The 272918-nt window shown below is 41.0% G+C and overlaps 4 protein-coding genes and 1 long non-coding RNA gene across 7 annotated transcripts; 3 read left to right on the top strand and 2 right to left on the bottom strand.

Annotated features, from left to right (window-relative positions):
• The first annotated feature begins 66066 nt into the window (after window positions 1-66066).
• Window positions 66067-152678, top strand: ACSL4 (acyl-CoA synthetase long chain family member 4). 2 transcript variants are annotated; one of them, XM_049644171.1, is made up of 16 exons: window positions 66067-66093; window positions 97652-97702; window positions 110933-111172; window positions 111416-111593; window positions 112945-113054; window positions 113174-113312; window positions 115403-115553; window positions 115709-115832; window positions 119015-119086; window positions 122865-123004; window positions 124385-124557; window positions 126551-126625; window positions 130003-130194; window positions 131326-131440; window positions 134686-134843; window positions 149759-152678. In XM_049644171.1, exons 3-16 carry the CDS (start codon window positions 110945-110947, stop codon window positions 149914-149916), a joined length of 2013 nt encoding a protein of 670 aa, XP_049500128.1. In that variant the 5' UTR covers window positions 66067-66093; window positions 97652-97702; window positions 110933-110944; the 3' UTR covers window positions 149917-152678. The 2 variants fall into 2 exon arrangements, with proteins under 2 accessions (XP_049500128.1, XP_049500127.1); XM_049644170.1 differs by lacking the exons at window positions 66067-66093; window positions 97652-97702 and having other exon boundaries at window positions 110807-111172.
• Window positions 152679-153260: 582 nt separating this feature from the next.
• On the top strand, window positions 153261-177046 carry LOC125931902 (uncharacterized). Its single transcript, XR_007460503.1, has 4 exons — window positions 153261-161474; window positions 164294-170519; window positions 171118-171232; window positions 176138-177046. It is a non-coding gene; the product is annotated as an uncharacterized LOC125931902 (long non-coding RNA).
• On the top strand, window positions 175332-176138 carry KCNE5 (potassium voltage-gated channel subfamily E regulatory subunit 5). Its single transcript, XM_049644176.1, has one exon. The coding sequence runs from the start codon at window positions 175440-175442 to the stop codon at window positions 175851-175853; it is 414 nt and encodes a 137-aa protein (XP_049500133.1). The 5' UTR covers window positions 175332-175439; the 3' UTR covers window positions 175854-176138.
• A 57083-nt stretch (window positions 177047-234129) lies between the features above and the next one.
• NXT2 (nuclear transport factor 2 like export factor 2) lies at window positions 234130-240930 on the bottom strand. Of its 2 annotated transcripts, XM_049644174.1 has the most exons (5): window positions 240745-240930; window positions 239686-239770; window positions 238648-238734; window positions 236974-237118; window positions 234130-236289 (listed from the first exon to the last, which is right to left on the bottom strand). In XM_049644174.1, the coding sequence occupies exons 1-5, from the start codon at window positions 240840-240842 to the stop codon at window positions 236108-236110; spliced, it is 597 nt and encodes a 198-aa protein (XP_049500131.1). In that variant the 5' UTR covers window positions 240843-240930; the 3' UTR covers window positions 234130-236107. The 2 variants fall into 2 exon arrangements, with proteins under 2 accessions (XP_049500131.1, XP_049500132.1); XM_049644175.1 differs by lacking the exons at window positions 239686-239770; window positions 240745-240930 and adding an exon at window positions 239411-239513.
• A 21621-nt stretch (window positions 240931-262551) lies between these two features.
• On the bottom strand, window positions 262552-263885 carry LOC125932374 (mitochondrial intermembrane space import and assembly protein 40-like). Its single transcript, XM_049644895.1, has one exon. The coding sequence runs from the start codon at window positions 263818-263820 to the stop codon at window positions 263374-263376; it is 447 nt and encodes a 148-aa protein (XP_049500852.1). The 5' UTR covers window positions 263821-263885; the 3' UTR covers window positions 262552-263373.
• Between the last annotated feature and the right edge of the window lie 9033 nt (window positions 263886-272918).

The following is a 272918-nucleotide window of genomic DNA, read 5'->3' as shown; positions in this document are numbered from 1 at the left end:
CTTGGAGTTGTTTTTCTTTCTCACTTATTTCTTTTATGCTTATTATATATTCTGGCTACTAACCCTTTCTTAGTTATATGCATTGCAGTTATCTCCTTCCAGTTTGTGAATTGTCTTTTTGTATTCCGATGCATTTTGTTGTATACTGGTTTTAAAATATAATTAATTAAAATGTATCAGAAATTTCTTTTTGGTTTGGGATTTTTGTGTTTGGTTTAAGAAGGCCTTCCTTACCTTGAGATCATAAATGTACCTTCCTTTACGTTCTACTAAAAGTTTCAAATTTTCTTTTTTTAAGTTTTTATTTATTTATTTTGAGAGAGACAGAGACAGAAAAAGTGGAGGAGGGACAGAGAGAGAGGAAGAGAGAGGATCACAAGCAGGCTTGAACTCACAAAGCCGAAGCCGTGAGATCATGACTTGAGCCAAAACCAAGAGTCAGACACTTAACTGACTGAGCCACCCCGGCGCCCCTCAAAGTTTTGCTTTTCATACGTAGTTCTTTAATCCATCTAAAGTTTGTTTTGCAACCTGATGGTTCCCAGAAGGGAGGTGGGTGGGAGGATGGGTGAAACAGATGAAGGGGATTAAGAGTACACTTATCATGATGAGCACTGGGTAATGGATAGAACTGTTGTATCACTATATTGTCCACTTGAAACTAATATAACATTGTTTACTGGAATAAAAATAAAATTTGTTGTGTATATTGTGCAAGTTATGATTATTTCTGCCTCTTTTATCATCCCACATTGGGATTATTATTATAACTGCACTGAATTTGTTGATTCATTTTGGGGGAAAATGACATATTTATAATACTAAGCCTTTTCTTCCATAGACACAGGTATACTTTTCCATTTATTTAGGTCTTCCTTTATTTACTTTACTTGTTTTGTCATTTTCTCCATAAAGATCCTACATATCTTTTCTTCTTATAATTTCTAATTTATCATTGTTTTATTTCTAATTTTGGTATGTTGAGCTTATATCCAATCTCTCTTTTGTTTGTCTCTAGGTGTCTTAGATTGTCTATGTGGCCAATTATATATCTCCTAATAAGAGGGTATCAACCCTTCTAATTCATGTACTTTTTTTGTCTTTTTAAAAATATTTTATTTAAAATTTTTTTTATGTTTTATTATTTGTTTTTGAGAGAGAGCAAAAGCTGGGGAGGGGCAGAGAGAGGGGAACAGAGGATCTGAAGTGGGCTCTGCGCTGACAGGGTGATAGCAAGTGAGCCCAATGTGGGGCTCAAACTCACGAATTGTAAGATCATGACGTGAGCCAAAGTTGGATACTCAACCAACTGAGCCACCCAGGTGCCTCTAAAAGATTTTGTTTTTAAGTACTTGCTACACCTAAGGGGTGGCTTGAACTTACAACCAACCCTGAGGTCAAGAGTCACGTGTTCCACTCACTGAGCCAGCCAGACACCGCTGCTTGTCTTAATTGTAGTCATCTGAACTTTCAACACCATGCGGAATAGAAGCAATCCTAGTGGGTATCCTTGTCTTATTTTTACTTTTTTTAAAAAAGATTTTATTTTTGGATGTGAGGGCGATCTGGCTGTGACATTTGTCACCCCATTGATCGCCAGGGTTGATTCGGCTGATCTGGCTGGCTAGGCGGGTGTCCAATTCCTCCCTCACCGCTCCATGTGCGTCCCTCCCGAAGCTGCACACTCAGTCGAAGGGGATGACCTTTCCCCAATAGAGGAGGATCATTCTTCCGTCAAGGGTATAGGAGTAGCTGCGTTCCCCTGCTAGAACCTCCAAACAAGCTCTCAAGGTCCATCTGTAGGAGAACGTAGGGTAGTCAAGCTTCCAAGACTCCAGACACATCCAAATGAGGTGCTGCACGTGGCAGTCTGCCTTTATTTAAAAAAATTTTTTTTTAATTAAAAAAATAAAAGATTTTATTTTTAAGCCATCTCTACACCCAACAGGGGGTTGAACTTACAACCCCCAAGATCAAGGGTCGTGTGCTGTAGGGATAGAACCAGCCAGGCGCCCCCTGTTTTTTATTTTAATGAGAAGACCTCTAAAGTTTCACCATTAAGTATGATATTTTCTTTCAGTTTTGCATTGATATCCTGTGTCAAGTTTAATAAAAGGTCATTTCTAGTTTGCTAAAAAAGGTGTTTTTTAAAAAAAAATTATGAATAGGCATTGTATTTTATTAAATATTTTTTTCTGTATCTACTGAAATAATTACATATTTCTCCTTTAACTGTTCATGTGGTGATTAAGCTGCCAGACTTTTTTAATGTTAAAATATCCTTACATTCTTGGAATGAACCCTACTTGCTCATGATTTTTTGTTACTAACTCTGCTGAAATAGACTTGCCAAAATTCTATTTTGGATTTTTGACATATTCAGGTGTTTGGTCTATAATTTTTCTTGCAGTGTTCTTTCTTGGTTTCAGTGCCAGGACTGTAACAAATTCATGAGATGAGTTTTGCAACCTTTCCATCTTATTTTTTTTAATTTTTTAATGTTTATTTTTATTTTTGAGAGAGAAAGAGAGAGACAGAGAGTGAGGGAGGGAGGGGCAGAGAGAGAAGGAGAGCAGAATCCCAACCAGGCTCTGCCCTGCCAGGGCAGAGCCCCACTTGGGGCTTGATCTCACGAATCTGTGAGATCATGACCTGAGCCGAAACCAAGAGCAGATGCTTAATTGATTGCGTCACCCCGGCACCCTGAAGAGCATGCAACTCTTGATCTTGGGGTTGTGAGTTTTGCCTCATATTGCAGATAGAGATTGTTTACATAAATAAATTATTTAAAAAAAAAGAAACACTAGATAATACAAATACCTGGTAAAGAAATAGCAGTATAAGCTTATGGATTACGTATAGAAATGTGTAGGTAAATATTAGAAGAGCCCAGTTAAAAGTATTGAGAGGGTTTGTCCCTGAGAACAGTGACTGGAGGATGAGCAAGGGAAAGAGATTTCCACTTTTCATTTTACATCTTTGAGTACTTATTTATTTATTTATTTATTTATTTCACTGAGTTAGAGATCACTTTATTCATTCTTTTCAGTCTAAGATATGAGAAAAGAAAAAGCCCGTTTTACAGCAGAGAAAACTGAGGTGAAGAAACATTGCTCAACTTCCCCAAGGACATAGTAATGCTGGCCATGCTGGAAGGGAATGTGTGCTTTCAATGGAATACTATTTTTTTTTTTTTTTAGATTTCTTTGTTTATATCAGTACAGACTCAGGGATTCCTATTTTACCCCTGGATTCTAATTGCTTACCTTATCTCTTATCATTTATTTTTATTTGTTTATTTTTTATTTTAGAGAGAGAGAGTAATGAGCAAGGGAGAGAGGCGTGAGAGGGGGAGAGAGAGAGAGAATCTTAAGCAGGCTCCACACTCAACATAGAACCAAACATGGGGCTTGATTGCATGGCCCTGGGATCATGACCTGAGCTGACATCAAGAGTCAGACGCTCAGCTGACTGAGCCACCCAGGTGGCTCACTAATTTTAGATTTACATGTAGTTGTAAGAAATAATACAGAAAGATCTCTTGCACCCTTTACCCAATTCCCCCCAATGGTAACATCTTGCAAAACTGTAGCACACTATCACAGCAAAGATATTAACATTGATACCTTAAACATCAGAACATTTCTGTTAGCCTCATGTTGCCATTTAATAGCTATACTCACTTCCTTCTTGCATCTAACCTACTCTTCTGGCAACCACTAATCTGTTCTCCTGTTCTACAGTTTTGATCATTTCAAGAATGTTATAGAGGGGCGCCTGGGTGGTTCAGTCGATTAAGGGTCTGACTTCAGCTCAGGTCAACGTCTCATGGTTCGTGGGTTCGAATTCTGCTTCTGGCTCTGTGCTGATAGCTCAGAGCCTGGAGCCTGCTTCAGATTCTGTCTCTCCCTCTGTCTCTCTGGCCCTCCCCCCCCCCCCCTCTGTCTCTTTTCTCTCTTTTTAAAAAAAAAACATTTAAAAAAAAAATGTTATAGAAATGATATCATACAGTATATAACCTTTGGGATTAGCTCTCGTCATTCAGTGTAAGTCTTCTAGAGATTCCCCTGGGTTTTCGTATGTGTTGATTGTTCCTTGTTATTTCCGAGTAGAGTTCGATGATGTGCATTTACCACAAACTGTTTAAAAATTCCCCAGTTGAAGGGCAAATGTGTTGTTTCTAGTTCTGGCTTATTTATTATAAGCTGCCCTAAACATTCATTGACACATTTTTGTATGAACATAAGTCTTTATCTGGAATAAATGCTCAAGAGTGCAACCACTAGGTCATGTGGTAGTTACATATTCGGTTTTATTAAAAAAAAAGTGCCAAACTGTTTTCCAGAGTGGTTTTACCACTTGACATTCCCACCAGAAACGTATGAGTGATTCAGTGTTTCTACTTCCTCACCAGCATTTGATGTTGGCATTATTTTTCTTATTTTAACTATTCTGATAGGGGCGTAGTGGTATTGTGTTCTGATTTTAATTTGCATTTCTTTAATGGCTAATGATGTTAAACATCTTTTCATGTGCTGGTCTATCATCTGTATATCCTCTTTGGTGACGTGTCCATGACTTTTGCCCATTTTTGAATGGAATTGTTTGTTTCTTAGGGTTCAGTGTTGAGAGTTCTTTATATATCCTAGATACTAGGTCCTTGTCAGATAGGTGCTTTGTGTATATTTTCTCCTACCTGTAACTACTTTTTCATCCTCTTCACAGGGCCTTGTGCAAAGCAAAAGTTTTGTTTTGATGATGCCCAATTTAACAATGTTTCTTTCTATGGATCATGCTTTTGGTGTCAAGTCCAAGAACTCTTTGCCTAGCCCTAGACCGCAAAGGTGTTTTCCTATTTTTTCCCTAAGTTTATATTCTAAATTTAAGTCTGTGATCCTTCCCCCTCCCCGCCCCCCCCCTGCATTTTTCTTTGCAATCCTTTTTGAGTTAACTTTTGTATAAGGTGTGAGACTTAGTTAAGGTTCATTTTTCTTTTTCTGTTTTTGGATGTCCAGTTGCTCCAGCATCATTTATTTTTATTTTAAGTTTATGTATTTATGCATTTATTTATTTTAAATTGTATTAAACGCTTATTTATTTTTGAAAGACAGAGAGAGACAGAGCATGAGCAGGTGAGGGACAGAGAGAGAGAGGGAGACACAGAATTCAAGGCAGGCTCCAGGCTCCAAGCTGTCAGCACAGAATCTGACGTGGGGCTCAAACTCATGAACCTTGAGATCATGACCTGAGCTGAAGTCAGACGCCTAACCAACTGAGCCACCCAGGTGCCCCAAGAGTTTATTTATTTTGAGAGAGAGAAGGAATGAGCAAGGGAGGGACAGAGAGAGAGAGGGAGACAGAAAATCCTAAGCAGGCTCTGTGTTGTCAGTGCAGAGCCCGGCATGGGGCTCAATCTCGCAAACTGTGAGATCATGACTTAAGGGGAAATCAAGAGTCGGATGCTTAATCGACTGAACCACCCAGGCGCCACTCTAGCACCACTTATTGAAAAGGCCATCTTTCCTCCATTGAATTGGTTTTGCACCATTGTCAAAAACCAATTGGGCATATTTTTGGTTCCTCTGTTCTGTTCCATTGATGTATGTACCTATCCTTCTGCAAATGCCATATAGTCTTTATTACTGTAGTCTGGAGGCTAAATAATGGCCCTTTACAGATGTCCATATCCTAACCTGTACTACGTTAACTTGCATGGTAAAAGGACTTTGTAGGTGTGATTAAATTAAGGATCTTGAGGGGCACCTGGATGACTCAGTCAGTTAAGCATCCAACTTCAGTTCAGGTCATGATCCCATAGTCTGTGAGTTTGCACCCCACGTGGGGGCTCTGTGCTGACAGCTCAGAGCATGGAGCTTGCTTCGGATTCTGTGTCTCCCTCTCTCTCTCTGTCTCTCCCCCGTTTATTCTGTGTGTGTGTGTGTGTGTGTGTGTCTGTCTGTCTCTCACAAATAAATAAATAAACATTAAAAAATTAAAAAAATAAGGATATTGAGATGGGGAGATTATCCTGGATTATCCAGGTAGGCCCAACATAATTACAAAGGAGGCAGGAGAGTCACAATCAGAGTGAGGAGATTTGATGATAGAGGCAGAGATGAGAGTAAATGCTATTGGGAGGAAGAAGTCACAAGCCAATGAATATAGGTGGCCTCTGGAAGCTGAAAAGGCAAGACAATGGATTCTTTCCAAAGAGCCCCCTAAAGGAACACAGCCTTGCTGACGCCTTGACTTTAGCCCCATGAGTTGATTTATTACTTCTGACTTTGAGAACTATAAAATAATAAATTCATGGGGTGCCTGGCTGGCTCAGTTGGTGAAGTGTGCAACTCTTGATCTCGGGATTGTAAGTTCAAGCCCCACCATGGGTGTAGTAATTACTTAAAAATAAAATCTTTTGGGGTGCCTGGGTGGCTCAGTCAGTTGGGCATCTGACTCTTGATTTTGACTCAGGTCATGTTCCTGGAATCATGGGGTTGAGCCCTGAGTTGGGCTCCATGCTCAGCGTGGAGCCTGCTTGAGATTCTCTCTCTCTCTCTCTCTCTCTCTCTCTCTCTCTCTCCCCCTCTGCACCTCTCCCCTACTCGCACAGCACCCTCTCTCTCTAAAAAATAATTAATTGATTAATTATTAATTAAAATTATGTTAAAAATAAAATAAAGCTTAATGCTTTTTTAAAAAATAAAAAATAAAATCTTTTAATAATAACAATAATAATACATTTGCATTGTTTAAAACCACTAAAGTATGGTAATTTGTTTCAGTAGCAGTGGGACACTAATACAACAATAAATCTTAAAATTTTAATAGACTGATTCTTCCCATTTTATTCTTGGCTTTCAAAATTGTTTCACCTATTCTAGTTCCTTTGATTTTCCATATAAATTTTAGGTTAAGTTTTCGATTAATCTTGTCTATATCTAAAAACCAATCTCCCTGGGATTTTGATAAGCATTTCATTAAACCTGTATATCAATTTGGGGAGAAGTGGTATCATTACAATTTTGAAACTTCCAACCTAGGAATACAGTATGTCTCTCCATTTATTTAGATTAAAAAAATTTTCCTTTATTAGCATTGTGTATAGTTTTTGGCATATGTGTCCTGTATGTATTTTGTCAGATTCACACTTAAATTTTCTTTTCTTTGTGAGCAATTATAATTGGTATTGTACTTTTAATTTTTTTGTCCATGTGTTCATTGCTAGTATATAGAAATACAACTGAATTTTGGATGTTCCTCTTGTATACTGTGACTTTGCGGAATTCATTTATCACTTCTAGAATTTTTTTTGTAGATTCCTTGGCGTTTTCTACATAGATGTTCATTCCATCTACATATATTAGCAGCTGGATTTCTTCGTTTCTAATATCTAGGAGTATATGTTTTTTGAAGGATTGGTCATTTCATCTAAGTTGCCAAATTTATGTGTGTAGACTTGTTTGTAGTATTCCCTTCTTATCCCTTAATGTCTGCAAGGTGTGTGGTGATATCCTGTTTCATTCCTGATATTGGTCATTTTTGTATTTTCTCGTTTTGCTTTGTCAGTCTTCCTAGAAGTTTGTCAATTTCATTGATCTTTTCGAAGAACCAGCTCTTTGTTTCATTGATTTTCTTGATTGTTTTCCTGTTTTTAATCCCACTGATTTTTGCTCTTACCTTTATAGTTTCCTTCTTTCTCGTTGCTTAGTGTTTATGTTACTTTTATTTTTCTAGATTCTTTTTTAAAAATTTTTTAATGTTTGTTTATTCTTGAGAGAGAGACAGAGCATGAGCATGAGCATGAGCAGGGGAGGGGCAGAGCAAGAGAAGGAGACACAAACTGGAAGCAGGCTCCAGGCCCTGAGGTGTAAGCACAGAGCCTGACTCGGGGCTTGAACTCATGAACTGTGAGATCGTGTCCCAAGCTGAAGTTGGATGCTTAACTGACTGAGCCACTCAGGCGCTTGATTTATTTTTCTAGATTCTTAAGGTGGGAGCTCAGATTATTGATTTGAGACTTTGCTTCTTTTAAAATGTGAGCATTTAGTGCTATAAATAACTGTCTCAGGACTGCTTAGCCTATGTTCTATAGATTTTGATATATTGTATTTTCATTTTCATTCAGTTTCATGTATTTTAAAATTTCCTTTGAGACTTCCTCTTTGACCAATAAATTGTTTAGATGTGTGTTTTGTTTCCAAGTGCTTGAACATTTTCCATTATTGATTTCTATTTTGTTTCACTGTGATTAGAGAACCCTTTCTGTACGATTTCAATTTTTTAAAAGTATAGTTGACATACAACATCATACTAGTTTCGGGTGTATCACATAGTGATTTGACAATTCTATATATTACAAAATGCTTACCACCACAAATGTAGTTACCATCTGTCACCATACAAAGTTATTACAATATTATTAACTGTATTTCATATGCTGTAGTTTTAGATTTGTTGATGCTTGTTTTATGGCTCAGGATGTGTGTGTGTGTGTGTGTGTGTGTGTGTGTATCTTGTTATGTGTTCTGTGGGTGCTTGAAAAAGAATGTGTATTCTGCTGTTGTTGTGTGCAGTGTTCTATAAATGTCAACTCAATCCTGATGGTTAATGGTGTTGAATTCTTCTATATGCTTGCTGATTTTCTGGCTAGTTGTTCTATCAATTGTTGAGGTACAGGTGTGGAAGTCTCAAACTGTAATTATGCCTTTGTTTATTTCTCCTTTAAGTTCTTTCAGTTTCTCCTTCACATATTCTGGAGCTATCTTTAGTGCATGAACATTTACGATTGTTATTCTTCTTGGTGTCTGACCCTATTATCATTATATAATATCCCTCTATATCTCTGATCATTTTTTTTTGCTCCAAAGTCTACTTTACCTGGGGTACCTGGCTAGTTAAGTCAGTAAAGCATGCAACTCTTGGGGTTGTAAGTTCGAGCCCCACATTGGGTATAGAGATTACTTAAAAATGAAATCTTTAGGGGGCACCTGAGTGGCACGGTCCGTAAAATGTCTGACTGGCTCAGGTCATGATCTCATGGTTTGTGAATTTGAGCCCCACATTGGGCTCTGTGCTGGCAGTGCAGAGCCTGCTTGGGATTCTCTCTCTCTCCTTCTTTCTCTCTCTCCCCCTCCCCAACTCTCTCTCTCTCTCTCTTTCTGTGCCTCAAAATAAATAAACTTAAAAATAAAATCTTTAAATAAAAAATAAAGTCTACTTCATCTGATATTAATATAGTAATCCTTACTTTCTGTTGATTAATGTTTGCATACTATAATTTTTCCATCCTTTTACTTTCAATCTGCCCATATCATAATATTTGAGTTATGTTTCTTTTAGGTAGCATATTTCCATATTTTTCACTCATTCTGCCAATCTATGTCTTAATTGGTGTATTCAGACTCTACATTTAATTGTTGATGCATTAGGGCTTAAATATGCCATTTTATGTTGTTTGTTTTTTGTTTTTCTTCTTTGTTTTTCAACTTTCTGTTTTCTTTTCCTGTCTTCTTGTGGGTTACTTGGACATTTATTAGAATTCCATGTTGATTATCTGTAGTGTTTTGTGGTGTATATCTTTGTATATACATTTTAGCAGGCATCTTAAGTCTTACATTACATATACATAACGTATCATGGGCTACTAGGGTTATACTTGACCAGTCTGAGGGTAGCATAGAAACTTTACTCCTTTTATGTCTCTTTATCTTCCCCCATTTATAATTGTCTTAAAGACTTCCTCTGTATACCTTTAGAATTACAACAGACAATGTGATAATTTGTTTTAACTATTAAGTATAATTCAGAAAACTCAAGAGGAGAAATAAAGCCTATTGTATTTAGCCATATTATTTGTGTGTACTGTGTTCTTCCTTTCTGATATTCCAAAATTCCTTCTATCATTACATTTCTGTTTAGAGAACATTCATTACTCATTTTTTTAAAGATTTTAATTTTGGGGCACCTGGGTGGCTCAGTTGGTTAAGGGTCCAACTCTTGATTTTGGCTCAGGTCATGATCTCTTGGTTGTGAGACCAAGCCCCACGTGGGCTCTGCTCTGGGCATGGAGCCTACTTGAGATTTTTCTCTCTCCTTCTCCCTCTGGCCCTCCCCCATGCCCTCTCTCTCTTTCTCTCTCTCTCTCTAAAAAAAAGGTTTTATCGTTTAAGCCATCTCTACACCCAATGTGGGGCTTGAATTTACAACCCCAAGATCAAGAGTCGCATGCTCCACCGACTGAGCCAGCCAGGTGCCCCCCGTTAGGCATTCTGTAGGGCAGGTCTGCTAGCAACAAATTCTCTTAGTTTTCCCACATGAGAAAATGTCTTGATTCTCCTTCATTCCCCAAAGATTTTTTTTGCTGGATATAGGATTCTGGGTTGACAATTCTTTTTTTCAAAACATGTAAAACATCGTGCTACTTCCTTCTGGCCCCCATGGTTTCTGATGAGAAATAAGCTGTTATTCAAATTGTTTTTTTCCCCAAAGGCAAGGTTTTGTTTTTCTTCAGCTGCTTTCAAGATGTCCTTTCTTTTTGTTATTCATTAATTTAACAATGATGTGTCTTTGTGTGGGCTTCATTTCAGTTTGTTTTGTTTGGAGTCTGAATATGATTCTTGAATCTGATTTGTAGGTTTGGGTCTCTGGCCAAATTTGGGACACTTTCAGGTTTTTTGGAGTACTTTTTTAGTTTTTCCCACTTTTTTTTTCTTTCTGTGGCTCTGATGACATGGATGTTATAGGTATACAGGTATTTAAACACCTGTTTTTTTTCTTCTCAGTCTATTTTCTGTCTGTTGTCCAGATTGGATAATTTCTGTTGTTCTATCTTCCAGTTCATGGATTCTTTTCTCTGTTCTTGCCATTCTGCTGTTGAACCCATCCACTGAGGTTTTTTTTAAGTTTATTTATTTATTTTTGAGAAAGAGAGAGAGACAGCACAAGCAGAGAAGAGGCAGAGGGAGAGGAATAGAGAGAATTCCACACAGGCTCCGTGCTGTCCGTGTGAAGCCTGACGTAGGGCTCGATCTCACAAACCATGGTATCATGACCTGAGATGAAAAGTCAAGAGTCAGACACTCAACCAACTGAGCCACCCAGGTGCCCCTTAATCTTGATTATTGTATGTTAAGTTCTAAAATTTCTGTTTGTTTATTTAATTCTTTATGTCTCATTTTTTTTCTGAGATTTTCTCTTTCTTCATTTGTTTCAAATATGTTTGTAATTGCTTGCTGAAGCTGTATGTCATAGGTGCTCTCAAATCTTTGTCAGGTATTTCTAATATCTTTTTAAAAAATTGTTAATGGTTATTTTTATTTTGAGAGAGAGACAGAATGCGAGCAGGGGGAGGGGCAGAGAGAGGGGGAGACACAGAATGAGAAGCAGGCTCCAGTCTCTGAGCTGTCAGCACAGAGCCTGGCACGGGGCTTGAACTCACAATCTGTGAGATCATGACCTGAGACAAATTCAGACTCTTAACCAACTGAGCCATCCACGCACCTCTCTAACATCTTTTTAATCTCAGTGTTGCAATTATTGATCGTCTTTTCTCATTCAGTTTGAGATCATCCTGGCTGTGTTTTGTTTTGTTTTGTTTTGTTTTAAGTAGGCTTCGTGCCCAGCGCAAAGCCCAATGCAGGACTTGAACTCATGACCCTGAGATCAAGACCTGAGCTGAAATCAAGCAACGGACACTCAGCTGACTGAGCCACCCAGATGCCCCATCCTGGTACGTGATATGATAAGTGATTTTCAGTCAAAGTCTGGGCATTTTCATATTATTTTATGAGACGCTATACTTCGTTAAAGATTTTTTTAAAGTTTATTTAAGCAATCTCTACACCCAACGTGGGGCTCAAACTCACAACCCTGAGATCAAGAGCCGCATGCTCTACCAACTGAGCCAGCCAGGTGCCTGTACACGTTCATTAAACCTTCTGTTTTTGCCGGCTTTCTCTGACCTGTGTAGTGGAGCAAGTGGTATGGCTCCTTCATTACTTTCAGGTGGCAGTAGATGTCCAGGTTCTCCATTTGACTTCTGTTTACACCTAAGCTGGGAGCTCCTTGTTACTGCCACATGAGGGTGGAAGCTCTGGGTCCCCACACTAGTCTCCACTGACATAATGGGGAATGGAGGAGGGACCATCGCTGGCCAGCTATGATGAAAGTCTGGACTTCCTACTTGGCCTTCTCTGACACCACCTAGTTTGCGATGTTGAGGCCTCATTACAGCCTGGTAAGTCTAGGTCTACTAGTCAACCTCTGTTGGTATGACTGGGGACGAGGGTCACGTTTTTTTCCCATGGTGTTTGGCTGGAATAGAGTGGTATTGTCTACAAGTTTTCTGACTTTCAGGCTGCCCCTTGCCTGGTCTTTTGGCTAAAGAGAGCAGAGTTAACTGCTTGGACATTTGTTTCTGTACTGGTTGCTGTTTATGGGTTGTCAACTTCTTTAGCTCCAAGGCTGGAATATATGAAGCAAAAGAAATATCCAAGAATATCACCATTGTGTCATCCCTTGGGGCCTGAAGATCCTAGCTGGTGTCTTTTCTTCTCTGGACCTTTCATTGTCTTTTGGTGTTTGTCTGATATATAATATCTAGGGTGTTTATTTGTATTGAGCAGGAGAAATTGGGAGAAGTATGTCTATTCCATCTTCCAAGAAACAGAAGTCTCCTATTTTATTTTGGTTACCACATGTATGCGTTTTTAAAAAATGTTGGCTCCTTTATTTATTTTTTAAGTTTATTTATTTATTTTGAGAGAGGGAGGGAGATAGCAAGTAAGGAGGGGAAGGGCAGGGAGAGAGGGAGAGAGAGAGAAATCCCAAGAAGGCTCCTCACTGCCAGTGCAGAGCCCAATGGGGGGCTCGAATTCATGAACTGTGAGATCACGACCTGAGCTGAAACCAAGAATAGGACACGTAACTGACTGAGCCATCCAGGTGCCCCTCTGCTTATTTTTTGAAAGATTTTATTTTTGAGTAATTTATACACCCAACACAAGGCTTGAACTCACAACCTCAAGAGCAAGAGTCACATGCTTGATTGACTGAGCCAGGCCAGTACCCCAGTCTGTGCTTATTTTGATATCTATCTATCTATCTATCTATCATCTATTTATCTATCTATCATCTATCATCATCATCATCATCATCATCATCATCATGTATCTACATCTCTAAAGAAAGCCATCTAATGAAGCTACAGCTAGAGTTTTTTTTCCCTGCCCTTTAGGAAGTAGAGATATAAGCCATCATTGCAGTTACTTTAAAGGTGTGCTCAAATCATTAAAAGCAGGTGCTCAATACATCTTTGTTGATGTTAATGGTGTTCCTATCATTAAACTTATTTTTTAAGTGCAATCTGAGTAATAGACCTCCTTTATGGTCTCTCATAAGTTGTGGTTGGAGAAAGAATAACCTAGATAGGGTTGCCAAATGGTGTCTGCAAGAATACTGAATACAGTGAATAAGCCTTGGAGGCCCTAATTTTGAAATAACATAATGTATAATGTGCAACCATAAGAATTTCTACCTTGTATTAGATTTCACTGTTGGTATATATAAAAGTTCTGCTGTAACATAATGATACAATTTATTTAACTGGAAAAAAAAGATAGTCCTATATCTGGTATTTTGTACCAGTCAACAAGCTCAAAGGGAAGACTGTCAAAACCAGAACCTGGCAACCTCAGAACCTTATGAGGGAGAGTCAGACCCACTGGAGCAGGGCAGGTAATTGGGAAGTTTCCAAGAAGTTAAATTCAATAAGCATTTATCATGCAATGAGGGGACATCTGGACCAGTGTAAAACACTGGCCAAGTCTAACAACAGGCACTAGGTAAACAGGTCATTGACATCAGAGGGATCTCACTCGGAGGGACAGTAGGTGTGTCCCCAGGTAGCCTCGAAGAGCTCACTGATAGAAGCATTTGGCGATAATCAAAACACTGGAATGAATATGAGTATCAGGAAACAGAGGAGATTGAAGTTCAACCAGAGATAACACAGAGACAGAGATGACAGGAGCACAGGTCTAGAGGTGTTAGGATTCTGAGATGACTAAATCAGGTATGCAGAAATAAGGGAACAAGATGAAGCCCAAGTTAAAAGAAACAGGGTGATGGGGCACTTGGGTGTCTCAATCGGACAAGGGATCAACTCTTGATTTTGGCTCAGGTCATGATCCCAGGGTTGTGGGATCAAGCCCCACATCAGGCTCTGTGCTGAGTGTGGAGCCTGCTTAAGATTCTCTCTCTCCTTCTCCCTCCCCTCTGCCCCCCAAATTGTGCTCACTCTCTTAAATAAATAAATAAATAAATGAATAAATAAATAAATGCAAATTTAAAAAAAATTAAAAGAAACAAGGCGAGAGTTTAGTTATCAGAATCTGAGTTCAGGGAAGTTAGACATTTCCTTCTACTTGAGCCACATTATGTAAACCTTATATACCAACCCACTCAAACCTGTGCTGCGTTTGGGAGGCCTCTGCGCTCACTCTGTCTTGAGGATTTCTTTTCATGTTTGACTCAGTTTACTCAGCTATCCTTTCCTTCTTAGTTTGTTATTGTTTGCATTTATTTTGTTTTGTTTTGCCTTCAGTTTGATTCCAGACTTAAGTGCTCGTACTATATTGAACTAACTAGAATGTTGCCTCTGTAGCTATACACACTGCCCTGCCTTTGGTTCATGGCAACTTCCAGGATGCCAGGAATGCCTGGCTGTGCTCTCTGGCTTTTCATATCACGCGAGGGGGCTGTGTTTGCAGTTGGAGTCTAAGTAAGCCAGTCAGGCAGGTCATCTCACTTGCCTCCTATCTTTTAAAAAATTTTTTTAATGTTTATTTATTTTTGAGAGAGAGAGAGAGAGAGAGAGTGCAAGTGGTGAGGAAGGGCAGAGGGAGAGGGAGACACAGAATCCGAAGCAGCTTCAGGCTCTGAGCTCTCAGCACAGGGCCCAACGTGGAGCTCAAACTCATGAACTGTGAGATTATGACTTGAGCTGAAGTCACTTAACTGACTGAGCCACCCAGGCGCCCCCCTGCCTCCTACTATCTTTAAAGCTCAATACAAAATGAAGGGGCACCTGGGTGGCTCAGTCAGTTAAGCCTCCGACTTCAGCTCAGGTCATGATCTCACGGTTTGTGGGTTCGAGCCCCGAGTCAGGCTCTCTGTTGTCAGCACAGAGCCTGCTTTGGATCCTCTCCCTCTCTCCCTGCCCCTCCCATGCTTACACGTACTCTCTCTCTCTCAAAGATAAATTAACATTAAAAAAATAAATAAAATGTAAACTTAAATAAATACTACTTGGAAGTAATGATTGTTGTTAAATCACTCTTGCACATTTTTAAAATGTGTATTTATTTATTTTTGAGAAAGAGAGAGAGAGCGCGCATAAGCTGAGCAGTAGAGAGGCAGAGAAAGAGGGAGAGCGAGAATCCCAAGCAGGATCCGCACCATCAGCGCAGAGCCTACTGCAGGGTTTGATCCCACAGAATGAGATCATGACTCGAACCAAAACCAAGAGCTGGACACTTAACTGACTGAGCCACCCAGGTTCCCCTTGCACATTTTTGACAGGACTCTACACTGAATAGAAAAGCTGTATACAACAATAATCAGGTTATTAATGCAGTGTTGTAAGAACATTTCTCATACTCTCTCTCTCAAATTAAAAAAAAAAAGACCATTTCTCATGGAATGCCCAAGATAGACGTAAGATTGCATATAGGCTCTTGTCTTGGAATATCCAGACACTGGTGGGAAATGCTTAATGAATGGAGGAAGACAGCAAAAACGGAGGGCTGCTTGTTTACAAAGAGCACCAAGTGAACAGCATCTTGGTCTAAGCATGGGTGAAAGGTAAATCATTAAAGCCTATGCTTTCAGAATCAGCTTCCTTTCCAAGCTCTTTCTGCACCAAAGGGCTAGAATCTTCCTGCCAAAAACGATGGAGACCCAAACAGCAACTCTCACCTGTAGGGCCTTGTTGTATCGTTCTTGCCTTAATAGGAATGGTATTAATTTACACATCTCAGACAAACTTGATCCACATCAAGGCCTCATTCATCCCTTGTATCTGTTTCCAGGACTTCTTGACTCGGTTCTAGTATTTGACACCCAAACATTTAATTTGGTTTCTATCACTTGTAGCATACCTTTGCCTGAGTTCCAAGTCCATTCTGGCCAGTGGTGTTCCAGAACTGCTCTCTATTCTAACTGTATACTTTCCTAAACCTTCACTCTTCTCTGAGTATCTCATTTTGGCCACCATCTGGCTCTGCAGACCTATGGTATCTTGACCTGGCTTTAGACATTCAATTTTGCCATAACCATCTACTCTTGGGATCTTCACCAGATATGACCTGTTTGAGTGTCTATCTTTCTTTAACACCTAGAATTGGCTTATGGTTTCCAGTCCAAGAAATTTGTCTTGGTCTTTGATATTGTCAGCTTCCATGTTCTTAGTCTCAGTACAGGACCAACAAGGCTTTGGTTGTACAGTAAGCAAATGGCATGTGCTCCTCTGTTCTTTCAGCATTCGTACTGATGACCTTGCCTCCTATTTCAGGAACTCCCACTTCATTCACCCTTCCTGTGTCTGTACTCTTTGGTTATCTCATGTTTCCAATTTTTCTAGATCCCTCCTCTCCCACAAATATTATCTAGTGTTCTGTCCTAATTTCTCACTTATGTATTTTTCATAAGCGAATTCATGTTAATAGTTATCTGACCATCCCTTTCCCCCCTGAAAATCTGTATGCACTTTACATAGTGATCTTATCTAGAAAATAGTTTTACCTGAAAGAGGCACTCTAGTTGGGTAGGGGGATTGTTAAGTAAGAAAATAGGCCATTACGGAGGGGCTTCTGGTGTCTGAGACCCTGGGGCTCCCCATTCGATCACATTAGCTTATGTATGTGTTAAAATAATTATTTGTATTTTTAAATGTGGTAAAAGAACCCATGACAAAATTTACTGACTTAACTGTTTTTAAGTGTATGGTTTAATAGTGCTAAGTATATGGGGTGCCTGGGTGGCTCAGTTGGTTGAGCATCTGACTTTGGCTCAGGTCATGATCTCGCTGTCTGTGAGTTCAAGCCCTGCATCGGGCTCTGTGCTGACAGCTCAGAACCTGGAACCTGCTTCAGATCCTGTCTCTCCCTCTCTCTCTTCTCCTCCCCTGCTCACGCTCTCTCTCTCTTTCTCTCTCTCTCAAAAATAAATAAACATTAAAAAAATTTTAAAAAATAGTGGTAAGTATATTCACATCATTATACAATGGATCTCCACAACTTTTTCATCTTGCAAAACTGCAACTATAGAGTCATTAAATAGCAACTCCCTTTTTCCTGCCTCCCTCCAGCCCCTGGCAACCACCATTAGTAACGTATCTACTGTTTTAAAAGAACCTTTTATTTTTTTAAGTTTATTTATTTATTTTGAGAGAAAGAGAGCTTGGGAGGAAGCTCAGACAGAGGAAGAGAGAGAGAATCCCAGGTGGGCTCCCCACTGTCAGTGCTGAGCCTGAATGCGGGGCTCAAACCCACAAATCGTGAGATCATGACCTGAGCCAAAACCAAGAGTTGGATGCTTAACTGACTGAACCACTGAAGCGTCCTGAGTAATGTATCTACTTTTGGATGGGGTTGGCCTCTGCTTATATAACAGGCTCAATCTGGATTTATTTTATTTTTTAATTGATTTATTTTGAGAGAGTGAGTGAGCACCAGTGGGGGAAGAGCAGAGAGAGAGAATCCCAAGTGCCAACAGCATGGAGCCTGATGCAGGGCTCAGTCCCACGACCCTGAGATCATGATCTGAGCAGAAATCAAGAGTCAGATGCATAACCAACTGAGCCACCCAGGCACCCCTCAATCTGGATATTAAAGGAAAGCTACACCCTGTTTTTCTTTTTAACCCAAAATGATAGATGAGAGTTATGGTAGAGCCAGGGATCAACTCTACCAATTCTACTCCAACAGGCAGGAATGACCCAAGTAACCCTCCCATTTGCCCCATTTGAAAATGCCCGGTTTTGAAATTTGATGAGCTTTAGAAGCAAAAACAAATGATGTGGAAGTCCACTTTTTTTAAATGTTCCCTTGAATCTTGAAAGAGCTATGATTTTTTTCTCTAAATTGTTACAACTCAGCTAATTATCAACCCTAGGTCTTTCCTCCTCTCTTTATGCCCTTCATATTTCCAGAATATAAATGCAACAAGAGAGGTTTTAAGGTGTTAAATGCATTTCAATGATATAAAAAGATACCGTTAACTCCATTCAGGCATCGGTATAAACTAAGATAGCCTTTTATAGGTATTTTACTGTTGAAATAAATGAGAAAATAAATATCCCTGAATTAATACAGCAGTGCCTTTCATATTAAGGAAAGAAGAGAATCCCAAGCAAATTGAGGGAAAGTTTGCCTGTCTATAGGCACTTCTGTCTATAGGGTTTGACTTCTTTTCATTTATTTATTTTCATTTATTTTTTAAAAATATTTATTTATTTTTGAGAGCGAGACAGAGTGCAAGCAGGGAGGGGCAAAGAGAGGGAGACACAGAATCCGAAGCAGGTTCCAGGCTCTGAGCTGTCAGCACAGAGCCCGACATGGGGCTCAAACCCACGAACCGTGAGATCACGACCTGAGCCAAAGTCAGATGCTTAACCAACTGAGCCACCCAGGCACCCCTGTAGGGTTTGACTTCTGAGCCATTAATCCAGTGACAGAAGCTCTGAATCACTTGCGCATATTACAGTCCCAGAGGAACATGAGCAAATCCCTACAGCCAGGAAAAGGCTTTGAGATGAGAATGGTACAAAGGTTTCACTCGGTCATAAACAGACCTTTGTCAGATGCGTTAGTTTTGTCTTGTATTATCTTAAATTATATGGTTATGATTTGTCTACCATTCCAAGAAGATTTCTAATAGTAAACTCTCTCACACGTGAATACCACCTATGTTCATTTTCTACTGGCCTACATGTTCTCCAAGAGGTTCATTTTGACTCATTTTTCCAAAGCAAAATCACACATGCCCTCCAATGCTTATTGTGGATTCACCCTGGGGTATTCAGAAACATGAGGACTGCTTCCCATGGCCTACACTTTGGTACATGGGTGGCATCAGGGCAAGGGTCATTCAACAGAATGGGATTCCAGAAGGTGAGGAATCAGATATTAAAGTTCAATGCAGAGAATGGGTTAGAAGTCCAAGATGTTAAGCAAAGTGTGAGGGACCCCACAGTTGTTGTTTTTGTTGTTGTTTTTAAGTAAGCTCTATGTCCAGTGTGGGGCTTGAACTCACAACCCCAAGATCAAGAGTCAAGTGCTCTAACGAGTGAGCCAGCCAGGTACACTGTGACCCTGCAGTTCTTAAAGGAGAAGATTTAAGAAGGGTCCCCAATCCAGAAAGACATGGAATTTGAAGAGCAGTGGCCATGGGTACCTCACAGCTTTCTTATGCCTCAGTTTTATTATCTATAAAATAAAGGAATTAGATTAGTCAGTGTTACGGTTTGTATTGTTTGCCTCAACTTTTTGAGGCTGAAATCCTAACTACCAGGAACAGAGAATGTGGACTTATATAGAAATAAGATCATTGCAGATGTAATTGGTTAATCCGAGGTCATACTGAAATAGAGTGGACCTTTAATTCAACATGAGTGATGTCTTTATAAAAAGAGAAGAAAGAAACACCGGGGGAACTCCTCTGTGTAGGCAGAGATTACAGTTATGAACCTGCAAGCCAAGGAATCCCTGAGGCTATCCAAAACTGGAAAAGACCAGAAGAATCCTCTCCTACGGGCTTTGGAGTATGAGAGAATAATTTCCCATTGTTTTCAGCCATCTAGTTTCTGTTACTTTTCCGGCACAACATCTGAGTGCTCTTTCCCTACTAGCACTTCTTAAATTCTGATTTAGAAAAGCATTTCTCGTGGATATTATAGGCATGTTTAGTATCTACTGAAATGCAGATTGGCTGTTCCAGGTAGCTCAGTGAAATATACATTGATCATCACTTTCCAAAGCTCATTTTGGAGAAAGCCACATCTTGCCTATAAAGGGATACTTTGTTCATATCCATGTGGAGAAAGCGGTGTTTCCAGACTGAGATGTTATGCTGGAAGATAACATGTGGGTTCCAGAGGCAAAAATCAGTGCTTTTTCAGAATACCTTAAGTGGGTGTTGGTGATATAGTGGTGAGCATAGCTGCCTTCTGAAATGGCTTAATGTAGGGGAAGGAAGGAAAGTAAATGTCTCACATGAAGTAAACTAGGAAGCAAGAGTGGTAAGAGCCTAAGTCTGCAGTCACGGAAAGGAAATTGGAAGTGCTAAGAGAACAGACTCCTTTTTATTTGAGTCATTGTGTATTCCGTCAAAAGACCCAATTCAGGGTTCAGAATAAGAAGGTATAAGATGGAATGCGTGCAGATGTAAACAGGGGAATAAATACAAGAGTTATCTTCCTTCACCCTGATTCATAATAGGAATTAACGACGATAAGGAAGCAAAAAGATGCACTATCTAGCTGGTTGGCAATGTGTGTTTTAACCTTGACAAAAAGTAGCCCCAAGTATTTCAGCATTTAATTACGTATTCATCAACAAAGCTCAGTGGGCAAGAATCTTTGTGAAAGTCTTCACAAATGAAAGGATATTGTTAGAAGTGTTACCAAACTAAGAGTAATGCCTTGTTGGAGAAATTATTTTATAAACTAAGAAAGCATTTTTGGCAACAAATGATGATAAGGAAGCAAATGATGGTGATGATTATTGCGAGAAGCAACCTGCCATATGAGAAAGAAGGAAATCCTGCCACTTGCAGCAATGTGGATGGAACTGGAGGGTATTATGCTGAATGAAATAAGTCAGCCAGAGAAAGACAACTATCGTATGTTTTCACTCATATGTGGAACTTGAGAAACTTAACAGAAGACCATGGGGGAGGGGAAGGGGAAAAATAGTTACAAACAGAAAGGGAGGGGGGCAAACCATAAGAGACTCTTAAATACAGAGAACAAACTGAGAGTGGATGTGGGGGGGGGAGAGGGGAAAGTGGGTGATGGGCATTGAGGAGGCACCTGTTGGGATGTGCACTGGGTGTTGTATGGAAGTGATGAATCACGGGAATCTACCCCCAAAACCAAGAGCACACTGTACACACTGTATGTGACCCAACTTGACAATAAATTATATTAAAGAAAAAAAAGAAGAAGAAGCAAGCTGCCATAGTCCCCGAGCGCTCCTGCATGCTCTAGCTGGATAGGCCAATACCACACAGCCCTCACCGCTCACTACCTGGGCCATTTCTCAGGGTTGTGTTTTCAGCACACAACCCTGAGAGATGAGGCAAAGGGGACCAATGCAAACATGCGGAGGCTCACGTCGCTAGCTGTGCTGCGAGTAAAAGCTCTTTATCCCCGAATCTATAGTCTCATGTCTTCTGCCAGCATGCACGAGCCTGCCAGCATCCAAAAGCTGATTTGTTAGCCTGCAAGTAGCTGAAAATCCCAGACCTGACACTAATAAGATAAGCTGTCTCTATCTACTGTAGTTACTAATAGTAATAGATAATATTAATTAGAAACTAATAACAATACCGCTTATTGAGGGTTTACAATGTGCTGGGCACTGCTCTACGCACTTGATATAAATTATCTCACGTTGTACCTACAGTAATCTTATTAAGAAGTCAAATGACTTGGCCATCCAAGGTCACATACTCTCAAGCTGTTCTGACAATGATCACTACTGTCCTTTCTTCTTTGCTAACATCCTCTTTTACTCCTTATTTCTGCCTTCTTGTTGTAAGTCCTTGTTCTGACAATCAAAAAGGCTAATAATGCAAAAATAATAAATAGATAAAAATAATGCAAAACTCACTGCCTGAGAAAGCTCTTTTGTATTTCACCTTTCTCCTTCTTGGTATAGTGGTGAATAGCCTAGACTCTGGAGCCAGTCTTTACTCACTAGCTGGGTGAATGTGGTGGGCAAGTTATTTAATTAATCTCTCTCTTTAAAAACATTAAAAAACAACATTTATTTATTTATTGAGACAGAGCACGAGTGGGGGAGGGGCAGAGAGAGAAGGAGAGACAGAATCTGAAGCAGGCTCCAGGTTCTGAGCTGTCAGCACAGAGCCTGACGTGGGGCTCAAACCCATGAAACATGAGAGCATGACCTGAGTCAAAGTTGGACGCCCAACCAACTGAGCCACCCAGGCACCCCTTAATCCCTTTGTCTTCATTTCCGCATTTGTAAAATGAAGGATAATAACAGTACCTATCTAATAGGGTTGTTGTGAGTCTCAAGTGGGTCAATATATGTACAGGGTTTGCAGTAAGTGCCCAGCACATAGTAGCAGTTAAACTAAAATTCACTATTCTTGGGGTTTCTTGGTGGCTCAGTTGGTTGAGTCTGACTTCGGCTCAGGACATGATCTCACAGCTCCTGAGATTCATCCTCGAGTTGAGCTCTCTGTTGACAGCTCGGAGCCTGGAGCCTGTTTTGGATTCTGTGTCTCCCTCTCTCTCTGCCCGTCCCCTGCTTATGCTCTGTCTCTCTCCTCTCTCTTTCTCTCTCTCTCTCAAAAATAAATAATCATTAAAAAAAAGAATCATGCTAAGTCATAAGGTGTGGGTAGCATTTACTCTGACAGAAGGGGAAAAGGTGAAGACTCTATATTTAACACTCTCGTTTCTTTACTTCTTTCCTATATGTAGACTCATTTTGTCTTTGTGGCAGGCCCTTAGGGGAGACAGAGAAGACATTCTTATTCCAGCACATACATATAACCTAATGCACAGAGTGGTACACAAGTTGCCCAAGGTCTAGAGCCAGTAGGTGGAATGAATTTACCACTTACTCCTCCACTTCCAGCAGATCCTCTGGTGCAGGGAGCTTACACCTGTTAATTGTGACTCTCATATAGATATAAGATGAACACGTGTTAAAGATTTTATTTAACTCATTATCAATGAATGAGACAAACTGGTCAGATGTTCCAACTAGTTCAAAGTAGTCAAACATGCACGCATCTGTATGGATTCAAGAAATGTTGAATTTAAAAAGAGATGGGAGGGGCACCTGGGTGGCTCAGTCGGTTAAGCATCTGACTCTTGATTTCGGCTCAGGTCATGATCTCGTGGTTCATGAGTTTGAGCCCCTCATCGGGCTCTGTGCTGATGGCGAGGAGCCTGCTTAGGATTCTGTCTCTCCCTCTCTCTCTGCTCCCCCCTTGCACATACTCTGTATCTCAAAATAAATACATAAACATTAAAAAAAAAAGATGAGAAACTGGCTTTTTCCATGGAAGCAGGAAAAGGGAAGTAAATTGAACTTCCGCCAGACAAAATTTATTTTCGTGTCTACAGACAAGAGTTATTTTTCATGGGTACCAGTTATCTACAACGTGCAGAGGTTTTAAATAGCTCGAAGAAAATGAAAGACCAAAATCAGATAACTCAAAGAGAACTCTAAACAATATTTAGTCTCCATTGGAGATACCTAGTACTCTCCTTTGCTTCTTACCAGTTTTCCTATTCCCTATGAATATAGACATAATGAGACTACAAAGGAAGTAATAGCAAATGTTTCAAGGCCACAGGATTGGAAATATGGGTTGGGGACACCTGACACTATAGCTTGGACTCCTAAGCTGGTCTTAGGACCAGGAACCTCATCACAGATGAGGGAAGATATTTTGTGTTAAGAGGAGTCATTCAGAGAGGTCCACTCGAAAACTAACTGGTTTTGAGTTCAAGGGAGCCTTGAAGGTGGAGTTTCCAAGCTGCTAAGTGGCAGATGGTGAGGCATGCGTTCCAGTCTGGTCGATTTTATAGCACCCGGATTCAGAGATTCAGATCATCATTTAATTAAGTTTGTATCTAGCATAGTTTTTTTTTTTTTTTAACAAAAGTAGTAATTAATTCTATGAGTTCAACATAGATACACTTTCCTTGCTGTCAGAAACTAGAGGTACCAGGTGAGCAAGAAGGTGGTTTACTGATATCCTAATGAGGGGTTTGCACAAACATGCACTTATGAAACTTGCATTCATATTCACGTATGTGAGTATATAGCTCATCTCTTAAAATGTAATTATGTACTTATGAAAGGTGATACACCTTGCCTTACATGTGGGCAGCCATCTACGCAGTGTGGTCAGAAGGGTAATTAGCCTTCCTGTTCTCAGATGTTCTCCTAGTGATCTGCCTTCTTTTCTGATACTCCCACCAGTAGTGTTATTTCTTTGGAGAAAGAGCTCCAGAAAGCACATGTTCAAATGCAACAGGATCTTGTAAAGAGGACTAACAAAAAGTGGGATGGAAAGATCTAGGATGCTGGCAGAGAGGGTGTCATGAGGGCAGCTCTAGAAAGTGCCCCAGGCACCTAGAAGGAGGATCAGTGACAAGGAGGGCAGGAAAGGAAGACTGGAAGTGAGACAAGACTGACCACACTATGGAGTTGTGGTGGCCACGTAACAGCATCCCACGAAACAAATGCATTAAGAATTACTCTGTAAAAAATTACTCCATAGAAGAATGTAATTTCAAAAGGTCAAGTAACGTGTTGTAGGAGAAGCATCTAATTTTCCTAACGTGAGTATGTTTTTGCAAGCATTTGGCTGAGAAGTGATATGCTGGGAGAAAAGCAGCAGATCAGGTATGACCGGAAAACGAGAGCTGAAGTGGGAAAACTGGTTTCTCATCCAAGATTAACGACTTAAATGCAAATAGCCACAAGAGACATCTTTACTCCCATCCACATGCTCATCATCTTTGAGATCAAAGCAGTCGTTAAATGCCTATTTGTTACACGGAGCTGTAGGAAATGAGTAAGCACATGTGTGATCCCCTGCCCTCATAGGATTTATAATCGTGTAGACAATTCTGTGGGGACAACAAATTTGGAGCTTGAACAGTGAACAACTTACAATAATTTAATAAATCATGTGTTTTCATTGAGTGCAAAAAAGAAGGGAAGTGCATTTGCCAGAGAGCTGAGCAAAGGAGCTTGAATAAGGGATTACTACCACTTTCTCCAGACTTGTCTGGTGGACATAGACTCTCAGGAGCTGATCTGGTCATGGGGAAAATAAAGCTCATAGAATGGGATCAGGTGCATTTTAGTAGAATGTTCAGAGGTAGAAATTAAATGAATGGAGAAATGACACATTAGAGAAGCCTCCCTTCCCTTCAACTCACATTTCCTTGAAGGAACATGCACTACGGGGACACCCATGATCTCTCTCCTTGACCCTCCCTTGTGCCCAATCAAGCCAAGAAAAACTTACCCGAGTACTGAGTTTTTGAGAAGAAATTGAGAATGCTCTGCTCTGCCATTTCCAGGTCTTCTGTCTAAGGGTTTTGTTGTGATCTGCTCTTAGCTTGTGGGAGAAGTTCTGTGATTGCCCCCTGAGCCATGGGTTAGGTGGGTGAGGTTCCCTAATTCAGGGGTGGGAGAAAGATTCAAAAGACAGTTGAGATCCCACATCTCGGCTACGTCCTCCAGTCTAGTTTTGTAACTGGTACTTTGATCTCCTATCTGACTCTGTTGTCCGTGGTCTTGGTTGCTTTCAAACTAGGAAGAGGAAAAGTGGTGTTATAGATTCTTCTCCTAAAACCTGACACAGCAATGGGTAGATGTATCAGGGAGAGGTGTAGAGCGCCGATAAGAACCAACACTCCCACAAACCTCATGAAGAAGCTCAAATTTCAGTGTCTCCCATTTTCCTCTCTACAAAGGTCATCATGAGCATATGCTATTTAGTCCAGCAAAAGACTAGTTTTTCTCTTTCTGTTCTTTAGATTCCAATCCGTCTAGGGCTGATGCTTTGAAAAAAAAATATAATAGAAGTGAATTACTATCACATGATATTTAGTAAAAAACAAAGGCGAGGCCCCATTTTTTAATAATTGAGTGATATATGTTCATAAAAGCTGACTCTCAATTTCTGGCTTATCTCATTGCAAATCAGTGACAAGCTGTTCACCGACCAGCACTGGTCTGCAGCCCACACATTTTCGTAGTATTGATCCAGTCTACTTCTGTTCGCAGAATCCTCATCACCCTCCTATAAGATAGTGAAGTGGTTAAGAGTGCAGGTAACAGCGTTCCAATTCCCAGTGAATGAGTGGTGGAGTCAGTATCGACACCTCCTCCCTATGCTTGTTATGAGGAATAAACAGGAATGTGCATGAAGCACTTGACTGGATCAAGCCTCTTATAAGTGTTCATTCAGTGTTATTATTATTCTGGACCAAGACCCATGTTGGGTGGTAGGCTTCTGCTTAATATTTTGGGAGACGCCTAAATGGGTATAAATAAATATCCCCACAGTTCATTCTTCGAAGGAATGAGTCAGATTCTATTACCTTCTAATAATCGGGGTAGTTGGCCCTTCATGCTTTCTTTTGCCCAGAGGCTGAAAAGAATCTGTGCGAGTGAGTCAGGGGGTACGAAGACTGGCTCTCAAGGCTGCATTGGTTCATCTTTAAGATATAAACATGACTCTCTTGGGTCAGTTCCAGATAAAGAGGCTAATCAAAATCATAGTCATAAAGAGTCAAAGTCAAAGGTCTAGCCTCAGCGGATCACTGTGTATGTCTCTGGGAATATTTGCAGTGTTTGCTAGTGTTGCCTAAATATCATCTCGTAAAAGATTTGGTTCATTTCCTATATGAGAAGCAGGCCTGGAAGGCATTCAAGAAACTAGAAAAACTTGGAGTCGGAAAGGGTGAGTTGAGTTGCCCTGGAGCCTATAATGTACCTAACTGAGTTGGGTCAGGAAGCAAAGCGTGCCAAATGGCCTTGTAACGGGGTCACATGGAGATTTATACTTGTCAGAGAAGCGGCGGACGGTTCCAACTGCCCCTTCCCCTCAGCACTTCCTTGCCGGCAGTTTTGCAGGACGGGCTAAAGCCACTTCATCCTGAAAAAGTCACGATAGAGCCACACCTGAAATGGCATTGAACACGAACTGATTGTTAACCCCCACGAAACCAACAGACAGACTTTTCAGAAAAGGCAGAGCTCACGAGAGCCAGATTTTCTCTCACTGTGCCCATCTGTTTGGTCTGGAGGGCCCCAACTGCGGTGGTTTGGGTCACCAGGGACCGTTCACAGCATGCCTCTGGCTTCTCTGGGCCACTGACTTCCCTGTTCTGTGGTGAACTGGACCAACTTCGTTTTTTTCCATGTTGATCTCGTAAAGCTACAGGTTTCGTGTTCCAAATTCACTTCAAGGCACTGCAAAGTTGATTCCCTGTGGTTATCAGAGGAATACTATTGACTGAGGCAGGCGAACCCAAATCTTCAAAGATGAAATTTGTTTTTAAAAAAAAATTTTTAAATGTTTACTTGTGTGTGTGACAGAGGGGGGTGGGAGAATGTGAGTGGGGGAGGGGCAGAGAGAGAGAGACACACACACACAGAATCAGAAGCAGGCTCCAGGCTCTGAGCTGTCAGCACAGAGCCCGACACGGGGCTCGAACTCACAGACTGCAGATCATGACCCGAGCCGAAGTGGGACACTTAACCGACTGAGCCACCCAGGCGCCTCAGTGAAATTTGTTTTTTAACGGAGGAAATAGGCCAGTGGCCTTTGAGGGCCGGGTGGTGGTGGCGGTGGTGGTGGCAGCGTCAGTTCAGGCTTCAACAGCTGGTATGTTGCTATGTTCTCCTTTAAATTTCACAATCAGGAAGCCCCATGATTTCTCACTGATAACAGGGAAGAGGGCCTAAGCACTATCAGAACGGAAGGAGATTTGTGACATTGTTATAAGAAACAGAAAAGCTGAGTGATGAGTAAGACATTCCCCCCCCCCCCCCCCCCCCCGCTCAGGAACAAGGCCATCTGGCAGGTCCTTGGCAGACTTGAAAAAAAGAATGTTAATTATCAAGCCCTCAGTTCAAAATTAAAAATCATTCCTGTTCCTCCTCTAATGAATAAAAATGATGCACATTTACCTGGAATATAAACTGCAAGCAATTGTGTCAGCGTCCTTGCATTTTTAAAAAGACGATTGGACAGGATTGCTCTTTGAACAATTTAAATAAAATCACTCTCCTGCTGCCCTCTTGCTGGGTGGGGTATCAGGCACCGGCATTGAAATGATCCTTGTCCTGGTGGGAAGACTCACCTGGGAAATCTTGCCCTCTGTAGCCACATAGTCAAATTCAGTTAAAGAGACAGTGAGAAATATTAGAAGAGTTGTTTAAGGGGAAGTCAGACTTTTGATACAACCAAAGAGTGTCCCCGAGGAGGCCTCATGGATCCTTGTGTCTTTTTCTTTCTTTCTTTTTTTTTTTTAAGATTTTTTAAAGTTTATTTATTGATCACAAGTGACAGAAGAACAGAATGAGAGGGACAGAGCCAATCCCAAGCAGGCTCCGCACTGTCAACACAAGCTCGGCGCGGGGGCTCGAACTCATGAACCACGAGATCATGACCTGAGCCGAAAACAAGAGTCAGACTTTTATCTGACTGAGCCACCCAGATGCCCCCTTCTGTCTTTTTCTAAAAAGGCACAGTTTAGAGCAGCCACTAGTGAACGAGAACAGTTTGGTTCAGATCCAGTGGAGTCCTTGGATTCCTTGGGCCACATTGAGAGAACACTCTTTTTTTTTTTTTTTAATGTTTATTTGTTTTTCAGAGACCGAGAGACACAGAGCATGAGTGGGGGAGGGGCAGAGAGAGAGAGATTGACACAGGATCTGAGGCAGGCTCCAGGCTCTGAGCTGTCAGCACAGAGCCTGACGTGGGGCTCGAACACACAAACCATGAGATCATGACCTGAGCTGAAGTCGGATGCTTAACCAACAGGGCCACGTAGGTGGTCCTTGGCTAAAATTTCTTAACCTAGAGATTCCAAGCACAGTGTGGAACCATGAATGTTCCTATGGCATTTATCCCCCACCTACACCCCAAATTCCATATGCTATAGATGATTCACCTGACTCTATTCCTCCCACCATTTGAGCTATTTTTTTTGATTCATTCATTTATGCTTCATATTAAGTGGCATTTAGTTGTGTGGGAGTCCTCTTTGGTTAACATGTGACGATCCTCTGAAGACTTTCCAGTCTTTATTTAGTTTTGACTGAGTGAACCTTTTCAGCAAAGAAGAGTCAATAGTTTTAAGATTCCCCTCTCGCACTTCCACACCTCTTTTTAAAAAATTTTTATTTATTTATTTTGAGATAGAGATAAAGTGCCAGCAGAGGAGGGGCAGAGAGAGAGAGAGAGAGAGAGAGAGAGAGAGAATCCCAAGCAGGTTCTGCACTGGGCTTGAACTCACAAAGCGTTAGATCATGACCTGAGCCAAAATCAAGAATCGGACGTCTAACCCACTGAGCCACCAGGCACCCTTCTCTCTTGCCTTTTTAGTCTGGACCTATTGAAGTGCTCTGAGAGCTGATCCTTGGGACCTCTGTTAGGGAGGAAGAATTTCTTCCACCCTTCAAGGTCCTTCTAATTGGACTATGAATCAAATTGATGTGAGACAGACTAACAGGAGAAAATCAAATTAAAAATATTTTAAATGTTTACTTATTTTTGAGAGAGAGATAAAGAGAGAGAGAGAGAGAGACAGAGTACGAGTGGGGGAAGGGCAGAGAGAGGGGGAGACAGAATCTGAAGCAGGCTGCAGACTCTGGGTTGTCAGCACAGAGCCTGACGCAGGACTTGAACCCACGATACGTGAGATCATGACCTGAGCTAAAGTCGGACCCTCAACCAACTGAGCCACCCAGGTGCTCCGAAAATCACATTTAATAATGTACATATGGGGAATCCACACAGACATGGAGATTCCAAAGACAGTGAGACAACATGATGCATATATGAGCTAAGGAGAGGGGTAGGGGTCTGAGGATACAAAGGGGAGAGAGACCATTAGCAGGAGCGTGAAAGGAGATGTGTGGAAAACTAAGGTTGCCTTATTGTGTAGATACATTTCTTAGGTAAAGAGGATTCTCTGTTAATAGCCTTCTTCCTGGTACAAGCAGGCAGTTGAGGGGGCTGGGGGGGTCAAGAGCTTTCCCTGAATTTGCTGGTTTTGAATGCTTTCATTTTTGTCAATTTTTATTTCTTGATTTTTTTCTCCAATATTTAATATTTTTTCTCCAAGTTTTTATTTGAATTCCAGCTAGTTAACATATAGTGAAATACTAGTTTCAGGTGTAGAATTTAGTGATTCATCTTTTCCATACAACATCCGGTGCTCATCACAAGTGCCCTCCTTAGTACCCATCACCTACTTCACCCATTCCACCCACCCCTGCCTCCCTGCCCACCTTCCCTCCAGTAACCATCAGTTTGTTCTCTATAGTTCAGAGTCTATTTCTTGGTCTGCCTCTCTTTTTCCCCCCTCTATGTTCATTTGTTTTGTTTCTTAAATTCCACATATGAGTGAAAGCTTGTGATATTTGTCTTCCTCGGACTAATTTCACTTCACATTATACTCTCTAGCTTCATTTATGACATTGCAAATAGCAAGATTTCATTCTTTTTTATGGCTGAGTAATATTCCATATTGTGTGTGTGTGTGTGTGTGTGTATGTATATGTATATATACATATATATATATATATACCATTTCTTCTTTATCCATTCATCAGTCAATGGACATTTGGGTTCTTTCCATAATTTGCCTATTGTTGATAGTGCATGTGTCCCTTTGAATAAGTGTTTTTGTATCCTTTGGGTAAATACCAATAGTGCAATTGCTGGATTGTAGGGTAGTTCTATTTTTAACTTTTTGAGGAACCTCCACACTGTTCTCCCGAGTGGCTATATTAGTTTGCATTCCCACCAACAGTGCAAGAGGGTCCCCCTTTCTCTGCATCCTCACCAACACCTGTTGTGTCTTGTGTTGTTTATTTTAGCCATTCTGACAGGTGTGAGGTGGTATCTCATGGTAGTTTTGATTTGAATTTCCCTGATGATGAGTGATGTTGAGCATCTTTTCATGTGTCTGTTGGCCGTTTGTATGTCTTCTTTGCAAAGAATGTCTATTCATGTCCTCTTCCCGTTTTTTAACTGGATTATGTGTTTTGGGGGGTTTGAGTTTGATAAGTTCTTTATAGATTTTGGATATAACCCTTTATCAGATATGTCATTTGCAAATATCTTCTCCCATTCTGTATGTTGCCTTTTAATTTTGTGTATTGTTTCCTTTGCTGTGCAGAAGCTTATTTTGATTGCTTTTAATTCAAAATAATTTTCATGCCAAAGTAGCCCATCTTGGGGCTGTCCTTGGCCCCTACACCTCCAGCCAGATTCTTGAACAGTCACTTCTTTCCTGGTGTCCTCATGATTCTTGAAGTAGCTTAAGTGCGGGGTAAAACCTCTTGATATAGAACTGTAGTAAAAAGGGTTTGTAGGCCTTATTTGACTTCCAGAGGAAATTCAAGGCCCCTTAAGCCATTTTTAGACCCAAGGATTTGCTATGAGTATACTTAGTGTTCTAAAAATAGTTTGGGGGCAGCAAGGCTAGTCACTTGCTACTGGGGTACAGAGGGAAAATATTATACTGAACACTTGTATAATGCTTTATAGTTTTCAATGTGTTTTAACTGTCTCATTAAATCCTTCAATCTGGGGGGCGCCTGGTGGCTCAGTGGGTTAAGTGCCCGACTCTTGGTTTTGGCTCAGGTCATGATTTCACAGTTCGTGGGATCAAGCCCTGCATCAGAGTTGGCACTGGTAGGGCAAAGCCTGCTTGGGATTCTCTCTCTCCTTCTCTGCCCCTCCCCAGCTCACACACACATACTCTCTCTCTTTCAAAATAAATAAATAAACTTAAAAAAAAAAGTCCTTCAATCTGTGAATGAGGGAGTAGATATTCCGAAAAGGAAACTAAAGTCAGAAGGTTAGGTAACTTCCTCAAATGCACCATTCCAAATTATTTCGACTAGAATGGTTTCTTTAGCACAAAAAAGGGATTTATTTGTTCACATAACCTAGAAAACAAAGGGAGAAAAAGCTGTCAGGAACCAGGGCCTCAGAGATTTCAATAAGGATTCAACAGTGACAGAATTTTCTCTCTAACTCATCTTTATTTCTTCTTGTCTCTGCTTGGATTTACTCTGTAGACAGGCTCTTTTTGTATGGTGGGAATGATACTGGGTAGTAGCCCAGATCATACACCCGTACAACTCATGATCAAAGTAAGAATTACCTTTACTTCAGACAATTTTGGGTAAGGCTTCCAATTCACTTAGCTTAGGTCATGTGCCCTCTCCCTCAGACCAGTCACTGTTTCCCAGGAGACGCAGTGCTATGGTGGGGCCAAACCCGGATCATGTGCCCACTTTTGTAGTCTGCAGGGTCGATGTGAGGGCGGGACCACTGTGACTGACAGCTTAATCAGGAAGACAAGGAATGGGGAGGGAGTTCTTTAACGGGAAGGGGATGATGTTAATAGAAAGAGAAGAACAGGAAATTGTGTGGGGTAAACAGAAACCACAATTGCTGCTGCTACTTCCTAGTACACCAAAATTCTGGAAAATTCAGGTCAGTCCTTCAAAAACACCACATTAGAAGAGAATGAGAGGAAACAGACCGGTTGAACATGCAAGAGAGTGATTAAGGAATTCTAGAAGGTTATTTTAGAGCCCTTAGCCACTATTCTTGAGAAGTCATGAAGAAGAGATCGATCTGGAGATATGAAAAGTCTGCGTGTGACCTATAATTAAAAAGAGGAAACTTGTCTTGATAAGAGTGATGTTTGGAAGGTTAAGAGAGCAGCAGTTCTCAAATATTTTCATCTAAAGAGCCCCTTATATTCTTAAAAATCATTGAGGCCCCAAATATCTTTTGTTTATGTGAGGTATAGCTACCTATTTTTATCAAATTAGATATGAAAGCCAAGAAATTTAAAATAATTTCTTCATTTATTTTAGTTATTACTAATTAATTTTAAAATAAAAAATAATGAATGCATGTTAACAAAAATGGCATTTTAATGAAAAATGATTTTTAGGGACCCATGGGTGGCTCAGTCGGCTAGTGCCCGACTCTTCACCTGGGCCCAGGTCATGATCTCACGGTTTGTGAGCTCGGACCCTGCATCAGGCTCTGTGCTGACAGCACGGAGCCTGTTTGGGATTCTCTCTCTCCCTCTCTCTTCCCTTCCCCTGCTCTCACTCTCTCTGTCTCAAAATAAATAAACCTAAAAAAAGAAAAATAATTTTTATAACTTCTACTTTATCTGGGACATTCTTACGGAAAATGGCATTTCTTTATCTGTAAGTGAACAGTGGTAAAGAATACAATGACAAGTAGAATAGTTTCATGCCTCTGCCTTGATCCAGGCTAAGGCACCAGCACTTTTACCCACCACTGTCATTGACCATCAGCACAAATACCAGCACTCTGCAAAAAGCCAATAATATTTTAGTATGATTATGAAACTAATATTTACCTCTCACACAAAGGGTCATAGGAACCCTAAGCATCTGTGGTCTACACTTTGAGAACCAGAACTGCTGCAGTAGAGGAGATAATGAAATAATCCGTTCACCCATCTGGTCTAGCATCAAGTACTGGATAGCAATCAGCCCAGCTTTATATAAAGCAAGTCATTCTGTGACATTTTAATTTCCTTCTTTGATAGAAAAATAGGCCATGGGGTTAAGAGAGAAACAGTACCATTGTCATGAAATCTCTTTGAAACTGTTCAAAAGTCTCCTTAGGTTTTCATAGCCACCAACATCAAAAAGCACTTGCTAAGCTCGCAATTCCTTAGAACAGATCCCTGTTCCTTCTAAGAGTTTAAAATGTAAGCTAGAATACATTGACAGGGTTTATCTCAGGAATAAATATGTAAGGGAAGCAGACAGAAAAAAAAAAAGAAAAGAAAAGAAAATGAAAAAACAGAAAAACAGCTCAGACTGAAACAATTGAATTCATGGGTCAAATACTCAGACTATATTGTCACAGTCATGCCCATAGCAAGTTGTAAAGCCTTGTCCACGTGAACATCACAAGCGGGCCACATCTCTCTGGAAGCTTACACCCCAAAAAAGTTGTCATTAGTGGCTCCTTCCTTGTTAACCTGCAAGTCATGTGAAGCATGGTGTTTCATGGGGCTAGCCTTGGTGATGATACATCAAATTCACCTATGACTTAAAAGAAAAAAGTAGAGGGGTGCCTGGGTGGCTCAGTCGGTTAAACGTCCGACTTCGGCTCAGGTCATGATCTCACAGTTCATGGGTTCGAGCCCTGTGTCAGACTCTGTGCTGACAGCTCAGAGCCTGGAGCATGCATCAGATTCTGTGTCTCCCTCTCTCTGTTCCTCCCCTGCTCACACTCTGTCTCTCCCTCTCTCTCTCTCTCACAAAAATAAAGATTAAAATAAATTAAAAAAAAAAAAGAAAAAGGTAGAATGAGTAATACATTTGCATGTAACCCTAAACAGGGCTTCTCGGTTAAATTGGGACTGCATCCTGGGAACAGCCCAGGTAATTTTTAAAAATATATCAGGCCACTAAACAGGGTTTCAGCACATAGAGCTTCCAGAGGCAGAACTTTTTAATTATAGATTTATATGCATGTCGGTTTAGTGTCTGCCTTTCTCATTTACCACAGTATCCATGGAGTCTAACATAGAGTAATATTAAGTAAATATTTACTGAATAAATGAATAACTGATTGCTACCACATGATCCTGCATAGGCTGACCTCTACTTGCCTTTGCAGGCACATATCCCACCATGCTCCATTGGGTTCTCTGGACTCAAATCATGGTGACCTTATTCTCATCCCTGATGCACCAGACTTTCTACCATCACAGAGCCTATGTTGTTGGTCCCTTTGCTTGAAATGGTCTTCTGCCCTATTCCCAAATGACTACTTGTTTGTCAGATATCAGCCTGAGCTTCAGATTTAGGTTCCTCAGGAAAGCCTACCTTGAGCTCTACAACTACAGCAACACTTCTCATGGTAAATGCTTCACCTTCAGGTATTCAATGAAGGAGACAATAAATGGAGCATGCTGTTCCCTGGTCCTGTAAGGTGTCTAAGACCATTTAGGATGAGGGAGGGACTTTGGAGAAGCCAATGTTTATCTTCTCATTTCTTCAATTCTTCTCACTCCCTTTATTCCCACATTTATTTGATTTCTGTGGTCATGCAGCTGAAGTGGCCATTAGAACACTGATAAGCCAGGATAATTCTTCAGAGTGGGGGTGGGCAATCTATGACCCATGAGGCAAATCTGGCCCAAAGATTGTATTTGTAAATAAAGTTTATTGGAACACAGCTATGCCCATTCATTTGCATATTGTTGTAAATATGTAAATATCTCACTGCAGGAGAATTGAGTAGTGGCAACAGAAACTGTCTGTCCTGTGAAGTCTAAAATATCTCCTATCTACCCCTTTACAGAGAAAATTTGCCAACCCCTTTTGTATAGCAATGTATGTTTTTTTTTTAAAGCCCTTGGGGTGCCTGAGTGGCTCAGGCGGGTAAGCATCCTACTTCGGCTCAGGTCATGATCTCCAGCTTCCTGAGTTCAGCCCCGCGTCGGGTTTTGGGCTGACAGCTCGGAGCCTGGAGCCTGCTTCAGATTCTGTGTCTCCCTCTGTCTGTCCCTCTGCTGCTTGCACTCTGTCTCTCGCATTGTCTCAAAAATAAATAAACATTTTTAAAAAATTAAAAAAAATAAAAGCCCTGTAACTGACTTTAACTTCTCATGTATTGCTAGATCTCCTAGTTACACATTTATAATGACCACTGTGTATGAGGGCTTGACACAAAAGGATATCAGGCAACTGATAGTTTTACCAATCTTCACAAAAGAAGATTTTCTTTGATTTGTAGCCAGAGTTGCTCTTTATAGAATTTGCCAGTTTTGAGTTTTTGGCATAATAACAGCTCACATTTATTGAGTGCTTTCAATGAATCAGGCTTAGTTCCAAGCACCTTACATGGGATTATTTCATATATTCTTCTCAACAACTCAATGGTGCACAGGTTATTATTATTATTCCTGCTTTACAGTTCAGGACAGTAAGGCCCAGAGAGGTTACACAACATGTCTATGTCACACAGCTTGTGGGAGTACCTGAGCAAGAATTGGATCTGGAGGACTCTGACTCCAGACAAGACCTGTGCTTTTAAATACTCTGCCATCCTCCCTGTCTGAATCCTTTACTCCAAAAGAGTTGTCCAGTTTCTGATTTCTAAATATGAAAACAGTTTATGTGCTGTTGTTCTCAAGTGGTACCACTTAGAATTTTGAGGTTTGAAGGCAAGATGTAGAAAGCTTTCTAAAAAATGTTTATTTATTTTTGAGAGAGAGAGAGAGAGAGAGAGCGCACACAAGGGGGGAGGGGCAGAGATAGAGGAAGGGAGACACAGAATCTGATTCAGGCTTCCAGCTCTAACCTGTCAGTGCAGAGCCTGATGTGGGGCTTGAGCCCACGAACTGTGAGATCATGACCTGAGCTGAATTTGGACGCTTAACCCACTTAGCCACCCAGGTGCCCTTATAAAGCTTTTAAAATCCTGGTGCTTGATAAGAGTACCAGACACATAAAATTCAGTCAATAAATGTATTATTGTTGGGCATGACATGACATTGAACAGGAAGAGGATGAAGACAAAGAATTTTCTTTTTTTTTTCTTTTTCTTTTTTTTAAATTTTATTTTGTATTTTTAAAAATTTACATCCAAATTAGTTAGCATATAGTGCAACAATGATTTCAGGAGTAGATTCCTTAATGCCCCTTACCTATTTAGCCCATCCCCCCACCCACAACCCCTCCAGTAACCCTCAGTTTGTTCTCCATATTTATGAGTCTCTTCTGTTTTGTTCCCCTCCATGTTTTTATATTATTTTTGTTTCCCTTCCCTTGTGTTCATCTATTTTGTCTCTTAAAGTCCTCATATAAGTGAAATCATATGATTTTGAAGGCAAAGAATTTTCTACTAGGAGTTTCACTCCATCTTAGGTCATTGTCAATGTATGAGTCTATAGTTGCAGGTATTAGAGTCACTGCTTAGGGATCTGGCTACCCCTGAGCCTGTGAGAGGAAGTAGAACTATGTCAATACTTTGTTAACTCTTTATTGTAAACAAAATGGAAAATAGAAGCAAGCAGTGACTACAGTGCTGAATCAGTAAGTCATACTCTACAAAGTTTAAAAATAAAGGGAACATAAGTACAGAGAACAGATTGGTGGCTGCCAGAGGGGTTGGAAGGGCAGGAGAAATGGCTGAATTGAGTCAAAAGTTACAAACTTTCAGTTAAAAAATAAATAAGTCAGGGGGATGTAATATACAGCATGATGACTCTGGTAAATAATACTGCATTGCATATTTTAAAGTTGCTGAGAGAGTAAACCTTACAAGCTCTCATCAGAAGAAAAAAATTTTACGGCTGTATATGGTAATGGATGTTAACTAGACTTGTTATAGTGATCATTTTGCAGTATATTCACACATCGAATCGTTCTGTTGTATACCTGAAACTAATATAATGTTATATGTTAATTACAACTCAATTAAAAACACAGAACATATTTGACTAAATGAAATGTGACTGTGAATTCTAACGTATTTCGTTCAGTTTTCTGACGTGATTTAACAGACTTCCTCAAAACAGTTCTGTCATGGCTATCTCCACAATGCGTGACTCTGTTTTTTTCTTTTTAAATCTTGTTCATTGTTCTTATGAGTGCTGGTTATTTACGTGATATATTCTGAGAGACCATCCCCTCCTCTTGTAAAGTGGTCATATGATCCCAGACATGGGATCACTTAAATAACAGACGCCCAAGTTCCAACAAAATTGAGATTCACCACACCAACAGATAGTCCATATCGTGCACAAAGTTTGCTTTGGCCTTCTGTGATGACTCCACCATTTGGGGTTGGCATTGGCAGCTGTACATTTCTGTGTGTTCTCTTCTCTGGTTTGGGTTATAATGAACTAAGACTGTTGTTCAACGCCAGTAGTCTGATTGCATCCTAGGGCTTGATTTTTGGTGAATCTATCCTGACAATTAATGCTGATTATAGCTTGTAGCTGATCCCAGCACACTTCATTCGGTAAGGTAAGGAATTTCAGGGACATCTAGATAAGACGTCCATCTCTAGCGATGGGGAACTTCTGAACCCACAGGAATTTTCAAGGTAACCGGGTTTACTCAAAAGTTGCCATAGCCCGGTTCTGTTGGTGCCATTAAGGGCTTCTGTTAGGTCCAAATAACATAACACCTGTGATATTTTTGCAAAATCAGCCAAGCGATCATGCTCACAGAAGTATCTTGCTCCTCAATTCCTGCATTCTAATTCCTCGAGTGCATGAGTGTGAGGTGCTGCATTACGAAGGATTTTGCCAGCCAAGGGAGCAGTAAGAACATGTTTTTTTTTCATTCTCTCATTCAACAACTTTTTATTGTGTGCCTACTATGTGCTGGGCTATATTCCAAGTGCTAAGGCTACAGCAGTGGAACGAACCAGACAAGAATCCCCTACTACATTGAGCTTACATTTTTGTTGGAGGGAAAACAGTAAAACAAATATAGGATGTCAGTTGGTTGTAAGTGCTATGAAGAATAAGAAATCAAGTTAAGAAGATGGAGAAAGAGAGACAAAGGTGATAAGTGATAGGGGTAGGTGCAACTTTAAGTAGGGTGCTCTGGCTAGTTATATAGGGTGGCTGGGAAGGCCTCTACATCCTCTGCGATCTGAATAAGATGAGGGATGTCAGAGGGAATTGCATTCTGAGTAAGAGCAGCGCAAAGGCCTTGGGGCAAGACAGTGCTTGGGTTACTCAAGGAATGGCAAAGAAGTCTTCGCTAAAGGGCTAAAACAGAGTGAGGGAAGGGGGATGTGGCACAAGAGGAGGTCAAAGAGATAGGAACTAGATAATGTAAGGTCTAGTGGGCTAAGTCAAGGCCTTTGAACTCACCTTATGATCAAAATGAGCGTTGGGTTTTACATTTTATTTTGTTTTTAAAGGAGTTTCCATTTGCAACCTGGAATATCGATTAACATAACAATGTCATATTTAGATATTTTAGTATTTAGTCGTAGTGGTACAAGCAGCTAGCATATATCTCAATAGCTCAGAAGTCCTGTTTTCAAAAAGAAACATGATTTGGACATAAGACAGTTAGAACAGGAATTGATACATGCATGGTGTAACAAAATTGTATCTTACTCAAGGCTTAGTCTGGGGGTTGATGGCTTAGTTTTTGGTGTGATAACGTTTGACATTTTCAAAATGCTTTCACATCTGTGATTTCATCAGACTCTAATAACCACCCCAAGAGATAGGAAGAACAGGCGGTATAACTGATAAGGAACTTGAGGGAATTGATATGGTTTACCCCATGATCATCCAGCGTATGAATCAGTAGCACAGCCACAGACTCCTGACTCTGAAGGCCCCACCCCCTCATCCTCCACTGTAAGGATTATTGAGTAACTTTTTTGACTCAGAGGTCAGAATGTTAAATCGACCGAGTTATTAACTTGTTCCTCCCGTTTGGTTCCCAAGGGCATAAAAATATGAACTACAGAATTTAGTAAGGTCTTGAAGGGGTAGGCCTTGTTTTCTCTCTCTTTCAATCTCTCTCTCAGAGCAGAGACCTTGACCAGAAACCTCTAAAATTTAATTTTTTTTCAGTTTATTTAGAGAGTGTGAGTTGGGGGGAGGGCCAGAGAGAGAGGGGAGAGAGAGAGAATCCCAAGTAGGCTCCACACTGTCAGCCCAGAGTCAGACACAGGGCTCGAACTCACGAACCGTGAGATCATGACCTGAGCCGAAATCAAGAGTCAGATGCTTAACTGACTGAGCCATGCAGGTGCCCCTGAGAAGCCTGAAAACTTTGATGGTGTAGCTCCACTCTCAGAAAATGGCTGGGCATGTAGGACCCCACCACCTTGAAGATCACAATAGTACGGTGGCTCTCCCTTTTCCACCCTTTCCCACCAGGACAGAAACCAGTCTGGAAGAGTATAGTAGCTCTCTCTCTCTCTTTTTAAAAACATTTATTTATTTTTGAGAGAGAGAGAGAGAGAGAGAGAGACAGAGTGAGCAGGGGAGGGGCAGAAAGAGAGGGAGACACAGAATCCGAAGCAGGCTCCAGGCTCCGAGCTGTCAGCACAGAGCCCGACGCGGGGCTCAAACTCATGAATGGTGAGATCATGACCTGAGCTGAAGTCAGACACTTAACCGACTGAGCCACCTAGGTGCCCCACTCTGGGTCCCTTCTAATTTGTTCTTTGGTTTCAGAGAATGGTCTTGGCATGAGGAATACCATATCATCCTCATGCTTAATAGCTTTATGGCTTCCTATCACTCTTATGATAAACACAAAACTTCTCAAGGTAGCCTGCAAGGCCACATGACGGGGCACACACTCATTTCTCCAGGCTCATCTGGAACTCCCTCACTCTCTGCACTATAGCCACATCTGTCTTTACATTCTCCCTGTCACCCTTCCTGCTCCTTCTTGCTGTGGGGCCTTTGCAAACTTTAATTTATTTGATTTCTTTGTTGTTCCTTTCTTTCTCACCTCTTATTCATCCTTCAGTTTCATTTTGAGTAAGCCCCTTGGGGTAGCCTTCCCTGATTGCCCTGACTAGGTCAACTCCAACTGTGAAAAGGCGTCACAGCAGTGCGCCTGGATGGCTCAGTAGGTTAAGCATCTGACTTCAGCTCAGGTCTTTATCTCTCAGGTTGGTGAATGAAGCCCTGCATCAGGCTCTGCAATGGTGGTGTGGAACCTGCTTGGGATTCCCTCTCTCTCTCTCTCTCTCTCTCTCTCTCTCTTTCTCTCTGCCCCTTCCCGACTTGCGTGAAAGCTGTCTCTCTCTCAAAATAAATAAATAAACTTAAAAAGAATAAATAAAAGGTGTCACACCACTGTGTACTAGCCTTCATTGTACTTCTCAAAGTTCCTTTTGAGGTTTGGTAGTGTGGTTACCTGATTCTCGTCTGTCTCACCACTAGGTTGTCAGTTCCCCGAGAGCAAGATACAAAGTGAGTGCTTAGTAAATCCATGTCGAATGAATAACTAAGTAGATTTAAGTACATTGGATCAGTACTTCTTTTCCCTGGAGAAAACATACTGGACCTTTTCAGTTTTTTTTCCATGCTTCAAGCTATTGACTAGTTTCCATAGCCACGCCCAGTTGCAAATAGTCACTTACGTTTTGTTAGCCTAACATTCAAGGGTGGCAAAAAATAGACGGAGTTATCGTCCCCATAAAGATAAATGCCAGCGAAATGAAAGGGAGGGAATTTTGCAACTGGAATTTCTGATGTTGAACTATTGGAAAGAATGCCACCTTGTTAGTGTTATTAAATAATTTAATTTTAACACTGGGTCCGTTGTGATTTTCTCCCCTTTTAAATAGACTATTTCTTTAGAGCAATTTTTGGTTCATAGCCAAATTGAGTTCCCCATGTACTCCCTGCCCCCATGCATGCACTGCCTCCACCTCCCCTCCTCCACAATTAGCATCTGGAACCAGAGTGGGACATTTGTTAGAACTGATGAACTTACACTGTCACACTATGATCATCATTTTCACTGTCCTAAAAAGCCTCTGTGTTCCGCCTATACATCCCTCCACCCTCTGCTACTCCTGGAAATGACTGGCATTTTACTATGTCTACAGATCTGCCTTTTCCAGAACATGATAGAGTTTGAAATCATACACTATGTAGTCTTTTCAGATGGGCTTCTTGCACTTTGTAATATGCATTTAAATTTCCTCCATATGTTCTCATGGCTTGATAGCTCTTTTCTTTTTAGCCTTGGACAATGTTGCATTATCTGGATGTACCACAGTTTATTTATCCATTCACCTGCCTACGAACATCTTGATTGTTTTCAAGTTTTGGCAATCATGAATACAGCTGCTACAAACATTCATGTGCAGTTTTTCTGTGGATGCAAGTTTTCAACTCATCCGGATATATACCAAGGAGTGCAAACACTCGATCGTATGTTAAGAATAAGTTTGGTTTTGTAAGAAGCTACCAAACTGCCTTCCAAAGTGGCTGCATCATTTTGCATTTCCACTTGGAAAAATGAGAATTCCGGTTGCTACACATGCTCACCAGCATCTGGTGTTATCAAGGTTCTGAATTTTAGTCATTCTAACAGGTGTGTGTGATAACTCATTGTTGTTTTACTTTTCATTTCCTTAATGATATGGAGCATCTTTTCTTTTTTATTAAAAAAATTTTTAAGTTTACTTATTTATTTTGAGAGATAAAGATAGCGTGAGTGGGGTATGGGCAGAGACAGAGGGAGAGAAAGAATCCCAAACAGGCTCCATACAATGCCAGTGCAGAGCCCAACATGGGGCTTGAAGTCACAAAATCATGAGATCATGACCTGAGCTGAAACCAAGAGTTGGCTGCTTAACTGACCGAGCCACCCAGACGCTCTGCATCTTTTCTATTTTTAAAAAATGTTTATTTATTTATTTATTTATTTATTTATTTATTTTATTTATTTTTAGTAATCTCTACACCCAGTGTGAGGCTTGAACTCATGACCCCAAGATCAAGAGGTGCATTCTCAGGGCGCCTGGGTGGCTCAGTGGTTAAGCGTCTGACTCGATCTCGGCTCAGGTCATGATCTCACAATTCTGAAAGCACAGAGCCTGCTTGAGATTCTTTCTCTCTCTATCTCTGTGCTCCTCCTTCCCTCTCTCTCTCTCTCTCTCTCTCTCTCTCTCACTCTCTGTCTCTGTCTCTGTCTCTGTCTCAAAATAAATAAATAAACATTAAAAAATAAAAATTCTTGGGGTGCTTGGGTGGCTCAGTCTGTTGGGTGTCTGACTTCGGCTCAGGTCATGATCTCATGGTCCACGAGTTCAAGCCCCCTGTTGGGCTCTGTGCTGACAGCTCAGAGCTTGGAACCTGCTTCTAATTCTGTGTCTCCCTCTCTCTCTGCCCCCTCCCACTCACGCTCTGTCTCTGTCTCTCTCAAAAATAAACATTTTTAAAAAACCTTTAAAAAAATAAATAAAAATGCTTGTAGTTTTAAAGTAAGTCTTGAAGTTTGATAGTGTCAGTTCTCCAGCTTTGTTTTTCCTTAATATTCTGTTAGCTATTCTGGGTCTTCTGCCTTTCCTTATAAACTTTAGAATCAGTTTGTTGATAGCCATAAAATAGCTTGCTGGGATTTTGATTGGTTCTGTGTTGAATCTATAGATCAAATTGGGAATAACTGACATTTTGACAATATTGAATCTTCCTATCCATGAGCATGGAATAACTCCATTTATTTAGTTCTTCCTTGATTTCTTTATCAGTTTTATAGTTTTTCTCAAAGAGGCTTTGTACATATTCGATTAGATTTAAACTTAATTATCTTGTATGTGCTAATGTACATGGTGTTATGTTTTTAATTTCAATTTCCACTTATTCATTTTTGGTGTATAAGAAAGTGATTGAGTTTTTTATATTAATCTAGTATCCTGCAACTAATAAGGATGCAGGATAATTGCTTATAATTGCTCATTAGTTCCAGAAGGTTTTCTTGTTGACTCGAATTTTCTACATAGACACTCATGTCATCTTTAAACAAAGACAGTTTTATGCCTCTTTTCCCAATCTGTACACATTTTATTTACGTTTTTTTATCTTATTGCGTTAGTTAGGATTTCCAATGTGGTGTTGAAAAGGAGTGGTGAGAGTGGACATCCTTGCCTTGCTCCTGATCATAGTGAGAAAGTTTCTAGTTTCTCAACATTAAGGATGGTGCTAGTTGTAGTGTTTTTGCAGACGTTCTTTATCAACTTGAGGAAGTTCCTCTCTATTCCTAATTTGCTGAGAGTATTTGCCATGAATGGATATTGGATTTTGTCATACGCTTTTATTTGCATCTATTGATATGATCATGTTATTTTTCTTTGTTAGTCTGTCGATATGATAGATTCCATTAATTTATTGTGAAATGTTGAACCAGCCTTCCATATCTGGGATGAACATCAATTGGTCATGCTGTAGAATTCTTTTTATATATTGTTGGATTCAATTTGCCAATATTTTGTTGAGTATTCTTGCTTATATGTTCCTGAGAGATATTGATCCATATTTTTCTTTTCTAATAATATATATGCCTGGTTTGGAGTATCAAAGTAATGCTGGCCTCATAGGATGAGTTAGGAAAATTATCTCTGTTTCTATCTTCTAAAAGAGATTGTAGAGAATTACTATAATTTCTTCCTTACATGCTTGGTAGAATTCATCAGTGAATCTATCTGACCCTGATGCTTTCTGTTTTGAAGGTTATTAATTATTGTTCAATGTTTTAAATAGATATCGCCCTATTCAGATTGTCAATTTTTCTTGTGTCAGTTTTGGCAGATTGTATCTTTCAAGGAATTGGTCCATTTCATCTAGCTTATGAAATTTATGGGCATGGCATTGTTCATACTATTCCTTTATTATCCTTTCAATGTTCATAAGATCTGTAATGATACCCTTTATTTCATTTTTAACATTAGTATTAGTAATTTGTGTCATATCTCTTTTTTCCTTAGCTTAGCAAGAGGCTTACTGATTTTATTGATCTTTATAAGGAACTAACTTATGATTTTATTGACTTTCCTTATTGGTTTCCCGTTTTTAAATTCATTGATTTTTGCTCTATTACCTATTGTTTTCTTCCTTATGCTTGCTTTGAGATTATTTTGCTTTTCAGTTTTGGAGGTTTCTATTGTAATGTCCTCAATTTCAGAGATTCTTTCCTCAGCCATGTCCAGTCTACTCATGAGCCCATCAATGGCATTCTTCATTTCTGTTACAGTATTTTTGATGTCTAGTATTTCATTTTAATTCTTTTTTCAAATTTCCATCTTTCTGCTTAACATTATCTGTCCTAGCATGTTGTTCACTTTTTCATTAGAGACTTTAGCATATTAATCCCAGTTGTTTTTATTTTTTTAATGTAATGTTTATTTATTTTTGAGAGAAAGAGACAGAGACAGAGTGGGAGCAGAGGAAGGACAGAGAGAGAGGGAGACACAGAATCCTAAGCAGGCTCCAGGCTGTGAGCTGTCAGCACAGAGCCCGATGCGTGGCTCAAACCCACGAACTGTGAGATCATAACCTGACCCGAAGTTCGATGCTTAACTGACTGAGCCACCCAAGGCACGCCACCCTCAGTTGTTTTTAATTAATAGTCTGATAATTCCAACATCCCTGCCATATCTGAGTCTGATTCTGATGCTTACTTTGTGTCTTCAAACTGTATTTTTGCCATTTAGTATGTCTCAATTTTTTGTTGAAAGCCAAACATGATGTACTGAATGAAAAGATTTCCAGCAAATAAGTCTTCAGGAATGTGCTTATAAGGTGTGGGGGCAGGGGAAGTGTTTCATAGTCCAATGATCAGGTTTCAGTCTTTTAATAAGCCTGTGCCAGTGGACCATAAACTTTACCAGTGTTTCTCGGTCCTCCTCCCTCATCTTAGCTATGACAGGGTGGCCGGAAGGGGCTGGAGTTGGATACGTCCCTTCCCTTTCATGGAAGGCTAGAGCAAACTGAAATGGAGTTACTACCTTTCCCCCAGGTCAGTTAGGCTCTGCTAAAACCCCAGTAGGTTTGGCCGTGTAAAAGAAATTCTCTAGAGGTCAGGTCTTGTTAAGAAGAACAGAATGCCCTGGTCTATTTAGAAATAGTTCCTTTTCTCCTCCCTCTACCAGAAGCTTAAGGGGATTTTCCTCTTTTCTTCACTTTAAGAACCTGGTAGAGCTCCGGGAGGTGAAAGTGACAAAAGTGTAGGATTCCCCCCCCCCCCCCCCCGCCCCTGGAATTTTTAACTCTTGGACCTGTCCCCGCTAAGCCTCCCATAATTCATTAATTATAAATCAGGACTTTCTACCCCAGTACTGGTTCTTGTGGAGATTTCTGCCCTGAATTTCTGCTTAGGTAAGTTGTGAGTCTCTGTATCTGCCTGTTTCTCCACTTTCAAGGGCAACATTTTGCCTTATGATCTCACTTCTTTTGTGGATCTAAGAAGAGTTGTGGGTTTTTCAGTTTGCTCAGCTTTTGTACTTTTTGTTAGGATGCAGGGGTGACTTCCAAACTCCTTGCATGCTGGACAGGAAACCAGAAGTGCCTATTGTGTTTCCAATGCCATCTTTCAATGTAGATGTTATCTCAGTGATGTTTAGATAAAAATTTTAAAAACAGGGGTGCGTGGGTGGTTCAGTGGGTTGGGCCTCGGACCTCAGCTCAGGTCATGATCCCATGGTCTGTGGGCTCGAGCCCCACATTGGGCTCTGTGCTGACAGCTTGGAGCCTGTTTTAGATTCTGTGTCTCCCTCTCTCTCTGCCCCTCCCCCACTTGCTTTCTCTCTCAAAAATAAATAAACATTAAAAAATGTTTAAAAAACAAATGAAGAAAAAAACCAAAAAACACATGAAGGTAATCTGATTTGTGGTTTTTAAAATTTTTTTAATGATTATTTATTTTTGAGAGAGAGCACAAGTGGGGAAGGGGCAGAGACAGAGGGAGACACAGAATCCCAAGAAGCTCCAGGCTCTGAGCTGTCAGCACAGAGCCCGACACGGGACTCGAACTCACAAACCGTGAGATCATGACCTGAGCTGAAGTCGGACGCTAACCGACTGAGCCACCCAGGCGCCCCACTTTATGGCATTTTCTCTGTTTATACTTACTGAAATTGCTCTTGCTATGTGGAAACTGTTGGAATGTGCATCACATGAGGGCTAGTATAATTTCACTTAGCTTCATTTTAAGACCTCATTTTTGGTCATCTTGGTTTTTCATCTGACTTAAAGACAATGATGCTACAGTTATTAAAGAAACCCTAGACCAAACTCTGAAGATCTTTGGATTGCTCTAAAGACTGATGTTGTTGTTTTACCACTATTTCTTCTTGCTTAATCTGCCGAGACATCTATCTTATAATTTTGGTTTTCTTTCTCTAGATAGCGGATTTGTCATTAGGTTTTGCTTGTCTATCTCCATGAATATCTTAAAATGTTTTGTAACACTTCCATGATAAAGTCTTGTATATGAACTCAGTAGTATTCATATTTATTTTCTTGATCTTTAAACAATTTTTTTAATGTTTATTTATTTTTGAGAGAGAGAGAGAAAGAGAGAGAGAGAGAGAGAGAGAGAGAGAGAGAGCACGAGCCGGGAAGAGGCAGAGAGAGATGAAGACACAATCTGAAGCAGGCTCCAGGATCCAAGCTGTCAGCACAGAGGTCAATGCAGGGCTTGAACTCATGAACTGTGAGATCATGACCTGAGCTGAACTCAGATGCCTAAACCAACTGAGCCACCCAGGTGCCCTAAAACATTTTTTAAATGTTTATTTTTTTGAGGGAGAGACAGACCGTGAGCAAGGTGGGGGACGCAGAGAGAGAGAGGGAGACACAGAATCTGAAGCAGGCTCCAGGTTCTGAGCTGTCACCACAGAGCCCAACACGGGTCTCGAACTCACAAACCAGCGCGATCATGACCTGAGCTGAAGTCAGGTGCTTAACTGACTGAGCCACCCAGGTGCCCCCTATTTTTTTGATCTTTTGTGTGTCATCTTGTAAATATTTTCCATTCTATACATAGACTGCAGGAGCACTTTGATCTTGGATGAATTATGTGTTACTTGAGAAGCAGATTAGAAGCTTACTGGAAAGACTAGAATCCAAATTCCTTGTTGGGTTGTTAGTATTGGCTTTGTCAAAAATAAAAATGAACCTATTGCATGACCTTCTGTCATATCCTTAGTGATAGAGGGGAGTGGTCAGGATACCAATATCTACAGTACAACCAACCATATTATTCTGAAACCTTAAGTGGATCTTATATGAATCAGCAACACGACATGTGGCTAGGGTCCAGAAAATGTGTGACAAATCTTTTGTCAGTTGATGATATAGTCAAGAAATCTTGATGTTCGCTTAATTGTTTTCTGTATCCACCACAATGCAGAGTGTGAATACCTGCTTTCCATGTTGATAAACAGTACCAAAAAAATGAGACAAAGAACAAAATAATGTTATATTCCCCCCAGCATTACAAAAGTCTAGATTTTCAATAAAGTAATGATGTGAAGAGACTCACTTTCATAACAAGAATCATTGGTCAGGGGCGCCTGGGTGGCTCAGTCGGTTAAGCGCCAGACTCTCGATCTCAGCTCAGGTCTTGATCTCAGGGTTGTGAGTTCAAACCCTATGTTGGGCTCCATGCTGGGTGTTGAGTCTACTTAAAAAAAAAAAAAAAGAAGAAGAAATCATTGGTCATTGAAAGAAGCAAGTGGCTCCCTCTGGGAAGTGTTTATAAAAGGATATTTCGAGCTTACCAAGGTGGATAAAGCTAAATGACTCTTCTGGAGGAGGATTGTCCTTGTTGACTTAAGAGACTATCTAAGGAAGACTAACTCTAGGGAATTTATAGAGGATGAGAGCAGTAGCCAGTGACTATGATGTTAGATAAGACAGCTCAAAGGATTCAATGGAAACTGCAGTAGAATTCCCTTAGTTCTAGGAGGGGAATGATGGCTTAGGCTTGGCACAGTATTAGTCTATAATGGAGGTAAGCTTAAGAACTCCCAGTTCCTATTAACAGCAAGCCCTAGAAAACAAGAATTATGTAACACAACTATCCCAGACTTTTCCAGCTGGTGAAATGAGATCACATGAACCCTACTATCCAAATTTCATCAGCTGCAAGGCCCCACCTGCTCACAGAGGAATTTAACCCCATTCCAAAGACTCTCCAGTTATTTCTGATGACTCTCAGTGGGGAGGTGGGGGGGGGGACTGTTACCACATGTGCCTGTGAATATCTCACTCACATTCTTATAGTCTGAACTACTGGTTAAGGCACCTCATCACTGCCTCCATTGCTGATGCCCTTTGTGCAAATAGCACAGAACTTCCAGTCCTTGAGGTATTAAGAGCTGGGCCTGTCACCCAACTTCATATAGATTTTGTCACTTTGGCTCTAAACAGCATAATTTGAGCCCGGAATCATAGAAGGGACTTGAGGAAAACAGTGCCTTCAGCTTTTGGCTCTATCTTCCCCACTGGGCCTTGAACCCAAAGGGCTAGCCAAAGCATCAAACACTCTACTTGCCCTGTATTCTTTCCAGATCTCTCTCTCTTCTGTGTGCCCCAGAAAAACCACACCAACTTATCACTCTTCCTTCAGTCCCAATTCCAAAGTCTCCATGCCTATAGACTTATGCCAATAAGTAAAGGAAGGAGTAAGGGAAACTATCACCTGACCTATTTCCGATGAAGTTCTAGCACTAGCTTGAGCCCAGCCAAGACACTCTGTTATGTGTATGATAAAAACACAGGCTATGTTTCTATCAGGGCCTGAGTGGGAAGAGGAAGAGCGTATCAGAGGAAGGAAACAGTGATACGAAAGGAACTACCATCTTGGAAAGAGAATTAAACCTTGAAAGAGTCATTGACTCCCTTTGTCTCTCTCACTGATCTTTTTTCATTTTCTCAGGCTTAATTTCAATATTAAGTCAAAGCCTTTTATTCCTTCATCTTCAGATCCAGAAGAGGACAGACATTAATTAGCACTCATAGCCGAAACAACCGCTAATTAAGGTGGGTTTGCATCATGAAATGCTATGGAAAGTGATTGATGACATTGAGTTTGGCAGACCCCTTTGCCTTAAATTAATTCTATTTCATGTCCAAAGCTGGAGCCTTCTGTTCCATAAATCAGTGGAATATCTCTACAGGCAAAGTGACGTTAATATGAACACAGTATTGCTTTCAAAGTACAGTTACTGCAGCAGTGAAGTTCAAGTAGCCATTTTTAGCTAGTCATTTCACCACGAAGGTTTTCAAACCCTGAAAACCACACAAAAGAAACAAATCAGCAAACTATGGAAGTAGAAGTATAGACCCGATTTATTAGATATTGTTACCCTTGAGGGATATGACAATGAACCCCCACTTCAATTGGCACGTTGTGAATTGCCAGACAAAACTAGAGAGGAGGAAATTTGGGGCAGCTGTGGGTGACGATTCAGGAGATCTTGAAGTCATAAGAAAAATTCTTGCCCATCAAGGGTTGCTGCCAGCATGGATAAAAACTTGGGAGTTGGTAACATATAGAGGCTGAAAATGTTATAATTAAAAACAAATGGTTACGTGGACCTAGAGCAGTCACTCTCAACCGGGAGAGATTTTGCCTCCTAGGGGACATTTGGCCATGTCTGCAGGCATTTTTAAAAAATAAACTTGTCTATTTGAGTACAGTTTTAGAACTGCAAAAAGTTGCAAACCCACTTGTTAACACCTCACGTCAGAAGGGTGTATTGTTACAACTAAAGAAACAATATCGACACATTATTACTAGCTGAACTTTATACTTTCTTCAAATTCCCCTAGTTGTTACCTAATATTCTTTTCTGTTTCAGGAGCCCATCAAAGAAACCAAGTTGTATTTAGCTGCCCTGACTCATTAGGCTCCTCTTGCCTATGCAGTTTCTCAGAATTTCCTCACTTTTGATGACCTTGAGAGTTTGCAGGAATATAGGTCAGAACTTGTGTAGAATGTCCATCTTTCTGATGTTATTCTAATGATTAGACTGTGGTTATGGGTTTTTATTTTTATTTATTTATTTTTTAATGTAATTTGTTGACAAATTGGGTTTTCATACAACACCCAATGCTTGGTTATGGCTTTTTAAAGGGAAGGACAATAGAGGTCAGGTGCAAGTGTCGTCACATCATATCTAGGGCTATCAGAATGACTTATCATTGATGGTGTTAATGTTGACCACCTGTCCAAGATAGTGTTTATGAGGTTTGTCTGCTCTAATGTTATTGCCACTGCCTTTGATGGCATGTGCAGCCTTGACTTGCCATGTGAGTAGTTATGCTCCATGTCATTGAGGGGGGAATATCTACATAAATTATTTGGAATTCCTCGTGGGAGATTTGTCTCTTCTTCCATATTGCTTTATTCATCACTCATTCACACCAGTATGGATGCCTGGTATGGATACATATTTCAGACACTTTAATTCTGTTTTAAGATTTACTTTTTAAGTGGGCTCTACACCCGATGTGGGGCTCAAACTCAGAACCCTGAGATTGAGACTTGCACGCTCCACTGACGGAGCCAACCAGGCTCACTGAAGTCAGTGAATAAAAGTTGTGTTTTCAGAGAACTTTGTTGCAACGCATAAAATGAGTAATTCTTTTGGTGTCATATGAACACAAAGTAAGAGATGTAGTCTCTCTAAGGTTCTGTATAAACAGAATGAGCTGGAAAGTTGAGGCGGCTGCCCAGATGATTCAAATGCAGTGGTATCCTGCACCCACCACCCTGCTGTCAAAGAAAAATTTTGGCTCAATGTGTACAGGTTGGTAGTCTGCATTGAATGAATTTACTGAATATTTACTTAACACCACTGCATGAGTTCTGGGAATCAAGAGAGGCTTTGGAATGAGTCTGGATGTAGGAAAGGTGAAATTAAGAAGAAAATGCCATTTTCTTCAAAGTCTGCCTTCTGTACATGGCACCTTTTCACTCTCTTGCTCCACACTAGAGCAATAGTACTAACCAAGGTCAATATTAAAAAAAATTATGTTTTATTTATTCTTGAGAGAGAGAGAGAGAGAGAGAGAGAGAGAGAGAGAGAATGAGGGGGGAGAGCAGAGCAAGAGAAGGACACAGAATCTGAAGCAGGCTCCAGGCTCCCAGCTGTCAGCACAGAGCCTGACATAGGGCTCAAACTCACAGACCGTGAGATCATGACCTGAGACGAAGTCAGATCCTTAACCGACTGAGCCACCCAGGCGCCCCAACCAAGGTCAATATTGCACCACCCACCCCAAAACATTTGTCGATATCTGAAGATGTTTAAGACGGGTCACAACCTTGAGGGACGGGTATACTGGCATCTAATGGATAAAGACCAGGGATGCTGCTAAACATGGTACCGTACATAGGACAGCTCCCCAGATAAAGAATTCTCAGGGACGCCTGGGTGGCTCTGTCGGTTGAGCGTCCAACATCAGCTCAGGTCATGATCTCAGGGTTTGTGGGTTTGAGCCCCACATCGGGCTCTGTGCCGACAGCTCAGAGCCTGGAGCCTGCTTTGGATTCTGTGTCTCCCTCTCTCTCTCTGCCCTCCCCTGCTCATGCTCTGTCTCTTTCTCTCTCTCTCTTTCAAAAAAGAAATAAACATTGAAAAATTTTTAAGGAAAAAATTATCTACACCAAATGCCAATATTGCCAAGATTTAGAAACCCTGGACTAGTGGGCAAGAAAGAAATCTTCCAGGTTGATCACATTAATTTCTCACAACCAGAGAGAGGTGTAGTTGTCTTGGTATATCCCCTTTTAAGTGTGCATCTGTGTGTGTGTGTGTGTGTGTGTGTGTGTGTGTGTGTGTTTCACCACTAGCTACTGCGTTTGTAACCAGGTTACCACTGGTATTGAAAGACATTTCAGAGCACAGATATACCCTAGTAAAACCAAACTTTTAACCCTAGCCTATACAACTCTGAAAAACCAGGCCTTCTCTACATTTACGTCTTCTTCCCATGACCCTGTGCCCTCGATTCCCTTGACCCATCCAAGCAGTACAAGGCCCAAGGCCAGACTGGCTTTATGACCTTTGCACTTGATGATCCATCCCCTCTATCTGGAATATTCTTCCTCCAGACCTGGGTGGCCATGGCTGGCTCCTTTTCATGACTTTCATCTCAGCTCAGACATCACCTTCTCGGCAAAGCTAATCACGCTATCTAAAGTATACCCTCCATGCACACACAAACATGATCTTGATTTCATAGTTTCATGTTGCCCGTAGAAGTTACCACTTTCTGGAATTACCTTGTTCATCTTCTACATTACTATGTAAGCTTCTAGGGGCAGGGACTTTGTCTTTTTATTTCAGCTTGAATCTGTGTGCCCACACCCAGTATGGCACAGAGTCCGAATTAAATAAATATTTGTTGAATGACTGAATGCATGAATGAAGGAGTTTGGAATAAATATTTAAAATTTCTGGAAATTCTGAATTCATAGGGAATGTGTTTCACTTCATTAATCTCTTAAGAAAAAAAGGCAAGGGGCATCTGGGTGGCTTGGTTGGTTAAGCGTCTGACTCTTGATTTTGGCTCAGGTCATGATCTCACGGTTTTGTGAGTTCCAGCCCCACATTGGGCTCTGTGCTGACTCTGCAGAGCCTGTTTGGATTCTCTCTCTCTCTCTCTCTCTCTCTCTCTCTTTCTCTCTCTGGCCCTCCCCAGCTTGTACTTTATCTCTCTCAAAATAAATATAATTAAAACAATTATTAAAAAGAAGAAAGAAAAAATGGGAATTAGGGACTTAAGTTTCAAACTGTGGAATGTTTTCAAAGAACATTTGTAGTTTGAATGCCTCATCATTTAGGAACACACTACACAGTGTGTTAAATTTATTAAATCATAAAATCATTATAACTTATATTGTATGTCAGTGAAGAATTTATTCAGGTAATTCTGGATATGGTATTGAATTAAAAAGTAATTAGGGGCATCTGGGTGTCTCAGTTGGTTGAGTGTCTGACTTCTGCTCAGGTCATGATCTTGAGGTTTGTGAGTTTGAATCCCACATCATGCTCTCTGTTGTCAGCACATAGCCCATATGAGATCCTCTGTTCCCTTCTCTCTCTGCCCCTCCCCCACTCATGCTCCCTATCTCTCTCTCACAAATAAACATTAAAAATTTTTTAAATTAGTATTTTATCCCTAGATATTTTTTCCCATTTAAGAGAAATAAAGAAAAATCCATGAGAACAGATTAAACTCTCAGTGCTGAAGCTGTTAGTTTTCAGGACTTAGAGTATCACGCAGATATAGAAAACATTAAGTCTTAGAAAATGAGCCAAGACAAGTGAGCAAGAAAAACACCCCCACGACTCACTGAACATAAATTTTACCCCCAGCGTCTCCTCTGATGCTTCACTCCATGAACTCTTGAAAACAGAAAGTTTGTAATCTTTAGCGTTGTTCTTTCAGTGCAGATTTTTAATGATTTTTTGAGGTGAAATTCACATACCTGTTATTCACATAACCATTTTGAAGCATACAACCCATGCCATTTAGTACATTCACAATATTGTGCAACCATTGCCCCTGTCCGGTTTCAAAACCGTTCCATGACTTCAAAGTAAAATCCTATACCTGTTAAGCTGTATCCTCTCCCTCAGCTCTCGCATCCAGTATTGTGTATCCTGTCCCTATGGGTTTATCTATTCTGGATATTTTGTATAAATGGAATCGTACAATATGTGATCTTTTGTTCTTGCCCTTTTCACTTGGCAAGTTTTTTTTTTCCAAAAAAATTTTAAGTTTATTTTTGAGAAAGAGGCAGAGAGAATGAGGTGGGGAGAGGTAGAGAGAGAGAGAGGGGGGGGGGAGAGAGAGAGTGTCAAGCAGGTCCCACACAGTCAGCATGGAGCCCCATGTGGGGCTCGAACTCACAAACCATGAGATCATGACCTGAGCTGAAACAGAGTCGGACGCTAAACCGACTGAGCCACCCAGGTGCCTCTGGTGGGCTGTTTTTAAGGTTCATCAATGTTGTAATATGTATCAGTGTCTACTCATATTTATGGGCAGATAATGTTCTATTGTATGGATATACCACATTTTGTTTATCTGTTCATAAATTGATGGGCATTTGGGTTTTTTCCACTTTTTAGAAATTATAAATAGTGTTACTATGAACATGGGTGTGCATATGTTTGTTTCAGTACCTGTCTTCAGTTATTTTAGACATATACTTAGGAGGAGAATTGTTGGATTAAATGATAACTCCATGTTTCACTTTTTGAGGAACTTCTGAACTGGTTTCCATAGCACCTGTACCATTTTACATCCCTGCTAGCAATATAGGCGGTTTCCATTTTCTCCATATCCTTGTCAACACTTGTTATTTTCCCAAAAAAGTGTTTGAAAAAATGTTTATTTATTTATTTTGAGAGAGACAGAGAGCAAGCTGGGTGTGGAGCAGAGAGAGAGGGAGAGAGAGAGAATCCCAAGCAGAGAATCCTTGCTGTCACCATACAGCCCGACATGGGGCCAGATCCCATAAACCACAAGATCATGACCTGAGCTGAAATCAAGAGTCGGACGCTAAACCGACTGAGCCACCCAGGTGCCCCTTTCCTTTTTTGTAAAACAGCCCTTCTAGTGGATGGGAAGTGTTACCTCATTGCGGCTTTGATTTACATTTTATATTACCCGAAAGACTAATGATGCTGAGCATCTTTCCCTGTATTTATTGGTCATTTTTCAATGTAGACTATTGGTGACTTTAGGATATTTCTGAATGTTTATAGTTTCTGTCATATGTATATGGTATAGAAGATAGAAACATCAGAGGCAAACAGGAATGAGACAGCTAGTGTTACCGAATTATATTTGGCAGATGCCCCAAATGTCTTCCTGGCCCCATCCTCTGAGAATGTCACATTTTCCACAATAATGGAAAGTTCCTTTCTGATATCAAGTCGTAGAGACCGTGAATATTTGCTGACACAGTTAAACGAAATAGGAGGAATGTCATAAAAGTGGCAAACAGGGAATAAGGAAAGCAGTGGTACACAGGACAAGTTGACAACTGACTTCCTATGCCTGTTGGGTAAGAAGGAGGTTGCACCCTAGATTGGGTCTTTTGCAGAGTCAACTGTGCACACGCAAATAATTGACAAGTGTATTGGAAATGTCTGTGGGCTTGTTTCCCGAACAAGATATGAAAATGAGAAAAAAAAAAAATCTTTCCCGTTAAAACTTGTGCTTGCTTTCTCAGACACGGTCTACGTAAATTGAACAGACCCTATCTATGTTCCTGTTTTCCTCAGATATTCTTGATTCTTTTTGTTTAATCAAAATCAAAATCAAATTCAATCCACAGCACCTTAATAAGTGTGATTATAGTAACTGTGCTTATGGTTAGGTCATCAAACCTCTGGAAAATGGAGGTGGGGCAGGCAATGTGGCAAAGTAGGATGAGATCTGAGCTGATGGTCAGGAGATCTGTGTTCCAGCCCTCATTTCTAAAATAACTAGCTTTGTAACCTTGAATAAATGACTTAACCTCTAGGAGCCCCAGTTTCCTCATTTGTAAATAAATGAACGATAGGACTCCCGATTATCTTTAAAAGTCCTTTGCAGCTCTGAAATTCTATTTGCGAAGTTCATGTGTTATGTACTTTAAAGTTCAAAGGCAAATGCATACTCTTTCTTTGTATGTATAGAAATTAAAACTGTCACCTCAGTTCAAACCTGCATCAACAGAATAAGTTGAAAAAGGAAAAGACAAGGCCCAGGGTCATAGACTTCCAAGTTCTGAAGCCAGGCTCCTATGTGTGTGTTGGCTGAGTGCCTCGGTACACTTGTATGTGTGATGATCTGCCCTCTGCCCTAAGGTTTCTTAATCTTCATTTTGCAATGTGTGTCCTAGATGTTTGTTTATCAAACAGTGTAACTGACTCAGACAGGACATTGCACTATTTCCTAGTCAGTGGCTAAAACATTTCTCATCTGAACTTTTCCAGTCTTTCATTCTAGAACTTTTGTGACCTCAAATGAGGTACCTTGACTTTCACTTCACCTGATGATGCATTTTATTTTCCACGGGGAGACACTGGGTTTTGAAACATTTCACCCCCTTCACTTGTAGGGGAAGTTACAATAAATGATAAGGGGATTCTGCCCTGCCACCATACGGGCCTTCCTCCAGCCGGTCTTTTTTTGTTTTTTTGTTTTCTTAATTTTTTAATTTTTTTTAAATTTTTATTTCTGAGAGAGGCAGGGGAGAGACAGAGAGAGGGAGATACAGAATCCAAAGCAGGCTCCAGGCTCTGAGCTGTCAGCACACAGCCCAACTTGGGGCTAAAACCCACAAACCGTGAGATCATGACCTGAGCTGAAGTCGGATGCCCAACCGACTAAGCCACCCAGGCACCCCTCCCTCCAGCCAGGCTAACACAGGTTCTAGGCTGCTCTGGATCATCTCATTGTCAGGAGTACAATTAACAACTTTAGTCCTTGATGAGGAGTCAAGAGTTTAAGATCTATCTGGGAAGGGTTATGTTACATTTCAGCTACAACACAGTACAAGCTGGTTCATAATCTTAGAATTAAAATACAGAGTCAATGGGAGTGCATTTGTGATGAGCACCAGGCGTTTATGCCAGAGGCTAATATTACACTGTTAGCTGGAATTTAAATTTTTAAAAAAAGCTTAAAAAGTAAATAAAATACAGAGCTAATGAAAACAGTAAAGCTCTAGTCTTTGCATTAGTATTATTTCCAATTTTGGAGGTTTTCTCAAGTTAAAAACAATAGATTAGATAAAGGCTGTATCAAAATTTACAATCACACAACCTGAGCAGGGAACTGATATGATCTCCATTCTCTGAAGACCTGTTTTTGATGTTTTGATTACCCCTTGGCTATTTCTTTTTTTGTTAATTTGCAAGCCTATTTTGCATTTGTGCCTTCCTTGGTTTTCTGTATTTAGTCTTTCTTTCAGCCCTAGGCCAGCTTGTTTATTTCCAAAAAAGCAGTCACTTCTGTTAAAGGCTGGGAACAGGATAGAGTGTGAGGTCTGGGGGGAGGGAGGTGTAATTGAAGCTGAAAGGCTTTTAAGGTGAGTGTGTTCTGTTCAATTAAACTATTTCTCCCCACCTTTTTTCTCCAGTAGAATGTTAAAATAGTGTACACCTGCCAAAAAACTGCCCAAACTCAAATCCTAAACAAAAGAAACAATCTCTCCACCCAAAATCAGGCACTATTTTGTGCCGGTGACTCATTTCAAGAATCATTATATTTAATTTAATTTAATTTAATTTAATTTAATTTAATTTAAAATTGCTTTTATGGTTTTACAGAAGATCAGTGCATGTGTTTGTCTTCTTATTGGGGTCTATTTATCAATGGGACTATTACTACAAATTATTGTTTTCAATTGCTTTTGAAAATCACAGGGAAAGTGTTTTAGGGATTCTAGTCAATTACCTTGAAATGTATCATTTGATTCAGCAAGTTTGCATCTAAGAATTATTTCAAAAAACTAATTACAGAGACATGCAAATTTATATTCAAGGATGTTCAGAACAGGATCAGTTACAGTACTAGAAAAATTTAAAGACCAACCTAAATGCCCCACAAACAATAGGGGACTGGTTAAATAAATTAGGTAACATCCATATGCTAAAATATTATGCAGCCTTCAACATGATTTTTAAATAATTTTTAATAACATGGGAGAGGGCTCACATTAAAGGTCAAGTGAAGAAAAGCACACAATACTATACAGTTGATCCTTGAACAACATATATATGGAATTTTTTTGATGCAGTATAGTACTATAAATGGATTTTCTCTTCCCTATGATTTTTTCCTTATGATTTTCTTAATAACACTTTCTTTTTTTATAGCTTACTTTCTTGTAAGAATACAGTGTATAATACATGTAACATACAAAATATGTGCTCATCGGCTGTGTTATCTGTAAGGCTTCCAGTCAACAATAGCCTATTAGCAGTTAAGTTTGTGGGGAATCAAAAGTTGTATGTGGATTTTCCACTGCACAGGGGATCAGCACCCCTACCCTCCCACCACACTGTTCAAGGGTCAACTGAATGTATAGAATGGTTCCAGTTTTGGGAAAAAATATGCATAAGAAGAAACTGGTAAAAATACATCAAAATATTCCTAGTGGCTCACTCAGGGAAGCAGAACTGTGGATGTAAAGAGCATTCTTTATATATTTTTGGTGTTTTCTATATTTTCTGTAATGAATAGTTATTACTTTTAGAAAAATATATATGATTATCAAACTTTTTTAAAAGTTTACGAGAGAGAGAGCAAATGGGGGGAGGGGCAGAAAGAGAGGGAGACTGAAGATCCACAGTGGGCTGACAGCAGAGAGCCAGACTCAGGGCTCGAACTCATGAACCATGAAATCATGACCTGAGCCAAAATCACATGCTTAACTGGCTGAGCCACCCAAGCAGCCCTCAAACATTTTAATGAATGGAAATTAAACAATAATGAGATAGCATTGTTTGCCTGTGGGATTGGCAAGATTTTTATTTTTTATTTATTTTATTTATTTATTTTTTAAAGTTTATTCATTTTGAGAGAGAGTGCACACACGTGCACACACACATGAATGGTGAAGGGGCCAAAAGAGAGGGAGAGAGAATCCCAAGCAGGCTCCTCACTATCCATGCTGGGCTATCAGTGCAGAGCCTGACACAAGGCAGAGCTCGAACACATGAACCGTGAGATCATGACCTGAGCCGAAATCAAGAGTCAGATATTTAACTGACTGAGCCACTTAGGTGCCCCTGGATTGGCAAGATTTTTAAAGATTGATACTATTCAAAGCTTTCAAGGATATGACGAAAATGGCACTCTTATATACTCTAAGTAGGAATGTAAGTTGGTTTGGTCTTCAAAAATTTTTTTGTAATGTTTATTTACTTTTGAGAGAGAGGGAGCACAAGCAGGGGAGGGACAGAGAGAGAGGGAGACACAGAATCCAAAGCAGGGCCAGGCTCTGAGCTGTCAGCACAGAGCCAGATGCCGAGCTAGAACCCACAAACAGTGAGATCATGACCTGAGCCGAAGTTAGACACTTAATCGACTGAGCTCCCAGGCGCCCCAAGTTTGGTCCTTTTAAAAGACAACTTGACAGTATCTTTTAAAATTTAAAATGCACATACTTGGGCCGCTTGGGTGGCTCAGTCGGTTAAGCGACTGACTCCAGATTTCCTCTTAGGTCATGATCTCAAGGTTCCTGAGTTCAAGCCCTGAAGCGGACTCCAAGCTGACAGCGCTGAGCCTGCTTGGGATTCTCTGTCTCCCTCTCTCTCTGCCTCTTCCCTGCTTTATCTCTCTCTCTCAAAATAAATAAATAAACTTAAACAAAATAAAATAAAATACACATACTCTTTGACCCAGCATCATTACCACTTACAGGGCTCAACTATATAGAGATGCTTGAACAAATACACAAAGACACATGCATGGGGATATTAATTGGAGTATTGTGAAGAATTAGGGAAAGATCCTGAATGTTCATCAATAGGGATATGGCTAATACATTATGGTACACCTGAACTATGGAATACTGGGTAGCAGTAAAAAAAAGGGGGGGCCTAATTATTTAGATATCTACATACAAATATAATAACATGGAATGATGTTTGTGATATATACTAAGTGGATGAAAGCAATTTGTAGAGCAATGTGTATAATATATTCTCATTTTGAAAAAATAAGTATTTGTGACCATATATGTGCATTTGGGAAGATATGTATCAGATTGCTCATAGCTGTCATTATCTCCATAGAGCAGGATCAGAGATTCTTTTACTTTGTAAACTTCTATTTGAACAAAAGAAGCAAACATGTACTTCTTTTATAAGCAAAATAATAATAAAGAGGCAATCAGTGGATAACTGGGGCTTACTGTGTGAAAGTTTGCTTTGGTGTTTTATTTATTTTTGAATGCGTGCACGCGAGAGAGAGAGAGAGAGAGAGAGAGAGAGAGAGAGAGAGAAATAGAGCATGAGTGGGGGAGGGGCAGAGAGCGAGGGAGACACAGATTCTGAATCAGGCTCCAGGCTCTGAGCTGTCAGCACAGAGCCTGATGCAGGGCTCAAACTCATCACCTGTGAGATCATGACCTGAGCTGAAGTCAGCCTCTTAATCGACTGAGCCACCCAGGTGCCCCGAAATTTGCTTTAAAAGAGTCTTTCAGGGGTGCCTGGGTGGCTCAGGCAGTTAAGTGTTTGACTCTTGATGTTGGCTCAGGTAATGATCTGAAGGTTCATGAGTTCAAGCCCCATATCAGGCTCTTCCCTGACAGTGCAGAGCCTGTTCAAGATTCTCTCTCTCTCTCCCTCTCTCTGTGCCCCTCCCCCTCTGGTGCACACATGCTCTCTCTGTCTCTCAAAACAAATAAATAAACTTAAAAAAAATAAAAATAGCCTTTCAGGAATGTATTAGTCTGTGGACAGCAATTTATCGCTACAAACAGTTCAGACAATTTTACATAAGGCCTAATTTGCTTCATGGCTCAACAAAGAGAGAACTAATTCATATGCTGATCTACATTGCCATACCTAATATTTTCCCCAGTGGCAACAAAATCGGATTTGTTGAATTCTTTTATAAATACTATTGAAATGAGATTGCAGAAAGTTGAGGTTAGACCCTGATTCTCAAAGCTGTCTGTATAGATAGTCTGGATTAGATACATAACCTAGCTAAAAGTGACTCTCAAAATCTATGAGTTCACCTTCAAGGTATTTGCTTTAAGTGTCTTTTTATAGGAGGGGTCCCCCTGTGCCTAATATAGAAGTAGAATGCTCCCACATGAGAACTTGCTTCTCTTTTAGATGGGTTTATGTGATAATGAGCTGGGTATGTGAAATATTCCTTATTCAGTGATATGCACATGTTCCCCTGAAATATTAATATATCTACCTCATAAGCTTATTGTGAGGGTAAAATGAAATAATAAGTGCAAAGTGTTTGGGGCAGTGTCTGGCACACCTGGTGGCCATTGTTATTTAAAAGTGTTGCTAAAGATGTTTCATTTTGATAACAATAACTTGGCCTGTACTGGGTTCCACGTGAAGGAGACAGTGTTTTTGTTGTTTTTTAATTTTTTTCTAAATGTTTGTTTATTTTTTGGGGGGGGGGAACGGAGAGGGGCAGAGAGGGAGAGGGAGGAACAGAATCCAAAGCAGGCCCCAGGCTCTTAGCTGTCAGCACAGAGCCTGACACAGGGCTCCAACTCACGAAACTCGAGATCATGGCCTGAGCTGAAGTGGCACACTTAATTGACTGAGACACCCAGGCGCTCAAATGAGACAGTTTTATTATAGCATTTTAGTTTGGAGAAGGAGTGCTTTGAGTAAGTGTTCAAGGTTTAAGCAGAATGAATATCTAGGTATAATGAAGGGGCTTGTCCATTTCATAGAAGGCACTAGCAAAGGGCATATTTAGAGGATTGAAGCCTGGAGGTCAGAGGGTGATTTAGTAAATGAAAGTGAAGGTTGTGGTTGTAGAAACTTAAGGAATTTCGCCCTTGGCTTTAAAGAAAGTCAGTCAGTAAATAGGAGAATCTGGAGAAAGACTGGTGTGGTCTAATGGAGAGATGTGAGTTTTGGTACCAGTTTCCTTTTTTTCTCACGTGTAAAATGAGGAGGTCAAACTTAGTAATTAATAGCCACCATTTTCTCCACACTTGCCATAAACCAGGCTTTTTACGGGCATGGTTTCATTTAACCTCCCTCAGAAGAGTCCTATGAATGAGGGACCATTATTATCCCCAATTTACAGATGAGGAGGCTTTGAAGAGATTATGTAACTTGGTCTAGTTTGGTCCATGTCCAAAGCCCATATGGTTTTCAGTCCTGTTAGTCTGCCTCTTAGTGGCCTCCTGGCTCTAGTAGTCAATGATTCTGAGTAAGGGACATTAAAAAATGTTGTTGTGATTTGACTTGTCTTTTAAGAATGGGAGATGAAATCTAATCTTCTTGAATGTGAAAGGGAAAGGAAAATGAAGACAGATTGAATGTGAGTTATGATACTGATGACCTATCTTTCCCCCTAACCTTATCGGGCTAGAATCACTACAGAAAGTGGGCAAAAATATACTAAAGGTAATTTCCATGCAGATCTGATGACAACCACAGCCCATTTCATTTGCCTCTGGCCTTACAGATAATCTGAATATTTTGTTCTTTTTTTCCACCCACTTTTGGGAAGGAATTGCTAAAGCAATTTGCAAGGACACTGTGGAGGCTTTTATTTAGAGGGGATAGGAATTCACTTAAAAAATTTTTTAATGTTTATTTTTTTATTTTTTCAGTTCATATAAAAACCTGTACAATATGCCAGGATGAAAAGAAATCATCATTTGAAAAAGATGAAAGAATCCTTTCTCGAAAGATAACATTTAGATCTAGCTACTACACTGCTGACCATTTTTGAATGCAGTAGCTTGGGATATTCACAGTAAGATCATCTCTTGTCTAGGTTTCTGATTTTACCAGTTATTAAGGCATACCTTTGAAGACAGTATTTGGCCTCGTTAGGGGCCTGAAAAAAACAAGGCCTCGCTAATGACAAAACATAACATGTCTATGCAAATATTATGATAAAGTCCTGCTGCGTGTAGTTGGGCCACAGGAGGAAGTTATTATTTTACAAACCTGTGAAGTATGTTTAACACGCAAAGGCTTGTTACACAGTCCATGAAGAACGTTGTTTTCTGCCCTTCCATAAATAACTAATGCCAGGAGCGGCTTGGCTATCTCTTTCAGCTTCTTGTTACAGGAGAGTAAAATGAGCAAGGCCTAAATATCGGTACCTGCTAAGAGAGCTGCCGTGTTAAATTCCATTTGGCTTCAGTCTAATTCTCATGCTTTTAAGTGCTTTTGATGTTGTATTTTGAATCTGTCAGTTGCACTGTGTTTTCCATTTCCATATGTTTATCTCTTCTGTTTCTAATTTGATTGGTAGTTCTGGGGAGGACTTACTACCCAGGAAACCTCATGTAGTCACAAAGGCAGTAGTGTAGGAGATGTGAGAACCATGGTTAGGAAACCCAGGCTCTGTTACTAGTTACTTATGTGACTGGACAAGTCATTTAACCTGCATCTATTTCTCCACCTGTAAAATAGGGGTAATAATCCCATGTCTTCCCAGCTAGTAAACAATCGTGCAAATGTTCTCTCTAAAATGTCAGGCAGCTGGCAGTGGCGGGGGGTGGGGGGGGGGGGGATGGGGGGTGGGGGGAGGAATGTTTTGTTCCTGGGTAGGAATGCTTGAGGGTTTCCGATGACAAGAAATTAAACAAGGTTTTGTCTGGACCTTGAAGGAGTGAGAAAGGAAAGCTAGAAATAGTATGGATACACTTGATTTCCTTTTTGGAGTTGTAGCTCTTCTTCCGGCTTCATCCTGGGTGTGGTTAACCGTAGAAGGGGAGATCTGGTATGTGATAAAGGTAGCCAGGACTGTCTGTATTAATGAATAACCTAAGTGATAAAGATCTTGAAACATTCAAGTAGTTTCTTGGTCTGATAAATATATCTATATCCATATATACACACATGCATATGCACAGGTATGTATGTATACAAATTCATACATACCAACAAAACCTGATAGCTTTAGGGTTTCCTTTTTACCTTGTAACGCTGGAGGAACTTCAGTAAACTGAGGACTCAGTGTTCAGAGGAGATTACCTAGTTGAAGAGGTCTGAGCTAAATGATAGGTAGTGAAGGAAATGGACCAAAGTATTCTTTAATTGTAAGTTCTTTTTCTTCTTAGTCCAACAGATTGACTTACGTGCTATACTGGGTCTGTCCTGTGTCTGTGTTTTAATTTCATGACTAGACACTAAATTTGTTGAGGGCAGGGATGATCATTCCTTATATTTCATTTGTGTTAACCCTGCTATGGATGACAGGGCTCTGTATACTGCAGACACCCAGTGAATTATATAGCTGGCAAATTATTACTTATTTCTGTTATTGCAACAAGATCTCATAAAATAAACGTGAGAAATTCGTTTGAAGTCCAGAACTCTCTAGGTCAATCTCGAAAAAGGAAGTTCATGATTGCCTTAGTAATATTTGTAGGCATATTAAATGTAAGTGGGCGGGCCTGTTGGAAATTGAGTAATCCCAGTTCAGAATAAGTATGTTGGCCTCCAACCACCATGGTGTGACCTGGGATGCTTATTAAAAAATAAAATTTCTCAGTCCCCCTCAGATCCTAAACAGAGTATCCGGAGGTTGTAGCTATAGGCACCCATAGTTTAACAAGCACCCAAGATGATCTGGATGCATGGTAAAGTTAACAATGACTCTAGCCTGTAGGGTGACAAGTAATTCTATGGGAAGATGGGAAATAGCAAGTGAAATGAAATGTCCATTGCTAGCAGGAATAGGAAGTTAGTCCTCCATTATGCATCAGGGAGCTTGGAAGAATATTGGTGCTTTTTACTTCTTCTGGTGATATATTCTTGCAGTTTGTCATGGCTCATTTACAATTATGGTCTGTCCCTTTTGCAGTCTTGAGGCAGTTCACCAGCATTCTATTTTTAACAGCAATTTCTTGAATCTCTTGGGAACGGTCTTTGTAGGACTGGCTCATGAGCTACGATCATGGCCAGTAAAATGTCAAAATGCCGCGGTGACCCTTATCAGCTGTCGGCTCTTTTGCCATTACACCACGGTGGGAAGGAAAGACATAAAGTGAACCCCCCTCCTCCCCATTCTTTTGGTATTTCATAAGCGAGAGGGAGCTGGGGTCTTAACGCAGTGAGAGGCGAGGTGAAAGGAACAAGGACATTGGCTCAGGCTTGGAGGAGCAGTATGCCTTTAATCAAAGAATAGGATCTCCCTCAGAAGAAAGAGAGGCTAGGTCCAAAGATGAGTATCTGTAAAGGGCAGCTGGAAGATGACCCGAGGGGAACTTTCATCCTGGGGCTGAGTCCTAGGAAGCCAGCACAGGTGCGGGCGATGGGCGCGTCCCAGACCTCGCTGAAATCGGATAGGCTCCAGGCCCTTCCGAAAGCACACTTGATAACGCGGCCAGCCGGCCCGCCCTCCCGGCGACTCGGAAGCCAGAGCGAGAGGCTGCGGCGAGCCAGCGAGGAGCCGTTAGTCGACTCGGCTCGCCCGCAGCGCCCTCCCTCGCCTCGGGAAGCCCTCTCGGCCCCGCCTCCTCGGCTGACGTCCGGGGCGAGCGGAGGCGGGAGCGTGGGTGGGCCGAGACGTCGGCCGCCCGCGATTCGGCCGGCTCAGCCACACCACCGCGCGCCCCCGCTCCGCCCGCCCCTCCGGGCGCGTCTTTTCCGGGCTCGCGCCGCGCCGCGCCGCGCCTCGTCCCGCCTCCGCCGGCCGTCCGGGTGCGCGCGGGCCGCTGCGGCTTTTTCTCCGGCCTCCGTGGCGCGCCCCTCCTCGCCCCAGCGCTAGCGGGCACGCGGTTTTTCCGCGGGCTTTCCGGGTGCCAGGAGCGGGCCGGCTGCGAAGACGCCGTGTGGACCGCGTCTCCGGTAAGTATAGCCCCGGCTGCTGACCCTTGTCGCGGTAGGGGCCCCAGCTCCGGCGGCGCCGCCGTCCCGCACCTGAGCCCCGCGGAGGTGGAGAGGACGTCCCAGTTCCCGGAATGGGCTCTCTTTCTTTGGGAGCCCGGCCGATCTACCCGCCCGCCTCCCTCCCGGTGCTGGGAAGATTCCCGGGGGTCTCTGTGTCTTCTCCTCCGAAGTCCAGGGTCCTCGAGAGCCCTGCCTCCTTCTCTTCCTGCCACCCACCGTCCTCCATCCCCCGAGGGCCAGAAGCATCTTCCCGACCGGGCTTACTGTGCGTTGCCTTTACCCTTTGCGAAGGAGCACATCAAGTGCTTGCCAGACCTCCAGACGACCTTTAGGGCGCCCCTAGACCTCAACTCCATCTTGTCCCTTCGGGGTCGCTCTGTCTCCGAGTGCTCTGTGGTCCCTCTGGTCCTAGCAGCATCCGCCCTTCGGATTTGAGGGATGCCCTGCCTTCCCAGCTCTTCCTGGCTTCCGTATCTTTAGGTGCGTTAGAAAACGGCTGAATTCTAGCAGAAGCGTGCTCTTCACCCCCCCCCCCGCCCCCCGTTCTGTCTACATCCCTGTCCTCATGAATGCCTTATATTTAGCATCAGCTTCATTCACTTCCTCTTCCTCTCATTTGAGGACCCTACAGAAAGAATTGCGGCTGATGTCTGTAGCACATAGAAAAATCGGGGAGAATATGATTCATTGCCTAACCCCCATCAAGGGGTTACATATTTTAAAAAGGACGTCATATTTTCTCCGCACTCCAGCATCTCCTCCTTGAAAGGCATTTCCCCACCCTCTTGAAATTAATTTTGCTATAGTCTCTCACCTTAAAAAAAAATCAGCCATGGCTCCAAGAAACGACGGTGAGTTGCTGAATAAGTAAGTGGGCTGCTTTACTGGTTAAGTCCTTAATCAATGCCTCAGTTTCTACATCTGCAAAAATGAGGATGTTGAACTAGAGCACAAATAAGGTTCCTCTAGTGTTTTGATTCTAGGACCTCTAAATTCATGCTTAGTTACATGTTGCTGTGTAACAGAGATTTAACCTAATTAAAGTCCCATTTCCTGGTAGTTGCTCGTCACTTTAGTTTTTCTTTTATTCTGCCTCTAATACTTTTAACTGTTCTTGATACCTAAGGCAGCATGCAATGGAAGATTCAATTACAGGACTGTCAATGAGGATATCAGTCAAGCTTTTTATAGCATAAGGCCTCTTGAATTATAAAATAGCTCTCTTTTTCGATTGAAGCTACTAACGTGTGAGACATGTAAGACTCCTGTTGGAGTTAACACCCTCTCCACACTTTCTTTGGGTGGAGGATGAAACGTTACACCGTTAGTATACTCGCACCATAGAATAAAGTACCATATTGTTCTGATACTAGAAGGAATTTGACACTTAAACATCCATGGGAAGGTGCACTGCAACAATTAAAAGCTTTTCCCCTAAAAACCCTATTAAAAAATTAATGATTCAGATTAACATTTTTGTTTGTGTTTTGGGTAGGTGTGGGATGGGTGGAGATAAGAGAGTCTTGCCCAATTCAATTTAAGAGGAGAAATGAATTGGGACTCTGGAGAGGCTCTGAATCCAGCCCTAGCCAATTGTATAACCTTGAACAAGTCACCTAACCTCTCTTGGTTTTTGCATCTGTAAAAGCCTCTTGATGGTTGGCAGAGTGAGCCATAAGTCTCCCAATTTGAATTCTTTGTTCTTATACTGATAGATATATGATTATATGATGTAAGCAGCACTAACATTGTGGCCTAAATCCTTAGTTATAACAGTTGTTGAGAATGTTTTTCTCAAACATCTGCATATGCTTGCTCCAATTTATGTGTGCATAATTCATAACCTATCTTATCAAATGAGTATATGTGGAAGTCTATAAATTGGGAGGCATTTTACAAAAGTTGGGTGTTGTTAACTTCTGCTTGCAAGTGAAACGTGCATAGAACACTTTAAAAAACATTCATGTCTTTCAGAAATTTGAAAGTGAATATATACATACCGCCTTGTAACTGTAATTGACTAGGAACTTTAAAGAATATGCTGGCATCTTATTCATTCATTTATCACTCATTGAACTTATCTCATTCCTTCAGCTGTCCCTGGTTTTGGTGCCAGGCCACCAGGATATGATGGTTAAGAAAACCCTCTTCGTGAGTTTATAGCCTGGGGTGGTTGTGGTGGGGCTGTGAAGAGATAGATGTATATACAGTTTATATTTATTAACAACAAGAACATTCAAATCAGGGACATAAACAAAATCCTGGGGAAACTTAAACCCCCATAGTGGACTAGGAGATGATTGTATTATAGATTCTCTTCTTGGCGTTCCTTCCCTCCCCCCTTCCTTGACTTTCAATTCCTGAGATGTTAGCAAAAATAAAAGCTTTATTTTTCCACTCCTATCACTGGCTGGCCTTATATATTCTTTTTCTTTCTTTGTCTTTTAACTGGTCATTTTGAGGTAGCTGTAGATTCCCATGCAGTTGTAAGAAATAATACCCTTTTTCTAATTTTCCCCAGTGGTAACATCTGCAGGACTGTAGTATAATATCATGACAAAGAAATTGAAATAGATACAATTCTGGGTGCCTGGGTGGCTCAGTCAGTTAAGCGTCCGACTTCGGCTCAGGTCATGGTCTCACCGTTGGTAGGTTCAAGCCCCGCGTCAGGCTCTCTGCTAATAGCTCGGAGCCTGGAGCCCACTTCAGATTCTGTGTCTCCCTTTCTCTCTGTCCCTCCCCTGCTCACTCTCTCTCTCTCACTCAAAATAAATAAACATTAAAAAATTACAAAAAAAAAAAAAGAAATAGATACAATTCATCCACCTGAATCAGAGGTCACCGGTTTTACATGCAGTCATTTGGGTGTGTGTATTTAGTTTTGTGCAATGTTATCACATGGGTTAATTCATGTAACCACCTCCACAGTAAAGATACAGAACAGTTCCATCACCACAAGGATGCCTGGTGTTGCCCTTTTATAGCCACAGCAGTCCCCCTCCCTCGCTGGCCCCAAGCAGCCACAAATCTGTTTTCCATGCCTATAATTTTGTCATTTCAAGAATGGTATATAAATGGAATCAGACAGTATGTAACATTCTGAGATGGGCTTTTTTCCCACTCAGAGTAATTCCCTGGAGATTCACGTAGGGACTCTAGTATCCAGTTCCTTTTCATTGCTGAGTCCTATTCCATGGTGTAGATGTGCCCCAGTTTCACCATTCACCAGTTGAAGGACATCTGGTTGGTTCATGGTTTTTTATTTTTATTTTTTCCTTTTTAACCTATCATAAATAAAGCTTCTGTGAACAATTGTGTCCTGCTTTTTGTGTGAACGTAAGTTTTCATTTCTTTGGGATACATGCCCAAGAGTGCAGTTGCTGGTTGTAAGGTCATTGCATGTTTCATTTTATTTATTTGTTTATTTTTATTTATATTTAGAGAGAGAGAGCACGCACAAGCATGAGCAGGAGAGGAGGAGAGGGAGAGAGAGAATCCCAAGCAGGCTCCATGCCAAGCACAGAACCTGACACAGGGTTCGATCCCACTACCATGAGATCATGAGTTGAGCCAATCAAGAGTTGGACACTTAACCAACTGAGCCACCCGGACACCTGTATGTTTCATTTTAAAAGCAACTACCAAATTGTTTTCCAGAGTGGCACTTTACATTACCACCAGCAACGTATGAATGAATGCTTTTCATCCTTGCCAGCTGCTGTGGTTACTAGTTTATATTTTAGCCATTGTGATTGCTGTCTAGTGATATCTTGTCATAGTTTTAATTTGCATTTCCCAAATAGCTAATGACGTTGGACATCTTTTCATGTGCTGAGTTGCCATCTCTGTATCCTCTTTGGTGAAATGTATGTTCACATATTTTGTTCATTTTCTAGTTGGATTTATTATTTATTTATTTTTTTGTTTTGTTTTTGGTTTTACTGTTGAGTTCTGAAAGTTCTTTATATATTCTAAATACTAGTCCTTTGTTAGGTACGTGGCTTGCAAATATGTTCTCCCAGTCTATATAGCTTGTCTTTCATCTTCTTCACAGGGAGTTTCAAAGAACAAAAGCCTTTCATTTTGATGAGGTCCAGTTTATCAATTTTTCCTTTTGTGGATGGTGCCTTGGGTGTCCAGGGGTCTGGTGTGCCTTTGTCCCTTAATTTTATTCCTTGCTGGTCTGCATGACACTCAGTATTTCTGTAAGCAGTGTAAACAGTTTTCCTTTTCAGCAATCCTGGAGCTCAAATGCATTCTTTGAATAAGTTGCCTTGATGGCTTCGAGTGTGAATACATACTCACACATGCTCTTGCCATATTAAAATGGCTGCCATCTTTTGTGCCTTGAAAATATAATTTCTGCCTCAACCAGGCTGTGAAGTGTTAAAATTAATCTTTTAAAATTAAAGAGATGCTGATGTGCCAAGGCGATTTTTGGTTTCACTTTCTAAATTAAAACTGGGTAAAAGAGTATGTATGGTTTTTAAATCAAGGTTTCTGTTAAGTGATCCAAAGAACAAATTTGGGCTCTCATTTAAACATACTTTAAAAGTTCACTTCTATGTTCTCAGTAGTGAGGTCACAAATCATGACCATATACTTAAGAGGCTTTTTATACTCACTATTGATTCTCAGAATAATGAATACCAGACTTTTGAATGTGTATGTCTAGACTGTTGCTTTCCTTGTATAGTAGCCACTTAGTGTTCGTTTTGTTTAAAAATAAGCATTAGCTTTAAGGTGACTTACAATTTGATACTTTGAAAAATGGATGTGCTCAAATTATGAGAAGAAGTTACAGGAAAAGGCTAGTGATTAATTTTGAGAGTATTCATTTCTGTAAGGTGGTACTGAAATTATTACTTGTCTCTTCAGTGTCACCATATTTGCTCAGAAGAGTAGACAGCTAGGGTGGTGGATTCCTACTTGATAAAGGTCAATCATTGGTATAAGGCAAAGGCTGGCAAAACAGTGCTGGTGTCCAAATCCTACCCTATTTTTATAAATGAACTTATGTTGGAACACATTCACATCCATTCATTTATGTATTGTCTGGCTGCATTCAAAATGCAACATCAGAGTCAAAACAGAGAATGTATGGCTCTGAAAGCCTATTTACTCTCTGGTCCTTTCCAGAAAAAGTTTGCCCAGAGATAAAACAGCCTTCTAAATTATCACATCCCTGAGTTATAAAGGAAATTTAACAAACTTCACCTTGTCTTTTAGTACTTTTTAGTTACACTTCTATGAGAAATTGTGGTTCAGAAGAGTGTATTCATTTTCTTTCCTATGTCTACAAGGCTTTTGGGTCCAGGAGTAGCATTAAGGAACGGATAGAGGGTTGGGAAAGTTGATTTTGTTGTTCTTGTTAAGTGGGCTATTTCGTTGTGATGTAAATTTTCAGGTAGGGCAACCCGTGAGATTCAGAGAGATGTCCATCCCTTTTGTGATGTCCTTTGGCGATCCTAACTGTAAGCCAGAGTGGTAATGACAGAGCCTGGTACAGCAGTGCTGTTGCTCTGGCTCCCAAACCTTTAAATACATAGGAGTTTGATCTTATCAAGCTCAACTTAGACTGTTGGTTTACTGTTTTGTTTGCATAGCTTTCTTTTGTCTGTTAGAAATTGACACTTTAGTTTTGTTTTTTTTAAACACCCTGTGGGTGATGTCGAAAATGGAAATTGAGTTAGGACAGTTGGCCGTATATTTGGAAAGAAATGGATCCCTACCTCACATCATATACAGAAAGAAATTAAGGGTGTAGTTTAAAATTTTAACTGTATATTTAATGCTTTTCTGGAAAGCATAAGACAACTGTAACAAAGTTAAAATGCAAGAGACAGACTAGGGGAAAATACCATTTACATATGCGATAGAAGCTTTAATTGACTTCTTAACTGACCTACCACATTACATGATGCTCTTCATTTCCTTTGTAAAATACACTGCACTGAACACTTGGGATTTAGTAGGTTGGTCTCTAGTGTGCCAGTATGCTTGAGGACCTACCATTAGAACAGATGCTATTGATACTTAACCTGTGAAAATTCACAGATGAAATGATATGATGTCTGGGGGGATGGGGTGGAAGTATGGAGTGCATCCAGTGGTAAAGGAAAGAAAAGTCAGCACATGTGGATAATTGTTGAAGTTGGGTGATAGTTACATTCAAGTCATTATAACAAAACAAATCCAGTGTTTTGGAGACTTGATGAAAGCAAGTTACTACCATTCAGTTAAGTGTGGGTAAGATTAGATAAAAGATTTATATAAAAAAATTATAAAATCTAAGTGTTTCTTCACTCATTGTGCTTTGTAAGTGTCTTTTAAATTCTTTGAAGTTCTACATTTTCTAAGAATTCAGTTTAAAAATGTTCACAATCAGTGGGCCTGGAGTTAAAGAAAAAAACCTCTTGGCCTCTTGGCCTCCTGGCCCTGTATCAAAAGTTTGATGAGTTGGGGGCTCCTGGATGGCTCAGTTGGTTGAGCGTCTGACTTCAGCTCAGGTCATGATTTCACAGCTTGTGAGTTTGAGCCCTGCATCGGGCTCTGTGCTGACAGCTCAGAGCCTAGAGCCTGCTTCAGATTTTATGTCTCCCTCTCACTCTGCCGTCCCCAGCTTGTGCTCTCTCTCTCAAAATGTAAATAAACATAGAAAAAATTTTTTAAAAAAGTTTGATGGGTGTACATTTACTACTAATGAAGATGAAATGTTTGTCATGTGCATATTTTTATGATTGTTTATTTTAATTGACACTTTTGATTAACTAATCAACTGTTTCGGTTAACTAATTAACTAACATTAGATTAAAAGGATTCTGCTATATACTCTGTTTTCTTCTCTTCAGATCACATAAATCTTTCACCTATTATGAAAAAGACTTTTACTATGTAATATCCATTATATATAAAGAGCTCCTACAAGTCAGTAAGAAAAAGGCACACATTAGAGAAAGTAGCAGAGGGTTATGAAGTGGCATTTCTGAGAATAAGAAATAAAAATGATGAATAAGAAAAAGGATGCTCAAATTCCCTCTAGTAATTAAGGAAATGAAAACCACTTTTCACCAAATACATTGGCAAAACTAAATATAATATCCACTTTTAGCAAAGACATGGGAACTGTCATACACTGTTACTTAGAGTACAAATTGTATGGCTTCTTGATAAAAAAAATACCCAAATCCTCTCATTTTAAAATGTACATATATTTTTTAAAAAATGTATGGTATATTTTGATGCAGCAATACTGTTAGGAAACTAGATATGTATAAGGTTTCACTGAAACTGGTCATAACAGTGAAAACTTAATGGCAACCTGAATATCTGTCAATAGAGGAATGATTTAAATAATGTGCTGTTCTATGGAATACCATAGGGTGTTTGAAGGAAAGAAACCCCTTCAAACCTATGTTTGACTGACACAGGAGTTCCAAAGTACGTTGTTAAAGGAGGGAGGGGAAGGAGGGAGTCTGCACCCTTCATATACCGTGATTCCACTTTTCTAAAAGCAAACAGAACCTTCCTTATGTGTATGGATAATACAAAAAGGTCTGATTGATACATACCATGAGTAGTTACCTCTGGGGGAAAAGGCAGTGTTGCTAACGAAAGGCAGTATAAGGGATATGTTTATTTTTCACCCTGTACAATTCTCTAGTGAATTTCTAACTTTGTGATTACTATTTTGATAGTAATTATACAGATAATAGTATGGAACATTTACACACTGGAGGATACTTATGATCCCATTATTATGCATTATACGATGACACTGTACTAGAAATGTAGTGCCCTGTGTTTAGTGAGCACAGAGGTTTTTTTTTTTTTTTTTTTTTTTGGGTAACTTCTTTCTTTGTTAAAGTACTATTTGTATTTTCTAACTTTCTGCACTGAAAGTGTAAGCGTAAAGAATAAAATCACTGTAATTCCATACCCAGAGAGAGATCTATTATCAACTTTTGGGTATATATGCTTGTGCACACAAAACTGTGTACACACATGTATGGGCACTTGCACACACACATGCACATGTGTATGGTCATGTGCAACCATGTCTTTATACAAGAATGGGTTCTTGCTGTATATACCAATTTGTAATTTGCTTTCTTCAACTTGGCATTATTGTGTGAGCATCTTTCATGATTGGTAGTTATGAATAAGTGAAAAAGACATTTTGTTGGGAAAAGAAAAACACTGCCATGTAAATAGTGTTCCAGTTAAAATAACTGGTTTCTAGGGCAAACTATAATCTTACCAAAAAAAAAAAAAAAGCCGTGGTCACCATAAGTAAATAACCAAGGAATTTTGGAGCGCCTGGGTGGCTCAATCGGTTAAGCGTTCAACTTTGGCTTAGGTCATGATCTCATGGTTTGTGGGTTTGAGCCCCACGTCAGGTTCTATGCTGGAAGCTCAGAGCCTGGAGCCTGCTTCAGATTCTGTGTCTCCCTCTCTCTGCCCCTCCCCCGCTCACTCTCTGTCTCCCTCTCTCTTTCTCTCTCAAAAATAAATAAACATTAAAAAAATTAAAAACAAATAACCAAGGGGCACCTGGGTGGCTCAGTCAGTTAAGTGTCCAACTTCAGCTCAGGTCATGATCTCAGTTTTTGAGTTTGAGCCCTGCGTCAGGCTCTGTGCTGATAGCTCAGAATCTGGAGACTACTTTGGATTCTGTGTCACCCTCTATGCCTCTCCCCTGTTCACACTCTGTCTCTTTCTCTTAAAAATAAACATTAAAAATTTTTTAAAAAACAAATAACCAAGGAATTTTAAAATTCTCAATGTTGGGGCACCTGGGTGGCTCAATCAGTTAAGCGTCTAACTTTGGCTCAGGTCATGATCTCACAGTTCATGGGTTTGAGCCCTGTGTCAGGCTCTGTGCTGACAGTTCAGAGCCTGGAGCCTGCATCGGATTCTGTGTCTCCCTCTCTCTATGCCCCTCCCCCGCTCTCTCTCTCTCTCTCTCTCTCTCTCACTCTTAAAAATAAACATTAAAAAAATTAAAAAAAAACACAAATAATCAAGGAATTTTAAAATTCTCAATGTTGGGGCACCTGGGTGGCTCAATCAGTTAAGCGTCTAACTTCGGCTCAGGTCATGATCTCACTGTTCATGAGTTCGAGCCCTGCATCAGGCTCTGTGCTGACAGCTTGGAGCCTGGAGCCTGCCTCGGATTCGGTGTCTCCCTCCCTCTGCCCCTCTCCCACTCACGCTCTGTCTTTCTCTCTCTCTCTCTCTCTCTCAAAAGTAAATAAACATTAAAAAACACTCAAATTCTCGATGTTGAACCAGTTCAGTTCTGTTTTGAATTTAACCATGAACATGTTCTTTAAATTGTAGTTACTAGTAATGATGTGTAAGTGTGTGATATATCAAAATGTCATTAGCAATCTCTCTTCGGTGGAGTTTGGTTTTAATAAGGATTTTAAAATTGAGCTTGAACAGTTGCTTTGACTCAGAGAACACCCAGCTGCTCTAATTTTTGGCAAAGGTGTGGGCATACTTGTATTCTTTTACAACCTATAAAAGTGAAGAAAGTCTAGGTTATCTGTAGCAGCATGAATCTTTGTGGCATCTCAGTCTGTGGTATATAAAATTGAATATTATGAGAACTGTGTTGGAGGATCAAGTTTGATTTGGGCAAGTATGTCATGTATTCTCTCTCATGTCCTCCTGAAGCACTTATTAAGCACATCCATCGAAGGTTCCTTTATAACCTCTTCCGGGTTTGTGCTGTGGATTTAGAGGTGGAAATACCTTAGTTTACATTACACTGAATACTTTTGATAACTTTAGCCATTTTTAATGAATGCAGTAGAGTACCAGAAGAAGAGTCTACCCCATAGACAATAGCATGAATGTCAAGACCAACGGCATACCTGCTCGTGTTTTTGTTATGGCGATCGGAACAGCGTCACTGTTCTTGAAAGCTGCGCATCTTGGCTTTTTGGAAACTGATTTTGCATTACCAGGATTTTTTCTGTCATCGGGGTTGTCAGGGTAGCAGATTTTACACAGGAGTCAGGATAGACATTCTGTATTACTTGATTAACGAGAGGGGAGCTTGCAAGATTTGGCTATTACAGAGGGCGTTGGAAACATTCCTGTTTTCTCTTAGGTATTCTGTTTATTACCTTTAATATGTGGTTAACGTATTTTAATGCTATAAAAAAGTAATGACAGGGTTTTGAAGGACCACTCCCCTTGGGGTACCTGAGTGATGAGTCATAAAAGATAATCTGGAGAAACGAGCAGAGCTCTTACTGTTGAGATGGTGATCATCACTATGCCCGGAATATGTTAGTTGTTTCTGCTTCTCAAATGAACTGAAAACTGCAAACTTCCCTCACACAGGAAACAGCAACTTGGTCAATGAGCTTAAAATTCAGTTGTGGCTTTGAACACAGAAGAGAAGACAGGACCCTCACCAATATCTCATGGGGTGAATCCAAGTAAAAGATTCTATGTTCCACATGACCACTGAAGATAACTAAGTTGAGAAGTAGCTTAAAAGAAGAGTTGAAAAATCACAACTGGACCAAGGGGTCAAACTGGGCAGAACTAGCTGAATGTGTTTCAGACAAGTAGAGCAGAAAAGAGAAAAGCAGACCAGGGAAATCAGTATTCTCATACCTGGAGCCACAGAAACCTTCAGCATTTGGTCAATTGCAGGGTTGGTCTAAGATGTTTTAAAGTCTTTGGGAAAATATTTGGGATTCCCTTGGTGCCCAGGCAGTTGCTTACCAGGAGTCCATTAGAATTTCTGTGAAGCAAGTAGTTTTATGGAAATTAGAAAAGGTGCAGGGTTCAGGATCACTGTTGGTGAATTATAGCAAGCCGCAGATGGGAAGCTATGTGGTGTTTATTTCCCCCAATAGAAGTATAAGCATTGGCATATCCATTCAAATACAGTTACATTACACATTTTTAAGAAAAATGATTGAACTCATAAGGATGTTGTACAACTCTAAATTTTCCCCCAGAAATTTTTGTATTCCTAGAGTTTGTTTTTAGTGCCAAGTATAGAGCCCGGGATTTTTATGTGGAAGCAGATTTTTAATTTATATATGTATTTATATATGTATATAAATTAATTAATTTTAATATTCTCTTGACCACCAAGAGATTGTTGAGTATTAAAATGTTTGCAGGGCAGTAGCTTTCTTTAGGAAATATCCCCCAAATAATTTATTCTTTACAAGTGGTATCCCTTAAAGGAGTTTTATTTTTAAGTTTGTTTGTTTTGAGAGAGGGAGGGAGGGAGGGAGAGAGAGACACACACACCCAAGACTAACAGCGTGGAGCCTGACAATGCGGGGCTCGAACTCCAGAACCATGAGATCATGACTAGCTGAAATCAGGAGTCAGACACTTAACCAACTGAGCCACCCAGGCGCCTTCCTTTAAGGTAGTTTTAGAAGAGACAGCTGCAAAATGGAAATCTTCATGAAACCTCTGCCTCGTTTTTTTAATTTCTGTTTTGAAATAGAATTCCCCCACCTCACTTTCACAGCATTTCTTTGGGGACTGGGTGGGTAGAAGTGAATGAGAGATGATTCTTGACCCCAGGAATACAGATTATTCAGTGGGCTTAAAACGACACAGCCCTGCTGGCTGTCTCGAATCCTAGCTCAGTGAGCTCACCCTAGAGACTGCCATAACCATAAGCGTTGGGCTCACCCTGGAGACTGCCATAACCATGGCACCCTGGCCCTTGGAAGAAGACATACCAGTGCCCAGATAGTCACCCACTCCCTTTCTCATCTCTATGGTAGCCTGCATTTATGTCCTTGTTCTTTGGTTACATGAAATGTTTGTGTAGAGTGATTGGCCTATGCTTGCAATGATAACATTTGGTGAAATGGGAGAGCTGTCCCTAACACTAACACAACTTTCAGACAGCTGATCTTTTTCTCAACAAGCCCCTAACCCTGAAGATGGCAGTTTTTTAAACCTCTTAGGGAGAAAGTGCTTATGTACAATCTTGTTTCTAGTTGTCCTCAACTGGGGAAGATTGGCCATCTGCCTCCCCGCCTTTGAGTGAAGGGACCTGTCACTTAGGGCACCGCAGGCAGGAAAGAGGAGGTGGATGCTATACTAGGACATTGCCAAAGGAGTGGGAGGAGGCAGTGAATATATGATCTATACCCAGAGTGTACCTTAAGGTTTGAAAACCAGGGATCTCAACTTCAGTTGGTGCTGCAAAGACATTTTTTATTTTATTTTATTTTTTAAATTTTTTAAATTAACATTTATTGTTGGGAGAGAGAGAGCGAGCAAGCAGGGGAGGGGCAGAGAGAGAGGGAGACATGCAATCCGAAGCAGGCTCCAGGCTCTGAGCTGTCAGCAGAGAGCCTGACCTGGGGCTCGAACCCATGAACTGTGAGGTCATGATCTGAGCCAAAGTCAGATGCTTAACCAACTGAGCCACCCAGACGCCCCTAAAGACATATTTTAATATATATATTTTAACATTTATTCATTTTTTGAGAGACAGTGTGAGCAGGGCAGGGGCAAAGAGAGGGGGAGACACAGAATCTGAAGCAGGCTTCAGGCTCTGAACTGTCAGCACAGAGCTGGATGTGGGGCTTGAACCCACGAACCGTGAGATCATGACCTGAGGCGAAGTTGGATGCTTAACCGACTAAATCACCCAGGCGCTCCCTCTAAAGACATATTTTAAAAACAAGTTGTAGCCTATAGGGTTCTTTAAGCTAAGAGTATATTGAGAAGCCCTGCTGTGTTTATTTTGGTGATACCACAGTCTCCAGTGGAAATCTGCACAATTGAGACAAAAGTCTTTTTTCAAAGGTGTGATTATTGTTTTATTGAGTAGGTAATCAAAGATATATCCTTTATTTTGTTATTCTTACAGTTGCACACAATATTGTATTAGTTTCAGGTGTACAACATAGTGATTTGACATCTGTATACACTGCAAAATGATCACCACAATGTCTAGTTACCATCTGTCAGCCATACGCAAGCGATTCCTTTAGAAGCAGCTAATTTTGGCTGAAAGAACTGTTTCTCAACCTGGACTTGATTTCTTCTTTTCTAATGTACCACTAAGGTAATTTTCTGTGTCCATTCTCCTCTAGATGTTACAACATTTTGTGATGAAATCATGAGAAAAAGTTTCTTCTGCTTTGGGGAGAGTGATTCAGACTTTGTTTAGGATGCAAAATCAGTTCTTAAGATTTGTTGCTGCCTCTGCTGCTGACTTCTCCCTCCTGTGTGAAAGAAAATCAGTGACATTTCAGAGTGGCATAGTTACATATTTGGGTTGCATAAAATTGTTCTGTGGAATGATGTTCTGAACTTTTAGAATTTGTGTTGAATTTGGTACTTGGCCAGGTCTGGGGCCACATTCTGCTATTGCTAGACCTTAAAAAAAATTTTTTTTTTTCCTGCTTTTACCGGCACTGCCCCATCGCTGTTGAAAGAGCAGGATGTTGCCTGGGCTTGGCACCAGGCACTGAACCTCATTGCCTTCCTCTTCTACTTACAGGCACGGCAACCCTGGAAACCCTAAGATAGAGGTGTTGGAAGTGCTTGGCTAATCCCTTTTCTTATTCTTTAAAAATCTGGCCTGTAAGCCACTGTCACATAAGTATCAGACCCGAAGATGTATAGTAACAGACAGCTATTGCTTTCAGACCTTCCTCTGGGTTGACCTTGGTTTTGCTTTTGAGGAAGAGTAAGCAGCAGATTGGCCCATGTACATACAAAAGCAAACTGCCTTCTTATGGTTTACTGCTGCTCAGATTGGTTACAGATGCTTAAAGGAGGGTTGAATTATAACCTAGTTTAAAGCTGATATATTTTAAACATCAAAACAAAACAAAAAAAAGCGGGGCACCTGGGTGACTCAGTCGGTTAAGCGTCCAACTTCGGCTCAGGTCATGATCTCGTGGTTTGTAAGCTCAAGCCCCGCATTGGACTCTGGGCTGACAGTTCAGAGCCTGGCGCCTGCTTCAGATTCTGTCTCCCTCTCTCTCTGCCCCTCCCCCACTCATGCTCTGTCTCTCTGTCTCTCTCTCTCTCAAAAATAAACATTAAAAAATGATGACATATTTTAGATTAAATGTTTCAGAAGTAATTGCAACAGGGTGTCTTATAGGCACATTACATTGCAGATGCAGCACAAGTTAAATGCTTCAGGGATAAACGGCAGTACCTGTTAGTAGGAAATATCAGCACTGTTAACCTTGTAGCAAGTTTCTTAGCTGACCTTTATATGACACTTAGTACCCCTCCTTAAGCAGTAGTGTTTCACGGAGATAGAAGGACTCCTGCTCTCCTTGGGAGTTTTTAGTGCTCTGCTGCTTCTCTTTAAATCTGTTTTATTTAATTTTTTAAAAAATGTTTATTTTTGAGAGACACAGAGAGACGGAGCGCGAGTGGGGGAGGGCAGAGAGCGAGGGAGACACAGAATCCCAAGCAGGCTCCAGGCTCTGAGCTGTCGCGGCACTGAGCCTGACGCGGGGCTCAAACTTACAAACTGTGAGATCATGACCTGAAGTCAGATGCTTCACCACCTGAGCCACCCAGGTGCCCCTTTAAATCTGTTTTTGAGATGCTTTTTGCAGATCTCATCCTGTGCATAATTTCCTTACTTTGAGGCGTTTTAAATTCTTAAGTAATGAAACCTCCCAAGTAATAAAACCTCTGTTAGATATGTTCCACAGTGGAACTAGCCTATTCCAAATTTTATGCTTGCCAGAGTAGTGGTGTAGCCAAAAGGCAGTGTCATTTGTAAAAGCTGGCAAGTCGTCTGGAGGTGAAATCGATCTGGAGTTTCAGTTTCTGGTTTGTGTTTTCCAGCTCTGCATTTTCCTTGATTGTTTTTCAGAACCTTGCTTTCATGTTTTGGCTTTGCAGACTTTTCCTTGCCCCAGTATTTGAAAGAAGTTTTTAAAAAGTACATTTTAGGCAAGCCAATGAATACCTAAGCAGTAATACGTACATAACTGGACAGACGGTAGCTATTATTATTAGCTTTTAAAAAAGTATGTAATTGTCTGGTTGGGCCATTATTATAGGGTCAAGGGTTGCCTCATAGGCGACCCTCCTTTCCGATTCTACCTATATGTCTGCTCTCAGTGTTAGTATAATGTCCACTTACAATATTATCTATTGAATAGTAAGCTCCATGAGTATATGCTCACGGAATACTTTTTGAACAGATGTTTGAACAGATCTGTTTTTGAACAGATGAATGTGCATGCACCTGTGACCACCCAGGATTTAAGAAACTAGGTTTTGAAAAATATTACAGGGGCGCCTGGGTGGCTCAGTCGGTTAAGCGTCCGACTTCGGCTCAGGTCATGATCTCACGGTCTGTGAGTTTGAGCCCCACGTCAGGCTCTGTGCTGACCGCTCAGAGCCTGGAGCCTGTTTCCGATTCTGTGTCTCCCTCTCTCTCTGCCCCTCCCCCGTTCATGCTCTGTCTCTCTCTGTCCCAAAAATAAAATAAAAAACGTTGAAAAAAAAAATTAATTACTTTCCTCAAATAGAAATGTTATTATGGTGGTTAGTTTTCAGCAATGATGATTATAAAATCAAAGAAAAGAGAGACTGAACCATTTGTTTCCTGCATCAGTGAGTCTGTGCACAATAGGGTGACATCACTATCATATTCAGGAGAGGCCATGTGGTGTAATAATCTTCACACCTTTCTCTTGTCATGCTAGAGGGCATAGGGACTTACTGTCAAAGAAGTTTTATTACAACATATTCTTGTTTATATGTCAGGATCTCTTAACCAAATGCATTTTTTCTTTTAGATTTTTCAAATGTGATCTTACTAGATGGCTTATTTTTAAAAAATAACAGTGCTTCATTTTGGAACAATTTTAGATTTACAGCAGATTTGTAAACATAGTTCACTGGTTCTGTATATCTTTACCTGGCTCCCCCTTAATGTTAACATTTAATGTAACATTGGTATAGTACTCATAACTAAACTATGCAATTTGTTTGGATTTCTCTAGTTTTTCTACCAGTCTTTTTTTTTTTTCTGTTCCAGGATCTGAAATTGTTACACATGTTTATTGTAAAAAACCTGTTTAGATAAAAAGACAAAATATGGGTAATCCCCCTACAAGGAGACAACTACTGATATTTTTAATACACATCCTTCCATATTTTTTTCTATAGAGAATATATTCCCTATAGAACATTCCCCCCCTGCAAAAAAAAAAAAAAAAAACTATTCATATTTCCCTAAGAGACAAGTTACAAACTGTGTTGTAATTTGCTTTTTTACACTTAATATAGCATTTTTTGTGTTTACATTTTTCCTCATCTAATGCTTTTAACATAGTTTAATTTATTCCCTACCCTTAAGACATTTTGTTGTTTCCATTTCTGAGCTTAATTCTTCATGCCTTAAGGCCAAACTATGCATGTGTTCTTAATGCCCTGCCCATAAACCTGAGAAATAGGACACTAGTCTCAGTAACAATGGCTCATTAAGCGAGTGATTCTAAATATCTATGTATTAGGTTGAATCATTTGAAACTGCTGTTTTTTTAATGTAACAGGTTTTGACTATTGGCCGTTTTATATGGGTCAGCCTAATAGTTGGAAAAGCTTTCTAAAAAAAAAAAAAAGAAATGGGTGGGCAGGTGGCACCTGGGTGGCTCAGTTGGTTGAGCATCCGACTCTTGATTTCAGCTCAGGTCATGATCCCAGGCTCATGGGATCAAGCCCTGCATTGGGCTCTGTGCTGAGCATGAAGCCTGCTTAAGATTCTCTCTCCTCTGCCCCTCGCCCCTGCTCGTGCATGCTGTTTCGCTCCAAAATAAAAAAAAAAAGAAAAAAGAAAAAAGAAAAAGCTTTCTAGGTTATTCTGATCCCTTCCCGCTCTCCTCCTCCATTCTCATTCATCTGAGAATCCCTGTCCTCTAACTCTACTGAGTATGCCTGCATTTAGAATGGTGAGCAGACACATTTTGTCAGGCAAGAGTGTTCACACACTCCCCCTTCAAAATTGACTGCTGAACATTCAACCTAAGCTCTCTGCAAGATAGCCCAACAGCTTGGTCTCCTAATTGCAGATCTGTATTGGATGGCCAGGGACACAGGTGCCACCCAGTGGTGCCTTATAGAGGAACGGCTCATGTTTCTCTACCACCCTCCAACATATCAAATATTTTCATTCTTTCCCCTTTCTTTTATGCACTTCCATGTTCATGGTCTCCCCTTCCTTTTCTTCTCCCAATCTATGCCAATGGCACTTCTGGGTTTCATTATACTAGCTGGGTTTCATATACTAGCTATATAACTTTGCAGTGATAATCCTTATTTAAATAAAGGCTTTGGAACACTAGTCAAGAAGTAATAAGTAAACACACCGAATAGACTGTTATTTGGTCTGCTTATGAAGTCCTGATTCCTACCCAAAATGGGCATTAAGTGTGTATTCTGTCAGAATATGACACTTCTTGTGTTTAATTTCAAGCTTCTCAGTTGTATGGGGGGAAGCGCTTTTATATAGGTCAGATTTGAAGGGCATACACATCTACCTAAGAGTGAAAGATTTAACTTGGAAGTCATTCTTTAGTTTCCCTTCTGTGTAGCAGGACTTGTTAATTCATCCCGTGTTCATCCAGAAACTATTTGGTAAGCATTTACAGTGCACCTGTACTGTGCTAGGTCCTGTGGATTATAGTGGGGATCAAGACAGGCATGACCTCTGCCTTTAAGGAGCTTACAGCCCAGCAAGGGAACAGAAACTTGAACAAGTTTAAGTACTGTGCTGTATGGGTGCCCGCAGAGCAAATAGCAGAGACACCTGACAACGTGGGGAGGTAAGGAAGGCTTTTTAAAAGTGCTATTTAAACTAAGACCTAAAGGAAGCCAGGAAAAGGGAGAAGAGAATGTCCTTGGCAGAAGGAAAAGCATGTGTTAGACTCCAAGGTGAGAGATTAAGCTTGGTTCTTTTGAAAAACTAAAGTTTATAATGGCCAGAGCTTGTGAGATCAGCTTGATTTGAGCCTCACACAAGTCCTCACAACAGGTAGTAATAGTACTTCCTCCATTTTAGAATTGTGGCAAATGGGGTAAAGAGGTTAAACAACTTGCCCCAGGTCACCCAGCACTAGAAAGGGGCACAGCCAGGAGCTGGACCCAGGCCATTTGGCTCCAGCATTTTGGCTCCTAACTACCATGGTAGACTGCCTCTCAGCAGGGCATTGTGTTACATTGGAGCTTCATGGTCTATTTCTTTAGCCTTCAATGAAGCATAGGACCTTATCCTGTTAATCTGTGGTCTTTTTTTTCAGATTGGCCAGGTGAAATACAATTTTTCTTACTAAGCTGAATATGAGGTTATACTAGATGCAGACTATTCCAAGAGCCAGAACTTATAAACATGTGAAAAATTCTTTAAGCTTACAGCATCTGGGTTAGCCCAGAAACTCTCCAGCTTGCTTTGGTCTTTTATCATTGATTGGGAACCAAGTACTTCATTTGATATGCAGCTCTAAGGTTGCTACCCTGTATTTTCCAGAGAATCATTGATGGGAAGTTATAATTACTTGTTTTTTTTTTTTTTTGTAAAGAAGAATGAGTAATGAAATATGTATCCCTGCAAGGCTGGAATTTTTGCTTGATTGCTACAGTTAATTTGGCAATATCCTTTCCTCTGACTTTTAAAGTTAGTTAAAGGGTAAACACAACTTCTTAAATAGGACTATAGTCTTTAAAAGTCATAAATTAAGAACCTATAAATGGAGAGATCTTATAGTGGTTGTGATTTATCCTTTTATGTACTTAAAATATAAGCATGTGTTTTGTAAGATGAGGAATTGAATACTTAAGTTTGAATTTATCAATTAAGGTTTAAAAATTTTTTTTTAATGTTGTCTATTTTTGAGAGAGAGAGAGACTGAGCGGGGAAGGGGCAGAGAGAGGGAGACACAGAATCTGAAGCAGGCTCCAGGCTCCGAGCTGTCAGCACAGAGCCCAACGTGGGGCTCGAACTCACGAACCATGAGATCATGACCTGAGTCCAAGTTGGATGCTAAACCAACTGACTGAGCCACCTAGGTGCCCCTATCAATTAGGGCTTTAATCTAGATTTCAGAAGTTGGATTATAAATATTGCATTGTATGTAAACTGAGATTGTCATAATTTTACATTGTTGAAACACTGGGGATAAAGAATTGTGCATGTGTGTACGCATATGTATGCTTAATGGCACAAAGCTGGTACTTTCATTTACCTGCCCTTTTCTATATGACAGTGGATTTAATCAGGAGTCTGTATTTCTCTCCACTAGTGAAGGTTGGCTTTTGCAGATGTAGCATATATTCTTGCCTTGTTCTCTTGTGGGGCCAGAGTTAGAGTTATCACTAGAGTCACCACTAGGAATGTTTTTGCCAAAAACGGGTGAGGATTCTGACAATAATTACACTGGGCCAACAGGTAAACCAGGGGACAGACTCTGGCAGACTGGCAAGTGTGACCACCATCATTTGAACCTGTTCACATAAGCATCAAATTTGTGGGCTTAGCTTCAGGAGCACTGGGTCAACCCAGTTGAGTTAACCAGCAGCCACAGATCGTTTTCCCTTGACTTTACAGTAAAAACATTAATTTTCAAGTAGATATATTATTATATGTTGCAGTGCAATCGTATGTGTATCAGCTGTAGTCTTTTGATAGTGTTTAGTATTGTGGACTCTGCTGCTAGGCCCTTTCGAGATTATTGCAGGACACGCTCCTAGCTGTCTGGGCCTTACAGGAAGTGAGATTACTTAATGATACTTTACTGTTACCCGAAACATTTTGAAATGAAAACTTTGAGGGAAAGAGATGATTCAGCCTTTTCTGCCTGCTTCTTTTTGAAGCAAGTACGCGTTTGTAATGTGATATCACAGTTGATTGGAATGTCTAAAGCAAGACAGTCTTAGGTAAGATGATACACTCTGAAGTTCAGAGAAGTTGGTCCCAGAGTTGAGGCTGTAAACAACTGGATACTGATGGAGACTTCAGTTCTGAAGTGCCCTTGCTTCAAAATCCTTCTTAGCCCCTGAGTGGAAGGCAATGAGGTGATCTCCACTTGGTGCCTTTTGCTTGTGATACCTTTTTGGAGAGAAGGCCTTGATTTCCCCTAAAGGGCTGATGCTGGTCAGACAAAAACCCTTTTCCTTTATGAGAGCAGAAGAGTTGGCAAGTATGACGGGGTGTCTATTAAATCTTATGCAAATATCCTCTGGCATTTGAGTTCCTGATTATTTTAATAGGATAAGCGAGTGGAACCCTGGGCTTTTTAGAAGTTACTTGTATTTCATTCTGTGTGGAACCCCTTAGGATTGTCTGCTTTTTTGATATTGTGCATTCACTTGCCAGTAGTCGTCAATGGTTGTTAGTCACATTTTGGCATAGGGGACCACGAGGACAGTTAGCTTTAGGGAACATTTAACATTGTAGTTATAGCAAGAAAAAAGGAACTTTATTTTGCTTTGTTGATTATGTTGCATGAGCAAAAGAAGTTTCTTTTATTTTGAGTCTAGGTAGTTTAGGAACAAAAGTGTCTAATCTTTCGGTAGCACAGTTGAAGTCAACTTTTGGATCCTTTTACAGTGTCACTTCCCCACTTGAGTAGCACCAAATGCCTTAGGGGCCCTATTCATTGTCACTTCCCAACACACACAAACACAGATACACACTAGAATTAATTGAAAGACTAGTGCTCTATTCTCTCCTTATTTATTAAATGATGACACTAATATGTTCACTGCAGAAGTTTTAGAAAGGGTAAGAAAAATATAAGGATAAAACTAAAAATCACTGATAATTCTACAACGTCGGTGGGGGGTGGGGTTAACATTTCAGCTTGTAGTCTGCATACCGTTTGAAGAGGTTGATATTGTTCAAGTTTCCTCTTAAGCCAATGAAACTGTATATATCTTGAATATATCCTTAAATACGCTTTGGCAGTGCTGCATTTGATGAGTGTGTAGTATTTAATTATATTGATGCATCGTTATTTTACCAATATCCATCCATTTGGGCATTTGCAATTAGTTCTTTGTTTTTCAGTTCTTTTTGTAACAGTGATGAGTGTTGTCTACGTTTTTGTGTGTGTGCACCTCTGATTAATTCCTTAGGATATTCCTAGAAGTAGAAAGTGAAATAACTAGGTTGGGAGTATGATGTAAGAGGCATATTTCCAAATTGCTTTCTGTAAAGCTTGTACCAATTTATGCTTCTGTCAACAGTATATAAAGTGCCTTTTTGTATATATTCGGCAGCACTGAGTACTTTCTTTATTCTTAATTGGCACTCCTTCTGATGGAACTTCCACACATTGCTGTTCTAGTAAATAAAAATTATTCCTGGTGAAATGAAAGTGGGTATATAATATCAACAGTTAGTAGTGCAAGGAGTTGGTGGCCCTGGATACTTTGAGAACCATCAAAACAGACCATATTTTAGCTCCAAGAGTCTGTGTTTCTAAAAATATATATTTTTTCCTTCCTCAAGTAGTTTATCAATCTCAACTTTAGGGGAAAGTGCTAGGTTTTTTCCTCCTAAAATTATTGCTCCATGAGTGCTTATCGTTTATGACTTACCCTTTCTGTGCATACTGTTTATTAAGACTCATGCTTTTGTTGTCTTTAAAAACAAAATGTAACTTCTGGAAAAAAATTACATGAATTTTTGGAAAGTTTGAATTGTTATACTGGAGTACTTTCTGGTGAGAATCACTTAGAGTAAGAAGCACTGCATTCAAGTATTGTTTAGGTCTCTAGTATTTTTTTTTTTATAAATTTTTTTAAGTTTATTTATTTTGAGAGAGAGAGCAGGGGAGGGGCAGAGGGAGAGAGACGGGGAGAGAGAGAGAATCCCAAGCAGGCTCCACATCATCAGCACAGAGCCCGATGGGGGGCCTGCATCCACGAACTGTGAGATCATAACCCGAGCTGAGATCAAGAGTCAGACTCTTAACTGACTGCGCCACCCAGGCACCCCTGGGTCTTTAGTATTTTAATGAAAGCCTTATAAATCCAGAACCATCTGTGTATCAAAACATTTCTTGAATAAACTTGGAAGGAAGGGATTTGGTATGTCCAATTTTTGATATGATGCAATCTATTTGGCCAAAATGTTTAAAAAATCAGTGTTATAACATTGTTGGTCCCAAGTCAAGAATTACCAGTGCAACAGCAATTTTCATGTGTTAAAACATTTTTTCCCCTATTGGTGTTTCATAATAGTGAAGCTATATGTTTAGGCAGACCTTACAAGGATTTATTGGTGTTTGTTACTTAAAGAAATTCTTATTTAAATGCAATTGAGTATTGAGAACTTTTAAATAAGATGTGTTTTTCCCTCTTGATGCTGTTGTTAATTTAATCCTAGGTAGCAGAAAGGATTGGAACTTTTTTGTTGTTCTCTAATATTCTTTTTTTAAAGTTTATTTATTTATTTTTGTAATCTCTACACCCAATGTGGGGCTTGAACTCATGATCCTGAGATCGTTACATGCCCTTCTGATTGAGCCAGGTGCCCCTGTGTTCTAATATTCTCACATTCATCTTAAGAGTAAAGAATAATCAATACTGATGAGAAAGAAATTCTTAATTCTCCTGCATAGGGAAGCACATAAGATGCTTTCCTAATGTTCTAGAAAGTAGACTTTATTTTAGCTCCTATGGTCATTTGGAGAAGAGAGAGAAGAGAATTTTTTAATGTACATATTTTTAATGTTTATTTGTTTTTTTTTTTTTGTTTTTGTTTTTGATAGCGTAAGCAGGGGAGGGGCAGAGAAAGAGAGGAAGACAGGGGATATGAAGCAGGCTCTGCACTGACAGCAGCGAGCCCGACATGGGGCTCAAACCCACAGACCTCAAGATCATGACCTGAGCCAAAGTCGCACGCTTAGCTGACTGAGCCACCCAGGTGCCCCGAGAAGAGAATCATTTTAGAGACTAGTTCACTACTCTCATTTTAATGCCTATTTTGGCTCTGAAAAATCTGTAACTTTATAAGTAAGGAGTGGAATTTATATACATCTAGTTTATTTTTCTGTTCCAGATGAAGTCTAGTACCTATATTGTAGTTCAGGTACTTGTTATTTTTATACACACACACACACACACAGAGTTTACATAGATGTGTGTGTGTGCACGCACATGTGTATAAAGTTTATCATACTAATGGTAAAACTAAATGTATGTGTGTGTGTAAAGATACTAATTATAGGGGGAGAGTTTGTATACCAAAATGGGTGGTAACATAATTCTAGAGTTGGAGTATTTCTCTTGGCATTGAAACTAGACTCTGTCTTTGAGCTTGGGTAAAGGCAATGGGTGTAGCATAAATAAGCATTGCTTCAAAACCGAGAAAGTACAACAAAGAAACTACCCCAGAATACTGCAGGTTTAACTATGCGAAGAAATATCCATTGTTGTCATGGATATACGGGTGATATGTTCTTCCCGGTACTGACAAGAATAATTTTTGAGTTAGGAGTAGAACAAAGGACTTTCTGTTTGGCTAAAAGTGATTATAATCATTCTAAAATATAATGGTAGTTTTTTGTTACCAAATACCTGCCGAAGATGATAATGTAAACAGAAATTCTAGCTTAAGTATAGTATAGAAATGTCAAACCACTATGTTGCACACCTGAAACCAATAGAACATTTTGTCAACTATACTTCATTAATAAATAAAAAAAATAGTTACAAATAAAGTGAAGGCTGATATGAATTGTGGAGGGAAAAAAATAATGACTTAAACCAGCTGTATTCTCTGACAAGTGTTAGATTATTTATTTTGTCCATTCCAACAAGTATTTGATGCTATTTTCAAACCAAGGTGGGATACAGAGGTAGTAAGACGCAGTCCTTGCCCTGAATGAGCTTACTGTTTAGATAAGTGATTAAGGCAAATTCATAAATAATACAAGGTAATGTAATAGAAGTTTCAAGCTGTTGGGGCGCCTGGGTGGCTCAGTAGGTTAAGCGTCTGGCTTCGGCTCAGGTCATGATCTCACAGTTCATGGGTTCAAGCCCTGCGTCACGCTGTGTGCTGACAGCTCAGAGCCTGAAGCCTGCTGCGGATTCTGTGTCTCCCTCTCTCTTCTCCGCCTCCTCTGTTCGAGCTCTGTCTCTGTCCCTCTTTCTCTCTCTCAAAAATAAATAAACATTTAAAAAAAATGTTAGAAGTTTCAAGCTGTTGGAGAAAAGCTGTAGAAGTTCAAAAGAAGGCAAGAAATGTTAGCTCAAGGTATCAGTGAAGATATCCCAGAAAAGGTGGCTTTTGAGCAGAATTCTGGGTAGAAAGAAGGACATGAATGAAGTCTTTGACACAGGAGAATTCCAGAGAACATGAATATGATATATATTTTTTCAAGGTGATAAATGGTTTCTTTTGGGTGGAATAGTAAGGTAGACATTTTTCCTATTAAAAATTATTTCATAGTAAAATATTTAATGCTGCTGATGGAAATATAAATAGGTACAGCCTTTCTGGAAAATAATTTTTTATTATATATTAATAGTTTCCTTTCCCACCCTTCCTACCCCCTCAATCTGCCTTTGACTTGGCAATCACACTTTTAGGAACTATGAGGAAATAATTTTTATAATCTTGAAGTGGAAAAACAACCTACAAGCCACAAATGAGACTACCAATATGTGTTATTAAAACTTGAGAACCAATATTTGGCCCTAAGCACCCAAAACAACAGAAAAACTATATTGGGAAGAATACTGCAGACAAAGGCTTTATTTCCTTAATATATAAAGGGTTCTTATGAATCACTAAGAAAAAATGAATAATCAAGTGGAAAAAATGGGCAAAGGATTTGATTCATATTCATTCATATAAGAAATTCAGATATAGTGACTACTGTAAATAATTTAATACATCCATTGAAAAATATCACAAAAGTGTTTTTGGTGCCTGTTGAACAGAATTCAATGCAGTGTTGGAGGGGATGTGGAGAAATGGGCATATTAACACATTCCTGGTGGGAATGTGAAATGATGTATTCTATTTTATAGAGCATTAAAATTTTTTGAGGGGAATAAATTTTAAACTTTTACAAAAGAGTTGCAAAACCTAGTACATCATTTCCGTGGATCCTTCACCTAGCTCCCCCTAGTGGTAACATTTTATGTAATTATAGTACAATTAGTTAAAACTAAGAAATTAATATTGGTATAATACTATTAACTAAACTACAGACTTTGTTTAAATTTCATTGGTGTTTCCGGTAACATCTTTTTTTCTGTTCCTGGATCCAATCTAGGTTCTCATATAGTTGCCGTATCTCTTTAGTCTCTTCCATTTTTTTTAACTTTAAGTTTTTAATTTCAATTCCCGTAGGATTACAGTGTTATATTAGTTTCATATATATAATATAGTAATTTAACACTTCTATTCATCACCCTGTGCTCATCACAAGTGCCCACCTCAATCCCCATCGTCTATTTCACTCAGCCCCCCACCCACCTCCCCTCTGGTAACCATCAGATGGTTCTCTATAGTTAAGAATCTGTTTCTTGGTTTCTCTCTCTCTCTCTCTCTCTCTCTCATTTTTTCCTCTTTGCTTGTTTGTTAAGTTCCACATATGAGTGAAATCACATGGTATTTGTCATTCTCTGACTTATTTCATTTAGCATAAGACTCTAGCTCTCCTTAGTTTGTTCCAATCCATGACAGTTCCTCAGTCTTTGTCTTTTACGACCTTGACAGCTTTGAGGAATACTGGTTACTTTGTAGAATGTCCCTAATTTGGGTTTACCTAATTTTTTTTCTTGGTTAGATTGAGATGATGTAATTTGGGCAAGAATACCACAGAAGCAATGTTGTCTCCTTCTAAGTGCGTCCTGTCGGGGGTATGCGATGTCGATGTGCCCTATTATCAGTGATGGTAACCTTGATCACCTAGTTAAGGTGATGTCAATTGTGTTTCTCTACAGTAAAGTTACAGTTTTTCTCTTTGTAGTTAATAAATGTTATAAATGCTTCTACTTTATTATATTGTATTAATACATATTTGGGGATAATACTTTGAGACCAGTTTTAACTTTAAAACTTTCACTCACCAGGTTTTCTATTTCCTTTATTTCTTCCACATTTGTTAATTAGAATTTATGTATAAGGAATATTTGTTCTTCTCCCTTGTGTACTTATTTATTCAATCATTTATTTTTATTAGTATGCCCTCATGGATATTTATTTTATTCTTTGGGATTTAGGCTAACACTATCATTATTTATTCAAATTGTCCCAGATTTGACCATTGGGAGCTCTTTTGGGTTGGCCCCTGTGTTCCTTTGGTATGTCTCCATCTTTTTTTAAAAAGTTTATTTATTTTGAGAGAGATAGGGTAAGAGAGCAGAGGAGGGGCAGAGAGAGAGGGAGAGAGAGAAAATCCCAAGGAGGCTCTGTGCTGTCAGCGCAGAGCCGGATGTGGGGCTCGAACTCACAAAGTTGCACACTGTATAGATAGTATGATTCAGTTTTTGCTGAAAAGCTGTGCATGTGTGAGTGTATTAGAATATGCTTACAAAAATGTCTCCAAGGGTACCCACCATACTATTAAAAGCTCTTACTTCTACAAGATTGAATAAGAAACATGCTTTCACTTTGTATTTTATATTTTGTAATGTTTGAGGTTTTAAACCTCTTTATTGAGATATCATGAATATTTTTAAAACACATTTTGTTTTAGGTTACATAACTTTTCCATGAAGCAACATTCTAGTCTGTGACAGTCTGGAATTATCTCCATACTCTTTACACTATTACATGATAAATTTTGGGTCGTTTTATTTAGGTTATAACATTTGTTTAATACGTTTTAGTTGTTTATGAATCAAGTGACCTATGATCCTATGAAACATTTAAGATTCTTGGACCACTCATACTCAAATATATTCTTAAAGGGAAAAGAAAAGATTGTACTGTAGCTTAGATTTTGAGCAGTGCTCTCTAGTAGTTTGATTGACTTATGACAGTCATGTAGGCCTGTTTTAAATGTCATTTTCGGGGCGCCTGGGTGGCTCAGTCGGTTGGGTGTCTGACTTCGGCTCAGGTCATGATCTCGCGGTCCGTGAGTTCGAGCCCCGCGTCTGACTCTGTGCTGACAGCTCAGAGCCTGGAGCCTGTTTCAGATTCTGTGTCTCCCTCTCTCTCTGACCCTCCCCCGTTCATGCTCTGTCTCTCTCTGTCTCAAAAATAAATAAACGTTTAAAAAAAATGTCATTTTCTTTTTCCTTTATGACTCTTTAAAAATCATTTTTGAAATAAACAACATTTATGGGAATTTTGGAAGCTATTAAATCAGCACAAAGAATATGAAAATATATGAAAATATTAAAACATAGAACTCACCTGTAATCCTACCACACAGCAATAGCTAGCTAGCATTAATATTTGGTACATATCTTACTAATTTTTCTATGAATATCTACCCACTCAAATATGTGTATATAATGGACTTATATGTACTGTTTTGTATCTGTGTTGTTTCTTGATTTCAACATTTCTAACCTTTGGACTGTATTCTAGTATGGCAGTTTTCATTCACTAGCACTTGTTAACATGTGGCTTACATGTATTTATCTGAAGCAAGACCATTGCTTAGAACATTGTTTTATAAGGGACTCACCAGAATTTACTTTTAGATTTGAACACCAAGTGCTCAGAACTTTGTTAATATTTTCCACTGTTTTCTGAAACATTCTCTTTTAAACTTACTAGGATGGGTCCTTGAGACATCAATTATAGGAGGAAGATTCCTTATGGTTTAAACATTTACAGCAGATGTTATCACAAGTTCAGTATTGACTTTACTTCTAGAAGAATGTTCTCAAAATGCTGGCTAACAGACTAACTTATTTGCAAGAGGGCAAAAACTAAACACATTAATGGTTTATTTTTAAGCCTGCCTCAAAAGATGAGGGTTGTCTGAAGTTGAACAGCACTGCCTTGTATTTGTATTGTTTTTTCCTTAATCACTGTCCTATTAGCCGCATGGACACAGTTTTGCTGCATGGTATTCGGTGAGTAAGGTTTTCTCAGGGCTGCCTCATTGCCTAATTGAAAGATGATAAACTCTAGAAGCTGTATTCTCTCTTTTTCCATTCACCGGGTGATCATTAAGTGGAAATAAACTATATTATATGCTGTATTCTGTTAAAAGTTTGCCTTGTGAAGGATTTCCAACTTCCTTGTGTTACAAAAACTTGAGTGTACATGTGAACTGAAAAGTATGTTCAAACTTTGCATTCTAATTTCTGCTAGATCATTCCTAGTCAGAGTCCTTTGTAAATAGAGCCTGCATGGTGACAATCTGCTTAGTCCTTTTATATGAAATTATCTCTTCAATTTATTTTAATAGAATGGCTTTAATAATGGGATGCTATTTTTGTAGGGGGGAGGCTAGGAGAGAGGTTAAGTTCAGGGTCAGGTTTTCTGTTGTACAGAAAAAATTAGGCTATGTTAGGAAATGTGATTTAGTTCCCTTTTATCTGCTGGGCAGCTGTTGCTTTTTTTGTGTGGTGAAAGAACTGTCCATTAAAGTTATAGGCAGTAAAGTCTATCTTTTATATTCAAGAACCTCTTAGAGTTGCTTTGTCTTGCCCGATTGATGGAGGGCTATGAGACTGGAAATGTATCTCCCCCTGCCACCCATAGGTCTTTCAGTGATTTTATACAAGGTTAGTCTTTGTCATTTATCAGTTACCTAAATTACTCTGTGGGGGAAATCTCTCCATTTGTATATAGAAATAGGAAGTTTTCCCTCCCCATAATTCTGTTTCTGAGCTTTTTGGACTTTAATATGTATATGTGGAGATTTACTTTACTTGTGTTGATATCAAACGTTAGCCCTGTGGGAGAAAAATAAGAAAATGTTAAGTAGCATGCCTTCTGTTTGTAAGTAGTCTTAACCATCTGTGTTCACACATGTACTGAACACTGTCCCCAGCACCCTCTCCCCAAAAGTAGATTGTGGATATTCACTTGCATTGGAAAAGTAGTTCTATCAAACAAAAGGCATGCTCTGTTACTGATAGGTCCTGGTATATATCATCCTTCCCTTCATTGTTCTCTGATGGTAGCAAAGGAGAAACTGAACTGAGTTAATACCAGCTTGTTAGTGTGGTGATTAGGCCCAAGGGTGTTTGTGACTTCCATTGGGGCATCTAGATTAAAAAAAAATTTTTTTTTAATGTTTATTCATTTTGTGAGAGACAGGAAGAGTCAGAGCATAAGTGGGGGAGGGGCAGAGAGAGAGGCAAACACAGAATCTGAAGCAGGCTCCAGGCTCTGACCTGTCAGCACAGCTTGAACCCACGAACCACAACAACATGACCTGAGCTGAAGTCAGATGCTTAACCGACTGAGCCAGCCAGGTCCCCCCGCCAAAATTTTTTTGAAGGGTTCTTCTCTTAGTCCTGCTTAAGTAAGTCCTGCTTAAGTACTACTGCGTGGAAATAAGAGCTCATTTCTTCTTCAAAATTGTAATCCTGCCTAGGATACCCCAGTAGTGTTGAAATGTGCAATAAGTAAGCAATGTCAAATTACTGAAGGACCTTATTTTACCATTCTGAGTATTCAGATGGTAAGTCCTTGTCTCCTGTGTTGTACAAAATATGTTAATCTTCAGCTGCAAACTGACCCTAAACCTTCATGGCATATCCATCTTGAAGAAAGAACATCATGAAACTGATCTGTATATTCACTGAGGAAAGATGAAAATATCTGTAGGTTTTACCTAGACCAGGGCTGTATTTTAATTTGGAAAGAACCTTTTGCTGTTTAAAGGAAATTATTCATTGTGGGTTTTTATGGGGAAATCGCTAGGTGCCTGCAGGCACTTGGGGGTGGGGATATCTAGGTAGATTGACTAGTTTTCTGTGGTCACACTTTGTCTCTGTCTCTGAACTTGGCTCCTGTCCTGATTGGGAGATGGGGGGGAATAAGAAGTACAAATAAAACTGTTAAGAGCATGAATCCTGCTTCTTGCCATTTTCTTTTTATTTTACTTTAAAATTTTTTATTGAGATACAATTGACATATAACATTGTGCAGGGCGTACATGTTGATTTGATACATTTATATATTGTTATGATTACCACTGTAGTTATAGCTGACACCTCTATTGCATCACATAATTATCATTTATTTTTGGTGGTGAGAACATTTAAGATCTAGTTTCTTTGAAGTTTGGAAGTGTATGACACAGTCTTGTTGGCTATGATCACTATGTTGTGTATTAGATCTCCAGAACTTACTCATTTTCTGTTTGCAAATTTTTACCCTTTAACAACACCTCCCCAGTCTCCCCTCCCCCCTTACCAACTCCTGATAACCACCATTATACGCTGTTCCTAGGCGTGGAATTTTTAGATTCCACATATGAGTGGCATCATGCAACATGTGTCTTTCTCTGCCTGGCTTATCTCACTAAGCATAATGTCCTCAAGGTCCATACAGGTCATTGCAAATGGCAGGCTTTCCTTCTTTATCATGGCTGAATATATTCCATTGTATGTATGCACACACCACATCTTTATCCATTCATCCACTGGCCGGACACCTGGGTTATTTCCATATCTCGGCCATTGTGAATAATGCTGCGGTAAACATGGGAGTGCAGATATCTTTTTGCTATCCTGTTTTCATTTCCTTTAGACATATACCCAGAAGTGGGACTGCTGAATCATAGGATAGTTGTGTTTTTAACTTTTTATGCAACATCCATACTGTTTTCCATAGTGGCTGTGCAAATTTACATTCCCACTAACAGTGCACAAAGCTTCCCTTTTCTCCACATCCTCTTGCCTCCACATCTAACGCTTGTTATCTCTTGTCTTTTTGATGATAGCCATTCTGACAGGTGTGATGTGATAGCTCTTTGTGGTTTTGATTTGCATTTCCCTGATGATGAATGATGTTGAGCACCTTTTCATGTGCTTGTTGGCCATGTGTATGTCTTCTTCAGAAAAATGTCTATTCAGTTCCTTTGCCCATTTTTGTAAAGTTTTTAAAATTTATTTTGAGAGACAGAGGAGAGAGAGAGAGAGAGAGTGAGAGAGTGGGAGAGGGGCAGAGAGAGAGAGAGAGAGAGAGAGAGAGAGAATTCCAAGCAGGCTCTGCACTGTCAGCACAGAGCTCAACACCCAGACTCAAACTCATGAACCACGAGATGATGATCTGATCTGAAACCAAGAGCTGGATGCTTAACCGAGTGAGCCACCCAGATACCCCCTCCACTCATTTTTTAATCTTGCCATTTTTTCCCCACAGAGTTTTGACTACGGTTTCTTAATCGGGCTCAATTACTTTTCTGAGATTCTAATAGCATTACTTCTAGCCAGATCATCTCTAGTCATTTCTTGGTTTTCCTTTGATACCTGGCTCATCATGAGCTAAGGTGCACAGGTAATGCAAAACAGCACTTGAGTTTTGTTTTTTTTTAAAGGAGTTCTTTTCTCATGTCATTGTAGCCATAAGTGTTGTCTTTTATTGCAGATTGAAATCAAAGAAGATAGACGTGTTCTTCTTGAGAGAAAAAGGAAATCTGTAAGTATTTGTTCTTTAAAAATTCTAACTTTGTAATTTTATCAACTTTTGGAGAAAATTAAGTTTTAACCATACTAACAGGCATCTTGACTCATTTTGTAGTGGAAAAACCCTGCCAATGTTTGTCTTAAAAAGGCAGGATTTAGAAAAGTAAAGTGGGAAAACTTTTCACCCTGTACACCTTGTAAAATTTAGACCATCATCATTCATTTATAAAAGGGGAGGTGATAATTGAAATCTAAGTAAAATCTTTTTCCTTGAGTGATACCAAAACATGGACTCACAGATTGGAGTTCCAGTTCTGACTCTTGAGGCTTACAGGCTGTTGAGTGTCTTTGACAAGGTATCTTGCTTCCCTTTGCATCAATTTCCTCAGATGTAATGAGGTTCATTATTACTGATGAAGATAGATCTGTAGTAGCATATATCCTCCCTAATAAATTAAACCTTATTCCAGTTACTGTTTCTCAAAACTGACTTAAATATATTCCTGATTTTCAGAGTTGTAAGTATTAGTCCTGTCCTTCGCTGAAGCATCTACTCTAGACCATAGCATGGAATCAAAGAAATACAACAGAGCACTTAAATTAGAATCACAGTGTTTGAGTCTTGGACGTTGAAAATTATCTAGTCTAGTATTTCCCAAACATTGATTTTCAGACAAATGCTGGTCAGTGAAGAGTTTTTATTGGTCCACGGTGAAGTGAGGAGAGTAAGGACAATGGGCCATTTGTTTCTTAAAGCTAAACTCTTCCCATTTACACGATTACTTGTTATTATAAGATCTGTCCATCTAATTTGGGGGATTAAATACATTCTATCTTCTATGAAATGATGGTGATAGCAAATGGTAGGGTTTTTTTGTTTTGTTTTGTTTTGTTTTTTAAATGTCCATACCTGGCCAAAAAAAAAAAAAAAAAGGCAGCTGTGTTATTTCTCTCACCATCCTTTTTTTGTTTCAAAAACTTACTGGTCTGTGATATCTTAAAATAAGAACCCAGCTTTCTCATTTTACAGATGAGGAAACAGACAAGAGGTTATTTAATTTGTTCCAGGTCTTACAGTTCGGCAAGCTGCTGAACCAGGACCAAAACCCTGTATACGATGCTGCCTCTCTTGTATTTCTGGTCTTTCTACGAATCGCTTTAATTATAATAGGTTATAAACTTGAAACAGACGAACTGGTAGTTCTCATGTGCTAATAACTATTTTTGAATTGCAAGTGTAAAGAAATTCAAGACTTGATGTTCTTGTACAGCTCAGTGCTAAAGTCGACCGATTATTAGTTTGCATTAGAAAAACCTTAAGCGCAGCCAGAAATTTTCATAAGCAGACCTGAATTCACTGTCTCTGAATTCAGCTACTTAGCACACTACGCCGGGATTGATCAAACAAGTAAGATACCAGTGAGGTTAGTGTTTCCTTTGGGAAATAGACTGTGGTTCCATTGTGAAGGCAGTAGTATTCAGACTTGTATAGTTAATTTATTTATCCACAGAGTTTGTTTCCTTTCTCTCTCCCTCCCTACTTCTCTCTCTCTCTCTCTCTCAGTCTCACTCTCTCACTCTCTCACTCTCTCACGCACACACACACACTGCAAACATAGATAAACATTTATAGCAATCGGCCTACAGCCCATCTAGATAGGTAAGAGAAAAAACTACCAAGGCAAAGAGTGGGAGTTGCCAAAAAGCATTAGCAGAAACATATGGCCAATTGTGTTCAGGAGTGTGTACAGGTTCTTGGGAGTGTCTTTGACACTTTAGAGACTCCTCTTCAGTTGGCAGAGCTTGGCCTTGCTTATCCCAAAATACACTTCAAAACAGAAATACCGAATTCCATTTCCCTCCCTCCCTCACCTTAGTGAAACATGCATGGGCCAGGTAAACAAATGAACGTGAAGAGAGCAGAATGGAAAGTATTCCTCATCCCTAGTATGGAGACATTGACTCTATGAGAACTTTTCCATGGCTTCTTGTATTTAGCTTCATAAATACATGCTTTAGTTAATAATTTTTTAATTTCTAAAATGTGAGGCACCCCACCCCCCATAATATACATTTTGAATGATCTGTCTTTGGAATATCTGTGCCCTTCTCTTTACCAGTGCTAATATTTGAGAGTTGACTGAATGGTTACAGGATTTCAGTCTTCAACAGACTGATCAGTCTTTGAGTTCTTTTATTAGTCTCACTTATAAAGATGTATTTAATACTGAAGAGCAGAGTGAGCTTTAAAAAAAAAAACAAAACAGGGTCATCCAGTTTCACATGGTGGCCATGGGGTTGAATTTTAGTGACTTACTTGGCCATTTTGTAAGAAATAAAGATTACATTGTTGCATAATTTTTAACAGTATAAAGTACTGGGTAACTACATTAACAAAGAACTAACCTGTTAGACTGGCTCCTCTAGCAAATGTGGAGGGTAAGTCATGTGGCAAAAAAGGTATAGTTGCAAAATTCTCCCTGCTACACAAAGTTATTACTATGGGAGTATTACTGCTGGTCACAGATTTTTTTTTGTAATCTATACTTGTGGTTTGTATTACTTTATTGTTGACAAGTAGGTAACATGACAGGAGATACAGTCTGTGTAACTTTCACTTGGACAAAATACATTTATTATAACTAAGTTAATTTGATTTTTAAAATTTTTTTAATGTTTGTTTATTTTTGAGAGAGAGAGAGAAGCAGAGAGAGGGAGACACAGAATCTGAAGCAGGCTCCAGGCTCTGAGCTGTCAGCACAGAGTCCAATGTGGGGCTCAAACTCATGAACTGTGAGATCATGACCTGAGCTGCAGTTGGATGCTCAACCGACTGAGCCACCCAGGTTCCCCTAATTTAAAGTGAAGTTCTGTAACCCAATTATTTTTGATTAGCATCTGTTAAAACCATAACTGTGTTCCTTTGGAGAAAAATTACCTAGGCAATAGAAGACTTTACAGACAAAATTAAAGGCTACGCCACGGTGCGATGCGCCCCCTAATTCAGCAGCAAGGTTTTGTTTACAGGGATCTGTAGCAGTTAATTTTCAGCAGTAGCTGCAGAACATTGAAATGGGCACTGTGCTATCTACTCACCCTTTATGGCACTGAACCCTTTTTTATGTTTCTCCAAACACATACCTCTCAGAACTTAGTTTTTCTTCCCTTTTCCAGGTGTCTGATAAAGTTGGATGGTAACATCATGCTTTGTCAGTATGTGGCCATTACTAGCATGGTTTATCCTCACAATTCCTTAAATGCAATCTTTGGGTAAAATCCATACAACCAACTCCTGACTTTTGAAAGCTTCATAATATTTAAAAATCAAGTGTGTGGTGATCACTTAAAATGGGGAATAGATATATAATTACACAATGTATGTGAAATGTGTAGGCAGCAACATTGGCTCCCAGATCTCCTCATTTCAACACATTAGATCACCTTATTTCAACACATATAGATAGGATCCCAATTACAAGATCCTATGACCTAGAAAAAACATAATCTGATGCATGCTGGGGATGTTCTTAAGGCATTATGGGAGGGAACTTTTGCTGCAGTGTGAAAGAGCATCTTCAACATGGCAGCTGAGGTGCTTTCTTTGCTGGGAAAAGCTGGGAAGAGACTGGCAGGATGGCGACTTCAGGAGTTAATAACTCTCCAGGTGATGAAGTAGACAGGCTTGGTTAATCTTGTTAGAGACGCACCCAAAGATCAGTCATAGTTGTGAGACGCTGCTGGTCAAAAAAAAAATATATAAAAAAAAAAAAAAAAAAAAAAAAAAAAATAGCTTGCTAGGCACAGGTGCAGTGTGTTGGGATAGGGCATGTATATGTTCACCCTAGGTCTTTGTTTCTGTTTTGCTTTTTCAGTTTTCAAATGTATTCTTCTAATTGCTATGTATCGGATTTAAAGCTTGATTGTACAGATTATGCCATATTGATTAGATTGGTCTGTCAATTTGAATCAGGTGAGACTTACAAGGGGCTGATGAATATATCTTTCACAAGATGATTCAGTCTTGCAGACTAACAGCAAAAGATCCTACTAGCTATTCTTTTAATGCCTTTTGTTTTCTTAAAACAGTAATATTTTTAAAGTTTTACTATTAAAATATTAAGTGAATTCTATTGTAATATAGCTCCTGTAAAGTTTGATTTCATTAACCAAATGCAGCTATTCTTTTAACATTGCATTTGAGCTTTCTCCTGTATGTTAATATCGTTTGGAACTTTTTAAAGAATGTGTGAAACAAACTAGGATTTTAAAAAAAGCACTCCACCCCTTTACAAAAGTCTTGGTGATGCAACATCTGTGTAGAAATATGATCTTTTAAAGAGCCACAGGTACGCTTTATCTGTTTAATCTCTTTGAAATTTTATAATTGTTTCCTGATTTAATGTTTAGTGCATATGGCTACTCCTTTTCAGAAGGCAACTTGTTTCTTTATTTGGTATTTAAATTATCCTTAAATAACGTGTGACTTGAAAATGTGATTTCTTCAAGTAGCACTCACACAGTTCATCGTTGGTTTTCAAATTGATGCCTTTTACATTTTGATAAAGTCCTGTGCAAGGACAGGTGCAGTTAAGTTGTCCTTATTGCGTATTTCAGGTTGGCAAATGCATGGGTCCTTGCTTGGTTTACTCCATTTTCTCAAACTTCTGAAAAAAAAATGTCTTGACATTAATCGACTTCAGTTTATGAGTTTTTCTCTTTCATTCTTAAATTGATGTTGTGTCACATGCTTCTGGGGGAGATGATTTCTTCTTTTAAATTCAGATTTTGATCAATATGTAGTATGTGTTTACTTTGCATATGCTAAAGCTTAAATGTACCACTAATGCTTTTGTGTTTTAACCTAACTATCTGAGAGCGTTTGAAGTAACTGGAATGAAATACTTAACATTAAACTTGACCTCAGGACAAAAAGTAAAAGAAAATTTTATCTGATTTTCCACTAAGACTTCTAGGACTTACTAGATGCCTAAAGGGCTTTTTTCCCCACCCATAAAAATGCCTTAGGATTTAGGACAGATCAGTGCTCAAAATTGCTGCCAGGATTTCTTCATACACAAGGTTTGTCACTCTCACCTATTTGGATTATACCAGTATGATCAGGGTCACAGACAGTATAGCTGAAAGCATAGACTTTAAAATCTGTTAGACCTGGGTCAAAATCCCTGCTTTGCTGTGTCACCTTGGGCATATTATCTCTCTGAGACAGTTGCATCATCAGTAAAATGAGGGGACTACCTCAAAGGGGTTTCCTGAAGGATTAAATGAGATAATGCATCTAAAGGATCAAGCATGGTGCCTAGCCCATAGTAAATGCTCAGTATGTAGTTATTAATCTGATTTCCATGTGGAACGGTAAACATCAGCAGGGACAGTGAATTATTTTGTGACTGAAAAGGATGGCCTTCCCTTTCCTGGTTGCCATACAAGTGAATTACTTGATTTCAAGGAAGCACAGCTGAGAGTTCATGTCCTCTGGTAGGGCAGCAGTATCACTCTTCATACATGTAAGGACAGCATAACCTTTGTGAAAGGCATTGGTGAAAAAGCACATAGTACCAATTGTGTAGCCTTCAATGCTTTTCTTTGTTTTTTTTTTTAAGTTTATTTCCTTAGAGTCAGTGAGCTGGGGAGGGGCTGAGAGAGAGAGAGAGAGAGAGAGAGAATATCCCAGGCAGGCTCCACACTGCCAGCGTGGAGCCCCATGCCTAGCTCGAACACAAGAACTGTGAGATCATGATCTGAGCCAAAATCTAGAGTCTTACCTGACTGAGCCACCCAGCTGCCCCAAGACTTCAGGCTTTTATTTATTTCTTATTGTTTAAAAAAATAACTTTAATGTTTTATTTATTTTTGAGAGAGAGAGAGAGAGAGAAAGAGAGCAAGTGAGCAAGCTGGGGAGGGGCAGAGAGAGAGGGAGATACAGAATCCAAAGCAGGCTCTAGGCTCTAAGCTGTCTGCACAGAGCCCGACATGGGGCTCGAACTCACGAACCATGAGATTATAAACTGAGCTAAAGTTGGACGCCTAACCGACTGAGCCACCCAGGCACACCCCAAGCCTTCAGGCTTTTGTAACAGCAGTCTTTCACTTCTGTGCAACAGGCAGATTTATACATTTTTTTTTTTTTGAGAGGGAGAGAGAATCTTAAGTAGGCTCAACACCTAGCATGGAGCCTGATGCAGGGCTTGATTTCATGACAGTCAGATCATGACCTGAGCTGAAATCAAGAGTTGGATGCTTAACTGAGCCACCCAAGCGTCCCCATATTTTCTATTAAGTGACTAAGAACATGTTCAAATTTATTATAATTAGCACAGATTTTAACAGGATACCCTCTCATAGAATGTTGGCATGGACAAGTGATTTAAAATTTTTTTAAATGTTTATTTATGAGAGAGAGAGAGAGAGAGAGAGAGAGAGAGAGAGAGAATATGTGAGGGGGGAAGGGGCAGAGAGAGAGGGAGACACAGAATCTGAAGCAGGCTCCAGGCTGCCAGGTGTCAGCACAGAGCCTGATGCAGGGCTTGACTCAACAAACTGTGAGATCATGACCTGAGACAAAGTTGGAAGCTTAATTACCTGAGCTATCCAGGCACCCCCCTGATTTTCTTTTTCTTCTTTTTTAAAATGTTTTATTTATTCTTGACATAGAGAGTGATTTTCTTTTTTAAAGATGACTAAGGTTGGTGGTCTTCAGGCTGTGGTCCTTGCATACATTTTTACTTTATTATTTTAGAGTAGTTCCATGTATATTCTTATTTTCAGTCAACGAATTTATTGAACTGCTAATGCTTGGAAAGACCACAGTAATCACTGTGGGTTCAGCAGCAAACTGTAAACCCTGTCTCATGGAGCTTATGTTCTAATGGGGATGTCAATAATAAATATGAAGAAGAAAGCATATGTCATATTGGTGATAAGTGCTAAGGAGAAGAACAGAGTGAGAAAGGGACTGCAGGTTGTTGGGGTGCAATTTTCGGATGGCTGGAGAAGGTGGTATCTCAGTAAAGACAAAAAGGTGATGAGAGAATAAGCTATGCAGGTATCTTGGAAGAACATTCCAGGCAGAGAGAATAGTGTGTACAAAGGCCCTGAGGCAGGGTCATGCCTGATGTGTTTCAGAAACAGCAAGTAACAGGTAGAACTATAACAGAATGAGCCAGGGGAAAGCATAGGAGAGGAAGTCAGAAATTTCAGAGATAGGGGAAAGATCACATAGTCTCATTGGGTAGAGTGAGGACTGAGGGGGTCCTATGGGGATCCTTTGAAAGGTTTTGAGCAGAGCAATGACATAATCAACCTTACATTTGCAGCAGAGCATTCTGGCTGCTGAGTTTAGAATGTGTTATAAAAGTGGAGGCGGGGAGATCAGATGGGCAAATGCATTTATTCAGGTGCAATGATAGTGGCTGAAACCAGTACAGTAGCAGTGGAAGTGGCGGGAAGCAGTTCACCTGGGTATGTGTCTTGTCAGAGCTGGTAGGATTTGCTGCTGATCGGTGTGGAATGTGTGAGAAAGAAGAGTGGAAGTGAATCTCTAAGGGTTTTTTTTTTTTTTTGGTCAGAGTGACTGGAATTACAGAGATGGGCAAGACTGGGCGGAGCAGGTGTGAGGCCAGATGATCAGCAGCTCCACTTGGACCATATTAAGTCTGAGGTATTTAACTGATAGGGATCTGTTGAGGAAGAAGTTGGATTGACAAATCTGGTGTTTAAGGAAGACCTCCAGGCTAGGGGGAAAAAATTGGAAGTCATCACCGTATATATATATGCTATCTGAAGCTGTGGGACTAAATGGGATCCCCATGGCATGGGTGGAGAGAAAGACAAGAGGAGGGGCAGGGACTGAGGACTGTTGCATTTAGAAGTCAGGGAGATGAGGAAGAAGCAGCAAAGAAGACTGAGAAGGAACAGCGAGAGAAGTCAGGAGAAAACTGGAAGAACTGTGGTCTCCTGGAAGCCAAGTGAAGTCGTTTCAGTGAGGAACAGAGGGGGCAACTGTGTCAAAGTCTGTTGATGAATCAAGGGAGAAGTGGGAGCCTTAACTGACCTTGGGATGTGATGGCATGGAAGTCATTGGGGCCCTCGATCAGAGCACTTTTGTGGAGTGGTAGTGTGTAAAAGCCTGAGTAGTAGGTTCCAGAGGAAATAGGGGGAAAGGACTGGGAGATGAAAAGTGTAGGCAACTCTCAAGGAGTCCCGAAGAAAAGAAAGGGGGCTGGGGCCAGAGAAGAGCTTCCGAGAGAGGGAATGGTTTTTAAAGTGACAGAGGTAATAGCCTGTTACGATGCTTATGGGAACGATTCAGTCAAGCAGGGAAAATTAACGGGGTGGGTGAGGGAAGAGTCAGTGGAGCAGCACCACCAGGTCCTTCTCAAATAGGGGTGAAGGGGGGATGCTCAGCACGTCCGGTTTTTTTCTAGCCAAATTCAGCTGCATGGGTGCACGTGCACACTTCAGTGGAGGATTGGATTCAGCCCAGGTGTAGTTTAGCTGAAGAAGTACAACAAAATGGGAGAGGGGCCAGAAACTCAAGAGGGTATTCCAGAGACTGATTATTATTGCCCATGGAATGTAAGCTGGCCATGGGGAAGGATTCTCCCAACAATGCCACCAAATAGCACAAGCAGTATTCCTGTTTTATACATGAGCTTAGACAGAGATACAGAGCTTGTGAGAGGTCATATTACCTGTTCAGAGTCACACTTCATAGCACATACGAGGTCAGACCCAGATCTCCCACCTCGGTTTAACCCATTTACCGCCCAGGAACTCAGCCTTTCTCTTCTGCAGAGGACATATCCCCGTAATGCGATAGCCAGGGGGTGAATCTTGAGTTGCTAAACCATCATACGCATGTGACTCTTACAGTAGAGCTACATGCTAGTGAAGTTGGCTCTGAAAAAATGCAGTTTTCTCATTGACTTAGATCCCCAAAGTGGAGCAGGATCTTACATGGAAAGCATCAGGCACCTGCTACCCTACTGGCCGGTTCTCACCTCCATCCTGCGCTGTTCTGCTTCCGTCCATTTGCTCATCCATTTGTTCTCTCTGATAGGACTGTCCTCATTCTCCACTCTTTTTCTTTTCCTTTTGAAAACCTACCTATCTCAACTACTATGGTTTTTGTGAAATCTTTCCAGCTGGTTCTACTTCCTCCTTCATCTCTTTTTCCCCCAAAACTGATGCAGTTCCCCCCCTTGAATATGTTTAGCCTTTTGTTCTTACTGGAGGTGTATGTACACACACACACACACACACAGACACACACACACACACACACACACACACACACACACACAAACGTTTTAAAAAGTTTATTAGTATTTGTTTTTTTTTAGTCATCTCTACACCCAATGTGGGGCTTGAATTCATGACCCCAAGACCAAGAGTTGTATGCTCTTCCAACTGAGCCAGCCAGGCACCCTTCTTATGGGATATATTACATTCTACATTTTCTATGTATTTGTGAACTGATCTCCCTGCCCCCTACCATACATATGAACACATGTGTAATGCATGTAAATGATTGAGGCATGTGTGCTTTACTCATCTTTGTACTAAGGGCTCAAAACTTACACAGAGTAGGTGTTTTCTTCTTTTCTTGAAATCAATTTATCAATAGACCTGAATGTAACCCTGGAAAACCTTTGGCAAGGAAAGATTTTCAGATGACAGGCGACGCTGGGCAGAGGCTGGCTTGAATGAGCAACTGACCAGGGGACGGGCCTCAGCTGTCACTCATTCACTGAAAACGCCAATGGTTCAAACATTCAGCTGAACTGGGGGTTCCAAGGAGTCCTGTCAGGGGCTGTCAGTCCTCCCCTCCCAAAGCAGCTCTGCGTTTTCCTTTTATCTATCTATCTATCTATCTATCTATCTATATCTATCTACCTTTGTATTTTCATGTTCATATAAGATTTTATTCCAGTAGATGACCCAGGCCCCCCTCATCACCACCAGAAAGAATTTGAAAACACCTGAACTAACTGATGTCTCAGAGCTCTCCTCACCTGGATGTTCTTTGAGGCTTGTCTGCTGTGTATGTGTTGTGTTGTGTGTGTGTGTTTACACCAATGTGTCTCTGTATTACGAGGATTAAGCAAAAGACATTGCCCTACTTCTGAGCCTTAAGGCAAATATGTGTAAAAGATTAATAAAAATGTATAATGCAACTAATACAATTAGATTATAAACCCTTCAAAAGCTGTCTATATATCTTCAGCCCCAAGTCTGACAATGTCTCAATTGAAGGTCAGGTGGTACTCATTAGGGCATAATATCAATTCAGAGACTTTTTGGGGGGACTTCTGGTACTGTCTCTGACAATTTATGTATCGAAGTAAGTATTGTTGTGTCTTGAATTAATTTCCTTTTGGTACTCCTTTCTATTACCAGTAAGGAATTATTTTTTAAAATTATGTATGTAAGTGGGTTATCATCTATGACTACCTTTCAAGATTGATAAGAGAGTATTACAGAATATTTGTTCTAAGAAAAAGGTGTTGGGTTTGATCAGGTTGAGAACTACTGGTCCTTGCTGTGGACTTAGGGGCTTAGATGTTTAGAATATCCGTAATCAAGGATTGAAATGAGTGGTAGACATTTCAAGTGATGTAGGAAGTTAGAAAAAGGAAAGATGATTGTGGATTTGAGTCATTGTGAAATGAATGATGGAGGATTGTTAGAGGGGATCCTGCATATTGAGGACCAGACACCATGATGGACACTTGACATAACTTGTTTTGAAGAGATGAATGACCCGACTTGTCAGACCAAGGCAGCAATTTCTAGGTAGGGTAAATCCCCAAATTTAAAGTCGGAAGGACCCCAGGAAATCATATAAGCCAGCAGTTCTTAGTTCAGAGTTGGTGTCACCCTTTGGGGTTTATGGATGGATTTTAGGGAACTCACAAACCCCCTAAAATCACATAGACCCTTTTGCATATCTTGGGTTTATAGGTCGCAGTTGGATTCTCAAAAGGGTCCATCACCTCTAAGAAGTTAAGGGCTACCGATCTAGTTTGATTTTAAGCTCAGATAGCTTGTTCGGCTCAAGCTTCCACAGCCACTTGGTGACAGAGATAGGGACTGAAACCCAGGTCTTTGTTCCTGTAGTTTCTTGCTCATCTTGCCCCACTAGGTTGCAGGGCATAAACTAAAGTGGAGGCAGGATTAAGGTAACCACTTTATGGTAATTGGTGTTAAAACAAACAACTGTCCTGGGTTCAATAGGTTCCACCAGAGTTGCAGAAGGATGGGCTTCATTCAATTTGTCTCCTTAAAGTGAACTATTATTTAAAATTTTTTAATGTTTATTTATTTTTGACAGAGATAGAAAGACAGAGCATGAGCGAGGGAGGGGCAGAGAGAGAGGTAGACCCAGAATCCGAATCAGGCTCCAGGCTCTGAGCTATCAGCACAGAGCCCGACACGGGCTCAAACCCACAAGCTGTGAGAACGTGACCTGAGCCAAAGTCAGATGCTTAACCGACTGAGCCACCCAGGTGTCCCAAAGTGAACTATTATTTTAATTTTTATCGCTGAAATATTCTTCCACTCACCAAAATAGCTTTCTCAGCTGAAGGCAAGCTCCCTGTGAGTTATAATCATCCCTGAGGCCGGTTCTGCCATTCCTTTCCAATTGGCACTCTCTTTCTGACCTGCAGAGGCCCCCAGTTTTCTGTCTGATTCAATCAGATCAAAATTACTTGGTCTGATTTGTCAGATCCTGCACTACCCGTAGCCTATTTAGCCAACATGTACTTACTCTATGCCCCAGTCAGTCTAGTGTCCTTATGGGCACTCCCACTCTCCCAAAGCTCTTTCACTCCTACCTCTGCATCTTGCCATGTGGTTTCCCTGCCCGGAATGCTCTCCATTCTTTCTCCTTAATTTTCCAGATCCCCAACATCAGGTCCACTTTAAAAGTCTACTCTTCACAGAGCTCCCTTTAGTTACTGCTGGCCATTTTGCACTTCCTCACGATGTCTGTCGCATTGTTAGTACCGCATGCCACAGCACTTAGGTGTTTCCAGCAGGCTTTTCACTGGAAATGCTTCGGTGGGCACTTTGGGAGCAGGCTTCCAGGAAGTCCGGGGTGGGACCTTCACCCCTGGGTTCAGCCAGAGCAGTTCCACTTTGCTTGCATGTGTGGGACGTTGGCAGGAGTTTTTATTCAAAGGAGTGGTTTGTTTCGCCGCCCCTCTCCCTCCAAAACATTTGAAAAACACTGGCTCTGTCTTGTGTGCAGATGGCCTCATTAGCGGTAACTGGTAATGAGCGAAGGCCGGGACTTACACTACTTCGGACCTCTTTCTGACTCCTCCTCCTCCCAGGCCACGGGTGCAATTTTGAGCACAAAATGGACACTTAGTAAATGACTTTATGATTGTATTGTTCCACTTTGGGGGACTGGAGATAATGCATAGCATTACCGCAGAAATTTACCTTGATGAGGAACTCAGAATAGTATCTCTGGGTTGAGCATTGAGAAGTAAGCCTTAAACTGGTGGATTTCTCCCCTTTGGGCTACAAAACCCATTCCTGTTTAAAACTACCTGGTTCACATGGGCATACTTAAGAGAAACCTCATCATTGGCATTCCCGAAGTTTAGCCAAGCTGAAATACCACATCCATGCATTCGTGTACGCATTAAAGTAGTGTCACTTAAGTGACTTGCAGAGTGATGGGCAGAATATACCTAAAAACCAAAAAAATAAATAAATTGAGAAGTTTATGGTAATAATGATTAAAATGGAAAATGCCAGTCTTTCAGACCAGTTATTTCAACTTGCTGTATCAAATCAATTATATAAACTACTGAAGACCTGAGTATTTAAATCAATGTTGCTATCAACTTGTTAATACTCTTTTGTTTTGTTTTTGTTTTTTTTTCCTGCTCTCTGCCTGGTTCATTGTCTTCACCTACAGGTGTACTTTATTGTCGGCTTCCAAAGATTACTAACTTTTATCTGTATCATTAAAATTGAACTGCCTTGGCTATACTCCTCTTACTGCTGCTTCCATTATTGCCTTCTTCAGCAAAATAAGGCTTTCTGCAGCCAAAGAATAACAAGAAATAAACACCATTGTAGAAGCCTTGCCACTATGAAACTTAGGCTAAACATGCTCACCATTATTTTGCTGCCTGTCCACTTGTTAATAACAATATACAGTGCCCTTATATTTATTCCATGGTATTTTCTTACCAATGCGAAGAAGAAAAACGCTATGGCAAAGAGAATAAAAGCTAAGCCCACTTCAGACAAACCTGGAAGTCCATATCGCTCTGTCACGCACTTCGACTCGCTAGCTGTCATAGACATCCCTGGAGCAGACACTCTGGATAAGTTATTTGATCATGCTGTGTCCAAGTTTGGGAAGAAGGACAGCCTTGGGACCAGAGAGATCCTAAGTGAAGAAAATGAAATGCAGCCAAATGGAAAGGTTTTTAAGAAGGTATAGCATTTCTGTGCTTTTTAATTTGTTTTAAGGGGAAGGTATGTTTTTACTTTATCATAAATCAAATGCATGTTAAATATGCTGCCATTCCATTTAAATATGCTGCATAACAAATTCTCAGAAGGTGCTCATGGCTTCTGTATATTCACTTAAAGGCAATTTTAGAGCTCTACACTTTGAATGGTATTTTAATTGCTTGCTTGAATGTACTAATATTCAGAGAATGTCTCTCCTTAACAGTTAATTCTTGGGACTTATAAGTGGATGAGCTATCTCGAAGTGAACCGCAGAGTGAATAATTTTGGTAGTGGACTCACTGCATTGGGACTAAAACCAAAGAACACTATTGCCATTTTCTGTGAGACCAGGGCCGAATGGATGATTGCGGCACAGACCTGCTTTAAGTACAACTTCCCTCGTAAGTGCCTTGTGTTTTTGAAGGGGGACAGAAAGGGTTTTAGTAACATGTGAAATTGTCCTGCAACCTTATTGTTTTCAAGGTAGGTGTTCTTTAGCAATTTTTCTGCATCCATTGTATCCATAAAGCAGTACGTAATGTAGTTAAAAGATATCTGATAATGCCTGTTAAAGTAATTTCTAAGAGCTAGCGTGGGAATTAGTTGGCAGCTGAATGGATAGAATTTAGGATTTTGCTTTTCAATTGGAAGTGAATTGTACCTGACATATTTGGGACCTGGGGGTGTTTTTTAGGAAGTGACACACAAAATAATGATTAAAAACAAAAATACCGTTGCTTAGGATAATTCTAATTTGTTGCTTCACGTCCAGGGCATCTCATTTGACTCATTCTGTTTTACGTGTGAAATGAGCACATTAGATATGTTGGCCAGAAAGTAAAGTTGGGTGTCTTCCTGCTTCACAAACATTTGTTTTTGCAATTGTGCATGAAATGGTTTAAAAAAATTCTAAGTCCAGAATAGTGCCTGTCGTGTGCTAGGCACTAAGTTATTTACTGAATGAGGTAGAACACTACAGGTGTAGTGTAGGAATCAGGAGTTTGAATTTCAGGCAAACAAAAATGAATATGAAATGATCCCCTATGTACCCATCACCCAACTTCAATAAACAATAGCTTGTGAAAAGTGGCTCTTCTTACCCACGTCGCTGTTTTGGTTACGAGCCTAGAGCTGAATTTCCAATCCGATCTAGGTTTAGCAGATGTCCTTTGATACTAACTGGTCCTGGTTTCAGCCCATGTTTCCTTTCTCTGGTAGCTCCTAAAGACTAGATCTCCTTGGCCACCCAGTTACGGCTTAGAGGTCACTAATCAGCGTGGACGTTGGGCCCACATAAAAAACTCCCTAGAAGGAGTGAGAACATGATTCAGATTTGAGATCCTCAGTCTGAAGATTCTCAAGGACGTACCCACTGTTTGGTGCCATGGCCAGTGAACCTGCATGTCACAGGGTAGTCCTAGGTAGGCTAGCTCTGACCGGAATTAGCAGTTCAGCCAGAAACTTACTCACCTCGAGAATCATGATTGCCTAATTTTTGAACAGTTGTGGCACTTCCAGTATTTCTGGGTTTCTTCAGGTTTAGGATGTTAGAATCCTGTGAATTTATAAGGAAAAGTTGGGGCTACCTCGAAGTTTGAGGCAGTGTTGAAAGATATTGGCAGAGACTGTGAAATGAAATTACATTATAAGATGTGTGCATCCATGAATGTTCCTATCACAAAAGGCTGACTTAAATAATGTAGCTCCTAACTGTTTAATTAGTTCACATTTGTATTTTTTTTTATTATGTAGTTGTGACTTTATATGCCACGCTTGGCAAAGAAGCTGTAGTTCATGGGTTAAATGAATCCGAGGCCACCTACCTGATCACTAGCGTTGAACTTCTGGAAAGTAAACTTAAGGTAAATAAAAATATTTCTCTTAATTAACATGGTGTTATCTGATAGGTCATGAAAATGTCCAATAACTGAGTTTACCGTGGGCCCGTATTTAATAGCTGGATCTTGTTTCTGTTCAACAGACTGCACTGTTAGATATCAACTGTGTCAAACATATAATTTATGTGGACAATAAGACTATCAATAAAGCAGAATACCCTGAAGGATTTGAGATTCACAGCATGCAATCAGTAGAAGAGTTGGGATCCAAGCCCGAAAACGGTAAGTAAAGCTGGTAAAACAAATTTATTCGTCTGTTTAAGGTTTGTTGTCAGTAGGGCAGGAAAGGAAGTAATGCAAGTGAAAACTGTACACTTCTTGGATTTAAAAAAAAGTTTTAAAATTTTTATCAAGACCATATATGATTGAATGTTTATTTACTTTGTGTGTGTGTGAGAGAGAGTGTGTGCATGTGGGTCAGGGGCAGAGAGAATGGGAGAGAGCGAGAATCCAAGCAGGCTCCACCCTCAGCGCAGAGCCCGACGTGGGCCTTGAACTCAACGAAATGCTAGATCATGACCTGAGCTGAAATGAAGAGTCAGACACTCAACGGACTGAGCCCCCCAGGCACCCCAATGCAAAAATTTTAAGTTTGTGTGTTATGTTCATTTCATTTTTCCAATAATGCCTTTTTATTGTATTTTACAAAAGCATCTATCCATAAATCATTAGAGGGGAAAAGGTCCTCACAACACATAGTTTGAGAAACACGACTCTAGTACATTGGTTGGCAAATTACAGCCTGCTGTCTGTTTCTGTAAATAAAGTTGGACTAGAATACCGTGACAACTATTTAACAAGTGTCTATGGCTGGGTACCTTTGGCAGAGGCTGTATGGCCCTCAGAGCCTAAAATATTTACCGTCTGGTCCTTTCTGAAAAGGAGTCTGCCGACCCCTGCTCAAGATGGCTGAATATAATCTGTTGGGAAGACCTCTCTATTTTCCTCCCCCAGTCATTCAGTAAAAGCAAAGATAGCACTGGAGCTCAGGACCTTTAAGATGATGCAACATTTGTACCTTCAGGGACACCTGGGTGGCTCAGTCACTTGAACATCGACTCTTGATTTTGGCTCAGGTCATGATCCCATGGTCGTGGGATCGAGCCCTGTGTCAGGCTCCATGCTGAGCATGGAGCCTGCTTAAGGTTCTCTCTCTCTCCCTCTTCCCCTCACCCCAACTCATGCAAACACACTCTCTCTCTTTCGAAAATACAATAAATTACGATAACAACAACAATAATATTCCTAAGTTCAGACAGAGGGCTAAGAGAAGTGAAATTTAGATACTATTTAGATATTACCATTGATAGGGAATGAAGTGTTTATAAACCTCTCCACACGGTCTCTCTCAGTATCATAAAATTCCTGTCTCATTTTGATTAGACAGAATCAAAGTATGGTCCAATCCAGATAGGGCAATAAGCACTAAATCTGGAAGACCCAAAAGAGTCCTGAAGCCAGACACATAACATGGGTTGTAACTACAGGAGTGAGTGAGCGAGTGAGTCACAGAGAGAGAGAAGAGAGAAAGGACCTCTTGGTGTTATTTTTATCTAGGTACACTTTCAGCACTTTGAAAAACTGATTTCCTACACAGATTTCAAGAAGCAACACTAAAAACAGTAGAAAATATCATTTTGGTTTGGTGTTCTTTGGATTATATGTGCTGCTTGGAATGTAATCTTAAAATAATCTGTTAAATGTATAATGGTTATCTAATTCAGTGTCCATGGTTCAGTTATTATTAAATTATTTTTATAAAAAGTGAGAAAAATACCAAGTCCAGTGGCTTTCAATCAGGGGTGTGTATGAGTGTCACCTGTGGAGCCTTTGATCCATCCCAGACCCAGAATGCTCAGAGGTGGGGGCCAGAGACAGAGACTGTATTTTGTTTAAGTTCTGCAGGTAATTCTCATGCCCCCCAGTGGTTGAGAACCATAATCAGGCCCAGCCATCTCATTTTAAAGGTGAGCAAACTGAGGCCTGAAGGGCTTGCACACAATAGTCTATCTCCCTGATTCTCCAAAGTCCTGGCTAGCTTTCCACAGCACTGCTGTGTGTGCAGCACCTCGGCCAGGCAGGGGTAGACCGGGATTGGGCTCAACACCCAGAAAAAGGGCCACAGTGGCGTTCAAGACTCTCACTGCAGGTAACCAGAAATTCGATCACCATTTTTTGTGTCGGTTGTCAGTAGAGAGCATTTGTTTTACATGGTTCATCATTATGCAAAAAATACCTAAAAACTCTTAATCTTTGTGTAAGCAATTGAACTTCTAAACTGAAGAAAACGCAGTGCTTTTTCATTCTTTTAGCGAGCATTCCTCCGAACAGACCAACTCCTTCGGACATGGCTATTGTCATGTATACCAGTGGTTCTACCGGCCGGCCCAAGGGAGTGATGATGCACCATAGCAATTTGATAGCTGGAATGACAGGCCAGTGTGAGAGGATTCCTGGGCTGGGGTAAGAGAGACTCATTCCATGTTCTTCTTTGCGATGAGAGCTCCTGTTCGACATCGTCTAAACTCCATCTGTGTAGAAACGAGAAGGCTATTGATGTTTCTACTTAACCATGCCTTTTTCCTGACCGCTTACATGTTTCTCTTATTTCATTTTAGACCAAAGGACACTTACATTGGCTACTTGCCTTTGGCTCATGTGCTAGAACTGACAGCAGAGATATCCTGCTTTACCTACGGCTGTAGGATTGGCTATTCTTCTCCACTTACACTCTCTGACCAGGTGACAAGCCTTTTACTCTTTCCGCGCCATCCTATTAAGTTGCGCTGTTTGGCTGAGAACGTATTACTGCGAATGTGAGACACTTCAGTTCACTGGCAGCTTTCTCCTCGACTTCAAAAATAGCCCCTGTGGGCAAATATGTAGCTGTAAAAAAGAGTTATGGATTTGTTGGCGTTGTTTCATCTACATCTTCTTACATGATTTTGAAGCTTACAGTTACTTTCATTTTGTTTTATGAGATTTTGACTCTGGATAGCTTGGGTAGAGAAGATAAATGCACCGAGTCTTTTGGATACATTACCCATAAACAGGGATAGGTTTTCTGGGAGAAGATGTGGTGGTAGGATCGTGGCCCAGTTTTGCTCTCAGTTTTCTCTAACACTGTGCTGTCCACAACAGCACGCTGAAGTAGAGATAATTCCAATGATATGAGAAAAATCTCATTTCTCAGTTGCTCCAGCCACATTTCTTTTTGTTTTCTATTTTTTTTTTAATTTTTAAATTTGCATCCAAGTTAGTTAGCATATAGTACAATAATGATTTCAGGAGTAGATTCCAGTGATTCATCCCCTATGTATAACAACCAAGGCTCATCCCAATGAGTATCGTCCTTAATGCCCCTTAGCTATTTAGCCCATCCCCCCCACCCACAACCCCTCCAGCAACCCTCAGTTTGTTCTCTGTATTTAAGAGTCTCTTATGTTTTGTCCCCCTCCCCTCCAGCCACATTTCAAGTTCTCAGCAGCTAAGTGTCACTAGTGGGTACCACTTTGGACAGCACAGGTACCAGACCTTTCCATCATCATGGAAAGTTCTATTGAGTATCCAAAGGCAGCCCTCAGCTTTGTGCCTGGAGTCCAACTGGGTTCTCCCTTCTCCTTTGTTCACAGTAGGAAGCCCAACAATGGCTAGAGCTAACTCACGTATTTTACGTGCATTTGAAATTACACAGCTAATACCTACTGTCCACAGTTGTTTAATTTCTTCTTTGGACCTGTTGCTATAGAAAAATGTCAACCAGAGGTTGAGGCAAAAAAGAGTTTCTGAGTATAGATAGGAATGACTTGGTTTTAGGGAGAGGTTAGGTAGGTTGTGTGATATTAAGGCAGAAAAGTTAAATGGATGTCTTTAGATTTGAGATTCCAACCATCTTTTTAAAAAAATTGTTTTTGGATGTATAACTTAAAGGACATGAATCTTAAGTACACTTCTTGATTGCATTTAATGTACACACATAGACCCCTGTAACCATCCGTATCTAGATCAAGATAAAAAAGAACATTCCTGGAACTCCATAACGTCCTTGTGTCCTTTCTGAATGATGACCACCTCCCTGCAACTTCTCAGGATAATCCAACCACCTCTTGAAGTGGGTTTATCATGAGAAAAATGTTCTGTGTTCTAGACAACTACCTACTTGGTACTTTAGGGAACACAACCTCATTGTAAGATGGAGAGCTGCCGTATGAACTACTCAGCTGAAAGTTCACATTTAAAATCTGCTAGAACAGTAATGGAGAAAAGAAGTGATCAAGTAAAGTAATAAACGAGACTTGATGTAGTCAAGTTAAAATTGATCTATGAATAAGACTGGGGCTTGAACTGTAAAATAAAAATTTTAGAAAACTCTGTAATGTTAAAAGAAAAAAAAATCCACAACAATTATGTTTTTGATGCACTGTAGTGGGCTTTTCTTGTATTTAGAAATGTTTCAAAATGTGAAACACCTTTCAATAAGCTTTGAGTATGATTCCCCCCCACCTTAGGGAAGTTCAGAAGTCAGGGACTAGCAACCCTAGCTTTCACTGCCTTTCTGGAAATAATAGCCTCAGTGTAGGGAAGGGGGGGGCAGTTGGAGTGAATGCCCACCTGTCTTTTTCACGAACTTCCTAATAAAAAGTCTCAATCTTCCTAGGAATCAAAAACCCAGGAATCTCCCTCAGATAGGAAATCAGAAATAGGTGGGACATTAGAGGTGCCTGACATTTGAAGCCAACAGATAAGCATGATGCTGTCCTGAGATTATTGCGATCATAAGAAGAGAACTGATACCATTACATAGAGTCATAAAGAAAGTGAAGAAGGGCTCCTTGTGGCTAGTGCTACCCTGGAACAGCTCTTTAAAGCGACAACTGGTCAGCACTACATGGAGGGCAGCTTGGACTTGCAGGACATGAGAGCCCATCTTTCTCTCTACAGAGCTGCCCTCCCATGTGTCATATGCACGTGCAGGCGTCGGTTTCCACTTGCAAATGTGCACACACTCGCACATACATAAAACAACAAGCAGTTATTTTATTTCCTTTATCCATCTTAAAGAAAAGCAGGATAAAAGCAATTTGGTTCTATTGGCAGAAAGTTTTCTATGACGAAGCCGGTGGTCCTGGCATATCACACTGTCCCTTAAGAGCTGGTTTACTTCCCGCCTGTGTCAGCGTGACTAATAGACACATCATACATCTAAACTTACAGACTAATGAACTGCATTATAGCTGGTTCTTTCTTCCTTTCATCTCCCTTTTTCAGTGGGCTGCTTTATCAGTTTTTCTACCTGTTGCTCTGATATTTGAAATCCCAAATAGTATTTATGTGTGTAAGCAATGAAAGAAAACAAAAGAAAGGAGAAATATATACATACTTAGATATATATGTGCATATCCCCACATGGTCACTGGCAGGGTCTTCAGTATTCTGTCAACCACGATGTTACCGAATTAGTGTTTTTCCATCGTGTTCATCAACGGCAGTGACTTCAAGAGGTGGCTTTGCCATTTGGCTAATCAAAGAAAGTTAAAATATTTTCCATTTTCTTTTAGTGTTCAGTGTACCTTAGCTGAGGTTTTGTATTCTCTTTTTTTAATGGATGATTTGTGCTGTGCTTGATACGTGAGAGATAAGAATGCGCACTTTACCCAAATATCCCACTCTCCTTTATTATGAGTCAGAGCTTCTCCTCTAAGGAAAGCCGAAATGTACTAGAAGAAATCATCTCCAGGATAAAGCACTAAAGCCACTTCCACTTTAGACATTTGCAAGTTATGAGAGTTGTAACCAATAACTCAACGGGGCCATAGAAGATCAGATTCCATTGTGTAAATTTCTGTCACTGTCAGTACTTGAATTATCACACTTTTTTGCTGAGGCTGGCTCTCCTGATCCTATTTGCTTTTTCTTTCATGTAGTCCAGCAAAATTAAAAAGGGAAGCAAAGGAGACTGTACTGTGCTGAAGCCGACACTCATGGCGGCCGTTCCGGTGAGTACAGAATATAAATGTCCTTTATTGCTTGCACTTGGACTTTTTTAAAGGTGATGTTCTCAGGGTTTTGCATACAGTTTTAAACAACTTCACTCAATTGAGATCGTGGCAAGTGTGTTCATTAAAATCTGAAATCAGCATTGGCAAACTTCTGACACGTATGCCTGTTAGTGTTGCTGATCCTGGAAAATTAGTGATGAACATGACCTAGTTCAGATTACCTAGCGTGAGAAGTGGCCATAATATTTCAAATGTAGAAGATATTCTAGATCTCATTTTTGTTTAATCACAAACTGTATTTTATTTTTATTTTGAACTTTTTAAAAGTTTATTTTGAGAGAGAGAGACAGAGTGTGCACACGCGATGTGCACATGAGCAGAGGAAGGGCAGAGGGGGGAGAGAGAGAATCGCAAGCAGGCTCCACACTGACAGCGTGGACCCTGATGTAGGGCTTGAACTCATGGACTGCGAGATCATGACCTGGGCCTAAGTTGGACGCTTAACTGACTGAGCCATGTAGGCGCCCCTAATCACAAATTTCAAACAAATGAGGAAGCGTAGATCATCCCAGAGAACTGAAGCAGCATATCCAAAGTTATGGAACTGAGTCTCAAATCCAAGCCTCCTGACCCTAATCGTGACTAGGAAAACTGGCACTTGAGAGATCTTCCAAAGAAAAAAGCTTAGTTCCAGACGTTTAAAATCCTTATGTGAAATACTGCCTTTCATCAAAATAAGATGTTACAGCGTTTTTGGCCTTGTAATGATAAACATTTCACACAGTGTTTCAAATGTGCATAATCAGATATGTTCTAGCACTTTTAGGCTTGGAAACTCCAGCGGGACTGTATACCGTGACTGCTTGTATTGCGATCAGATTTTAAGTCTCATCCCAGTATCTCTCCCAGAATTATTTTTGTACATGGAAAATTGGAGATGAGATAATGAAGTGTTCAGCCACTTTGTTTTTTAAGCTTCTTATTACAAAATTATTAAATAATGAAAGAATTAAAAGAGGGCACAGTAGCCTTTGCCTTTTTATTTAGAGGTGCTGAAGAATTCGGCAAGTTTGGAAACTGAAAGAAGCTTCTGATTAAAACATAATAAAGTGATGCTAATGATAGGTACTACAGTACTTGCTGTTTTCAGGACCTGTCCCTAAGGGCTTTAGATGGATTATCTCACTTAATCCTCCCTAAGACTCTTCTAGGTGGATCCTATTTTTCTGGTTTTATAAAGAAAAAAAAAAGTTTTCCCAAAGTCACAGAGCCCGAACTCTACCAGTCTGATACCAGACTTTTCTTAACTACTATGCCTGTCTGTTTAGGATTGTGATTGTGTTTGGTGTTTTGGGAAATAATATTTTGGGTTTATTACTCAAAGTACAGGAGTCCCTAGTAAACCCTATCAGAGAACATAGAGAAGGAAAAAGACCAAGGACTGTAGGAAGCAATGTCTGAATTTAGGCCTGAAGGATAAGCAGGAGTTTGTGGATATGCTGTGTATCTTCTAATTGCCCATGGTCCATTCTTCTTTACTTGGTGCCTTGGAAGGCTAACTTCTGTGGATGAATCACCAGGGCTTGCTTGTCTTTTGTTGGGTTCAGCCAATTACTGGCGCTCAGGAGAGATCACAGGGCAGGGAGAGAGGAGGGGTTCTGCATATTTACTGCCTTTGCTCCTTCCCTGTTGGGCTGCGATTTGGGGCAGTTGTCAAGCGTCCATTGAACAATCTCTTTCCCATTGGCTATAACCAGGTCTTGCCCGTGGCTACAGTCTTCACCGGGTTCCAATAATACATCTCTCCTCTTGGTTCTTTAGGCCTGAGGATAGTAAACAGACTCTCATGTTGCTGGTCCATGGGTGTTTCACTGAACTTTGTTGGTTCCCTTAACTCCTCCCCCTCCTGTATAAATAGGCCTTAAAAAATCTTTTTTACTGAAAATCGATAGATTCTATTATCTGAGTTTGTTTCTTTCCTGGATCAGAATGAAAGATCCATTTAGTATTGTACAGTCACATATTCACAGGCTGAGAATTTAGAATACATCACTGCTTCTTGTAAGCACTGACTCAGTTGAACATCATGTAACATTAGGTTGAAGTGAAGGGTGACTTATTGTGCTAATAATAAATCCTGCCAATTTGTTATGACTATCATTTGTGTTCCTTACTCATAGAGGCCTTCCAGTGCCCATGACTCTTATCTACTGGAAAGAGCAGTGGAGGTAGTTCTGTCACATCTGTCTCACTCCTGTAGGCTTTTTTCCTCCACCTGACATCCTATTCACTTTCTTAAGTGGGATAGTTACAGGATATTAAAGTCCTGTAGGGAACTTTTGGAATTTCTCAATCACAGATCTAGACAAATATGTCAGTTAACACAATGATTCCATCTGTGGAAATGGACAGGACAACATTGTGCCATCCTTGAATGCCATTGCAGCCTCCCTCCACCCCCATGAGCTTTATCAGGATATAATTGACACATACCATCGTGTCAATTAAGGTATACAGTGTACAGTGATTTGACATATGTATGTATTGTGAAAAGATTACTATAATAATGTTAACGCACCCATCGTCTCACAAAGTTACCATGTGTATGTGTGTGATGAGAACATTTAAGATCTACTCTTTTAGCAACTTTCGAGCATATAATACAGTCTTGTTAACTATACTCCCTGTGCTGTGCTGTACATTACATCCCCAGGACTTGCTCATCTTCTGCCTGTAAGTTTGTATCCTTGGACCAACATCTCCCTATTTGCCCCACCCACTAGCTTCTGGCAGCCACCAGTCTACTCTCTGTTGCTGAGGTTGGCCGGTTTAGAGTCCACATAGAAGTGAGACCATATAGTATTTGTCTTTTCCTTTCTGACTACTTTCCCATAGCATAAGGCAAGAGATGTTTTTGCTGTCCTTATTTGTGAATGGCTCTGTTATGATATCGAAAGAGCCATTCATAAAACTATTCATGGTAGCACAACTGAATTTCCACTAATTGCCACTTTAACTATTTAAAACTAGGTGTTTATAAATAGATGTGCTTTATGCAATAATTCTTATTAATTTGTGCTTACTCATTTCAAGAAAACATCCTTTAGTGATAGTCTGGGCTTTTTTGCTGGTTTGTTTCAGGGTTCTTTGTTGTTGTTTTGTGTATTACCTTGGGAGTCACTGTATCTCGAACCTAGTCCTCCTTGAATTTTCCAAGGAGCCATGAGCAAGAATCCTGTTCGTTTTTGTAATCTTAGCTTCTACTGAAAGGGAGTAGAAATGCCTAAATTACAGGGACATAAGAATTTTAAGGAACTCTAGAAAATTCTGTAAGACAACTCTTAAGAAACTCTGTAAATCTCTCTGCCATGCTATAAGAGTCACAAGGTAGTAGCGAGAAAAACATCAGAATTAGATTCAACATAGTTGGGTGTTTTTCGGTGCTATTGGAAAATAAGTGAATATATTTGAAAAAAAGAATTAAAAATGATACTTATGTGGGAGGTGAATGAATTATTTACAATCTAGTAGACATTTTTTAAAATTTTTAGATAAACTTAGTGTATAGAACCGGAAAATCCCTATACGTGTCCCTAGTCTTTTTGAAATCGTGAACAAGTAAAGTCAGTGAAATTAATTATATAATAAAGTAAATATATCCATTATACTAAAAACTTTGACCTAAGAGGTCAGAAACAAGGTATCTTCAACTAAAGACCATCTCCGTGTTGGTGTAATTCTTTTCAGATTATTGAATATTTTGCTTGCCTTTTAGGAAATCATGGACAGAATTTATAAGAATGTTATGAGCAAAGTCCAAGAGATGAATTATATTCAGAAAACACTGTTCAAGATAGGGTATGATTACAAGTTGGAACAGATCAAAAAGGGATATGATGCACCACTTTGCAATATGTAAGTACATTTCATAGACTCTGTAGTGTGAGCCTGGAGATATTGTGTGTTTACATCTGGAAGATGAAGAAGTAAATGGCAAGCTAATTTACTTTGGGCATCACCACCATCATCATAAGGTTGCATTTCCCTTTTATTCACTTCTAACCCTCATTGCTTCCATAGCAAACATAGACAGAAGACTCTGAGTTCTGATCTTGGCAGTTGAACAGATTTTAATAATTGAGTAAATGTTTAAGACGTTATTGCAGAATTTGGTCTTATGAAGAAAAACCAGGTTAGACTTTGGAATCAAAATGTGTGAGTTTACAAAGGGTCAGTTCTGACAAAAGGTGATACTCAAGATTTTAATCTGCAGGAAGGTTTCTGATTTATTGTATTCATAAAACAGTGTAATAAATATATGAACATAACAGCTATTTTGGTTAGTGTTTGTTTTTGAGAGAGAGAGAGAAAGAGAGAGAGCAGGGGAGGGGCATAGAGAGGGAGACAGGATCCGCAGCAGGCTTCAGGCTCTGAGCTCTCAGCACACAGCCAGTGAGAGGCTTGAACCCACACACACTGTGAGATCATGACCTGAGCCAAAATTGAGAGTCCGACACTTAACTGACTGAGCCATCCAGGTGCCCCTTATTTTTAATTTTTTTAAATGTTTATTTTATTTTTGAGAGAGAGAGATAGACATAGCACGAGTGGGGGAGGGTCAGAGAGCAAGGGAGACACAGAATCCAAAGCAGGCTCTAGGCTCCGAGCTGTCAGCACAGAGCCCAATGTGGGGCTCGAACCCACAAACCATGAGATCATGACCTGAGCAGAACTTGGACACTCAACTGACCGAGCCATCCAGGCACCCTGAGCATAACAGCTATTTTAAATGTTGTGCTGGAGGGTGGATATAGGGAAACATTTTTCATTAAAAGGGAGATAAGGTCAATAACTAAATGTTCTAAAGACAATTGTAATTTTTGTTTCCTTTGACATCATCATTTTCTTTCATTTGCTGTATGTGAGAGCAGTTTCCCAACACTGCCTCTTTTTTTTTCTTTAATTTTTAAGAGTCTTTCTGGCATTTTAAAAATGGAAGTATAGCTGACGCACAGTGTTCCCTTAGTTTCAGGTGGACAATATAGTGATCTGACCACTCTGTACATTATGCTGTGCTCGCCACAAGTATAGCTACCATCTGTCATTTTCTGGCATTTTTTTTTCAAGATGTTATTAGTCGTTGCTTTGTGAACCTCTCATTAATTACCACCATGGTTCTGAAATGTAGGTGTCCAACCAAAGTCAAGAAATAGTTCCCAGAGCTTATACAGTAGGATGTGACCAAGCATAATGTATGCATGTATTCAAATTATTGCCCCTTGTGCTTTTCTCAAGGTTACTGTTTAAAAAGGTGAAGGCTTTGCTGGGAGGGAATGTCCGCATGATGCTGTCTGGTGGAGCCCCGCTGTCTCCTCAGACACACCGATTCATGAATGTCTGCTTCTGCTGCCCTGTGGGTCAGGGTTACGGACTGACAGAATCATGTGGTGCCGGCACAGTTACTGAAGGTAAGTACTGGTAACATGGCAAATAATTCTGTTTGTTGCCACTAATGTTTATACCCCTTAAGTAATAACAGATTCAGTGTAATCCTGAACAGGTTTAGTTCTAGAAACTTCCAGTTGAACTATCATGTGTGCCCTTTATGTTTAAGCCTTGTCTGTATTTATGCCATCTTGTCAGTCCTCAAAATTCTGTCACCCTGGTCCTTTAGTCTCTTCTGTCTAAATGCTTGTTTCCTCAGAGAACTGCACTCTTGGAAGAAAGTATCACTTTTATGCTCCCTCTTGAATGTATATTCCTGCCATGACTTCTTGTTTGTTTTCTGTTCTTTTCAAAACCCAATAGCCGTGTCAACTTTGGCACTATGGAAATTTCAAACCACATAATTCTTTATTGGTGGGGCTCTCTTGTGCATTATAGGATGTTTATCAGCCAGGTAGGTATCAGGAGTAACTCACTCCTCCCAGCTGTGGCAATGGAACATAAATCGAAACATTACCAAATACCCCCTGAGGGGTGAAATCATCTTGGGTTGGGAAACACTGGGGTAGATAATACTTTTTGGATCATCCCACTTTCACTTTATATTCATGTGCCCAAAATCAACGCCATCATCCCAGACCTTCTGTCCACCTGGCAGATGGTTGGTGACTGTGGTATTACCATCCTTAAAACCATTCACACCATTAGCTTTGAAGTCTTCTAATTGTTTATTTTTTAAAACTTTAACTTCAATTGGATCTTCCCATTTGTTCATTGGACTGCTCCCTCCCCTGCATGCCACCTTTCGTACCTGGCCTCTTATTGCCTCACACTCCTCTGAGGTAACAGCCTTTCGGCAGCCATTCCTGCCTCTATTGTATCACTTGTGATTGATCCTGTATATTTCTGTTGGGCATCTCCACCTCAAACACTCACTGCTTCAGCCCTGGTGGATCTAGCTTCCAGACATCTTTAATCTGTTGCCGTTGTCCCCATCCATCATTATTTTCCATTATTTCTCACACACACACACACACACACACACACACACACACCCTGGCTCTGCTCTCCTCTCTTTCTCTTACGGGCATTCTTGCTCTCACCTCTCTGTATTTTCTGTTCCCTTGTCTTGGAATGCCCTTTTTGCTAACTGGACACAGCCACCTTTTAATGCCGAACTCTTCAATTAAGTCTTTGCCAGTGATTTCATTTCACATTGATCTTTCAAGTCCCTGAGGTACCGTTGTGTGCACTTCCAGTACCATGCAATTGAGTATTTAAATGTGCTCTGAGTTGCTTCATGCGCATTTTGTCCCAGGTAGTTTGTTTGTAAGCTCATTGAGGGCATAGTCTCCTTATCTTTTACGTGTTTCCTCCTTTCAGTGTTTAATATAATGCTAGGTACATTATAGGGTATCTATAAATACTTGATTATTGATAGCAGTACTTACAAATTACAAAAGGAGAATATCGTCATCATCCTGTTTGGTAATAGCAGTTAACATTTATTGAAAACTGAGTTTGTGCCAAGAAGTGTTAAGCACCATCCACGCATCATCTCATTGAATCCCTACAGCATATCTCTATAAGAAGTAGGTTTTCTTACTCTCCCCCTTTAATAGATGGGGAGATGGAGGCCCAGTGGGGTTAAGTAATTTGTCCAAGTTACACAGTCAATCAGTGAGTGGCAGAAAAGGAATTCCAATCCAAACCTGTCCTCCTGGAATCTTAGGTAGATAATGGTAGGGGCAGCTCTCCTCCTTTTACAGAGATTTTTGTACTTATTATCTCAAATAGAGCCCGTGAGAAGCGAAAGTGATGTAACAACATTGGTACTGATTGCACTGTTGAAATAGAGTTGAAATACTGAAGCATGGTCACACGTTGCGCTGCACTCACAGTGGCCTCTCTTTTATCATCTGTGAGACTCTGGTTCTAACTCCAATATCCCTGTTCTCCCATGGGCACGAGTCTGAAATGTGGTATGCTAATATATTTGTTGCATTTTCCTCCTAGTTACTGACTATACTACGGGCAGAGTTGGAGCCCCTCTTATTTGCTGTGAAATTAAGCTAAAAGACTGGCAGGAAGGTAAGAGTTTTATGACCAGCTCTACTGGTTCTAGATACACTGAAAACCACCATGAGCCCCAAGACACCCAGTCTTTAAAGTGTTAGGTCGTCTGTGATAGCAAGGGACTCTTTGCTGTTGCTGGTTCCCGGTGCTTTCTTTTCCTCAGTAAAGAGGGTCCCAAGAGGAAAAGAAAAACCTCTGGAATTTAGGCATGATGATTCTGAACTTGAGAATACTTGATGGTAAAGAGGAAGAACATTCTTAGTGGGGCATTCCCTTGGTCTGGAGAAGGATGTATATCCGATCTTTGGAAGCTTGACTTTGCTAGCGAGGACATTTGGGCCAGGAAATGAAACCCCAGATTTTTAAGGGATTGAGGGACTGACTAATCACACATGCATGCTCCAACCTCTTAGCTCTTGACCCCCACAAACATTTTCACAGATGAGACTCAGTTCTCAGGCCATTTGTATGATTTTATCTTTATATTTAATTGCAAAGGGAGGGCTGCACTTTATAGACATTGGTGATAATCCTTTCTATAAAGCAGCTGGAGGCAGAAGTAAACCAGTCTTCCTGGTAAAACTGAAAACTACTAAATGTGTTGCATTAACTGCAAAATAATGAACAGCCTGGCCTTGCCAGATAAAGGAAAAGTAATTAAGAAGCTTAAGAATTTAGGGGTGCCTGAGTGGCTCAGTTGGTTAAGTGTCCAACTCTTGATCTCAGGTCAGGTCATGATCTCACGGTTCATGAGTTTGAGCCCCACGTGGGGCTCTGTGCTGACAGTGTGGAGCCTGCTTGGAATTCTCTCACCCTCTGTCTCTGCCCCTCCCCCACATGTGCTCTTTCTCTCTCTCTCTCTGTCTCTCAAAATAAATAAATAAACTTAAAAAAATTTTTTTAAAAACTTAAGATCTTAAAAGGGAATATTCATTGTTGAATGGAGCCATAGGCTGAAAATTTAAAGGACCAGTTAGTTACCTTCTAGGACAATTCTCTTAGGTTGTTCAAACCCAAGACTGTGAATGGGCTGTATCTGACATAAACTTGGAGTTCCTAAGTGTTTTTCCTCTATGACTTTCTGCCTATGTGCATTATTGTCAGTGCTCAAAGAGCAAATGACTATTTCTTTTTATTTTATTTTATTTTATTTTATTTTATTTTATTTATTTTTAATTTTTTTTTAACGTTTATTTATTTTTGAGACAGAGAGAGACAGAGCATGAACAGGGGAGGGGCGGAGAGAGAGGGAGACACAGAATCTGAAACAGGCTCCAGGCTCTGAGCTGTCAGCACAGAGCCTGACGCGGGGCTCGAACTCACGGACCATGAGATCATGACCTGAGCCGAAGTCGGACGCTTAACCGACTGAGCTACCCAGGCGCCCCTTTATTTTATTTTATTTTTAAACGTTTATTTTACTTTTGAGAGAGAGAGAGAATGTGAGCGTGGGAGAGGCAGAGAGTGGGGGACAGAGGATCCAAAGTGAGCTCTGTGCTGAGAGCAGACAGCCTGATGTGGGGCTAGAACCCACAAACTATGAGATCATAACCTGAGCTGAAGTCAGACACTTAACTGACTAGCCACCCAGGTGCCCTACAACTACTTCTTTTTAAAAACCACATTTAAAATCCAGTTGCATTCCCAAGATCTTTACATCCTGGGACTAAGTCCTCCTTCTGTCTCCCATGGCAATGCTGTTCCGATTTTAGGATGAAAATCTGAAGACATCATAGACAATATGTGTCTGGGTGTGTTGAGCCTCAGCAGCACAACTGTTTCATTAGATGGGTTATTTATTAGGCAGTGAAATTAGAGAAAGCAGGTATATCGTACAACTTGGTAAGGCAAATTTTGCCCCTAATTTTTATTTTCTGTTATTGTACTTCAGTATCTATCAGTTTTGGGGAGTGGGGCCATTTTTGCATATGTCTCTGGAGTTTTCCTTGCCATGAGGGAAACTTTGTTTTATATAATAGGAATGATCTTAATATTTTATATGCAATGGATTTCATATTTAAATATTGAATAGTTTAAAATTTTTAAGAGCAGCTAACAGCTGAAAGGACTCTGCTTGAATCCTTTTTAAACTTAAAACCTAGGGGCGCCTGGGTGGCTCAGCCAGTTAAGCGTCCGACTTCTGCTCAGGTCATATCTTGCAGTTCGTGAGTTCGAGCCCTGCGTTGGGTGCTGTGCTGACAGCTCAGAGCCTGGAGCCTGCTTCAGATTCTGTGTCTCCCTCTCTCTCTGCCTCTCCTCCTCTAGCACTCTCTCTCAAAAATAAATAAACATTACAAAATTAAACATAAAACGTAATCAACATCTCAGTTTATGAATTCAGATTTTTGTATATTTCCCTTAAGCTTTATTCAATAATAAATAGGTAATGAGTAGTGGTAAAATATTTTAGAGCTCTTGTAAGTCATTTCAGTGTTTTAAAGTTGTGACTGGGTGGGGTGCCTGGGTAGCTCAGTCAGTTAAGCATCTGACTTTGGCTCAGGTCATGATCTTGCAGTTCGTGGGTTCAAGCCCTGCACTGGGCTCTCTGCTGACAGCTTGGAGCCTGGGGCCTGCTTCAGATTCTGTGACTCCCTCTCTCTATGCCCCTCCCCTGCTCATGCTCGGTCTCTCACTCAAAAATAAATTAAAAAATTTTTTAAAAAGTCTAAAGTCGTGACTGGCCATAGGCCAAAGTTAAGAAAATCCAGTTTCCTGCCGGTTTCCCATAGCTTCTCTTTCCCTCTCACTTCATGGTGTTGCCTTTGGTAGACACTCCCTACCTGCTCTCTTGTATTAAAACCTCCTTAATGTTTTATTATTATTTTTTTTATTTTTCAGAGAAAGAGAGCACAAGAGAGGGAAGGGCAGAGAGGGAGATGAGATCCAAAACGGATTCAGTGCTGACAGCAGAGATCCCAATGCAGGGCTCAAACTCACAAACTGTGAGATCATGACCTAAGCCAAAATCAGATGCTTAACCAGTTGAGCCACCCAGGCGCCCCTGTATTAAAACCTCCTTAGAAAAAAATCTGAAATGCATTGATACCAGCATATTACTAATTTACTTAAAACAGCTTCAAGCGTTACCCTTCTTGGGGGTAATTTTTTCTTAAAGCTCTATGAACCCCAAGCTTCAGTGGCGTTCTAAGTGTGAAATTTTGTCATTGGGAAGGTTTGGGATGGGTGGTGGTTGGTTATTATCATTGCGCCTTCCTCAGTACCCCCCAAATTACAGTTACCCATTATCCTCAGGTCAATGTGAATACATGGAAACTAATGTTCTCCCAAGGAGTAACAAAATTTGATCTGCAGAAAAATATTAGCACAGGAGTGTTAAGAATGAATGCAAGTACATTTTGTTTTAGAACAATAACTAATTTAATGGCTTCCAGGCGGCTACACAATTCATGACAAGCCAAACCCCAGAGGGGAAATTGTAATTGGTGGACAGAATATCTCCATGGGGTATTTTAAAAATGAAGAGAAAACGGCAGAGGATTACTCTGTGGATGAAAATGGCCAAAGGTGGTTTTGTACTGGAGATATTGGAGAATTTCACCCTGATGGATGTTTACAGATTATAGGTCAGTATATTCTCACCATTTTCCTTCCTATCCAAGAGGCAGTGTGGACACATTATTTTCCCTAGTGGCTATCTATACATATGGCTCCAGCTATCCTGGAACCTTAGAAAATCGTAAATCCTCAACAGTAATCTGTTCTTCTGAGAATGTCAGTTGGTTTGGCACTGCCCTCACTAAGCCTAGTGAAATAGACTTTTAGCTCCAAAATAGCCCTTCTGTTATTCCCTTTAATCAGGCAAAAGCTAAAATAAAAATTTGACTAGCCAGCTGGGAAGGACCACTCTGTAGAGTCCCATTCAGGTCCTTTTTAAGCCATAAAATTTCCTCAGTCATATCTCTAGCGGTCGGTCCATTTAAATCTGTCTCTGGACCTGTACCTGACCTGAATGTAGTTAAAGATTTCTTGGGAAAATTGGTTCTTCATCCTGAAGTTTGATCTACTGGGGAAATCCCCAGTAAACATGATTTAATCTAGAACCAATCCCCTCCACTTTTTTTTTTTTCTTGATCCTTAATTGCACTGGAATCAAAGGTGGGTTTCTGTCAGCATGTAGAGTGGGTTCCCAGGCTATGGGTAGGCAAGTCAGAATTCATATGGAGTTGTAAGGCCACTGATGATTATTCAAGCTGTGCCATCCTGTGCCAGCACATTCTTTCTTAGAGCACTGTCATTTTAATAAGGAAATGTCAAATAAGGAAAATGGGGAATTAACATTTATTAACCATGTTCTGTATGCCAGACATTGTCCTATATACTTATATGAGGTAGGGGTCAGTATCTCTGATAAAATTGAGGGTTGGTGGGGTCAACTGACCTGCCCAGGATCATGTAGCTTGTAATGGGCAGAGCTGTCATTCAAATCTAATGCTGTAAGACCCTGTCCCTTCCATTAACTTTATCATAGTATTTAAGATTATAATAAAATACTGAGCATTTTAGCTAGTACTTCTTCAGCTAGGTGTTTTCCTTGTAATGGATGTGCATGAACAAGCATTATTCTATAACAGAATTTTAGAAGAAGTATCTGTGTAAATAAAGATTAAGGCAATGAGATTGAGGGAAAATCAGAATTGTGCGGATCTTAATAAAATGGACCGGATAATTTACCATTCGTTCTTCATGACTTCTAGATCGGAAGAAAGATCTGGTGAAGTTACAAGCAGGAGAATATGTATCCCTTGGGAAAGTTGAAGCTGCATTGAAGAACTGTCCACTAATAGACAACATCTGTGCTTTTGCCAAAAGGTAATTTTAAAGGCTGCATTTGTGTCTCCTATTATTCCAGAAAAAGGATGATTGGAAAAAAAAATTGTGATTACGTATAATCATAAGGGAAACATCAAATTTTCATCAGCAATGGGGAATGTTACGCATTTCTGAAAGTTCAACAGTTTGAAGATCATTTGAGATGATTGAGACGTTTTAACTAATTATTGGACACCTTCTGTGTCTTGCTAAGTACTTAGCTATGCCATAGCACTTCATTCAACATCCTTAACAGCTGAGACATAGCATAAGTAAATTTCCTAAGAAGTTAACACCCCTAGTCAAAGTTTTCTAAATCAGAAACCTAAGAGGTTAGATCCTTTTCTTTATACGTTAATATGGTTTATTTTTATGGGCTTTATTACACCCTTTAAGAAATGTAACTGTAAAAAACACAAAATATAATGGTTATCATCTTAACCATTTCTAAGTGTATAGGTGACTAGTGTTAAGTATATTCACATTGTTGTGCAGTCAATCTCTAGAGCTTTCTATCTTGCAGAACTGAAACTCTCTGTCCATTAAACAACTCCCCATTTTTCCTGGCTGTGGTCCCTGGCTCCCCACCATTCTCCTTTCTGTTTCTGTGAATTTGACTACTCTGGATACCTCATATAAATAGAATTGTACAGTATTTGTCTTTTTGTGACTGGCTTATTTCACTTAGCATAATGTCCTCAGGGTTGTATATTGTAGCATGTGTCAGAATCTCCTTCCTTTTTAAGGCTGAATAATGTTCCATTATGCAGGTAGACCATATTTTGTGTATCCATTCATCCACTGATGGACAACTTCAGTTGCTTCCACCCCTTGACTATTGTGAATAATATTGCTATGAACATGACAAATATCTCTTCAAGATCCTACTTCCCATTCTTTTGGGTATCTACCCAGATGTGGGATCGCTGGATCATAGGGTAGCTCTATTTTTATGTTTTGAGGTCCCGCCGTACCGTCTTCCAGAGCAGCAGCACCATCTTTACCTTCTCACCAGCAATGCGCAAGTGTTCTAATTTCCTCGCCTCCTCACCAACACTTGTTTCTAGTTTTTTGATAGTCATCATAATGGGTGCGAGGGGATCTCTCCCTGCTATTGATCAGTGACATGGAGCATCTTTTCATACGCTTGATGGCCATTTATTTGTATGTCACCTCTGGAGAAATGTCAAGTCCTTTGCTCATTAAACATTTTTTCTCTCACTTTCAGTTATACAATACAGTGTTCTCCACTGTAGTCACCATGTTTTTACGTTAGATCCTCAGGCCCTGTTTACCTTATAGCTGAGAGTTCGTACCCTTTTATCAACCTGTCCCTCTTTCCCCTAACCCCTGGAAACCACTTTTCTACTTGGTTTTCAGGAGTTTGACTTCGTTTCCTGTTTTTAAGATTCCACATATAAGTGATACCACGCAGTATTTGTCTTTCTCTGTCTGGTTTATCTCGCTTAGTATAATGCCCTCTGAGTTCATCCATGTCGTCACAAATGGCCGAAGTTTCTTCTTTACCATGACTGAATGATATTTCCTTGTATATATATCCCACATCTGATGAGCACAGGTTGTTTCCATACCTTGCCTATTGTGACTAATGCTGCAGTGAACATGGGAATGCACGTCTCCCTTCAATATCTTGTTTTCATTTCCTTTGGATTTTTTTTTTTTAATTTTTTTTTTTTAACATTTATTTATTTTTGAGACAGAGAGAGACAGAGCATGAACGGGGGAGGGTCAGAGAGAGGGAGACACAGAATCTGAAACAGGCTCCAGGCTCTGAGCTGTCAGCCCAGAGCCCGACGCGGGGCTTGAACTCACGGACCGCGAGATCATGACCTGAGCCGAAGTCGGCCGCTTAACCGACTGAGCCACCCAGGCGCCCCTCCTTTGGATTTTTATTTCTTTGTCTAGGCAATTGGATTGCTGGATCGTACAGTAATTCTCTTTTTAATTTTCTGAGGAATGTCCATACTGTTTTCCACAGTGGCTGCACCAATTTACCTTTCCACCAGCAGTGCACACGGGGTCCCTTTTCTCCACATCTACACCAACACTTGTCATCTCTTGTCTTTTTGATGATAGCCAACCTCGCGGTTGTGAGGTGATAACTCATTGTGGTTTTGATTTGCATTTATTTCCCTGATGATGAGTGATGTTGAGCGTCTTTTTGTATGCCTGTTGGCCATTTGTATGTCTTTGCAAAAATGTCTATTTGGTTTCTCTGACCATTTTTTGATTTTTTTTTTTCTCTTGAGTTATAGGACTTCTTCACATATTTTGGATATTAACCCTTTATCAGATATATGTTTTCAAATATTTTCTCCCATTCTGTAGGTTGCCTTTTCATTTTGTTGATGGTTTCCTTTGCTGTGCAGAGCTTTTTAGTTTGATATAGTCCCGCTTGTTCATGTTTGCTTTTGTTGCCTTTGTTTTTGGTGTCAAAACCAACAATACACATTGTTGAGACTGATGTCAAGGGAGCTTACCCCCTGTGTTTTCCTTTAGGAGTTTTATAGTTTCAGGTCTTTGCCCACTTTTTAATTGGGTTATTTCGGGGGGTTTGTTGTTGTTATTGAGTTATAGGAGTTCTTTCTATATTCTAGATATTAACCTCTTCTCAGATATATGACTCACCAGTATCTTCTCCAATTCCATAAATTGACTTTTCACACTGTTGACTGTGTCCTTTGGTAACGTAGAAATTTTAAATTTTTGTTGTAGTCCCATTTATCAATTTTTTGTTGCCTATGCATTTGGTATCATATCTAAAAAAGCATTGTCAAATTCAGTGTCATGAATCTTCTTCCCTGTGCTTTCTTCTAGATGTTTTATAATTTTAGCTCTTATGTGTTTAGGTCCTTGATCCATTTTGAGTTTATTTTCGTAAGTGGTATGGGCTAAGGGCCCAACTTTATTCCTTTGCATATGGATATCCAATTCTCTCAACATCGTTTGTTGAAGAGACTGTCATTTCCCCACTGAGTGGTGATGGCACCCTTCTTGAAGATCATTTAACCATATATGCAAGGATTTATTCCTGGGCTCTCTGTTCTGTTCCATTGGTTAAATGTCTGTCTTTATGCCAGGACTATGGGTTTTATTACTTCTTAATGAAGCTGTAACACATAAGAGAAATATGTATTTGGAATTATGTATACTGTTCCATTCAGTAACTTACAATTTTTCTCAATGTTTTAATTTCTATTTTGTGTTATTTTCTAATTTTTTAGTGATCAGTCGTATGTGATTAGTTTTGTGGTTCCTAATCAGAAAAGGTTGACACTTTTGGCACAACAGAAAGGAGTGGAAGGAACTTGGGTCGATATCTGCAATAACCCTGCCATGGAAGCTGAAATACTGAAAGAAATTAGAGAAGCTGCCAATGCCAGTAAGTAAGAAATCACTTGTCTGTTGAAGTCCCTGGATGTCATTTAATGATGTCTTGTGCATTAGTCTCCTTGAGACGTCTATTTCTTTGTTTTAATGGTAAAATACAGGGCTTTAAAAACCTGCCTCTTGAAAAAAAATTGTATATACACATACATTATATATACATTATGTATTATACTATAATAAATATATAGAAACATATATAAATGTATTTGTATGTCGGAAAGATCCTTAAATGTCGTAGAGTAGAATAACCTATCTAGTTCCTTATTGCATGTTACAACCATCCCTGCTGACTGGTCACCCAGCCTGTGCTCGGAATGGCCCATCTTTGTTCTGATAGTTCATGATGAGGTGCCCTGGTGTGGATCTCTTACCATTTATTGTTGTGGATACTAACTTGGTGTGGGCCCCTTCAATCTAGAGATCTCTGCCCTTCAGTTCTGGGAAATACCCATTTATCTTTTTTGTCTGTTTGCTCCTTCTTATTTTTATAGTTTTTCCCCATCCAGATTCTTTGTGTCTTTATCTGGGACTACGTTTCTGTGACTGTTGGACCACCTGCTTTCATCCTCTGGTTTTATTATCTTTTGTTTTCCATCTCATCCTTTTTGTTTTACATTCTGGCGTAGTCCCTCTACTTTTTTTAAAAAACATTTTTAATGTTTATTTATTTTTGAGAGCCAGAGTATAAGTGGGGGAGGGGCAGAGAGAGAGGGAGACACAGAATCTAAAGCCGGCTCCAGGCTCTGAGTTGTCAGCACAGAGCCTGATGTGGGGCTTGAACTCACGAACCATGAATTTTATTCCCTCCTTTACTCGGCTTTACTCCCTCCTTCTGTTGTACTGAGCTGAAGTCAGATGCTTAAATGACTGAGCCACCCAGGCGCCCCCAGAGCCTCTCTACTTTATCACTTCTTCTAGCTATTGGATTTTCCATTTCCAGTATCAGAATTTTAATTTTCAAGAGCTCATTCCCATTTCCTCCATGTTCTTTTCGTAGCACCCTGTTGCTCTTTCATGAATGCAGTCAGTGTGTTTGTCTCTTATTCCTTCGAGGATGTTCAAGGGACTCCTTTTATGAAGGATACTTCTCCTGTTATTGCCTATCTCCTCCAAGTTCCACTTCCTGCTTGTTTTGGTCACAGCCTCTCCTATATCTGCAGATCCTTGTCTGTCCATTCATATTTGAGAACGAGGCACTAAAATACTGTTTGGAAAGCTCACTGGGCTTTACCAACAGGCTATTCAGATGTTGGTGTCTTGAGTCATTCCATTTCTACAAAGCAGACTTCTTCAGTCCCTTGCCTGGAGGATATTAGCCTCACTGCCTATTCCGGTAGCCAAAAAGAGGAAATTGGAATGGGGCTGGGGGTAGGGTGGGTGGTTCTTACCCCCACAGCATCCTTTTCGTCTCAGCTTTACTCCCTCCTTCTGTTGTACCTAGTGTCCTAGAGTCCAGAGTTTCTCTCGTTCGCTTTTCTGAAAAGAAAACCTGTCTCCAGCCCAGCTGGGGAAGAGCAGGATCAGGGAGAAGAACTGTCCTCTGTGCAAGCTGAGGGCCAACCCTCTTTCTTCAGCGTATCCCTCATCTCTGTCTTCAGAGGCATGGGCTCAGGGGGTCCATTTGCCTCTCGTCAGTGTCCTCTGTTGGCCGTTAGCTTTTAGCTCTCTCGGCTCCCCGTCAGTTACTGCTAGTTTGCTTGCTTTAGGTCTTCCAAAATTTTGTTGAACTCTCATCCAGTGTCTTCTTTCTCTCCTTTCAGGTGTTTCCTTGTGGTTAATAACTTTTTCACTTTAAAAATTATTTTAAACTGTTTACATGATTTTCCAAGGGGAACGTAGAGAAACTGTGAACTCCTCATGCTTAATTGGAGGCTGTTAACCTAATTTTTTTTTTTTTGAGAGAGAGAGAGAGGACCCAAGTGAGCAAGGGGCAGAGAGAGAGAGAGAGAGAATTGGGACTCACCCGAAGCAGGGTTCGAGGTCACCCAAAGCGGGGCTCAAACTCACGAACCATGAGATCATAACCTGAGCTGAAACCAAGAGTCAGATGCTTAACCGACCGAGCCACCCAGGTGCCCCAATAAATTTTCTTTTTTTTTTTAAATTAACCCAGTTTTTAACCTTATTGCTTCCCCTCCTAAAAAGTGAAAATATCATTTTCTGATTAGGTTATATATATTCATTGTAAAATGCTGGACAGTACAGAAAATTATAAAAGAGGAAGTAAAAATCACGTGATTACAGTAGTTATTTTGGGTGGTGACCTTACATTCTGGTAAACATACCCAACCCATCAGCATCATTGACCTGTTTCTAAGTCAGTAGATACAGAATTGCATTTCATTTTTAACAGCTAAATAGTATTCCAGTATCCGGGTATCCACTTAAGTCTTTGTTGGACTTTTTAAGTGAGTTCCTCTGTCCTGCACTGTAAACAAATATAACACATATCTTACATACTCAAATTATTTTTTTAATTATTTTTTTTACTATGAATCCCTAGAAATGGAATTTCAGAGTCAAAGAAAATGTTTATTTTTAAAAGGCTTTTTCCTCTCTGTTGTCACATAACTCCCTCTTCTCCCAGAAAAACTGTAGACTAGTTTATACCTTTATCAGAGGTACACAAGCACTCCTATTTCCCTAACTAGGCTACATATAATTTATTTTTTTTTAATTAACTACTTAGGTTCCATTTTGGCTTAAAAATATGGTTTGTAATAGTAGCTACTAGGTGGAAGTTGAAAAACTATTTTTCCCCAAGAAGAACATGCTTGTAGTTAACTGTGGACACTATAAAGTTTTACATAACAGATGCCTGTTAACATAATCAGATTGAAAGGTAGGTTGCTTTATGACCATAAAGACAGGGGCTTAATGTTTTTTTTTCTCAAAGATGGCTTTGTCAGTTATAGTATTATTGACATATCACACTTTTTATGTTGTTATCACCAGGCTACCAGAATTTTTTTCATGTAGTATTTCAAAAAGTATGTCAGCAAATAGGCTGTTATTCTTAGTCACCCGCTGAATGTACTAATGGGTAAAATGCGACTTGAATAATTTGTCATTGTGTATTTCACTGTGTAAAAGCAATAATGGGGAAAGTCAACCTGGATCACAATCAGGTGAAAAATGGAATAAGGTTCTAGGATCTGCAGGACCCCCATAACTTTCCTAGATTGAGGCATGAAATTGAACAATCAGTGATTTGGAAAATATACAGTAATCATGAGCTTAAATGTATAAGTCCTAGTTTTTCTGTGCCACGAAATATTTATCTTGCCAACCTTTTGCTTCCAGTTATAATTTCAGAGACTTAAGGCAAAAAAGTATAAAATAGTCTTGACTGTGTTCAGCTAAAACTGCCTGAAAGCACACAACTTTTATAGCAGGCCTCTTCATGTTTTAAATAGAAGTGTGAGGTCTGCAACCAAACCCAAGTTTGTGTGCCCTGTCACGCAGCCAAGCCAATCACTGAGATATCGAGTATGCAGCAAGGAAAGGGTTTGTTCAAGAGGCAGCCAAAATGGGAGACAGAAGGGCAAGCCTCAAATCCACCTTCCTGAAGGGGGACAGGACAAGGTTTTTTGGTGGTTGTTGTTTTGTTGTTGTTGTTGTTGTTGTTGCTTTCGTTTTTGTTTAAATTATCATAGTGCCAGGGAATACATACATGTTGATCAAAAGGGTGGGGAAACTTATGAGTTTTAAGGAGGAAAGATGGAGCTTGCACATTTGGCAAACATACATGTAATATACATCCCATGTTCACTTTGGGGTATAGACTTACCATTAAAAGACAAAATTTGGCCCCTGCCTTCGGGAGGTCCTCTTAAGACAAGGTGAGGGGCTAGGTGCATGTTCGGTGAGCCAGTATAAACTGGATTGGGTGTCGAGCTCATTATCTCGGGGAAGGAATGCTTGTTCACAGGCTGGAGCCATATCTGTGACCTTCAGCTTATGCCTCTGCAGAGACATCTAGCGGGTTTGCTAGTGGGGTCTGGCAAGAAACCATAGCTGATTAGGGAGAAACACATCTCTGAAAAACAAGCTTCAAATTTCCTTTTAGTTTCAACCTCATTAACCTTATGGGCATGGTTTCGCTTTCTCTTGTGTCTTGAAGGAGTTGGGACAGTGGCCACTCTGGCTGCTTCCTGCAGCAAAAGGGCACAGTTTCTGGATTTGAGGAATGAAGCAACTTTGTACCCCTTTGGGAATATTCCCTGGTACTTGACTTAACATGTACATTTGGCATGACCAAAATATCAGTTCCTTTTTTGATTGTTTTGAAACAACATTGGAAAGCATATTTGATTATTACGTTATCTAATTAATGTAAAGTGTAGATAACCCAAATCTTAGTATTCCCTGTGACACTGACCCAATCCTTTGAGGAATCTGGGAAGAGAGTCCACTAACCAAATCAATTTCTCTAGACCCCTCTGGGGAAATTTACTGTAGCCAAGTGGCTTACTCTCTGCTTTTATCTGAATGAGTTTGTTCTTAATCTGAAGCATTATATAAACACTGCAAGTTGTGTTAGCACTGGCACATATCCTACCCTGTTTTGCAAGCATAGTCCAAAGCAGCGTGCTTATCAAACACTACCTTGGCTAACACGTTTATTTTCTTTTTTGTTGGGCAACAACAACAACAGCAGTTTTGTTGGTGAGCATGCCTAAGGTGATAGAAAGATTCTTGATCATGAGCCCTGATTCCCCTCCAGGGTAAAAATGTTTTCCCAGACAGATGTCAAAATCTGTCCTCTTGGTAACCAGGCAGGTAACTCCCATCTGGTGTTCATTCCCTTTTTGTTTGATAAAAAGGTTTAAGAGGGTTGGTACAATAACTGGTTTCATTGAGATTGCAAATAGAGAAAGGGAAACCTAATTTTTAAATAAGTAGATTTCTCTTATTTTCCAACTGCCAAGGCATGGCTAACCCAGGGCTGGTTAGAAGTAATTGGAAGATACCCCCTTTGACCAAGGTTTTTCTTAGAAAAACATCACACAGATCAACATGGTTCACTAGTAGCTGGGGTTCAACTGTTCTGGACCTTAGGTAAGAAGTTTGCTCCATATCGCATGAACCAGTCTTAGTCTTGAGAAAAGGTCAGCTCAGTTAGAACACTTGTCCCATTTCAGGAGGCAGTCATGCCAGCAGGATCTCAAACTTAGGGCTATATTGTGCAAGCAAGCAAGTAATTAATTTTAAGTGGAATTTCTATGGAAACAAAAGAAAACCCCTTATTAGTGGTTGTAGCAAATTACAAACCCAGTGCTGCCAGTGAGAAGGTTTCTAGATGTCAGTCTTGAAGCATCATTTTTTTAAAAGTTTTTATTTATTTCGACAGAGAGAGTGTGTGTATGTGGGGGGGGGGGTGGTGGTGAGGAGCAGAAAGATAGAGAGAGGGAGAGGGAAAGAGAATCCCAAGGAGGCTCCACGCTGTCACCACAGGTCCCTATGTAGGGTTCGAACTCATGAAACGTGAGATCATGGCCTGAGCAAAAATCAAGAGTTGGATGCTTAACAGTTGAGCCACCCAGGCATCCCCAGGCTTGAAGCATCTTTAGATGGAGTGAGGGCAGGCAGTGGCAGACTGACAGATTTTCCTAGTTTGTAGTTCAGATGTCTTTGGCGACCTTTCCGGGTGGCCTTGATACAGCAATAGGCAAGAAGATTTTCCAAACATGAGCTATTGTGGCAATTTCTCTGAAGTTTACTTTGAGCAGTCTAGCTTCAGTTCAGAGCACTTGAGGAAAAGGGAAGTTTTAGTTATTTGTTTTTTTTTTTTTTTTTAAGAGAGAGAGAGAGAGAGAGAGAGAGAGAGAGAAAACTTGGGCGAGGGGCAGAGAGAGAGAGAGAGAAAGAAAGAGAACCTCAAGCACACTCCATGCTCTGTGCAGAGCCTGACACAGGGCTCAATCCCACGACCCTGGGATCATGACCTGAGCAGAAATCAAGAGTTGGATGCTCCACTGAGTCACCCAGGCGCCCCCAGTTTTAGTTTTAAATGATTTCAAGTCAAGGGAGTGGGAGAAAATTGGAACCCTTAGTTTGAAGAGTCATGGCTAGATATGCGAGGAAACCAGAAGAATTGACTATCCAGCCCAGTTTTATGGGGAGACAGCAAACACTCAAAAAAACAGGTAATTAGAACTAGCATGTAACATCCACAAAGCTGTGTTACTGAAACATAATTTTTCTAAATCACCCTCATTTCCATCAAAGATCTGCCACATTTAGACAAATTTATTTGTAAAATAAATCCAGTTTTAACTTGGCCTAATTATTTACATAAGTGCAGCAAGAATAGTGATTGGCCATGTATGTTCTTTTTGAATCTGCTTTGCTGGAACTTTTCATAAGGAAGTTTCAAATTGAACTTTTAATTTTATTTTTATTTTAGAGAGAGAGCACATGTACCCACATTCGAGTGGGGGAGGGGCAGAGGGAGAGAGAAAAGGAATCCCAAGCAGGTTCAGCGAGGATCCCAATGAGGGGCTTGATCCCACGATCAAGGTCATGATCTGAGCTGAAATCAAGGGATGCTCAACTGACCGGGCCACCTAGGTGCCCCAGAGTTGAACTTTGAAGAGCCTCTTGAGGCTAAGAAGCCAAGCCAAATAATTGCCCTCAGACTTGCCTGCAACACCTATAGATTTGGGTGAATTCCTCCCTTCTTGAGGTTTCCCCCGGCCCCACCAAGATATCCTGAGGTTCCTGCACCTGCCAGGAAGTGACTTCTTTACTCACTTGGAATGGCTGCAGGGAACTCTGTGAGCAAGGTATCAGGGTGATATTTCCCAGGGGCGCTATTGGATCCATAAATTCAACCTTAGCTCTTTAATTGTTTTATTTTTTATGTTTATTTATTTTTGAGAAAGAAAGAGAAAGAGAGAGAAAGTAAGTGCGGGAGGGGCAGAGAGAAAGGGAGACACCAAATTGGAAAGAGGCTCCAGGCTCTGAGCTGTCACCACAGAGCCCAATGTGGGGCTCGTACTCACAAACCAGGAGATCATGACCTGAGCTGAGGTCAGATGCTTAACTGACTGAGCCACTCAGGTGCCCCTGAACCTTAGTTCTTTAAAGCTGTCTGGTCCTGTTCGGGTCCGTGCATGTTGCCCTCAAATATGACTTTCCAGTCAAAGCCTTGGTAATATAACCAGTGTTTCCAGTAGTGTCTTATTACAAGGAGAACAGATTCTTATTGAACTTCAGCAAACAATTGTAACTGCCATGAAAATAAGAATAATCACTGGGAGTTTTGAATTTTGGGGGGACCAAGTGGGGAGGAAAAGATAAATGTTTCGATTTTGCTTACAAAGGTATAATTCATCAAATTGCTATAGACCAGTTAGCTTAAGAGAAAAAAAAAGCTTTTTTTTTTAAATTTGGAAGAGCCAACATTAGAGAGCCAGCATGTTTCAAACAAGAGTCATAAAAAATATAATCCTCTTTGTCAGTTCTTTCAGGCCCATGTTGTTTTTGTTCTGTTTGAATCCAGTTTTTCTGGATTCTTAACCAGTGTTAGTTTTATGATCTTAAGGTTATCAGAAACCTGTAATTGTTGAAAGTCTTTTTTATGAATCTCTCTCATGATGAAACACATTTGCAGGATGCTTTTGTAAAAGCATCTGAGCAAAAGTATAACTGTCTGTAAATGATAAAAGATGTAAAAATTGGCCATGGTTAAAAATCTGATAAGAGTTTATTATAATGCAATTGACAGGCAAATTTGGTTACTTCTGCAAACACATAACATTTCAGTAATCAGAATTACAAGTGATGACATTATACCAGGACATATCAAGACCTTAGGAATTTTATATAATTTCTGGAACAGTCATAACATTTATCTACACAGTATAGCCTAAGAAAGTTTATCGGCACTGGGGCGCCTGGGTGGCTCAGTTGGTTAAGCGTCCGACTTCGGCTCAGGTCATGATCTCGCAGTCCGTGCGTTCGAGCCCCGCGTCGGGCTCTGTGCTGACAGCTCAGAGCCTGGAGCCTGTTTCAGATTCTGTGTCTCCCTCTTTCTCTGACCCTCCCCTGTTCATGCTCTCTCTCTCTCTCTCTCTCTCTGTCTCAAAAATAAATGTTAAAAAATTTTTTTTTAAAAGAAAGTTTATCAGCACTTATTTGACAATGCTTCTTGTGTAATTGGACAAACCAAATAAATAAGCCTAATTGGTTGAAAAGATTTCATTTAGAATTTGAATTTGGAGAAGTTTGTCAAAAATATCAGAACGTTTTAAAATACATACCAAAATACGATTACAGATCGTTACAAAACTTAATAATTATCTGTTTAACCAAGATGACAATACGAGATTTTAAAGGTAAACACAGAAGGTTGTATAGGCATTAGCAAAACTTAGCTTTTTCAATATGGAGAAGATTCAGCTTTCTTAAGTATTTTCAATGGCCTGATAAAGACAAAACATACAAATTGTTTTTCCAGGCAGATGAAGAAAACCTTTGTTTGTAATTTTCTATCAAGAGCATACCAACAATCTAAGAAAACTTTGTTATCCTAACACAGAGAAAAAACAAATTCCAGTCTTATACTAGTGTACTATTAATATTAAAACTCATTTATTACAAGTTTAGTCCTGACCACACATAAAATTCTGTTTCAAAACTTTCCCTTTGTAAACCCTCCATAATTTTTTTTTTTTACATTAAGATTTTTTCCAGGGCGCCTAGGTGGCTCAGTCCGTTGAGTGTCCCACTCTTTTTTTTTTTAATATAATTTATTGTCAAATTGGCTTACATACAACACCCAATGAACATCCAACCTTTGATTTCAGCTCAGGTCAGGGTCCCAGGGTCGTGGGATCAAGCCCTGCATCAGGCTCCATGCTGAGTATGGAGCCTGCTTGAGATTCTCTTTCTCTCTCTGTCCACAACCCCCTCTCTCTTAAAAAAAAAAAAAAAAAAAAAAAAAAAAAAAAAAAAAAAGATTTTTTTCCTCAGTTTTTTTTTTTAAATAACTAGTCTCATTATTTTAGGACAATATCCTTTTCCCTCAACAAAAATGTATTCACATTCTTCATACCTTTTTTTTTTTTTAACCAAAATTATATATCCCATTTCCTTTGGTTTTTTTTTTTTTTTTTTTTGGTTTATTTTTATTCTTTTAATTTTATTTTAATCCCAGTATAGTAAACATACACTGTTAATATTAGTTTCAGGGGTATGATACAGTGATTCAACACTTTTATACACCATTTTCTTTGCATACAGACTTGTTCCCCTTTTCCAGTAGCCTTAATTACATTTATTAGAATTCTTAACTATTTTAAACTTCAATTTCTAGGGAAAACTAATAGTAACTGATTGTGAACTGACTCTTACACCAGAATTTTTTAGCTCAGCACATTTATGAGTTTATTTAATAATTTTTAGAAACCTATGACTTTTCATAGTATAATCTCTTAATAAAGCACAAAACATGTTTACTAAGAGACCCCAATTTATCTTGTTAGTTTTGTCTTATTTTATTTTAAGTTTATTTATTTTTGAGAGAGAGAGAGCACATATGACTGGGGGAAGGGCAGAGAGAGAGAGAGAGAGAGAGAATCCCAAGCAGGCTCTGCACAGTCAACGCAGAGCCTGATGCGGGGCTCAGTCTCACAAACCATGAGATCATGACCTGAGCTGAAGTCAAGAGTCAGATGCTTAACCAACTGAGCCCCCCAGGTGCCCCGAGACCCCACTTGATCTTTAGATTCTCTGTAATAAAGAAACCAAAAGTGCATAAACCTATGGTCGGTAAGGAATGTTTTATTATTTTCTCTTATTTGGAAATGATCTGGATATTTAATGAATTTAACTTTAAGGTTTCAGGTTACCAAAGATTGTGGAAGCTATTTAAAAGTTTACCTAGAAACCTTTTTATCTTAATTTACTTGCTCTCAACAATTATATTTTGATCACCCATAAAAACTTTATAAGATATCACAGTCATTCTCCCAAGGCATATTTTAAAAAAATTGTAACAGATCCTATCAACTTATTTGACTTAAGTAAATGCAGGCAGAATAAAAGTTTTACATCTAATGCTGGCAACTTGAAAGACATTTCCATTTTAATTAAACAAACAACCTTAAGTTAGCTTTAATACTGACTGTTTTTGCAGATCATGTGAACTTGAAAACCATTTGGGTTGGTTTCTATCTTCCTGAGTTTTAAGAATGCCCAGTTCTTTTTAAAAAAAAAATTTAACAATTATTTTTTGAGAGAGAGTGTGAGTGGGGGAGGTGCAGAGAGAGAGGAGACACAGAATCCAAAGCAGGCTCCAGGTTCCAGGCTGAGCTGTCAGCACAGAGCCTGTCATGGGGCTCCAACCTATGGACTGTGAGATCATGACTTGAGCCAAGGTCAGAAGCTCAACTGACTGAGCCACCCAGGAGCCCCAAGAATGCCCAATTCTTAGCAAGCTCTTGCCTATAAACCAACTAAATAAAGCTCTTTTATGAATTAATCTTAACAGTACCACCCAGAGGTAGAGAATATATATTTACAACATCTATGGACACACCTACAAATACACAAGATACAAACAAAGTCTTATAGCCTTTGTTTTACTAATATTTGTGGAGAGGACATTAAAAGCCCAATTTCCAAGTCTGTCTCTGTGTGTTGAAATAAAATATTACATTTCTTCTGCATGGGCTTATTCTAATACAGCATCCTAAAAAACTGAACATAGGGTATTTCATCCCATTTCTTCCCTTTTACAGAACAAAGCTAATTGCAAGATAACATTATAATTTCTGGGTCTGTTAGTTCATTATTTTTCTCCAGAGTCTAATGAACATTGTGGCCAAGCAATGTTGCATGTTGCAAAAAGAAGATCATTTTTTTAATTAAAAAAAAAATGTTTATTTATCTTTGAGAGAGAGCGCGCCAGCAGAGGAGAGGCCAAGACAGAGCAAGAGACACAGTCTGAAGCAGGCTTCAGGCTCTGAGCTGTTAGCACAGAGCCCAACACCGGGCTCCCAACTCAGGAACTGTGAGATTATGACTTGAGCCGAAGTTGGATGCTCAACCGACTGAGCCACCCACGTGCCTCCATTTTTTCCCCCTTTTCATGGGTTCATAATGAAACATTGTCAAGTTTGGGGAAATACAGCCCATAGGGTTGCATTTGGGAACTGAATAGGCATTTCCAATTTTCCAATTAGCATGTGGCCCATTTGATCGAAAGATACCAAACACTGCAGCAAGAAACACAATAAATAAAGCCCAGAAGAGTGTTGGGTCCTCGTCAAAAGTCGGGACTTCGCCAACTGAACGAAACAGCTTCCTACTTCCTAGTTCTTCTTAAAAGTCAGAGGTTTACTGACTCAACCACATGGCTTCCTACTCAAGCTAAGAGAGCCAAACCAAAACCCCCTATTTGAAGGCAACTGAATGGGAGGAAGAAATAAGCTCACGTGCCATCCCACGTGAAGTACTCATCAAGAGAGGTCTGTCCAAACCAAACCCCAAAACTATTGCTGCAAAAGTTAAGCAGCAAAGGTCCGGTGCCCAGTCCAGCTGGGGCCCCAAGAACTGTCCCTGCGACAAGGAACCTAGGCAGCTGCTTGGACTCATCATCAGACTCCTGTTCCCGGCTGGGAGCCGACAAACCATGTGCAATGAGCTCCTGGCTGGCTCACCACATTTGTAACCAAACTTGAGTTCACGTGCCTGACATTCAGCAGAGCCAATCACTGAGACATTGTGCAGCAAGGAAAGGGTTTAAGAGGCAGCCAAACAGACAGAAGGGCAAGCCTCAAATCTGCCTTCCTGAAGGGGAACAGGACAATGTTTTTTCTTTTCTTTTTTTTCTTTTCTTTTCTTTTCTTTTCTTTTCTTTTCTTTTCTTTATTAATAATCATAGAGGCTGGGGGGCACCTTGGGTGTCTCAGTCAGGTGAGCGTCCAGCTTCAGCCCAGGTCATAATATCACAGTTCACGAGTTCAATCCTCATGTCGGGCTCTGTGCTGACAGCTCAGAGCATGGAGCCTGTTTCAGATTCTGTGTCTCCCTCTCTGCCGCTCCCCCATTTGTGCTCACTCGCTCTCTCAAACAAAATTATTAAAAAATAATCATACGGGTTGGGATTACATGCACCTTGATGAAAAGGGCTGGGAAACTTATAACTGAATGAAGAAAGATGGAGCTTGCACATATAAGTAACATACATCCCATGTTCACTTTGCGGTGCAGACTTACCATTAGGAGGAGACAAAATATGGCCCCAGCCTTCAGGAGGTCCTCTTAGGACAAGGCGAGGGGCTAGGTGCATGCTCTGTGAGTCAGTATAAACTGGATCGGTGTCAAGCTCATTATCTCGGGGAAGGAATGCTTGTTCACAGGCTGGAGCCATATCCATGACCTTCAGTTTATACCTCTCCAGAGACATCTAGCGGGTTTGCTAGTGGGGTCTGGCAAGAAACCATAGCTGATTAGGGAGAAACACGTCTCTGAAAAACAAGCTTTAAATTGTTAGTTTCAACCTCATTAACCCCAGTGGGGCTTGCTTTCAGGTTACCTATCATAAGAATACAAACTGAAAAGTTTTGTAGTGATTTGACAACTACCAATGGCTAGGGAAACAAACAAAAAAACCCAACAATATTTGCTGCCACCTGCAGGCTGTATTTCATAATGTTGCAGGTAATTCATATAAAATGCCACGTGTAAAAATTCTGTTTGTTTTTTCTTCCCCCTGCTCTTTCTCACTTGTTGGCAGTGTATCCTGTTTATAAGAAACTGGGGTATTACCCATTGTTCTCTGAAGCTTGTGGTACTAGATAATATTTAGGAGTTCCCAAAATGAAATTTCCCAAAATGTACATTTCCCAGAATGTAGCCTTTTTCCCCTTTGAACAGGAATTTAGTTCATGAAGATTAAATAGAGTCACTTTTATAAATATACCTAAATTTGCTTGTGTGCAACTGAAATAATATGCCTACCTTGTCCTGATTTTATCAGTGTTTCCGGAATAGGACTTATGTAAATAAGGGAAGTACAGTAAAACTTTGGATTGCCAGTAATTTGTTCTGTGACCATTCCACAAGATGAGCAAACATTTCCAATAAGTTTTAACCTGATAAACAAGCGATGTCTTGCAATGCAAATAGTCCGTGACGCTGAACGTCACATGATCACAACTGGGCCAATGGATCTTGAAGTTTGCTTTGATATACAAGTGCTTTGGATTACAAACATGTTTCCGGAACAAATTATGCTCGCAAGCCAAGGTTTTACTGTATTATGAAATAAAAGGTTTGGGAGCCAAATCTATAGCTGAGGATGTAACTGTATCCTTAACATCCAGATGTGACCTTGGGAACAGATGGGCTTATTTCTGGCACCTCCCCCATATCTGAGCTGTAATGTATCAACAGAGCAGACCTGGTTAATTTGGGCAAGTTTCATGTTCCTGTTCAGGTATTACTTTTAGGGATTTGGTTCTGTGTAATGGGAAAGATTATTTTTCCACACTCCAGTTTATATTTTTCTCTGATTTTAATGAGAAATTCAGTAATTTAATCCAGCTTTTGAAAAACTCAGGACTGGTAGTAGGTCAAAAACATCCCTGAGTTTGATTTCTTTTTGTGCTTGTCACTGAAACCAAGTTGTTTCTAAAGTCACCTAGGCTGTCTAGCAGTAGTTTTTAAACATGCAGATGTGTGCTCCTTCAGAATTGCTGTTTTAATTTTTTTTTTTTTTTTTTGAGAGAGAGCATGAGCAAGGGGTAGAGGGGCAGAGAGAGAGGGAGAGAGAGAATCTTAAGCAGGCTCCACACCCAGCATGGAGCCTGACGGGGCTCAGTCTCACAACCCTTAGATCATGACCTGAGCCCAAACCAGGAGTTGGAGGCCTAACCAGTTAAGCCACCCAGGTGCCCCAAAATTGCTGTTTTAAATAATTGCATATAAAATAAATCTCATCTGGGAGCTCCCTCACTGTCAACAAGGACCCTGCTTGGGATTCTGTCTCTCCCTCTCTCTGCACCTCCTACACGCATTCTGTCTCTCAAAATAAATAAAAAAATAAAGCTCATCTGTAGATTAGCATTGCTGTTAATGGGTCTTCAGGATTTTAGGAATGAGCTTGTACTAATAATAACTTGATGGAGTGTAATTGAATTTAAAATTACTGAGTACTCTATTGATTGATTCTGTGTCCTTATTTTCTGTGCTCTGACATCTCAGCATGTGCTGAGTTGTTTAACTCAGGTGCAGTATGTGCCACCTCAATTCTTGAGACCATTTAAGTGTGAAATTCACAATCCCCCTTTTGATTCTAATTTGAATGCATAGTAAAGCTCAAGAAGAACGGCTGGCTAGCAGTTTAGGTCCCTGCAGAATGAATAAATATATACGTATGTATTTCCTGAGGGCTCTTAATGTGGCCCCGTGGATGGCAGTGAACGAAACAAAAACTCTGCTTTCATGGAGCTTATGTTCTAGCAGGTGAGACAAATATACATGATGTGTGGGGTGGCGATAAGTATTTTGAAGAAAATCTCGTGCCAAGGGATGGACAAAGAGGGTACGGGGACATCTGTTCTGAAGGGTCAGGGAAGCCTTCCCGAGGAGTAGCATTTGAGTAGACACGTGAATGAAGTAAGGAAATGAGCCATGCAGCTACCAAAAGGGAAGACCATCGCAGGCAGAAGAAACAACAAATAGGAAGGCTCTGAAGGCTTTTCCTACATATGGTAGGAATATGGTAGAATAAAATCTCTGTAGGCTAAAACTGTATTCAACTGAAACAATTCAGGTATAGTTTGAGAACTCTACGATGAAATTGGAAGGCACCGGAATCATTAATTAACTATTCCCTCCCATCTCCTCTTTCTTTCCCTCTCTCCCACCTTCCCCCTACCTTTCTCATTTCAGTGAATCTGGAGCGATTTGAAATTCCTATCAAGGTCCGCTTGAGTCCAGAGCCATGGACCCCTGAAACTGGTTTGGTCACTGATGCTTTCAAACTGAAGAGAAAGGAACTGAAGAACCATTACCTCAAAGACATTGAGCGAATGTATGGGGGCAAATAAAATGCTGCTCTGTCATTTACAGGTGTGTGGGAGGTTGTCTGGTGGTTTTTCAGTTCTAGAGTTTTAAGCCTTATTGAGCTGTCTGTTAGAATGTAAGGGGCGTATCATTCTAAAGACATGGTAAAAAAAAAAAAAAAAAAAAAAAAAGAAAGAAAGAAACCCAAAGTGATTAAAATAGTCATGGAGTCTACTTTAACTTAGTTTTTGCCTAGTTCTCATGAAGCTGAAATCGAAAAGTTGTTTCCCGTTAGCTGTGTCATTAATTTTAGAGCAAAAATTCTGCTTTTAAAAATTAGCCTACCATCTGCTTGCTCTCTTAAAGGAAAATATTGAATGTTGAACAAAATGAACTGGAGCTGGTATAGAATGTAGTTTGAGGTAATTTGCATTTTCCAATGTCTACTGTCTTCCTAGTTCAGAAGAAGCTTAAATATTAAGTATGACAAAAGAAATATGTACTAACACTACTTCAAAGCAGAAGTGTTGCAGGGCTTTAAAATTCTCTTCCAACAATTTATCTTGAAGGCAAAATTCAATCATAATATAATCTACAGAATCAAACAGTACCTTGGAAACCATTTTAGGATTCATAATTGTTGGCGTAGGTTAGACATAGAATCATTGTAATGTTGTGAATAATTACAGTGCCTGAAGTCTGAATACAACAACATTAAATGCACCAAAAATTACTTAGTGATATATTTAAAGGGAAATTGGTTTTTTTTCTTTTTTTTTGGAAACTCAGAGGTCTGAAATCAGTAACTGTAATTATTGGAACGACTTAAGAGTAAAGTACATTTTGAAGAATGTCGAGAGTTGTCTTTCTAGGTTTGTTCAAAAGAAAGGACTGAGACCATGGGTAAAATGGTAAAAAGTGAAATCACATTTTAACAGGAAGTATTTTTATTTTCTGTGTTCAAAAAGGTGATGAAATCCATTAGAATTACCACCTGGGAAAGAATTTCAGTTCTGGATTTATCTTTGATAACAGGGATTGATTTGAAAGTGTACTCATATTAAATTAGCCTTGTAATTTAAGGTCTGCTTGCTGTTGCTGATTTGATTCATTTAGCTTTAATTTGAGCAAAGCGGGTGATGATGAATGACCTCCCCAGTATTTTGTTTGAATCTCTGAATGATTTGCTCGGAGGAGTTTGGGGAAGTTAAAGGGAAGGATACACTGTTACCCCTATTTTCCTGTCTGTGGGAAGAGTTGAGAAACTGGAAATGCTAGATCAGGGAAAAGGGAAGATACTCGATAAGGGACTGATAACTTATGCAGTAACTTGGCAATGCGGGCTTCTTTTTGAATCTTTCATTAAGATCTGGGATTCTACATCTGACAGATTTTCACACTTGAACCATAGTTACTGTAAAAAGCAAAACTTCTTAATACTGTTATTCTTTGCACTTTTTTCTTAATCATTATATATATATATATATACATACACACATATATGTTGCTGACATTGCTTTGTACAGACATGGGCCACCACTGCAACAAAATACATTCTTTTTGCTCTAAGATATTTATAATGAAAATATTTAAATGTTCTGTATATGGTGGTGAAAAGGAAAAAATAGTCTGGTGTTGTTATAAGCAAGAATGAAGGTTTTTGTTGAGATTTCTGTTCAGTGTTCTGCAATGTCAAATTCAAGGCAAGCACTCTGAAGTTATGTGTATGTGAGTATTGTCATTCTTCCCGACTTGCCTTTGAAGAGTGAATAACCATCATCATCAAGTAGACTACTGGTCAGCTTCTGCTGTTCTGGCCCACTGTTGATCCTTTAAGGATGATTTCCTTAGATCTTTTATTCAATATGTGAATTCCCCCCCCCGCCCCATTTGGAATGGTGATTTTAAATATGTGAATGCATGCATACCCCAGTGTCTTCACCCTGACCCATTCCCATCTCCAGAAAGCTAGAACACTGCCAACTAATCTGTTGTATAGGTCCTTTAGAAACATGGAATTAACACTTCAAGTTGGGTGCTGCTAATTCTTTGGGAAAATCCAAATATTGTTAAGGGACCAGGGAGATGCCACTACCCCCTGATTTTTCATCCCCCCCCCCCAAAAAAAAATATATATATATACATGTTTATGTAAACCGGTCTTTCCATGTTCATAGTGACTTTTCGAGTATTTGAGGCTAAAGATTTTAATCCTACATTTTTATACCTATTTAAATTGTTCACTGTTATTCTGACATGTCAGCCATCAAATGAAGTTGTACTTAAAGATTTTACTACAGTTCTGTATATTTCTAAATCGAACACTTGTGACTTTTGCTTTAATTACATGAAAATATCTTGCCTCCTTGATACTTGTATTGCTTCTTTCTTGTTTTTCTTCCTAGAGTGGAAGGATATAATTGTATGGCTTTTCAAAACCGAGATACAGGTGAATGATTCAAAGAGTCAGAAGTTAAGGAGAATAATGTTTCTTTGGGGCATAAAGACTGATTCATAATAATCCTTGCCTATGTTTTCCTGATAGCACATGACAAATGTCTCTGAGGTGACAAGAAGAAGACAGGTTAATGATTGTGTGGTATTTGGAACTTGGAGAGAAATATTTTAATTTTCAAATGTAGTTACAAATGATAATGTATTCATATTTTGTACTTTCTGTTAAAAATGCATGATCGCAGGATTGTTACTTTGATTTTTGTGTTTATTCCTAATGAAAAACTTGGTTTGTTCTTGTTTTTAAGTTTGCACTCGAATCTTAAGAAATAAAACCATCCATATCAAGCCAGTTTGTGCCTAATGATGTGCCAAGATAAAAATCTGCAGATAAAAATCCAGAATATTAGCCAGACTTTCTTCCTTCCTTCCTCCCTCCTTCCCTCCCCTCCCTTCTCTCTCTTGCTTCCCCCTCCCTCCCTCCCATTCTTCCTTCCTTTCTTCTTTAAAGTTTGTTTGTTTGTTTGTTTGTTTATTTATTTATATAATCTCTACACCCAACATGGGGCTCAAACTCACAACCCCAAGATCAAGAGTCACAGGCACCTCTGACTGAGCCAGGCAGGCACCCCTGTTAGCCAGACTTTTAAACACATATTTAAGAAGTACTCAAATGTAGGAGCGCCTGGGTGGCTCAGTCCGTTGAGCAACCGACTTCGGCTCAGGTCATGATCTTGTGGTTCGAGGGTTCGAGCCCCTCATCCGGCCCTGTGCTGCCAGCTCAGAGCCTGGAGCCTGCTTTGGATTCTGTGTCTCCCTCTCTCTCTGCCCCTACCCCGCTCACGCCCTGTCTCTCTCTCTCTCTCTCTCTCTCTCTCACAAATAAACATTAAAAAAAAATAAAAAGTACTCAAATGTAGGTTTATGGAATTGCATTAAGCAGCTAACCTGGCCTGTGTAAATCCCATCCATTAGTTTGGAGCGCTGGAACCCAAAGCTGTTACATTGATACAGTTCATAGAGTAGACCTCCTTTGTAACACTGCTAATTGTGGAACAAAACACAGTCCTGTCAGTGTGGATTATTAGTAGGTGCTAATAAATGATAACTGTTATCTTTAGGCTACTTAAAATTTAGGAAGTCAGTTTATCTGAGTTATATGAGGGTGTATGTTATTACTATTATTTTTTAAACGTTTATTTAGAGAGCACGAGCGTGAGCAATGGGAAGGGCAGAGAGAAAGGGAGAGAGAGAATCCCAACCAGGCTCCACTGTCAACACAGAGCTCGACACGGGGCTCAATCTCACAACCCTAAGATCATGATTTGAGCCATAATCAAGAGTCAGACACTTAACTGACTGAACTACCCAGGCACCACAAGATTTTATTTTTAAGTAATCTCCACACCCAATGGGGGCTCGAACTCACAATCCCGAGGTCAAGAGCCACATACTCCATGGACTGAACCAACCAGGCACCTCTATGAGGGTGTCTGTCATATAGTGTTAGCGCCCTGGGACCAGACTGCCTCAGTCTGGTCACTAGCTGGGTGACTGAGCAGGTTAATCTACACCCCTCCCCTGCATTCTTCCATCTGAACAAATGGGATTGGTTGATAATAGGATCTACCTCACAGGGGGGTTGTGAGGGTTAAAACGCGTTAGTCCAGGTAAAATGTTTGAAACATAGTAAGCTTTTGTTAGCTATCATCATCATCATCATCATTATAGCCAATCTTTGTCAGTCAGGTTAACATATCAACATACTCCTGCCCGAAAGGATCGCCAGTCCCTGAAGACTGTGGAGAGTTCTGGATGTAGAGGTGAGGGAGACCTGGCTCATTCTATCACTGGCTTTGTAACCATGGGCAAATCCCAAAATACCCTCTTAGCCTTACTTTCTTCTTCCTATATTAAAAAAATAAATACAAAGGCCAAACTTCAAAAAAGATACCCTTTGTTTTTTTATTTTATTTTAGTGTGAGCATGGGGCAGAAGGGGAGAGAGAAAGAGAGAAAGGACCTGAAGCAGCCTTCATGCTCAACATGGAGCCGGACACAGGGCTTGATCCCACGACCCTGGGATCATGACCAGCTGAAATCAAGAGTCAGATGCTTGACTGGCTGAGCCACCCAGGTACCCCTGTTTTTTTTTTTTTTTTTTTTAATGATGCCCTAGGTCCCAAAGTTTCCTTCAAGGAAGTGAGGCTGTGGATGATGCCATCACAAGAAGTGAGGATTCTGCCAGGTACAAGGAGTCTGCCACTCTCTTGTTTAAAAAAGAAAACATCCACATTCTGTACACATAATTTAAAGAAGGGCTTTCAAACATTTTTTTACCGTGATTCACAAAGCTGTGCACACCCACTGACATGTACGTAAAGCGATATTCTGTGAAACTGTTTGTTTATGTGAAAAAACAGTATTGACTTGCTCACCAACTTTCTATTCTATTTCATTTATTTAAATTCCGGTTGTGATCCCCCCTATTGATTTCACAACCCTGTAAAATACTGCGGTGCAACAGCACTTTCTGTGAAGTTGGCAATGTCCTGGATCTCTCCTATCCCTTACAGTAGCCACTAGCCACGTGTGGCTGCTTAGCATTTGAAAGGGGTTAGTGTGACTGAGGAACTGAATCTCTAATTTCATTCTCCTGTTAGCACACCTCTAGGGAATTTGCAAGCCACTTTTGGAAAGCATAGGTTTAAAGCCCACTACCCTACCAAGTTTGTGAAAGAAAGCCATCCCCTGCCCTCATTCCTCCTGCTTCCTCTACCTCAGAGGCAACCACTTTTTAAAAAATGATGTCATTTTAGGGAAAGAGGGAGGGAGGGAGACAGAATCTTAAGCAGGCTTCACACTCAGCATGGAGCCCAACTTGGAACTTGATCCCACGACTCTGGGATTATGACCTGAGCCGAAATCAAGAGTCGGAAGCTCAATCAAGCGAGGCACCCAGGCAGCCCATCCACTTTTGACTCTTAGTGGATTGTTTTGGTATTTACTGACTTGTATCTAAATAACGTGCGTGTGTTGCTACCTCTCTGCTTTGTCCTTATCCATTGACCTCGCGATACAGGGGCACACTTCCCATCCTGTCAGTATAGAAGTGTAATCAAATCAGTAAGTTTCAGTTAGAATAACTATGCTAGTCAAGGCTGAAACGTGTGGAGGAAAGCTATGATGAATTCTCCTTTCCTGCACTTTGAACCCCATAGTGCTCATAAGAAGTCTCTCATGCGTTTGCTTGGTTTTCTAAGGATTTAACCCCAGTCTCTCCACCAAGCGTCCATATATCTCCTTTCAATGTTTGCAGACAATAAGAATTCGAACAATTTTTCATCCCTGGAAGAAGTATCTCCTAGAACCTTCCGACCAATTTCAAGCTAGATCGTTCACCTTCCTTTACCTTAAGACTATCCCTCCATTAACTTAGAATCTAACTTCACTATCATCCTGAGAGTTCCCGTCACCTTTAATCACAGGTTGCACCTCCTGTTTCCTGTATCCCATGTCTTTTTCTTTGGATTATTTCCTCTTTTTGATGGAACACATCCCACAGTAGCTTACTGAGAAGGGATATATGGGAGGTACATTTGAGACCTTCAATTGATCATTTGCTTGGGTGTAGAATTCTAGATAGAACATGTCCCCTCCCTGTTGAAAACATTATTCCACTGACATTAAGCTTCCAGTATTACTGTGGCAGTTCAAGGGCATTCTGATTTCTCCCACCCCTTCCCTAAGACTTGATTTTTTTCCCCCCAGAAGCTCATAAAATCTCCATGTTCTCTGTAATCTCATGACTGAGCTTTGCTGTATGTTTTCATCCATTGTGCTAGGGCCATTTCAACCCAGAAACTCATGTACATCTGTTCTGGGAAATTTTCCCGAGTTATTTCATTGACTTCTTTCCATTTTCATTGTTCTCTCTCTCACGTCTGTTGTTCAAATGGTGAATCACTTGGGCTGATCCTTTAATATTCTTTGTGTTCCTATTTTTCATCTTTTAAAAAATTCTGTCTGGGAGATTTCCTCTCTTGGCTCTTTCAAACTCCTGATTTTTTTTTTTTATTTCTGGTATTGTGTTTATGATTTCTTTTTTTTTTTTCAAACAAAGACATATTTAATGATAAACACAGTTCACTATCAGTAAATGGCTATTCTTTTGGTTTTGGTTTTAGTTTTTTTTTTTAATTTTATTTAAATCCAAGTTAGTTAACATATAGTGTAGTAACGGTTTCAAGAGTCGAATTTAGTGATTCATCATTTACATACAACACCCAGTGTTCATCACAAGTGCCCTCCTTAAATGCCCATCACCCATTTAGCCCATCTCCCCACACACCTCCCCTCCAGCATCCCTCAGTTTGTTCTCTGTATATAAGGGTCTCTTGTGCCTCAGTCGGTTGGGCATCTGACTTCACTCAGGTCATGATCTCACAGATTGTGAGTTTGAGCCCCGTGTCAGGCCCTGTGCTGACAGCCCAGAGCCGGGAGCCTGCTTCAGACTCTGTGTCTCCCTCTCTCTCTGCACCTTCACCACTTGTGCTATCTCTCTCTTCTTCAAAAATAAAGAAACATCAAAACATTTTTTTAGAAAGAGTCTCTTATGGTTTGCCTCCCTCTCATTTTTTATCCTACTCAGTGGAAAAAAAGAATGAAATCTTGCTGTTTGCAACAACATGGATGGAACTAGAGTGTATTATGCTAAGTGAAATAAGTCAGTCAGAGAAAGACAAATATATGATCTCACTCATATATGGAATTTAAGAAACAAAACAGATGAACATAGAGGAAGGGAATAAAAAATAACATGTTAACAATTTCTAAGAGCTGGAGTTTTTTGTTTGTTTTTTATACATTCCTTTTTTGAAGCTTTCTGTTAGTGAATGGTAGGGTTTTTTTTTTTTTAAGTTTTTAAGCTTTCTGTATTCTGCAGAGCCAGTTTACAACTACTTGCTTTTTCCTGCTTGATGCTTGATTTTTTCTCTGTTCTTTAAAGGTTTGACAATTCTTGCCTGTTCATTTAAGAAGAAAGTACTAGAGGGGCGCCTGGGTGGCTCAGTTGGTTAAGCGCCCGACTTCGGCTCAGGTCATGATCTCACAGTCTGTGGGTTCCAGCCTCATGCTGGGCTGTGTGCTGACAGCTCAGAGCCTGGAGTCTCCTTCGGATTCTGGGTCTCCCTCTATCTCGACTTACTCTCTGCTCTCCCTCCCCTGCTCGCACTTTGTCTCTGTCTCTCTCTCCAAAATAAATAAACATTTTTTAAAAAATTAAAAAAAAAAAAAAGAAAGTACTAGAAAGCTGACTGGAAGGTCTGAAAGTGTGGGTGGAGCTCATGAAAAGAGTTTTGCTATCAGGTGATTTTGGCCGCGCCATTTGGCAAACCCCATGTCAGTATCTTCGGAGTTCTCCTCTAGGGCCAGCCCCCTTCAGAGAAGTCTCTTCCAATCTCTTGTATGGAGGGTTAACCTTGAATGACCAGTGTTCTGGGGGAACATGTACAAGGAGGTTGGGGGTCGGTGGTTTCTACATTCATCACACATACCATTGCTTAATTACCCTGTTTTCTGCACAGTTCCCCTGTGCTGTGCCCAATGTCTGCTGTTTTTTCTGCTTCAGTGTTCTGCTGTGGTGAGATGAGGGACAGCCATCAGCCCCGTGGTATGGATGAGGCAAGTGGTTGATGGATGTGGTTTTATTTTGTTTCATTTCTTTAAAAAAAAAACAAAAAACAAAACAGCTGCCCCAGGCTTTGGCCTGCTATAACAGAATACTGTAGGCTATGTGGCGTAAACAAACATTTATCACAGTTCTGGCGGTTAGAGGTCTGAGATCAGGGGGCCCATAGTGTTGGGTTCTTGGTGAGGGCCCCCTTCCTGATTTACAGACAGCCGGCCTCTTGCTATGTCCTCATGAGGCAGACAGCAGAGAAAGCAATGTCTGTGTCTTCTTATAAGGGCGCTAATCGTATTCATGATGGCTGCATTCTCATGACCTCTTCACTTCCCAAAGGCCCCATCTCCTAGTACCATCACATTGGGGGTTAGGATTTCAACATATGAATTTGGCAGGGAAGACACAAACGTTTAGTCCGTAACAGCAGCTTTTACCCAGTCCTTATTTTGGCTCCACCCTCTTTACCTCCACTTTTATTTTTATTTACTTATTTATTTTTAAATGTTTCTTTATTTTTGAGAGACAAAGGGTGCAAGTGGGAGAGGGGCAGAGAAAGAGGGAGACAGAGGATCCGAGGCAGGCTCCGAGCTGTCAGCACAGAGCTCCACATGGGGCTTGAACTCAACGAACCGCGAGATCATGATCTGAGCCCAAGACAGACGCTTAGCTGACTGAGTCACCCAGGCGCTCCTACCTCCACTTTTAGAAGCACCCGGTGCTGCCATTTCTGGAGCCTTTTGGACATTTTATGATATATAAATTAGATTGGTTCTGTTTTCCCTACTACGCACTTAGGATTCTGTTAAGATTTGACTTTCCATCAGCCTCTGGCTTCCAAAACATTGTTATTGTTGCCATTTCTATTTTCCCTGTCCTCATGGGTTTGCACCTTTACCAGATTTTATTTACAGTAGTTTTAGTGGGTTTTCTTTCTGGAATTCCTTTGTTGTTTACCCAGAAATCACCCCAAAGTTTATCAAATACGATGAAGTCTATATCTAAGTTACGAAGAAGTTCTTAGCTACACACCAGAATAGCTACACTTAGAAAAACTGACAATACTAAGGGATGGTGAAAATGTGCAATAAAGTATCTGAATTCTCATACATTGCTGGAGGGAGTAGAAATTGGTACAACCGTTTTGGAAAGCTATTTGACCATAAAACTAAATATACATTTAACCAATGACCCAGCCATCCCACTCCTAGGGATGTACCCAAGAGAAATAAGTACTTTTGTCCACATACAAGAATGATTTGTAGCAGCACTATTCATAATGACCTAAAACTGGAAACAACTAAAATATCCATTATTGGGAGAAATTGTGGTAGATATATCCATACAAGGAAATACTACAGAGCAGATAAAAAAAAAATTAACTACTGCTACATGCATACAGATAGATAAATCTCGCAAATAATGATGTTGTATGAAGGGAGCTAGTCACAAAAGAGTACTTTATGATTCCGTTTATATGAAGTTCAGGAGCAGGCAAAACAGACCTATGGTGATGGAATCCAGAATAATGGTTTTTCTCTGAAGGGGATGGTATTATTGCCTGGAAAGCAGCATGAGAGAATCTTCAGGTCTGCTGGAAATGTCCTGTATCTTTGTTTCCTAACATTTGTTTTTGGGGTTTTTTTTGAGAGACAGAGAGAGGCAGAGCATGAGCAGGGGAGGGGCAGAGAGAGAGACACACACAGAATCCAAAACAGGCTCCAGGCTCTGAGCTGTCAGCACAGAGCCCGACGCGGGGCTCGAACCCACGAACTGTGAGATTATGACCTGAGCCGCAGTCGGATGCTTAACCAACTGAGCCACCCAGGAGCTGCATCCTGTATCTTTTTTATAGGAGTATCCTGTGTAGAGTTGGATGTGCCTGGCCCGGGCAGGAAAGATGGGTGCTATAGTGAAGAAGGTGAAGGGTGGGTGTATTTGCATATATCGAGGGAGAAAAGGATGAACCAACTCGGTTCATCATATTCCATCTGAAATGTGCTAATCCTCCAACTGCTCACTCTTTGGAACAAGTGTGTGTAATTAATGGTGCAGGAGGGTCCAAGGCTCGTGTGATGAAGAACATCTTTGCAGGCCTGATTGGAAAGAAGCGGGCTTAGACAGCTGTGATGTAAAGGACCAAGACAACGTGCCTAAAATTAAACACTAAATGCAGATTAGCCATATTTCTTTTTTTATGTTTATTTGAGAGAGAGAGAGAGAGAGAGAGAAGATAGGGGAAGGGCAGAGAGAGAGGGAGACACAGAATTCGAAGGAGACTCCAGGCTCTGAGCTGTCAGCATAAAGCCTGACACGGGGCTCGAACCCACGAACCGCAAGACAGTTGGACACTTAACTGACTGAGCCACCCAGGTGCCCCAGATTAGCTACATTTCAATGTTTGCACCCACTTGTAGTTTCACTTGGGCTTAGTTTTTGGGAGATTCTCTCTTCCCGCTATTACCCCAGATCAGACCCTCACTCCTTTTCACCTAGAATTACTACACTGACCTCCTAACTAGTTTCGTGGCAAGTCTATCTATTCCTTCCATCAGTTTACTCCATCTTGTATATAAACCCACCAGACTGACTTTGCTAAGATACTGCCTTGTTGATGCTATTCTGATTTAAATCAAAATGTCATCTTGGTATTCAAGTCCCTGGATGGAGAGATCTCTCTACCTATCTTACCTCATTTCTCCAGCAGGGATCCTCCATTCAATTCACTTCTGTATTCTCCAGTATGTCAAGCTCATCCCTTCAGGTGGTTCTTCACCCTGGCTGCACTTAAGAATCACATGGGAAGGGGGTGCCTGGGTGGCTCAGTCGGTTACGAATCCGACTCTTGATTTCAGCTCAGGTCATGATCTCATGGTCTGTGAGTTCCAGCTCCACACAGAGCCTGCTGGGATTCTCTGTCCCCCTCTCTGTCTGCTCCTCTCCCACTTACATGCTCTCTTTCAAAAATAAACATTTTTTTAAATAATCATATGGGAAGATTAACAATATCAACAACAAAAACCCAAACAAACAGAAAGCACCTCTTTTTCGGACTAAACCAAAAATGAATTCACATAAGAGAGAACAATCTTCATAGGTTACCAAGGAAGGAGGCTCCTGGTTAAACGTTGGCTCCCATAACCCACTCTTATTTGTCTGAGATTGGTATTTCTTTTGCTTTGGCAGACTATTTCCTTTGACACTTGAAACCCTGAGAGATTCCCGAGAGAATGAGATCTACAAGCAGGATGTTTCTTGGGAGACATTCCTGAAGGGTGGCAAGGATCAGAAACAGGCTCCAGTGGTGAGGCCACTCAACATCAACTCAACTCAACCTAATTTGTATTTTTGCTTTGGAGTGGTAAGGAATCAATCAAACAACAAAGGTCAAGAGACTCCTGTGTCTTGTATCTCTCCAGAGAGACTTCTGCAGCAGAAATCTGAAAACGATTTCTTTCAAAGTCAGGTATTTCTTCATGTGCCCAGCTCTTTGCCAGCCCATGGTATTACAGGAGGCTCAGAATCAGATATACATATACACCTATATTTAGTACAGATGTGTCCAAGTATACTTTCTTCTTTATGGCCAACAGTCCTACCTTAGCTGTGATTTCAACGTTCCTTGGGATCGGGCACTCTAACGCCCACATTCTGTGTGGGATGGTGAATGGCACACATCAACCCAGGGCAGTAGTAACGTAGCTCCCCAAGAAGGGGTAGGGGACAGGGCCAGAGAGGGAAGTCAGGAAGTCTTTCTGCCCAGACAGTGACTGTTGGAAGCAAGAACAACTTGAGGGAGTTAAGATCTGTCCAGTTGGATCCCCAGCCTTCCCCTGGGAAGGAATTCTAATCCAGATCTGCCTTTCATTAGCCATCAGGATTCCTGAAGGTGAGAGAATTAACCTCTCACAGGGAGTCTGAGTGAAGGAAAAGAGTCTTCTGTTTCATTTCAGCAGGAGCCTCTGCTTGGTCTGCAAGAGGTCCCTTGGGTGCTCTTTGCTTCTGGATTCTTCCCTTGTGCTTATGATGGAAATAAGAGCTCCCTCGATCCTATCTCCCAGGGTTGTGGGTGGTCTCAGTTGGCCTTTGGTTTTGCTCAGAGAAGAAAAACTCCAAACTGGCCTGGAGCTATGGGGATTCAGCATCGTGTCTCCAGGAAGAAGGCTGTGACTTTATCCTCTTAAAACTTTGTAACTTTCTCTCTTTAAAGTTTTTACTTTTTTAAAAAAAAATTTTTTTAATGTTTATTTATTTTTGAGAGAGACAGAGTGTGGGGGGGGGGAGGGGCAGAGAGAGAGGGAGACACAGAATTCGAAGCAGGCTCCAGGCTCTGAGCTGTCAGCACAGAGCCCGACGCGGGACTCGAACTCACAAACTGTGAGATCATGACCTGAGCCGAAGTCAGATGCTTAACCAACTGAGCCACCCAGGCGCCCCTCTCTTAAAGTTTTTTTTAATTTAATTTAATTTAATTTAATTTAATTTAATTTTAATTTAATTTATTTATTTTTTAATATAATTTATTGTCAAATTGGCTTCCATACAACACCCAGTGCTCATCCCAACAGGTGCCCTCCTCAATGCCCATCACCCACTTTCCCCTCTCCCCCAGCCCCCATCAACCCTCAGTTTGTTCTCTGTATATAAGAGTCTCTTATGGTTTGCCTCCCTCCCTCTCTGTAACTTTTTTTTTTTTAAGTTTTTAAACATGGATTGGGCACTGGACTCTTCTTGGATAGTAGACATTTCTGTGGCAAGGCCCTCTTAAATTCCAATGAAATTTCTTCTGTCTTAAAGCACGGCACTTAATCTGCCATACTTTTGAGCCCTGTCCTGTTTAGTATTGCTAGGTGGCTACAGGGCAGGCAGGAGGAAGGTCTTGTGCCATCAGTGCACAATATCAGCCTATGGGGGTGAATTAGAAGCTGAACTGTGAGCGGAAGACTAAGTGTATAGGAATTTGGAAAAGGGAGAGATCCTTTCAGGCCTCAGTTGTCTGGGAAGGCTTCTTTGGAACCTCCAGTCTGAGCCTGATGCTGAGGAGGCCAGAGTGACTCTCACTGGCTTCTAGCTAATAACAAAGAGGGCATATTCATCTGTAGCAGCATCCCTCCTGTGCCCATCAGCCTGCAAGAACAAAGTGGGGTGAGAGCAACAGCGATCTCATAGCTTGACATTCTAGACCAATGATCTTTCAGAGATTCCAGGTGTGCCTGAGATAGCGATGCCCTCTGCCCTTCAGGTGGTTGCTTTCTTGTTCATTGATCCCGGGGCATCCTGTGTGTTACTGATGTGTGCTATGTGGTGAAAGCTCATGGAAATACTCTTCTGGATATATCCCTCTTCCTGGAAGGCATTGGAAACACGTGGTCACAATCCTTTGCTTTCACGTATGCGGTCTCAGGCAGACTGAGCCACCCAGGTGCCCCAATGTTTATTTATTTTTGACAGAGAGAGAGAGACAGAGACAGAGACAGAGACAGAGACAGAGTGAGAGTGGGGGAGGGCCACAGAGAGACGGAGACACAGAATTTGAGGCAGGCTCAATCAAGGCTCTGAGCTGTCAGCACAGAGCCCGATGTAGGGCTTGAGCTCATGAACCATGAGATCATGACCTGAGCCAAAGCTGGATAGTTAGCCGCCCAATATATACAAATATTGAATCATTATGTTGTAAACCTGAAACTCATATGTCAATTATGTTTCAATTAAAAAAAAAGAAAACATTTCATGAATGGATGACTGAAAAAGTCTAGACCTTGGAGAACGAGTAAAATTTGGATAATATGGAAGGGTTAAAAGTTTACAAGGAGGGGACACCTGGACGGCTGGTCGGTTAATCATCCCACTTCAGCTCAGGTCATGAACTTGCAGTCCATGGGTTTGAGCCCCATGTCGGGCTCTGTGCTGACAGTTCAGAGCCTGGCGCCTGCTTCGGATTCTGTGTCTCCCTTTCTCTCTGCCCCTCCCCCACTCATGCTCTGTCTCTCTCTCTGTCTCTCTGTCTCTCTCTCAAAAATAAATAAACATTAAAAAAAAAAGTTTGCAGGGAAAAACAGAAAAAGTCCCACACGGTCATGGCGTGTGCCAGGCACAATTTGGAAAATCAGCTGAGGGGCCCAGAACTGTGTTTTGAGGCAGTGGGAAATTAGCAAGCCCCATCATGCCTATTTAGCATAATGCTGGATGAATGAAGAGCCACTGAAGCATTATTGCCCCAAAACAAAGCCAAAATGAAAACAAACACATGGTAGTTGATAAAACTGGTCTTGATTTTTCTCCTAGCATCTAATTATAAGTCAAGCTGCTCCTACTCACTGGGGCCCGATTCCAGTGATTCCTAAATGTTCCCAGATCATCTTCCAGCTCAGAGGCCCGCCCTGAAATCCCTCATGACGGAGGGGTGAAGGGAGGTGAGTCCTGTCGTTTTGCTTGCCCATATGTTGTGGATATTGCTTCCCACTTGGAGAAAGGGTTCAAGTAGTTATTTCCTACTCAAGACATCTCAAGTGTCGCACCCTCAGGGACATTTGCTGTGAGCTCTCTAAAGTTGAGTTGAATGCTCCTCTTATGGGTTCCACACACCACATGCTTATTGTTAATGAGGAAATAAGCCCAGCTGACATTATTGAGCATCTAATATGTTCATGGCACTAGGCTAAGTGTTTTACATGCATTATCTTATTCAACCTTTGCCACAAAATCCTATAGTAAGCACTTTAAAAAATTTTTTTAATGTTTATTTTTGAGAGAGAGAGACAGACAGAGTGCGAGTGGGGAAGGGGCAGAGAGAGGGAGGCACAGAATCTGAAGCAGGCTCCAGGCTCTGAGTTATCAACACAGAGCCTGACACAGGGCTCGAACTCACGAACCGTGAGGTCATGACCTGATCCCAAGTTGGACGCTTAGCCGACTGAGTCACCCAGGCGCCTCTATAGTAAGCACTTTTTAAAAGATATTTTTAAGTGTATTTATTTGTTTACTTATTTTGCGACAGTGCGAGAGCACGAGTGGGGGAGGAGCAGAGAGAAAGAGGAGAGAGAAAATCCCAAGCAGGCTCTGAGCTGTCAGCGCAGAGCCAGGTTCGGGGCTCCATCTCACCAACAGTGAGATCACGACCTGAGACAACATGACCAGAAATCAAGATTCGGACGCTCAACCTACTGAGCCACCCAGGCACTCCTATAATAAGCACTTTTATTATTATTGCCATTTTACAGAAGAGGAAACTGAGGGACAGCTCAAGGTAACAGCTGGTAGGTGGCCAAGCCAGGACTAAAATGCCAATTTATCTGAGGCTGGAGTTCTTGCTCTTTTCTTTTCTTTTCTTTTTTAGTTTATTTATTTATTTTGAGAGAGAAAGAGAGAGAGAGAGAGAGAAAGCGTGAGTGGGGGAGGGGCAGAGAGAGAGAGAGAGAGAATCCTAAGTAGGCTCTGTGCTGTCAGTGCAGAGCCCAATGTGGGGCTTGAACTTACGAATGGTGAGATCATGACCTGAGCTAAAGGCAGACAACCAACTGGCCCACCCAGGTGCCCAGCCCCTGCTTTTTAAAGTTTATTTGTTGGATCTGCTGCTTTTAAGTACTGTGCTTTACTATTTGCCTCTAATAGGGTCTTTACCAACACCCTGCTGCAATGGTCTAGGTAACCCCTGAACCCTAGAAAGTTAGCTCTATCATGGGAGGAAGCAGATCTCCTGTAGATCCCCCCCCTGCCTAACCATCTAAATAAAGCAGGTCCTGGCACAGAAACTGGCATTAAACGCTCCAGTTGAAAAACATTCTGAACAAAGAGAAAACAAAACCCTAGGCTTCCACCAGGTGGCGGCGTGGGAGTCCAAGAGAAACGTGCCCTCGGGACTCTTCCTTTCCCACTCCTTTCCCACAGAATATCCCAAGCATTCTCACTGTTTTCTTTCCCTTTCCAGAGAAAAGCGAGTTGGTGGGAGGAACAGTTTTGAGATAATGTTCAGGCATGTATTGACACACATCTGACAATTTAATTTATGACCTTATGCTTTGGCCCCAAAGGGAAGGTTGATTCTACTCCACTCTTTCAGATTTATGCACTTCTTTGAAAGACCTTAAAGTGGTTTGCAGACTCTTGTCACCAACGAAAAGTCAGAAATAAAATCTGAATTGCACAAATCATTGAAGAAGGCTGTGCTGTGGAGTAGAAAGTCTCCCTGGCTGGATTCAGATGACTCTGCCATGAACTAATGGGGGACTTCAGGCAAGTCCCTTCTCTCTGGACCTCCATATCCTCAGCTGAAAAATAAGGAGGTGAGATGAGGCTTCTAACACAGAAGTTTTCCACCTGTTTACCCCCCCCCCCCCACCCTACCAGCCTCTGTACAAAGGACATTATACAGCAGCATTATAGCATGGCAGTAATAAAGATTAAGGACTCTGGTTCAAGTTTCAGCTTGGCCACCTACAAGCTCTGGGGTTTGGGGCAAGTTACTTAACCTCTCTGGGCCTGTTTCCTCATCTGTATAATGGGAATGGTCCTGTACGTCCCTCACAGGGTTCTTGCAAGGACTGAGTGAGGTATAAAGTCTTATCCCAGTGCTTGGCACACAGCTATTCACTGAATAGCTTTCAGTGAAAACTATTGTCACACAGAACTGACTTTCACGTTTTAGCAACTCTATCTACACTTAGTTTGGATGTGCATTTAGTAATCAGAAAAATAGGGGGAAGGCTTTAAGTAATAAACCACAGTCAGTCTTGGCCCTTTCAGAAGTGTAAGGGCAAATGCGTTTCGTGAGTACAAAGCAAGGCTAAAAGTAACCACAATCAATTGAAATCCTCATACATTGTTGGTAGGAGTATACAAGATACAAACACTTTGGGAAACAGTCTGGCTGTGTCTTCTAAAACTCTTTTTCCTATGACCCAGCATTTCTACCCCTAGGTATTTACCCAAGAAAAAGGAAAACATATGTCCACAAAAACACTTGTATGAAAACATTCTTAGCAGCTTTACTTTTTAAAAAAAAAGATTTTATTTTTAAGCAATCTCTACACCCACCCAGCATGGGTGCTCAAATTCACAACCCTGAGATCGAGAGTCACATACACTATAAGCTCAGCCAGCCAGGCACCCCGCAGATTTACTTTTAATAGCAAAAACTGGACTTCCATCAGCAGGAGAAGGGAGAATGGATAAGCAAACTGAGTTATGATCACAACATGGAGTACCACTCGGCAATCAAAAGGAGTAAACCACTGGGGCGCTTGGGGGGCTCAGTCGGTTAAGCATCTGACTATTGATTTTGGCTCAGTTCACGATCTCACAGTTCGTGAGATCGAGCCCCATCTTGGGCTCTGTGCTGATAGCACGGAGCCTGCTTGGGATTCTCTCCCTCTCCCTTTGCCCCTCTCCCCCTTGTGCTCTCTCGCCCTCAAAATAAAGAAATAAACAAATCAATGAAAGGGGCTAAATACTGTATATACAATGACAGGGATGATTCTCAAAAACATCAGGCTGAGTAAAAGAACTCTTATACAAAAGAATTCATACTATATGTTTCCATTTATATGAAGGTCTGTAACAGGCCAAACCAACCAATGATGGGCAAAAAATCAGAAGAGCGGTTGCCTCTGGGGGTGAAGGGAAGGGAAAATCTGAGAAGGGATAAGAGGAAGCCTTCTTGAGAGATGATAGTGTTCTATATTTTAGTAGGTGGTTAAGTTACACCGTTACATTTGTCAAAACTCAGCAAAGGTACAATTAATGCTTGTGCATTTCATCTTATGTATATTTTACCTCAAAAGGAAAACAAGAATAAGCGCATATTGAATTCAAGTTAAGGATAGGCATGTGGAAAGTGTTTAGGAGTGGGGACGTGTACTGGTGTCTGCAGTTTCAAAAAGACAAAAAGACAGTGGACAGACGGAGAGATGGATAGCTGATGGATGAATAAAGGCTAGGATAGGAAAACATTAGTGGTGGAATCTAGCCAGTAAGTAACAAGGTATTCACTGGAAAATTCTTCCAACTTTGCTGTGTGTTTCAAACAAAAAATGAAGTTTTTCTTTTTGGAAAAAAAAATGTAACCACAAGGTTTTGTATCCTGCATGGAGTGTTTTTTGGGTTTTTTTTTTTTTTTTACAGATGTAAAAAGGCTTCATTGGAGGAAGGCAGACCACAAACCTAGGTAAATATTTCCTGAGCACCTGTGATACACCAGGCACCGTGCCAGACTAGGCCAAGGCTACAAAGAGGAAGAACACAGCACTTGCCCTCGAAGGGTCTGTAGGGACCATCTGACAAACACACATGTCACTGTCATCCTACACTGTGGAGATGCTAAGGCGAGTGAAATTTCATCTAGTAGAAAAAGCGTCTTAATTATTCTTACCACAAAAAAAGAAGTGATAAGTATGGAACGTGATTGACGTGTTAGGTAACACGACAGTGGCAATCATATTGCAATATATAAATATATCGAATCAACACACTATATACCTTGAACTTACATAAGGTTATATGTCAATTATAGCTCAATTAAAAAATAGTAACTAAAAAAGGAAAAGTGCCTGGCATTGAAGACATGTGGGTAGTTATTGCTGCAAATATGATTGGAAGGCATTTCCAAGCCAGAACCCACAGAGAGTCTCTCGAAGGCCACACTGAGGTGATAATTTGGCAATCCAGTGGGGCCCATTCAAGAATTTTAAGGCAACAAGTAACATCCTTGGAAAATTGCTGGGAGAAAGGGGGTAGCCGCAATAGATATCTTTGCTTTAGGGGGGTTGGCAGGCAAGGGAGCTTTTCATGTACCTTCGATGAGCAGAGGGAACTGATGGAAGCTCCCATGGGGAGGAGGGAAGTTCAGAATGACCCAGGGCACAAAGGGATGAGATTCTGGTTTCACCTTCATGGAAACAGGCAGCTGTTTAGTCTATGCCCCTCTCTTCCTCCTTTGCTCCATGATGTTGTGGCTCTGTAAGGCTATAATGGTTATTTATAGCTCGCATCTATTCTTTTTTTTTTAAGTTTTTATTTATTTAAGTAATCTCTACATATACAATATGGGGATCCAACTCACAACCCTGAGACCAAGAGTTTCATGCTCCTGTTAGTGGGAATGCAAACTGGTGCAGCCACTCTGGAAAACAGCATGGGGGTTCCTCAAAAAATTAAAAATAGAACTACCCTACAATCAAGCAATTGCACTACTAGAAATTTATCCAAAGGATTAAAAAATGCTGATTGGAAGGGGCACATGCACCCCAATGTTTATAGCAGTGCTATGAACAATAGCCAAATTATGGAAAGAGCACAAATGTCCACTGACTGATGAATGGATAAAGAAGATGTGGTGTATATATACACAATGGAATATTACTCAGTGATGAAAAAGGATGAAATCTTGCCATGTGCAACAACGTGGATGGAACTGGAGGGTATTATGCTAAGGGAAAAAAGTCAGTCAGAGAAAGTCAGATATCATATGAGTTCACTCATGTAGAATTTGAGAAACACAACAGATGAATATAGGGGAAAAGAAGGAAAAATAAGATAAAAACAGAGACGGAGGCAAACCATAAAAGACTCTTAAATACAGAGAACAAACTGAGGGTTGATGGGGGTGGGTTAAACGGGTGACTGGGCATTAAGGAGGGCATTTTTGGGATGAGCACTGGGTGTTGTAAGAGATGAATCACTGGTTTCTATTCCTGAAGTCAAGACTACACTGTATGTGAACTAGAGATTTAAAAAAAAAAAAAAAGTTTTGTGCTTTTCTGACTGAGCCAGCCAGGCGCCCCTGGCCAGCATCTATTCTGATTGTTAGTCTACTCTGAATGGTCAGTTCCCAAGACATAATGATGTTAAATATTTTTTAAAAAATTTTAATGTTTGTTTATTTTTGAGAGAGAGAAAGAGTGCGAGCGGGGCAGGGGCAGAGAGAGGAGACACAGATTCTGAAGCAGGGTCCAGGCTCTGAGCTGTCAGCACAGAGCCCCATGCGGGGCTAGAACCCATGAACGATGAGATCATGACCTGAGCTGAAGTTGGACACTTAACCGACTGAGCCACCCAGGTGCCCTGCTGTTAAATATTTTTAACATCACTCCTACCCACCTCATAGGGTTGCTGCAAGGTTAATTAATATAATGTATGTAATCTGCCCAGCACATGCTAAGTCTTCAATAGATGAGGTCAGGGAACCATATCTGATGCTCCAGTTTGTGGCTTGGATATAGGGTGACCTCAGCACAAGCCCACCAAGACCCCCAATAGTCTCTAAAGAAGGCACTTGAAGCCCCTGAGGCCCATTCCAACCCACACATATTGTGATCTTTATCAAACCCATCTCCACCCCACCCCCCACCCAAATACCATGCATATTCCTATGGAACAACTGAGAAGCCCCAGTTGGACCCAGTCAGTCTCTCATTTATTCTCCTCTGTCTTTTGAGAATGGATCTGCTGTGGCGGCTGGCAGGCCACACCCTCAAGATGGTGCCACCAGGAGCACATAGGGCAGTTTGCCAAAAAGGTGAGCTCAGACCACCTGAGATCTTCCTTTTTTAAAAAATTTTTTATTTATTTATGAGAGAGAGAGTGTGTGCGCGTACATGAGTTCGGAGCGAGGGGGAGAGAGAGAGGGAGACAGAGGATTTGAAGCAGGCTCTGCAGCAGAGAGCCTGATGTGGGGCTCGAACCCATGAACCGTTGAGATCATGACCTGAGCTGAAATTGGACACTTAACTGACTGAGCCACCCAGGAGCCCCTGGGCTTTTCCTTTCTCAAACAAGGCTTTGGGCTCTAGTGATTAAAGTTTGGGTCCAGAGTCAGAATTCTCTCCAAGCCAGAATTCTGGTGAGACTTCAAGCCCACTGCTCATTTCACTCCAGATCTTGTGCCCCCTGCTTTTTTGCAGTTCACAAAGCGGCTGTAAGTGTTATGAAGCCACAGATAGTCCACCAATGTGACTCGTTCATCCGTGTGTCTCAGGCTCAGCACAATACCTTGCCCAGTGGAACATGTGATAAATACATGTGATAAATATTTCTTGAACGCATGAATGAATGAATGATTCTTTCTCAGTCTGTACTTCAGGCTTCATGAAGCCTTCTTTCTTCCCCTTCCTCAGGGCCCGTTATGGGTTTGCCGGCCTTCTGGACTCTAACAGGGCTTACCATCTGTGCCCGTCCTTTGGCAAAATTACTTCCCTCTGTCGACACACTCGATTGCCATCCAGGAAATAAGTGAGTTCTGGACGATAGATAAACAGATGATTATTTGACAGGTATGGGGTAGGTTTAGAAAGGGGGGGTGGAAGGGTGGGGAGGAATGAGATCTAATCTTCATCTGATGGATTTGCAATTTCATTAAGTGTGGTGGGGAAATGGGGTTGGCATCTCAGCCATTCAGGGCTGGCCTGGAACTGGGATCTGAAGGGATGCACAGCAGCCCCTTGAGTGAAAAGAAAGCCAGATCCCCCCACACACACCTGTTGTTTTTTTCTGAGGGTTGGGCCTTTTTAAATTTTATGAGTAGTCTCCATTCCTGTCTCCACCCCCTTCTACACATCTCCCATTCCCCATTGCCAGTCTTCTGTAAGTTAGTGATGTGCCTTCCCTCTAGCAATTATTTCATTTAACGGAATTAGAATTAGCTTTGTATGTATCCATTGAAACATTATTTTGAATAGCAAAAGCCTGGAGATAACCAGAGATCTAACAATAGGAGCTAATTTACATATATAATGGCAGATCTATGGTCTTAAATACTTTGCGGATAGTACCATGGTGTTATAAAAATAGTAATTGATATAGGAAAAATTCACAAGATGTTTTCCTTAAATGCTTATTTATTTTTGAGAGAGAGAGAGAGAGAGAGAATCCAAAGCAGGTTCCAGGTCCTCAGCTGTCAGTACGGAGCCCGACGTGGGGCTCGAACTCACCAACCTTGAGATCATGACCTGAGCTGAAGTCAGATGCTTAACCAACTGAGCCACCCAGGCACCCCACAAGATGTTAAGTGAACAGATAGGTTACCAAACAATGATGTGTGCACACACATGTGCATGCTATTGGTAATTTTTTTCTGGGCGTTTTTCTATTTTCTAGATTTTCTGTATTGAATGCTGGAGTCCGAGTTAAGGTACCACGAGGAGGGCTGCATGGTAAAGACTCTGAGAGCGCCAACAGGGGTATCAGACAAGGCTTCCTTCAGTCAGTGGATTTTGAGGAAGGTGAAAGGCACAGAGCATTGGAGAGGAACTCAGGGAAAATGCGGTTTTTCAGATTCAAGAGGGACCAAATGGCGCCCATTGGTGGTGAGGACCTCAGGCCTACCAAAGATTGGACTTCATGAAAGAAGCAATGGGGAACATCACTGAGTTTCTGAACATAGGGCTGAATTGATGGAAGTGGTATTGAAGAATTACACATGGTCTCCGACTTAGGATGGCTTGACTTAAAATTCTTTGACGTTACAATAGTGCAAAACTGACCCACATTCTTAGAAACTGTACTTCCAGTTTTGAATTTGGATCTTTTCCTGGGCTAGCTGTATGTGGTATACAATTCGCTCTCATGACGCTGGGTAGTGGCAGTGAGTTGCATCATTGGGGTAAATAACCAATATGCTCTGTGTAACAGCCATTCTGATTTCAGTACAGTATTCAGTAAGTTACATGAGACATCCAACACTTTATTATCAAATAGGCTTTGTGTTAGATGATTTTGCCCAACAGTAGGCTAATGTAAGAGTTCTGAGCACTTCGAAGGTAGGCTATAGGCTAAGCTGTGATGTAGGTTGGGTATTAAACGCATTTTTGATTTAAGATATTTTCAACTTGTCATGGGTGTATGGGGACATAACTCCATTGTAAGTCGAGGAAGACCTGTATTCCAGCCAGAGTGGGGTGGATTGGGTTATAGGCAGGGAGATCTGTCAGGAGACTCTGCCGTTTGCATATTTGACTTGAGGTAATGAGAGCTTGGATTAAGCTTGTGGCAATAAAACCAGAAAGGAAGGGGCTGATGGATCTGAGAAAGGATCAGAGCCAGAGATTCAAATTTGGCTAACTATATGGCAGGTGGTCGGCGAAACCATGTCAGGAGACACTTTCCAAGGAAATGGATGTTAAGAGAGAAAAGCTGAGGCCTGAGTCTTCAGGGATTCCAATAGTTAATGAGAGGAGGAAAGAAGAGGAGCCAGCAAAGGAGACTGAGAATGATGGGTCAGAGAGATAGGAAGCGAAACTTGAGAATGCAATGCCATGAGAGCCAAGGGTAGGACACTTACAGGAAAGAGTGGGTGGTGGATGGTATCAAATTCATCCTCGAGGTCAAAGACTTAAACTGAGCAGAGATCCTTGAATTTGGTCAGGAGGTCATTGGTGAACTTACAGAGAGTGGTTTGGCAAAATGTCCTGGATTTTAGAAGATTCCAGGGGAGAGGTGGAGAAATGGAAGCAGCTCATGGATAGCATCCATGTGACAAGAGTAATGTGTTAGGACTGAGAAGAACAAGGTCAAACTTGCTCATTCCAGTCCTGCTTCTTAACTGAACTTGTTTCCTTTTCTGAAAATGGGAATAATCCTATTAGCTCATAAGGTTGTTGAAAGTACAATACAAATTTAACGATTATTTTTATGCTACAGTGAAGGGGCTTCTTCCTTACCTCCCCTCACCCCACCCCCCAACCCTAGAGATTTCTGGGCATTATGTAACAGATAAGAGGAGTCTGTTAGCTTATCAGTCCTGTCCCTAGGTTGATACTGTTTTGAGAATTTGCTAGGTATGTCCTCTGGCATTAGTCATGCCAAATCCCTTTAACAATTGTTCCCTCAGCCACTCTGAGGTGAGGACACTGAGGAAAGGTGGTTAGGAGGGAGTCAGTGGTCAGGGCCACATGGAATGTTTCTGAGTCCTGCAGAAGCTGGTAAGAACGGCTCTGTTTGAGACCCTGGATATAGTGTCCTGGGGTGCCAACCTCACCCCAACACACAGAAGACTGCAATCCCTGAAGGATGGCTGGGGCAGAGGCACATGAAAACTCTCACTCTCTCTTTCTCTCTCTCTCTCTCTCTCTCTCTCTTTCTCTCTTTTAAACCTTCCTTTTTAAACCCGTGGCTCCTGCAGACTGAATGGTCCCTGGACCGAAAAGTCTTGAGTGGGCAGCTTGATTTTCAAGGTGTGCATAAGGGCATATCCTTTTTTTCATTCATTCTATTCTCACTGGACAACCAGATCTGATCAGCACTACCTCCTGTGTTTTTCTACTCACTGCCTACAAACTAATCCTTTGAGCATGCTTCTTTTGTGAAGCCCAGACCTTTTGTAGTTTAACATACTGTGGTCTCATCATTTGTCTTAGTGCCTTGTTTTCCCCTAAAAGAAAATACCCTCTGGGGAAAATATGGCTGCCCCACAAGCCCGCAGGGCCTAGACCTGTTACTAAGCCCTGGGGAGGCACAGGGCTGGGTGCTGACCTAACTGGATGTACAGGCGGCAGGTGCACATATTTTCTAGAACTTGCACTTTTCAGATCCTGAGACGTCTAGAGAGTTTAGTCAATGGGCCTTCTTACGGTCTGTGTTCCTTTTAATGGAAGAGCTTGGTTTCATTTCTGGGAAGAGGGCTTGCCAGAGGGAAACAGGGTCATATCATGGATAGTATAGTCACATGCTAAGATGTATAGGCTTCTCTAAACACGTGATAGGAGGTCAGAGCAGGGGTACTTCCAAGGAGGCTCCTATATTGTCAGAAACCTTTCTGGAAGGCCAAGGGGTCGTCCTCTGCTTCAGTCACCAAATCCATCCTGAGCATCTTCAGAATAACACGCTCTCTCCTCCGGGCGCGGGGGACGGAATTAGGGCTGGAAAGATAGGCCAAGGTCCTGGTCTATGGGAGCAGACGCCATCAGATGCGCGGGAGCCGTCTGGCCTGCCCCCGTTGCGGCAGAGCTGACGGAACCCTGGGGCATGGCTTGCCTTGGGGGGCCAGATGCTGTCTCTGGGCCAAAGCCGGGCCTGCAAGGCAGGTGGCCAGAACTTGGAAGGAATTCTCTTCCGCAGCCCAGGGTCCAGGCTTGGCCCCAGCAAGCCGCCCCGCCAGCCTCTGCCGCCTGGGGCCTCGCGCATTCCGCGCCCCCGCCCCTCCGCGCCTCTCCGGGCCTCGCCCCCTCCCTTGTCCCCTTCTCCTCCCTCCACCAGCTGTCCCCTTTCCCCAGAGCGCCGAGACAGCCGGAGCCTGGGAAGAGGCGGCCTCGGGCCGGAGGGGGCGTGGTGGGGAAGGGGAGGAGGGCGGGGGTGAGGGGATAAGGAGGCCCGCGCGGCCCGCGCCCCCAGCCACTGCCCGCCCGGGAGCCCGGGTGCCGCCGCCGCCTCCCGCTCGCTTCCCCTCGCCCAGGGGGGAAAGGTCAGCAGCGTCCTGGAGCCGCCGTGTCACTCCCCGACAGCCATGAACTGCAGCGAGAGCCAGCGGCTGCGCACCCTCCTCAGCCGCCTGCTGCTCGAGCTGCACCACCGGGGCAACGCCAGCGGCCTGGGCGCCGGCCCCGGCCCGAGCATGGGTATGGGGGTCGGGCCCGACCCGTTCGTGGGCCGCGAGGCGACCAGCGCCAAGGGCGACGACGCCTATCTCTACATCCTGCTCATCATGATCTTCTACGCCTGCCTGGCCGGGGGCCTCATCCTGGCCTACACCCGCTCCCGCAAGCTCGTCGAGGCCAAGGACGAGCCGGCCCAGGCCTCCGCGGCGCACGAGTGGGCCGCCGCCGACGCCGAGACTGCGGCCGGCTCTCCGGCCCAGGGCCGCCGCCAGCTTGCCCCCGGGGCGCCGCCCGCCCCGGCCCAGGGCGCCGAGGGGGTCTAGAACCGCGGCCCCGTTTGCTCTCTCGCGCGCGCCCTCCTGGTCTCCCGCGTCCCCGGGCGCGGCGCCCGCCTTCTCCTTTCCTCCCCTTCCAGGTGCCGCCTCACCTGAGGCCCAGACGGGGAGAGGCCCGCAGACCTCGTCTGACAGGCCCTGGAAGGAGCACCACCCTACCCACCCCCCAGACCGCTTTTTCCCTCTTAACCCTCCCACCCGGCCACCCCATGCCTACACCCCTACCCCGCACACCCAACTGCACTAAACTGCCTCTGCTCTCTTGTCTTCAGACAGCCCTGACACCATGCTCCAGCCCCCTGGGAACTGAATCCAACACGTCCAGCACTTGGCATTGAAGTGAAGCAATGAAGTCTATCAGAACTCTGGGCCGTCTAAGCTTCTCCAGCGGCTGCCAGGGGCTGCTCACTCCACGGAGCCAGCGGGCTTGCCCTCGCTGCCAGGCGGGCGGCGGCAGTTCCAGCTTCCTGTTGCCTTAGGGACCGAGACAAAGAAAAATGAAGAGACCCCAGACATCTTTCCCCTCCCTCCCTCTTGCAGCAGGGAGCTAGCAGGACACTAGGACCAGTCTGTGGGCTAGAATGGACTTCATGGGGACTGAAGGGGGAGGGAAGCTGCAAGGGGAGGGGAAGATCTATGACCCTAACTGTATGCCTTTCTTGCATCCCGCTGTCATCCCAAAAGTAACTGGCCTGATTTTTAGCAGCGTGGCCATCTTCTGGTGTGGGTAACCGTCCCTGGGTGTGTCACCTCCATACCTCCAAATGCCTCCCCTGTATCGATTCAGTTGCCATTGCAGCTGTGTGTTTCATGTATGGAACAGGAGGCTCAGACGTTTCCCTCCCCTGTAACCTGGGGATTATCAGAGGCAGGTAATAAAGATTGTTTAAGCAATAGCCTAAGACTCTTCTCTCAACAATCCCAGCCTTGAGACCCAGTACTATACAGAAAAGGAATCTTTTTGCTTTTGAAAATGATGTTTAGATTTGAGGGTTGGATTGTTGCAATATTTAGATCTATATATTCAATTCCAATACCACAGATGTGATTGTGGGTGAAGAAAAGGTTGATATGGTTAAATGGGTTTTATTTTTTTTCAGCTGTTTCAAAAGTTGTAACTGCTTTCTTCTCTTTTTTTTTTTTCTCTTTAATTCTGAACCACTTTGAAATACCACGGTGCTAAGTAAGGGTTTCCCACTTAAGTAGTTTTTCAGGATACACTTAAAAAAGTCTTTTCATACCCATCCCTATTAACTATTATCAAAGGTAAGTTTTAGAAGCCACCTTTGTGAGTCTTTAAAAAAAAAATTAATGTTTATTTATTTTTGAGACAGAGACAGAGCATGAACAGGGGAGGGGCAGAGAGAGAGGGAGACAGAATCCGAAGCAGGCTCCAGGCTCCGAGCTGTCAGCACAGAGCCCAACGCAGGGCTTGAACTCACAGACCGTGAGATCATGACCTGAGCCGAAGTCGGGAACTTAACCGACTGAGCCACCCAGGGGCCCCTCCACCTTTGTAAGTCTTAATCATGTGGCTTATTAAAAGAGAAAAATCCATCAAATGCTGTACATCTCAAGTCAGAGGGACAATGCTTCAACTAAGCCATCTTAGCCAATGATGGGTAAAGCTACAGGTGCATGTTCATTGGTTTATTCTCCTTGTCTCAAGAAGTGATCAGAACTTGCCTGCTTAGGGCTTAAATGCTTATACTGATGGTGGCTGTTGGGTTTCATCAAACACAGATAAAAATCACCTTTTAGCATCAAGCCAACTTGTTTAAACACAGCTTAAGGAAGCTGTGACAGCAAGGCAAGCATATTATGGGGCACTTAAATGAGTTGATAGTACATAAACCTCATTCAAGGCATTGGTTTTGACCTTGTAGCCCATCTGGTATTTTACTGGAGCTATTAATAAGTTAAATGAACTTACTTTCATTTCCAGGATCCACTCCTTGAAGATAGATTGGCCTTGCCCCATTGGCTGATCTCTAGTTTTGTTTCAGCGTTAAGGCTGTGCAAGTGGGGGCCAGGGGTTAGGCAGAAGTCCAAGACAATGACAGGAAGAGAGGGGATGCTGTGAGAGCCATCATGGCGGCCAGGGTGGGATGTACAGGGAGGGCACAGATACCCAGCTATGCTAGGGGCATGTGAGAAGAACAATCCCCAGCCATGTATTTCAAGTACAACCATGACCGTCATTTTTCTTGCATAAATGGGGACACAAGGTTGTTCTGACAATGAAGTGTAATCACTGGTTAGGTGTTGACAAATCGGTACCATTTTTCATAGACATTAAACATCTTGCCAAGATGTATATATAAAGGAAGCTGGGAGCCACTGGGACGATGCCCATAATTAACATTAATTGCCAGCTGTGGGCAAACAAATCCCACTGCAAAAATATTTCTGTTTTTAAAAATATTATTTTTTTAAATGATGATTACAGTACCTGTGAAGAACACGTAGCAAGAGGAGTGACAGAACTCTCCCAGTGAGAAAAGTGACCTGGCCCCGGGAGAGCGATTTGCTCTACTGTCCAGTCACTTTTTCCAAATACATTCAGGGTTGAGACTGTGTCCCAGAGAGTAAAGTTTCCCAGAAGCCTGGGCACTCGAATCTCTACCGGCCAATGGGGGTGTCAACAGCATGGAAGGGATCATATTGTGGTCGGCAAAAGACAGAAGAAAGGACAACCAGGGCTTGGCAGAAAGGACAACCTGAATAGCCTGAGCTGACTGTACAAGTTGGGAAAATGTTAGCCTTCTCCTGAATGTGATTCTAATAAATTGGAGTGACTTCTTTTATCAACCCACCCGGCAAGTCTATTTCTTCTGTGTAAGCAGATCCTGTTTTAGGTCAGGTCAGATCGTTGCTCCATAACAATAATGAAGAAAGACCCATGCTTCCTTAATTGTAACTCGAGGCTTCCAACAGAGCACGACTAGGAGATGTTTTGAGTTCCGATGTCTGGAAGTGCTCATTGACAGTGCAAAAATAAACGGAAACTTTTCTTCCATTATGCACATAGTTCTGTGTTGTCGACTGATTGACTTTTCTAGAGGGATATAAATGGGGTCTTTCATTAGTTTGTAATTACCATCTTCTCCTTTTCAATTTGCCATCTCTTTTGGAAAGCAAGGATCTGCACATGATTTGTACCAACAAAGAGAAAAGGGACTGGGCAGCTTTCCAAACTATCTTGCCTGATGGCTAAAGCAAATGTCCCACAGTGTGGTGGAGAGCACAGGACCAGAATCAGAAGGACTGAGGCCCAGCCCTGGCTTTGCCAATTAGATGGCTTCATTTCTCAGAAAGAGCTGCTTAACCTTCCTGGGCCTGTCTCCACAGCTGTGGGGATTTGAGGATCAAGTAAGATCATGTATGGGAAAAAGCTAGACCTATAACAGCTATCGAAGCATAAGGCGTTAAGTTTATATTTTCCCTTTCCTTCCTTGGGGCAGTCAGTGCCTTTGGATAGTTGTGTGGGTGGAAGGTGGGGCAGGGGAGAGAAAATTCTCCACCATGTACCGTCTGCTCTTATTGCTCAAAGAAGAGGATTGTAGGGACTTGGCCACTGGTTCCTAAATTTCTCAGCCGATCTCCCCCATTCTCAGAATCTTGGATGACTAGGGATCTGTGCATAACTGTCTCCCCATCCTATTCATTCCCTTTACTCATAGGCCCACAGTGCCCTCTTTAAAAAAGAAATGCGACAATTAATACTGTGTATTTTCAGGGTTCCACCAAGACTGGAATGTAGACCTTGAAGACAACAGGTCAAGGACTGAGAGAGGGCAGAAGAGAAGAGAAGGAAGGGAAGGAATCACAGGCTTCATGAGGGAGCTAGGAGGAAGAGCAATCTAGAATGTTCTATGAAGGTAAGGGAGCATGACTGAGGACCACCAGGGTGAATGGGTTATGGTGGTCAATGGCCAACCCTAGGTGAACTTGAATCACCTATCAAAGTGGCTTTGGGAGAAGAAGCTGGATGAGAAGTCACTTTTCAACCCCTATTGTTACTTACCACAACCTACAGCCTACGCAGGAAGACAAAGTGATTAAAGCAACTCTTCCTTCTGTGCTAGACCTCAGAGCATAGTACATGAGGCATACCAAGCTCTCAGAGAAGGCAGCCTCTGTCTTTTGGCAATCTGTCCCTGGTGTTTGTCTATGACCTCTTTCTCTTGGCCAAATGTTTGGCATATTCTTTCTTTAGCCTCTTCCTTATTTGTCTTAGTACACTGTTTCTTCAGAATAGTACACCCATATTCATGTTGCAGGATACATGGCATACCGAGACACTGAAGTTTGCACACTTAGGTCCTAGGTGACCCCACCAGTCCCTCAATCAGCTATGTTTTGATGGAGGGCAGGGTCTTGGTAAAAACTGTGACCTGGGCCTCCTCCTCTGAAGAGAATACACTCAGAGCAGACAGGGAGATACCTCAGTTACATTTTTTTAAAATTGTGGTAAAATATACATAAGGTAGGGGCACCTGAGTGGCTCAGTCCAGTAAGCGTCTGACTTCGGCTCAGGTCATTATTTCCCAGTTCGTGGGTTCGAGCCCCACATCAGGCTCCATGCTGACAGTGCAGAGCCTGCTTGGGATTCTCTCTCTCTCTTCTCTCTGTCCCTCCCCTGCTCTTGCACTCTCTCTGTGTCTCTCTCAAAATAAGTAGACATTAAAAAAAGATTTTATAATAGATCACTCAGGACAAGATAAAGGTGAAGCCCAAGGAAAGAATCCCTAGCTGTGGATTTTGTTGAAATCGGAAAAGGGCAATATCTTGAAATGTTTATGTGTGTTGCAGAAGGTGCTTGGGGGAGGGCTATACGGTACTTCCCACGGTGTCTCAAGCCACATCCTCCTCTTACTGCCAGATGCTCTCAGAACCCTGGGGAAGACTAGGGTGGTCAGTAGGGAGCCACTAGGTGGCTTCTACTGTGAATTTGCTGAATTCCCACATACCTGACCCACAAGATGTCCATTCATGAAAATACCTCAGGTCCCTGAGGAAACAGGGGGCCTCCCTTTGGCTCTTCTAGGATCTCAGTGTGATCTAGCAGGGAGGGGTTGCAGCTCCAGCAGGCCTGGAAGAGAAAGAATGGAGACAAGAGGCACGCTAATTTCACTCCTTTTCTCACGCACAGCTTCTCTGGGGGCACTGTGGTCAGGACCAGCCCTTGGCAAAACTATGGGATTGGTATTTATCTTATATTGTCCCTTCCTGTTCCACGTGTCATCATCACTTGCCATGCCAGTCCTCCAAAACTGTTCCTTCCCTGCTGCCAAGGGCTAATGATATTCATTTATGTCTAATCTGCTATTCATCTCAGTGATGATCCAAAGAATCATCTTTTTTTTAAATTTTTATTTATTTTGAGAGAGAGAGAGAGAGAGAGCACAAGGTGGGGAGGGGCAGAGAGAGAGAATAAGAGGGAGAAAAAGAAAATCCCACGTAGGCTCCGTGCTGTTAGCACAGAACCTGACGCGGGGCTCGAACCCACAAATCACCATGAGATCAAGACCTGAGCTGAAATCAAGAGCCAGACACCTAACCAACTGAGCCACCCAGGTGCCCCAAGAATCATCTGTTTTGAGGTCTGATCTTATTTGTTACGCTTAGAAAATCTCCATTTCGACTGACCCCAATCTCAGGGGAAGGAGCTCTCCAAGAGGATAGCCCCCATCTCTTGGCAATCTGTTCCTGGCATTTTTCTTTGGCCTCTTTCATTCCCTTGGCCAAAAGCTTAGTATATTCTGTGGCCTCTTCCTTCCCCTGCTAAGTATGCTGTCTCTTCAGAGTAGTATAGTGACATCTGTGTTGTAGGACATGTGAGGTCCCAAGACGTTAAATCTTGCACATTTTGCACATTTCAGTCCTAGGGTTCGTAGCTTCTTTGTTTAGGGGCTTTCTTACAACATATTGGTGGACCATTATCTTCTTTAGATTTAAAAGTTTGTGGATTCTGCTAGATTTGTGGAGCCCCTGGCAATGAAGCACAGTAGCACCAGTGAGTCCAGGAATATCCGTCTCCTCCTTTTATTTTTATAATAACCAAGACGAGAACGCTGAGATTGGCACCCACGATTCAACCCCATGTAGATTTGTGCCTTCTTCCTCCAGTCCTCCTTGGTGTGTAACAGGGATGCCCTTTTCCTAGTGGATGGACATGGCCATGGGGTTAGACACCCTGCTTTATGGAGAAACCTCGTTTGTCATCCCTACCACTGATTAGGACCATGTAACCCTTCCATTCTCCACCCAGATTGTCAGCGGCCATGAGCTTCTCATACAATGTAGGAAGTTTGTGTTCATTGTCAACTTGAGTTCCTGGCAGCCAGGGTCTGGGAAAGGGATGTTCAACTTCATCTTGAAGCAGCTGACCATTTCCAAGTTGCCATGAAAAAAGGGGGAAATGCATCGTTAATGGTGGCTTTCAGACACTTGTGAGGGTGAAAGGTATGAAAAGGGGCTTGTCCTAGACTCCCAAATCTGAGATGGGTAAGGCCGCTCTGGCAGTCCCACAATTGTCATAAGCTCAAGAACAGCACTTTGGCTTTTTTAAAATTTATCCCCACTACTTCTGGAGGTATTTGGAAGATTCAACCTTCAGCCATCTAGAAGGGCACCTGAATTTCCATGGGAATTTCCTAGGGTGGAGGGTGGGATGGGGATGGGAGTAACTGGGATGGGCAGAAAGGGAGAGAAGCCCTTGGCCTGCTCCCAAGTTAGACCTCTGTCTATTGGAAGGCTAACTTAACAAACAGGACACTGGAAAGGAATGTTTGAAAAGAATGACGGAAGAAATAGTAGGACAGAGTCCCCGAGGGCTTGTAAGGATGGAATTCCTATCATTTTCATGCCATCTTTTCTATACATCTGTCCCCAACTCTGGCCGTAGACAAATGAGAAGTCCTACTTGGAGAAGGTTGCTCTGGAATCAGCTGGGTTAGTCTCCATCTCTTGTCCCAAGTAACTGGCACCATCCCTCAGAAGTATGGGCTTTCCCTGTAGCAAGTTTAAGGACTGGTCAGTTCAAGAGCTCCCACCTTTTCACATTCTCCATCATCCACTAATGCAGAATAGTGTAGTGCATACAACATGGGCTCTAGAGCCAGACTACCTGGGTAGCATGAGGAATGTTGCTTAACCTTCTCTGAGCCTCCTTTCCCCCCTCTGTTAAATGGATGTAAGAAATAGCACCTACCTCCCGGGGTTGTGGTGGAGATTGTGTAGCTTACATAGTGTCTGGTTCATGGTAAAGTTTCGGTAATGGTAGCTTCCAATCTTGCCCCAATCCACTGCAGCAGGTTGTCACGTACACCGCAGCAACGAAACGGCTTTGTCATGGTCACTAATGACCAGCATGTTGCCAATTCCCAGTTCTCATTTCTATGACTACTCAGCAGCATTTTGTTTAAAGTAGACGCCACACCCAGCATGGAGCCCAATTCGTAGCTTGAACTCATGACCCAGAGATCAAACCTGAGCTGAGATCCAGAGTCGGAGGCTGAACCAGCTGAGCCATCCAGGTGCCCCTACTCAGCAGCATTTAATGCTCATTTCTTGAACCTTTCTTTTGACTTCTTAACTCCTCAATCTCTTGGTTTGACTCCTTCTTCACCAGTCTTTTTCTTCTTAGTCTCTTTTGCTGCTTCCTGCTGCTGTTGAATTGCCCGGGGTTCTATCCTGGGACCTCTTCTCTTCTCCATCTATTCTCTCTCCCTTGGTGATGTTGACTAGTCCCAACATGCAAAACATCTTCTTCGTATATAAATACCATCTTAACAATGTTGATCCCCAAATATATATATTTTTTTAACTCCTGAATCCCCTACTCTGAGCTCTGGACTTGCATATCAGACTGCCTACTTAACATCTCTACTTGGGCATCCAAACTTGTCTCAAAGTTAACATATCCAAATCAGAGTTTTTTTGAATCCCTCCCCCCACCCAAATTTGCTGGTAACTGGTCATTGTTTAGAAGCTAGCCTGGTGCTCATAGGTTGGCCATGTTATTCTCATGTTGGACATGAAACATCTCCCAGAATGCCAACATCAGATTAGTTTAATGACAAGACATGTCTCCGCAATCATGATGAAGTGAGACAAAACAAGACCACTGTGTAGTGTTATCTAGGTACAGACAAAAACAAGGTTGTGGTGAAACTCACAAATACCAAACATCCTCCTTTCCCACCTAATTTGAGTGGCTGATACTTCTCTCCCCCTTATAGCTTTAGTCTTCCTTCATTCTAGATAAGTATTACCAAGATACCCAGTCACAGAATTACTGTCCCTTCCGAATAGCATCCAATCCAGAGAAAACCCTCACTTCCTTGGACCTTCCCCCAAATCACCTAAGATGAGCTCCAATCCAATAATAAGTGTTTTCTAAAACCTCTTACTGAGACACCCAGGGTTCCCTGTGGTATGAATCCTCCCTTGTTGCCATGAGTCATAAACCAAATTTGTTCAACTACAGATTTGTTCCTGGTGGTCTATGGCTTTGCTGTATTAATCTTCCCCATTGTTTTTTTGTTTTGTTTTGTTTTGGTAAATGGTACTACCATTATTTATCCAGTTGCTTAGGTTAAAACAGGAGTCATACTGATTCTGCATTTTCCCTCACCCTTCCACATTTAATTTAGGATCTAAGTCCTTTCATCAGTACTTCCCAAAGGAATTCTACATGTAACCACTTCTCATGATCTCCACTTCTACCACCCTAGTCTACACCCACATTGTTTCTTACCTGGATTAGTATAACACTTTCTAACTGGTCTTCTTGCCTTTACCCTTGACCCCCTGCAGTTAGTTCTTCACTCAACAGCCAGAGCAGTGTTAAAGCACAAAGCGGATCGTGTCTCATCTCTACCTAAGGCCCTCCATTGGCCTACCCACACAATTAGAATACAATCCCAACTCCTTCCCATGGTATACAAGACTTCTCTAAACCTTATCTCCTGATACCCTTCCGTCTTGCTCACTAAACTCAAGTTACAGTAATCTTTCTGCTGTTCCTTGGACACATCAAGCTCATTCCTGCCTCGGAGCCTTTGCATGTGCTGTTTCTCTGCATGGAATGTTCTTCCTCCATATCTTCTCATGGCTGTTTCCTTCTCATCATTCAAGTCTCAGCTCAAATGCCATTTCCCCAGAGGCCTTCCTTGATCATCCTATCTATAGTTGCTCCTTTCTCCCAGCCCCCACCCTATTCTCTATCCCATTACCTTGTTTATTTTAACCTCACAGTATGAAGCACTGTCTAAAAATACCATGTTTGTTTACTTACTATTTTATTATCAGTCTCTCCCATTTAGGCTGTACGTTACATGAAGGCAGGGATTTTTTTCAGGCCAATTATAAAATTTTTTGAGTATTTTTATAACTTTGGAGGGAGTATAACTAACATTAAAAAGTACACACACTTAAAATATATAATGTGATTGATTTTGACATACATATACACCGGTAAAATCATCACCAAAATCAAGTTAACGAACAGAACCTATCCATCACCACCAAAAATTTCCCTTGATTCTTTGTGCCTTCTTCCTACTGGTCCAGCCAATCAATGAACTGATTTTTGTCACTATTGGCTAATTTGCATTTTCTAGAATTCTATATGAATGTAATCATGCAGTATGCATTTCCTTTACTCAGCTTCCTGATTTAGACACTCACTTATGTTGTTGCATGTATTAATAGTTTGTTTCTCCTTATTACTCAGTAATTGTAGGGCAAAGTTTGTTTTTCCATTCACCTGTTGAAGGATATCAGGTTCTTTCCAGTTTTTCGAAATGAATGAACTAAGTTTCTATGAACATTTGTGTGCAAGTCTTTGTGTGGATATATGTTGAATGCAGGGATTTTGTGTCTGGTTTTTACAATATCTCCCATGCCAGGGACTTGCATGATATTTACATATTATGTGGTAGTTAAATATCTGTTGAATGAATAAGTGAGCCTTCTTTTTCAGCCCAGGTTCATGGACATTTCCACTACTTCTGTGCCCACCCTAGAATCCTTCACCACCCTGACTTTTGTCTGATTCCTGCCTTTCCAATCTGCAGCCCTGGGTGACCCCTTGAAGGTGACTGTTTCCATGGTTGGCTTGTTGGAGAAACTCTACTCATTGGGTTCACTGCCAATGCATGCTCTCTACCCTAAGCTGGCCCCTCTGGCTGTTCAACAATCCGTTCATTCCTCGCTTGCTGACTCCCTATCACATTCCCTACAGCAGCTGCTCCAAACTTCCTGCCCTCTCCTCAAGCCCCCAGCCCCAGCCCTCCCCCTCATTCTCAGGAGATGACTTCACCTCCTTCATTACTGAAAAGATTGAGGCCAAATGACAGAAGCTTCTTCAGCTTCCATCCGACCCATCTGCACACAGCCATCTCAAGCTCTTCCGACTCTCAGGAAGACATGCTCCTTCACTTTGCCAAGGTTAAGCTCTCTGACCATGTGCTTGATCCTAGCCCCAACTATAATGATTTTAACAATGACAACAACACCCAAAAAAAATGTACTTAGCTCTCGATATGGACCACACACTGGGCTAAGCAATGAGAAAACAACTCTAATTATTGAAAAACTATGTTTTTAACATGCATCATTTCTTTTTTTTTCCTAAGCTGAAAAACCCATTACTTTTTTTTTTACACTAAAGTATTGCAAACACTAAGCACTTGGCATATGTTGCCTAATTCAATCTCCACAGCCATAGTAGCATAGTTCACAGTAGCATAGTACTAGTTTTTACAAAAACAGCAGAGACTGGTGAACAGACACATTAAGCAACTTCCTTTGGGTCATATGGCTAGTAAATGGGGGAACTGGGATTTGAACTAAGATCGAAATCCAGAGCTATCTCTTTCCTTCTTTCCTCTCTCTCTCTCTCTTGCTTTCTTTTTCCTTGAAGTTCAGAGGGTTCTCTTAATCCCTACTCTGTAGTTCATGGCCTATTAGCACCCTCGGTCACAATATACAGCAACTATAGGAAAACATGAAGGATCTTGCCAGACTAAGCAGTATGATCTTCATCCTGTGGGCAGAGATTCCTAAACTTTAAGGAAGCACACCGCGGGGTGCTTCTTAATAGCGCATGTTCCGAGAATCCACCCTCATATCTACTGGATCAGTGCCTTTGGGGGTAGGCAAAAGTAGAAACATCCAAGACCACTTAGGAGGCTCTGGTGGTATTCCAGTGGCCCAGACTATGGTGGTAGCTGTGGAAGTGGATATATATATATATATATATATATATATATATATATTTATTTACTGTGGTAAAATACACATGAAAGAGAATCTACCATTTCATCTGTTTTAAAGTGTGCAATTCAGCAGCATTTATTCCCTTCACGGTGTTCAACCATCACCATGATCAATTTCAGAACATTTACATAATGGTCTGAACAGAACATTTACATAGCCCAGATGGGAGAATCTGAAAAGGAAGAACTGGCAGAGCTGTGTAATCAATGGAATATCGATGGGGAAATGGAAAGGATGGTTTGGATGGCATACTGATTGGGACAGTGGTGATCCCCAACAGAGATGACTAAATAAAAAGTGGGATCTTGCACAGGTAGAAATGAAGGAGACATGGAAGAAATTGTGGACATGGTGAGTTTCTTAGCGACCTTCAGGGTGGAGATATAATGCACCCAGTTGCAGTGGATCTGGAGTACAGGTGGGAGTTAGAGCCTGGGGGCCCAGACTATATAATAGCAAACATTTGCATGAGGCTTACTACTTGTCAGGCACTGGACTAGTGCACTACGTACCGGATCTCAAGTAATCCTCATTTTACAGAGGAGCACACAGGGGTACAGAGTTATTAGCATGTGACAGAGAGGAGACTGGAACTCATGCAGACTGACTTTAGGGTCGGTGCCATTCTGCTGTGCTGCCTCTCTCAGAGGCCATTCCATCTACAGAGGGATAATACTTGAATCCAGGAAGGTAGGGGCAAGGCTGAGGACAGAGCCTTAAGGAAAACCTACACCTATGGGGGGAAGGGGAAGGTGTAAGAGGAATCCACTGAAGGAGACAGAGAAGAAGAGATCAGGCAGGTAACAGGAAAATGGGGTGAAATCTCAGAGGCCAAAGGAGAGGAGAGTTTTAAGGAGGGAGTGTCTGATCCTGCAGATATATTGCAACTGAAGGGCTGCGAAAGAGCCATTGGATTTGCTGATTATTGTCACCGATCACATTCCAGATGGCTGGTCAGTGGGGAACAGTGTTAAGGAGCGATTTGGCGGTAGGAACAGAAGGCAGCTAGGGTACACTCTTCTTTTGAGAGTCTTGGAAATAAAGCAAATGATAAAGCTTTGGAAGGAGTCGGTGCAGCATCTTGGATCATGCAGACAGATCAGACTCCTGTCCTGCCACTTACTTGCTGAGGGACCTTGAGTAAGTGATTTAGCTCCCTGGAGCCTCAGTTTCCTCATGGTAATAACAGGGCCTACCTGTAATAACTGGGTAAGATAAGTGAGAAGATGCATGTAAAAAGGCACATCGATTAGCGATTGTTACTAGTTGCTCGATAAAAGCCAATGAACCTAGTTTAGTGATCTTGAGTATCTAGGAAATTCTGCTATCCGGCCTTGTCAGGGTCTTTGAGATCAGGGATGACCAGACTGGAGTTGCTAACTGCTGTCAGTAGAAGGCCCTTTGGGGGTCACCTCAGACTGGAGTCAAGTCGTGGGGGTTAAACTTAAATTATAGCAGTTTGAAATAGATGGCTCTTCAACCCATTACTTCCTGTACAGTGAAATGGGTACAGCTTGTGTGAATTCTGTCTGTGAGTGACTGGGTAGAAAGCCAGAACTTTGGAGGGGAAATGAATGACTTATTGCAGACCATCCTCTGGCCTGGTTTTTCTGAGCACCCAAGGGAGCAAAGAAATCTGAAGGCATCTTGGCATTAGGTGCTTAGGGAGATTTGCCCACTTGCAAGATGGGAAACTCTCTCTCTCTCCTCCATAAACCCCACACAAATATCATGTCCTTTTAAAAGAGAATATGGGGGCATCTGGGTGGCTCAGTCGGTTAAGCATCTGACTCTTGGTTTCGGCCCAGGACATGATCTCCCCGTTCGTGAGTTTGAGCCCCACCTTGGGCTCTGTGCTGACAGTGCTGAGCCTGCTTGGGATTCTCTCCCTCTCTCAAAATAAATAAATAAACTTAAACAAAAAAATTTTAAGTGAGAATATGGGAGAATGCATGCAATGCTAAAATTCTAAATGTTAGTGAATTTTTCTTTCAGGTTCCTGAATATGTTTAAGGATCTTGCAAGAACTCAGAGGTCAGAAGTATCTGTTGTTCAGGTCGGTATCTCTAGGAGCTGTAGAAGATGTTCTAAAATCTGTGTTGACTTCACACCATTCCTTGAAAGTTGCTTTTATTAAAAAAAAAATCTCTCCCGCCATCTTCTTCTCAAATTTTGATGCATAGTGACCTAAAGGTGGACTTGTGGTTGAGATCTTCTAGTTCATGATCAGGAGTTTATCAGAGACATGCTTTCCCCATGGAAAATTCTGCTGGAGCTCAAGGCCTACAGTGGCATTCATGAAGCCCAGACGCTGGGCTCACAACTAACATCAGTGCCCATCTTATAGAGCCACTGAGAACAAGTGCTGTCTGAGCAACTGTAGGCTTCTAGGGGCTTCTATCAAAAAGCAACCAACACGTAAAGGGATGTTATGCTTCTCCTCTACATTTTCCCTCTGTACCCCACCCCTGGTTCTTTATCTACCTTGCCTTTGTTCTTCTGCTCCTTTCCCTTGAGTCCAGCTGCAGTGACAACCTTTCCTGCTCTCTCATCTAGGTCAGGGTCAGAGCTGATTGCCAGTTGGAAAGACTTCTTCCTATGGCTAAAGTTGCTGCCTGTGCACATCCGGTGACACTGACCAGAGCTTTCCTAAGTGAAGACTGTTTTGGCAGAGAATTGGAATCCAAGCACAATGCCTGGAGGGGGAGATGTGGGGGCCAGCAGTTTCTGGAGATTCAGGGAAGTCTCCCATGTAGCCCTGTCGGCTGATCAGAAGGGAGTCCCAAGCTTTGGTGAAACAAGCCTGCTCTTATCTATCTATAGAAAAGCAGCATTTCTCCTCCAAGCCCAGACCCAATCCAAATACACTGACAGAGCGTACTTCTAGTGTTCGCTCCTTCAGGGAGCAGAGAGGCCCCATCCACTGGCCACTGGAGCCCTGTCTTCAATATGTGCTGGTCATCCTTTGGGAAAGAAGAGAGATGTTTCAGAGAGGTAGAGCCCTAGCCTCTGAATGTAATGTGGGTTCTGCCTTTGGCGACTCTCTGGGTGATTGGGCCCAGTCCTGTGACCCAAAGGCCTCCCAACCCCTTCAACCTGTGACTCTGAGTCACATTTAGAGTTATGCTCAAGGTTTGTATACTTCCCCATTCTTCAGCTGCTCCAGGTCAGAATTTGGCCTCCTCGGAGAGTTCCCTACTTATTTCTGAGAATCCCCCCAAAGTGATGCCTTCTGTGTGCCTATAAACTAGTCTGCTGGCTGTACTCACTACTCTGCTCTTTTCTTTTTATTCCAGGTCCCATTGTCCATATCTGCTATTGTTGGTGAGGGTGGCCATTGGGAGCATGTTGGTGTCCTAGGAACATGTGTTCCTCTGGGAGCCACTGGAGAGCTGAGCTGTGGGCTGAGGCTGGAGTAACCATCCTTTCTCTAATTCTCTTCCACACTGGGTTATTGGGGCCCAAATCTAGGCCCGCCTATGGCTAGAGTCTCATAAAGTCACTGGTGAATTGTTCTATCAGCCCCTGAACCTTGGCGCTCAGCAAGTAGTTTCCAAGTCTGTTGCTTTCTGTCCAGTCTTTTCACCAGCGGGGCTTCGACCTAGCCCAGTGGGCCAGAAGGGGACCACTAGCCAGGCTAGTCTCCCAAGTCGGTCTCCTCTCTGCTCAGCTAAAACCCCATTTCCCCCCAGACCAGCCTTGTCTCCCCTACTGCAAGCAATCTTTTTTCTCTTACCTTCAAGACAGGTTTGTAGTGGCCTTGCACCACACACATAGCATCTCAGACATTTCCATTCGAAGGCAGAGTCTTGGCTTTTCTGGTTGCATAGTTAGAAGAAGTAACTCGGAGGAGGACCTGTGGTCAGAGACAGGTGTTTGCGTTTGTTTCTATTTCTTTTAATGTTTTTAAATTATTTTTGAGAGGGAGGGGGAGAGGCAGAGAGAGAGGGAGACAGAGGATCCAAAGAGGGCTCTGCACTGACAGCAGAGAGTCTGATGTGGGACTTGAACTCATGAACCGTGAGATCATGACCTGTCAGAAGCTTAACCAACTGAGCCACCCAGGTACCCCATATGTTTCTACTTCTTAAGAAGGGAGAGGCTTGAGCATGTTTCAGTGCTGAGGGTCAATAGGCAAGGAAAAGGTGAGGATGCAGAAAAGTGAAGGGGCTAATAGCTGGAGCCAGGTCCTGGGATGAATGGCAAAGGATGGGACCCTCCTCCCCTTCCCTTCACGACCAGAGGAGAGAGGGAGCACTGGACAGGACGTACCTAGTTAGATGATTTAGGCAGGCAGTTGAGCATTCCCAGATGATAATTTCTATTCTGTCTGTGAAATGAGACAGTGGGAAGGAGAGGGATGGTGACCAGAGGTTCGAGAAAAGTGAAGAAAGTTTGAAATTTTTGTTGCGGAAGAGGTTCTGAGCAAACTAATCAGGAAACCAAAAGGATCACAGGGCAGCAGGAAGGCCCAGTTGAGATTGGCAGCCATGACTGTAGTATGGAACTGTCTGCCAGCAGGGATTGGCAACAGGCATATGCAGAAAGAAGTTCTCTCTTCTCTTAACTGGAAGTAACCATCCCTGCCCTTTCTTGGTAATGGAAAAGGTACTGGACGAGGGCTGAAGAGACCGGGTTCAAGTCCCGTGTTTCATCATTATCTGTGTGACCCTGAGACAACTGTGACTTTTTCACATCTCTTGTCTTACCTACCTCAAAAGGCTGCTGTAATGTGAAAGAAAGGGCATGGAGGATGACAAAAGCCACACACAAAGCAGGAAGATGGCAAAACCAAAGAAAATGCAAAACACTTCCACCATAAACACTTTGAAAGCTACATTGTGGGAAAGTTACAAATAAAACATCTGCAATATATACTATAAAGAGTGCTCAGAAATTAAAAAAAAAAGTAGGAAAATGGGCAAAAAAATGAGCAGGCAATAACAGAACTACAAAGAGCCATAAAGACAGAAAAGATGTTCATCTCACTAATGCAGAAATTAAAATAAAAACAGACAACAATTATGTATATATTTCCACCTCTCAGATTTTTTTTTTTTATAAATTTTTTTTTCCACGTTTTTATTTATTTTTGGGACAGAGAGAGACAGAGCATGAACGGGGGAGGGGCAGAGAGAGGGAGACACAGAATCGGAAACAGGCTCCAGGCTCCGAGCCATCAGCCCAGAGCCTGACGCGGGGCTCGAACTCACGGACCGCGAGATCGTGACCTGGCTGAAGTCGGACGCTTAACCGACTGCGCCACCCAGGCGCCCCTCCACCTCTCAGATTTACAAAAATTAAAACAAATCAGGAATAATGAATCTTGGTCAAGGTGTGGGGACCTAAACATTCTCATACCATGGTGGTGGGAGTGCAGACTGGCACAATATTTTTAACCCAGGAATTCCATTTCTAGCAAATTATACCACGGGTATAATCACACAGGTACACAGATATATGTGTGATGATAGCCACCGCTTCAAAGTTTGTCATAGTAAAAAACAAGCCTCCACACAAAAACCCTTGTGCCCAACTCAAATTTCCTTGGAAAGAAAATTAATTATTCTATAAACACCAGACAGAATATTATGCAGTCATATTAAAGAGAATGCCATGGGAAAACACCCAAGAGAAATGATTGAACAGAAGGGCGCCTGGGTGGCTCAGTCAGTTAAGCATCTGACTTCGCCTCAGGTTATGATCTCATGGTTCATGAGTTCGAGCCCCATGTCAGGTTCTGTGCTGACAGCTCAGAGCCTGGAACCTGCTTCAGATCCTGTGTCTCCCTCTCTCTCTGCCCCTCCCCCGCTCATGCTCTCTCTCTTTCTCAAATTAAAACATTAAAAAATTAAAAAAAGAGAAATTATTGAATGGAGATAATGAGTGCAGAATTATATGTGTCCAGTTGCATCCCATATAACAATCAGATGAGTTTAGTAGACAAATATGTGGAGAAATACACAAGAGCATTAACAGTGGTTATTCTTGGGATGGGGGATTATAAGAATTTTCCTTTATATCTGTCTGCAATTTTTTCTCCACATTTCATCATGACAAAAATTTAAACATACAGAAAAAGAGAAAGACCAATATTCCCACCACCTTGGTTCTGTCATTTTACTTTACTTGCTTTATCACGTATCTCTCCAACTATCTATCCCTCTCTCTGACCCTTCCATCTGGCTTATATTTTAAAGAATTTTATATTAACTTTAACCTCAAAAAAAGTTGCTGACATCAGTACTCTTTTCCCAAAAACACTTCAGCATGCATATTACTTACTGGATTTCAATATTTCTTTACAGTTTTTTCCTTTCTGTGATAAAATTCATATGCAATGAATTGAGCAAATCTTAAGTGCCTGATTCAACAGGCTGTGACAAATGGATACACCTGCATGACCCAAGTCTCTCTCAAGACATCAAACATTAGCATAGCCACAGAAAGTTCCCTTGTGCCCATTCTGGTCAATCACCACTCCACCCCCTTTTGTCACTCTGAAAAGATTTAAATAAACTTTTATTTTGGAATATATGCATATATATAGATAGATAGATAGATAGATATAGATATATATGTGTGTGTGTGTGTTTAAAGATTTTATTTATTTTTAAAAATTTATTTACTTATTTTCAGAGAGAGAGAGAGAGAACACACAAGCGGGAGAGGGGCAAAGAGAGAGGGAGGGAGACAATCCCAAGCAGGCTCTGTACTGTCAGTGACAGTGTCAGTGATACTCCGCAGTGCCAGTCGACATGGGTCTCGAATCCACAAACAGTGAGATCATGACCTGAGTAGAAATCTAGAGTCGGACACCCAACTGACTGAGCCACCCAGGCACACCCCCCCACCCATTGTTAACATCTTACATCACTATCGTGTATTTGTCACAACTAATGAACTGATATTGACACATTATTAACTGAAGTCCACATTTTATTCAGATTTCACGAGTCTTTCCCTAATTTTTCCACTAGTTTGTTTAAAGGTGCCATCCAGGATTCCACATTATATTTAGTTATTATATATCTTTTGGCTCCTCTGGGCTGTAACAGTTTCTCAAGCTTTCTCGGTTTTTGATGGCTTTGGCAGTTTTGAGGAGTACCTGTCAGATATTTTTTGCAATGTCCTTCAGTTTAGGTGTGGCTCTTGTGTTTCTCATTGGTTAGGTTCCGTAACTTTTCCATATTTATAACAATCGTGTTTAACTTTTGTAGTCATACTTAATAAAGATATAGATAGCTAGACAGATATATTTTCAATGTTTATGCATTTAGTTTGAAAGATACAGGGAGGGAGAGAGAGAATCCCAAGCAAGCTCCACACTGTCAGCATATAGCCCGACTCAAGGCTCCATCCCACAAACCGTGAGATCATGACCTGAGCCAAAATCAAGTGTCAGACGCTTAATAGACTGAGCCACCCAGGCACCCCATAAAGATAAAAATATTTAAAGGCACAATGGTGGGTGCTGATGAGGACAAGTGAGGTGGCTGATAAGCTTTTTTTTTTTGTTTTTTGTTTTAAATATCTCATTCATTTTATTTTATTTTATTTTAAATGTAATTTAAAAAAGCATGTCCACTTTGAGAAACCTGGAGATAACAAATGAAAGTATAGAAAGTTATGGTTGCCCAGGGTGGTCCAGGCTGCCCGTGGGCAGGCACATCCTTGCCATGACTATAATCTGCCTGAGAAGTAGGGTAGGATATATGAGGGGAGAGATTCCCCAAAGGGAACCGAGATCTTTCCGAAACAAATGTCTCCTAAATCAAGAAGCTTTCCTAATCTTGAAGGATTGACTATTCAGCACCACATCAAGTGAGAATTCCTCACCACCTTCTGCGCAGATAGTGACTTCAAGTTGGACAGTGAGACCAGTTCTGGGAATGGCCCGGCATGAACACAGCCTCAGTGCTCGGTCTATTTTAGGAACATTTGGACATATTCTGCAGCATCATGTTTATACTTTGGCAAAACAAGTGAAGGTTCAAAGAAATAATCCTTGGCTTCCTCCTTACACCCCACATTTTCGTCTACAGAGTAGCTGGTTCGGGAACAGAGACGGAGAGCGCTGGGCTGGCTGGTTAACCATTACAACACTTGGCCATCTGTGGGGGTCGACCTGGATTTGAAACAGCAAGTGCCCATTATGCGGAGTTAATGGGGGCAGAGAGGGATCAAGTCAGTGAAATGTGAGCGAATCGATATGTGGAATGCTTGACGATGGCACATTCACACATTTCACAGAGGAAGGAGGCTAGGGTTACACCCAGCAACTGCAGATGCTCGATGGAAAAAAAAAAAAAACCCAACCTTAAACATTTGCTATTTGCTGGCTGCCTCCAGCAGAGCACCTCGAAAGGCCTCCCAAGCAGGACTTGGTGTGTCCTTGCTCTGTTCTCTCCGGGTGTCTGTCTGGGGCTGAAGACTCCCCCCACCTAAAATCCTTCCACTCTCCCTAGGTTCCCTAGCAACTTGGAAGACAGGAGGCTTGGAGGGGGGTGTGTGTGCGCAGGTGCTTAACTCCCCAAGGGAAGGTGCGCCCCAAGGAAATGTGTGTGGGGGGCCCACAGCGGGCTGGTGGAAAAATGAGCAAACAGCTGGAGACACTCCAAGGCAAGATAGAATTTTAGTTCCGGCACTGGTGGGGGCAGGAAGGAGAAATGGGGAGGGGTTGGAGATGGTGGAAGGAGAAGGAATCTAGGAGCCTCTGCAGCTATTAAAGCTCAGCACCTGGTCTAAGGCTCTGTACACAAATGACACATTAATTAATGTTCTAATAATAACTAAGATTTATTGAGAACTCAAGTTTTCCCGGGCGCTATACTTCATGTACATGATCATCTTCAATCTCTCTTTTTTTCTCTCTCTTTGCTTCCCTGCTTCTTCAAAACCCTGGGGGAGGGGTAATAACATTCACCAATAAGACACTGAATCCCAGAGAGGTCAAGTAGCTTGCCCAAGGTCACGATTAGCAAGTGGCAGAGCTGGGGGTTTGAGTGTGGGGCCTGGGTGCTCCCCTTCTTTCCTTAGGTGAAGGGCCTCAACATGGATGGTCAGGGCTGGCAGGATAAGAGGACTCAGCTCCTGGCTGTCTCCAGCTCCACGCTTTTCCTTCCCAGAGGTGGGCCTCTACCTCTCCCCAGTAGCGGTCCTTCCATCCCCAGCTCCCTGGCCTGTCCATCCACAGGGTGTGGAGAGAGGAACCTTCCACCGAGTCCCCTTCAAAGGCATAGACACCAGAACAAACTGGTGATGGCCAGTGGAGAGGGCCGGGGCGGGGGGTGGGGAATGGCTGAAATAGGCAAAGGAGATTAAGAGGTACAAATTTGCAGTTATACAACCAATGAGTCACAGGGTTTCAATGTTACACATAAGGAATACAGTTAATTAATATTGCACTAACTTTGTATAGTGTCGATGGTAACTAGACGTATCTTGGTCATCATTTCATAATGGATGAAAATATCGAGTCTCTGTTGTGCTCCTGAAACGAATATAATATTGTATGTCAATTATCATTCAATTACCAAAAAAAAAAAAAAAAAAAAAAAAAAGGGCAGCGTGCAGCTGGCTGCAGGATGGGAATAACTGGCCTGTCTGGTCCCTGCTCCTGCCCTGTGCTCTGTGATCATCTGTGCTTCCTCACCTCTTCCAGATTCTCACCCTCTTGTGACAACAGGTACTTGCTGCATCTGAGCTTAATGGCTTAAAGGGTGGGTGGCCCTTGCCTGTGCAGAAGCAGGATGTGGTACAGCCCGAGCTTTCAGCGGGGTGTCTCAGAGGGCTTCCCCCGCCTGCTTTTTTGCTTTGCTTTCTGCAGCAGCCGCTCCCATCTGCATGTGTCCAGAGGCTTGCTCTCCTCGCCTCAGGTACGGCTTCCGAAAATGACTCCGTGAGCTCCTGCTTCTTCCCACGTTAGTGGAGCCCTGGTCGCTCCAGGCCACTGCAGGCAGCTGGCCACAGGTGCATGGGGATTAAAACCCCCCCGGGCTCCGCTGAGCTCCCAGCGCCGAGCTCTCCTCGTCCCACAACCCATCCCCCTCTCCCATGCACAGCCTGCCTGTTTTTTTTCCTTCTTTCCTTTCTTTCTTCTTCCTTCCTTCCTTCCTTCCTTCTTTCTCTTTCTCTATCTCCTTCTCTCTCTTTCGCCCCCACCCCTTCTTTCTTTCTGGCTGGCTTCTGCCTTGCGTTCTCTTCCTTTCTCGCCTTTCTCAATTTCATGTTGCTCTGTGCTATTTTAGATCATCAATCAGTTCAAAGATCTGCTTGGGCAAAAAGCTTCCCCTTCTTCTGTAATTGCTGGAATACAACCAGTGTTAATAGTTTGTTGTCTTCTCCAGGAATATACTAAGCCCCCTGCCCCCCCCCCCCGGCGCGCGCGCGTGCACACACACACACACACGCACACACACACACGCACACACACACACACACAAACGGGCTAACTTTTTTTGATTCAGGCTTTCTTCAGATTTGAAGACCTCACCTAAACTTCAGACTGTTCTTGATTATTTGCAAACTTCTGCCTTGTTACATATCCCTTTAATAAATATGTCGGCATAGCCATGATATCACAATCTTGTGACAGAAGGGTAGCATTTTGCTTGGAGAGACAAGGGCACATTTACCATATAAATATCCCACTGTAGCTTGTTATTCAAACACATTTCATGAACTGCAATGAGTAGAATTCAGAGGAAGATCTGGGACTAGTATCTGTGAGGGTGGACAGATCGTCCCTGAGCTCTACTCAATGTAGTTATTTATGCACGTGGGTGTATGGCCTTTTCCCTCACCTATTTAAAGATTATTTTTTATCTTTATTTATTTTTGAGAGAGAGAGACAGAGACAGAGTGTGAGTGGGGGAGGGGCAGAGAGAGAGGGAGACACAGAACCCGAAGCAGGTTCCAGGCTCTGAGCTGTCAGCACAGAGTCCAACACAGGGCTCAAACTCAAGGATTGTGAGATCATGACCTGAGCCGAAGTCAGATGCTCAACTGACTGAGCCACCCAGGTGCCCTAATAATCTACCTCTTTTTTAAATTATTTTTTAATATTTTAATTTATTTTTGAGAGAGAGGAAAAGAGCAAGAAGAGGAGGGACAGAGAAGGAGGGAGACACAGAACTCGAAATAGGTTCCAGGCTCCCAGCTATTGTTACAGAGTCTGAGGTGGGGCTCAAACTCGTGAACTGCAAGATCATGACCTGAGCTGAAGTCGGACACTTAACCAACTGAGCCACTCTGGCGCCCCATACTTCTGCCTCTTTTAAAACAACAACAACAATAATCCATCAAGAACAACTTTCCTGGCCAACAGATACAGAGCTATAACTGATGCTTTCTTCCAGTGTTTCATTATTCCAGTATATGGCTGTCCTGTAACTCACTCAACTATTCCCCTTCTGATGGACCTTCAGATTGTTTTCCTCTATTTATTTTAACACTGCCAACTGTAGCGAACCTTCTTAGGCATAGGCCTCTGCTCACTGGTAAAAATAACATGTTAGGATACATTGCTAGAAGAGATATTGCCAGATCAAATGCTTGTACTTAGATTTTTGGTAGTTACCACCTGATGACCTTCCAAAATGGTTGTAGCAACTCAGTCTTCTACTTAGAGGTAGGCATAAGAGTGTTGCTGTTTCCCCATAGTTTTGTCAGGACTGAATATTATCAATATATTTTTAAAAAAATTTTTTTAGTGTTTATTTTTAGAGGGAGAGAGAGAGAGAGAGAGTAAGCAGGGGAGGGGCAGAGAGAGAGAGAGAGAGAGACACAGAATCTGAAGCAGGCTCCAGGCTCTGAACTATCAGCACAGAGCCCGAAACAGTGCTTGAACCCATGAACCTCGAGATCATGGCCTAAGCTGAAGTCGGACGCTCAACCGACTGAGCCTCGCAGGCACCCTTATTATCGATATTTTTAAATGTTCTGAAGGGTAAAAAGAAGTCCCATCCCATCACTTATACTATTTTATATGCTTCACAACCTATGAGGTTTGAAACTTATCCTATGCATATCTATCTATCATCTATTTCTCATATGCTTATCTGTATTTTCACTTCTATGATTTGTTTGCCATAATCTTTGGATTGTTGTCCTTTTCACAGAAAGTTTTAGGAATTGTTTCTAGTATAAGGCTACCCGTCTGTTTTCTTTTATTGTAGCCATTTTCTCTCAGTGGGGTCTTTACAGAGTCTTTTGCTCTAACAGAAAGTTTTAAATTATGTTGTCCAATTTGTCCATTGATGGCTTCTGAGCCTCCTATCTTGCTTTCGAAGGCCCCTCTCACTCTGGTTCTAAAACTCTTCTTTTTCTTTGTTTTCCAAGGTTTTCATGTGAAAATTGAAATCTTTAATCCATCTGGAATTTGTTTCATGTGTGGCAACAAGGTAACAGTCTTAACAGTTTGCTCCCAGTTAATCTAGCCAAAATGGGAGTTGGGGGGTGGGAATGTACCATTCAACTACCACAACAGACACAACATTTCTCCTTTATCTTAACTCTTCTGTTCAGCACTAGGAGAGACCCATGTGGTTCTCAAGCAGGCCTGAAGCAGCATAGGTCTGATGTACTTCTCTTGTGTTATTTCTGAGTTATTTCTCATAACGTTCATTGGATTTTGGTAAACAGTCTATCAGATTGAGATGGTTTGTTTCTAAGTTCCCTTTTTTTTTTTTAACAGTTTTATTATCCATGCCTGCTGGTTTATATCAAATACTTCTTTGTTCCCTTTTGATACAATTAGATAACATTCATCTCCTTTAATTTGTGGGCCTAATGAGGGGCTCCTAGCTGGGTCAGTTGGTAGAGCCTGTGAGTCTTGGTCTCTGGGTTGTGAGTTTAAGCCCCACATTGGGTGTGGAAGTTACGTTAAAAAAAAAAATACAGAATCAGGACTCCTGGTTGGTTCAGTTGGTTAAGCGTCCAGCTTCGGCTCAGGTCATGATCTCATGGTTCATGAGTTCAAGCCCTGAGTCAGGCTCTGTGCTGACAGCTCAGATTTTATGTTTCCCTCTCTCTCTCTCTCTGCCCCTCCCCTGCTCACACTGTCTCTCTCTTTCTCTCAGGAATAAATACACATTAAAAACCATTTTAATGCAGAATCTTTAAAAAAATTGGGGATGTAATAAATTATTCTGATCTATGGCTTAATTAGCCTTATTTACATGCCTCAAATAAACCCTGCTTCATCAGAGTGAATAATGTTTTTAATACTACCGCTGGAATCTATTTGCTGATATTTTATAAAAACATTTTGCATGTATATTCATAAGTAAAAGTGGTCTGTAGTTTTTTCTTTCTTGCATTCTTTCATCACATTTTTAAAAACTTATGTGTAGAATATATTAGGGTGCTTTATATAAATCTAGGACAGTTTGAGCAACATAAATTCTTTTTTTTTTTAAGGATAAATAGAACTCAACAATTTCCAATATTTTTTCCCCTGTACTTACCCTTCTGTTCATCTTTCCTACCATGTCTTGTGCTCATTAGTATATTCTGTGTCTTGGTAGAAATTCATTCATTTTCTTTACATTTTCAAAGTTGTTGACAGAGTTGCTTATAATTTTGTCTCATAGTGACTTCAGTGTTTTACTTAAGTGGCTATACTGCATTTTTCATTCCTGTTAGTATACATTTTAATCTCTTTTGGAAACAATAGGCTGCTGAAAGAGGTGGTTTATTTTATAGAGCTGTTGGTTTTGATTTTATTTACCCACACACATATCCATGTGTGTCTGTGTTTGTGAGGTGTGTGGAGGGGGTGCTGTGTGGTAGCTGTAGTTTCTATTTCTTTAATTTTAGATTCTATCTTTATTATTCTCTCTACTTTCTTTAAGTTATTGTTTTTTCTTTAATTTTTAAAGATTTTATTTTTAACTGATCTCTACACCCAAGGTGAGGCTTGAATCAACAACCCTGAGATCAAGAGTCACATGCTCCACTGACTGAGCCAGCGAGGTTCCCCCTTCTCTAATTAAAAACAAAATTAATGTTTATTTATTCTTGACACAGAGAGAGCGAGAGTGAGAGGTGGAGAGGCAGACACAGAATCCGAAGTAGGCTCCAGGCTCTGAGCTGTCAGCACAGAGCCCGACATGGGGCTCGAACCCACCAACCGTGAGATCGTGACCTGAGCTAAAGTCCGACACTTAACCAACTGAGCCACCCAGGTACTCCTCCCTTTAATTTTTAAGTTAAATTCTTCATTCATTTATTTTCACTCTTTTTTGTAACAACAAATATATTTGAGGCTATACATTTTCCTTAAAGTTTCTTAAGCTACATCTCATAGATTTTCTTTTATGAAATGTGCTTCTTGGATTTATTTCTAGATAGTTTGTAACTTCAGTTTTGCTACTCTGTTTGCCAGTAACTGTTCAGAAGAGTCTTTCTTCATTTCCAAATATTAAATTTTGGGGAGTTATCTTTTTTGTTAATTTTTGTTTTATTTTCTTTTAGTCAGAAAATGCAGACTATCAATTTCTCCCTCTTGGAATTTATTAGGATCGCTTTAGGGCCAAGTGCATGACTGATTTTTAGAAATGTTATATGGATACAGGTTAAGAATGTGTCTTTTCTGTTAAAGTTCAATGTAATATTAAATTGTACTCGTTAATTACAATATTTAGATTCTTTATACACTTGGTTAATTTTTGTGTTTTGTTAAATATTTAGAGGTAAAAAACTTTTCCCATTGAAATTACAGTTTTCTATTAAGTTGTGTTTGTGTTTGTGCTTTTAGTTTTTCCTTACATATTAACTACTATATTGTTTAGTGCATGAGATTCACTTATAAATTCTCTGTGAATGTGCCTTTTATCCTTACAAGAACATATCCTTGTTCTGATTAATTCTCTTGGCTTTGAATTTTACTTTATCTAATTTTAATATTGCTTTATTTTTGCTTGCACTGTCTGACACAGTCTTTCTATAGCCTTATTGTCAATCCTTCCTTTGTTATTTTGTTTCAGGAGTATTCATTAGAAATACCATATAGTTGGGTTTTTTTTCTAAAACCCAAACTGAGAGAGTCCCTTTTATTTTTTATTTTCTTGAGGAAAGCATAGTTTAACCCAACCTCACTTGCTTTGATAACAAATGTATTTCATCTTATTACTTCCCTCATGTTTTGTTCATCAAACTGGTTTCTCTTTTTCTTGTTTCCTTCCTTTTGCTAGATGTATCAAGTTGTAAAACATTTTATTTGCCATCTTCCTCTCCCCAAGGAATTGAGAAGTTTTATAAATATAGCTCTATTTCTGCTGGTGGTTACATGCTTATTTTTAACAACCGTATTTAAGCTATGTTCTCTTAGATGTCAACATTAAATATGAGCATGCCTCCCCGCCCCATTCTGCCACACATTTGACAAAGATCAATGGCTATTGCAAGGTGAATTGATTAGAGAGGATTCAACAGTAGATGGGGAGACCAATGGCACAGTAATTTACTCTAGCTCAGATAAGAAGTTTTCTCTTCAAGTATATCTATCTATCTATCTATCTTTCTTTTTTTTTTTTTCTATCTTTCTATCTATCATCTATCTATCTTTTGTTTGTACTCTTATCACACGCTACAGTCAACTGTCACCTTATTATCATCCTTTTAGAGTTAGCTGTAAATATTACAACCATTGTTTCTTGGGCCCTAAATCTTTACTTATCTTGAAATCTTCGTTTTGATTTCACTTTAATATCTGATTAGAGTTGCTTATTCTGTAATTTTTTGAGTCGGTGGGTGTCTGAAAATGGCTTTTGCTCAGGCAGACCGGTGATATGTTGGCTGATATACAATTATTGAATGATAGTTGACTCAGTTGTGTATAAGTATTATTTCATCATTTTCTTGCTTTCACTGAGGAAGATGGGAATTCTGATTCCAGTCTGCTGCTTTCCTTAGTAAACGCAAAACCAAATGGAAAACACCCTATTCTTTGAAGGTTTGTATGGTTTTTCTCCTTTATTTGTGGAATTTGTAAATGCAAGGAAGTTTTCTTCAATCGTTTCCTTGATCATCATTTTTACACCTGTTTATTTTTTCTCACTCCTGAACTCTTATTATTTTATTTTTATGTCAGGCTGTCAGGCTAGATCTATATCTCTTATCTTTTCAGTCATAATTTCAATTTCCCTGTGCTTTTGCTCTAACTCTGTGAGCTAGTTCTCTAGTTCATCCTCTGGAAAGCCAATTTTTTTTTCAGTGGCTACCATGTCGCTCCCAAAGTTTTGAATTTGGCAGTCATTTTATTGTGACCTCCAGGGACCCTTCTTCTATGTCTTCAAATTAAATCTAATACATATGAATTGCATTTATCATTAAATTTATAATAAAACCCAAAAATGTTACAAAGACTGGAAAAAATGGAGTGATATTTAAAGAGAGGGACAGAACTGAAAAAGGTAGTTATGATTAAACAGATCGTAGGAATAAAAGAACATACAGAGGGAGACTTCAATGGAAGCAGGAAAAAACAAGTGCTGTGCCATAACCTGGAAGTCAAGAAGGAGGTGGAATTGATATCTGTTTCAACCTTGAAACTTTAAACCCATTTGTCATCCTCACCTTTCTGTCATCCTGTAAAGTAAGCCATGGATGTCCAACACTGTTCCTGGAAAATATTTCCACCTTCTTCTGGCTCCAAGATATTTCTTTATTTTTTTCTGGCCTGCTATTACTTCCAGCATGTAACAATCCGATTTAAAAACTCAACAGCTTATTTATAACCCTGCTGTCATCCTTGGAACTGAACGTTTGCATCTTGTCTCACTCGTTCTTGATGTTTTCTCCATTTCAAGACTTGGGCTTAGACTGGACCTACCATTCTCCCTCACTTCCTGATTTGGGCAACATGGAAGAGTGTACCTGCCTTTGTGGCCGCTTGGAACCTGACCTTAGACTCTGATCTGCTAGCTAGTACCCAGGCCGTTCTACCCTATGCGTGTGGGGAATTCATACAGGCTGGACGTGATCAGTCTCTAAAGACAGATATGAGAGGAACAAAAAAGCAAAGAGCTCGCCATGAAGATGAGAGAAGGGTGTGTATGTGTGTGGGGTGCTATCAGTGAGTAGCCAGCTTTACTTGAATGTCAGGTTTAATGTAGAGGCAATGTCCAAAAAAAGTTCCTCTGATGGAGAAGGAGTGGGAGGTGGAGGATGAGCTGTATAGCTGGAAGGATTCTTTAGGACCAATGGTGGTGCAACAGACTTCTTTCCTGAAGCTGAAAGAGTATGATGTTGAAGCCAGAGCAGTATGCACACACAAGGGTCAAGCAGGGAGCTGAGTCCAGTAAATCAGAGAGATTTGGACCAATTCATCAAAACCAAGGGGCTAAAAAAACATACTGAGAGCAAGGGTCAGGGATTGGAGATCCACAAAGAAAAGAAGCAGCTGATTAAGAGAAATCAGGAATAGTTCAGGGAGACTGCTTGTCATTGTCATGGCTAACATTTAAGTGTCTGCTACAATATGGCACCTACAATAGGGACATGCTCACTGGATGAGGGATGGGTGGGTGAGAAGAAAAAAGGCCAAATTGTGCTGGGTCTCTAAAATCAGGCCAACCAATTTAGATTTGAAGCAGTGAATAATAGGAACCTATCAGTAGACTTTAATTTTTTAATCTTTTTTTAAGGTTTACTTATTTATGTTTGAGAGAGAGAGAGAGAGAGACCACAAGCTGGGGAGGAGAAGAGAGAGAGGGAGACAGAGAATCAATCCCAAGCACGCTCTGTTCTGTCAGCGCAGAGCCCGACATGGGGCTCAAACTCATGAACTGTGAAATCATGACTTGAGCCGAAACCAAGAGTTGGATGCTTAACCAACTGAGCCACTCAGGCGACCCTCAGTAGACTTTTAAACCATGGAGTTAACATGCTGCAAACAATGTTATTGTGAATAAGATGTCTGACAGTTTGGAAGAGTTTGAAGGTGGAGAGTCTGAAAACGATCTCAAAGATCATTTAAGAAGTTTGCATCGGAGAGGGTGAGAATTTAGACGTGGGCGGTGCCAAGGAATAGAGAGTGACATAGCCAGAACACTCGGTGAAGAAACATTCAGTAGGATGTTTGGATAGATTAGGTGAGAAGAAAGAAGGGGCTATAGAAGGTAAACATGAGCTTTTTTAGTTTGGAGAGGCTACGGTGGAGAATGGGGAACGTTGAACATGTTGGATTTGAAGCGATGACTGGATATTTGCTTGGTGGGAAATATGTGATAGTAGCCTGTATGTGTTTGGTCACTGAAGGCTTAGAGGTCAAGCTACATCAACATAGAAATGATCTTTGAGGGGCACCTGGGCAGCTCAGTCGGTTAAGCATCCGGCTTTGGCTCAGGTCATGATCTCACAGTTCTTGGGTTCAAGCCCCGTGTTGGGCTCTGTGCTGACAGCTCAGAGCCTTGAGCCTGTTTCAGATTCCGTGTCTCTCTCTCTGCCCCTCCCCCACTCGTGCTCTGTAGAGCACGAAAGTAAATAAATGTTAAATGTCTCTCGAAAGTAAATAAATGTTAAAATATTTAAAGAAATGATCATTGAAATCGTGATGGTGGGTTAAGGGAGAAGAACGGAGAAGAAGGCATATGGGGTAGATGACTGAGCATTGGGCATACATTCACATTTTGGAAAAGGGAAGGGGAAAGGGAGACATCAAGGGTGAAATAAAAGACAGGAGGAGGGGTGCCTGGGTGGTTCAGTGGGTTAAGTGTCTGACTTTGACTCAGGTCATGATCTCACGGTTCCTGTTTTGGATCCTCTGTCTCCCTCTCTCTGCCCTACCCCAGCTCTTGCGCGCTCACTCGCTCTCTCTCTCAAAAATAAATAAACTTTTTTTTAAAAAAAGGAGGAATTAGGGAAACTCAAGGATAAGGTATTTAAGCAAAAGGAGGTGGTCTAATGGGCTCAATTATTACAGGGGAGTGTAGAGGTGGATGGTCTGAAAGGAGTTGATAATTTTTTAAGGCTTGGCATTTGGCTAAAGCAATGATTCTCAAACTTGAGCATGCATCAGAATCCCCTGGAGGGTTTGTTAAAGACAGATCACTGGGTCTCAACCCAGAGTTTCTGATTTGGTAAGGTCTGGGGAAGGGCGAAAATAATACACATTTTTCCAAGTTGCCAGGTAATATTGATGTTGCTAGTCTGGAAACCATACTTTGAAAACTACTGGACTAGTCGAGTGGTTCTTGCCTTTTTGTTTGTTCATTTCTGTTCCAACATATCTGAGTGCTGTGACACATTTCTGCTCAGAGCACTGACTCTCAAAGGTAAGGATTCCCACCTAGGGTTGGGGACTAGGATATCTGGTTTTATTTTTTTATTATTTAAAAAATTTTGTTCACGTTTATTTATTTTTGAGAGAGAGAGAGAGAGAGAGAGAGAGCGCACGCAGGGGAGAAGCACAGAGAGAGGGAGACACAGAATCTGAATCAGGCTCCAGGCTCTGAGCTGTCAGCACAGAGCCTGACATGGGGCTTGAATCCGCAAGCCATGAGATCATGACCTGAGCCAAAGATGGACGCTTAACAGACTGAGCCACCCAGGCATCCCCAGGATACTTGGTTTCAAAAAGCACTCCCTCTGCCCTCACTCCCACCCTCAGATAATTCTGTACACCCTGTACTCGAGGAGCGTGACTGTGCTGATACATCACACCCATAATTTTCAAAAAATTAAATTAAAAAAATCATTGGGAATGTGCTAAAACAGATAATCTTTTCTTTGATGAGGCAGAGGTCACTTAGGGATCTAGTTGGCTTCCAAACACAGCTTCCTGGGGGTGATGGTCTCTTCTATTTTTTTTTGACCCTCAAGGTGAGTCTGTAGCTACCACTGGTGGGGGGAAGAGAGGAAATGTACCTTACTGTTTATCCAGCTGGATCGCCATCCACAGGTGGATAATCCTTGAAATCCTGTCACCCACAGTCGTTGGCAGGTAGGCATTCCTTGCTTCCCCATAGTCCACAGTAAGAGTACTGTTGATATCCATAGAGGGAGTGAGGCAGCCATTTCCCTCTTCTGTTCCCTGTTTTGCTGCCACATTTGCCTTTCTCTAAAGTATACCATGTACCTCGGACTCATCAGCGCTCTGATGACTGATCCAAAGTCACATCAGGCTGAGGGTGAGGGTAAGCATTGTGCCCTTAGCCTAGCTGCCTCATTTCTGCACAAAGGCATAAGCCCTCACTGCCTTGGTCTATGGGAGCATCACCTGGAGAAGTTCCCCAGGCCTCCAGAGGTTGGCCATCCTTCTGATTTACCCCCTTCTTTATCCTTTTCTTAAGTCCTCTTCTTTTTCCCCATTTCTTCCCCCACGTCCCTACCTCTCCTTTTTTTTTTTTTTGAGAACCCAACCCACCCCTCCCTACAGAAGTGATCATGTCTCTTGTCTTTTGCTGCCTCCAGTGTTTGTCGAATGTCAATGAATTTCCATCCCCAGCCCAACGTCTGTTGCATCTGCAGAAAGGATGGGTCAGCCCAAGTCTTTCTATCGGATTTCGTTTTTTAAAAAAATGTTCACATGCTAGTTGAACAAGTGAAGTGACATCAAGGTATATAAAGAAAAATATCGACTGCTTTGTCCACCCCCATTACTAAATCACTCCCCCTATAGTAAGCAGTGCTGAGAGCTTGGCGCATATCATTTCACATCTTTCTCTACTTCCTTACAAGTGTGTAAGTCGGCATGTGTTTGTTCTCCCCATGGTGGATAAAAATATTTAAATGAGATTATAGCCAATGCATTACTCTGCAACTTGCCCCTCCAAACAATATGCCAGTTCGTTGTCTTTTGATCCTGTGAGTGGTGGGGTTGAATGCACTCTGATGTGTGGATAGGAAGCCTTCCACTCTAGAGTGTGGATTCTACAAGGATACATTTTCTTCTCAACTCCCCCATCCCCCACTCTGGTTTGTAAGAAAGATTCATATTTCTTCTCTTAACATAATTTATAACTTATTTCTTGTGAGCCAATAACCGTGGCCTCACAGTGCATTCACCTGACCCTTCCCTTCCAGCTGCCTAAGGGGCAGATGATTATTACAACATATTACCTCGACAGCTGCTTCCCCCCCATTCCTGGCTTCCCCCAGGCTGGACTTGATATGTTGGCAGTCATTCTTGTTGTTCCCTACCACATACTGTGTGCCCTTCCAACGCTTAGCTATCTTAGACTCAGGATGCCCAGTTTCCGCAACTGGACCCAATCTCCGGTCCTTGACTCCTGGCACCGCACCTGTATATCAAGTGCTTTATTTGTCTTGCTAGGTTATTCTGGGCCACCTTATCCTTTGGCTCAATTGCATATCTGTTAAGCCTGTGTTCTTCTTCACCCTGCCCCCTACCCCGAAGCTGAGGTCAATGGACAGCTGGGGCTTCTGCGCAAATATCAGTAAACGGTGAGTAAAGCTGGTGGTGTGGAGTCCTTCCTGATGTCATTTGTGGGCACTGCCAGGAAAGCCACATGCTGACTTCATTGCCCCTTTTGCTCAGGGCACAACATCCCCACGCATTTAACAAAGTTATGTAACTGTGAGGTCCATTTTCCACTAACCCAGATTGGCGTACTCTCATATTTGGGATCCAATTCCACCCCTCCCCTACTCCAAAGACAGGTATAGATTCTTCCCCCTCACCCTATTAGGTGCCGCAAAGTCCCCTTGAGTCTTAAAGTGGTCCTGGTAGGTAGGCCCCTTATGGAGGAGTTTTACAGTGTTAGACCAAAGATTTGCAGCGTGCTCTCTTGGATAACTTTACCAGTTTGGGGACCTGGCATTCAGGCTTATGTTTCTTCTCTGCCATTTTCTGCCTCTGTTCCCTGCCCATTTTATCGTTCCAAATTCTCTCTCTCTCTCTCACCCCACCACCCACTTCAGTCCTCAATGGTCAGGTGTGGAAGCTTCTCTGATAAGCCCATTGGTTTATTCAAATAAGAACCTGAATAGCAGAAAAGCTGCTAGTTTCCCCCCTTTACCCCCTTTCCACTAGGGCAGTGGTCCTGGTGATACTGTCTCTTCTAGGGAACAATCGAGAAATCTATAAGGGCGCTCTTGGTTGTCACAATGATTGGGAGACATTATCAATATTAAGTGGATGGGGGCTGAGGATACTCAACTTCAGTAACACTCAGAATCTTCCCACACAACGAAAGGTTGTCCCGTAAGACTTTCTAATGTTCTGCTGGATAATTAAGTGGGTGCAAAATCTGATTATCTGAGTCCAGAACTTAATTCTGTGTTAAATACAAATACAAATGAAGTTTTAAAAGGGTTCGATATGTATTGAATTTTCCAAGAATGTAACTACCATGTAATTTGAGAGAAAATTGTGCTACATTTTGTTTGAAACGTTACCAAGAATTATTTGCCATTTTGGAAAACCACAACACTGATCAGTCGTGGTATTTGAGTTGAAAATACCACCAAGCTTTTATCAGTCTACACTTGTGTCTGTTGCAGTCATGGTTGCTTTGACATAAAAGTGCAAACAACTGAGTACTTCAGTATTTCTTTAGTGAAATCATAACCAAGTATGTATATATTGAAGCATGAATTATTTTATTTCTCACACTTAATTTTTCTTTATTGCTTTCAGTGTATTATTTGATACATATAGCTATAAACACAACACACATGTATATTAAAATTCATAATGGGCACCTGGGTGGCTCAGTCAGTTAAGCTCGTGGTTTTCAGCTCAGGTCATGATCTCACAGTTTGTGAGTTCCAGCCCCGCGTCGGGCTCTGCGCTGAGGGCGAGGAGCCTGCTTGGGATTCTCTCTCTTCCTCTGTCTGCCCCTCCCCTGCTCACACCCTATCTCTATCAAAAATAAATAAATAAACATTAAAAATTCATAAGAATATAGAAAGTGCCCATGAATTCACCACTCAAGAAATAGACGATTATTAGTGATTTATACCTATCTATGCCATCCTACTCTCTTCTCAAATCTAGAGGTAATCAGTATCCTGAATTTTGTGTTTTCATACTTTGCTTTAAAGAATAGTTTTGTTACATATTTATGCATGCCTAAAGAATATATCTTGAGGTATATAAATTATATCCTCCTGGATATGGTCTTTTTCTTGGACTTTCTTTCATCCTGAACATAATGTTACTAAGATCCATCCATGTTGTTTAGTGTAACTGTATTTCATTCATTCTTACTCTGCATGATATTCCGTAATATATTTATCCATTTCCTTGTTCATAAATCTTTGGGTTACTACCAAATATTTGCTTTTCTCAACAGTACTTCTATGGACATTTTTTAAAAATTTTATTTATTTAATTAAAAAAATTTTTTTGATAAGGCACAAATGAGTGAGGGGCAGAGAGAGAAGGAGAGAGAATCCCACCAGGGGCAGAGAGGGAGACATAGAGAACTGGGGCTTACCTGATGCAGGGCTTGAACTCATGAACCATGAGATCATGACCTGAGCCGAAGTCTAATGCTTAACACACTGAGCCTCCCATGTGCCCCTGAGCATTTCTATTTTTGACTCCTGATACACGTGTGCAAGAGAGTAGACCAAAAAGTGGAATTGCTGGAGTATAGAGTATGCAAATACAAAGTAATGCCAAATAGTTTCCCAAAGTGGTTGGACCATTGACAATCACACAAGAAATGTATAAGAGTTCTTATTGACCCACATCTTCTTCAACAGTTGATAGTATCAGACATCTTAATTTTTGCCATGAGCTTAAAATATTGTTTCACTGTAGCCTTAATTTGCATTGTCCTTATTGCTAATGAAGCTTAGCCTCTTTTCCTAGGCTTGCCAACTGTTTGTTTCTTCAGTCAAATGACCGTTCATGGCCTTAGCCCGTCTTTATATCTGTTTTATGTATACATGTATGTATGTATGTATGTATGTATTTATTGCTAATGTAATTAACATACAGTGTTACATTAGTTTCAGGCATACAATATCGTGATTCAACAATTCTATATTTCTTTATATTTCTTGTTAAGAACCCTTTTTTGGTTGTATATATTATAAATATCTCCAAATTTGTTGCTTACGTTTTCATTTTCTTTATGGTCTGTTTTGACAACTAGAAGTTCTCAGTGTTAATATAGTCTAATTTGTCGTTTTTTAAAAAGCTTATTTATTTGTTTTGAGAGAGAGCGCACGTGTGCACAAGCCGCGGAGGGGAAGAGAGAAAGGGAGAGAGAGAATCCCAAGCAGGTTCTGTGCTCACAGCTCTGTGGCCTCAGCAGACACTGGGCTTGATCTCACAAACTGTGAGGTCAAGACCTGAGCCAAAATCACTCAGGCGCCCCTCATCAGTCTTTTTTTTTTTTATGGTTAGTGTTTTTTTTGTGTTTTTTTCAAGAAACCATTACTACCCCCCTATACTTGCGGGGAGTATAGCATGGCATATAAAGTTGTCAAATCACTATGGTGTACACGTGAAACTAATGGTACATCGTGTGTCAGCTATACCTCAATAAAACAAAGAAAGAAAGAAAATAAGGGGGCACCTGGGTGGTTCAGTCAGTTAAGCGTCTGACTTCGGCTCATGTCATGATCTCACGGTTTGTGAGTTTGAGCCCTGGTCGGGCTCTGTGCTGACAGCTGGGAGCCCGGAGCCTGCTTCGGATTCTGTGTCTCCTTCTCTCCCTGCCCCTCCCCCACTTGTGCTCTGTCTCTGTCTCTCAAAAATAAATAAATGTAAAAAAAATTTTTTAAATAAAAAGAAAAAGAAAGAAAGAAAAAGAAATCCATTACTACCATAAAGTCACAGAGATATTCTGTTATGTTTTAAAAGTTTAGCTTTTCACATCTAGGTCTTTAATGCACCTGGACTTTATTTTGTGTATGGTGTATAACAAGGATCTAGTTTCTTTTTTGGCATGTGGAGAACCACTTGATCCAGACCAGTTATTAAGTAACCGCTGCTTCTTCAATGGTCTGCAGTGCTACCTCTCTCATATATCACAGTTCCATATATGTCTTGGTCTATTCCTGAGTCCTCATTTACTTCCATTGGTTAACTTGTCAATTCCTGCATTGATAGCATACTGTCTTAATTACTATAACTTTATAATAAGTCTTAATATCTGTTCAGGCAAATCTCCCCCACGTTTTTATTCTTCTCTAGGATTCTTGGAAGTTCTTGGTACTTTGTTACCCCATATAAGTTATACACTCGGTTCCCAAATTCAGTGAAAAATCCTGTAGGGATTTTGATTGGAATTTCAGTGGCTCTAGAAATAAATTTGGGAAGAATTGGTGTTTTGATGGTTATTGAGTGTGCCTATTTATGAGCATTGTACTTTGCTCCATTTATTTAAAGCCTCTTTAATGTCTTTTTGAAAAGTGGTATGATTTTCTCGATTAGGTCTTGCATTCTTTTGCTCTACTTTGTTCTGGGTACCTTATATTTTCATTGCTGTTGTAAACGGTGTTTTTTTTTTTTAAATGTCTATTTTTGAGAGAAAGAGAGACAGAGCATGAGCGGACGAGGGGCAGAGAGAGAAGGAGACAAAATCCGAAGCAGGATCCAGGCTCCAAGCTCACAGAGCCCGACGTGGGGCTCAAACTCATGAGCCACGAGATCATGACCTGAGCTGAAGTTGGACGCTTAACCCACCGAGTCACCCAGGCGCCCCATAAATGGTGTTTTTTAAAATCACTGAATTGTCTACCTCTTTGTTGCTAATATAGAGATGCAAATGATTTTTGAATATTGATCTTTTAGCAGGTTACCTTGCTAAATCTCTTATAATTTATCATTTGTAGATTTCTAAGGGTGTTTTAATGAAGATGATTGTATCATCTGCAAATAATGATGTCTTAGGTTCTTCCTTTCTAATTCATACACTGTTAATTTATTTTTATTTTACTTTTCTGACTTAGTTATTCAGTACAATAATGAATAGAAGCAGTGATAGTAGACATCCATGTCCTGTTTCTGATTTTAACCAAATATTCCCAACATTTTCCTTTCAAAAATCATATTCACTATTGGTCTTGTTTTGTTTTGTTTTTTTAATTTTTTAATGTTTATTTATTTTTGAGAGAGAGAGAGAGAGAGAGTGAGTGGGCGAAGGGCAGAGAGAGAGGGACACACAGAATCTGAAGCAGGCTCCAGGCTCCAAGCTGTCAGCACAGAGCCCGACGCGGGGCTCAAGCTCATGAACTGTGAGATCATGACCTGAGCGAAGTTGGACACTTAGCCAACTGAGCCACCCAGGTGCCCCTATTGGTCTTGTTTTGTTGTATCTTTAGAAGATTACCTTTATCATATTAAGGAAGCTCTCTTCCCAGCTTGCTAAGTATTTTTATCGTGAGTATACACTGAATTTTATTAAATGCTTTTTTCTCTATTTGTTGAATTAGTAATGTTTTATTTTTCCTTGAGGCAGTTTTATAGTGAATGACATTTGTAGATTAAATTTAAAAAAAATTTTATTTATTGTGTGTGTGAGAGAGAGAGAGCAAGCAGGGGAGGAGCAGAGAGAGAGGGAGATAGAATCCCAAGCAGGCTCTGCGCTGTCAGCACAGAGCGCAATGCAGGGCTTGAACTCAGGAACCATGAGATCATGACCTGAGCTGAAACCAAGAGTCAGACGCTTAACCAACGGAGCCATCCAGGTGCCCCTAAAATCTTTTTTAATGTTTATTTAGTTTTGAAAGAGAAAGGGGGCGGAGAGAGAGAGAGCAGAGGAAAGGCAGATACAGAATCCGAAGCAGGCTCCAGGCTCTGAGCTGTCAGCACAGAGACCGATGATGGGCTCAAACCCACAAACTTCGAGATCATGATGTGAGCTGAAGTCAGACACTTAACCAACTGAGCCACCCAGGCGCTCGAGACATATGTAGATTTTTAAAAATATTTTTAAGAATTATTTTTGTTGCATATTTTGGTGATTGATATTTAAATTTTTTTAATTTTTTAATTTTTTTTGTTTATAATTTAACTTTATTTTTTATTTTTTAAAATTTACATCCAAATTAGTTAGTATATAGTGAAGCAATGATTTCAGGAGTAGATTCCTTAATGCCCCTTACCCATTTAGCCCCACCCCCCTCCGACAACCCCTCTAGCAACCCTCAGTTTGTTCTCCATATTTATGAGTCTCTTTTGTTTTGTCCCCCTCCATGTTTTTATATTATTTTTGTTTCCCTTCCCTTGTGTTCATCTGTTTTGTCTCTTAAAGTCCTCATATGAGTGCAGTCATATGATTTTTGTCTTTTTCTGACTAATTTCACTTAGCATAATACCCTTCAGTTCCATCCACATAGTTGTAAATGGCAAGATTTCATTCTTTTTGATTGCCAAGTAATACTCCACTTTATATATATACCACATCTTCTTTATCCATTCATCCATCGATGGACATTTGGGCTCTTTCCATACTTTGGCTATTCTTGATAGTGCTGCTATAAACATGGGGGTGCATGTGTCCCATTGAAACAGCACACCTGTATCACTCGGATAAATGCCTAGTGGTGCAATTGCTGGGTCGTAGGGTCATTCTATTTTTACTTTTTTTAGAAACCTCCATACTGTTTTCCAGAGTGGCTGTACCAGCTTGCATTCCCACCAACAATGCAAAAGAGATCCTCTTTCTCCACATCCTCGCCAACATCTGTTCTTGCCTGAGTTGTTAATGTTAGCCATTCTGACAGGTGTATGACAGGTGTATCTCATTGTGGTTTTGATTTGTATTTCCCTGATGATGAGTGATGTTGAGCATTTTTTCATGTGTAGGTTGACCATCTGGATGTCTTCTTTGGAGAAGTGTCTATTCATGTCTTTTGCCCATTTCTTCACTGGATTATTTGTTTTTTGGGTGTTGAGTTTGGTAAGTTCTTTGTAGATTTTGGATACTAACCCTTTATTTGATATGTCATTTGCAAATATCTTCTCCCATTCTGTCGGTTGCCTTTTAGTTTTGATGATTGTTTCCTTCGCTGTGCAGGAGCTTTTTATTTTGATGAGGTCCCAGTAGTTCATTTTTGCTTTTGTTTCCCTTGCCTCTGAAGACGCATTGAGTAAGATATTGCTGCGGGCAAGATCAGAGAGGTTTTTGCCTGCTTTCTCCTCGAAGATTTTGATGGCTTCCTGTCTTACATTGAAGTCTTTCATCCATTTTGAGTTTTTGTGCATGGTGTAAGAAAGTGGTCCAGGTTCATTCTTCTGCATGTTGCTGTCCAGTTTTCCCAGCACCACTTGCTGAAGAGACCGTCTTTATTCCATTGGATATTCTTTCTTGCTTTGTTAAAGATTAGTTGCCCATACATTTGTGGGTCCATTTCTGGGTTCTCTATTCTATTCCATTGATCTGAGTGTCTGTTCTTGTGCCAGTACCATACTGTCTTGATGATTACAGCTTTGTAGTATAGCTTGAAATCTGGGATTGTGATGCCTCTTGCTTTGGTTTTCTTTTTCAAGATTGCTTTGGCTATTCAGGGTCTTTTCTGGTTCCATACAAATTTTAGGATTATTTGTTCTAGCTCTGTGAAGAATGCTGGTGTTACTTTGATAGGGATTGAGTTGATATAGATTTTTGATGTTAAACTACTCTTGCCTTCCTGTAATAAACCCAATTTGTTTATGGTATATTCTCTTTTTTACCAACTGCTGAGCTCAATTTGCTAATATTTTTGCTTATAATGTTTTCATGTGTATCCATGAATAAGAGTGGCTTATATTGTTCTTCTCATACAGTGTTTATTCAGTTTGTTTTAATTGATTTTTTTAGTTTATTTTTTAAATATAATTTATTGTTAAGTTAGCTAACATACAGTGTATATACGGTTTGCTCTTGGCTTCAGGAGTAGATTCTCGTGATTCATCACTTAAATAAAAGTGTTTATTAAGCTTTGATAGCAAGGTTATACCTACCTCAGAATGAGCTGGGGAGGATCCTCCCTTTTTGTATTTTCTGGAAGGCTTCGTGTGAAGTTAGAGTAGTCTGTTCCTTGAAATTTTGGCATATGTAACATTTAAAATCATCTAGTCCTCTTGTCTGGTTTGGAACATGGAGATCTATCTTTCCATGTGTGTGTGACTGTGTGTGTGTGTGTGTGTGTGTGTGTGTGTATAATTTTGTTAAAGTATAACATAGATACAAAAATCAAAGGAAAAGCAAAGAGTGCACAAATCAAAAGGGTACAACTTTAGGAATTTTTTTGCAAAGTAAACACACTTGTGTAGCCAGCTTTTCAAGTTATGGAAGGTCTTGATACCTTGGGTGAAACCCATTATATTCATTCCATTAGATTCGATGTAATCAAGTTGAAATTCACCAGAGGTAAACTTTTCAAATTGCAGGTATTATAAAATTATTCAGTGTAACCCGAATATTTTCCAACATAAAATTATATTATCTTCTTAAATGAAAATTTTCTATTAATTTGTACATCATGCAAACACATTGTTTGGGATCTGGGTAGAAGGCCACGTAACCTGAGTTCCCTTGCAGGTATGGTATATGCTGTCTCTATCTCTCCCCAGTTGCTGCATAGGCCTTCTTTGTGGATGTAACCCACCCTGAGGGTTGTCCTTAAGAGAGGAGTCTACAGTGTCTGTACAGACAATTGCCTTCACAGTGTGAGGACAGCAGAAGGACAGCATGTATCCCTGCAGTGGGTGCAAGTGTCATGTGAAAGCTCAGGGTTTTAATGGTTACTGAATCTGAAATTTGTTGGTTCTTTTTTTTTTTTTAATTTTCTTAAATTAAAAGAGCAGGGGAGGGGCAGAGAGGGAGGGAGACACAGAATCTGAAGCAGGCTCCAGGCTCTGAGCTGTCAGCACAGAGCCTGACACGGGGCTCAAACTCATGAACCGTGAGATCATGACCTGAGCCGAAGCCAGATGCTTAGCTGACTGCGCCATCCAGGCGCCCCTGAATATATTGGTTCTAAATATGATTTAGTGCACACAATGGCTCTGCCCTTTCCTCCCCCAAGTGGTTGTGAGTTTTACATATACACAAATTAGATAATTCTAATAGACTAACCCTGATAGGGTAGATCTCATGTCTGCATGAGATATGGGCAGCTCTAACAGATTGGTACTGATCATGTGACCCAAAATAGAACTTGGAGTCATAATTTCATTCTTTCTTATGGGTGAGTAATATTCCACTGAATAGATACACATTTTATTTGTCCATTCATCAGTTGATGGGCATGGGTTATTTCGAACCTTTGCTATTGTGAATAATGCTGTTATGATCATTTTTTCACAAATTTTTGTGTGGACATGTTTTCCATTTTTGTGGGTATATACCTAGGACTGGAATTGCTGAATCGTATGATAACTTTATGCTGACATTTTGAGGAATGACCAAATTGTTTTCCAAAGTGGCTGCACCAACAGCAATGTATGAGAGTTCCAATTTCTCTATATCTTCTATAACATTTGTTGTTGTCAGTCCTTCTTATTATAGCCATCCTACGGGGTATAAAGTGGTATCTCATTATGATTTTGTTATGTATTCCCCTAATATCTAATGATTTAAAAAATTTTTTAATGTTTACTTATTTTTGAGAGACAGACCGTGAGCAGGGGAGGAGCAGAGAGAGAGACACACACACAGAATCCGAAGCAGGCTCCAAGTTCTGAGCTGTCAGCACACAGCCCAACACGGGGCTCAAGCTCCTGAACTGTGAGATCATGACCTGAGCTGAAGTCCAATGCCCAACTGACTGAGCCACCCAGGCGACCCTGATCTATGAAGATGTTCTTTTGAAGTGCTCTTTTAAAAAATTTTTCATGTGCAGAAAGGTTTTTTTCCATTCTTTTTGTTACTGATTTCAAAACTAATTGCATGCTGGTCAAGAAATGTGATTTATATGATAGTTATTTTGGGGGATTGTTAAAAATGCCTAGAACATGATTATTTTTTTAACATTCCATGTACTTTATACATGTTAATTTTATTCTTCAAATGTCCTATATCTTTACTCATTCTTTGTCTTCTTGACCTATCAATAATTGAGAAAGGTGGAATGAAAATTTCCACTTTGATAGTGGATATGTCTATTTCTTTCTGTAATTTTATCAACTTTTGTCATATATTTCAAGGCTACTTAATTTTGTATATACAAGTTTAGGATTGCTGTGTCTTCCTGGGGAAGTTAATCTTTTATAATTACGTAGTGACCAGAGTGCCTGGGTAGCTCAGTTGACTAAGCATCCAACTTTTTTTTTTTTTTTTTTTAAAGTGTCCGACTCTTGATCTTGGCCCAGGTCATGATCTCACAGTTTCATGACTTCAAGACTCACATCAGGCTCTGCACTGACAGTGTGGAGCCTGCTTAGGATTCTCTCTCTCCTCCCTCTCTGCTCCTCCCCTGCTCCTCTCGCACTCTCTCTCTCAAAATAAATAAACATTAAAAAAATTATAATTATGTAGTGACAATCTGTACCCCTAATAGTGTTTCTTGCTCTGATGCCTAATTTGTCTGATATTAATATAGAAAGAGAAAATGTTAGTATTTGTTTTTTATATATTTTCCTAACCTTGTAAAAAATTTTTTATTTTAAGTAGCCTCTACACCCGATGGGGGGCTTGAACTCATGACCCCAGGATCAAGAGTCATATGCTCCACTGACTGAGCCAGCCAGGCACCCCTGCTTTCCTGATCTTTTATTTTCAACTTTTCTGTGTTGTTTTAGATGGGTCTTTCACAATTAGCATATAAATACGTTTAAAAAATTAAATTCAATTTGACAATCTCTTTTACCTAGTTGGTTAGGTCCGTTTACATTATTGTGATATTCAGATTATTCTGAGCTTATTTCTATCATCTTATGTCCTGTCTTTTCTCCTCTCACCTTTTGGGAAAGGACTGATTTTACTGTTATTTCTATTTATTTTAAACATTATATTGTTTTTCCTCTATTGGTTTGGAATTTATACTCTATTTCTGAATTTTTTAGTGGCTAGTTCTGTAATTTTTGCATGAATATTTACCTGAGCAAAGTGTAAAATTAAATAATGTTTTTTAAAGTTTATTTATGTATTTGAGAGGGGGGGGGAAATCTGCTAATGCAGAGCCTGCTTTGGATCCTCTGTCTCCTTCTCTCTGCCGCTCCCACCACACCCCCCCCCCACCGGCTCAAAGATAAATAAACATAAAAAAAGACCATACATCAGAAACCTATTAGAGAATATTTTATTAATGGGTTTATAAATGCATGTATTCATTAGGGATATCTGCTTCTACCTATGATAGAGCGCATTGTTGCAGAACAATGCATGCAAACAACTTAGAAAAGGCTCTTTGAAGGCATCAAGAACTGCCAATAAAGTCAAGGACAGAGTGTCCAAGATCCCAGAGAGAAGGAGACAAAAAAGAAGCGAGTCACTGGCTTAAGCCTCCGGGCATTTGTTGACTCTTGGTGCAGGACAAGAAACTGAGAGTCTGGACCCAGTTCTCTGTCAAGAAGCAAAGAAATCACCGGAACTTTCAGAAATCTCACGGAGCTGAGGAGATAAAAATTGGAGTTTGGAGCTGCCAAAGGGCTAACAACCCAGACAGAGGTGAAACATAAGGTAGCCAGGCACTCAGTGCTTTTTTAAAAAGTGTATTTATTTAGAGAGACAGAGACAGACAGAGAGACAGCACGAGCGGGGGAGGGGCAGAGAGAGAGAGAGAGAGAGAGAGACAGAGAATCCCAAGAGGCTATATGCTACCAGCACAGAGCCCAATGTGGAGCTTGAACTCACAAACTGTGAGATCATGACCTGAGCCGAAACCACGAATTGGATGCTTAACTGACTGAGCCACCCAGGTGTCCCTCAGTGCTTTTTGTACTTAAGACAATTGTTAACTTCTTAACCTGTGGAGGGCAAGAGGCTAAGGAACCAAGTAGAAAGCCACTGAGAAGTAGTCTGGAGTTTTCAGAAGCCCTATAATACTGAAGGGGAAAACCTTTGAGTTCAGTACTTGTGATGGACAGAGAGCCCCTAGTAAGACCCCTCAGACTCTCAGTTACCAAGGGGCAACACCTTGGGAATGGCAGTGAACCAGGGGTAGACTAAACCTTACAAAGACTGAGACTCAGCTTCAAGTCAGCTTAGTCCTCGATCTGGTTAAGGTGAATTCTGTCCCCCCCTCAGTGACTATTACAGGATAAGGTTACCCTCTCTAGAGAAAGATAGCATAATTCAGAGTTTCTACTACTTTTTATACACAATTTCTGGCCTTTCAATGAGAAATGACCAGGCATACAAAGAAACAAGACCAAAAGAAAAAAAAAAAAGCAGGAACTAGAAACAAACTCAGTGACCCAGACCTTGGAGTTACCTGACACAGACTTTAAAATAAATGTGATTAATATGCCTGATAAAATAGGTGACAGTGTGGAAAGCATCACCAGATGACTGGAATCTACAAAAAAGCCAAATGACTATTTTAGAACTAAAACGTACATTATATAAAAACAAATCAACAGATGGGTTAACAGCAGATTGGACATAAAGAAGATGAATGAACACAACTTGTTTGAAGATGTAAAGCTGCAGACTCAAGAGTACCACAAGCACCAAGCATACATAGAAACCCACACCTAGGTACATCATATTCAAATTTCTGAAAACTAAATTAAAGAGAAAATCTCCAAAGTAGCCAAAAGGAAAAATAAGACACATTATGTTTGAAGGAGCAATAATAAGATATTAGCTGACTTCTCAATAGAAATAATGGAAGTGAGAAGAAAAAGTGCTGGCTTTAGTGCTAAAAGAGATTAATGTCCAATACTGAATTCTATGTATGGTAAAAATATCTTCAGTCAGGAAGGCAAAATACTTTTACAAACAAACAAAACCTGAGAAATCAACAGACCCATGCTAAAAGAAATAATAAAGACCATCCTTTGGTAGAAGCCAAATGATCCCAGATGAAAACACAAAAGTGCAAGAAGGAATGAATAGCAATGGAAAGGATAAATCTAAATGAATATCCGCTTAAAAAACAATAAAAGTAATATCTCGTGGAGTTCAAAATAATATGCACAATCTATTAAAGTACTTGATGATAGTAACAGGTCAGAAGAAAGGGAAATGGAGGTAGGGTGTTCTAATACACAACTTCCATCTCATGATCGAAGATGGCTTCTGCAGCTCTTACCATCATATCTATATGTCCTTTCCCTTTAAAGGTATTTTTCAGAAGATTGCACATATCACTTCTGCTTTTTTCCAGTCACATGACCTCAACCTAGCTGCAAGGGAGATTAGGAAATGTTGTCTTCAGCTGGGAGGTCAATACCCAGCTAAAACTTGGAGTTTCTATTATTAAAAGAAAAAGTGAAGAATATATATTGAGAGACAACTAGTTTCTGACACATTGCTCCAGGGCCTGGGCACAACTGATTTGTAGAGGTGAAAAGCTTCCAGGTTGTGAGCAGAAACTTAGAAGAAAATCCCCCAGTGGTTTTATGAGGGATGTAACATCACCTGATTTACTGTTTCAGAAGTTCACTTTGGCTGTTGTGTGGTGGAGAATGGGCTCTAGTGAGGCGAGAGTAGACGCAAAGATATGCAAGAAGATATTACAGCAGCGTACCCAAGAGATGATGGCATAGTGGCTTGGTCTAGAGTGAAGACTGGAAATTGAGTAAAGTACAGTTGATTCTCATTATTAGTGGTAGTTATGTTCTATAAAGTCACCATGAACACTGCATTAATGAAGATTGAACCATTGCTCCTAGGGGGAAATACAGGATTTGGTTTCTGCAAGCCTCTGGACATAACATTTTCATCAACTGATGAATATCAGTTGATAATGTTTTATTTAAGTGTTTTTTTTTTAGGTAGGCTCTGCACTGGGTGCCCAATGCAGGGCTTGAACTCACGACCCTGAGATCAAGACCTTAGCTGATTTCAAGATTCGGACGCTTAACCAACTGAGCCACCCAATCACCTCATATGTATGTTTTGTTTAAAGAGACCTTATTTAATATATAATATTGATTCATTCACATTGAACTCATGGCCAACAGCACTATAATTCATACCCGAACAAAGCTTATGTAACACATGTGTTTTTTTCTGAAAGGCACATCATAGCCTTCTTGCACTTAGCAACACTAGAAAGCACTTCAGCACTACACTTGGGGGCCATTTCAAACAGTGAGATTGTCAACAAAAGGCACAGAAATGTGAAAAACATTTCACTAAGTAGACCGTGAAAAAGACATTTATTTACAGTATGAGAACAGAAAAAAGAAGGCAGAGCATCGCCTCATTTGACCTCAGTTGGGAATGTGCACATTGCTTGACTTTTATTTTTCACCACTCTATGCACGTATTGATTTTGGGGTTACATTTTAGTAGAAAAATCCACAGATATGGAATCTGTGAACAGTAAGGATTGCCTGTAGATGTTTTATATGGTCTACATATGGAAACTGACAGGATTTCATGATGGATTAAATGTGGGAAGTGAGGGTGAAGAAGGTGTTCAGGTGTACTGCCAGGTTTCTGAATAAGGCCACTGAGTCAACAATGGTGTCATACACTGAGAGGAACAGGGGTATAGGGGAGATGGTGAGATCAATTTTGAACATAAGTTAGATATGGCAATTATCCGTCCAAGAAATCCATCCAGACAGTTGGATACATGAGACTGGAAGTCAGAGGACAGGTCTAAGGACAGTCTCTTGGGAATAGACAGCATATATTATGTAATAAAGCACTTGCCCCCTCCTCTGTCCAGGGTTATATTTCAAAGCTTTTCTCCATAACCCCTTGGTTTCTCATCTGATTATAGAAGGGAGTGGTGGTGGATGAGGATATCTCCCTTCTCCCCATTGCACAGATTGGCAGGAAGTTCCATTGTGGGAATCACGAACTCAGTGCATGCTGGCCAATTCTATCAGTGAACTTGGCATACATTTTCCTAAAATAGGAATGCAAAAATAAAGTCAGAACTCTGTCTTACAGTTTATAACTATTGAAAAAATTCAGATGAATCTAAACTTTATAAAAGCCCATGAAAATAAAATATCCCCAAACCTCTATCAGTTCTTGAGGAAAATATGAGAGGAAGTATTTATAATTTGGGGGTAGGGAATACTGCCTTAAACTTACCATGAACATCAGAAGTTAACAAAAGAGTGCCATGTTTTTTTTTTTTAAATTTTTTTTTAATGTTTATTTATTTTTGAGACAGAGAGAGACAGAGCATGAACGGGGGAGGGTCAGAGAGAGAGGGAGACACAGAATCCGAAGCAGGCTCCAGGCTCTGAGCGGTCAGCACAGAGCCCGATGCGGGGCTCGAACTCACGGACCGTGAGATCATGACCTGAGCCGAAGTCGGACGCCCAACCGACTGAGCCACCCAGGCGCCCCAAGAGTGCCATGTTTGACTGGATAAAAATCATAAAATATCTGCATGGCCAAAGGTATGAAGAAAGTCAAAGGGCGCCTAGGTAGCTCAGTCAGTTAAGTGTCTGACTCTTGATTTTGGCTCAGGTCATGATCTCACAGTTCATGGGTTCAAGCCCCATGTTGGGCTCTGTACTAGGTCAGCATGGAGCCTTCTTGGAATTCTCTCTCCCTCTCTCTCTGCTCCTCCCCACCCCTTGTGCATGCTCGCTCTCTCTCTCTCTCTCTCCAAATAAATAAACTTAAAAAAAGAAAGTCAAAAGGTAAGTGACAGGAAAATATCTGTAACACATGTAATAAAGTGTATAACAAAGGGTTGATATACATTTTCTCCAAAAGACTCTTATAAAAATCAACAACAAAAAGAAAAAGAAAAAGAAACTTCAGTGGGAAACTTGGCAAAGGACATGAAGCGGCAGTTCACAGATAAAGCACTATAAGTGGTCATACTCACTAATGCTCAACCTCAAACACTCATTTATTGAACAAATATTTTGTGAGTGGCTACTATGTTCCAAGTATTGTAATAGGTGTGAGGGATTCAGCAGTGAACAAAATATACAGTCTCTGCCTTGGAACTTACAGTGGAGGGAGACAAATAGTAAAAACTGAGATATATGATATATTAGTGGTGAAAAATGCTCTGGAACAGAGTAGGGGATAGACTGTGATGTGGAAAGTGCTTTTGTAGAAAGGATGATGTGACGGTTATGTGTCAGCTTGACCAGGCCATGGGTGCCCATATATTTGTTCAAACATTATCCTGGGAGTATCTGTGAGGATGTTTTTGGATGAGATTAACATTTGAATTGGTAGACTGAGTAAAGCAGACTGCCCTCCCCAATGTGGGTGGGCATCATCCAATCAGTTGAAGGCCTACATAGAACAAAAAGCCTGAGAAAGAGGGGACTCCTCCTGCTTGACTGTTTGAGCTGGACATTGGTTTTTTCCAGCATTTTAACCCTAACTGAAACATCAGTTCTTCTTGGGTCTCGAGCTTGTTGGCTTTCAGACTGGAACTGACATCATCTGCTCTCCTGGGTCTTCAGCTTGCTGACTGGAGATATTGGAACTTCTCAGCCTCTGGGCCAATTATAGTATCTCTCTCTCTTCCTCTCTCTCTCTCTCTCTCTCCTTTTCTTCATCTACTTTTGCTTTGCTTCTCACTTCCCTCTTCCTCCCTTCCTTCTCTCTCTCTGTCCCTTGATAGATAGATGATAGATAGATAGGTGATAGATAGATGATAAATAGATGTAGTTTATATGTGTATCTATATCTCTCTACATTGGTTCTGTTTCTCTGGAGAACCCTGAATAATACATATGGGTAAGGAAGATCTCTTGAGTAGATGACATTTTAACAGAAGAGACCTCAACTATGAGGATGAGGCACAAAGGTATCTGGTCAAACAATGTTCTGGGCAGGGGCAAAGGCTGTAACTGTAAGGAGTCTTACCTAGAGTGGTCCACATTTAGCAAAGAGGCCCAGTGGCTGGAATGGAGGGAGCACAAGGCAGATGAGATCAGAGAGACCTTGACTGTGATGAGCAGGAGTCAGACCATAAGGCCCTTGAAGGCCATTGAATAGGACTTTGGCTCCTACTGCAAATTACTTAGGAAGGCACTGAGGGTGGGGGGTTCGAGCAGAGGAGTAACATGACCTGACTTGTGTTTTTTAAAGGACCACTCTTGGGATATTCAGGTGGATCAGTTGGTTGAGTATCCAACTCTCGATTTTGACTTGGGTTATGATCTCACGGTCATGTTGGGCTCTGCGCTGATCATGGAGCCTGCTTGGGATTCTCTCTTCCCCTCTCTCTCTGCCCCACGCCCCCTAAAAATAAATAAACAGTAAAAAAATAAAGGACCACTCTTGCTGTTGTGTTGAGAATAGGCTGGGATGGGATCAGGAAAACGAGGTTGGAGGTTTAAACAATAATCCTGGTATAGACCAGGATGGTATTGGTGGAGTAGTGACATGTTGTCAGACTTTGTGGGATTTGAGATACAGGGAGGAGGTAGGGATAGCTTCAGGGTTTTCGCCTGAGTGTTGGAAGAATAGAGTTGCCATTTTCAGAGATGGGACATTGTGTAGATGCAGCAGGTTGGAGGATAAGATGGGGAGTTTAATTTACACATGTTAACTCCTTCCCATCTTAAATGTTTTGTTGTCTATACTTTAGTTTTACATTTAAGAAAATTTTCCAAATTAGGATTTTGATTATGGGCATGCTAAATTATGTTAGAGTTGTCCATTAGACATTGGAATAGGCTGTTGGTTTTAAGTACAACATTGGAGGTCATGACTAGAGGTATCAGTTTAGGAGTTACCAAATTAGCTAACAATTGAAGAATTACAAACTGAAGCACAACACCGTTTTCACACTAATAACTTGGGCAAATTTTTAAAAATTAATAGTGTACAATGTGGCTAAAGGTATGGGAAAATGAGAATTCATATACATGCTGTGAGAGTATAAATTGATAGAGCCTTCTTGGAGGGAAATTTGGTAGTTTTAATCAAGATTTAAAATGTGCATATCCTTTAGCCCAACAATTGCACTTGAGAATTCAATCTTCTAGATATACTCACAGGTGTGTACAAAAATACAGTAAAACCTTGGGTTCTGAGTAACTTGCTCTGCGACTGTTCCACAATATGAGCAAACAGTTCCAATAAATTTTAACTTGATAAATGAGTGATGTCTTGCAATATGAGTAGTACATAACGTTGAATGTCACATGATCACAACTGACCTAATGGTGGTTCTTCTCTTCTTTTCTTCTCCTTCTCCTCGTCCTCTTCCTCCTCCTCCTCCTCCTCCTTCTTCTTCTTTCTTCTTCTATTTCTTCTTCTTCTTCTCCCCCTCTCTCTCTCTCTTTCGCTGCAGGATTGTGGGTGATCATCTCCCATGCTCAGATGCTCAGTCTCAGGCTGCAGTGTTCAGCAGAAATCAGCAATTTTTCAGAATGTTAGAAGGTGCCCACAACTGGCACGAGCATATTTGTTGTCACTTCAAAGCACCTATGGACAGTCCTTTGCTTTTCCATACAAGAGGAAGCTTAAGCATGCTGCGCTTCATTCTAGGTCAGGCTGCCTGCAGATATAGACCCTTTCCTCTTCTGCCTTATTGCCAGTTACATTAAATACAATATAAGACAAGAGATTATTAATACTATACTTAAGTCAACATTGGTGTGAGTGTATTTAATGGTCCCATGCAGAAAAAGATTCCACTCAGCAAATAGATAGCAGTGATTCTGTTAGTGATAGTGAAAGTCGTCCTACACAATACCCCTCCTGTCTCTTGTCTCCCTCACACTAGCCATGAAGGTTTTCAAAGGTAAGTGTAGGTTAATTTATTTTTCTTTATATTTTGTATTTTCTTTATTATTTGTATTCTATTACAATATTGTAATCATTTTTATATGAACATTTTTGGGTTGTGGAACAAATCATCTGAGTTTCCATTATTTCTTATGGGGAAATTCGCTTTGATATACAAGTGCTTTGGATGACAAGCATGTTTCTGGAATGAATTATCCTTGCAAACTAAGGTTTTACTGTATGTATATAAGGTGTTCAGTGTTGCACTGTGTGTGATGGAAAATAAGTGAGGACAATTGGTATACCCAGCCACAGAAAATGGTTAAATACATTATTGTTCAGTCAGCCTGGAGTCCAGATTCCTGTTCAAAAGATTGACCATGTGATGATGGTGATAATTATATATATTTTTTTGCTGAAGCCCTACTGTGTATCAGGTACCATGCCAAGTGTTTTAGGTTTTATCTCTGAATGAATTTTTGTTACCCATGGTCATTTCCTTTCTCTAGGCACGCATTCATGTAGCAATTACTTTGGGGCACCTACTTTGTGCCAGTTTTCTCTACAAAATCCATAAAAATAGACTCACTTACTCCGGACCAATAGTTCCTAATCTCTTTAGCACTCAGTTCTCCTGTCCTTTGAGATGCTAGTGAAACCTATAACCTCTGTCCTTAGATAAATATTCATTTGCTTGGGAAATCACAGCCCACCCTCCCCAAGCTCCAGGAGTTCTGTGGACCCCAGATCAGGTTCAGAATCTCTGTTCTTGGGCAAGAGGACACAGAAGGCAAGAGTGGGAGGTGGGATGGGACAGAAGGCCAAGGTATACCGAGATCTCTGGCAGGCCAGTTTGTATTTGAAAAGTACTGGTTAGGTGTAGATTTTGCTGCCAGGATGCTAACATACCAGGATGCTGGAGTCCCTTGGTGAATACTAACAGTGTTATCTGGGCCATGCTCTCCCATTCCCCAACTTTCCCCTCCCTGTCACCCATCTTTTTCCCTGCCTGCCAGGCCTGGACAGCCCAAGTATCTCTCCATCTCCTCTTCGACTCCAACCCTCCCTAGACCAAATGCAGTCAGCCAGGACTCTAATCTTCTGCCCAAGTGCCTGGGATGCCTCTCCCATAGCCTGAGTATAGGGCTTTGCAATGAGTCTTTGTCTCCTGTTCTTTTTTTTTTCCTTGCTCGTGGAAGTTTCCATGTCAAGCAAGCTACTAGGATACCTGCTGGAGAAACCACCAGATACTGTCAATATTGATCAGTGCTTCAATTCAACAAACGACAGGTGACAGAAACTCCTGGGTCAGCTTGGAGTCTCTAGGAAGCAGACATCAAGATGGAGTTAGGGGAGAAAGGTTGATTGGGGGTTGACATCTGTGAAAGATGAAGAAGGAGGAAGCGGGATTGGGCAAGCAAATCTCCAGACATTGCTGTATATCCAACATTGGTGAGAGGATAGAAGGACACAAGCAGAGTTAGGTAGGCTGTGATATGGATCTGGAAGCTTGGACCGCTCCAGGAGGCAGCTGCAGAGAAAAGATAGATCTTTAGTGAAGCAGGGGACTGAAATGGCCAGGCTTTAGCACCCTCCTGTGTTCAGTCACTGGCTCAAGGCTGCCCCAAAGGAGCATGGCCTCGGCTCAGATGTTGCAGCCCACTGCAACTATATAGAGGTTCTCGGCTGTCCTCACAGCCGAAAGGTGAGTTCTTTCCAGAAAGGTAAATTGAACAGTGTCCCTAAGCTGCCACACCTTTAACCATTTCTAACCACCAAGAAAATGGCCAACACCCCTGCATCAAGGCAGATCAGTGCTAATGCAAGGTAGCACCCGGTGATACTCCCAAGACAGGGTTTGCAACTTTGGGCTGGCTCCCTGCCTTATAAGGAGTTGGGGGTGAGAGTGGCTCCCACCCTGTTCTGTTGTATTTTTCCCTCCAGACATGAGCTCAAGATTCCCCCCGACTTGTGACTTATGTACTGAATATGCTTCTCCACGTTTAATATATTTTTTAACCTTTATTCACTTTTGAGAGACAGAGAGAGACAGAGCATGAGTTGGGGAGGAGCAGAGAGAGGAGTAACAGAATCTGAAGCAGGTTCCAGCCTCTGATGCTTCTCCATGTTTAACCCTCAGCTCTAGGAGCCTTCTGGCCAGGGAAGTAAAGAAGATTCTGCCGAAGACAGACAATGAGTGTGCACATAGATACACTGGGCATCTGGGCAGTGGAGTCTCCTTCAGGCTTGGCTCCAAGAATGTACAACACAGCAGTTATGGAGTTATGGTGATCACTGCCATTCATGACATACCTGTAATTCTACTGTAATGGTTAAGAGTCATAAGGGCCTGCTGTTGAACCCTGCTTCTGCCACGGGGTAGCTTTGGACTAGTGACTCTTTCTCTGAACCTCAGTTTCCTAATTTTCAAACTGGTCATGAAAATGGCACTTATTTCCTAAGGTTACGGTGAGGTCAAATGAGATAATGCGCGAGGTGCTTAGTGTTGCTCGGCACGTGTAAGTGCTTAATGACGGTTAGCTATGTCATTACCGTGTGCCAGGTTTGGTACAGCTATTTCCTCATTCAAGTGTCACAGTAACCTTGCAAGGTAAGTATTAGTATTTAAAATTTTTTTAAGTTTTTTTTAATGTTTTATTTATTTTTGAGAGAGATGGAGCATGAGCGGGGGAGGGGCAGAGAGAGAGGGAGACCCAGAATCTGCAGCAGCCTCCAGGCTCTGAGCTGTCAGCACAGTGCATGACGCGGGGCTCGAACCCACAAACCGTGAGATCATGACCTGAGCCGAAGTCGGACGCTCAACTGACTGAGCTACGCAGGCGCCCCCAAAACATTTTTTTAATGTTTATTTTCGAGAGAGAGAGCCAGTGGGGGAGGGGCAGAGCGAGAGAGGGAGACAGAAGACCTATAGCAGGCTCCTGAGGGTGGAGAGCCCAATGTGGGATTTGAACGCATGAACAATGAAATCATGACCTGAGCTGAAGTGGGGAGCTTAACTGACTGAGCCACCCAGGCGCCCCACAAGGTAATTATTATTATCTCCCTTTTATAGATGAGGAAGTGGAGGCTCTGGTAGAGGATTAATAACGTGCCAAAGGATCACGCAGTCAGCAATTGGCAAGCCCACAATCCACCTCTGTGTCTCTTTGATTCCAAGCCGGCCCATTAGCTCACACCACGCTATGTTCTAGAGTTTTCTGAGGCTGGTGCCAAAGGGGTTCTGCAGGCTGATAAACAGCATGGGGCAGAAACGGGGTTTGGGAGGGTTCTCGGCCCACTAACAACTGGATGAGAGCAGCAGTGGAATAGAAGACATTTCTCACAGTGAACGGAAGTCAAAAGAATGCCTAATCAATAGGATACGTTGGAGGTTATATGCTGGGCTCATTTATATCCCACGATAAATAGTATATAGAAGTTGGCCTTCTGCAAGGTATAGTTTGAGGGGCACCAATCACATTACTCCCATCCCTCACACACGAAACATATGTCCCAAGAGCCATGATGAGGGGCCATATCTTTGAGGTATAGTATCATTCCAGTTGCTTCCAGACAAAATGCAGAAACCCCAGGAGACAGAAGCTAGTCACTTCCTTGTTGAGTTTAGGAGTTAACAAGCTTAACTTGAAAATGGAGGGTGGGGCCTGAGAGAATGGGTCTTAGGGCAAAGATGTCCCCATGGGATGGGGAGGGGTGTTTGAGGAGAGGGCAGGAGACTCCAGAGTCTGCAACTGTGGGGACCTTGGAATGCAAAACGAGGTACAGCTCCAGAAGCATGGGAGGAAGGGGTGTGGAGGTAGGAGGCCTCCTAGTTCTTAGTTTTGTCACTGGTCTCCCAAAGATTTGTTTGTCTTAGAAACAGCACAAAAAGGGAAGGGGAACAAAGTTCATGTGGGCCGCTCCAGAAGCTGAGGGCTGCAGGGGGCGGGGGTGGGGAACGAGGAAGGGGGGGCTGGAAGCACCTGCAGTTAGTGTTGCAGACACCTCTCAATGATTTCCTGCCTTTGAGTAAGAGAATTGGAATCAATAACGTTCCATTCCATTTTTTCCCCGGTGCAGACAGACCTCTCAAAAATACGTTTGCGAATTGCTATTCTTGCTTCCCTTTAAGGGCCTAAATCTATCTATCATCTATCTATCTGTCTCACCTATTTGAGAGGAGATAGAGAGAGGCAGAGAGAGGGAGAGAGAGAGAATCCCAAGCAGGCTCTGCACTGTCAGTGCAGAGCCTGACGCAGGGCTCAAACTCATGAAACCATGAGATGGTGACCTCAGCTGGAATCAAGAGTCTGGATGCTTAACCCACTGAGCCACCCCGGCACCTCCTAAATCCCTTTTTTTAATATACAGTAAATTGGTCATTGCTATCTGGATCTAACGTTAGCCTTTTTGTGGAGCTGGAAGAAGTCTTGCACAGGCAGTGGCAAGTTGTGATTGTGGATGGCAGTCTCTATCAACTGATTTTACTGCAAAAGAAACAGAATTTGGGGAGAGGGAGAATCCAATCACCAAGCCAAAAAGATACCGTTTTGTGCAGTGCTTTCTCATTTGTTGTCTTATTTGAACCTCACAACTGCCTGGTGGGCCAGATAGGGCAAATGTCCATTCTCAACATCTGAAGACAGAAGCCCAGACTAAGTGAATTACCAAAGGCCACAAAGCACGGCAGGGGCAGAACAGCCTTAGTATACGGGTCTCCTTTGGGTCTGGGACCAGGATTTACACAGCCAGGAACACCACAGCCTTTGTTAAACCAGAGAGTTGATAATGTAAATGTCTGGAATGTCCAAGAAGAGAGGGAAAGGAAAAAAAAAACCCACACGAAATTGACTTGAAATAGACCAAAATACAGTTTATGCAGTCTCAACCCATGTTCAAAAGTGTTTCTGCTGGAATGCCTACTCCATTCTCTTCTTGGACACCTGAAATAGGGCAGCCTCCCCATTTCAAATCCTTTTCATCACCACACATGCTATTCTCAGATTCTGCCTAAACAGTTGCTTTCTTAGCTCTGGACTTTGGGTGCAAGATAAGGAATAGGAGGAAAACAGTGCTCCCCTTCTTTGCCCTCCACAAATATGACACACCCGGGAGGAGGAAGTTTTTGATCATTTCTAAGTCAGGGTGACATTGCTGACCCACGGTACCACTTTCTGGAAGCCGACCCGACCCCAGCCTACACTAGAAAGTGATAGTGAAAATAATATATTTGCTCTATTTTTGTGTTTTCCAAACTGCTGATATAATCCATTAAGAAGTTGGAAAAAGTCTATTCAGTGGCTGTGAACAGAATTTTCAAAAAAATAAAAATAAAATAAAATCAATACAATGAAATGGAAAGTACCAGAAACAACCTGAAAGTAGGAAACATGAGTTTTAGTTTGGACATAACATTTGAATTAGTTTGTTACATTTATGCATCTGCATGCTGGATTGTGCTATTTTGTACTTATTGTGGGTTAGAGCAAAACCTTTGAAAACCACTGATCTAGAAGATATATACACCTCAATTTGAGATGCAGTCTGTATCCCAAGACCCTCCAACAACATATTTCCTCCTTTTAGTGCTTCTCTAGGAAGCAAGACTGATCCATATAGGCCACTGATAGTCAGTGAGAACTCTTTTGTACAGAAACCTGCATTTGGCAAAGAAAGGAAAATATTTATTAACTAATTTATATTTCTTTACTTATTCTTGAGAGAGAGAGAGAGAGAGAGAGAGAGTGCGGGGGAAGAGCAGAGAGAGGGAGAGAATGAATCCCAAGCAGGCTCCCCGCTGTCAGCATACAGCAGGATGCAGGGCTTGGACTCACGAGCCATGAGAGCACAACCTGTGCTGAAATCAAGACTCTGACGCTTAACAGACTGAGCCACCCAGGTGCTCTGGGAAAAAATAGAATACAGAAGTTTGGGAGGCAAGTGTTTTGATGAAATGTTTTCATTGTATCAAGCCAACTGTTAAACCAGAAAGCCAAATCTGCCCTATCATTTCCCCCCTAGACAGGTTATCCTTTATACCAGCCTTATCCTTTATACCGTGTATTAAATCATAACAAGAATCAGCAAGTGAAGTCCCCTTCTACCAAATTTCCTGCCTCACTAGTTTCAAGCAAGTTAATCCAGAAACATTCCACAATAAAACACATGCTATCTTCTTGCCTTTTGTTGACTGCTTGCTCCTTCCCCAAACACATGTGACCTTTAATCTCACTGGGACTATCTTTTTAGACACATTTTATATTACTAGGTGACTTTCAAAAATCAGGAAAATGTTATGACTCCAATTCTCCAAGGCTCAAGTATGTTTAAATAAGGTCTGTGGCTCTTCTAGCCATATAGAAACACAAGTAACTTGGCAGAATTTGAGTCTTGAGTTACAGGCCTCCTAGGCTGATAGCCTATTACTTCCACTGCCTACAAATTTAGACCTAAGTAGATTAGATTCCTAACCATTTTTTATCTAGGCAACTCCTTACTGGACTTCATCAATCTAATCTAAGATGCCATCAATTTGAGACTCAGCAGTATTTTGTGTACTACTGAGAAAAGGAAAAAAGGTGATTAAACTATGATTTGACATGTTTATGATCCATACCAATTTCAGGGGTATTAACTTGTGAAAAATGTGCATCTTTGAAGATGAAAAATGGTAGTTGGTTTCAAGGGGTGTTGCATCTTCTCCCTCCTCTCCAAGTGTCTGTTGACATTATTTTTTCATTTTTTAGAGAGACAGCAAGTGCAGGCGTGAGCAGGGGGAGAGGCAAGAGAGGGAGAATCCCAAGCAGGCTCCACACTCATTGTGGAGCCCAACGTGGGGCTTGATCCCATGACCCTGGGACCATGACATAAGCCATAATCAAGAGTCACTTGACTGAGCCACTCAGGCGCCCCTCTGTTGACATATTTTTAATGTAGAATTGAATTTAAGGAGACCATTCTTTTTGGAAACCAACTCTTTTGGTTTAACTGCCTATGGAATCCAGCATTTTGGCTAGTTTCTCAGGGTTAAAATTTTCAACATCTCACCAGAATCCTGCTACCTCAAACAGGTGATATCAGGATGTGAACATTTGGTAGGAAAAGAACACATGTTAGAGAAGAGACAAAATCCAGGTTGTCAACCATTGTTTTCAACACTCTAATGTGTGTGTGTGTGTGTGTGTGTGTGTGTGTGTGTTTAATTTGAAAACTTTGTATTATACAGGTAGTCATTTCTGGAGTCTTCAAAAGAAAAACCAAAAGACCTTAAAACAAGCTTGAGAAAACCTGTCACAAGGAAAATTTTATTTTATTTTTTCAAGTTACAAAAATATGTGCATGTCAAAAATACAGTCTTAGTCCACAGAAGAGTAGTTCCAGCCATTTAAAAGTTATACAGAAGGAAAAAGCAATGTATATAGGAATCGTAAAACAATACAGTATAACTGCTCAATTCAGTTATTGCTAGTTATATGCAGCTTTTAATTGAGACTGTTCTCTACAAGGGAAAGGGCAGTGTTTGGGCACTGGCTTTTGCTGCTACAGGCGTTAAACAGCCAACCCCAGATTAGAATAAGCTCACTTTGAGTAGAATATACCATGTAAGCTTTGATCAGTACCACAAGGGAGTGTGGTCTAAATTTCTGTTCCACCTCCTTCTCCTAGTTGGTTCTATTATCAGAAGTAAAATGTGTAGTTTGGGGCAACAGTAAATGAACTGCTGGTTTTCAAAGTAAGTGGTAAGAAACAGGGACTCTGAGTTGCAATGGAGAAATGAAGCTGGCAGGTTTAGCTTAAAAACACTGAAACAATAAACACAAGGATGGAAAAAATGTTAAAGTGTAACAAAAACCCAACACTAGCCTTTTCTCTTTAGATGTCGAGATGCAACATGAATCAATCTGTTCTTTTGAAGCCTAGGAGTTGATGAAAACCTGCCTTCCTCTTTTCTCTCTTTAAAAAAGACAGAGACCTAGCCACATAACAGGAACATGTTTAAAAATAGTTCCATTTGCTTCACAGAAGAACAGCGCGTCAAATTAAATAACTTTAACTTTAAATAAGTAATAAAAAAATGCAGACGACAGTGTAAACCACAGAGAACAAATCACTTACTTTGGGGGTGGGTAATACACAGGAGACGTTTGGCCTGAAGTTCACATGGAAGACTTAGCAGGTAAGAGTGTCCCAAATATATAGCAATGGCTTCGTTTCCCACTTTCTTGTCAGACCCTGCAGGGTCAGGCTTATTGCTGACATTTAACCCCCATAAGTTCTTGAATACATCTGAGATAAATATTGGTGGGAAGTATGAGGCGAACTGGAAGAACCTTTCAAAATCATTCTTAGAACAAAAGTGACACTCGGGACCATTTGGCAAGGACAATTTATGACTTAAACCCTAAAAACAGGTGATTTCAGGAGGTAGAAAACAAGTACCAAAAATGTACCATTTGGCCACCCTTCTTAACTTTTGGCCAACCTTGGATCTCTCCATTTTTCACTCCCCATTCTCCCATTAAAGTTATATTAGTCCTACTATACCATTCGGTACCTAACGTTATAAACTTGGAGCTGCCACAAAAAAATCTTTTTAAGTAGTTTTACTTTGAAAACCACTGAGTATATCTAATGCTCAAGTATCAACTGGGAACATTTTAGTAAATAAATTCACTCCATAGGGAAACATGCTGACATAAAACAAATACTTAACGTGAAAAAAAGACGACTGAACATCTCTATATGCTAGTACATCAGGGCAGCTATGCAAACCTATATTAGTAATACTTTCACTGAACTGATTTGGAAAAGCCTTAGGCTAAAACTGCATTACCAGCATTTACTGGCAATAGCTCTATGTCTTACTAAAAACTTAATCTAGTAACAATGAAAAACTCTGCTTTCTCCCACAGAGTTATGTTGTGCTGATATCCCATAGATAATATTATAAAAGAATTTCATTTTTGCAATAGGCTGGGCTCACAGTGAGTATGTTAATACAGAGACCATGTGTACAATATAACTGTAAGAATGTCATGAGTGAAATGCATATAAGGCATGTAAAAAACTAGCATTAAAGCTCTTAAGGGCAACGATCCAAACTGGCAGCTGCTAGAAAAGGCGCTGCTATGAATAAAAAAAGTATTAAAGAAACACAGTTTCGGCACATACTAGTTTCTAGTGCTTCCACAATGAAATGAATTACTTCACATAAATTTCTGTTGCTGGAACTAATGGACCAAAGAAGAATGGACTTTAAGTACTAGCCCAATCTTGGAAACGAAAGCAATCGCTTGCAATCTTCCACACGGTGTTTTGAGGATTAGACTGGGCGGTCAGCAGGAAGTTCTGGTTGAAGTAGTGTTGTTTGTTTCCATCAAACTTCACAGTTCCACTGGTCACAACGAGAACTGTGGTCTGGGCCTGAGTAGCTTGCTCTTCACCCACATTAAGGAAAAAAAAAGAGGAGGTCACAGTTTCTCTCAATAAACAGATTTTCAGGCTTAAACTACAATGCTTATAATTTGACACAGCAAAAGAGTTTCATCAACTTTCTCGACCTTGAGCACAATCTTGAACCTGTGCTCTCAAAAAGCAGAAAACTAAATAATCATTTCAAAGCAGATTAAAATTATTTGCAGTCCAGAAAGATTTGGGGTACACTAAAGTTTCTATGTAAAGTTTCTTATATCTAGCACAGGACCCTTCGGTTCCTGCATTTATCCATACTTCATTGGGTTTCTAACAGAGCTGTTTCTTAGTTTGCTTCCTTTTTAAAAATTTTTTAATGTTTATTTATTTTTGAGAGAGACAGACATAGCACGAGCAGGGGAGGGGCAGAGAGGGTGATGCAGAATCTGAAGCAGGCTCCAGGCTCTGAACTGTCAGCATAGAGCCCGACGCAGGGCTCGAACTCACAAACCGTGAGATCATGACCTAAGCCAAAACCAAGAGTTGGATGCTTAACTGACTGAGCCACTCAGGTACCCCTGAATTTTTCATTTTTAACTTGCTCAAAAAAGTAATTACTTCTGTGGCTAAGAGTTGCACGTTTGCTTTTGGTGTTAAAGTTCAGTGCTCGCTAGAGGAAGACAAAAGACACAGAAAGACCATGATCTTACCATGAACTGGTTGGCAATCTAACATATTGACCTGGAACTCACTAGAAGGCAACATATCAAAGAAATTGGTTAGGGCTTCTAGCCCTGTAACAACATTTCCATTCCATATTAAAGTGGCCTTGTCTAGATACAGCCTGGTTAGTGCCTAAAGAGACAGAAAAGAAAAAAAGATGAGGATTTTTGTTTCTGGGGAAGCATTTTACAGAAATGGGTTGAAGGGTTACAGGTGGCAGATAAACATTTCCATGGTGCTACTTCCACCTCTACTCCCCTCGCCCCCTGTTGCTGGAAGACACTGTGAGCAAGGTGGCTGCCTTCTATAGACTCTTGGCCTGAATAGATACTTCACTTTAGCCACAAAAAAAACTTGGCCTCCCAACTGGAAGAAAGTTTTAAATGTAAAGTTTTGCTTTCTGTGTTAAAATGAAGTAAACGATCACAAATTTCAAGCACACGCAGCCCCAAACCAGCTTTAGTCTCCCTCAGTTTTCTAGTTCTGAGATTAACAAAGTTGCCAATCAGGTCCTACCCATGCATTCCAACCCCAGTGTTCCTGTAAGTGTGAGTCATTTAATGTTTGAACCATTTATTGTTGTAGGTTAGGAAGAATTCCTTTTACTACTATGCAAACAGCATATTTTGTTCAAAGGAATCACGAGGACTTGGTAAAGCAGAGTCCTCGATAAGTCAAGTAGTTAAGGCTGAAATAAGGCAAAATCCAACAGTTAACTCCCTGGTCACAGGGGTTTAGTGTCTCACAGGACACATTATTTGCTTAATTCTACAACTTCACTTGGATTAAAACACAAGCCCATTATCTTGACTCTGGTAATAAACTATGTTGCCTTTTTTTTTTTTTTTGCTACTTTGTTTTTGAAAGCAGCAAGACACAAAAAACATCCATTGTCAGGTCCCTTGCCCCTGTCCATGTCATCAAACATCAAGTACCAGAAACTTCTTTTATCTTCTGTCTTAAAAAAAAGACATTTTTAGAGATAAGATATTAACTTCTGTATCTGCAGCATAAAGAACATTCTCTAAGGCAATCCTGTGTGGATAAAAGACCTAGGCAAGGCTGGAGCACACACTGAAAAAATCACTGAGAAGATACCGCTCAGGGATAAATCACAACAAAAAAGCTGACGAAGTGATAACTTGCACTGTTGGATACTAAAAGTATCCAAACCATGTGGATCCTATTTCTGAGTACCAACTATAGCCATGAGCTTTAATCAGAAATTATTAATATACGAAATTAAATGGGCAAATCAAGGAACAGTCCCTGTAGTGCCAAGCTCCTTCACTAGCACTATAATACTATTTTAACCATCTTGGCTGAATGATGGGATTAAAAAAGGTAACATATTTAAGTAAATATGTCAGGTGCCATGTTAAGTGCAGTAAGTTAGTTCCCATTTACCACCATAAAAATAAAATGAAGTTAAGAAAGGTTGGCAATTTGCCCAAGGTCACTCAATTAGGTAAACTCAACTCAAAGTTGAGTTAGGATTCCAGAGCCCACACTTCCATGATATCACACCAATCCTTCCCTAAACAGTGCACTTTATTAAAGAGCAAGTCTACAATCATCGCTTATGCAAGTCAGATGAATGACTGAGAAAAGACCAAAAAACCTGGTACTTAATAAAGAGTAATAGAGTCTCTAACACTCACCCGTCTTCTTTTGTCCATTGTCTCATAGTAAATATTGACAAATTCCTCAGCAGCTCTACATGCCTGATCTACATGAGTTTTAAAATCCTACAAGAAAAAATTCATAAGTGTACATTACCACCGCCTCCAACTCCTAACAAACAGAAAACCAACAGAAGCTGATGATTGTAGCTCTATATACAGCTCACATTTTTCCATATAAATTTGGACATTGCAAAGTTCAGGGCTCAAAAGTTTCCAGTTTTTACATTTTTCACCATTTTAAGATACATATATTAAGGGAATCTCATCCCTCATTAGTAAATGTTTTTCTCAAATATGAATTTACAATCTTTGCTTTGTAACTGGTACTGTTAAGTACTTTTTAGGCTTCCAGTATTTTACAAAACATTCACTTTAATAAAAATGATGTGGTCTGAACCTTTAAAAAAGGAGGGGGGGAGCATTGAGTTCTCTAAGCCAGAAGTTACCATAAGGAGTTGTTCAGTGGGAAAAAAAACAGGGTACAAATACAGTTCAATAAAATACTTGAAAACAAGACAGGAAACTTCTTATTACGTAAAAATTCACTGCCATTTGTAAACAACTGTAAAAACGAAGAAGAGAGATGTTGTCGGGGTTTTCTCCTGCCGGGAGATTAAGTACCTTTTCCCCCAGCCATTCACTGAGCCCACCCTATTATTTGAATTAAGATTTAAGTTTCATTTCTCTACCAGGTGATGGAAAGATCATGGAGAAAAAAGATCGCAAGCCATAAACAAACCCCAACATTCCTGCCTCCCACCAATTCCCATCTCGGGGTCCTTTCCAGCAACCCAAAGCAACTGCACAGACTCCGGGAGTCGGAGGCGGTGGGGGGGTAGTGGGGGGATAGGGACCCAAGGGGGCTACGGAGAGCGGGCCCCGCCCCGAGGCCCAGCGGGCCAGGCCCTGATTCGCCACTGGACCACGTGACCACCAGCCAGCCGGCCCAGTGCCCCTCCCCTCAGCCGGCCGAGTCGCGGCGCCACGGCACCCTGCCGCGGCCCGGGCACTCACCACAGACGAGGCCATCAGGGAGCTCGAAGCTGGTTTTTCCGGCGGTGGCGGCGTCACTGCCTCCTCACGTGTCCGTCTCCCTCGGCTGCCGGAGGATCAAATATTTAGGGAGACAGCTAAACCCGCCAAACGCCGAATTCTCCACCCGCCCATTCTCTCCCGGAAGTAGCTCGGTCCGTTGTTAAAAGCAGCCCGACGTTCCAACCTTAAGTACAGTTCCCTTCAGTTCCGACCGTACCCTCCCATTCGTCTCCTGTATTCGCTTGTTTGATATTTCTCTACTTCGTCGGGAAGAAAAATCACTCAGCTTTCGTTAATTGGATACTCTGACAGAAAGCATCCATTTTTCCAAGGACGTGGGACAAGCTAAAAATATCTGAATGGCCCAATAGGAGGACTTCTTTGCTTCAGAAGGCGGGGCCAACGCTGGCCGAAGACCAACGAGAAACGCCCGGAGAGACCTGTATCAGTAGCCTATAGGAAAAAGGGGTGGAGCTTGGGGAAAGGATGGAAATCACACTGCGCATGACTGGTGGAGACAGATTTAAAGTTCTGGAACATTCTGGAAGAATCTAGCCTCATTGAATTGAATCCCACCTGTCTCTGTAGCGTTTGTAAAATTATTCAGTTTGATTTTGCGCTATTCATAAGGAAAGGCTTATCAAGTTCCTTCATTCTGGGAGGCTTTTTTTTTGTCTCTCAGACCTCAAATGAAGATTAGTATACACCGCCATTCACCCGCCTTCTGCAACCTACTCTCTTAACAGCTAAAATTTTACTGAGTGGTGACCACGAGCAAAGTTCCTTTTCTAAGCATTTTAATCCATATTACTTCACTTATTACTTCAATAACAATACGAGACAGTCATCTCCGTTTTATAGTTAAGGCACAGCATGATTAAGTAACCTGTTCAGGGTCACAAACTAGTTGGGGTTCAAGTTCAAACAATTTACCGCTACAAACTGCCTACACTCTCCGGCATCCTTTAAAACCGTTCACCTCAAAGACACCAACAACTTCTGGGTCATCAAATCAGTTAGATATCTCTATAGCCTTACCACCCATAACTGGTTTGTGGCTCATCATCATAATAGTCCCTCCTTCCTTGGTATCTTCGTGAGTCTTCACGAGACCAGTCTCTTCTGTATCTTCTCATACTTGAACGTTTTTTTTTTTTTTTTCCCGCGGCTCTTCCCTCTTCAGACTAGCTTCAACTGCCAGCGAACCAGCTTCCTTCTATTGCGTACCCCCCCACCCCCGCTTAGTGGCGTCACTTCCGGGGGATGTCTCGTTTTAAAACTTCTCTCCTCCCGCGTGATGTCAATTGCTACTCGTATGCTAATGAATCATACATAGTTACACATCTCCAGCCCCCACCTCTTCTCTGATTTCCAGGGCCACATACGGAATTTCGCTAGATAGGAACACCAAAATGCACTACAGGCTTCCTGAACTGCTTGAGTCCAAAATTTCAACTCATTATTTCCTCTGCACTTCCAATCTTATGCATTCGTTTAGTGATCTGTGCTTAAATTATTGTAATCTTTATTTTTACCACCCCCCCATCATCATAATTCATTTGTTCATTCAACAAATATTGAGCACATACTATCGATTAGACACTGTGCACGGTTCTGGGAATAGAGTGGTAAACAAAATAGACATGATTCGTATCCTCATATAGTTCACAATATAATGGGAAGGCTACAAAATAAAACATTAATGAACTGCAGAGGAATTCCAAGCAACTTTCTCGATTCTGGTCATTTTTTTTCAAGCAACCTCTCTCTCTCCGCTCCCCTCCCCTCCCCCCTTCCCTTCCCCTCCCATCTCTTCTTCTCTCCTCTCTTTCTTTCTCTCTTTTATATACAAACTTTATAACTCTTTTCGTTTTTCCAAGATTTTCCTAATCTTTAAAGATCTGGTCTCAATTTGCCTTTCCAGACTTCTCTGCCATTATTTACCAACATTGGCAGTTAACTACCACTGCTTGCCAAAAATGAGTCATGTTTACTGCTTTATAGGTGATTGTATTTCTTAACTGAGAGCTTAGAATGTGTCTAGTGTTTATTATAAGTTCATTCAATCCTCACCCCTGGAGAGAGACATATTATTATCTAGGTTTTTAAGAATTTAAAGTGAAGTTCAAAGAGGTTAAGTAAGTTGGTTAAGATGGCCCAGCTTTCAACCCACAGCTGTCTGATCCCAAAGTCTTTGCTCTCAGAACACTTTGCTAGTCATGCATTTGCTTAAACTATGCTTCTTTTAAAATGTTTGTTCCCTACATTTCTACCTGCCCTTCAGGGACCAGAGAAGATGCAACCTTCTCCGTGAAGCCTTCCTTCATTTCATGTCCCCAGAACACCAAAGGCTGTGGCCTCCTCTATGGCCATGTTGTCTATTGGTGGGGGAACAATAGTGCTGGGAACTAGAGTGTTGGGAGTACTGAAAGGGGAAAGCTGAGCTAGAGGTGGTAGTAAGGGTCAGAATTTTGCCCTGAATGTTTGCACAGAATTGTGTGCACTTTTATTGATGTGTTACAAGGGCAGGACACTGGGCAAACATCATAGGAAACAATGTTGGGTTCTGGTTGCTCAAAACCGTGAATTTAAACCAAATGAAAACTATGTTTAGGGGGACAAATGGGAACCAGGCAAACAAGACATTGAATAGCTCTTCACTAGGTAATTGCACACGTGTAAAAAGCAGGGAGATTGACTAGGAAGGGTATGAAAAGGCTTTTCTTGGGACACAGAATGGCATCCTGGTTAAGCATACTGTTCTTGGTACCAGCGTGGGTTCAAATGCTCGCCATGCCACTGAGGAGCTCTGTGACCTTGGCCAAATTACCTAACCATTCCATGCCTCAGTCTACCAATCTGTAAAATAGAAATAATAATATTAACACATACTTCATAACATTGTTGTTATGGGTATACAGTCCCTGCTCGAGGAATATAATTTTCCTCTACCCTCAGCAGGGACTATGCAGCCACCTATTCGAGAGTATGAAGTTGGGACATATTAGATAGCCTTGGTGTATTGAGAGGCACCTGTACAGTCTGGGAGAAGGTTGGGTGCTCTTTAGTAACAATATGCTGGGTTGATTTGGATTGTTTATGGCTATGCTGTGCATCCATTTTTCCTGGCCAACCACAGACCTAATGGAATTAAGGCCTTTTGGAATTACTACCATCCCTGTCTGAATCTTCACTTTGCTCTGAGTTTGAGATGGACTAGTTTAGAACAATCAGGGAAGTGATCCGAGCAGTCAGGGCCTTCCTCTTGGGTCTCTGATTGGCAACCAGACTGTTTGCATTAAGTCTCATGCCCTACCAACTAAGTTGGCTAGTCACCCTTGTCCTGTTCACATCAGAGAGTGCTTCTAAAAACAGCTTGATTGAGATACAAGTAACATACCTTACATTTTACCCATTCAATGTGAACAGGTCAGTGGTTTTTAGTATATTCACAGAGTCACATAAGCACCACCATGAAATTTGAAAACATTTTAAATGCCCTGGAAAGAACCCCCTCCCTTCTTTTTTTCATATAATGGTTATTCATTAAAAATTTTTTTAATGTTCATTTATTTTTGAGACAGAGAGAGACAGAGCGTGAGTGGGGGAGGGGCAGAGAGAGAGGCAGACACAGAATCCGAAGCAGGCTCCTGGCTCTGAGCTGTCAGCACAGAGCCTGATGCGGGACTCAAACCCATGAACCGTGAGACTATGACCTGAGCTGAAGTCGGACACTCAACCGACTGAGCCACCCAGGCACCCCTAACCCCTTTCCTTCTCATTAGCAGTCAGTTACCTCTCCTCTTGCCCCCCCACCTCCTGGAACCACCAATGTACTTCTTGTTTCTATAGATTTGCTTATTCTGGACATTTCATATAAATAGAATCAGACAATATGTGTCTTAGCATAATGTTTTCAAAGTTCATCCGTGCTGTAGCATGTATCCATACTCCAATTCCTTTAATTGCAGAGTAATGTTCTGTTGTATGGATCTACCACATTTTATTTTTCCATTCATCCATTAATGGGTATTTAGGTGGTTTCCAATTTTTGGATATTATAAATAATGTTTCTATAAACATTTGTGTACAACTTTTTGTGTGGATATATGTCCTCAGTTCTCTTGGATAGAGAGTCTTGGAGTGGAATTTCTGGGTCATATGGTAACTTATATGTTAAAAAAATAAAATTCAGCAGAGGAAATTTTGAAGATCTTATTGGTTTTATTCAACAATTCATGAATTGGGCAGCATCCCATCTAGCAGATAGAAAGGAGCTTTGAGGAGCCGTGCAAAATGAAAGACTTTCATAGGCAGAAAGGGAAAGGAACCAGGGAGTTCTACTAGGCAAAAAAGCAGGTTCGTTATTCCAAGGTTACTTGCTAGTAGTAACTCATCAGGCGATTCCTGGTGCTGATTCCCCGGCTAGAGTTGATCAGGCGATTCCTGGTGACTAGCTTGAGACTCCAGTTCCGGGAGAGCCAAAAGCATAGTTAAGTAAGTCTTGGTTTGATGATGTGGGGCTTAGGGTAAGCAACTCATTTGGGGGCCTGTTGTCTTGTTTTAAACCTGTTTAATGTTTTAGAGAACTGCCAGACTGTTTTCTACAGTGGCTGCACCATTTTACACCACCAGCAATGTATCAGGGTTTTAATTTCTCCACTTCCTCACCAGTACTTGCCATTGCTTATCTTTTTTATTACAGCCATCCTGGTTGGTGTGAAGTGATAGCTCACTGTGCTTTCAATTTGTATCTCCCTGATGCCTGATGATCTAGAGCATCTTCTCCTGAGCTTATTGGCCATTTGTTTATTTTCTTTGGAGCAATGTCTATTCAGATCCTTTGTTTATTTAAAAAATTAACTGGTATTTTTATTATTGTGCTTTAGTTATTCTTTATATATTCTAGATACAAGTCCCTGATCAGACATGTGATTTGCAAATATTTTGTCTCATTCTGTGGTTTGTCTTTTCACTACCATAGAGCGGTGGAGAGGGTGCGTAGGTCCAGTTACAACACTACAAACCCTGATGTCCTTCTTGAATACATGCTCCTCACACTTTTGCAAGTGTTTGCTTAATTTCCAGAGTTCTGAAAAACTTAATTTTGTCAATGTTTGTCAGTGTTTTCATTGCTTTTATGGAGGAGTGAATTTACAGAGGTCCTCAACTCTGCCATTCCAGAGCTCTGTCTAGATACCACTCTGGTATACCTTTTGGAAGACACTGTTATGGTATACCTTTTATTATTTATATATTTACTGGATTTTAAGGGGCTAACTTTATGTGCTTCTCATATATTAAACATTTACTCATACCACTGGCACTGAGTAAAAAAAACTTACGCAAAGTAAGTGGTCAAAAAAGAATGACCAAATGAAAATTTCTCCTCCTTTTAGCTTGCTTTTATCCCCATTCTGAATCACTTCTGAAGGAAGTGAAGGTGTGAACTAATTTCTTATGAAGGGAACTTTTTCTTCCTTTCAGGAAAGAAGTGAGAAAATAATCCATTTTCACCTCATTACTTTTCAATTGCCTCCTCTATGGGGTATTCACAAGTCTTATATTCAGGGGAGAACAATTCTTTCAACTCTGCTGGAAACTTCTTTTTCTTTAAGTAATTATTTCCAGAAGCAAAACGTACAATAAGGCTTTTGTATTGGTTGAACTCTCAGGTTTGGGGAAGTTCCACTAAGACCCTGGCTCAACCACTCGGCAAATTTCTTAGACAAATGTGAGTTATCATTGTCAGAACATCATAATGTAAGGTTCAGACAGGGGCATACATTTAATTAGCAAGATGAGAAACTAAAATCTGAAAATCTCCTTGTCTTACTTGGCTCTGTCTGAGAAGTCACCTTCATACTAAACATCTGTTTCTTCCTTAACTTCTCCCTCCCATCTAGTTCCAACCTTCTTCCTGCTCCCACTATAATAAGCAAAATAAGCAAACCAAAATAAGCAAACCAAAAAGTGCCCCCTCCAAAAAAAAAAAAAAAAAAAAAGAAGGAAAATGTTGGGGGCTTTCTGTAGTCATTTAGTTTTTCTCTATTCTTTTTACCTTTATGTATATGTTTTCCTGATATTAACATAGATCTCCACAATTTTTTGCTAGTATTTGCTTTGTGAAACTTTTACTCCATCATTTTACTTCCTTTTTTTAATGTTTATTTGTTTTTGAGAGAGAGAGAGAGAGACAGAGAGACAGAGACAGAGAGACAGAGCATGAGTGGAGGAGGGGCAGAGAAAGAGAGGGAGACACAGAATCTGAAGTAGGCTCCAGGCTCTGAGCTGTCAGCACAGAGCTGGATGCCGGGCTCGAACCCACAAACCGTGAGATGATGACCTGAGCCGAAGTCGGGTGCTTAACCGACTGAGCCACCCAGATGCCCTTCCATCATTTTACTTTCAATGTTTCGAGTTCTTATGTTGAGCTGTGTCTTTTGTAAATTGTATGTAGTGGATTTTTTTTTTTTTTGCCTGGTGTCTGTTCTTTTAATATTTGTATTTGTATTTTATTTTAAAAATGTCTATTTAGAGAGAATGAGAGAGAGTTCAGGGGAGAGGGAGGGAGAGAGAGAATCCCAAGCAAGCTTCGTGCTGTCAGAGCAGAGCCCAATGCAGGGCTTGATCTCATGAACTGTGAGATCGTGACCTGAGCTGAAGTCAAGAGTCAGACGCTTCACCAACTGAGCCACCCAGGTGCCCCTGATATCTATTTTTTTTAATGGTATATAATTTACCTAATGTCCAAAAAGTTTAAGTGTACTGCTTGATGGATTTCAAAACGTATACACCCATATAACCACTAACTGCATCGCAACAGAGACTATTTCCTGTGCCAGAGGGCTCCTTCCTATTCTCTCCCGGTCAGTACTCCCAAAAGGTAGCCACTATAATGACTTTTAAGATCATGGATAGTTTGTGTCAGTTATATAACTTCATATAAATGGATTCATAGAGTATGTACTCGTTAACATCTGCCTTCATTCACTCAAAAATAGTGTGAGAGTCACCCATATTGTTGCACTGTAGCACTGGCTTTACGCATTTTTTTTTATTTTTTAAGTTTATTTATTTATTTTGAGAGAGACGGAGATAGCACAAGTGGGGAAGGGGCAGAGAGAGAAGAGAGAGAGAGGGAATCCCAAGTAGGTTCCATACTGTCAGCACAGAGCCCTATGTGGGGCTCGAACCCATGAAGCTGAGAGATCATGACCTGAGCCAAAACCAAGAATCAGACGCTTAACTTACTGAGCCACCCAGGCGCCCTGGCTTAAGCATTTTAAGCGTTTTTTATTTATAATAGCTGCAAACTGGAAACAATGCACATGTCAATCAATGGGATAATGGACAAATAAATTGATCTCAGGGGAAAATAATTCACTATTTCCCCATTAAGTATGATCCTAGCTTTAAAAAAAATCCCTTATTAGATTAGAGGAGTTCTTTTCGATTCCTAGTTTGATGTGTATTTTTTTTTAAATCATGAACAGGTGTCAAATTTTATGAAATGTCCTTTATGCATCTATTGGCAGCTTTCTCCTTTATTCAGCCAATATGATAAATTACATTGGATGACTTTCAAATATTTAATGAAGATTCCATTACTGGGCTAAACCTCACTTAGTCATAATTCATTTTATACACATTGCTGGATTCATTTCTTAGTGTTTCGTTTAAGATTTTTGCATCTATGTTCAGGACAGACATTGGCCTGCAATTTTACTTTCTTGGTATATCCTTGTTAGGTTTTGGTATTAGGGTTCTGCTGGCCTCTTTGAATATAACTGCACTGCTTTCTCTTTTACTATTTGCATTGTATATAGTAATATACAGTATATACATATAATATATACAATATAGTAATACCCTTTTTACTTTCAACTTTTCTGTATCCTTTTATTTAATGAGTTAAACAAAATTTTAAGTTTATTTTTATTTACTTTTTTTTTGAGAGAGAGCACGAGCTGGGAGGGGTAGAGAGAAAGGGAGAGAGAATCCCAAGCAGGCTCCACACTGCCATTGCAGAGCCCGATGCAAGGCTAGAACTCACAAACCTTCAGATAATGACCAGAGCCACAATCTAGAGTCAGATATTTAGTCGACTGAGCCACTCAGGAGCCCGTAATCTGAGATTTTTTAAAGTGTATTTATTTGTTTGACAGAGAAAGAGAGAACAGCAGGGGAGGGGCAGAGACTGAGGGGACTGAGGATCCCGAGCACGCTCTGTGCCAACAGCAGAGAGCCTGATATGGGGCTGGAACCCACAAACTGTGAGATCATGACCTGAGCCAAAGTCGGATGCTTAACCAACTGAGCCACCCAGGTGCCCATAATTTGAGTTTTAAGCAGTATGTAGTTGCATTTTGTTTTCTATAAAAGTAAAATGGCAGGGGGTGCCTGGGTGGCTCAGTCAGTTAAGCGTCAGACTCTTGATGTGGGCTCAGGTCATGATCTCATGGTTTGTGAGATCGAGCCCTATATTGGGCTCTACACTGACAGCATGGAACCTGCATGGGTTTCTCTCTCTCCATATCTCTCTGCCCCACCCCCTCAAAATAAATAAACATTAAAAAAAAAAAAAAAAAGAAAGGAAGGGTTCCTGGGTGGCACAGTTGGTTAAGCATCTGACTCTTGATTTCAGTTTGGGTCATGATCCCACCGTCATGGGATTGAGCCCCAAGTCAGGCTCCACATTGAGCATGGAGCCTGCTTGAGATTCTCTTTCTCTTGCTCTCTCCCTCTGCCCCTCTCCCCCAGTCATGTTCTCTCTCTTTCTCTAAAATAAAAAAAGAAAAACTCGTCTGATAATCTTTGTATTTTATTTATTTATTTATTTATTTATTTATTTATTTATTTTAATGTTTCTTTATTTTTGAGAGACACAGAGAGAATGTGAGTGGCAGAGGGGGTCAGAGAGAGATGGGGAGAGAGAATCCCAAGCAGGCTCCTCACTGTCAGCAGAGATCCGGACACGGGGCTCAATTCTACAAACTCTGGGATCATGACCTGAGCTGAAATTGAGTCAGATGCTTAACTCATTGAGCCACCCAGTCACCCTTATTTTATTTAGTTATTTTTTAAGTTTATTTATTTAGAGATAGAGGGAGAGTGCATACAAGTGAGAGCAAGAGGGGGCGGAGCAGAGAGAGAGGGAGAGAGAGAATCCCAAGTAGGCACTGTGCTGATAGCACAGACTGAGTCACCCAGGGACCCCTAGTCTCTGTATTTTAGTTGAAGTGCTTAGTCCATTTACATTTTAAGTAACTCTTGAATACAGTTGGGTTTCTAGCTACCATCTTGCTACTTGTTCATTTGCCATATCCTTTATTTTTCCATTCTTGCCTTCTTTTTATTATTCAAGTATTTTTATTACCCCATTTTATCATGTATAACTTCTTAGTTATTCATTCTTTTAAAATTCCTTTTGTGGTTATCTCACAGATTATTATATGTGTCTTTGACTTATTCCAGTTCATCTTAAATTCATACTTTCACCATTTCCCGAACATGTAAGAACCATATAACAATTTCACTCCATTTGCTGATCTCTCAACTTTTGTGTTATTATTATATATTGTATTTCTATGTGTGTTTACATTTGTATGGGAGTTGGTTTTTATGTTATGTATATTATATTACAATAAAAGAACCCTACAGGATATTATTATCATTGTTGTAAATAGTGCTCTTTGTTCCTTCCTGCAGTTTCCTGCTTCCATCTGGATCATTTTCTTCAGCCTAAAGTTGTCCCCCTTCATGTTTCTTGTAGTGCACATCTGCTGGCAAAACCAAACCAAAACAAACAAAAACCCATTTATTTGAAAATATCTCTTTTTGCAAGGCACCTGGGTGGCTCAGCTGGTTGAGCGTCTGACTTTTGATTTCAGCTCAGGTCATGCATGATCCCAGGGTCTTGGGATTGGGCCCCATGTCGGGCTCCCTGCTCAGCATGGAGCCTGCTTAAGATTCTCTCTCTCCCTCTGGACCTCTCCTCCACATGTGCTCTCTCTCTCTCTCTAAAATTATAAAAAAGAAAATATCTTTTTCAATTGAGTTGAAATTCACATACACAAAATTAACCATTTTAAAAGTGAACAGTATGGTGACTCTGGTTAACAATACTGTATTATATACTTGAAAGTTGCTATGAGAGTAGACCTTTGTTCTTTCTTTTTTCTTTGTCAGTCTAGCTAAAGATTTGCCAATTTTATCACTCTTTTCAAGGAGACAACTTTTTAGTTTATTAATTCCCCTTATTGGGGTGCCTGGGTGGCTCAGTAAGTTAAGCCTCTGACTTCGGCTCAGGTCATGATCTTGCAGTTCTTGAGTTTGAGCCCCATGTCGGGCTCTGTGCTGACAGCTCAGAGCCTGGAGGTTTCTTTGGATCTAATTTTTCTGTTCTCTTTCATTTATTTTTACTCTAATTTTTACAATTTCCTTTATTCTGCTGGCTGTGGGTTTAGTTTGTTCTTCTTTTTCTAATTCCTTATGGTGTAAAGTTATAATATTAACCAGATATTTCTTCGTCGTTAATGTACACATTTAATGCTATAAATTTTCTTCTTAGCACTGCTTTTGCTGCATCCCATGAGTTTTGATATGTTTTGTTTTTATTTTCCTTTGTCTCAAGATATTTTCTAACTCCACTTGTGATTTCTTCTTTGATCCATTGGTTGTTCAAGAGTGTGTTGTTGAATCTCCACATACGTGTGTATTTTTCAGTTTTCCTCCTGGTAGTGATTTCTAGTTTTACTGTGTTATGGTTGATGTAGTAAAATATATCTTTTTATTTTTTGTATCCATTAACATAGTTTTATAATTATAGTTATTTTTTATAGTTTTATCTTTTAAATTCCACACCTGAGTTCAAGGTTATTTTTGCACTATGATTGCAGTATTACAAGATTCTGTATTTGTCCACATATTTATCTTTACCAGAGGGCTATATATTGTTGGATGCTTTTGTGTTCTGAGAAGTCAGCTCTCCAGGGGTTGAAGAAACCTTGATTTGTAGTATTTTCTGATTTACATGGCATACATACACCCACCATAGGTAATGTGAAGTTACCAATGTGACATAGTGGAATGCGAAATTGGGAAGATATGTGCACAATCACACATCTGGTGAGAATTGGCTCCAAAATATCGCTTGTTTCTTGGAGTCTCCCTCTGCACATGTGTAGCTTAGGAGTCTCCCAACAATTTGAGGGGAATTCGTATGCATATTTTGGAACTCATTTCTCTGTGATTCCTTTCTTTCTGTGATTTTTGCTCCCCAACTTTCAGAGACTTGGGTAGCCCTGAACTCTACATCTGTCTCTTTATCCCAGAACTGCTGACACTTTCTTGTTGGTTGCTTATTAGTATCTCCAAACACTTTTTAAAGTATATATTTTGTGTAATTTTTATAACTTTTTCCAGGGAGAGAATTAGTCTGCTAAATGCTACTCCTTTACACCTGGAATTGGAAGTCTTTTCTCACATCCAGTCGTTGGCTTTCACTGAAGAGGTTAGTCTATTATGTTTACTGTGGTTACTAGTATATTTGGATTTACTTCTACATTATAACATCTAATTTTGATCTTTCTCATTATCCTACTTCTCTTGTTTCTCTTCCTCTACCTCACTTTTTGCTTCCATTTGTATTGATATTTAAAAATATGTGTCTGTTTGTCTCACTTTTCCTTTTTCTCTTTAGAAGTTAAATGCCATGTTTCTATTCTTTTAATGCTTATCCTAGAAATATTAGCATGCTTATTTAATAAAGTTTAAAGTAAATCAATGTATTTGCCATCCTCCCAAGGAGCATAGAACACTATAACTCTGATCACTCTGTTCTGATCTGTATATATTTATTATCTATCATTTTTTATAACCACAAATCAGACATTATTATTGTTTTATGGAGTCCATGTTTATTTTGGCTTACTCACATATTTACCCTTTTTAAATGTTTATTTATTTTTGAGAGAGAGAGACAGAGTGAGACAAAGCATTAGCAGGGGGCGGGCAGAGAGAGAGGGAGACATAGAATCCGAAGCAGGCTCCAGGCTCTGAGCTGTCAGCACAGAGCCAGACACAGCGCTCGAACTCATAAAATGTGAGATCATGACCTGAGCCGAAGCCAGACACTTAACCAACTGAGCCACCCAGGCACCCCTTTACCACTTGCCAAATGTATTAGATCAAAGAGGAGGAAACCTAAGATTGGTTGAGGGAAATATATCGATGGAAGTGCACTCTCCCAGGATTCAAAATTGAATGGGACTCAAGTACTGGGGACTGGCACTAGTAGTCTACTAATCAAGCCTTGGTCTCAATGTCTCAATGATGGCCTAATTATTAAGGTAGAAACATTTGAACTCCCTTGATGCACTATAGAGGAAGGAGTCCACGTTGGTGTGCAGCTGGATTCCCTGATCACATTGGGAATAATGGATTTCCAGCGTGATAGATCCCTAATGGTAACAACCACCAGAAACAGATCATTACAGAGAACCACAGGGATGGAATGGCAACTGGAGTGTTTTGGAATGGAGGGAAATGTGGTGGTGGCTAATTGATAATAGGATCCCTCAAAATGAAATATATGGACAGCTTACTATAGTGCTTCTTGTTCTATATAGGTGTACAAATTTTAGATCTGTTGGAAAAAAATGTAACACGAGTCACCAAAGTGGGGAATCACAACCTCTTACTCAGTTTTTACACTTGTTAATAGACCTAGGGCTTCTCAACCCAGGAGGCTGTTGGACCCATTTGAAAAGGTACCCCACAACATGACCACAGTTATATACTGTCAGTGTTTACCTAAGCCTTCCCCAGGGGGGAAGTGACTGTGCAGTGGGAGAGGGAAAATGCCCGACATTTTGATTGTCTATTAAATACTGGCTTTGCTACAGTGGGACAAGAGATCCATTCTGTATGTTTTTTTTTTTCTCTCCCATAGCCACAGAATGTAGAGTATGACTAGATTTACCTAGTAGCTGATAGAATCCACACATTAGTTCACTGACCTGAGGGATGAGCGCTCTTATGCTAGGAAGTAGCCAAGTAAAAGCCCCTGGAAGTTTCCTCCATTCCACATACAGGCTAAACCAAAAGCAATACTGCATCCCTGAAGGATTTGCAGAGATAAGGCTACAGAGAAGCAGCTGTGGTGATGTCTACCACATCACCATTTAACTTATCTGCTTGACCAGTACAAAAGTCAGATAGGTTCAGGGGAATGACAACAAATGATTACAAACTTAATCTACTGGTCATATCAACCACAGGTGTAGTTCTGCATGTAGTGTTTTTGCGAAGGCAAATGAACACAACTCCGGGCCCTTTGTATCCAGCCATTGACCCGGAAAATGCTTCTTCCTCCCATCCTCTCAGTGATTAAAATCAGAAGTAGGTATGATTATGCATTTTTACTGCCTTAACCCCAGAGTGAATCTAATTTTCCTGTTCTTGGTCACAATATAGTTTTTTTTTTTTTTTTTTGGTGGGGGGAGGTTGATCATCTTTATATCTCACAGAAGATCACGTGGTTCCATTAAATTGCCAATATTATACCTATTAGTTGTGATGATCGCTAAGTAGAAAGAAACATAGATACCTAGGGAAGACATATCCATAGATAGGGTGGGAGATGGCTCAGGATCCTGCCAAATAGGTAATGTTTCTAGGGATCCAATCTGGTGCATCTTGAGGGATCCTTCTAAAAGAAGAGAAAAGTTGCTGTACTTCCCAATGTCCACCTTAAAGGAAGAAGCTCAATACTTGGTGGGCCCGTTTGGATTTTGAAGGCAATATAGACCAACTATATTTGAGTATGATATTCTTGCCTATTTGGAGGTAGGTCCCAGAACAGAAAAGGGTCCAGAGTGTGGGGTAAGCTGTCCACCACTTGGCCTTATGACAAATAGAGGGTTATAAGGAAGGGCTGTGGAAAACGTAATTTCTGAATGAAGCCTCTGGCGAGTACCAATGAGAAAATCACATTGCAGGGGCACCTGGGTGGCTTGGTCATTTAAATGTCTGACTTTGGCTCAGGTCATGATTTCGCAGTTTGTGGGTTTGAGCCCCTTATCAGACTCTCTGCTGTCAGTGCAGAGTCTGCTTTGGATCCTCTGTCTCCCTCTCTCTCTGCTCCTCCCCCACATGTGCTCTCTTTCTCCCCCAAAATAAATAAACATTAGAAAAAAAGAAAACCACATCACATAAAAAGCAGAGAGTAGAATGGTGGGTGCCAGGTGCTGGTGCTGGGGGGTGGGGAGGGAGAAGTGGGTGGTGTTGGTCAAAAAGCACAAAGTTTTAGTAATGCAAGATGAATAAGTTCTTTTTTTATTTAAAAAATTTGTAATATTTATTTATTTTTGAGAGGGAGACAGAGTGCAAGCAGGAGAGGGGCAGAGAGAGAGGGAGACACAGAATCTGAAGCAGACTCCAGGTTCTGAGCTGTTATCACCGAGCCCAATGTGGGGCTCGAAGCCATGAACCGCAAGATGAGTAAGTTCTTAAGATTTAATATGCAGCAGTGACTATAATTAACAATACTGTATTATCTATTGCTAACAAAGTAGATCTTAAGTGGCCTCACCACACACACACACACACACACACACACACACAGAATTGTAACTATGAGGAGGTAATAGATATATGAATTAGCTTGATTGTGGTGATCATTTCACAATGCATACATATAAAAAATCACATTGCATGCCTTAAATATATATAATGTTTATATGTCAATCAATAAAACTTTTTTTGAAAAAAAAAATACAATTACATCACAGACCATAAGGGTTTGGAGTAAGGCCATGATCTCCCTGACTGACAAAAATTCCCCATTTGAAAGGGAGCTCCTGGCTCATTACTAAGCCCTGGAGGGACTGAAGTCCTGATGATGCAGCACACGGAGATCATGTGACTTGAACTTTCCCATCATGAACTGGGTATTTTAACTGACTCATTGGATCATATTTAACTGATTCACTGGATCATAAAATGAATATAGGCATCAGTATTCCACCATAAAATTGATGCGCTATATACAGGACTGAACACAATCAGGTCTGAAAGGCAACTGCTTGAGCAGGTGATCCAATAATCCTATGGTACTTGCTCTCACTCCTTCACCATCTCCCTTCAAGCCCTTCCTATGGCCTCATGGGGAGCTCCCTATGAACAGGTAAAGGTCAAAGAGGAAGTACAAGCTTGATTTATGCATGGATCGGCACAGTAGGACATCACCAGATAGAAGTGGATATCACTGCACTATAAGCCCACTCTGAGTGGCCTTGAAATACAGTGAAGCACCAAGTTATCCCCTTGGTGTGGAAGGAGAAATGGCCGGAGGTATGTACTTGCTGGTCAGGGATGTGGAAAGACCATAACTGGACAACTGACGACACAAGATCTAGGGACAAGAAATGTAGATGGACCTCTCAGAATGGGCATGGAGTGTGAAGATGGTTATGCCCTACATAAATGCCTGCCAGAGGGCATTTGTCCAGAGGAGGTTCTCAGTGATCAGGTGAGAAAGAAGACTGAGCTTGTGGATATCAACTGGATTCTCTCCTCAGACACCCCAGTGCTTGCTTGATTGACTCATGACTAGAAAGGACATGCAAGCAGGGTTAGAGGTTCAGCCTGAGCCTGGCATTGTAAAGCTTAGTAACGTTGATTCTGGCTACGGCTCCTGCTGGATGTCCAACCTGCCAATAGCATAGGCCAGTGCTGAACCTCTGATATGGCACCATCCCCTGGGAGGACCAGTCGGTTTCCTGGTGGCTGGTTGATTACATTAGATTTCTCCCACCATCCCTGTGCCCACAGGGATAGACACATACCCTGATATAGAGTTATCCATCCTGTTCACAAAGTTTCTTCCCAACTGCCATAATGTGCTTAATGTGTCAACTTGACTGTGCCCAGACATTTGGTCAAACATTATTCTGGATATTTCTGTTGAAAGTGTTTTCTGAATGAGATTAACATTTAAATTGGTGGACTTTGAATAAAGCAGATTGCCCAATGTAGCATGGATGGGCCTCATCTAATCAGTGGAAGGCTGAAGTAGAAAAAGACTGACCTGCCCCAAGCAAGAAAGGATTTTCCCAACATACTGCCTTTGGACTTGGATCCCCCAGATCCACTCCTCTATTTTGTTTCACCCTGCTTTCATCCCTGGGAGCCTGGCCTTTATGGATTACATCAATAAGCTTCCTTGTCCTTTAGTTTCTAGTCAGGTTTGCCCATTGCAGGATATCATAAAGAGGTAAGAGAGTAAAATTAGGCTATTTATTACCCCCAGCTCTGCCCTTGTAGGGTCACCTAGAGCTGGTTGTGTCCACCGACCAAAAGTCACAATTGTTTTCAGAGTTCATTCTACATGAATCTTTGATTTCTGAAAATCACTTTATTCCCTCATTCCTTCTAGCTTAGAGGATTTTTAACAGCTCATTGCCTAGCGTTATCCCGTGTGGTTTTGCTACACCCTGCCCATACCCTTGTAGACCATTCTGTTTTAAACCCTCCTTGAATTTTCCTATTTCAAATATGTCATCCGTCTCTTCTGGGGACTCCAATATGTTCCTTCTTGTTTCCTCTCTGTTTTATCCCTTTTCTCCTCTAATTCCCTTCTGTAAATACTGTAGGTATTTACTAGGATTTCAACTATGACCTCTAAGCAGATGACTCCTGAATCTATAGTTTGCTGGCATACAGGCCTAAATCTCAAAATCATATTTGACTCATAACCTTCTCCCACTCTCACCTCCACTGCCATCCACCCTGTCCTTTCTAGTTCCATGGCTACTATGCCATACGGCATGGTGATGAAGAGCATGGGCATTGGCCTCCGTCAGACATAGGCTTGAATTCCATTATCTGCTGCTCACTTGAATAAGTTCATCCCTCCATTCAATGAATATTTATTGAGCATCGGCTTCATGCCAGGTACTGTTCTAGGCCCCGAGGATTCAGCAATGAAAAACACGAAATCCCTGTCTTCATGAGGCTTACATTCCAATGGGGACACAGGTTCTAAATACATGAACAAAACAATAAATACTTTCAGATTGTGCCCAGAAGAAAACAAAATGGGGTAATGGGAAACAAGTGTCATGGGAGGAGGAAATCTTAGAATCATAGGGAAGTGTGGCTACAGTGGAAAAGAGAGTCCTGGACCACGCTCTGGGACATGATAAAATTTAGAAGTTGGGAAAAATAATAGCAAATGTATTTATGGCTTTTACTAAGTGCCGGATATTGTGCTAAGTGTATTGCATACAGTAATTCCCTCGATCCTTGCCATAACCCTAACAGGTATCACTTTGACCTTTATCATCATTTTACCAATGAGGAAATTGAGGCGCAGGGAGGTTAAGTAACTTACAAACGTCATCTAGATAGCAAGCGGTACAACTGGGATTTGTACTTAAGCAGCCTTGTTTTGGAGTCCATGTTCTTAGCTTCCATGAAGAAAACTGTCCTCCAAGAAGAGAGAGAGGAGGAAGGGTTAGTAAGAAACCGAGAAGTAATATAATGTCCATGACCTCAGTTTTTCCATCCATGAAGTGGAAATAAAAATAGTGTGCTTCACAGGGCTGTTGTGAAGATACAATTTTATACCGCTTGCAAAGTACATATCACAGTGTCTTTCAAGTAGTAGCCACGTGGTAGATGGAAGCTGCTATTATTACATCTTAGGCTAGTGTAACAATTTCCTAACTGGCCTACCTGACTCCTCCCTCTCCAGCTGCACCTCCAACCCAGACTGAACAACTGGCTCACATAGTCCAATTTACCGCTACGCAGTGGTGTCATTGTGATCTTACATACTGGTCACCTGCTCAAAATCCTTTGGTGGTTCCCAATTGCCTATGGCAGTGATAGGCCAACGTTTTATGTAAAAGACCAGATAGTAAATATTTTTAGGCTTTGTGGGCCATGTGTTCTCTATTGCTAGTACTCATTCCTGCCATTGTAGAGCAAACACATTCAGATGTGTTCCAATAAAACTTACCAAGTCAACCATGGAAAAGACTGGATTTGGCTCACAGGCCACATTTTGTCAACTCCTGGCCTACAGAATTAGGTTTGGCATTCAGGACTCTGTCTCTTACAGTCTTGCCTCCTACTGCTTCCAACTGTTGGTTCACAAACTGTACATGGAGGGAGAGGAGAGATCAAAGAAACAGGCAGGCCACTGCAGATTGATAAATGGCAAGTTTAATAAGCCAAGGAGCTTACTTACAAGGTTTGTCTTGGATGGCCACAAGACAAGTAGATTTCCATACCTGCTCACCAGAATTTTAAGTTTTTACAAAGGCCTTGACTGGGTTCAGTCATATATACCGTCTAGATGGTTTCAACACATTACTATCTCAAGGCTATGTCCTTGGGGCACCTTCTAGCCTGGGTGAGGCAAGTGGAACGCACATTCCAAGGACAGGGGAGGGGACGAGGAGCCTCCAAGTGCCTAGGTCCAACTTGTAAGCCAACCGGTGGTCATGTCCTCTTGATGACCTCCTCTAACATCAATCACCCATTCAAACACTCCAGCCAAACCATATGATGCTCTTCGTTTACACTCATTCTTTTATCTGAATTGCCCTCCTTTTCAAGCTCTATTACAACCCTATGTATGTGTATTGATTAGGGTCCTTTGTTTGTAAGCAACACAACTGATTTTGGCTGTAGTATAGACAGCAGGGGCTCATGAATATCAGTGTTCTTTTTTTCTGGATGCCCAACTAGATTACATTTTCCAGCCCACCTTGAAGTGAAGTGTGGCCATGTAACTGAGTTCTGGCCAATGGAATATGAACAAAAGTGATATGTGCCATTTTTCCATAAAAACCTCCCACATCTGATCTTGCCAGCCGAATGCAGAGGTTGCCTGTTGTAGTTAGTTCAAGCTGCTGTGACAAACTCCTATAAACAGAGTGACTTAAACAACAGAAATGTATTTCTCATGGTTCTGGAGCTTGGAAGTCCAAGATCAAAGTGTCAGCCAATTCACTTCCTGGTGAGGATTCTCTTCCTGGTCCGAAGATGGACACTTTATTTCTGTATTCTTGCATGGTGGAGAGACAAATCATCTCTCTTGTCTATTATTATAAGGGTACTGATCCCATTCATGAATGCTCCCCACTGATGACTTAATTACCTCCCAGAGACCCCACCTCCAAATACCATCACACTGGGGATTAGAGCTTCTACACATAAATTTTGAGGACACAGCAACATCCAATTCATAACTACTCCTAAGATCTAGAGGAGAGAAGAGCCAAAGAATGAAAGAAGACTGGGTCCCTGAGTAACTATGGAACATAGTCCTTCTGCTGACTCACTTTGGATAGGGCATGAATGAGAAATAAACATTTTTTGAGCCACTAATATTTCAGAGTTTGTTTATTTCTTACCCAAATTATTACACTGGCTAAAGGAATTTATTTGGAAGGCAGTGGGTTAGCTCACAGACGGAAAAACTAAACAACCAGGTCTCGCAAACAAGGCATCTTCTGAGATCTAGATAGAACTAATGGATCACTTTTCCAGGGCACCAGTGGCACTGTCAATCAGCTCTAATTGTTTTCCATCTTTGCATCGCTCAGCTCAAGATTCAAATTCCTAGGAGAATCTAATTGACTTGGCTTAGAACTTGTGCCCAACTTTTGACCAGAGGAATGCAGGGAATATCGACTGGCAGTCCCCAAATGCTGCATACAGTGAGGGTGGGGAGTCTTCCAAAAGGGATGACATAGCTGGCACTTGATATGTCCAGCAAAGGAGCAGTGAATCCTGGGCTTTATGTGGTCCATCTATTGAATTCTTAATTTCAGTTATTGTACTTTCAATTCTAGAATTTTCATTTGATTCTTTTTTATAGATTCTAGCATTCTGGTGAAAGTGATCATGTTGTCCCTTATTTTCTTGAATGTTTGTAGTCTATGTCATATAACTGCAATAACTGGGTCACTATGAGTCTGTTTCTTTTTTTGTTAATTTTTTAAATGTTTATTCATTATTCAGAGATAGAGAGCATTATTCAGAGCATGAGCAGAGGAGGGGCAGAGAGAGGGGGAGACACAGAATCTGAAGCAGGCTCCAGGCTCTGAGCTGTCAGCACAGAGCCCAATGTGGGGCTCGAACCCAGAAACCGTAAGATCACGACCTGAGCTGAAGTCGGACGCCCAACCGACTGAGCCACCCAGGCGTCCCACTATGAGTCTGTTTCTATTGTTTTGTTTTTTTTTCTTCTTGGACTTGTTTCTTGGTACATCAGTTATTTTTTTATTGACCACCAGACTTTGTGTCTGAAAAGGCATATAGGCTCTAGATGACCTTATATCCCTTCAGAGAGGATTCACCCTGTTTTCCCCAAGGCAGCAGAAGTGCAAGTTACCTTAATCCAATCAACCACTGCAGTGACTTGAGGCTGATTTATAGCATTTGCTAGACTCATCATATCCTCAGTTGACCTGATTGCTAGGATATAGCTCTCTAAGAGGTCCCAAATGAGAGCCAGGAGGTAGATGTTTCCTAAGGATTTTCCTCCTTGGGAAGTTCTGAACTCCAATTTTTGTCTCTTCAGCTCTGTGAAACTTCCAAACACTCCTCTCTACTTTTGACCACTCTCCTTGACTTCTAATTTGTTACTCTGTGCAACTTAATCAGCAATTTCCCGGAGGGGAAAACCTGTGCTGAGTGTCAGGTTCACTTTTCTGTGCTTCTCCACTCTCTAGATCTTGGACATTCAAATTCTAGCTGGCCTTGCAGACCTTAAACTCCATTTTTTGTCCCCTGGGTTCTGTGGTATTACCTAAAGCCCTGGTGGCTTCTCTGCCTCTTGAGAGACACTTTCTACTCAGTGTCTGGTCCAAGAAGTGGCAGGTATTCTAAGGGAAAAAAGCAACATGCAAGAAGTTGGTCTTACTTTGATGAGTTTCCCTTCTTTCTGGGATCTCACCTCTGAAGTCCTAGCTCTCTGATGCCTTCAGAAAAGAAAATTCTTTTTCATATTTTACCTGATTTTTCTAGTTGTTCTCAGAACAGCATTCGTTGGTTATAAGTTACTCCATCTTTAAAAAAATTTTTTTATGTTTATTTTATTTTTGAGATGAAAGAGACAGAGCGTGATCAGGGGAGGGGAAGAGAGAGAGGGAGACACAGAATCTGAAGCAGGCTCCAGGCTCCGAGCTGTCAGCACAGAGCCCAACTCAGGGCTCAAACCCACGAACTATGAGATCATGACTTGAGCCAAAGTCTGCACTCAACTGACTGAGCCACCCAGATGCCCCCTTTTTAAAAAATTTTTTTCATCTACTTTAAAAAATATCTTATTTTTAAAATTAATCTTTATACCCGCGGGGCTTGAACTTACAACCGCAAGATCCAGAGTCACATGCTCTACTGACTGAGCCAGCAGGTTGCCACCAAGTTACTCCATCTTGAAGCAGAAATCCCTTGAGTGCTACAATATATTTTTTAATTGGAGTATAGGTGACATACAATATTATATTAGTTTCAGGTGTACAGCATAGATGATTCTATATATTTTAAGTGTTCACCATGATAAGTGTAGTTACCGTCACCATACAAAGTTATTATAATATCATTGACTATATTCCCTATGTTGTACTTTTCATTCCTGTTATTTATTTTATAACTGGAAGTTAGTCCCCTTCACCTGTTTTGCTCATCTTCCCACCCTCCTCCACTCTGGCAACCACCAGTTTGATCCCTGTATTCATGAGTCTATTTCTGTTTTTGTTTGTTCATTTGTTTTCTTTTCTAGATTCCACATATCAGTGACATCATACGGTATTTGTTTTTTTCTGTCTGACTTATTTCACTTAGCATAATACCCTCTGGATCCAACCATGTTGTTGTGAATGGCAAGATTTCATTCTTTTTATGGTTTATATTCCATTGTATACATATAATACTTTAATAAGTATTGGGCCTCCAAGAATTTTCTTGTATATTTCTCTCATTTATGAGGTCCTTAACTGGATAGGAAACCAGATATTTGCAATACCTTAGATATATAATTTTTAGTTATGATGATGACAGTATGACACTGTGTGTATCAGAATTAAGTGCAGGAAACAGAAACCACTCTAAGAAATTTAAAAAGTGAGGGGCCCCTGGGGGGCTCAGTCAGTTTAGCATCTGCTTTGGGCTCAGGTCATGATCTCATGGTTTGTGAGTTCAAGCCCTGCATCTGGCTGTGTGCTGAAAGCTTGGAGCCTGGACCTGCTTCGGATTCTGTGTCTCCCTGTTTCTGCCCCTCCCCCTATTCACACTCTCTCTCAAAAGTAAACAAACATTGAAAAAATTAAAAAAAAAGAAATTTAAGAAGTGATTCACCTTACCTCTTTTTTTTTTCAAAATGGAATTATACAACTTGTTTCATTAAATATATCATGTATTATGGCATACTTTTAGGGCAATACATATGCAGCCTTATTCTTCAGTTTGATCTATAATATTCCATAGTGTGGATGTCTTGTAATAAATTTAACCATTCCCTTATTGATGGACACTCATGTTGTCTCCAGGGTTTTTGCCACTAAAATTAACACTACAGTAAATGTCATTATGCCTCTGTGACAGTGAGTCCTGGTACTTTTATTTCTGTGCAGTGGAAGTTTCTAAGTGAGATTGCTGGGTCACACACACACACACACACACGTCTTTAGCAGGCTCCACACTCAGGACAGAGCCTGACTCGGCACCCGATCCCACTACCCTGGGATCATGACCTGAGCTGAAATCAAGAGTTGGACGTTCAACTGATTGAGCCACCCAGGTGCCTCAATATTTTTATATTTATTTATTTATTTATTTATTTATTTATAATAATATTTTATTTTTAATTGACTACTTAATTCACACCGTTTCTTCTCTTGGTTGCTACTTTTGTAACAATTAGGTCCCCACCTCTCAAGAACATTGCACTGAACAGGCTGACACAGAGCCAGTGTGAACACAGGCCCCAAACCAGGGCTTGTGGAAGAACAACAACAGCAAAACCAGCCTTTCTCTTCATTTAGAAAGGGACTGTGAATCAGAGGGTCCAAAGTTCCAATTTCCAAGCATGGAAAACCTGGAGCTCAAAGTGAAAATGGAAACCAAAATGCATCAGAAATGAAATATAGTACTCCTCACATACTCAAGGTCAAGATGGTTCATGAGAAATAAGTGATCATGTGGCCTTGTATTGGGAATGGCCCCACTCCAGCATTTTTAAAGGAAGATGGTTTTGTTTCGTTTCCCACAGGGGTATAAAATCTACAAGGGCATATAATCAATCAGAATAAATCAGCTCACTCACAAGACACTCCCAGATAATGATTTTTAGTTGCTGAGCATAGTCAGTACATTATTTCAAAGAGGAAAAATTCAGGATAATCTGATAATTCAAAAGTGACAGCTACATTTGCTGATAGGTTTATGTGAGGCACACATACATTTTTTCCAGTGTATATGTCAAAGGACCAAGATCCCCGATCATCAAAATAAGTTATTTTGTACATTATAGTGCACAGAACAGAGGGAAAGACACTTTCTCGGAGAATGACCAAAAGGCATCTTACAAAAGGTTCATATTACTCTGAAGGAGAAGGACTGGAGCCCAGTGCCTTATGGTCTTCATTAGCTTGACCTCTCCTCTTCTTTGGTTGCAGTGGCTTCAGTAGGAGCTGTTTCTTCTAAACATTCTGCTGGCTTCTCCTCCTCCTCCTCCTCCTCCTCCTCCTCCTCCTTCTCGTCCTCATCCTCCTGGGGATACAGGTCCGGGTATTTCTGCATGCATTCCTGCATGGCCAGGAACTGGTCTACACAGTCTGACCCCTTGACATCCTCTGTGCTATGGTGGAAGCAGGAAAAGGCCGACTTGAATTGTTCCCCACAGGGGCCACTGGCCATTCCCCCAAGGCACCGGCAGTTCCAGTTAATGTCTCCATTTGGCAGGATCAATCCATGCTCCTCGTAGGGATCGTTGGGGTCATCAGCCACCAGCTCTGCATTGCTTGGAGTTTCATGGTCTTCTTTGGTCACAAATATGATTCGATCCTTCCCTTCCTGCCGGCAATAGGCCATGGCTGCAGCGTCGGCACTCAGACCTGGCGGCGAGAGCGGTAGCGGCGGCCCAGAGGGTGGCAGGCTCCCGCTGTGACCTCTCCCCCAGGCTGGGCGGGAGGCTCCCAGGCCTACACGGGCCCGCCCCTCCAGGTCTGCCCCGCCCCGCGCCTGCCTGCTCGCCCTCCCAGCCCCAAACCCTGTTCCCCCTCCTCCTCAATATTTTTAAACTGTAACAGACAGAATTAGATTATGTTCCAAAAAGTTTATAACAATTTATGGGAAGAGATTTAAAACAGAGAATTTAAGTCTTACCAAATTGCTGGAAGTTCTAAAAGAGCAGGGTATAGGCTAGATTTAAAAGAACAGGTCCAGTAAAATACAGAACTGAAAACCCGAGGGAGCTACTACCTTTGATGTCACCCCTAGAGCTCTGCCAAGAGTCAAGAACCTGCCATTGTCGCCTCTGTACCTGCTGCAGCCACCTCTAAATACTCAGGGAGATAGATGAACAGCATCTGTCGCCGTGATCCAGCAATTATAAGCCAGATCAAGAAACTGCTGTTGCTGCCTTTGCTATGGGTAACCCCTCTTTTTTTTTTTTTTTTTTTTTTTTTTTGATGCCCAGGAAGCTGGAAGAGAAACAATGCAGAAAAACCTCATGTATACAAACAGGACTGTTCTTTCGAGCTTGTGCGTTCACTTCCTTCCACCTGCCAGACATCACTTAAGTGCATCTACTTGCTGATCTTGAATTTACATGCAAAACCTGAGCTCCATGGGATTGAGAAGTGGGATGGAAGTGGAGTAAACCTATCCATAGTATTAGCACAGTCTGTGATTATTATGTAGTTTTACTGACTACCCGCTTCTGCATAAGGCTGGATAAGACACTAAGTTCGGGTATTCACTGCCTACCACTGGACTTTAGAAGTGAGGGAAAAGACAAAGAGGCAATTCACAAGACAGGAAATGCATATGACATACAAAATTAGGGGAGAAGAACTTGTAAACAACACATCGGTGATTCAAAATCAGTAGTAAAATCAGGTATCTCCTTTTTGGCTTATAAAATTAATTAATATAAGTTAGACACAACTTAAAACTAGTGACAGAGCAATAAAATGGACACTTTTATTTACTGTTGGAGACAGCATAAAGCTGTCCAAATATTTTGGAAAATAAAGAGACCATATATGTCAAGAGTCATTACTGGTAGTCATATACTGTGTCCCAGTAATTCCAGTTTGGGGAAACTATCCTAAGGTAATATTCCTAATATGCTGAAAAGAGGTTTGCATTCAAAGATATTTATTGTAGCATCATTTATAATGGGGAAAGTTGAAAACAACCTAAATATATATAATAGTAAGGGAATGGTTAAGTAAATTTTGGAACAGATACAAAATTAGATGTTTTGCAGCCATAAAATAATGCGTAAGTGAAATGATCATGTTACCAGAGACTTTTCTTCTCTTTAAGTTAATTTATTTATTTTTGAGAGAGACAGAGAGAGAGAGAGAGGGAGAGAGAGCACATGTGGGGGAGGGGCAGAAAGAGAGAGGGAGACACAGAATCCAAAGCAGCCTCCAAGCTCTGAACTGTCAGAGCCTGATGCGAGGCTTGAACCCATGAACCATGAGATCATAACATGAGCTGAAGTCAGATGCTTAACTGACTAAGCTGCCCAGGTGCTCCCAGAGACATTTATTTTAATCCACTGATCAATATGGGCACGATGCCTAAGTCATATGAACTTTTCAAGGACCTACAAAGGTAGCTGAAATTTGACGAAAATTGCTGGCTTGAAAACATAAAGATAACTGCAAAATTAAAGTCAACAAATGTTCAAGTAAATGTTGAAAAATGTAACATTTTTATAAATTATTATGTTTTATATCTAGAAAAACTACATATTCTTTTTTTAATTTCTTTTTTTTATTTCTTTTATTTATTTATTTTATTTATTTATTTTTTTTCAATATATGAAATTTATTGTCAAATTGGTTTCCATACAACACCCAGTGCTCGTCCCAAAAGGTGCCCTCCTCAATACCCATCACCCACCCTCCCCTCCCTCCCACCCCCCATCAACCCTCAGTTTGTTCTCAGTTTTTAACAGTCTCTTATGCTTTGGATCTCTCCCACTCTAACCTCTTTTTTTTTTTTCCTTCCCCTCCCCCATGGGTTTCTGTTAAGTTTCTCAGGATCCACATAAGAGTGAAAACATATGGTATCTGTCTTTCTCTGTATGGCTTATTTCACTTAGCATCACACTCTCCAGTTCCATCCACGTTGCTACAAAAGGCCATATTTCATTCTTTCTCATTGCCACGTAGTATTTCATTGTGTATATAAACCACAATTTCTTTATCCATTCATCAGTTGATGGACATTTAGGCTCTTTCCATAATTTGGCTATTGTTGAGAGTGTTGCTATAAACATTGGGGTACAAGTGCCCCTATGCATCAGTACTCCTGTATCCCTTGGGTAAATTCCTAGCAGTGCTATTGCTGGGTCATAGGGTAGGTCTATTTTTAATTTTCTGAGGAACCTCCACACTGCTTTCCAGAGCGGCTGCACCAATTTGCATTCCCACCAACAGTGCAAGAGGGTTCCCGTTTCTCCACATCCTCTCCAGCATCTATAGTCTCCTGATTTGTTCATTTTGGCCACTCTGACTGGCGTGAGGTGACATCTGAGTGTGGTTTTGATTTGTATTTCCCTGACGAGGAGCGACGTTGAACATCTTTTCATGTGCCTGTTGGCCATCCGGATATCTTCTTTAGAGAAGTGTCTATTCATGTTTTCTGCCCATTTCTTCACTGGGTTATTTGTTTTTTGGGTGTGGAGTTTGGTGAGCTCTTTATAGATTTTGGATACTAGCCCTTTGTCTGATATGTCATTTGCAAATATCTTTTCCCATTCCATTGGTTGCCTTTTAGTTTTGTTGGTTGTTTCCTTTGCTGTGCAGAAGCTTTTTATCTTCATAAGGTCCCAGTAATTCATTTTTGCTTTTAATTCCCTTGCGTTTGGGGATGTGTCGAGTAAGAGATTGCTACGGCTGAGGTCAGAGAGGTCTTTTCCTGCTTTCTCCTCTAGGGTTTTGATGGTTTCCTGTCTCACATTCAGGTCCTTTATCCATTTTGAGTTTATGTTTGTGAATGGTGTGAGAAAGTGGTCTAGTTTCAACCTTCTGCATGTTGCTGTCCGAAAAACTACATATTCTTTATCCATTCATCAGTCGATAGAAATTTGGGCTCTTTCAATAATGTGGCTATTGTTCATAATGCTGCTATAAACACCAGGGTGCATGTGTCCCTTTGAATCAATCTTTTTAGATCCTTTGGGTGAGTACCTAGTAGTGCAATTGCTGGATCTCAGGGTAGGCCTATTTTTAATTTTTTGAGGAACTTCTACACTGTCAAAAACAAAATTTAAAATTTACTTCAAATTGTTAGCAAAAGATGTATTTAATGTAGGATATGGGTACATGTTAAAGTATATATGGTAAGATGCAGGGTAACATCTCCAAAAGCAAGGGTGCTTAGGGTTTAGCATGGTCTTAAAATATCTTGCATATGTTTTGAGCACCTACTATGTGCCAGAGAGGGAGAGAGAGAATTCTAAGCAGACTCCATACTGTCAGTGCAGAGTCTGACGTGGGGCTCGAACTCACAAGCAGTGAGATCATGACCTGAGCTAAAGTCGGACATTTAACCCCAACTGAGCCACCCTGGTACCCCTGTGCCAGACTGTTAATATGCACTATCTTCTTTATTTTTTTAAAGTAATCTCTGCACCCATTGTGAGCGCTCATACTTGCAAACCCAAGATTGAGAGTCACATGCTTTACCTACTAAGCCATCAAGGTGCCCTGCACCATCTTCTTTAATCCCTACAACAGGACAGGGTTAGTTCTGCTTATTAGAATTTTTTTTTTATATAAGAAGAAACTTAGGTGTCAGCAAACTTAAGCAACTGGCCCAAGGTCACATGTCTGGGAAGGGTGGAGCTGGAGTTTGTTTGTAGGCAAGTGGTTTTGACTCCAAATCCTGAGCCCTTAGGATTGAGCCCCGAGCCCTGACAGACATATGTTATAGCATCAAAGAAAAAACAGAAACGAAAACAAAACAAAACAAAAAAAGCTTACAAAATTGTTGACATGGCTTAATTACAATGTTAGAAATAACACAGTATTCGTTGAAAATAAAATATTTTTTCTGACTTTTACTGTTTGGCATTTTCTAAAAATATTTTTACAAAAGTCGTGTAACATTAACTTTTTAAAAATTGGGGTTTGCGAATGCTTGTATAATAGTGACATCCCGTGGCTACAAGGGATCATTACAGAAGTAGTCGTTAAATTAATGTAATTTCAATTCTGGAAGTGACTACTAGAGGGCAGCACTGGGCTTTGTTCTGGTCAAGTTTTCTGGGCTGAATGTGGCAGAAAGTTGGGTCAAGGTTCCACCTCTCCCCTCAAAACTGCCATAATAAATCTATAGATAAATAGATCGATCGATAAACGAAATACTCTCAAATAGCTTCTTTGCACTCTGAAGCAATAATATAACGAAGTTATGAAGCTCTGAGCCCTGGCACCATGCTGCCTAAATTTGATCCCTGACTCCACCATTTACTAGCTGTGTGAACTTGCCCAAGTTCTATAACCTCTCTGGATGTTATCTTTTTCTCCACACCTAAAGTGAGAGTAAGAATCGTCCTCACCGTTTAGGGGTGTTATGAGAAATAAATGAAAAAAAATATACTGATAGCTCCACTTGAGAGGAAGTAATTGGCAATTATTATATTGCTTCCTATCCCCAACTATCTTTCTTTTAAGAACCAATATATACGTATTTTGTTGAGTGCCATAAGCAGAGAGAAAAATTTGTTATTACTGTTGAATTCACCAAAGAACTTTCAGTGGGGTAGGGTTTATATGCAACATTTTAAAGAGAGGTTGAGGATTGCAGTTCAGAGCCTTCACTGGAATCATGCAGATCCGACTTTGAATCTGGCCTGGGCAGGTTACCGACTCTGCCTAAGCCTCATTTATCTAAAATGAGGAAAATACTATTACATGCATCATAGTTTTTTGTGACGATTGACATGAGAGGGTGCCTTTCATGCTGGTACACCATGATTGGCATGTAGACCTCACAGCTTTTGTTTCCCTCCTTATCCCCAGGGGGGTTATACGTGACACGGAAGCCCTTGTGGCAAAGTGTGGACATTTGTCTAACATCCTTTCTTGTAGTTTTCCTTCTCCTACTGTCATTCGTCTTCCCCCACCTCCCTTGCTCCCCAGGTTCTCACACGACTTCCTGACTGCAAGGAGCTACTTGTCCAAGCCTTGTTCTGGATGATTAACTAGGAATACATCATTCTGGACCTATTTTTTTTATAGTCCATGCCCCAGCCCTGCAGAGCTATTCAATTTGTGTCTCAGTCTCAAAAGGAATACATAGATCCCAGGCTAATGCCCCAGAAAGCCACTTTCCCATGATGTATATAATTGGGGGTTCCCTGTAGTGTTTAGCAGTAAAAAAAAAAAAATAACCCATTAAATGTGAAGGGACTATGTTTTTGTCTCTGCAACTAAAGTTAAGAGGGAAACTAGAGAGATGTGTCTGATTTCACAATTAGTCTTGTGGGGCAAGAGAGTGTGTCATTTGGATGCTTTCATTCCATGGCTTCTTAGGAAGATCATTCAGAGATAACTGAATTCTGTAAATTGTTAGGCTTCAATATTGGGAATGTAGAACAGGAACGGATATGTTTCCATAAAATCCAGTAGGATCCTATTAACATTCTGGTGCTTTAGGTCAACAAGACCCCCCATGGGGCAGTATGTAACCAGACCTGAGGTTTCTGACACAGTGGTTTTAAAAGTTCTGTAGGAATGATCCCTGATTGTACTCATGCATTTGGAGTTATTGTATATTTTTAGACTCACAAGGAACCCAAGCAGTTGTTCTAAAATTGTCATTAATTATACTGTCACTGAAGTCTAGAGATCCAATGGGTATTTTTGAGCCTATAGCTAAACCCAATGGGCCCACCCTGTGATTTCTTTTATGAGGCAGTGGTTAAGGGCCTTGACTCTAAATCTAAACCACTTATTTTTTTTTTCACAATCTGGCTCCACCACATACTAGCTGTGTGTCCTTGGAAAGTTACTTGAACTCTCTGTGTTTCAGTTTCCTCATCTATAAAACATGAATGATAATAATACGAACCCTACGGGACTATTGTAATGATTCAATTATTTAGTATATGTAGAGTGCATAGAGCATTGCCTAGCACATAGTGAACGCTCAATAGGTGTTAGCTATTAATATTTACAGAGAGACACAAGTGTTGATGGAACTCTTAATTTTACAAAAATCACTTCAGAAATTTTTTATGTGCGAATTCACAGCTACTTCTCCCTGTAAATTTGGAATTTCATGTCTGTTCAGGATTTGGGAGCATTCCTTGAATGATGCTTCCTTGAACATCTGGATCCCCATCAGAACTCTCCTGTGGAGTGTCTTCTGGGGGCTATTCATGGCACTGATAGATGAAGAAGGCTAGACGGCCCCTCACTTCCATGAACATTTTTGATCAGGTCACCCCAAATTCTACAATTAGGGATTATTTACTTTGGGTGGTCACCTTGTTTTCCTGGAGCCCTTGCTAAAGAGCAAGCAGCCTTGGAGAATTAGTATAAGAGCTGCATTAGTGGAATGTAGCAAGGATAAGCATGGGCTTCGTTGGAGCCAAATGGCCTTGGGTTTGAATTATGACTGCACCATGGACCCCGAATCAGACTGTCTGGGCTTAAATACTGGCTCCACTGATTGGTGGCTATGTGACTTTAGGTAAGTTACTTTAACCTCTCTGCACATCTGGAATTCACATAGCATCCACCTCATGGGATCATTGTGCAGATTAAAGGAGATAGGGCTTCTAAGAATGCCTGTCACATCATCAGCACTCAATAAATATCATTGCCTTATTTATCTGGGTCTTGGTATCCTCATTTACAAAGTGGGGAAAATTATATCTATCTTCATGGTTGTTGTGAACAGAAAATGAGGTGATGTACATGTAAAAATGCCGACCATACTAAAAAATAAAGAAAAGAAACAGTGAATGTTGGCAAGGACGTGGAGAACGAAGAACCCTCACGTATATTGCTAGTGGGAGTGTAGGATGGTACAGCCTCTTTAGCAAACAGTTTGGTAGTTCATCAAAAAGTCCAACAGAGTTATCATATAACCTAGCAATTCCCGTTTTAGGCAGATACCTAGGAGAATTGAAAACATATGCCTGCACAAAAATGTATACACAATGTTCACAGAAGCATTATCCATAATAGACGAAAAGTGGAAACCACCCAGATGTCCATCCGTTGAGAAACAAATTTAAAAAAGTGGTGTATCCCATAAAATGGAATATTATTCAGCCATAAAAAGGAATGGTGTACTGACACGTGCTGCAACACACATGACCCTTGAAAACATGCTATAAGTGAGGGGTGCCTGGGTGGCTCAGCCGGTTAAGCATCCGACTTCGGCTCAGGTCATGATCTCGTGGTCCGTGGGTTTGAGCCCCAGTCAGGCTCTGTGCTGACAGCTCAGAGCCTGGAGCCTGCTTTGGATTCTGTGTGTCTCTCTCTCAGCCCCTCCCCAATTCTCACTCTGTCTCTGTCTCTCAAAAATGAATAAACGTTAAAAAAACATGCTAAGTGAAAGAAACCAGTGATAAATGACCACATATTGTGTTTACATTTATATAAAATGCCCATAATAGACAAATTTATAGAGACAAAAATTAGATCAGTGGATGCCAAGTAGCTGTGGGGAGGGGAGAATGGTTACAGGATTTCTTTGTGGGGGTAATAAAAATGTTCTGGAACTGGATAGTTGGTGACAGTTGTACAGCCTTGTGAATATATTTTACAACACTGAATGGTATACTTTAAAAGAGTAAATTTTGTGGGATGTGAATTACATCTCAATTAAGCTATTACTTTTATTTTTTTAATGTTTGCAGGATGCCTGTGTGACTCAGTTGGTTAAGCATCGGACTCTTGATTTCAACTCAGGTCATGATCTCATGGCTTGTGAGTTTGAATCCCACATCGGGCTCTGCAGTGACAGCGCAGAGCCTGCTTGGGATTCTCTCTCTCTCCCACTCTCTCTGCCCCTCCCCTGCTCTCTCTCTTTCTCTCTCTCTCAAAATAAATAAATAAACATTAAAAAAATAAGGTGTCTGCCATATAGCATCCCTAATTTAATACAAGTAGTTTTCAGCTACCAATCCCTCAGCTCTTGCCTTAGGAATCTAGAACAGGGCCCTGAATGAATGGTACCCTCAACAGAAGGAATGCTCAGGAAGAAAGGATAGATCTAAAGTATGGGAAGTTCGCCGAGGTATGGGGTAAATTGGAAGGAAAGGCAGTGAAGACATTTGAAGGAACTAGAAGGAGACAAACTTCACCTACTTTGAATTTTTCAGGGAGCCTGCCTGGATCATATCCTGGGCTGAAATTACAGCTGATGAATGTTCTGGCATTTAAGCTGTCCTGGAGAAGGGGCGACGTGTGGCTATTCCACAGAAAGGAAAAAGGAAGAAAACAGAGGCAAATCCGAGGGTACATAAATCTCATTTTGAAAGGCAGAAAAGGCAGTAGTCTGTGGAGAATGAGTTTATCTAGAGGGCTCTAATTGTTTGTTAATCTCTGGGTCAATGGATTTAGGTCAGCACTAACTCTGCTACAGGTGGGATCAATTTAAAGGATTAGAAGTGTCTGTCTAAATCCTAATCCCGGTCTTGGTCTGGGGATGCTGAAGAGTGATTTACAAGAAGGTTTACTATCCCTCTCAATTATTTACCCCATTAATGGAATTTATCAACAGCCTGGAGTCCTTGGCAGGATTATGAGCGAACAGAGGATGCACTTAAATGAACACACTGGGTAGCCATGCCAGAGATTTGCATGCGCAGAAGGGAAATTGAAGACATTTGAGCGGTGACTTACATGGTGAGTAGTTGACAGCTCTTGTTTATTAGAAAAATCGTAATGGGGAAGAAACACAGCCCATGTGGGAGCTCAGACTTTTGA

This window comes from Panthera uncia, chromosome X, assembly GCF_023721935.1.
Source record: "Panthera uncia isolate 11264 chromosome X, Puncia_PCG_1.0, whole genome shotgun sequence".
Taxonomy (NCBI): domain Eukaryota; kingdom Metazoa; phylum Chordata; class Mammalia; order Carnivora; family Felidae; genus Panthera; species Panthera uncia.
Note: the sequence above shows the minus strand (reverse complement) of the source record. Positions and strands in the feature narration are given on the sequence as shown.

Bases quoted from the DNA above. Each gene is read 5' to 3' on its own strand.
- ACSL4 (XM_049644170.1), top strand. From the start codon at position 110,822: ATGAAACTTAGGCTAAACATGCTCACCATTATTTTGCTGCCTGTCCAC. The intron at 119,087-122,864 runs GTGAGTACAGAA...CTTGCCTTTTAG, and splicing joins CACTCATGGCGGCCGTTCCG to GAAATCATGGACAGAATTTA. The intron at 123,005-124,384 runs GTAAGTACATTT...GCTTTTCTCAAG, and splicing joins GATGCACCACTTTGCAATAT to GTTACTGTTTAAAAAGGTGA.
- NXT2 (XM_049644174.1), bottom strand. From the start codon at position 240,842: ATGAGAAGATACAGAAGAGACTGGTCTCGTGAAGACTCACGAAGATAC. The intron at 237,119-238,647 runs GTGAGTGTTAGA...CTGTCTCTTTAG, and splicing joins CAATGGACAAAAGAAGACGG to GCACTAACCAGGCTGTATCT. The intron at 236,290-236,973 runs GTAAGATCATGG...ATGTGGGTGAAG, and splicing joins AGATTGCCAACCAGTTCATG to AGCAAGCTACTCAGGCCCAG.
- KCNE5 (XM_049644176.1), top strand. From the start codon at position 175,440: ATGAACTGCAGCGAGAGCCAGCGGCTGCGCACCCTCCTCAGCCGCCTG.
- LOC125932374 (XM_049644895.1), bottom strand. From the start codon at position 263,820: ATGGCCTATTGCCGGCAGGAAGGGAAGGATCGAATCATATTTGTGACC.